At 40.2% G+C, this 288,358-nt stretch overlaps 2 protein-coding genes, 1 long non-coding RNA gene and 1 other non-coding gene across 5 annotated transcripts; 2 read left to right on the top strand and 2 right to left on the bottom strand.

The window, feature by feature from the left end:
• Positions 1–2,899: 2,899 nt before the first annotated feature.
• TGFBR2 (transforming growth factor beta receptor 2) lies at positions 2,900–23,972 on the top strand. Its single transcript, XM_046640015.1, has 5 exons — positions 2,900–2,942; positions 3,261–4,132; positions 5,805–5,946; positions 18,301–18,428; positions 21,304–23,972. Exons 1-5 carry the CDS (start codon positions 2,900–2,902, stop codon positions 21,481–21,483), a joined length of 1,365 nt encoding a protein of 454 aa, XP_046495971.1. The 3' UTR covers positions 21,484–23,972.
• Positions 23,973–53,019: 29,047 nt separating this feature from the next.
• On the bottom strand, positions 53,020–210,801 carry GADL1 (glutamate decarboxylase like 1). Of its 2 annotated transcripts, none has more exons than XM_046645449.1 (15): positions 210,539–210,801; positions 180,642–180,814; positions 176,048–176,174; positions 173,665–173,755; positions 170,460–170,566; positions 169,620–169,735; positions 163,444–163,523; positions 163,284–163,338; positions 158,203–158,319; positions 153,173–153,237; positions 152,804–152,885; positions 123,599–123,798; positions 113,902–113,953; positions 104,634–104,723; positions 53,020–54,644 (listed from the first exon to the last, which is right to left on the bottom strand). In XM_046645449.1, the coding sequence occupies exons 1-15, from the start codon at positions 210,573–210,575 to the stop codon at positions 54,471–54,473; spliced, it is 1,566 nt and encodes a 521-aa protein (XP_046501405.1). In that variant the 5' UTR covers positions 210,576–210,801; the 3' UTR covers positions 53,020–54,470. The 2 variants fall into 2 exon arrangements, with proteins under 2 accessions (XP_046501405.1, XP_046501414.1); XM_046645458.1 differs by lacking the exon at positions 210,539–210,801 and adding an exon at positions 181,819–181,940.
• On the bottom strand, positions 107,309–107,415 carry LOC124231522 (U6 spliceosomal RNA). Its single transcript, XR_006886584.1, has one exon. It is a non-coding gene; the product is annotated as a U6 spliceosomal RNA (small nuclear RNA).
• Positions 165,697–207,702, top strand: LOC124229927 (uncharacterized). The gene is made up of 3 exons (XR_006886022.1): positions 165,697–165,968; positions 205,158–205,255; positions 206,936–207,702. It is a non-coding gene; the product is annotated as an uncharacterized LOC124229927 (long non-coding RNA).
• Positions 210,802–288,358: the final 77,557 nt, after the last annotated feature.

The raw sequence follows: 288,358 nt of genomic DNA, 5'->3' as shown, positions 1-288,358 counted from the left end.
TAGTGGCAGCCCAAGGGTTAATACCACAAGAGCATGTGGGTGGCTCCTGTTTAAATAAAGCCACATCCCAAAGCTTCCTTTTAGCCCCTTTTGCTATTGTTAGGGTGTCTTATCACCTCTTTGAGGTTTCAAGATTGACAGATGTTATTCAATAATTCCCTCCCCACCAAATTTTTACATATAGGTTTTCAAAAAGAAATCACAGGAAATTTGGGGGGGAAGTGTCTGACTTTAGTGTCTGACATTGAACGGGGGATTTCTAGAGTCTTCTTCAATCAATGCCACACGTAAATTTCAGGGGATTTCTATTTTTGTGTTTCTCTTAGCCTAAAAAAGAATAGAAATTAGCAGGGAAGACCGTTTTCATATATGGACAGCAATTATAAAATAAAATCATCGTGCTAAATGAAGAGTTCATTTGGATGTTTGCTTTTTAATGAATTGGTTCATAGCTAAGTAGTTATTCAGTTATATTTAAAATTTTCTAATTGTCTTGTTTCCTTGTATGTGAAAGAAAATATTCACATCAGACCAAAATGAAATCTCCAAATTCTGTCAATGTCTTACAGGTTATTAAAATAACAGTTGTAAAATGAGAGTCAGCAAACTTTTTCTGGAAAGGGCCAGGTGGTAAATATTTTAGGCTCTCTGGGCCAGATACAATCTCTGTTGCATGAACTTTTTAGTTTCTTCTTTTTTTGAAACAATCTTTTAAAAATGAAAAGAACATGCTCTGCTCACAAGGCTGTAGAAAAACAGGCCATGAGCCCTCGGGCCGCAGTTTGCCATCCCTTGCTGCGGGACATAAAAAATGTGAGGGATATTGTCCCATGTAACTAACCATTCATTCAGCTTCTACAGCACACATTCCTGGGTACCATTAAGTGGCCCATCCTGAGCCAGGTGCTGGGTACATCATGGTGATCCAAATAGACCTGGCCTTTCCCAGTGTAAAGCTTACTTTCTCATGGGAGAAACAAGCAGTCAAGAGAACCAAATCGATTTGTAATTATAAGACATCTCATGTAGTTACAGAGAAGTGGATACTGGAAGCACACACATTCAGTGGATGCTTCAGATAATAGAGGCAGAGTTACAGGGAGGGATCGTTGCTTGCTGCTGTTGCGCCTGAGTATTACTTCATCTGTCCTCTTAATTTTGCTCTCCAGCTCCATACTTTGCTGGCAACAAGGACAGTCCATACTTCTCCACAAGAGTTTTTTTTGCAATTCCAGCTCTTTCTGTAATTGCTTTGTCCTACCACCACTGCCGCCTTAGTCTCACCTGTCCTTTGTCCCATTCACGCTTCCCAGCGTGCATAAGAATTTAGGTTTTCAAGAGTCAATCACCAAATTGTTTCCTTTTCCTGTTCTTTTTAATGCATTAATGTATTTGTTCCCCCAAAAAGTGATGTTTTTTCTCTTGATTGCTGAAATTCTGATGTTTGGGTGTTACTTTTCCAGTTTTTAGTGACATCAAATAGATTTAAGACCTAAGGTTGTCATCTGGAATATAGTTGGTGGAAGTTGGCATTTCCCTGTGGAACTTACCTTAAGAATGGGTAGTAAATCGTATTAAACCACATGCACACTCCAAACTGACATGGTGCTAGCTTCGTTTCTTCGTTAAGTGATGGTATCAAATAGGATTCAGGGAATGGGCTCCCTCGAGAGATTATGGTCATTCCCGTTCCACCTGGACTCTATCCTCATCTCTCTTTTTTCCTTTTTTTGCTCAAACACATATAATGGGTGAAAACTGCCAACTGAATGATTACAGATCCCTTCTCTGACGTGTCTGCTTCCATACCACCTACCCAAACTTTTCCTTTCTATTCCCTTGTGCAGAGTTATCACTTTGGGAGAATTGCTCTTCCTCCGACAGATCTTGTATTCTTACTTCTTAACATAACATTTCTTCTATCCATCATTGACTTTTTGCCATCCTTCGTTGACCAACTGAAAGGCAGTCCTTGCCACTGTGTGTTCTCTGTTTCTTTAAGCTTTTCCATACTCCACCAACACATAGATTGCAGCACAGATTTACCTCCCATCCCAGACTGCCGTATATTACTAGGCATTTGTATATAGGACCTAACACCTCTACTGGGCTATAACCTTTTGAGGGCAGTGCCATACCCATAGTAGCACTCAGCAGTGCTATGTTTAATGAATGAATCTAGTATCCCAGCATGAGGCCTAGCGTTCTTCCCAATGGGGGCAGCCTAGCAATAAAGCTCTCACTGAATTATAACTACCTTTCATTGTCTCCCACCCACTGAATGTTTCCATCCATGTCCTGCTTCCCAAGAGGAAAACTATTTAATCAGAGCCAGTCAAGGCCAGCACATGAATCAAAGTTTGACATACAAGACATTGCACTTAGATAGCTGGTGCTAAGGACACTCCTTCATTAACCCACGGGGCCTACTTTAATGGTCCACATCAGAAAACTAGCTGCATTTCTGTCTTTAACTTCTCTCACCTTTGTCGTAACATTTCCATTGTTGCCAGCAAGTATTCTTGTTTTATATAACTCCAAATCACATGCACACTGAAAAGAGGAGTATTGGGTGGATATAAGGTAAATAACTTCCAACGTTTCCACAGACTCGTCTCCCCACCGCTGAGAGGCACAGAGCTGATGTTTAATGGTAGCCTGGATGTTGATCAGGACATGACAAGTTGGAGTTTAGAAAAGAGCAAAGACCATGGCGGAACTGTGGCAGTTCTGTTTTTACCGGATACCATACGTGCGAGCTTTTTGGAGGCAAGAGTTGTCATACCTTCTGTATTCCCAAGCCTCCTGCAATGCCTTGAGCTTAGTTGTCCATTTATTCAAGACTAATTGAGGATCTGATGTGTGCTAGGTAGTGTTTAGAGCAGTGAAGAAGAAAGACATGGTCCCTGCCAGCGTGGAGTTCTCAGTCTACTGGGGGTGGGGTAAGTAGAGAAAGACAGATATGAAACCAGTAAGTGGAGTCATAGTTATATAATTTTCATTGTGCTAACTTGTTCCATAGGAAAAATGTAGAGTACTATGAGAATATATAATGTAAAACATTTTTCCAAGTTTTCCCGGATTTCCTTTAGGGAGCAACATTTAAGCTGAAGTTTGAGGGAAGAGTAGGGGAAGTTGAATGGATGGCCAGAGGTAGGGAAAACTGGACAAGTGCAAACTAGCAACCATCCCTGGAATAAACACTCACAACATATTATCCACAAAAGCTGTGTTGATGTTAAAACTTACAGATGCCTGAGGTGTGGACCCATTTCCTCAGGGTGCATGCCTACTCATCCCAACTCTTCTCCCTTGTTTTGTTTCCACATCAGAATATGCCACCAACAACCCTGACTTGTTGTTAGTCATATTCCAAGTGACAGGCGTCAGCCTCCTGCCACCGCTGGGAATCGCCATTGCGGTCATCATCACCTTCTACTGCTACCGCGTTCACCGGCAGCAGAAGCTGAGCCCGTCCTGGGAGACCAGCAAGCCACGGAAGCTCATGGAGTTCAGCGAGCACCTTGCCATCATTCTGGAAGACGACCGCTCCGACATCAGCTCTACGTGTGCCAACAATATCAACCACAACACAGAGCTGCTGCCCATTGAGCTGGACACCCTGGTGGGGAAAGGTCGCTTTGCTGAGGTCTACAAGGCCAAGCTGAAGCAGAACACTTCAGAGCAGTTCGAGACCGTGGCAGTCAAGATCTTTCCTTATGAGGAGTACGCCTCCTGGAAGACAGAGAAGGACATTTTTTCAGACATCAACCTGAAGCATGAGAACATACTCCAGTTCCTGACAGCTGAGGAGCGAAAGACAGAACTGGGAAAGCAATATTGGCTGATCACCGCTTTCCATGCCAAGGGCAACCTACAGGAATACCTTACACGGCATGTCATCAGCTGGGAGGACCTGCGCAAGCTAGGCAGCTCCCTAGCCCGGGGCATTGCTCACCTGCACAGTGACCACACCCTGTGCGGGAGGCCCAAGATGCCCATTGTGCACAGGGACCTCAAGAGCTCCAACATCCTCGTGAAGAATGACCTGACCTGCTGCCTGTGTGACTTTGGGCTTTCCCTGCGTTTGGACCCGACCCTGTCTGTGGATGACCTGGCCAACAGTGGGCAGGTAGGTTAGACCTGGATCCCCCTTACCTCTTCCTGGTCCCTCCCTACCTCTTGATCCATATCGCATGCCTCTTGTCTCAAACAGCCCTACACTCTGGACCCTTGTCGAGGGAATCTAGCCAAAGTAGGGAGTTTATCCTGGGCATGCCCCACTCTCTCCAGTCAGGGTGCCTTTGCTAATGAACAGCATTTCTCCTCTTGTTTCTTCAAAACCTCCCCAATTCAAGATAGATATTTTTTTCGTTGACTCAATCTTCATTTCTCTGCGATTTGCAAATTATTTTTCTTTGCTTCAAGCACTGTTAGTACTTATCTCCGTTTTTTCCTCTCTTAATGGTTGTACTTAGCCCTTTCTACTGTGCTATTGGTAGTCATATTGGTTTCCTTTTACTGTTCTAGAAGACAGTCTCCTTGATGTCCAAATCCATGCCCATTTGATCACATCTGGCACAATGCCTTGAACAATGCAGGTGACCAATAAGTATTTGTTGAGCGAGTAACAGACTGCATGAATGAACAGTTCTACTTTTGAAGCATCTCACTGATTGAAATAGAAACTTTTTTGGCTAAGGAGCTATTGGAAAGTGACTAGAAATTTCCAAGATATCTTTTATGAACAGTGGGGCCCATGTTTTCACACACTGGAAGCTTGACTGTGGATTAGGGTGGTGTCTTGAGAGCACCGTTATTTCCTCTAACCAGGTGGAGAGACGTGCTTCTGAAGCATTTAATCACAGCTCAGTCAGCCCTCTGGGTCCGTGGCTGCCCATGTAGTGTTGAGGTAAACATGTTGAAACACTGCGGATTCATGTGCCAGGGTAATGAGTCATGCAATGACCTATTAAAAAGAAAATTTTCTTCTCATACATGCCAATAAGGAACATTCCTTGGGATGGTAATATCAACTCACTTAACCTTCCTTAGATCCTTGGGAAAATAGAATTTTGTTGTTATTTAGTCAAGCTATACATGCTGTAATTTCAAATATTTAATTGATTTCTTGGCTAGAAGTATTTTTTCTTTTTTTCTCTGGATCCCAATGTTTTCATATTATCAGTCATTGTCAAAATAAAATTATATAGCATGCCCTTAAATTATAAAATGATTCAGATTTGTCGTTTTACTTTGGAAATACTTTCATACAATTTTTAGTACAGATTTTTATGAAACTATACTACACCCTTGGCACACTAGAATGTGCCATGGGGTAAACAAAGAAGATTAAGATGGTCCTTAAGTGACCAAAACTAATGATGATAATTAGTATTATTAGTTTCACCATAAATCTTGGAGTTTCAGGAATGAAAAATATTTAATTTGCAAAAGCAAAAATAAACATCTAAAGTATCACAGATGTTGTCTCCTAGGTTATCTGCAAGGATGTTATTGTATGATATGATGACATATATATCATGGGACTAGATGAGATAGATCTGGGGGTTGGCATTTCCTTATTTTGGCATGCTTTGTTCGTATTCTTTACAGGGTTTTCAGGGAGAAAACACGTATTTTTGAAAATAATTATGTAAGCTCTGCCTTTCTGTGCCAGTCTCATTACTTCGAAGGTCATTGTGCTTTTTAAAGATCATCTGTTCATGTAGGGGACAAACGTCAGCTATATTTTGAAAATAAAAATGCAGCTGGAATTAAATGATGGGCTGTTTTTGCTTTAGGTGGGAACTGCAAGATACATGGCCCCAGAAGTCCTGGAGTCCAGGATGAATTTGGAGAATGTTGAGTCCTTCAAGCAGACAGATGTCTACTCCATGGCTCTGGTGCTCTGGGAAATGACATCTCGCTGTAACGCAGTGGGAGGTACGTATGGACCACCATCATGGTGCAGTGGTGGATGCTCCTTTGAATGATGTCATGTTAGTTGCTTCAAGGGTGATTCCAGGATTACAAAAGAGTTAACCCCACAGTGAGAGGTAGTTGAGATCTGGTAGTGCACAGCCATTCCAGAATGATTTGGAACTGTGCTAAAAAAGCCTAGGTTTTTAAGCTGAAAGCTGTGTTTGGAGCATAAATCATTTTATCTCCTTTCTTGAAATATAATTACTTTTCTCTTGACACCTCTCTTCACAAATATTTAAATATCTTGCAAGAGACGAACACTGCTAATATTTATAAGAATTATTTCTACTTATCAAATGGATAATATTATTCAGAAAAGTATCTGATTTTTGTTTCTTTTTGTATTTTAAGATTTTTGAGAATTGTGTAGGAGATGAATTTGACTCAAAATTACTTTTATAGACCTGACTTTCCTTGTATTGGGCAAAACAAGCAGAATGGTTTGATGCATTTGTTTAGGTTTTAAAAAATCTAGTGAAGAGAGTTTATTGAGGAGTGCAGTATTCTTCATGGGTACAGGGAGGGTGTCATTGTTTTAGAGAGTATTGTCCCCTGATCTTCCTGGACATGAGAATGGCTGAGGTCTACATGCCTTTGTCCTTTTCTGACTCTCCTTGCAGTAGTTTTCATCAGAGTCTTAGCTCTTACATTGGAAATTAATGCATGCCATCCTGGTCCTGACTAGCTGCTGAATCAAGCCAAGCTAACTCCAATTTTGTTTTTAACTCTTTGTTTTGTAATAATTTGAGACTTACCGAATTGTTGCAAAAATAGTACAACGTTTGCATACGCTCTTTACCTGGCTTCCCCTTGCACGAACATCTTACCTAAATCATAATTCAGCTTTTGAAAACAGGAAATTAACATTGGTACAATACTCATAACTAGTCTATAGAACTTACTCGAATTTCCAAGTCCCCAGAAATGTCCTTTTCTGAACAGGAGCCAATCCCGGATCCTACTTCCGTCTAACATCCATGCCTCCTTAGTCTCCTTCAACTTGTGCCAGTTCCTCAGGCTGTCTTTGTCTTTCATGACCTTGACACTTGTGAAGAATTTAGTTATTTTTTAGACAGTCTCTCACTTTGGGTTTCTCTGATGTTTTCTCCTCATTAGGTTGAGATTGTGCATTTTGGGCAAGAATACCACAGACATGATGTTGTGTCCTTCTCAGTGCCTCATTTCGGGGTCACAAGATGTCAGTGTGCCCAATTATTGGTGATCTTCAATTTGATCATTTAGTTAAGTTTTTGCCAGATTTCTCCCCTGTAAAGATACTGTTTTTGTCCACTTGTAATTAATATATATCTTGTGGGAAAGTACTTTGGCCTGTTTCTAAAAATACTAAACACCTGTTTAGTAAGGATACTACACCTGTTTCTCATTATAATTTTACCTGCCAATTTTAGGATCCATCAGTACTTCTTGCTGGCAACAATCATTACTGTAATGTTTGCCTAACAAGTGATTTCCTTTCTTCTCCCTCTACATTTACTAATAAATATTCTACTGTAAGGGAGATCTGCCCTTTCTCTCACCACCTCCTCTTATTTATTCATTTAATTATGTATTTATCTCAGTATGGAGTTGTGGATATTTATTTTATTCTATGGGTATCCGATATCATCAGTATTTATTTTGTTGCTCAGATTGCCACAGCTTTGACCGCTGGGCAAAACTCCCCAACATTTTGCTGGATTTGGTTGGCGCTCTTGCTAGCTCTGATTCTTCCTCCCGTTTAAAACTATCTTAGCTGACTCTCCAGGATGACACCAGGTCATCGCCTCCCATTGCAAACCTTGCTGTACCTTCACCTATGTCCTGGGTCCCTGCATGGGGATAGCACTTTCTATCTGGCTGATGCTATGGTTTTCTGGTTTCCTGCCTAAGATTTCTTCCCCTGCGGCATTTCCAAAAGTAACTTGGTTTTTCCTTCCACAGTGAAATTGGTTTAACCAAAGTTTCAGCCACTGAGAATGATTTTCTGCTTAAAAGCTTTGACACTTCCCAAATGAATCCTGAGACCAGTCTAAGCTGTGTAAGAGATGATGCGGTTGTCATTGCCAGGATAAATTTACCCAGATTTGGGTATCTTTTCTGTCCTTTCAAACTCATTGTTCTATCAGCTTGAGATGGAGGTTGTGTCTTTGTCTTGCCCTCCGTCTGTGCAGTGGGTTTCTTAAGGCCCTGTGTGTGCTCCCTGCTCTCATTGTTATCAAAGACTGAAGCCCTTTCCTGTTGATATTTGCTGAGTGTGGAAGAATTTGGGCTAACGGCAAAGAACTGAGTTCACCAACTTTTACGAGGTCTAAAAACAGATACAGTATAAACAAGTTTTCCCAAGGAAGGAACAGGATCTCATTTGTTCAGCTAGTCTCAAGAAACCTTTCATAACCTTTAGGATAAGAACAGACGGCTTTTGGGGAACCGGAAAGAGGCCATCCTGGTTCTCATTTTGTTTGATCCTAAGCCCACAGCCCTGTTTCTCCCATCTCCGCTTCGGCTGCAGAAGCCAGTTTTATTTATCTGTCCTTGCTTCGGTCCAACAGAAAGCCCTTTACTCGATTAAGTGAAGTGAACTCACATATTAAGCCATTTCTTTTACCTTTTTTAGAAAGCATTGATTGTTTTTCCTTTTGGAAAAAAAGAAAAGGTTTTGGAAACCTTCAAGACAGATTTTTAGCCTAGTCTTAATTTCAGATTTTTCTTTTATACTTAAAGAAAGGTACATAAAACCTGAAGGTAGATGTGGTCCCTCCTAGCTGTTGTAGAAACACACATAGAAAGGGCTTGCTCTCAAGAAGCATGTAGTTTACTGATGAAACAGACATTTATTTTTTCTCCTTTACTTTTCAAAAATTTGTATACACAGACACATTTCTTGCCTTACAAATAAAATAGATAATAATTCCCTCTAGTTGACATTAGGCTTTAATGTATAAGGTCTAAGAAACAAGGCAGGACGTAAAAGGGCTTTTCTTAAGCTTAAACTTTTCTGCCACTTGAAATACAACATATGTAAATACTGTTCTTCATTGACAGTCTCACTTTAAAAAGGAAATGTGGAATATGCTTACCTTAGTACGATGAATTGTAGATCAACATTTTATTTCACAACATAGGTCAACTAACATTCCATTCAGTTTATTCTGAGAAGCAGAACATCTGATGGAATGAGGCAGGGGCAGTCTTGGGGGAGAATGTGAAATCCCAGCTTTCCTGCCTGTGAGTGACTCCATTCTGTTCTTAAGGTTGAGACCAGACTCTCCACATGGAAGCTAAGCCCGGCCCTTGCTTGCCTCTCTAGGCTCGTCTCCAACCAGTGCTCTCATTCTGCATTCATTGTTCGGAACCTCCTGTAGGTCTCATCCCTAGGCTTTGTCTCACGCCATTTCCTGGGACTAGAACACTGAAATAGACTATTACACAGGCAAATGCGGTGGAGTTGTGATTGGCGCTGCAGGAAGGTAAGGCAGGGGGCACAAGGGACTGAATGCCGACATCGGCTAAAGGGAATGCAACCAAAGGATCAGGACTGAGAGTTAGGTCAGCTCTCGAAGGGTCGGTAAGACTCAGAAGTGTCCTCTTCAGTTACTTCCTTATCAGCCAGCCTCTCCTCTGAGCAGAACAGCACAGGGAAACCCAAGAAAGATACAGCATTACCTGGAGAAGCCTCACTCTGATCAGGTGAAAAAATGCCAACATGATAATAGCACCCTTCTAGCCACCTGGTACAGCTCTGTTAGTACAAAATTCCACCTCAGAGCTCAAGGGATGGGTTGTCATAATTGAACAGAGTGGTCAAAAGGGAAAGACTTTCTGGTAGAAGTAGGTTTGGTCCAGATGAGGAAAGCAACCAAGGAATAATAGCTACCCTTACTTGAGCACTTGCCTCATGGGTCAGCGCATTTGATCTACTAAGCACCCTTTAAACTATTGTAGTATTATTAACCCCATTTCACAGATGAGAAAACTGAGGCTTCAGGAGATGGGAAAGTTGTGGAGACAGGAATCAAAGCCCTGTTGTCTGACACTAGCCCACAGACCCTAACCTTCCTAGTCCAGTGCTGGCCTGAGCAATGGAGAACATGTTTAATAAATGGCAGCCACACGCATCATTATTATTATGGATGGAGTGGTCAGTACTACTTTGTGCATCCTGGCCTTTGACTCGAAGCCTTTCAGGAAGTACCATCGCACACTTGAAGAGCAGTCAGTGATGGCCTCACTTCTGAAGGTTTCCACTGATTGATTTTCCTGTCTCCTCCAGGTAAATCTCTGTTAACAGAATCCAAAGGCTGTGAAATTCTGTGGCATGTTCATAAACTCAGTGCCTTAAAGTCTGAGATAACTTCCTTTTCCTTATTTTTCTGAAGATACATTCGTTCATTCATTCACTCATTCACTCAATAAGTATTTATTGAGTACCTATGGAGTGGCAGGCATTATTCAAAATGCTAAGGATACAGCAGTGAAAAAAAGTCTCTGTCCTCAGGGACAGGGAGTCTAATGAAGACCGAATACTCTAGAAAGACGGGTAATGAACAAATAGATACATTATACAACATGGAGGGAAGGAGGTAGATATGGCGATTTTAGAAAGAAAATAACTTGAAGTTAGGGCATAGAAAATGACAGAGGGTATTATTTCAGACACTTGAGTCATCTGAAAGAATAAAGAGAAAAGTCAACAAAACAGGTCTCTCGGAGTTGTTTGAAGAAGAACAAGATAGAAGGAGGTGATTGGTGTGTTCCTGTTTTATGAAGAAAGGGAAAAGTCATGAAATCTCCATTCAGCAAGGACAAACTCGGAGGCTGGTTCTCTTTTACAAAGAACCCTCTGTGGGGCTTTTGGCTTGTTTGGTGTCCATGCAAATGTTTGTGTGGTGTGTGGGAGGCCGACGCAGGCCAGGCTGGTCCCTTTCAGGCTCCCTTTGGCGAGCACAGCAGGCACAATACTCACGTCATCCCCAGCCAAAATGGGCCCACAAGCAGACGACTTCCAAACCCCTAGCCATTTAGGCCTTTGAATATAAGCTGACGCACAGCAGCCCGCCGAGCAAGGATTTAACAAGAGGAGAAACACAAGCCCAAGAATGGCTCCTGAGTGTGTTGTCAGCTGGCTGCCGTCTGTGAGACAGACAGAAAGTACAAATGAGTCAAAAAGAAAAGAAAGGGAGAGAAATAGAAAAAGAAGGGTGAGAGAGAAGCACTGAAGAGAGGCTAGGATGGAAGCGCTTCGTTTTCCTGTGTTTCAGGGGAGGATAATTCGGAAGGCGGATAGTTGAAAACTCAGGAGTACGGCTTCAGGGAAAACCGTCAACAGCTTTGCTGCCTGTTACAATCCAAACAACAGCTGTGTACCAGATGCTGACGTTCAGAGGAACACTGCTGCTGTCCCAGAGACTTGCCCTCTGAGTGTTGCTGACCTGGGAAGGGAGATGCAAGCATAGTCCCTTCCGAGAGCCTTCTGAGAGAAATGGAAAGAAGCTGCAAGGCCCAGGAGCTGGGGGCGGCTTCATCACTAAATATATTGTGGGGACAACAGGGAGAGGGGTGCTGGAATGGACAGCAGGTTGTTCTCGAGCTGTGAAATAAAGAAGTTGCTTAGGGGAGATGTCTGAGGCACGCAGGGAGGTCCTGAGGTGTTCAGCCTCCAGACCCCTGGCATGGGAAGCAGTCCGAGGGTGAGAGAGGGACTTGGTGTGAGTAAATAATTCTGCTGCGTGGGCTTCTGCTTTGGGCTGGGTGTCCCAGACCCTGGAACAAGAATTTGAGTGTAAGTAGTTTCTTTGGGGAGAAATCTCAGGAAATGCCAGTCAGAGAACAGAAAATTGAGTCAGGAAAGGGAAGGAAGCCAGGAAGTGGTGTGTTATCAAGCGGGTCAGCCCTTGGATGACTGGAGCATAATCCTGCTGGGGGCCCTGGATGCAGCGTCACACACGCACCTCAGCATCCACCTTCTGATGCACGAGGAAAGTGGAGTGCTTATCTTCCAACTCTCATCTGTCTGGTTGAGGGCTGCTCCGGAGGCAAGGGTGGAGAGGCCCTCCCCCCCAGATGCCCAGCCTGCCCCACTTGGAGCTGGGCCAGCGTGCATGGAAAGGGAGAGTGCAGAGGGCTGTGTGGCCAGCAGTCCTACAGGAGAATCCTGAGTAATAGTAGAGGGCACATGTGATTTTTCTTATTTTGTGGACATAGAGCTGAGGCACAAAGTGTTGACATCTCTTTTGCAAGTCCTCATATCTAGTTTATGATGACACCAGGGCAAACACAGTTAATAATACTCCTCTTTAGGGTGCATATTGCTAGCACTTTTTTGTAAGTGCTAAACTCAGTCTTATTCTCTAAACTCTTTGCCCTTTTTTCTTAGAGGCATTTCCAAATTTCTTTTACAGATCGTTCTTATTATAGGTTAGCCAGGTAGAGCACTCTCTGAGCTAACCCCACTCACCCCTGAACTTGATTTCTCTGCAGTTCTTCACGGAAGGGAGGCCTGAGCCTGGGTGCCATTTGATTAAATGTGTAAAGAGGAACTCTAGAAAATAGTGCATTCATTCTCTTGCCAGCCATGCCCTGGTCTGATGCCTGTGGTGTAAAATGTGACAGTCTCGTTTTTCCCCACCTCCGCCCCCACCAGTCCCCCTACTTCCAAAAACTCAGAATGGACAAGTGTTTGGGTTTGATAGTAGCTAAGGAGAGTGCTGCCCTTTGTAATTGGTGTTTTTTTGCATGGCTTGTTTAGAAACCATAGTCGTGCAACAGGTCCCATAAGGTTCCCTGTCTCAGGGTCATACGGTCAGGACAGCCTAGCCAAGACAGGGAAAGACACATTTGTCACATTTGTGACAGACGTGTTCCCACTTGGGGCTGCCCCAGCTGTGCTTATGCTAGTTGGAAGAGAAAGAACTCACTGAAATGCTTGGTAGAGAAAAGAAAGCATGAAAGCTTCCGAAAAAGGCAAAGCCATTTCATCAGAGTGACAGTAAGACAGTAGGCAGTTCTGAAGGCGCTTCCCGGAATCCAGTGCACTCTTTGGCATCAGTTTTCTCAACTGTAAAGTGAGGTGTTGGATTCTGTCTTTGAAGGCTCTTCTTCGGTAGTCTCTGTCTGACTAATTTGAAACCCTTAGAATATGTTTAATACCTTCCTTACTTTCCTCTGTCAAGATGCAGCTCATATTCCTTGCAAAACATTGAAAGCAGTGCTGCTCCACGTGTGCGCTGTGAAACATGCTGGTCCTCCAACTGGCGGTTTCACATTTGCAATATGATGAGGACAGAAACTGAGAGTAGGTGTTTAGTACCTTTAGTCATCATTTGATGTTGCCATGACCCCGAAGTGGGATTCATTTTTCTTGTAATTCATTTATATAGTCTTTTACCAAAGCCTCAGTCCCCAATGAATTTGGGGCAAAACCACAGGTCTTTTATAAAAAATAGATTGAGAAGTGCTCATTTATAAACAAGGGAAAAATTTAAGTCACTTTAAATCCCACTGAATTATTCAACTTAAGCCACTTTTGTGAAAGGAACTAGGGTTAGGAGTTGGGGAGAGATTTGCTTTTCTCTGTATCCATTTATTTAGTAATTTTATAGTTTAATTGCATGCATTTCCTAAAGTAAAAGTATTTTAAGCACCAACATGAAAAATAAATAGATAACGATAAAAGATAGGCAGTTTGAACCCAGCGATTTTGCCCAGGTAGATTAAGCATCCCAGCCTCTAGATGCCTGAAACCAGGGGAAGGAAGCTGGAGTTGCAAAGGTCCCAGCCACCAACTTTTTGCTCGTCACCGGCTCTGCTCGATTCTGCAGTACTGTCTGGGTTTCAGTGCATGAGGTTCCATCCTTGGAAGGACTATCAGCGTCCACTTGGCTGGCAGTGGTTTCTGCCCTTTTACCTCCTCGCCCAGGGTTCAGGCTTCCATCCAGGTGTCTGTGGCCATCCCCTTCAGCTGAGTCAACCTAAGCATCCATGGTATTCTGAGAGACTCTGAGAAGAACTGAGGAGCAGTTAAGAAATGGCCGCCAGGAAGGAAGGGCCTGCAGTATAATGTGTGTCAGTGGTCATCCTCCGTGTCCTAATGGAAGCTCCTAGAATGGCATTGCCTTAGCCACAAAAGGGACAAGAAGGCATCGCTGCCTGAGGGTGGGTTTCCTGATTGCCACGATCAAATATCAAAGCTGGTGACTGAGACAAATGGACACACACTGCCAAGCATTAGGTCACCTTTATACACATTACAGGGCATGATAAAAAAAAAAAAATGGGTAGGAGCAGAGTGTTCAAAGTGAGGGAGAAGAGCAAAGAAAGAGCAATTGTAAAAATACATATAAGACAAAAAGCAAACTTAGCTATTTTGGAAAATATATATTAAATAAATGTGACTTTTCCCAGGAGTTGAAGAAAGGTCAGCTTAAAATATGCATACACGAAAGACTACTTTAGCCTGAAGGGACTGGAGCATGCCAGTTCAATGATCAGCCCAGACTTGTCTGTTCTAAACTCAGAAGGAGGCAGGAGGCTCATGGATTCATACTCTTCTAGTCCGGCTCAGGGAGTCAATCCCCTCTCTAGCTCCTTTCAGGCTCTCTTTGACCCCCTTCCCCACACACTCTCCCACAAGGCAAAGAGAGGAAGAAGTCTTCGTCTCCCCTGGGAATAATACGGACTCTCACAACTTCTCAAGGTTTTAAGAAAAGTAGGAAGTAATCCGGTTGAAATTCTCTTTACTTTGGGAAAGAACTGTTGCATTTGTCTTCTTTTCCACAGGAACATCCATTACTTTTTCATTAAGTGGAATACATTCCCACACCTGATGCCCAGTGCCATCCTCTCCCCATACCCCACAGAAACCTGCTTTGGTCCATGCAGAACTTAGAAAAGTAAACACTGTGGTTTATGTGACTCTGAAGATTAGGACTGGAAACCAAATAAATTGGCCCTGGGTTATCACGTCAACTGTAAAGACATTTCCTTTGATCTCAAGGAATCTCAGCCATGAGATTGACACCTGGGGTTGACTCTGATCCTGGCATCTTCCTCCCCCAATTGTGCTCACCCCTCCCCCTCGTGAGCATTGCATTCGCTGTGCTACAGGAATTGTTGATGGGTTGGTACTTTCGGTTTCTTGAGAAGAGGCCACATCAAGGCTTCCTCAGGGTGACTTTGTGACCATGGTCAAATGGCGTCATTTACCTGAGACATAGACCTGGGAGAAAGGAGAAAGCACTTCTTTGGCAGCTGTCTTAGGCCAGCTTTACTAGAAATAGGATCCAACACACAGATTTTTGCAGAGTGATTTATTTTTTTTTTAATGACAGCAATTTTTTTTTCTTTTTTTATGCAGTTTTGGTGAGGAAGATTGGCCTCGCACTAACATCTGTTACTAATCTTCCTCTTTTTTTTTTCCCTCCCCGTAGTTGCATATCCTAGTTGTAGGTCATTCTAGCTCTTCTATGTGGGATGCTGCCACAGCATGGCTTGATGAGTGGTGTGTAGGTCTGCACCCAGGATCTGAACTGGTAACCCTGGGCTGCTGAAGCAGAGCACACAAACTCAGCCACAGGGCCAGCCACTGCACAGTGATTTATTAAGGACAAGGTCTCAGGAGAAGCGAGTAAGAGAAACAGGAAGGGGAAAGAGGTCAGCAAACCAGCAGTTTTGGGAGATGTCTAGCCTCAGCCTGATCGCACAGGGAACTCTGGAGTGTGAATTGCACCAAAGTTATCACCCCCAGAGGCAAGAGGGTTAGACTGTGAAAACTCCCACATTAATTTGTCTTTAGCTACAGGCTGCCCCTGGAGGTGAGGCTGTCATGTTCCAGAAATCTCCAAGCCAGGTAGCTCCCATCAGCCAAGGACAATCCTCCAGAGAAGGGTGAAGGTATGAGCCCTTAGGACTCAACACCTGCGGAGCTGGGGTCTGTGCTCCTGGCTTGCTAAGGGGCATCTAGGCAGGGTGCCAACCACGTCTGCTACAGCCACCACAACAGTTGGAAATGGAGAGTCAGTGGACTGATACATTATCTAAGGAGCAATTTATATCATATACAAATCCTATCTATTACATTGTATTATAAGTATTCATATCTCCAGGCATGGCACTAAGAGGGCGTCCCATTATTTGACTAGATTGGATTTCAAGGTAACTGTTAAGGGCAACATGGAGGTCATTCAATTCAGCCCCTTTATTTTATAGAAGAGGAGAATTAGGTCAGAGTAAACCCTTACTGGGAACCAGCTCTGCTTCTCAGTGCTCTGCTTTTTCTTGAATTCAACCCAGCTCATAATTATCGAATGCCTACTATGTGTAAGGCACAATTTTAGGCACCGAGGAGGGAACTGCAAGACACAAAACACAGCCTCTGCCTTGGGCCTTAGAAATTTACTGTCTGGTAGAAGATAAGAGAACAGCAGAAAACAAAAAGAAGGATATTATGCAAATCAAAATTCAGATCTCTCTCCAAGAGCAGTACGGATTAAGTGCTGTGGGCCCTTGAAGGCAAATGTGAACACACAGAAGGATGGTGTGTGCTTGTCTCGATATGATGGGGGGCCTTCCTCCCAAATTTCCCTATATCTCAAACTATGGAAAAAGAAAAATATCCCACTAGCTCTTCTATTTGGGCAAGGCTGAAGAAGATAAATATGCAAGTAGGGTTCTGGGAAAGGGGGAAAAAATAAATTAACGAGAACAAGCCATCCCTTCTCAAAATGACATTTTGCCTTGAAAGCTTTTATAGTTCTTAGCCTGGAAGGGCAGATTATTGAAAGTCTTACTCATTAAACAAGATGATTTTAAGACTAAAAGTCAAAGGTTCTACTACTCTAGAGAAAAATGTTGAATCCAACCTACTCTCCCCTTTCAGCTCAGACGTATTTTAGCACTGGGAGTGTTTTCTGTCTTTTAAATTGTCCTGTGTGGCACTGATGTGTACATCGGTCTGCCCATTTAAATTAGTGTGTTATTTTCATATTCACCCAGAGTTTATGTGCTGCCACTTTGGACAGGATCTAAGATTCATTCATTCATTTGTTACTCAACAAAGCATTTGTTGAGAGCCTATTGTATGGGAGGCCCTGTCCTGGGTGGTAGGAATACAAGAATGAGAAGAGGGCTCTCAACCTGCCCTCCAGTGCTCACAGTCTAGTTAGATGAGACAGATAAACAGGCGATTATATTAAAATGTGATACATGCTAAATAGAGCTTTGCTCAGCCCATCTGAGAACAACTTAGAGGATGTTCACGAAAGTTTCTGTAAAGAAATTGACCTTAGTTGAAACCTGAAGGCCTAGTGAAGGGAGCACCATACATAGCATGTATCGTTGAAGAAACATTATCTTTTAAAATCTTGTTTGTTGATGTTATTGCTAATCTGTCTCTTCTGTCATCCGACTAAAACAGTATTTCTCAACTCTTTTTTCATCATGGCTTTCGAAAGGAGGCTTTTAGACATTTTTTTCTTAATCCCCACTCCTCCTAAATTTTTTTCCTTGTGGTAAAACATGCATAACATAAAATTCCCCATTTTAATCATTTTTAAACTAGCATTAAGTACATTCACAATGTTGTTCAACCATCACTGTTATCCATTTCCAGAAATTTTTTATCTGCTCGACCTGAAACTCTGTACCCATTAAATAATAACTGTCCATCTCTCCTCCCCCAGGCCCTTGGAAACCACTACTCTACTTTCTGTCTTTATGTCTAGAATTAGCCTATTCTAGGAACCTCATATAAGTGGAATCATACAACATTTGTCCTTTGGTTTCTGGTTTATTTCTACCAGAATGTTTTCAAGATTCATCCATGTTGCAGTATGTGTCAAAATTTGAATCCTTTTTATGGCCGAATTCCCTCATGAAATTTTAACACCACATGTTAAGTCTGTTTATGTACTGTGGACCTTTGTAGGGCCACAGACCATTGTAATATGTAAGATTTTTCCACTTCCCAAGAACTGATTTTGCCCCCTTGGGGCAATGTCACCCCATTGAGAATGCCTGTGTTAAAATGTGAGCTCGGTGACCTTGTTGGTCTTGTTCTCCACTGTGTCCCCAGCTGTTAGCACAACACCTTGAGTATAATAAGCAGTCGACAATCATTTGTTGATGCTTCTCAAGCTCCTTCCACAACCACTCTTTCCTTTACTTTAATCCACTGTTATTAAAAATTGCTCTTAGAGTAATCACAGATATATCTTGACTCTCAGTGCCTCATGCTGCCCAGCCAGACATCTCAACGTGTGTATTTGTCCCGGCTGTACACACCCTTCTCAATGGCCTTGTGTTTGCCTGCTTTCTTAACAGAAGTGAAAGATTATGAGCCTCCATTTGGTTCCAAGGTGCGGGAGCATCCCTGTGTCGAAAGCATGAAGGACAATGTCTTGAGAGATCGAGGACGACCAGAAATTCCCAGCTCCTGGCTCAACCACCAGGTAAGGAGTGACTCTTTTGAGGGGTGAATAAGATTCTTCTGAGGTAACCTCTTAGGTAGGAGACAATTCTGGAATCTTGGGCTTCAATCTGATGCTGTTAGGTTTTGTTTATAAAGAAGATTCCAGTGAAGTGGGGTGACCCTGTTATGGTAAGTTCCAACAAGTAGGTAGATACAGCGTTCAAAGAGGGCTTGCAAATAATCATTTGAAAGGCATTTGTCACACTATCCAAGCCCTTTGGTTCGGGGTTAAAATTCTGTTTGTAGCCTCGGCCACTCGCTCTCAAGCCTTTACATAGGGAGTTTATGTTTTCTTCCCTTCTGGTTCCAAATGTTTTCTTCTGGGAATCTTCAGCTCTGGAAGGAAATAGTTAGCAGAGTGAGAAATAAGCAGAGTTTGTCAGCCAGCTGGACTGAGAGGCGACTGCCATGTGCTCAGGGTCACGTACAGGCCTTTGCAGGCTGTGCACACAGAGCTGGGAGAGAGGAGCCTAGCTCCCCACTCTGAAATGAAAGAAAGCAAAGAGGAATAGAAACATGCAAGTGGCCAAACAGGAAATCTGTCTTTTGAGAACATCCTAATGGCTTCTTATTTTTTCTTTTCAAGAAATGATAGCTAAGGCCATCCAGAGCAGGGCAGTGGTTCTGGACTTAGAGGGAAACCTGTCCAAATTCTTTGTTTGGGGGCATTTTTTTGCAGGCGATGGTCAGAGGAAAAGAAGAAAGTGATAGTTTATGAGAGGGAGAGGTCTATCTGAGATGCCCAGGAAAGATCTGGAATGAAGAATGAGAGGGAACGGGGTACCCCTATCTCACTGGCCAAACTGTTCTTTCTGCTGAGTAGAACCTTTCATTGCCTCCTTTGGGTGAATTCCCTTATCCAGTGAAGGCTGGGGCTAAGTCCGAGGTTTTCCTAAGGGCAAGGCAAATTCAGATAAGAAACAGAAACAACAAATCAGGCGCAATCGGGAAGACAGATGGAGCAGGAAGCCCAGTCTGTGCCAGTCCTGGCCTGCAGCCACATCAGCAGACAGACCCTGACGAAGTCGGGGCAGAGCATGAACCAGGCTGCCGTAGTTCGGCGCTTCCCCAGGGTTTCGGGCAAAGCCTTGTTGACTCTGAAAATGCAAGACTGTTTTGCGTCAACTCTGAAATCAGAAGCACTAGTGTTATTTCTTTCAAACTCTGTTGCCGCCTCCATTGTAGCATTCTTGTAATGAAGCCATTATTCATGATGATAAAATTCTGAAAAGAATTTGCATAATACATTTTTTCTCTTAATGAGATTTGTTGCCCTATTGATTTCAAGTTAATGCTTAATATTTAATTTAATTTACTGCCTGTAATTACAGTGCCAGAATAAAATAAATGTTACTTGTGTACCAACAATAACACCCCACTCTTAACAGGACCATCAATCAATACCGTCAATTAGGTGAATTATGCAATTAATTCAACATCATAAACTCAGTCTCAGGGCGGGAACGGAGGCAGAGGCTCCTAGGTGTGTTGGGAAAGTTGTTGGTGTGAGATGGTGGACAGGGCAAGTGCCGGCTCTGGAGATGCATTGGACTTTATCCATCCCACCTGGGCCGCTGGTGTGAGGGATCCCCAGTGATGATGTGGAGCCTCTAATGAGCAGGAGCACACTCTGTTACCGCCTATTGGACTTTCTATTTAAGCCCTGCCTGCTTTATTTCCAAAAGGGGCTTGAGATGATAACAAAAATATTTGCAATGGAAAATAAAAATTAAGGCTGTGAGAGAAGACCCCTGCCACCATACTGGGCAGCATCTCCTGATGGGCCTTTCGAATGGGGCCTTTGTGGGCCTAGGGTGAACCCTCTGAAACGGTCTAGTTAAGCACTTCTGACCTACAAAGACAGCTGTTTCATAGGGCCCAGTCTGCTGTTGCTGGAGAGGAGAGGGGAGAAACAGAGGGCATCTTTGGCAACTGTTGGAGGCTGCTACTGAATTACTCCCCAAAACATGTGGACTTTACAAAGTGAAATCAGACTAATGCCTGGATTTCACTCTGCCTGGGGTATTCAGCCCTGTTTAAATAATAATGTGTATATGATTCCAACTATAGGACACTCTGGAAAAGGCAAAACCACAGAGACAGTAAAAAGATCTGTGGTTGGTTGTCAGAGGCTCAGGAGGCAAGGAAGGAGGGGTGACTGGTGGAGCGCAGAGAATGGTTTAGGGCAGTGAGCTTCTTCTGTGGGATACTATAATGGTGGATCCATGTCATTATACATTTGTCCAAACCCATAGTGTGTGCCCTTATGTGAACTGTAGACTTTGGTTGATAATACTGTGTCAATGCTGGTTCACTGATTTTAACAAATGTCCCACACAGATGCAAGATGTTGATGGTGGGGGAGGTTGCGTGTGGGGGGAGAGGGCTATGGAAACCCTCTGTACTTTCCGCTCAATTTTGCTATTAACCTAAAACTTCCCTAAATAATAAAGCCTAGAACTGCTCTAAAGAAAAAAAGAAAAGAAAGGTGTGAAACGGTGTTAGGGGCCACTTCATGGGAATTTTCAGGTATTGGGAATGCTACTGTGCCCCAGAAGCCTACTGGAGGGTCCTTGTGCTGTCTCTCCATTTCACGACTTACTGTGATCAAATGGCACCAGAGCAAATAGGTACAGCTGGTTTCCAGGACATGCACAGCCACCTGCTCAGCCCCTGCTTTCCACATGCAACTGGCGGGCCTCATACAGGGAGCACCCGGTCAGAACACAGTCAGTGCACAGCCTCTTTCGCACCTGGCCTGCACTGCGGGAACTAGGTCAGCAGGCTACTTTGCCCTTCGTAGAGCCCACCAACCCACCAACTCAGAGTCCCTATGGCCTTCTCTCCCCGTGCAGGGCATCCAGATGGTGTGTGAGACTCTGACCGAATGCTGGGACCACGACCCGGAGGCCCGTCTCACGGCCCAGTGCGTGGCGGAACGCTTCAGCGAGCTGGAGCACATGGACAGACTCTCGGGGAGGAGCTGCTCCGAGGAGAAGATTCCCGAAGACGGCTCGCTGAACACTACCAAATAGCTCTTCCGGGGCAGGCCGGGCCAAGTCCAAAGAGGCTGCCCCTGTTGCCAAAGTACAGAGGCAGCAGGAAGCTGCCCCTGAACGATGCTTCCTGGAAAACCAGGGGGTCACTCCCCTCCCTGTAAGCTGTGGGGCTGAGCAGAAATAGCAGCAGCAGGGAGTGGGTGACATGAAGCATTCTATGCCTTTGACGTTGTCATAGGATAAGCTGTGTTAGCACTTCCTCAGGAAATGAGATTGATTTTTACAATAGCCAATAACATTTGCACTTTATTAATGCTTGTATATAAATATGGAATAGCTATGTTTTATATATATCTATATATGTCTATATCTATATATACAGCCATACTCTGGAAAGAGACAAAGAGAAAGATCAAATATTCCCAGGAAGTTGGTTTGATTGGAGAGCTCCAGAGCCAAGCGCAGAGGGAAGGGATCCATGCTGGCATTAGCGCTTGACAATCACCCGTGTGATGGTTCTCTGACTACACGACGGAGGACTTAGCATTGGGAGGGAGGCTCCGTGCCTCAGAGCCTGCTATGGTCCCCTTGCACTCAGTTTTGCAAAATGATAATTCCATGCACGTGGATCCTCTTCTGGCCACGGAGCTAATTATGGTCGCACTGTCTGGGGACCAGATCCTGGGGTTCCTGTGTGCCATTGTTTCTCCTGGACTTTTCTCTTGAGCTTCAAGCCTCATCATTGGTTTGTGACCCATCTTCCTCAGCTAGCTCAGAAACTCCGTCCTATCTCTAATAGCTTAAAAGTTTTGAGCCTCATTTTTTACCTTCACAGGCTGCAGAAAAATCAGAAGGACAAACTTCCCCACCCATGAAATTGCCACACCTTCTACTAATAAGAGATTGTCCTTTTTTTAAAAAAGAATTTCTCCCCACATCTATGTTACTGTTCTCCACTCCCAGCCCTTCTTCTTTTCCTAAAAGGGAGCAAATTTCCCTTCTGGGGTTCATGGTGTTTAATTTTTCCTCATGTTTGGTTTGAGTCTCTAGCTTTCTATGCAAACACCAGTAGGTTCTATCCTTCTGGGCTCCTGAGCGCTCAAGTATATTTTGGCCTGGTGGAAAGGATTTGAGCTGCACAACACTGCCACGGTCAGGACTGTTTCCTCGGGCACTCTGAACATGTATTTTGCTTGGCCAGCACAGCATTTCACAAAATTGAGCCACTTTTTAAATATTTGGAGGTTTTGCAAAAAAAAATCTGGATCCCCAAGTGAGAATAGATAGCAGATGGTTTCCACTTCTCCCCGGTCTGCATCATTCACAAAATGAAGGTGTGGACACTTTGACAAAGCTGCTTCACTTCTCACTGTAAACATTTGCATTTTCTGCCCACCTCCAGCCCAGTCTGGGAATTCCACATACCCCTAACCAGGGTCCCTTGTAAGAAATGTGCATTCAATCAGTCATTCTCTGGCTACATATGATTTTGATTCCCTCCCTCTACCCGTTAAGATTTGAATTTGGCCTGTAAGGGACCTCCTCTAAATGGTCCCAGTTAACTCAAGTCTCTTTTGCTTGTATATTAAGAGCTTTCTCCTCTGCACTGGGGAAGGGAGCCCTTTACTCCAAGAAGCTTTCATAACGGTTACTGGTCTCTCCATCATACCAGCCTTCCCAGCCGTTGCAGAATTTGCTAGTGAGGACTTGAATGTGGGACACAAATCCCATTTGCAATTAGGAAATCTGTGTCCACATGGACAAAAACAAAGAATGAGCTTTAATACTCCATAGGAAACTTGTTAATCCACAAACAAGTGTTAATGCTGCAAATAATCTCTTTTTAAAAAATGTTTTGGAAGCTACTTATTTTCAGCCAAATAGGAATATTAGAGAGGGACTGGCAGTGAGCAGATCAGCTGTGTTTGGATTTTGGAAGGCCTCATCTCATTGGGGTTAAGCAGACATGCTGACGTTTAGGATTGGGTGTAACTTTGAGGCGCCCTGCTCAGTGGGAGTGGGCTGAGGGACTTAAGGACATTTTGGCTGCAATACCATGGAAGGGCCCAGAAATTCTGTGCACCTTAGGGCTCGTTGATGCCATCCCAATAGCTGTTGCTCATTGACCTCTAGTGGTGAATTTCTAGAATACTGGTCCATTAATGGGATCTTCCAAGATTCAAAAGAGCTTTATCACTCATGGGTCATCATCAGTATAAACTGGAATGTTGTGTCAGATGATACTGTGGCTTGTTTTGTTTTTGTTTTTTCTTATTCAAGAAAAAGACCAAGGAATAACATTCTGTAGTTCCTAAAAATACTGACTTTTTTTTACTACTATACATAAAGGGAAAGTTTTATTCTTTTATGGAACACTTCCACAGTACTCATGTATTAAAATAGGAATGTGAATGCTATATACTCTTTTTATATCAAATGTCTCAAGCACTAATTTTCATTCTATGCATCGTTTGTCTTTTATATAAATAAAATGTTTATTAGATTGAATAAAGCAAAAATACTCAGGTCAGCTTCCTGTCTCCTGTTCCTGTTCGTAGTAGCTAAGCCTATTGACCTCACTTGGTTGTTTTGCAGTTTATGCAGAAAAAGTCACAAGACAAATCCTCTCCAACTTTTCCATATTCACTGTCTTTGTCAATGACAGTTTCAGGTCCTTTTTTTTTTTAAAAAAAAGCAATCATTGGAGAAGTTCAATAATATGCGATATAGCAGGTGCTGTTGGTGGCCTGCCCTTTATCCCAGGGCCCTGACGTGGTGTCCTCCTCCGTCTCCCGGCCACCATCTCAGTCTCTCCACACTCCCAGGAGCTGCCCTCATCCCCATGAGGGCTTCTTCCAGGGCTTGGCTCAGCCAAGGCTGCTGCTAAGAGCATATGTTTCTTCTCTTTTCTCCTTTCCTCACAGTAGCAGGCTGTTCACTATCTTTTCAACTCCTGCCAGCTGTCATGCCTCCTCCTTTTTCCTCTCTAGTCAGCCACAGCATCCCCCTTGGGGCTTCTGATTGGCTTACCTGCCTCAACAGATGAACGTGCCTTTGGCAGTTGGCTCCAGGTCATTTCTTGAAGGCCTTCTTGTGACAAAGTATATGCCATTTTCTGCCTGAACTTTGAGCTGCCTGTTTTGGAATCTGAGAGATTCTGTGGCTGCTTCTGAGTTAACAACTGGGTTCTAAAGAGTTAAGGTTGTAAATAGTTACATAGTAGCACTGACATCAGGGTTTCAAAACCTTGGCATTATTGACATTTTGGTTGGATAATTCTTTGGGGAGTGGGCCTGTCCTGTGCATTGTAAGCTGTGTAGTGGCATCCCTGGCCTCTACCCACTAGCTACCAATAGCACCCACCCCACAGCTCTGACAATTGAAAAGGTCGCCACCAATACCGATGTCTCCTGGGGGACAAAAATCACCCTCAGTTGAGAATTAGCTTTAGTCCTCTCTTAACTAGTAGGTTGGCAATTTTAGCGATTACTAATTTTAGTGGTTACCTGCCCCCCACTTACTTGCTATGTGACCTGGGCAAATACTTAACCTCTCCATACCTCAGTTTAATTTTCTGTAAAATGGGATTTTACTGACCTCATCCTATACAAGATACCATTGTGATAAAGAATACATGCAAGGCTTTTGGAGGTACGTCTTGAACTTGGAAAGCCTTCAATACATACTGGCCAATATTAAGTTGGTTTAGTATGCCAAGGACTGCTTTTGCAAAGAGGCAGATTTTGAGGCAAATTCTAGGGAGCATTTACAACACATAGGAGAACGGGGCACGTACTACAGGCCTATAGAACAGGAAATTTTCTGTCCTGTGTGAGTATTAATAATCTGAAAACTCTCATTCACTGAGTACCTGCTGTGTCATCAGATTTAATCCTCCACTAGTTCCGTGTGCCCATTTTACAGATGAGAAATGTTCAGAGAACTCAAGTAAGAAGGCTAAGGTCTCACAGAGGTAGAATTGGGTGCAAAGCCAAGTTGTCCTGGAAATAGAATTTGCAATAAGTTGGAATAATGGTTGGTTCTTTACTTCATATTGTCTCCTGAGGAAATTAGCCTACCCCGTGGGATAAAAGAGACACTCCATGATGAAATGTTCCACTACTCCATCCACACAGCATGATCAGTGTTCTCACTCTCCTCTGGGTCTCAGTGGGGGCAAGGAAGATGCTTTTTCATCTCTGTTGCCCAACTTGCTCTCCACTAACACGATGTGTTGTCTAAATTCTTGCTGAGAGAACGATTGAAAAATGAATGGATGGATAAGTGTGGACAGTGTTGCCTAATGTGTGAAATGTACACTGGTACTTCAGATGATTTCAGATTGTGCCAACCTTTAAAACATTATTTTAATGAGTCTGTTTTTATTTTAACATGTATTAGAAAAAATAAGCACATTAAGCCTGGGCTTCCAGAAATATTATTGCTTGAAATATAGCTCAGTTCAAAAACTTGAATTGATTTTTAAAATGCATTAAGTAGATGATGGAACTTATTTTTGGTGACTAGGGGACACATGAATATGAATGGTTGAAGTGAGTGTGCTCCACTCCAGGAAGCAAATGCATACGAATCACTAACCTTTATTCAGCGCTTGCTGGGGAAGCACCAAACGCTATTCTCTGTGTGTTATCTTCTTTATCTGCTTTAATCTTCACCACAAACCTATGAGGTCATCTTAACTGAGGCAGAGAGCGAGGTATTACTGAGTCCCACTGTTAGCCATCTTTAGGCCAGGATTTGAACTGAAGCAGTCAGACCCTAGAGCCCACACTCCCACGTTGAACACAAGATGAAGCCAGAGTTAGCAACCCAGGTGAGCCTCTGGAATGCTCAGGGGTCTGATTCGGTAGCCTAAAATACAGAGAAGGAAGATGCTGTTTGCATTGGAAGGGCAGGGGTTGGCCATCAGGAGGCCCAGGGAGAGAAAAGTCATTCCTCAAAGGCACGTGGACTCTGGGCTTCAGCCCAAGAACTTCAGCCAAAACAGGAGCCAAGGTCTTCTGACTCCCCCTTGCAGGCTCTATTTTGCCCGGGTTATTTCAGTTCTCGCTACTGCAAGGTCGCGAGCCTTCCCACTTGGCAATGTCTCCAAGTGCCCTCAGCGGGGACGCAGTCCCTTCCGCCAGGCGGCAGCTCTTGAATGCAGGCGCTCTTTGTGCCCAGGACTTTCTATTTTGTGGCAGTGGTGTTTGTTTTAAGCTCTTTATGCAAATGACATGCTAATAGTCCAGTCCTGAGGGAAATTCCTTCCCTAGGTGACAGAGAACTTTTCACTTAAACAAGCGTGCTCATCTTTTTTCACAAAAGTCACTGCAGTAGACATTTGCTCATGTTGTTCATTTTCCTCCTGAAATAGGCTGCCTAATCATTACATATCACATTTCCAATTAGTTTTTTTTTTTTTTAACTTGAATAATTACAGCTGTAGACTACAGGTTTGGGGCCATGGCTTTGCAAACTGTGCTGGTGAAGACAAGATTGTGAACTTTCCCACATTACGTGGCCTGCCAATCAGCCTCACACAGTGCTATTTAATTCTAATATATCTCCTGATCTTTGGTGCATTTAAAAATAACTTGTTAATAGTCTTCCTATTCTAATTAAGCTAAAATTTCACACACTGTGCGCGCGCGCACACACACACACACACACACACACAAATGATCCTTAAAGATCATTTCTGCATGCAACCTGCACAGCACAGTGCTTCTGAAATTGTCCTCAAAGACTTCTCTCCACCCACACCTGCAGTGGTAGAAGGGAGCTGCTATAGCCCTGGTGCAGTAGGATCACCAAAAAAGAGAACATGCCTTTGAAATTTCCTGTTTTGTCTAAATATCCGTAACAAAATCATTTAAATTGGACCTCTGGAGCTAGACCCCCTTGGTTCAAATCCCAGCTCTGTCACTGACTTGCTGTAGGACTTTCTTCAATCCTTTTAAGCATTTTATTCTTTTGGTTTGTTAATGTGTAAAATGGAAGAAATGATAGGACCTACCTAGGAGAGTGGTAAGAATTACTGTAAGAATAGAGCTATTATTTTAAAATTGGTTAGAATAGAGGCTGGTTAGGGCCAGTCTGGTGGCTCAGCGGTTAAGTGCGCACGTTCCACTTCAGCGGCCCAGGGTTCGCGGGTTCGGATCCTGGGTGCAGACATGGCACCGCTTGGCAAGCCATGCTGTGGTAGGCGTCCCACATATAAAAGTAGAGGAAGATGGGCACGGATATTAGCTCAGAGCCAGCCTTCCTCAGCAAAAAGAGGAGGATTGGCAGCAGATGTTAGCTCTCCTCAAAAAGAAAAAGAATAGAGGCTGGTGCACCTAAGCATTGGTTATTATTAAGTTTTTGTATTCTACCCTAAAATAAAGCTGTATTTTTCTGCTATTTTAAAGACATATTGATACCAAAATCTTTGGGTAAAATGGACTCTTGGGGAGGATGAGCCACGTTTATCTGTAACTGTGAGCAAACCGCCCCTTTCCGTGAGGGGCTGTTTCACCCAGGGCGCCAGGCATGGCTGTGCTGTGCCCGCAGGGCCGTGTGACACAGGAAGGTTGGGTTTTGGTCTTGCTCCACCATCCATCACCTGTTCATTCTCCCATGACTTCGGGCTCTTACCTCATCTGAGACACTTCCCTGTCCTGCCCACATCAGAAAGCTGAAGAAAAATCACATAAGATGAAAAGTGAAAACACATGGGAAAAGTGTTATTGAAAAATATTACTAATGTAAGATAAAATTTATTGCCTTTTTTGGGGACATAGATATGTACACTGAAACTTTGCTAGATCCTCATTTATTAATAACATTTTATATATATATATATATATATATATATATATATATATACATATACCATCATGTCGTCCCTCAGTATCCACGAGGGATTGGTTCCAGGACCCCCGTGGATACCAAAATCCACAGATGCTCAAGTTCCATATATAAAATGGAATAGTATTTGCATATAACCTAAGCACATCCTCCTGTACACTTTAAATTATCTCTAGATTACTTGTAAAACCAAATATAACGCAAATGCTGTGTAAATAGTTGTTATACTGTATTGTTTGGGGAATAATGACAAGAAAAAAAGTCTGTACATATTCAACACAGATGCAACCATCATAGGCCTTTCAATCCACAGTTGATTGAATCTGTGGATACAGAACCTGTGACACAGAACCCGCGGATATGAACAGCCAACTGTGTGTGATGTCAATCCCCTTAGCAACCCTATGAGATTGGTATTATTTTCTCCATTTTGCACTTAAGGAAATTGAGATAAGTATCTTATGCAAGTTTACACACTCTGAACCCAGGTCTCTCTCAGTGCAAAACCATCCACTCCTCCAAGCTGTTTTGTCCATGTTTATTTCCTTCACCCAACAGATATCACTTGAATGCAAGGTGGTGTACCACCCAGTGTCTGCTTCATCTTGAAAGCAAGAACTGTGTGTCACCCAGCATCCTATCCTAGCAGCTGGCACAGAGAGGAGCGCATAATGATTGTTCAATAATTTTTGCTGAAGGACGAAATGAAAGCTCTTGGCCTTTAGAAGTCCACAGTCCAGCTGAGGAGACAGACAGATACAAGAAACAGTATGATGGGGATGTACCTGCTGGTAATGCTTACGGGAGTGAAACAGCCTGGTTTTTGCAGAGAAGTTCCTAGTCAGAACCTGCCTGCTGTCCCACATCTGCCCGTATGGATGTAGTGCTCCAGCCACCATTGCTCCCCTGACAGGATGGCCTTGCTCCTTCAATTCTCTCACAACTCTCTCAAGGACCGTGTATTAGTTTCCGAGGACCGCTACAACAAATTACCGCAATCTTGGCGGTTTAACCAACAGAAATTTTTTCTCTCGCAGTACTGGAGTCTAGAAATCCAAAATCAAGGTGTCAGCAGAGCCTTGTTGCCTCTAAAGGCTCTAGGGAATAATCAGGACTAGATAATCTAGAGCTTGACTCCTTCGGCCACCGTGGCCTCCAGGTGTTCCCTGGCTTGCGGTCACACCGCTCCAGTCTCTGCCTCCATCTTCACATGGCCTTTCCCGCTTCTTCTCCGTGTGCCTCCTAGTGATGTTTATCATTTGAGTTAGCGCCCACCTGGATAATGCAGGATGAGCTCGTCTCAAGGTCTTTGACTTAATTACATTTGCAAAGACCCTTTTTCCAAATAAGGTCACGGTCACAGGTTCTGGGGGTTAGGATATGGACACCTCTTTTTGAGGACTGTCATGCAACTCACTACAGAGCTTCAGTCAATTCACTGGTATGAATTCTTCCAAGGTGAAAAGGTTCCAAGCCCAAGACTCTCTCCCTTGTTCACTTCACGGATTCCCAAAGATAAAAATCCAACCACTTCACAAATTTTATTTGGTTTCATTGTCTCTCTTAACAACAACAGCAACAAAAATGATATGTTTACATTGTGCAATAATTAAAATGTCACTTAAGGATTAGGATTTATCTCAATGATTTCACATACTTTTTGCACCTCTATCATTTTTTGAGCAGCTATGACTTTTCTTTCCAAGAATGTAGAAATGAGAAAGAGTTGGCAAAATTTCCACCCACTGTAGCCTCCTTTGAAACCACCTTGTGTTTAACAGCCCCTGACAAAACGCAGGGAGCAATTCATGCTCAAACAATATTATGAAATTTCACGCCAGGGCCAAACTTAGAAAGAAACTATGGCTGTGTGAAAATATATATATGTCTTGTTCCCATGCCCCATCTCATCCCTTTGGACTATAAGAAATGTGAGAATGGGAAGATGAGTTCTGGCCTAATATCCTGTTACTAAAGTCCCTTACCTCTATGACCTTGAGCATTCTAGTTATCATTATTCTAGCATAACAAATGACTATAAGATATAGTGGCTTATAGCAACCATTTTACTTTGCTCGAATTTTGTGGGTCAAAAATTTAGGAAGGGCTTGGGCTGGACAGTCTCACTTAGGGTCTCTTCTGCTGTTGAATTCAGATATCTACTTGGGTTAGAATCATGATGGTTCAGCTGGGCTGGATGTCCAAGATGCCTCACTCCGGCAGTTAATGCTGATTGTCTGCTGGGAGCTCAGTTGGGGTGATCATCTAGAACACCTCCACGTGGCCTGTCCAGCTGGCAGTGTCAGGGCAATAGAGTTCTTACACAGCAGCTGGCTTCCTTTAGGGTGAGCATCACAAGAGAACCACGCAGAAACTGCATGGACATTTATGACATCATCTTGGAAGTCATATAAGATCATTTCTCCCATACTCTACTGAACCAAGCAATTGCAAGTCACTCAAATTCAAAGCAAGGGGATGCGGTCTCCCACCTCGCAATGGGAGGAGGGACAAAGAATTTTGGGGCAATGCTTTAAAACCACCACAGGTACCTTACAGTATGTGGGTCTCAGTCTCTTATCTGTAAAATGGGACTACATCATCTCTAAGGCTTCTCTAGTACTTAAAGTCTATTGAGTACTTTCCTTTAATTATTTTAATTTACCCACATCAATATTTATATGACATTTCCCTTCTTTTTTACTATAAAATAACTGTGTTACATAAAATTAGGAAAGAAACAGAGAAAAGGTTCATTTTCAATAACCTTCCAATTCTTTGTATATGTTTTTAGAGTTGTTTAATATGTGTGTTTATGTGTGGTACTTGTGTGTCTGTGTGTGAGTGTGATGAACTCATCAGTTCACCTTTTTAGAATCTTTTTCTCAGAATTAAACAAGCCAGAAAGGCATTCTGGCATCTTGTTTTTAAGAAGCATCAGTTGCCATTATAACTAAACATACTATATGGCAGTAAAATTTAATATTCTAATTAAATTATAGTGGTTTTTAACCTCAGATTACAAACTCAGGTGTGCAAGAAATGTCATATTTCTTATTTTTCTGTAAGTCTACTTAACTTTGATTCTAAACTTCTATCCTGCTGGCCTGGTGGGAAATTCAGCCCTTATTTGGGGGACTACCTTCCCCACTAACTCCCGAAGTTTTACCATTGGCCCAGGTCTCACACCGTGAGAACAGGAGCAAGGGGGTGGGGAATTCTGGTTCTCAGTTATCAGTGAAGCACGATTCGCTTATCCCATTTGCTGGGTTTGTTCAGGTTTGCCTCTCCTCTAGTTCCTTGCCTTGCTAGGGACTTAGTGTTATTTTTGAGAGAATCTGAGCGCCACACATCTAGATTTGCATCCTGGTGTGCCCTGGGCTATACCCTTAAAACCCACTGTACCCTCAGGTCCATGTCTGGGAGCAATAGGCAGGGGTTCTCTGCTCCAGAAGTCAACACAATCGTCACTCCTTCAGATCCTAAGGCTTCTCTATCCTCCATCATTTCCTTTGCCCAGGCTCTGCTCCTACCCTTTCTTCAACAGAGTTTGATAGCCTATCAACTTGGAGCCTGAATCATTAGCAACCAAATAACTAGTTCACTTAATTTTCAAACCTTCCCTGGAGAAGGAAATATTTGCATTCCATCTTCCTAGTGCTTCAAAGAAAAGGAAGAAGAACCAATTGATTATTTTTCCATAATAAGAGTAAATGTTCACATCCTGCCACAAAAGAATACATCAGGCTTATTTATATGCATTGCATATCCTCCAGTATAATCAAGGGAATTACACTTCCATCTGATAGATTTTTCAAGTCTATGTTCGACCACTTTCTAAATCTCTTGGGCCTGATGGGAGAACAGCCTCTTTCTTGGCGGACAGCACTGAAGAAATACGGAAAAGAGAACAAAATGGCAGACGTAGCATTTATTGTTGAGATGAGATAATACAGGTCCATAATCCGTTATTTTTTATTTCAAATATAAAATCTCTGAAAACTCTAAATAATTTTCCTATCTTATTTGGTTATCTAAACCTGATGTGAGGCAACTTACAGTCATTATTTATCCCATTTAGGGTGAATATTTATGTTGTATGGCAGAAATATTAATGTGTTTGATTATGGGAGTGTCACCTATACTGCACTTTAGGGTGTCACATAATATTTATCTTATTATCTTTCTAAAAATCCCCCAAAGAATCTGAATTTCTAAATCTATCTGAATCCAGAGGTTTTGGATAGGGTTTGGGACATATGAACCAGTAGGTTTCTTATTCATGATATTTTCTCCAATGCCATTCAGGCTAGATCATGAGGCATGAACTAGTGGGGCGTGATGATTTCAGGGTAGGATTGAAAGAAGAAAAGGTCTTTTGAATTTCAAAAGCTTGTGGTGGACTCAAAGCAAGGAGGAAGACAGGTTGCATCAGAACAAGGCTTCTTGTCTCCACACCACTGAATCCGGTCAAAATTCCCCAGTTGAAAGGAAACAAAAGGACTGATGAGGGAAGATGACCATGGGGCTGGGAACGCAGTGCGCTGTAGACCTGGAGGAACCATGCAGACTGAAGTCAAGTCATAATGCAGAGAACACTCAGCCCCAGTTAGAGCGGGGCCTTAAATTGTCAGCCCATGGAACAACATGGATACTGAGTCGGAAAGCCTAAAACCTCCATAATCTACTCCAGTGAGCATCACTATCTTCTGTGCCAAGGAATTACATCAATAGTGTTTCACACTAAGCATCTGGTGAGAAGCTCCCATCCATAACAGCCTATTGCCCACTGAATGTCCACAAGAAGTGGTCCCAGTGCCCCAAGAGAGTTTTCTCAGACCTAATCTGTTGCGGATTAACCTAAGTCAATTTTGCCAATTTTTTTTTTTTTGGAGGAAGATTAACTCTGAGCTATCTACCGCCAATCCTCCTCTTTTTGCTGAGGAAGGCTGGCCCTGAGCCAACATCTGTGCCCATCTTCCTCCACCCTATATGTGGGACGCCTACCACAGCATGGCTTGCCACACAGCACCATGTCTGCACCCGGGATCTGGGCCAGTGAACCTAACTGCTGTGCCACTGGGCCGGCCAAACCATTCTTAATGCTCAGACTCTTGTGGGTATTGGTAGCTTCCAATAGTTAGAAGCAGACTAAGGCTACAGGTCTCCCCAACAACCTCACCAGCAAGTTTTAATAAAAGTAGCCTCAGATTGCACAGAAGTCATCATGCAACCCGTTCCATAACCTCAAGGAAGTCCCAAATCTCTCTTCTTAGGTGCTATCACCATACTTCGCATTTGAGATTAAAATCAGTAACATTCCAGAGATGGGGGATGTAGCAACTTTATAGTTGGAACTGTCAACGAAAATAATCCATAACCAATCTATAAATGAAAATTTGGGTGAGTTTATTCTGAGCTTAAATCTTAGGATTATAACCAGGGAGAGTCTTTCCACAAAGGAACAGAGCACTCCAAAGAAGTGGGGGTACACAGGGTGGTTATATACCCTCAAAGAGGGTGTTTCACATATGGTTGAAATGTCCCTCCCACAATAGTCACAAGATTGCCCTGTCGGCACAGCACTTGATGGACACAGCAGGTAGTGGGTCTGCTATCTTGGTGGGCGTAGCAGGAGGCAAGTCTATTGTCTCAAGCTGGGAGGTCACAGATGAGCGCAGCAATCAGTTTCTAGCCTAAGGAAAGATACTTAATCCTTAAGGAGACACCAATGTTGGGAGGGGGAGGGAAGTTGCACCTTTATCTCAAGGGCCTTTTGCTCTTGCCATAGGGAATCTCTAAAGCAGAGACACAATGCATGCTCAATGGCCTCGGTCAGGCCCTTTTGGAAAGACAAGGTCAGGCCGAATTAGGTTTACACCAAATGGCTTCCTCATATATTCCAATATATCCTATTACTTGCCATTTTTATTTGTCAGTATCCACCAACCAAAATCTTCTAAATCAGTACCTGGACCCTGTTTTAGAAGCAGACCTCAAATACTATCCTGAAGGATCCAGAATTCTGAGCCAGTTGGATTCTGTTTATGTGAAGATAGAGAATCTTCACCATATTTGTAGCCTATTCACATATCCTGAACACCAGTAGTTTCACCAATGAACACCCATTTGTACATCCATTATGATAATTAACAAAACCTCCTCTATTGATGAATAAACGCAGGTGAAGTACTTGTAGTAACAGTCTCTGGTGTGTGACTTTTGATTATATATGAACTAACCATCCCTGGAATATTTATTGAGATTGGAGCAGCCATCCATCCTAGGAATGTATTTCGAAGTTATATACCCACACACACACATATATACCAAATATATATGCTAAAGTATTTGAAAGTAAAGTGCAGACTGCAATTCACTACCTGAGAGCTGTGTGGGTAATGCTCTTTCAATTTCCCAGAGCACTCAGGAGCCCTTCCAGTTGGAGGGTGGAGCACTGGATGCCTAGAAAGATAATGGCGGTGGTATTTAGCTTAGATCCTCCCAGCCTCTCAACCTCCACACTTGAATTTGTTTGGGACTGAATGGTATCAGTTGAAAATCTCTTCCAAACCCATGGAAGCAGTGTATTTTCTTCAGCTCTTCCTCCTCGGAAGAACAGACGCTACTTGTAGAACAGAGCTGGTTTTGTTGGAATGCCTCTTCACTATAGCTCCCCTATGTACTAGGCTTGAATCATGATTACTGGAAGGAATGTCTCTGCTATTGGCATAAACAGTACAGAAAAGAGCTCTAATGTAGGCAATACTTGTGGTTTTGTTTCATGAGATAAGTGTTGTGTTAACAATACAGATACTGTGTTAGGAAATTAAGTCATTCACGTACCATAGAAAGACATTAAATCACTTACAAGTTATAAATCTTTACTAATAGACGCTAGATGTGACTTCTTAAAATGCGAAACCTGAGTTTAAATTCACACATTGAATATTCAAAATTTTACCAGTCAATAATATAGAAGTGATTAAGTAAATTATATTCAGAGGATAGTCATGTAGACAAGTTATGGAGTCTGCTGTGTATGGTCTAATAGTAAGGCGAAAATAATCACAGAAAACACACAACTTTTACCCTGTTTTTAAAAATTGTGTCTTTCACATGTATCTATGTGCATTAATTTATCATTCTTGCATTCATATCTGTTAGATTGTTTCCCATTTTCCATTTTCCAGCATTATGAATATTGCTGCAGCGAATATCTTCATGTAAGTTGGTATTTTTATATTTTTTATTTATATGAAGATAGCCTACAGGAAGTTATGAATAGTTTTATGGTTTTTGTCATCTCTGCCAAATTATTTCCCAGAAGGATTGTGTCTATTTTTATTCCCACCAACAATACATGAGAACATACATTTCACAGCACATTCACTAGGTTTGTATATTACCACTTTTTGTTAATTTAATATTTCACAATTATACGTCATTGTTATTATTTGCATTTCTTTTATTTATAGAAGGTTGATCTTTTTTTGATAAATTTGTTTAGAAATTTGGGTTTTACTGCCGAGAATTCTCTGTCATGTCCTTTACATATTTGTCTATTACACCTAAATGATTATATAAAGTATAATATTTGCCACAAATACTTTCTCAGCTTTTATTTGCCTTTTCATTTTGTTAATGTGTATTTAATATATCCAAATTTTAAAATATGTATGCAGTTAAATTACTCACCCTATTTTCTTATGAACTCTCCTATTGCATTCATATTTAGAAAATAATGGTCTTTACAAAGATCCAATAAATATCCAATTCTATTTTCTTAAAGATTTTCTGTGGCATTATTTTTAAAGAGTTAATTATCTATTCTCTCTGGAATGTATTTGAGTACATAGTGTGGGCTTGAGGGAAGACCAGTTATATATTTTCTAATTGCTAAACAGATGCCCCAACATCATTTATTGTGGGGATGAGGGTGAGAAACTCCTTTATGACGGACTTACGTTACTTCCTTAAGGACACTGTAGGGGTGGAAGACATTTCCTCTCCCCACTCTAGGTCCTTCTGGTCAGGCTGTGAATTAAATTTACATGAGACACAATAACAAGAGAAAATTAAACAAAGCTTTATAACATGTACATATGTGAGAGACTCAGGAAAACCGAGCAACTCTCCAAAATGGTGGAGGTTCTCATGTTACATACCATCTTCAGTTACAAAGGAGGATGTTGGGGGTGAGGGGAATCATTTATGGGAGGTTACAGAAAAGCACAGTAAACAAGAGTAAGGTTGTTATGGAGATTTAAGTCCTTGCCTTCAGCATTGATAAGAGTTTCTAGAGATAAAATCATCTTCCCTTCTTCCTGGTGTAGAGATGGAGACACCTTTACGGATGGAGATTTCCCTTACAAATGTAAATGTCTGTTACAAAGGGTAACTTCTACTTTTCAGAGTTTCTTTCATGTCTGCAGTTTTTAAAAGTAACCAGCCCAAAATAATCCTCATGCCAAAGAGACATATCTTGGGGTGGCCAATTCCAATCCCCCACAACACAGTAGGTTTGTCTTTGTAATAGAAAATACTTCTGGACTATCTTGCTCCATTACCCAAATTTCAATACGAGTCTGTTATAGATAATGTTACTTCTAATTAATGTTTGTACTTCTCATTTCCAGAATTTTCTTTAATATTATGGCTTGTTTTTTTCAGACTTTTTTTGTTCTTATTCTAAATTATTTTGTTAGGAAAAGATTAAAAATTCAGCACATATCCAGGCCTATAAAATATATCCAGAGTTAAATAAATGTGTGCTGTTATCTTTGATTCAAAACTTAGCCTTTTGTTTAAAAAGAAACAAAACATTACAAGCCTATCACCACCATCTAAGTAACTATCCTTTGTTCCCAGTTCCTGTCCCTACTGAGCCCACCCCTCCATGGCTTAAATGTGGATCATTCCCATCTACGCATGTACCTATAATCTAGAGTGTTATCTTCTGTGTATGTTTGTTTGTTTTTAATTTATATAAATGGAACCCTGTATGTATTGCTTTACTCCCTGCCTTTTTCTTACTTAAGATTATGCTTTTGAGATCCATCTATGTTGATGCCTATCAATCTTATTTATTCATTTTAACTGCTTTGTAGTGTTTAATCACATGTAATCACATTTCAGTGGCTCAAATGCTTTTGCAGCCTAGTAAGCAAATAAACCCTGAATCCAGGGTCAATTCCTGTAAATGCCTAAAGATTAAGAAAAACAACCAATCACAAACAGCCAACTAGGCTTCCCCAAATAATGGAATTGCTTCAGCTATAGCCAATCAAATAATTTCCTTGCTTGGCTTCCTGTCTTCTCTATAAAAACTTTGCCCCAGCTCCTGTCAGTGGAGCATCTTAACTACATTTGGCGCGATGCTGCCTGATTCAAAGTGATGCTTGCTCAAATAAACTCTTCAAAATTTTAATATGCTTCAGTTTATCTTTTAACACACATAATATACCACAATTTCTTCATTCACCTTACTCAAAGACACTGGTTGTTTCCAATAGTTTATAATTACAAAGTACTGAGTATTGATCTATTTTATTAGGAAAGGAAATGATAACAAAGTTAATCAAAAGAAGTAAAATAGGTTATAAAATTCATTGGAAAGTATACAGTTAGAGCACAATTAGTGAAGAAGGAGGATAAAAGATCAGAAGACAGCATACTTGTGACCTCAAAGTGAGAAAAGCTCTACCAGTTTAAATGCTAACAAAATATGAGCAGTATTTGTATGCTGGAAACTACAATAAACTGATGAAAAGAATATAAAAGACCAAAATAAGTGGAGCACTGTACTGTGACGATGAATTGGAAGATTCAATATTGTTAAGTCATTGATTTTCCCCCGTTTGATCTGCAGATTCAACACAATGCAATCAAACTCCTGGCACTTTTTTTTTTTTCAGATGTCAGGGAGCAGATTCTAAAATTTATGTGGAAATGCAAAGGCACTAGGATAGCCCAAACAATTCTGAAAACAAAATAAATCAGAGCCCTCATTCTGTCAATTTTCAAGACATCCTATAAAGCTATAGCCATCATAATGAGGAGCTCAGAAATAGACCATACAAACATAAGCAATTGATTTTTGATAGTTGAGGAGGAAATCTAATAATATAAATAAAATCTCCTGCCAATCTGTAAAGCCTACCCACAAAGGTAGAAGAGAAAGAAAACAGTTTTATTACTGAAAAAGCATTAAACCGGAATGTGATGTGCACCTCAGGCAACATGCTCAGGAGATTGTAAAGACAGAAAGAAATCACACCCTCTTATAAAGCAAAACAGACACAATCCATTACACACGTGTTAATTGTCTTTATCAAGAAGGAAAAATTAAACTTCTTGTGTCTTTATGACAAACTGAAAGTTACAGCTTGGAATCAAACACTTGAAGCTAAAACTCCCAAAGAAACAGGAAGATTGGGGTCACCTTCCTTGACCTTCACATTTCAAAAAGACGGGCCTGTCATCTCAAGAAAGAAATCTCAAGTGAAAAACTGACAAGAGGCTCATTTAGCTTTTAAAAAGACAAGTGCATCTCCAAAAGAAACAGAAAGTATTTGCAATTTCGTATCTTCCAAAAAAGATGTTAAAAAGAGAGGGACAAGTTCTTTTTTGCTTCTGGTATGAGAATTTATTTATTTATTTTAATTTGTATTTACCCTTACACAGTGTACAAAAGCTACTCCTTGGAGAAAGGAAAATCCTTTCAATAAATGGTGTTAGAAAGATTGGAGGAAGAATAAATGAAACTTAACACGTACCACATACTTTATACAAAAATTCACTCAAAATGGATCAGAAATGTAAGTGAAAAAATGTAATATTATAAAACATCTAGAAGAAAACAGGAGAAAAGTCTGAGTGACTTTGAGTTTGGCAATGAGTCTTTTTAGATATGATGCCAAAAGCATGAACTATAAAAGAATAATTGATAAATTTCAGTTGGTCAAAGTTTCAACTTTTATTTTGTGAAAGACATTGGGAAGAGGATAAAAAGATAAACTGCAGAGTGGGAGAAAATATTCGTGAATTGTATTTGTGATAGAGGACTTGCATCCAGAACATATAAAGAACACAACACTCAACAAGAAGAAAACAAAGACCCCACTTTAATAAACAGGCGAAAACTGAACAGGAACTTCACCAAATAAAATATATGAGTGGCAAATAAGCATATAAAAAAGCTCAATATTTCAGTCATTAGGGAAATGCAAATGAAAACCACAAGGAGATGTCACTACATAAGCATTAGAATGGCTAATTGAAGGGGATCACAACATGCCACCCCACAATATGCCACTTTGACATAAGGATAATTTTGAGCTGAAGGTGATTAAGAAACAGCAAATACAGAAGAGCTCTCTGCCTTCCCCCTTTCTGCCTAAAAGAAGGGCATAAATGTCCCTTTTGTAAAGGAAATGTATCACCTGAGATGACTTGAATCCACATAACAAACCTTACTGAATAACCCTTATTTACTGTATATTTCCTAGTCACCTTCCCACAACTTACCCTCCCCACCCCCAGAAGACCAAACTCCTTTTTCCTTTGTCTAATTTCTTCTTCACACTTTATGACCCTTTGTTAAAATGGTATATAAGCTTCTGGGTCTAACTGCTTCTTTGGGTTTTCACCTCTTTTCTGGAAAGCCTCTGAATGCATGCAAAATAAACTTTTTTTTTTTTCTGTCAGTCTATCTTCTGTCAATTTAATTCATCAGCCCCAGGCACTAAACTTAAGAGGGTAGAGTAAAGGTTTTTTTTCAGTTCCTTATGCTAAAAAAAAACCTGACACTACTAAGTGATAGTGAGAATATGGAGCAGAAGAAATTTACATATGTTGCTAGTGGGAATGCAAAATGGTACAGTCACTTTAGAAAACAATTTAGCAGTTTCTTATAAAGTGAGATATATATTTACCATGTTGCCCAGCAATCCTCTCCTAAGCATTTACTCAAGTGTATTGAAAATTTATGTTCACACAAAAACCTATACACAAATATTTATAAAAGCTTTATTTATAATTGCTTTAAATGTGAAACAAATCAGATATTCTTTCAACAGCTAAGTGGATAAACTAACTGTGGTATATACATACAATGGATTACTACTCAGCAATAAAAATGAGTGAACTATTGGTTAACATAATAACATGAGTGAATCTTAAATGCATTTTGCCAAGTGAAAGTTGCTAGATTCTAAACGCTACATTTATGTGATTCCATTTATATGACAGTGTGGAAAAGGCAATAATATGGGGATGGAAAACAGATCATTGGTTGCCAGAGTTTGAAGGTGGAAAGAGGAGTTGACTACAAAGGGGCCACATGAGGAAATGTTTCGGGTGGTGGAACTCTTCTCTACTGTAGTTTTAGATGCTTGACTGTATGCAGTTTTCAAAACCCATAGAAAGATACATCACAAAGGGTGAATTGTACTATATGCAAAATTTAAAAAATCAAGTAGAAATGTCAGAGTGATGTTGAAGAAAAAATTATTCCGATGCTTGTTAAAATGGTAAGAAAGACTTTATTCAAGACTATCGCAGTTAGAATATTTCAACAGAGATCCAGCTCAGCTTCAAATTCAAAGGCAGCTGGGGATTTGTAGCCAATGGACAGAGTAAGGGGGTCAGCAGATGGGAAATTACTAAGAGGATACCTCAAGGATAGGGGGATTCTTGCTAAACTTGTTACCAAGCAAGGACTCGCCATCTGATGCTCACAGAAGCTGATATTGTGGTACATGGGTCTTTGAGGGAAGAAGTTTATTAAGTGATTAATTGGTAAGGAGACAGAAGGAAAGTCTCTTAATTTTGTCTCCCAGATCCAGGGTACGGGGTAAGGTTTAAAGGATCAGGGATGGCAGCCTGGTATGCAGAAGCACTGGTAGGATAAATTTCCATTGGCAGATCAAAATTTTCTCTTCTGCACATGCTCCCGGCTGGCTCACTGCCCCTGAAAAACAGCTTTAACATTGTATTTTTAGGATGAGGTCAGCACAGTGAACAAGGGTAAAGTTGTTGTGTAGATTCAAGTCATTGCTTTCTCTATTGATAAGAGTTTTTAGAGATTTAGTCATCCTCTCCTTCCTGGCACAGAGAGGAAGGCATCCTTACAAATGGCGACTTCTCTTATAAACATAAATTTCTCTTACAAATGGGTAACTTCCACTAGGTTTTCCGAGCTTTCCCTGTGTCTGCTCTTTGTTAAAAATAATCCTAAAATAATCCTTATGCCAAAGAGGCATATTTTGGGGCAGCAAATTCTGTTCCTGGCCCTGTGATTATAAACTGACCTAACAGGATTCTTGCTAAAGACACACCAAAGACTTATGTATCAAAGTTGGAGGATCAAGAACTTGATCAGATATCAAGAATGATCAGATATCAAGGGTGGAGGAGCTCTCTAAACCTACTTAGCAGAATTCTTGCTAAAACTGGACTCGGCAAGGATGAGTATAAAAGCCCAAGGTCAAAGCCTAGTCGGGAAGAGGGTTCAGAAGAGTCTGCTAAAGATTGGTTAAGGGGAGATTCTTTTTCAGTAATTAGGATAGAATGTAGACTACGATAAATAAATCTAACGGTATTACAAATGTGTGACATAACCTCACTGAAGGGGATGGGGGATAAAAGGAGTTGACCCTAAGTCACTGGTAAAAATTTCTTGGGTGGTTAGTGTAAAACTAAAGGGAAAAGAACTGTTCATGATACTCCAGTTGGTAAATTTGTTTCCTACAGGGGCACAGGTTAGCAATTCTGAAATTAATTTATGTATGTAAGAGAGTTTAACAAATTAGTAAATATATTGTAGATAAAGACAGCCAGATTTCTTACTGTCAGAGAAAGAAGTTACAAATAAGTAAGGGAGGGAATGCTAAAAATAACCCTGTGGTGGTGGCTTAACATCAGTGATATCGGTGTGAACTCACGTTTATACACACGCACACATGTACGTATATGCAACATATATAAGTGATACACATATAGTATGTAATATATATAAACTCTGTGTGTGTGTGTGTGCATACTTGGGTTAGAGACATGCATATGTTTCCTAGCTCTGTCTTCTGAGATGGCCTAGGTGCAGTGACACCTCAAATACAGCCAGCACACTTAGCTTCCAGATACAGGTTTCCTTCTGTACAACTCTTTGCCCACCAGTTGCTGTCCTGCACCCTCTGGCCGCCTGGTCTCCCATTCTCCCAAATCTGTCTCCTTAACTCAGGGAGTCTGGTGAGCTCCACCTGGTTTCCCCTTCCCTGTGCCACGCTCCAAAAACTCTCATTCAGTAAACTGGAGCAATCCATGGTTCACCTCATTAGTTTCCTATTTCACAGGGATCCTGTCCTTTATTGCCTAATGTCTTGAAAACTATTGTTTCATATATTTTGTCCAGTTGTTTGGTCATTCCATGTATAAGAGTAAATCTGGCTGCTGTCACTTCACTTTTGTTGGAAGAAGAAGGCTGCCTAGAGATATCTCCTTCTATCTTCCACATCTACCATCTCATCACCCAATGTTTTTGTCTCCCTGCCAATTTATTTCACATGTGACAGTTTTCTTGAGATGATTTTATACTTAATTTATCTAAATATTAAAGTATTTGATATTTCTTCATTTAGTCATCTAAATATAAAAGCATCATTGCCAATATCTGCTGTTTCCAGTGCAAGGCTGAGTTGTAGAAGCATGAGTATATGCAGAATGTACTAATAAGTGAATAAATTGATAAAATAATACCTCCTTTTCACGGTTATTGTAAAAATTAATTAAATAATATCTGGGTAAGCATCTAGCACTAGAATGTATTTTAAAAAAATAATTTATCTCTACTTTTTACCCTCCACCACGTCTTACCACTTCTGATCTCTTTCTTTCTCCCTCTCTCTCTCCTTCTCCTTCTTCCTCTTCTTCTTCCTGATTCTGTGGGGTCAAATTATTAATCTTTTTCTTCCAGCACATTGTGGATATTTCTCATTTCTTCCCATTCAGGCAAGTCTGAGGAGCCCATTGTAGCTTGAACTGGTTGCGTCTGATGCTCCGCTTCACCACTGCAGCTCACTCAGGTCAACGCTCCACCAAGAAGGAAACTGATATATAATCTAACTAAATCCAGAATACCCTTGATTCCTGTCATCCACAGTAACTGTTGTTAAGTATTTTTTCCCCTTATTTTCAGGATTTAATCGTTATTTTGATGGGAAAGCAGAGAAAGGATTTCAGGGACAATTACTCTTCAAATTAAGGAAAGTCATCAGCACTCAGTCAAGCTCACAATGGGGTCCAAAGTCATCCAGACACACAGCTCCTGTTCTTAACTCAGCAAACTCCTTGATGAACATTCACCGGAGCTTTTCTTATTTTGACAGTAAGAAGCAAAGGTGATCCATTTAGGCAGGATCAGGCCCGAGACTGGAGCCATTCAATTATCATTTCAGCAGGCAGCATCACACAACACTCAGCTGGCATGGAATCTGAGATCAGCAACAGCAGCAGAAATGCTAATCACTGGTTTCTAAATGCCGGGCACTTTTGAGGAGGCAACAGTTGGCACAAGGGCACAGTTTTTCTTCAGTTTTCGTATGCAATAATTTATGGTTAGCGTACTTCAGTTTTCTGAGCTGTATTACATCCTTCTTATTGCAAGTTACTTGCTTATCCAAAATCAAATTCACCCACTTGCCTGCCAAACCAGCTCTCCTTCAAGTTTCCCTGGTAATGACAACCACTCTTTCGTTTACTCAGATTCAAAGACTTGCATCAATCTTCCACATATGCCTTCACTCATCCAGTGCACCCTGACTTTGGCCCTTTAGAATAGTGCAATTCACACATACATCACACACATTAAACTGCTGACTTGAAAAGGTGAAATTCAAACCTCAGCTAGTATTCATGGCAGTAACCTTGGTACCAATTTAATCTCATTTTAGAAGTCAAATCTTCATAGCTCTAACTGTCAGGCTCTGTTGACTCTGCCTTATTCCCCATCTTTGGTATCTGGATTTTATTATTTAGGCTTGGTCTCTCCAGTATTCAATTCATGTTATTTCCAAGGTGTAGAGAGGGCAGTGCTGCTAGATTACTGCATTCCTGTTAAAATCTCCTAATACCGTTATGGCTTCAGAGAACCCAGACCGGCTGCCAACACCTGACCAGCATCCTGGTCAAGCCAGCCCCAGTTGTATAAGCACATGCCTTCAATCTATAACCCAGTCTCAATCTATAACCACACACACACACACACACACATGCACACACACAGGCTAGGAGCAGAACCTTTGCCTTAAGTCTATATCAATTGAGGTCTTATTTCCATGGTCTTACAACACAGACCAGTACAGGTAGGGGATGCTATGCTACTGTGTAAATGTGCAGGATTAGGCACATGAATGTTTTTCCATTGGTTTAGCTAGCCACAGGAGGGATGGAACATGCCCAAGTGCCACATAATCTGCTTACATGTAATCTCCAGGATCTGTTCTTCACTCTTGATTATTCACTCTTGATTATTGAGAAGTGATGCAGAAATTCCCACCTAGAATTTATTATGTGGCCACAACTATAATGGGCATGCAGAGCTTGGTGGAGAATCCCAAACAGATCCTCACAATTTGCACACCAGCTTGGGAGGAATATGTGTACTCTTGCCTGGCAGACCAGCAAGTCTCTATAACATGAATGTAAAACTACCCTGGAAGCCATGCCATTTGGGTTGTGTAGTTCTGCCCTAAGGATATGAGAAATACAGAAACTTATCCACAGGCTCCAGGGCAACAGCCAGTAAGCACTAAGTTGGGGCTGCTGGTCCCAGGGTTGGAAAATTCCTCTCTATAGGCCCAAATCTGAGTCCTTGAACACTTGACCTAATCATTCAAGTAAAAATTCAACTCACGTGTTGACTTAGGTATAATGTGGAAGACATATTTTTTAATTTAGCATGGGTTCTTCACTGTGACAATAGGTCCTGTTCTAAGAGCAGGGAGGTGAGGAGGTAATCAGTGTCCTCAAGCATCCATTGCTCATCCCCTTCCCTATGCAGCCCACCAGCAGAAAGGGACTCCATCTTCAGAGAGGACAGCTGTGTTTCCATTAGGTCATAAAAACCTTCTCATCCCTTCTTCTCCAACTCAAAGAAATCTTAAAGCCTTCAAATAACAGGATAAAAATTGTTTAGGATTCAGCATTCACTTGAGCTGCAATTTGTGGCTATTTGTGTTCTGCATTGTTGTCAGCTATCAGTCAGAACTGTAGAATATTTCAAATGTGAGTTAGTACTAGGCAGTGTTAGTGAAGTGTTAACCAACCCACAACTTGTGATGTCTTAAGGTGGATGTGGCTTTAGTCTTACACACTCTTGTGGGAAAATATTTAGAAATCAAAATCATACTTATCCCAAGAAGAAAATTTTTCTGAGATAAGTTAAGTCTAAATTCATTTTTAAGGGGAAATTTCTCTTTTTTGGCAGGGGCATGTATACTAACCAGAACACTTGACAACTCAGTTTGCATCATGTGTTTTAAGATCAAAGGTGATTTAAGAGTTTTCTCTAAGACACGGGTTAGTTGTATCACATTTATGCATCCGAGGGTCCCCTAATTAAAGAAGTTATCTCCAAAGGGAAAGCAATGTACCTATTGCCAACCATCCTTACTGCCACAATTATTTATTGAGCAGTTACTATGTGCTAAGCCCTCTAAGGATATCATAGTCTAATTTTTAAAATGCACAGAGATATATAATTATGACTAGCAATACATTTATTTTAGGAAAATTATAGAGAGATCCTTCTGGGTTGTTGGAGGGCAGGCAGAGAAGGCATCCCTAAGAAACTGAGAATCAAGCTGAGATCAGAGCTGTAAGCAGAAATTCAGTAAGGTGAAGGGAGAATAGCATTCTAGGAAGAGGGAGTACCACGTCAAAGGGTTTTGACATGTGGAGTAAAGAGGAGAGGTGGCCGCGGGGCCAGAAACGGACGTGACAAAGCCAGAGCTGGGTCCCAGTGTCCAGTGCCTTCCCGATCCTCAGCCTGGATCCTGGTTCCCTCACCACCTGCATGGCCTCCATGCACAAGGGGTGGGGGTGGGGCAGCGCCTGGGTGGAGCACAGGGAGGGTGGACCCTGCAGGGCAGGCCTGCTGGTTGGTAAGAGCAGCTGGGGCTGGGCTGGGCGCTGACTTCCGCAGTAGCCTGGGGCACCCCGGGGGTTGGTGACGGCCTCAGGGAGCACAGGCTGGGGCTCTGGGAAAACCTCGAGTTGCTTTTGCTGGCAGCTTGATGATGGCTGGTGGGCCTCCTCCGTGGCCGCAGGAGTTGGGCGGGGCATTCAGTGCCACATCACAACTGAATTGATGATATTAATGGGCTTTGCAACCTTGGGCAAGTTATTTACTGCCTTCAAGCTTCAGATGCCACATTTAAAAAGTGGGGATATCATACCCATTAGGATGGCTGCTATGAAAAAAAACAAAACCGAAAAACAAAGAATAACAAGTATTGGTGAGGATGTGGAGAAATTGGAAACTTCGTGCCCTGTTGTGGGAACATAAAATGCTTCAGCCACTGTGGAAAACTGCATAGCATTTCCTCAAAAAATTAAACACAGATTTTTTGTGTGATCCAGCAATCCCAATTCTGGGTATGCATCCAAAAGAAGTGAAAATAGGATCTTGAACAGATCCTTGCACACCCACGTTAATAGCAGCAGTATTCACAACAGCCAAAAAGGGGAACAGCCCAAATGTCCATGGACTGGTGAATGGATAAACAAAACGGTACATCCACACAATGGAATACTAGTCAGCCTTAAAAAGGAAGAAAGTTCTGACGCATTCTACAATAGAGATGAACCTTGAGGACACAATGCTAAGTGAAATAAGCCAGTCACAAAAGGACAAACACTGTAGGATTCACCTGTAGGATGTCCCTGGAGCAGTCAGAAAGAACAGTGGATGCGGGGCGAGGGGTGGGAGTGGGGAGCTGGTATTTGACGGGCAGAGTTTCAGTTTTGCATAGTGCTGGAGATAGTCACACAACAATGTGAATATACTTAACATACTGAACTGTACACTTAAAAATGGTTAACACAGTAAATTTTATGTTACTCATCAAAAAAAAAAAAAAAGAGGAGGGGTGGCATCCGAGAGCAGACTGAATTTTCTGGCCCTCGGTGGGAGGGAGGCAGGACGACACAAAGCTGAAACTGTATGGGAGCTGCAAGGACGCAGGGCCTTAGCAGCCATTTGCGGAATTTGATCTTTATCCTGAGAATTGAAATCACTTGCCTCCGCACAGCTTTACTATCAGAACTTAGAACTGAGATTACTTGCATCAACATGATTTAACTGTGTGTTTCAGGAGATTCTTGCTCAGAAAGTGAAGGTTGTAAGTCAATGAGTAACTTTACCGTTTGCTTAGGAAATTCCTGCCAACCAATTTATCCAGACAAACACTTAATTCATTGATCCCACTAGGACAAAAGAGTTCTTATCCGCAGAAATAGCTTGCTTAGCACTTAACAGATTCCATATCAAGCCTTGCGTCAAGACTCTCACCTTGCTGTGTCCACCAATCCTAAACTATTACATGATGAACTGTGTACCAATCAGTTTGCCTTGAAAGACCCACCTTAAGTCACTTGAGCACAAACCTGAATGTGTAAATTTCTTCTTCCAACTTCCCCCTTCTGAGATGCCACTAAAACTCTTCCAAGGCAGTGTTCTCTCATACTCAGGAGGGCTAATAAACTCAGTTTTGCTTGACCAACAGGTTTTCTGTTGGCCTTTTACAGAGATGCCAGTTGTCAATCCTAAGGGTAAACAGGAAGACATGGCAGGTTTTTAAGCAAGTCAGAGATAGGATAGGTTTCGTGTTTTAATCTTGCCGTAGTTTGATGAGTAGATTGGACAGACCCCAGAATCAACGCATGGAGGCAGTAAGGAGGCTATGGCAGTAAGGAGGAGAGGTGGAAGAAGCTTGGAATTTGGACATAACAACGGAGATGGGATAAATGGAAGGTTTGGAGACGTGTTTTGGAGGTAAATCCGGCAAGGCCTGCCAATAGATTGGACAGTCAGGGAGAGAGGGAGTCAGAGATATCAAGCATGAATTATAAATTTTGGTTTGTTAAAGTAGATGGAAAATGATGGCACTCACTGAGTTGGAAACATGGACAAACGAACAGGTTTGAGGAGGAACGTGGGGTTGGAGACAGAAAATCACGAGTCAGTTTTGGACATGCTGAGTTGGGTGATACCCAAGTGGAGTTGTCAAGTAAGCATTTGCACATGTGGTCATGGAACTCAGAAAGGTCTGAGAAATGAAGCTATGGCCAAATACTCAGGAAATAATTATTTTCACCTCTACTGTGTGGTTCCTGTTAAAATTTCTTAATATTTCAAATCAAAAGGCCCTCTACAGTGCTGCCCTCCAAGTTCAATGGCAAAAAGCAGACAGAGAAATTCCTATATTCTGGTTTGAGAAGGGGGCCATGACAGTATAATATAATTATTGCCCTCTGAGACCAACTCAGTTCTTGACATTTTTGGTTGCCAAGTGACTGTGGGATGCCAGACATAGTCAGATGGCCAGGATTTGTCCCAGATGGCTCTTTCCTCACCATATAGCTACAGCAAAGTGAAGACATTTAGAGCCTGGGCTCTGGGGTATAGTGGACCTAGATTTGATTGGACTGATCCACCACTCACTAGCTTGATACTCTTCGAGAATTTTCTTAAACTATCTGACCCCCAGGTTCCTCAACTGTAAAATGAAGATAATAATAACTCCCACCTGGGAGTTTTTATTTGGGGTTTTGTGAGGCATAAATAAGACCATGTAAATATACTAGCTAGCATAGTGCTTGGCATAGTACAGACTCAGTAAATGTTAGCTATTGTTACAATCATCCTTGGTTTTCCGTATTAGAGGATCCTCAAACTTGTGGAATTTGGCCATGAGAAATGCCATAGTTGCAGGACTAATGAGGTAAAGGAACAGGAAAATTATGGTATTTTTCTCCTTTTGGCTGCTGTACTCCACATAGTCCCTTCCCCCATGGGCCTTTATTTTAAGGGTCTGTGTATCCAATTTTTCGTTTGATCAGTCTCATGCCAGTAAAAAAGGAAGTGGAAAAAAGAATGAGAACTGAGAACTCTCATTTTTCTCCATTTGTGACTCCAGTGAGACCTAGGGTTGTCCTTTGCTGCTAGAGTTTTGCTGCTAGAATTTTCTGTGAAGAGCTGGTCAAGAGTCCCCTTACTGTACTGCTTCTACTAGATTGTACTGCCTACAGCCCACTGCTTCCTGAAAAGAGCACTTTTTTTGTGCATCCAGTTGGATTACGCAAGTTTAATCCAATTTTCTTTGAGTTAAACCGTATAAAATAAATCCTATACAAATTAGAACAAATCAAATCAGTTCTAATTGGTTGACATGAATTCCCACAAGATCAGGCTAGCTCAAATGGAATGTGATCAAAGCAGAGATAGAAAATTGCTTCAAACCGGAATCAGGCCAGTTCAGATTATATTGGGTGAGTTCAGACCAGTTTAAATTAAGAGCTATCAAACTGGTCCTGAAGAGATTAAATTGAATCTAAATTTTTTTTCCTCCAGTTCAAAATTGGCTCTAATTGAGTTAAGGGGATTAAGACATTTCCAGTTGTGTCAATCCATTTCCAGTTGGATTAGATAAATGTGAATGGGGCAAAGCTGATTCTGCTCAGCTTGAACCAGACAGACTGGAATCCAAACATTTCAAAGGGAAGCAAACTTTACCAAAGTAGCTTAATTTCTGAGCTGTCCGGAAAAAAAAAGGTGCTTTAAAAACTGGTGCCACCCAATGCTTGTGTCACAGTGGCAAAGACTACCAGTTACTCCCAGCATTCATTCTCCTATTTTTCTTTACTACTAACAAAACTTCTTATATGGTAGTGGGCGTAAATATATCTAGCTAAAAATACCCAAAAACCAAAAACTACACTTCTCTGTCTCCCTCAGAAGCAAAGTGTGGCAAATGAGGAAGTGGTGGGTGGGCTTCTCAGAAAGTTCCTTTCTATTTCTTGCTGCCAGAAATGTGGAGGAGATGGCTGGAGCCACAGTGCCCAAAGTGCAACCATGAGTAAAATTTGATGATTGAATCTATCTCAAAAGATGGCAGAGCAAAAATATAGAAGGATCTGGGGTAGCTGACAACATGGGAGGTACCATCTGTTACAAAAGCCATCAGTGCCTCTCCCAAATCTCCTCAACATTCACTGATTCTGTTGAAGGCTTTAGTTACAAGCACCTGTACTCTCTGCCTGAAGTCTTCCTAGGGCCACAGAAGCATGGTCGAGATTGTTAGGGAGCTAATGGCCCTGCGATCAGCCCTCAACCAATTACTTCACCAATGGATTAATGCCCCATCTTCCTCATCCCTCAGGTGGGACATCTCTGAGGTATGTCTACATGCTTTCCCAGAGGTCAATGGCAGCATTGACCCTCAGTTGTCCACAGCATTAATTGGCTCATTAACGTTCACTCTCCTGGTTTCCATCTCTTCTCCATCTCACTTACCGCTTCCCAAACAGTATTTCTTGGGATCACCAAATGAATAGGCTGCTTGCTTTCAAATCCTTGTCCTTGTGTGCTTATGAGATAACCAAATGTAATACACCATCTCTGGATTGTCTATCTTGGGGCTTCTTTTGTATAAAGAAAAACAAATCCCTCTAATGAAACCAGAATCATTTGGGTTTTCTGTTATATGCTGTTAAACCTCATCCTCTCTAATCCAATTAGCAATATGATACCTCCTTAAGTTTAAATCCTTTTATGTTACTAGATCTTTTTTCAGTAACCAGAACCATCGGTTAAAAATCAAAAGCCAGAAGAGGAATTTACAAATCTTTTGATTGAATGAAGTATGATGACTACTTGAAGAAATATTGAAAATTATATTCTAAATGCTTATTTTTAGCAAATAAAATTTCAACAAATAAATGGCCTCTATATTGCCAACTCTAAAATGCATCTCAGTTCTTCCTGGACCCATTGGCAGCATTTGATACAGCCGATCACTCCCTCCTTCCTGAAAAATGCTTCTTTTCCTGGCCTCCGGGTGACCACTCTCTTTTGGTCCTTTCTCTGCCTTATTGGCTGCTCCTTTTCAGTCTCCTTTGCTGGTTCCCCTTCATCTTGAGCTGTGTCCCAGGGCTCAATCCTTGGCCTGATTGTGCTTTATATCTACAAACACTCTCTAGATGATGGCACCCAATCCCATAATTTGAAATCGCATCCTTATGCTGATGGTTCTTAAATTTATATCTTTAGCCCCAACTTCTCCCCAGTGTTGAGACTCAGAGGTAACTACTTATATCTGGCTGGCTGACTTATAGACAGCTCAAGTTTTCCATGACCAAAACCAAGTAAAACTATTCTTCTTGCAGTCTTTTTCTCAGTACACGGCAATTCCTTTCTTATAGTTGCCCAGGTCAAAAGTATATGAAACTATCCTTAATTCCTCCTTTCTCTTTGAACACTCCACTCCATTAGCCAACCCTATCAACTCTATCTTTAGATGCTTCCAGAATCAGACCCCTCGTCACCGCTTCCTTCACTACATCTCTAGTATAAACTACCATGATTTCTGGTTTGAACTGTTGCAATTGCCTCCTAATTGGTCTCCCTGAGTCCACACTTGCCCCATGTACACTCTATTCTCTGAACAGTAATCAGAGTGGCCCTTCTAAAATATAAGTTGAATCACATCAACGCTCTGTCCAGATTGTCCAGTGGGTTTCCATCTAACTCTAAGTCCCCACCTACAGGGCCCACTGTACTGACTCCCAGATACTCCTTTACTTCATCACCTGCCACTCACCCCATCTTTCTCTCTGCCCCAGCCATACTTACCTCCATGTTGGTGCTTGGACATACTGTGGATGCAGCTCCCCAGGTCTCTAGCATGGCTTACCCTCCATCTAGAACACCCTTTCGCCGATACCCACATGGTTCTCCCCCTCACTTCCTTAGTCTTCACTCAAAAGTTATCTTATCAGAGAGACCTGCCTAACCAACTTTTCTCCAATAACACACCCCACTTTTACTTTCATACTTAACACCTTTATTTCTTTAATTTTTCTTCATCTGACTTGTTAGATATTTACTTGTTGATTGTTTGACCCAACTAGAGTGAAGGCTTCAGAAGAGCAGGGACTTTGTCTGTTTCATTCACTGCATATCCCCAAGACCTAGATAACTGCCTGGGACATAGTAGGCACACCACCAATATTTTTAATAAGTGAACAAATTACAGTTTATCAAAAAATTACTCTTGACCATTCAATCAAATACCTGATTGGGTATGGTATATCTGACCATTTTAAGGAAAAAAGAATGGAATTTTCAAAGTATCTGGTAGCAGTTTTTTTCACTGATCAAAGAATTGCCATCTCTCAGAAAAAGGCCCAACAGGAGCTGAGCTGTGGCTCTTGAGTTTCCCAAGGCTTGCCTAATAGGTGAAGAAAGATTAAAAGAGAGATAAATCCATACTTTGCTATAACTGCTTTTTCCATTTTATTCAAGGTGTTAACTAAAAAACATTATATAGCTAAAATGCTAACCAAGCCCCATTCATTTCTAGAATGTATTGATACAATTCAGTAAAGAGGAGATGGCCAGAAAAGAAAAGTCAACAACACTAAGTGTGTGCTAATGTTGCTTTTAATTTCACGAAGCTCAAAGTATTGCAAACATCAATTTCAGGAACATTTTATGAAGACATTAAAACAAAAAGGCAACAAGAAATTCAAAACACACACAGATAGTTATCACCAGAGATTGAAGTAATTCAGAGAAAGATTAAAATATTTGACCAACAGAGATACAGAGAAACCACACACCCTAAAATGCAAATATGGAATAAAAGCAAATAGTACACATCTGCTTCTTACTCTTCAAAATTTAAACGATACAAGTTAATGATGGAGTATGAAAAGGTTATTGAATACACTAAATCTAATACTTGAGCGCGCTTCAATCATTTGCCTTCCAAATCGGAGTCTAATTAGGTGCGTAATCTTACCTTGTTGAACTCTGCACTCACCCCTCTGAATTTTGTTTATTTCTTAGCCAAAGAAAATTCTCCTAGAAATCTAGGACCAGGATCAGAAATAGAATTACTATCATCCACTCCCGGGAGAAATGGAGGAGATGTTTGCATCGAAATGCGTCTAATTCCCAGATTCTCTGCCCAAAATAAACCACTTAAGAGTCTAAACAGACATTTCAAAGCTTGAGAAAGGGAATGTTGTATAACCCTGGACTTGATTCTCGTTATTTCCTACAAGCAGAGAGCAAGATAAGAAATGGGCCCCTCAAACTGAAGAGGTACATGGTTAAAGACATACATATCTAATGTCCACTCCCAGCTAATGACACAAATGCTTTTGGGAAGTGAGTTAGGAAACATCTCATACAGTTTCTCTTTTAAAAAATAGCTTCGATATACTTCTGATGCCCCTAAACACTTGTGCTACAGATGCCACAGCTGTATTTTCAGACTGGCTCAGGGGCTGCTGAGATATTAGATATCACTTTGCCAGCCAAACATCACGGTGATTCTTCCATCATTACAAGATTTCACTAAACCACTGCCTCTCAGATTTTACCTTGCCTTGCCATCACCTGGAGGGCTCCTTAAAATACAGAATACTGGGCACCACCCAAGAGTTTCTGATTCAGCAAGTCTGGGATGGGGCTGAGAATCTGCATGGCTAACAAGTTCCCAGATGATGCTGATGCTGCTGGTCTAGGGACCACACTTTGAGAACTGCTGCTTTAGACTATTAATTTATATGTTCTCTAAAGAGCAATGCAAGCTTAGAACTCAGGCCCCACGTGGTACTTACAAAACTCTCCTCAAGGCTGTGTCCCAGGGCCAATCCTTGAGAAAATCCATTTTCACTTCCTGCTTTATAGCAACAGTAGTGCCCAGGCAGCTAAAGAGTCCTTAACACTATTGGCTTAGCATTTTGGTTTTGCTGGGCCTGGATGGAGCATGCTTTCTATTTCTCACCAGAAGGGCTGCAATCTCCTATGTGTCCCCAGACTCTCTGGATCTGTAACCCTCCCCGGGACGGGATCCATGTCTCTGGGGGACCAAAAGCCACAGCTACATGTCTCTACCCAGTAGGTCTATCTCATCCAGGAGGAAGTCCATGTCCTCCCGGCTCACTTGAGGGCTGATCACCACCTGGCGGAAGAAGTTGACCTTCCCCCGGTGCGGCTGGTAGCTCAGCATCAGGCTTCCCTTCTTCATCATCCTCTCCTTAATGGCTGGGGCCACCTGCATGGGTGAGAGGAGGGGAGGAGGGGAAAGATCAGAACACCAAGGCATTGCAGCGGCATTCTAACCAGTCCACTGATATTTACTGGCATCCACTGGCGTGGATCCCACTCTCATGTACACAACAAGGTTGACATTAATAATATAGTCTACCGAGAACTTATGGCATAGAAGGACTGATTCAAGTGCTTCAGATATGTTAATTCACTTAATCTTCACAGTTAACTCCATGAGGGAGATACTACTAATATGCCTCTTTATAGATGAGGAAATTGAGGTGTATGGAGATTAAATAAATAGCCTCAGTCCTGTGTTCAGTAAGTGGGAGAGCCACGATTTAAAACCAGGCCGTCTCACCCAAGCCCACGCTCTGAAACCTAAATCATTATGCAATGCTGCCTCATTAAAAACAAATCGGGTGTCCTCAGGTGTCAGTCTCCGAAGAGTCAAATCTTACATTTGCAAATTTGTCTGAACTAAAAAATACTCCACTTCAGGCATCTTGAACGAAGAAAATAAGTCATAGATGGAAAAAACCCCCACAAAATAACAGCCTTGCACTGATGGTCTACCAAGGAGAACACTAATATGGGTACTATGTGCAGTTCTATTTTGAAGACTAACAGTTTATTAGTTTATTAATAGGACAAATGAGAAATATAAACACTCTGTCTTTTATTAAGAAGTATAAAGTTGGTAACAAAATTAGGAAGCCCGTATTTTAAGGATTTCTAGCTAACACGAGAAGAATGAGCCCTGATAACCCAAATGAACAAATTTTTCTAAAAGTTTAACATTTGAAGAAATTGCTCCAATAAAGAACCATACGGGAATATCAGTTCATTTTCAACTCAGTCATGTGACCATCCAAAATTTAGGTTAAAAACTTTTTAAAAAGTGAAGTTAGATTTTGAAACACTGAGTTAAAGAATTAAGAATCTGCTCTTACTGGCTTGGAAATGCAAGCAAAGGTTTTCCATTTTCATTTTATTTTAACTCTAAAAAGTTTTGAGCATGTCCTCCGTGAATATGTGGAAAGGAAACATAAAGAGTTTCTGTCCTCATCTTCTCAGGAAGATGAGATTTAGCTAATCCAGAAAGGAGGAATGTGTGCTAAATAACATCAGGCACAATGTGCTTTAAAATTCCATAGGTGAGGGGTATAAACCTCAGTTCCCAGAAGCCTGTCTCATAGCGTGACCATCCGCAGCATTCTAGTTTTTAACCATACCTATGTTTTGTCAGATACTCCCCTGAAGGCAAGCCAAACTACCTCATCTGATGCTCAACATAAGGTTCATCTGTTCTAAAGCTTAGGGGAACATTGGGTGTTTTAGACATATGGAGGTCTGATGTGTTGGACTCCAGCACAGTCTTCTCAAGGGATGATCAAGGGTAATTTTAACTAAGTACTTTTTTCCTCATGTGCTAATTTTAGAACCTAAATCTTGTAAAAGTTGGACAACATGGTGCCTATGACAGCAAAAACCAAAACCCAATCACACTGCTATTCTAGCAAAGGATGGAAGTCTCCCACAGTGTAAAAAGATGGGAAAAGAAGATATACAAACTTTAAAGAAGACTAAATGTAGAAAAAGAAGATGAAATCAGAGGTCAAATTAGTGAAACCACGTTGACCATCAGGTTCTATAAATTACTAGAAATGTGGCACAAATCTTATTCTGAGCTTTTCAGAGATTAGAAAAATAGCATTAAGTCAACACCACCTCCATTCTCTTGGCAAAAATTAGAGACAAATGTCCATTGGATGCTGGAAGCTGGAAGCTGGTAGGCGACCCTCTATTATGCCTCTTCATGTCAGTTTGAAAACCTTGAATTTGAATGCTCCAAGCATCAACTGAGTTTTCTTCCAAGGCTCTTTATGCAAGTACCATTTGTTATTAGAATTATCAAATCTAGTGAAATAATGTGTAAGCAAATGAAAGGTGAGTGCAAAATAAAAGTGCTTTCCATAAAATCTAAGTTGAATCCTTTGGAAAGACTAGATAAAGCGGGACTGACAAACATCATTGCTGTCAAGTTAGGTGGGGTAAGTGAATGTAAAAGCTTTAAGACAAAACCTTGAGAGTGCAGACTGATTCTGCACACAGATGGTTACACAGGTGCCTGAGCACTCACTCCGCTTAAAGGAACCTGAGCTGGAAATGACAGATGATTTCTGAAGAGTGTAGTTTGTGAGAGAATGGTAGAGGCCTTCTAATCATCAGACTCCTACTCGAGAAAAGCCTCACTTGCTTTGGCTTTTGGAAATCCTCACTTGATGAAAAAAATCTTTCCACCAAAAGATGGGGAAATAGGGGACAGCCCCATGACCCAGTGGTTAAGTTTGGTGTGCTCCACTTCAGCAGCTCAGGTTTGGTTCCTGGGCACGGACCTACACTACTTGTCAGCAGCCATGCTGTGGTGGTGACCCACATACAAAATAGAGGAAGATTGGCATGGATGTTAGCTCAGAGTGAATCTTCCTCTAGCAAAAAGAGGAGGATTGGCAACAGAGGTTAGCTCAGAGCAAATCTTCCTCAGCAAAAAAAAAAAAAAAAAGAAGAAGAAGAAAGAAAGAAAGAAAAAAGATGGGGAAATAAATGCACATAGATGTTAAAATATTTGAGTTATGTATATATCACATTTTTTTCTAGGATCATTTGCTTTAACTAACCCATCCTCATTGCCTCATGTAGGAGGGCTTCTGGTGCGGATGTGGATGTGAATGGGTGGACGTGCAAGGACATGCATATGCACATGCACATATGTGTCTAAGTGCATGTGTGTGCACAGTATTATGGTATGTACGTGCACTTGTGAGTGTTCACAATCACATGTACTTTAAACTTCTAACCCATTATTTTGATTTATTGTTCTTAAAATCCTCCTATTTGGTCACAGGGAAATGCAGAATCACGGTCTGACAGGCTCATGACAAAGGCATGTTTATTTTTAATTCAAAGAAACAAGTGGCCTCTTGAGTGTAAACTGAAGGCATGAGAGAATAGTGCAGTAGTGCCAGGGCTGTCAACCTTAGGAAGACCTGGTTCACACGGGACGGATGTTTGGCCAGGAGAGTCACAGGCTATCAATTTTAGAGCTTACAGATTGTGATTCTGAATTCTGTAGATTTTTTTTTTTAGATAAAAATTCCCGTCATATTCCTCTCCATCCTCCTCTAGGTACCCAGGGCATAACTGGCTCTGGCTTAGAGCCAATTTTAAATTTAAAACAGGCACTTTCTTGGCCCAAATCTAATTTGCATTGTCTATTCCTGTTTGCTTTTCAAAACTCTATTTTCCCCTCAAATGATACTTTACACCTTACCTTGGGAGAGCATCAGAATTTTGATTCCAGCTCCTAATGTGTCAGAGGGTCGCATGAAATAATATCAAAATGAGTGTCAGGTTTGCATTTCTTATAAGCAAACCAAAAACATTTTCTAATGTGAGCAAGAAAGATGAAAGTAAGAGAGCCCCTGGGATGTTTTCACATAAAGATGTTTTTGATCTTTAAATTCTTGCTCTTGTGTAAGGCATAAGAATATGCTTCTGCGGGCAGAACATATGACATAAGGAGCAAACTTCTAAGCCAAATTGTGTCACTGACTTTCAAACATTATAAATTAATGACTAAATATCTATATGACTCAGAGACCCAACTAAGCAAGGGCTTGACAGTACAACGCACATTTTATTTATGAATCCCTGAGTATAAGCTTAATTCCTAGAGGCAATTACCCCTAGGCAAGAGCGGAAGGCCTCCTTTGTCTATAAAAACTTCATAGGGAGAGCAAGCCATAAGGGACACCAAGGCTAATAGTCATCAAATCTCTGTGACAAATTATAATTGTAGTAGAAGTTGTTGTTAATAAATATTTTACCAACTCATTCCAATTTGCAAAGCGCCTTCACTTGTCTGATTCTCATGAACTCAAATTAAAGCTTATTTGAAAGGAACCTGTGTCTTTGCAATTTAGGGACCAAGAATGTTTTCACCAACAGCGAGGTTATCACCTTTGCACTTAAAAAAAATCAACCATTTCCTATTTATAAAGCTCCGAGCTTGCTCCAAGGCTGGATGACTTGGATATTCTCTATTGCTGATCACAACAGAGAAACAGTCCTACTCCGACAGGACGGAATATTCACAGGGGAAAGAAAATATGCACAAACTAAATGCGGGGATCTGAACATCGCCCCAAAACGGGGCATGCACAGAGGAAAGCAATTTGGCAGGAGTGGATTGCTTTCCGGCTCTCAATTATTTTACTGCTAGTTTCCCTTCGAATTGTAAATCAAATTCTTTTCCCCTGCCTCAGTGCGCTGGTCCCTGCTTCTTAAGTGGAGGAAAAGCCTGACGTCTCTATTTGGTTGCACAGGAACTTAATTGACAAGTTGCTGTGGGATTGCTTTTCCTCCCTTAAATTATGTCCCAGCAATGATTTAGTCATTACACAGAATTTTGTTGTTGCACCCCTGCAGCATAAAATAGCAGTTGATATTTATAAATTGATATTTATAAGTTGCTTATAAAGGGGAACAAAGAGAGGGAAGAAACCCTCTCTCATTCTGGCCAAGTGCGCTAATTTGATAAGAAATTGAACAGGCACCATCATAGTCTTTTATTAAAACAAAATTGTAATGTCCATAAAATGGCATTCCTTCTTAAAAATGTGTAACATATTTCATGTTAATAACAACACATTTTTTTCAATATACAAGGTGTTTCTCAAACTCCCTGTGAAGAAGTTTCTTTTTTCTAATGTATTACAAAAACACATTTGCAACATACCATAAACGTGAATTATTAAATGAAAATGAATTGCTACATAAAAATGAAATAAAAAAGACACCCAAAAATACAAGTCAGATTTGGGTTTTTAATTTTTAAATTCAACAGCAAAGTTATTCTGCTAAGTTCTTATAAAAGTTTCTAAACAATAACTCTTAATTTCCATACTTTTCTTATTGCAGACAGGTAGCATCCAGCTCACGGATCTGCACCGGGCTGGGGGCTCCATTTTGGGGAGTGCTGCTCTGTTTATCTCCCTTGGCTCCTTGCGGGTGTACATTATTTTAGTCATGAATCTTGATGTTATTTTGCATATTTATTTCTGCTTTTGGGCATGGTCGCCATACCTTTTTGAACGGTGTTTTTGTATTCCACCCTACCACTGCGCCATAGTTTACCTACACGTTTCCCAGTTGTTAAATCTTGTAACTGCTTCAGTTATGATAGCATTTCAGTGAAACCATGGACTCAATCATGAAAGTTCTAAATCGGTTCCTCAAAGTCCGGTTTAGATTGATTATAAGAGTAAATGGTTCAAAATGTCTTAGACTTCAGGATCTTTAAACAAGTTCTCCTATAACTTGCTATGAGGGTGAAATAGTCACATCTTCACCTGTAAAATATAGGGCAGCACAATACCCAGGGTTTCTGAGAAGCCAACCCATAACTAAGGAGGTGATCCTTTCGCAGCAAATATGAGGGACAAAAACTACATAAGCTTCTACTATGTATGACTCTAGACAGTGATGTCTACCAAATCCAGAGAGATTTGTATTTTGTTAAATTCTCTCCTAAACCATGAACAAATCGATGTTCCTCAAACTCCAGATTTTAGAGCTGTCTTTCAATTTCAGCTTAATTAATCCACATCCCATTTTTTCCAAGGAAGCAGAGATTGAGGAGTACGAGGCTAAACTCATCATAATTTGTAAATTTTGTGGATAGAGCTTGGAGCAGGCAGACAGACTAATAAACTGAAGAATAAATTATGAGAGTTTTATTGCAATCAACATTTTTTCTAAGATTATCTTGCCTAAAAGTGAGTTGTATCAAATAAGCAAAATTATCTACAATAATTTTTCTCTATATAACTATCCACTTGAAAGAGTTTTTAATTTCCCCATATTCACACTAAACTTTGCACACCTTTGGCCCGACCGTATTCTCCAGAACAGAGTTTCTAGCCATACCAAAACTATTCCTTGCGATACATGGTTAAGCAAATAAACACCGAGAAAGCAATATAGTGGGAGATAATTCAGTGGCTATACTTGAATGTTAGTTGTTCTATATCTGGGGTGGCAAACTTTTTTTCTGTAAAGCTCTACATAATAAATATTTTAGGCCTTGTAAATCATACAATCTCTGTTGTAAATTCAACGCTGCCTTTGTAGCATAAAAACAGCCCTAGACAGTATACAAACAACAACAAAAAAGTATGGCTGTGTTCTAATGAGACTTTATTTAGGAATGATAAAATTTAATATCATACAATTTTCACATGTCATGAAATATTATACTGTTTTTGATTATTTTTCAACCACTTAAAAATGGTAAGCCCATTCGTAGCTCCTAGGCTATACATAAATAGGTGATAAACTATATTTGGCTTTGGACATCTTTTACCAACTTCCTGGTCAAAATGGAAAAATACATTATGATATGTAAAATCTACCCCTTCAAAGGAAAAAGTGTATAGAAAATTATGTTCACTGGGCTTTTTTCAGAAATTCTGCATTGAGCCAGGAAATGATAAAGGTGTTCTCGACTCTCCTCCAGCAGAGCATGAAACCAGAGCCACAGATGGGTGGGCTGGGTTGCCATTGTGGCTTTGTTTCAGCACACTTATTCTTGAACAATCACAAAAAGTAACTTGCTTTATTCTTTCTTCCCAAATAATCTGGGTTCCAAAGAAGCCCCATCCTCCAAGTTAACTTGAGGTAGACGCTCTTGAGTAGGATATTAAAATCTAGCTCATGCAAAGAGTTGGCATGAAATGTTCACACTTTGTACCTGGCACTCAACCCAAAGCTGTTTCTGAGACTTAAGCTACACAGCTCTTTTCTCCGTCGTCACTTTTTTCTTTTGGACAGTTTGGGGACATCTCAGATTTTCTGAGTTCAGATAGAGATACAATGTGGATCAAGGTGGGGCCCAGAATTCAGGGCATAAACAGTATCAAGGACCAGACTTAAATGGAAGAATTCCAGTCCAAGAGAAGAATTAGCAGGCCTGAACCATTCAGAGAACTTCCATGGGCTTTCCATGTGCCTTCCTTTTTCTAAGAAGGGTGCAGGCCAGTGCCCCGGCAGTCTCGGAAGCAAATAGAATTTTCCCAGACTGCGCAAGCTGATGGTCGATCAACCATCTGAGCAAAGCTACCCTGGAGAGATTACCCCTGCAGTCCTGAATGCTCAGTTCTGTAGATGTAGAAAATTAGACATGTGAGAAAGCCGGCAATTCCTTTATTTGCTCACTAATTACTCTGGTATTTATCTCCATAACAAAAGCATCGTGATGTTCCTGTCATGAGCCAGTGAATGGAAGGCCATCACAACACCCATATTTGATCACAAAGTCTAAGCATAGATTTGCATCTCTGTTTTCCTTTTAACTTCAATTAAAAAAAATAAAGGCTGGGGTCAGCCCTGTGGCTTAGTGCTGAAGTTTGGCATGCTCTGCTTTGGCAGCCCAGGTTTGTGGCTTCGGATCCTGGGCATGGGCCCACACCACTCATCAGCCACACTGTGGCAGCAACCCATATACAAAATAGAGGATGATTGGCACAGATGTTAACTCAAGGCTAATCTTCCTCAGCAAAAAAAAAAAAAAAAAAAAGATTTATTCTTCACTGGAAAAGTGTATTCCATCAATTTCTGATCATGAAAACGTGCCACAATATGCTGCGTATAAGAAATTCCTAAAACCTAAATGAACATTTTTATCTTTGACCAGATCTCTGGGTTTCCTTTGTAAATAAGAACAGGCTTTTCCTTTACACGTGCAACTCAGAACATGTAGAGTTGAATTGGGCTTTGAATTCAGCTAAATATGTATCCTCCAGTTTGTAACCTCTGTGTTACCCAGGGAGGTTGCTGTTGAATGAACAGCTGTTGAAAGAAAACATTTCCTTATGGTCTAAATATACTGTAGTCCAAAGGAGAAAGTAACTTTTTTTCAGTCTTATATAAAAAATTCTCTGTGGTAATGGTAAGATTTGCATCTTTAAAATGTAGTAAATGCAATCTCTCACCTGATAGAAAACAGTTGCTACCTCACATTATAGAAAGCTTTCCTTTCTATTTCTAAACACATTTGAGTAATTTGTTCTTGCCCTAAATGTGACATTCTATATAGAATAGACATTTGCTCTCCTAACACAACTTGCTTTTGTCTAAAATTGTTCTGAGCCCACAGCCCTGAACTGCAGAAGTTTTGGTTATGCCTAATCATACAGGCAGTTTCCGCCCCCCCATCAAGGAAGAAACATCAGTACCTGCCAGAACAATGCAAAAACGCTCAAACATTTCTTAGAGCGTTTGGCGATTCAAAGGGGAAAACTGTACGGTACTGTAGTGTTGGATACATGACCACTGGACTCTCCGTTCTATTCAAAGCTGAGAGGACATGTAGCCACATGAGATCAGGCAAATAACCTCGGCTCCCAGTGCTCAGTTTCCTATCTCTGGGCAGGAGATGATAATAACAGTACAGTGATTCTTCGTAAGACTCACAAAACATGGAGTACGATATTGTAGGTGCAGCGTGTAAGGCTGTGAACAAACAGAGAGTACATGATGGAGATCATTGCTTTTATTCAAGAATAGTCTAGAGCACAAACTCTGGAAAGGAAATGGAGCTCTAAATTGGGGTATTTCCTCCCAGTTCTACCACTAATTGAATGTCCTGAAGCAAATCACTTAATTTCTCTGTAGGTCTGAAAATGAGAAGAGTCATGTGGGCCACTCTTGGGTGCAAAGAATGAAGGTATTTTGGACATGGCGGCACTTGAAACTTTTCTTCCTGGTGAGCACTGTGAACTAAGGGACGCTGTATGGCTCAGGGCTTTTTGGGGCTCTACAGCACGTCAGACCAAAATGTGGCCGCCATACTTAGGAAATAACTCATGCATAATTATAGAAGATTTCAGTTGAGTTGTGGTTGACAAAGTTAATGTTATCTTTCTTTATGTCTGATTTTGCAGTTTTTCTTTTGTATTTTGGAGCCATTTTCAAAAGCTAGCAACTATTTTTACATGCCCCTATTCAATTCCTATGCTCCTTATGCTTACTTTGCCTGTTGATTGAATAAACCAGCTCTGTTCACACTAGAGTGACTAAATATCCAGTTTCCTCAGGACAGACTCAATTTACACCTGTAATTATCAACAGCATCCGTTTTCACTGTTACAAATGTCTCAGTTTAGGTGCCAGTTATAAGATTTAGACTAGCCATACATAGACCAACAGACTGGTTTAGACTGATCTGGGACCCAGTGCCTGAAATTTTATGTGACTTTGGGTAAATATTTACCTCCTCTGGGACACATATTCCTCTTCTATTTAGAACTGCTAATCCCCTGGAGGATTGTTATGTGTACTAAATGAAATAATATATATGAATGCACCAAGCATAGGGTTTGGCATCTGCTAGGTACTCAATAATACAAACTAGTATTATTAATTTCTTAAAATGAATTTGTTTTTAATCAATTTACATTCACACCTAGTCTTTTATTATACTATTTCATTATTATCCCTTGAGATATAGCATTTGAAAGTGCTGAGAAAATATGACTCGTAATTTATCTTTTCTCCCAAAAGCATCTAAACCGTATTTAAATAATTTTGAGAGGTTGTAAATGAGCAGTTTTAGAAATTAAATCTTGCACCTCATGTATGCCACTTCTATGTTAATCTTCTATTTAAGTTCCAGATTTTTTTCAAACTGGGACAAAAATAGACAAAGTCAAGTCTTTTTTTCCTTCAAAAAGTAAGACAGTTGTTGATTATCTTGGCAGTTTGGTGGGGGTTGGGTGGGGAGAGAAGCTTTCCACTGAAATGTATCGTGGGCAGGGATGAGTTTCTACTGTATTCTAGAAATTTCTATGTGTTGTGAAAGCATTTTGCAGAATATAGAAATATTTTATAAGTAAAAAATTTACTTCTTCTTTGGATATGTGAAAAGGTCATATACTGAAAAGGTCATTTGTCCCTCTCTTCATGAGCTTGTGTCCAAAATTGTACAGTCTCCTTGTGCTGTCCTGCCACTTATATTTTTATCAAAGGAAGGTCAAAGGGCACTATGAGATACTTTCCAAATGTACCTGAGGATACAAATCACCTGGCTCCAGGCCCCAGTCCAGAGCAACTAAATTTGAATCTTGACAGGATAGGTGTGGTGGGCTATATATTTACCAGGCACCTCAAGTTCTTGCTATCACGATGCAAGCTTGGGAACATGGAGAATGACAGTCCTTAACTAGGACTTTGGAAGAGGTAATGGTGAGGTAGGCGGTGGGAGGTGTTTTGGACAGGAAAAACAATTTTGAGAGATGAAGGGAGATGAGATTGGGAATCTCTCCTTCTGGAATTGCTTGAGTCTATTTTATAATAAACCAGTGACCTTCAAAGCAGTTGCTAGCCAACTTTTCTGTTAATCGTAAAACCTGGTAAAGTGTTTGAAACACTAAACTATAACCCAGGAAACAATGAATGAAACTCTTTGTTTTGATTGCTTGAAGAGTCAATTTGCCTCTTCTAATATATTTTCTGCCATTCCTTACCTGCACAATTCCTCTTTTACTCTTTTGCACGACCCTCACTCATTTCCCCTGATATCCTCCCCCTATAATTTAGAGACGAGTTGCATTGATATAAGTCTCTTGAGCTTAAATTATGTAAAATTGATGGTCTATAGCCCATGAAATCATACACATCTAAGAGATCATTTCAGCTTGGCAGAACATGGAGAAACAGGCCACACTTTGACCGGGTATACCTTTTTTCAAATATGGATTTTTACCCTTATTTTCCTCCAGAGTATATCTCAAAAGCAGACATGCACAAAATAAAAAAGTGCTTCAACTTAGAAGAACCGCCCTGTTTATACCCTTTCCGATGCTGATGAGCAAAGCCACAAAAATGACGAGCTTAGAATCCCAGAAAGACTGAAGAACACAGCTAGCTTCACATTTGGTGTTTACAACACAGAAATGATGATGACAGCAATTCCAATAAACGTAATGTCAGTCATGTATTCACGGCAGCTGAAATGACAGCCATAAAAATAAACCAAACTGAACTGAATGCTTTAGCTGAAGAATGGACACAATAAACGTTTTACATACTCTATAAAGCAAAAACTTAATACCCAATTGTGTCACAGCAGCCATCTGAGCTAACAGCTCCTCAGTAACTGTAGTGGGCCAACTGCCAACTTTTAGCCCATGTTGAGAGATTCCTATATTGTTCCTTAAAATGACAAGTTATTCGGTAATTCTCTGCCAGAGGTGGTACCACCTCTCTAGGGCATTTGGAAATGTGTCTAAGCATTTCTGGTTGTTGCAGTGACTGCAGGGTGCTGCTTGCATTTAATGCCCAAAGGTCAAGGGTGCCAAACACTCCACATCATTTAGACTAAAGCTGCCTAAGGAAGATGTCATGTTGCCCAAAATGCTACTGATGCCCTTGTTGAGAAACACTGGTCAGGAGCCCCATGTGTTCCAGGGACACCTTCTACAGTTTGTCTTGACACTTCTGGATTATTTCAATTTCTCTCACAAGTTCTTAACCTTGGTCCAGAACAGATGACTAAATTGATGAGTCAGCAAAGTAAATAGGATCCTCAGAGGCAAAAAGTACTTCGTTTGGCTTCCCTTAGATTCTTTTTTATTTAGGTCTTATTTTTATCTTACTTTTTCCCAACTTTATTGAGGTATGATTGACAAAAACTGTATACGTTTACGGAGTACAATGTGATGTTTTGAAATACTGTACATCGTGAAATGATTACTCCAAGATTCTTAACATATTCAAAGAGCATCACTCCATCTGAGAGGAGAAAATGAGTACTCCCAGGTCTCTCGCTAGGTCCTCTTGGCAGTGGTCCAATATTTCTAATTACTGCATCTGTCCAGTTTAGCGAGGACACAGCTTGGTGACCCTCGGGTTGGCCCCAGCACTACTGCCCACTACTGTAAGCAGCTCGGATTCACCAGTTTTCAGCCACACAGATGCTGTATTTGCATGTCACCCACACATTCAGTGAGACAAGGAGCACCTGAAAAGCATCCTACAGAGGATGACAATTCTGACTCCTTTTCCCACAGCTTTTCTCAGGGTAACTTTCCCTGAGAATCCTATTCCCTTTTGATATTTGGCAATGGGCAATTAGCAGCTGAAATTCTCTTTTGATTCATTACATGACAATAAGCTTCTAACTGGCTGTTAGAGTATAACAGCTTTTTGGGGTATAAATGCAAAACCCGTACCTAGTGGCACAGGCACAGATGTGGAGGTGGTCCCAGTCTTGGCACAGTAAGAATTTTACGGCACAGAACCTGCATAATAGATTGCGAAGCTTAGCTTCCTGAGCCGCAGAATTATTGGTTTTTATAGTAGATTCTGGGGCCTGACAAGGCAGAGAATAAAAAGGAAGTGATCCCACGGTGCTATGCTGCTCTGTCCTAAGAGACACCTTGCTCCACACAGGCTGCCAAGGCCTTCAAACTACACCTCGGTGGGGTGCCCACCGGCTTGCACCCACCCTCCTGCACCCACCCACCTGCATCCTTATCTTGTTTATCGTTTTTGTGCACTGATTATTTGCTCCTGGAGTAAACTGAAGTCCAAATTGCCTTTTTGACCTTTTTTTGGTCAAGTGAAACACAGATGTTCATTGTTCATCCAAAAGTTGGTTGCACACGACATACTCCCACCTCTCCCTGTGGCTTTTCTTTGCATCTCTATTTATAAGCAGTTTTCATATCTTTTCACTGCATTTCTTTATTCAGCTCTAGTGCATCCTAAAATGCCTGGTATTTCAACCTCAGAGGCAAAATCTGAACTTTTAAAGTCATATGTTTATGTACTTTATTTTTTACTGAATCAAAGAGAGCTACCATGAGGGTATTTAAAAATAATTATTGTTCCTGTATTACTCATAAAAATATTGAGAAAATGTTAAGTGTTAGGTGTTCCTTATTGAAATCGGTATAAATACTCATAAAGGGTTTTTACAATTAATGCTGTAAATATTAAGCAATGGCTTTTAACAGCAATCCAGACAGTTTACATAAGTAATAAAATGCTTTAGGTTTGCACATTTTGAGCAAATTAACAAAAGTGAATTATCCGTTCTTTGTTAGGGAGCTCGCTCAATACTTTTAACTCAGTGTTTAAAATCGGAAGTTGCTTTTTCCTTGAAGTCATGGTGGTCCAGTTGTGTTCCTGAGGGCTACAGGCTACAGTGTGCTGTGGAGGGGGAGAGAGCCTGCCACAGGGGGCAGGAAGGAGGCAAAGCAGACAGGGCCCTTCTCGGCCTAAACCAAGCCCCACTTTACCTGTCTTACGTACTGGAATTCTATGTAAGAGTTTGTTTGACAGCAAGGGCTCCGCCATTTAAAAAGACCAAGTTTGAGTTCGATTGTCAATGTATTTATTTTTATCATTATTCACGATCGATCATTTTTGAATAGCTGAAAAACAGCCCTCAAGATGGTGGCCCAGGGAACGCTTCTACCTGCCAAGTCTAAAGGGAGAGAGGAGCTCTTGGAGTCTGACATTCTTGACCAAGTTGGGGAAACTGAGAAAAAGGCACAGAGAAACAGGTTGCTTTGCTAAACCCAAGCTTCTTTCGCTTAAGAGTTAAGGATGTCTTACGTTGTCAAGTCATGTTCAAGTAGAATAATAATAAGCAATAAATATTTCACATAATTGAACCTCAAGTATGTCTCAAGTACAGTGCCATAAAAATCCATGTCACTTTCCAATCAAAGGGCTCTCTTGCGTCTCGTGGGTAATCATTATTCCACACCTATATGCTTCTCTCCTGTAATCACTCCCAGGGTTTCAACTTCTGCACTGGCCATTCGAACATCTTCCTTTTGCGAACTGCTTCTTCAAGTTCTTTGCCCATTTTGGGTGCTCATCTTTTTCTTAGTGATTTAAAAGAATCCTTTATCATTAAGAACTTTATCTGATTGCTTTACATGTTGCAAGTTATTTATCTGCTTTTAATTTTACTTTTTAGTTATTTCATGTATAGTTTTAATATTTATATAATTAGACCTATCAACTATACATATGATGTTCGACTTGGAAAACCTTTTCTATACCAAGATTAAATAAATACTTTTTTCTCATTTGATTTTGATACTTAAAGCTTTTAATCCATTTGAACATTCCATTGGTACCTTGCATAAATTAGATATGCTCCCTATAACCCCACTTTTAACTAGGATTCTCAAAACCAGTGATGGAATAAGCCTGCCTTTCCAGTATGTACTGAGAACATGTATGATTCCAAGAACACTTGGGTCTGAGCTTTCTATTCTGTAATATTAACATGTCTGTGCTTGGGAGAATCCAAGCTGTTTTATTTATTGTAATGCTATAAAATGTTAAACTGCTTGAGAGGGCAACTCTCCTTTTAGTATCCATCCTTCTTAAAATCTTCTTACTTATTATCACCCATTTAGTCTCTTAGATGATATCTAGAAACACGCTTGAGAAATTTAAAAAAACAAACCTTCCATTAATATGACTAGAATTATATTAAGCCTATTTATTAATTATGGAAAATTAATCTTCTCATCTAGAATTATGGTGTTTTTCAGTTTCTAAATGAGGTGGTTTTAAAAAATACGGCTGCAAATGCTTTGGCACTCCTCTCCAAGAAATTTTCCGAATTGCAGAGGGTTTGTTGTGGGTTGGCAGGTTAGTTACCAGCAGGATGCAGTGGACTCTGTGTGGCCTGAGTTGAGGTCAGGAGAGGTGGAGTGTCCAGCTGGATCTCAGGAACACTCACTTTTTGAAGTCTGACTATCCTGAGCCCACCACACCATAAGGAATCCTAGACAAGCTGGAGAGCCCTCAGGTAGGTGTTCTGGTTGACAGTCCCAAACGAGGTCCCAGCAAAGGGCCAGCATCAACCATCAAACTTGTGAGTAAAGATGCTTTCAGAATATTCCAGTCCCAGCCACTGACTCACTCACAGCTATTTAGTCTTCCCAGATGAGGCTCGAGACATTGTATTCCCTCTGTGCTCTAACCCACAGAATCCATGAGCACAATAAAATGGCTGTTTAAAGCTGCTACATTTGAAATAATTTGCAAAACAGAAATTGCTACTATAACATTAAGAGTTTTCTTTTTTGGCCTTAAAGTTTTATAGTTTTCTTCCATGGGTTCTATACTTTAAGTTAACTCTTAGTTATTGAATGTGTTTTCTGGTATTGTGGTGATGAAATTATTCTGAATAAAAAGCTGCCTTCTGATATAAATTTCAATTTTCTACCTCCTAGTTTCTTACTCTGTATGTAAGAAAAATAATTTTGAGATAGTCAACTTTTTATATCACTATAGCAAATTTCTTAAAGTTATTTATTTGATGCTCTTGGGTTTTATACATACACAATCACACAATCTAAAATGAATGCACTTGCAGTGGCTGGCCCCATGGCCTAGTGGTTAAGTTTGGTGCACTCTGCTTTGGTGGCCTGGGTTCGGTTCCTGGGCATGGACCTATAGTTGTCAGTGGCCATGCTGTGGCAGCGAACCACATACAAAAAAGAGGAAGAGTGGCACAGGTGTTAGCTCAGGGCAAATCTTCCTGAAGCAAAAAGAGGAAGATTGACAATGGATGTTAGCTCAGAGTGAATCTTCCTCAGCAAAAATAAAACAAAAATGAATGCATTTGAGTCTTCTCCTTTAAAATATTTCAAAGCTCATGCCTCTTTCTGGTCATTGCATTGACTAGCACTCCCAGGACAACCTCCACGCACAACAGTGAGGGCAGGTGTTCCTAATTTGTTACTGAGTTTAATGAGAAGACTTTCTGAGTTTAATATTAATCTAATGCATCATATAAACAAACAAGAGAATATAACCATGATGCAACCTCTAAGTCTTAACATTAATTTTGAAGGTCATTCAACACGTATTTTAGTAAATTCCTAAGAGCTTTTTTCTTGCTCTATTTTAGGTGGGAGAAATAATTTTGGATTACTTTCTTGATTTACATGCTCAGAGATAGGTAGAAAATGATGAAACTGCTTTTAAAAACCTGCTTTTGCAATAATGGAGGTCTGCTGAATGGAACACTAAAAACAGAACCTGTGTGGTGATCCCGTGCACTACCCTGGCGGGCTAACCCATCTCTTCACACAGCTTTTTGGAGTCCAAAAATGCTACCTAAATTAAGTTTTTCAACCTGTGTGAGTGGATTATTGTGTGGCTTCCTGAAATAATCCCCTCATCTTTTAACACAGTTCTGACCCAGTTTGGGGAAGTATCTTTAATATCTTGTTCTACTTCACTGACCTCCAGGCAGAAGAGCCAAAAATATCTGCATTCAACTGGCAACTTTCATCTTTAGGCTTACAAAGAGGTCAGCTTTCTTTAAAAAGGAAACTGAAACTTACATCACAAGGCAGCTTTTTAGGTGATTTTACCTTCTACTTTACAAGCCTGACAAATGGAAGGCAGAGACCTGGAAGAGTCAGTCGAAGTGCCTCAGAATAGTGCGTACCTATTGATGGGAGTAAATCAAAAGCTGTTGACTGGGCCTGCTTTTACTACACCATCGATTATTTGTCAAGTCATAGGCGCTCACCTCAGAAAGAAAAACAGAAACACATGCTGGAAGATGAGGTAAGGTTGGGTTGCTAGAAGAAAAGACAGAGCAATAGTCTATCCAGAAGAGGGATGGGATAGTGAGATGCTTACAGAAAGCAATAATGCCGAAACTGCACAACACTCTGATCACCTAAGTGATGGTTAGGAGGATGGATGTTTTCTAGTTGGCAGATAGGGAATTGATTGTTATGGCCCGCAGTAGATTTTCTTATTATTTTCAATTATTCAAATGTCCTTCTTGCTTCAAGAGTATGTATCCTTGCCTTTGCCTGGTAACCTGCAGTGCCTCCCTGTAGCAGGAGTATGTATCTCCATTCCATTGTCATGTGATCAATTCTGAGCTGAAACTTTAAGAACCATTGTGTGTTTCTTCCAGCCCTTTCCTCCTTTCCCTTTGCTGTGAGAATGGCATGTCTCAGGGAGGGGCTCCTCCTTCGCGGGGACGTTGGGTTTCAACCATGGTCTTTAGACCATGGGGCAGAGCAGAGCTGCCACTAGACATGAAGTAGACATGAAATGTGTTGAGGAAATAAACCTTTGTTATCATAAACCACTGAGTTTGAGAGGGAGGGCTCATTTGTTGCTGTGGCATAACTAAGTGAAATCTAATTAATACAACTCAAACTAACATGTATTAGGTCAGATGTAGGATGAGTCCCATTTTAAAGGAAGCTAAGGTACTCCCATTTGTTTGAAAGTTTGGCTGTAATAAGTTTTCTCTGCGTTAGACACTGGAGACTAAAGCCTCAAACCCTGAAGATAATCATGCACTTAGATTTCCATAGGTAAAGTCAAAGCAATGATCTACGATTCTAAGCTGTTATTCAGTGAGTATCTGCCATCATAAAAGTCATAGAGAGATAGTATCAATCTACAGAAGCCACAGACAACAGAACACATGTGAGTGTAGCTGTGTTCCAGTAAAACTTTATTTGCAAAAATAGGTAACGGACTGGATTTGGCCTCAGGCTGATCCCTGCCATAGCATAAGAAAATTAAAAAAAAAAAAAACACAAACAAAAAAAATCTTAAAACAAGCCTAATGTTTTACAACCACAGTTGTATTGTTTTAACATCAAAAGCTGCTCAATGGCCACTGAAAGACATAGATAATTCCTCGGTTTTCCCATATGTAAAAAACAGACAATAAAAACAACTTCATAGGTTTTTGTAGGAATTAATTCAGATGAAATATAAAGTGCCAGTAAGTAAGCACTCAATGAGTTTCTATTCCTTTCATCTTTCTCTGTCCTGCTATACAAAACTCAGAGTGGATTCTCAGTGAAGGCCTGTTTAATGCGTGCCAAGTTAATGAATGAGGTCAAACAGTAATGAGGTGAAGCAAGAATCCTTTAAGTCAACATTTGCTGAGCAATTGGTTTGATAAGACAAACTCATGATAACTAAGAATAAATATTAATATATGTCATGATTTACATGTCCATTAATTAGATTCCTAATTATATTGACCTAACAGAGAAATGCTTTCTTTTCAATTCAGGAGCATATTTTGAATAATAAATAATAATTCTGTGCTCTACACCAAAGTCATGAAATTCCCAACATCTTGCATTAGGGCTCTGTCCTGCATGGATAAGGGGTAGGAAAGAAAATCTCAATACTATCTGCTCAATTAAATAGAAGTCAGTTTTGTGATTTATTACACTCAGACTAGGAAGTCAAGTTTTCTTTCAAAAAGCAATGAATCTCAATATGTTGCTCTATGTTCTGTTAAATGTCTTCTACCATAAATAATTAGGATCAAATATGCTCAGGAGCCCATGGCCAATATCCACCATCTTTGGTGCATGGGCCAAAGTGACAATTGTTGAGATTGTCACTTTTTACTGCCTGTAAGTTTAAATACCACCAGATAAAAGCATATTTACTTTTCCAATACATTTTCTGCTTGATTTAACATTTTAAATTTATCTTTCAGCCCTACCCTGAAGTTCACCTTGCCCTAAAATACAAAAATCCTCCTCCCATTCTTTCCATTTCTTCTACTGTCAAAATAATGGCCAATGGGATTCACAACCACACAGTGTCTTTTCTGTCCATGAGATAGATAATCTGACATGCATCAAATCTATCACAGTTCCCTCATAAGACATCAAGGCAGGGGTGAACACCTTCCTCCTGAACTGGTATAAAAAGAAATGTAGAACTCATCTTCTCTAAAAATTAGGTATTTGCCTAGGGAGGCTTCCATCTTATTCACAGAGTAAGGGAGATTTTCAAGGTAAGTGAAATTGCTCTGAGGTCGTATAGTATGGTTGTGTGCTTGAATAAACATGTGCCGGAGGGAATATAGAACAGAGAAACAACTTAATACTCACTTAATCCTAATGTTAACATAATTCAAATTGAGCCGGGGGTGGAGATAGTAGCATTTGCACCAGGCACTGAATCACTCTGTTTAGTGTTTCCAGATTGTGGAGAAATTGCCTTGGAATCATCTGGAGATGTTTGTTAAAAATACAGATTTTAGGGCACCACTCACTGCAGACCTATGGAATCTCCAATCTCTAAGAAGTTGGGCCTGGGAATATGATTTTTACCAAAATTTTCCTGTGTTTCTTATGTGAAGCCACGTATGGGAACCTCCTTATTAAAGGAACATGAAGAACATGAGAGATGCAAATAGTCATCGCCTTAAGTATTTTCAGGTAGGCATGGAAAATGGCACCAGGGCATAGCTCATTGGGCCATAAGGTGACAGGTGGGTTAGCTTTGCTTGTGAGAAGCTTCTTTCTCTTTCTACTTTGTACTTTTCCGTCAGCTGAGAATAGTATCTAATCTTGGCTCATCAGACATCTCACACTCAGGAATATCAACAAATTAAAATGAGGTCTAATTTGGGGATGCAAGAAAAAACTTGTCATTAAAATAATTGTCAATAAAAATTGCAATTCAAATATTTGAAAAAAATGAACCAGCACTATCAGATGTACAAAATCATACTCTATAAATTCAGCATTGTATTTCCGTTTTCCTGAGGGCCAGCAATGCAGGGAAGTGAAAATGAAATAGTGTGAGTTTGAGCACTACAGGGCAGACAAGGACTGAAAAATTCCTCAGTGAAAGGATACAATTGAGGCCAGGAATTTTCCATTCTTTATCCTCACAGGCCCTTTTTGGTACCTTGTAAAATTATTGCAGCTCTATAGGGATGTCTCTACAACATGGTGGTAACTTTCAGGTTCCTGCATTTTTCTCTGTACCCCTCAGATGATTTTCATCATCGCAGACCTGAACTAAGCCTTGAACACGAAGCATACCATCAGACCCGTCAATTAGATTCCAGCTCTGCTCTGCTTAGTTGACAGCCAAATGATCACAAGTGGAACCAGGCCACTGTTCCCTCCCAGGGATTTTAACACACAATCCGTTGCATTGTCTAGAAGTTCTTTTTTCCCATGGAGCTGCCTACAGATCTCAAACATGTCATGAAAAAATTCAGTCTCCTTGGTTACTGCCAAGGATGAACCAACTGCATATATAGCTGTCAAAATGATGGTGTGTTTAGCTATCTGAATAACTGAGCAGAAGGGGAGGAGAGAGCAAGAGAACTGTGGAATTAAGTAGAGTCTGAATCTAAACACGCATTAATTCTGGTGAAGGATAAATTCACATCTGTTCATACATCTCTTTGGACAGTTTTTGCAGAATCTTCAAATCCAGTTGCCCTTGGAAAGATAGTCTCCAATATATTTTGTGTGCCAAATGAATTTTCAGTATTTACAAAAACATTAATTTATCACTTTCTTTGAAATGAAGACTCTAGACACGGCCATATCTAAGGCAACATGGAAGATTTACATAAGAACGCACAGGGTTTATATATTTCCACTGGTCTATCATATTGTGTAAATACCTTCTATTCATTACTCATGTGTCCACCCCACTCACCAAACTTGGATTTCAGTTCCTGTCAGGATTGTGGCCTGTGGTTTGAACTGACTGTCTCTACCAGGGAGTTAAAACAAATTTGCTCCTGATTCACAGCACCAGCTAGATCACTGGGGCCACTAATGATGGGTCTAGCAAGGCTTCCTGCCAATCACAAGGAAAATGCCTCCTGTCAGAACCACCCACAAAATATTAACAAGCATGGCTCGCAAAAACAGTTCAACAATATTCAGATCTAATCACTCACTGGATAGCTGTGAAAGGTCCAGTCATTCTTGAAGTCAGAAGAAGGGAGGCAGATGAGTCACAGGGACGGCTTTGTGTTTTCCCCGTTCCTCCTGGACCAAAGCAATGGTCTAAGGACTATGGATTGATTTGGAACACCATCTAGTGAAGGATTTGAGGAAGTGCATGAACGTAGAAAGAAAAATCTCAAGCCAAATTCTGATTCAATTGGTTTAATGCCTCCTTTCAGACTATTTTAAATGGTCCTGAAATGAATGATGGTGTGAGTTTTTTTTTAAGTTAGGGTAAAAGCAAAACAGAATGACCAGTGTGTACTTGAGCACAGACCAGATTCAGCTCATTATCCCACCTGCCTCTTGGGATAAAATAGTCAGTTTCTTCTCTCAGCACTTCTCATTGACTATGGTAAGGATGTAAAAATACCCCATGGAGTCAGCCCAATCAATAGTCTACTTCTGCCAGAAAGTCAGCATCTGAAAATGGCACTAAAGGGTTTGGCAAGAAAGATGCCAGGGCGCCGGATTTTCAGACATGCATCTGTCAGTCATGGCGTTTTTTGGTTAAACAGTATATGTGTCAGAGGCCTTAGCTATCAAAAAATTAAAAATTTTATTCTAGACTCAATAGCTTTTATTGCCAGAAAATCAGTACCAATAGTACCTATTTCACAGTGTGCTGCACACAAAAAGCACTGAATAAATATGACATTATTCTATAACTAGAGCTGTCAGCTAGGATTTTTAACTGGGAAAGAAAGTTGAATATAATTCAATTATTACATTTTGAATTCTTCTATATAAAATGGTGCCTCTGTTTATTTATTTATTTATTTATTTATTTTGAACTTCTCAATTCCACATTTCATGTTACACCCCTCAGAACACTGATCTATGTGCTTTTGGGATTGAATAAATGTTATGTGACTGTCTATACTTCCCACAGGGGGAAAAAAGTAAAGCAAAACAACAACCCCCCTCCCCCCAGCCCAACTCAATACTGTAGGACTCTTACCATAATTAACGATCAATAGTTTCTAACAAATGATCATTGTCTTATTTTGATGTTCAGAAAATTCACGTCACCATTCCTGATTAGAAGCTTGTTTTGTTATTTCTAGCTGTTGCTCTGAAGGTACATGGTCAGTTTGCCATTTGGGGCACCACAGTTTCTATGAATAACTGATTCTAGCTACTTTAAATGGAACCAAAGGCTGTATTTGTGTTGCCCATGCTGCTGGGTATCCCTTTTTAGATGAAGCAAGAAAGCGTCCACCGGGTCTCCAAGCCTCAATTAGAGGGCACTGGGAAGATCGTGACCTTCCATCATACCCTTGGTCTTCCGTCTGTAATCAGAAGAAAAGACTGACCAGAAGGCTAGACGGCTCTCACTTTCTCCTTCCAGCTCTTCCATTGTTTGATGAATGGCTAATTAGCTATCACTACCTTAATCCAGCCATGCACTGACCAACCCACACTTACTTTCAGCAACAGTTGTATCTTGGGACATTTCTCCAAGAACATAACACTTTAAACCAATTGAACTTACTTTGAACTTAGAGAATAGAGCGGTTTTCAAACATCTCAGCTGTGCTTTCCTTATGTTTATTTGTAGTCTTTTAACTAATAGGGAGGGGAAGTTTTTATCTGGCAATATTTTCAATCTTCTAGGAAACTCCTGCAAGGCACCTGCAGGCAGGTAGAAGGGCGGGCTGCCTCTGCTTAGTGGTTTAGAATCCCACAGTCCCTTGTTACTCGCTCCAGCTCAGCATCTAATACAAATAAGCTGCTGAGGCACCCTAATAAGGAGTAATGGGGAGTAACAGTCACCTTTCAGGGAGGGGTAAGAAAACATAAAAGTGACTATCGTATGAAACAAAATGGGTTAAATACCATAAACTGAAGTAGAAAAAGTGATGGAGATTTAAGACATGGTGTTTTACAGCCAATGATCAGGGCTGATGGAAAAGAATGCTTTGACAAAGGTCAGGAGATATTACTGGCACTCAATTGGCTGTGTGGTATGTAGGTTACTTATTATTAAGCAGGTTAAAAGTACAGGAATTTGCAAGTAACTCCTCTTCCTTGTTCTTCAAAGTAGGTTAGAGGACATTTCAGATTATCCTCATCTAACATCCCTCCCACTCCTGTTCTAACATGCTTTCGTGAATGGGAGAGAAGGGGTTAAAATTACAATAGAAAGAGCATACAACTAGGGATGCTGGTTTGCTCCAAAGAGTCCTTATTTGCGCATGTTTCTCTGGTGTAATTATTAACAGCATCCATTTCACTTTCAAAAGTGGCCTGAGTTGGGCAATACACTGTCTAGTCACCTGACACATACCAACAGCCTGTCTTATGAATGCTGTGTAAGTGAATGGAGTGGACAAGTGGCCCCGATGCACTGGATAATCATCCACTGGCACCACCAACACTGTCGGTCTCCCTCTGCTTAGGCTTCCAAAATGCCAGGTCTACTGAGATACCCACACAGCATTCCAAAGGTGAGACTGTGTGAAATGTCATAGCGGCTACTGAGAGGGCACCAAGTTATGTTTCAAAGGATGGACTAACCTACTGGGCAAAAACTTGTATTGCTCCCTTTCTTTCTCCCTGTGGCCAATCTTTTGCCACAATTGCTACAACTAATTGCCCTATTAGCAATACACATAGACACAATATACACGTAATTTGTTCTTGGTTTCATATTGCTTGATTTAAATCAGTATCTTATTCAAACTAATTTATTTTCATCTTGACTCAAAATAAATGCTGATTGATTTGCCTGACTTGAGAGCTCATTTTTTACTTACAATGAACGTTAGGGCCTGGCAGAGCCTAAAATCAATAGAACATTATCTATTTTACACATTTTTGGAAGACACAGGACATCATCTGTACCACAAGGTCAACTTTTGCAGCAAATGTAAAGGGAAATGTGCTTTGGTAGAGAAAGAAGTAAAGAACTATTTCTTAGGCAAACTGAATATACCAAGCAAAATAGAAAAAAAGCCCTCCAGATTTTGAATGAAGTATCTGGGAAAAATAGGTTAACAGGAAAATTTAAAGAGAAATGATTTGAGGGGCTATCTTCTCCCGCTCCCCAATCTAGTTTTTCCTACAGCTGTGTCCCATAAATGCGTACTGAGAAACTCAATTAGATTTCTGTGGCACTGGTGGTCCCCAATGGTCTTACCATTTCACTGTTCCTAGTTTTAGAGGAAACCCCTTGAAAACTTCCACTGGTTTTTGTCACAGGAGGATTAAACAGCAAAGCTAAACCCAGCTTCCCTCTGCACCTTTAACCAATTTTGTTCCCCTCTCTTCCCATCAAGTGAATGGCAAAGAGTAATGAAGCCAAGGATGAAAAGAACAACAAAAAAAGAGCCTTGCCCACGGCGTCTGAATAACACAGGCTGAGATTTTGAAATTAAACCCAGCAGGCGGAAGGCTTCCAAAGGCCGCCCAGCCTGTCCACTGAAACCGATTTCATTAGAGCGCTGTTGTGGCTTCTCACTCCGCACACAAAAGGGACCTGACCGAGGACTTCACTGAGGAGCTTGAGCAAAACAGGTGGCCCTGAGGTGGTGCTGTGCATGGGGTTTTCTCAGATAATTTCAGGGTTATTACCAACAGCGTGCTCTTCTTTTAAATTTAAGGGAGGCCAGATTCACAAACTGAGTACTAGCCCAGGCTGGCATGAGACCAAGTTTAATTTTCATTTTAGACACTGTAGGGCCCACCTCTGCCTATCTAACAGTTCCAAGTTGCAGTTTAAGCACAAAATCCATTGAAGGGGTGCGCTTTGCATGGAGGTGTAGAAATTTATGGTCAAAGATGACAGGAATAACAGTGGAGGCTGTGCCACAGCCAATCTCAGCTTTTGAAGAATGCCCTGCATCTGATAAGTTACTACAGTTACTATAAATTTCGGACAGCCCTGGTAATAAGGATTCCATGGGACACTACTGGCTTCGTTAAGTCTCAAGGAGTTATAAGTGACTGATTCCCTGTCCTTTCTCTCTCAACCTCTTCCCCTGGTAGTTATCATTGGAGCACACTCCACAGCAGGATGACTGTAGCTGAAGCGCAACATGAATTGTTCTAGAAGAAACCTTCTCCATCTCTCAGATCATTTGTGGGTTTCTAGAAAGTGTTGGAATTCAAAGTTTGTTAGTTAACATTTGAGAGATGTTAATGATGAAGAGGACCAGAATTTGTCACCCCCAAACATGAATCTTTGGCATAAGGATTATTTTAGGCTGATTATTTTTTAGAAACACCAGACACAGGGAAAACCCTAAAAAATGAATAGAAATTATCCTTTTATAAGTATCCTATACATTCATGAGGGAAATCTCCATTTATAAGGGTGTGTCCCTCTCTGTACCATTAAGAGGGGGATGACTCAACCTCTAGAAATCCTTATCAATGGAAAAGGCAAGGATTTAAATCTGCATAACAACCTTACCCTTGTTTACTCTGTTTTTCCTGGTTACCTCCCATAATTGACTTCCCACCCCCAATGTCTTTTTTTGTCTTTAGTTATAGATGGTATTTAAGGTGGTGGCTTGGGCTATTTTGGGGAGTGACTTAATTTTCTTGGGTCTCTCCCATGTATACAGGAGGTATACATGTTATTAAACTTCTGTGTGTTTTTCTCCTGTTAATCCGTCTTTTATTATAAGGATCTCTCAACAAAGAACCTAGAAGGGTAGAGGGAAGATTATCTTTCCTCTCTCACCATGACATGTGAAAACAATCCAACTGTGTAGAGATTAGTATTTGTTCTATTTAAGTTTTAATAAAATAATCATTTCTTAAAATCTCAAAAAATAACTGCTGCAAAAGGTAGGTGGAAGTCAAACCAGTATAAGTGGATGATGACAAACTGGTTGGACCGTCAAACTCAGCTAAGAACTGAGAATCTGCATTCTCATCAACTTCAATCGGTCTAGAACACTCTATCATCAGTACGTACTTAAGGATTAAATTTTAAGTTTATTCAGATTCCTAAAGGAGAGTCATACTAGGCATCTTCTTAAACCAACTTCTGTTTAAAAACCACTGTCGCTGCCAATAGACAAATGCAATGTTTTCTCTTATTGGTGAGACAGTGATTTACTGACTCTGCGATATCAATCTGCTAAGTAACCTTGTGAAATATTAACCACACTCCAAAGACCCACCTCTAATTGCATGCAAGTGGAAGGAAATTGCCTTCAGATTGTGTGAGTGGAAACAGTTTCAATTTACATTACATGCTCTACACGTAACAGCATTTTTCTCTCTGACGTTCATTCGACTCAGAAGTCCTTCCTCAAAAGCAGCTTTCCTAGTTGCAAGTACATCTTTAAAAACACAGTCACAAGTTTGTATACAATATGAATTTTGCTCATTTATCTTGGTGAATTGGGGGCTTTGCTTGTTGTTTATTTTTAAATTTTCTTAATATTAATTTTTAGGTAAAACAGAATATAATACTCTCTCAGGTAGTCATTTTTTCAATCTAAAAAGAAACTGTTAAGGAAGGATGGTTTCTTGTAGAAGAGTGATGAATGGGAAACCCTTTTCCCACCCACCATCATTGAGTTTGTCCAGCAAAAAAACCAAAGACCAACAGAACTTAAAGGATAACTTGTTAGTCCTTCTCCTGAGCAATACTTAACTTCACTCTCTTAACCCCATATTTACCTATGAGATGAGGTTTACAGGAGGCCCCAACTGATATTTGAATAATAATATGAGGAAACCAATGTGAATCTAGTAGCCCAAATATAAACTACCTCTCCTTTGCTTCTGAACTATTAAACTCTAAGGTCACGTGTTCCTGTGTAATCTTTAGCGAACTCATAAGTTAGAAGAAAACAGGCTAGTTTCCTTTACATTTTAATCCACTTATGAGGTTCCTCACTCAGCACCTTCATTTTAGTGGGCCCTGCAGAAAAGGAAAAGGTACCTAGAATCTTGAATAATCAGAGAAGAGGAAGCAATTGTTTAAAATGACATCTCTTTCTGTTAGGAGCACTCTAAAAGTCATGGCCACCCATAGAATTTCTCCAGGGGGGCTGAGGGCCACTGGCATCATCAATTTTATTCTATATCTTCCACTTTCAAGTGATACACTCCATTTTAGTGATAGACAGGCTCCTGTAGAAAAGCATCTGATTGATATGTGGCTTCCAGATGAATAAAGACCCTTTTAATAAAAAGAGAAAAGTAGGTATATTGGTTTGGCTTTGAAGTATGACTCCATCGTTTTCCACTTTCTTCATGGTTTCAAGTCCAGTGTAGTGTAAGAGGAAGGAAGTGCACCATTTATTTTTATCAAGCTGTGTAAAGAGGGACCTACATGCAAGCTTTTAGGGGAGTAAGCTATAATTTTATCCAACTGATGAAATTAAAATTATCAGGTAATATTATAAGACAGATTCCTTTGGGAAAGAAAAACGGAGTGTGCTGTGACTACATTTTGAGAGTACATTCAGCCACAATGATGAGCATTATAAAGCCCAAATCCTAAAGGGACATGGAACAGGATAGCTTCATAGGAATGCCGATGACAAACTTTTGAATCTATAGGAGCCTAGGAGTGTCAAGAATATGGATCCAGATTCTACAGCTTAGCTGACAGATGATAAGCGATGTATTACCTCAATGGCTAAATATTTAAGCTTCATGGAGTGGAAGATATTTGACTGGAAATGAGCCAAGAATGCCAAATTAGAAAAAAAAACCCTGCCTGTGAAATTATACTGCAGACATCAACTCTCAACGGCCCCAGAGCTCCAGCTTTCTCAAAGCTGTGGTCCACAGAGCAAATTAAGCAGTGAGAAGTTTACTGTGTTTAACGGAGATAAACAGGCAAGGGTAGAGGATGTAATTCCCCAGCAGGTTTTTCTGAAAATGGATCTTAACTCTGTGCCATGAGGGGCAACACTGTAGGGCACTGGTTTATTTTCCTTATTTTTTTTCTTTCTGAAAAACAGTCTCTCACTTGCTTGGAAGGAATTAAAAAAATTTTTTTCACTGACTAATAAGATGGTCAAATATCAAAACACCAAGAGATTTTCACTGGGAAAGCAGACAAAAGGAGAGCTACTTCAGCATTACAGTAGCTCTGAAGAGGATTTCCGGGATGAAGAATACTGTTCGATCTAGAGGATTTGCACTTATACTAAGGACTAACCTTTACCTTACTGTAAATTATATCCCAACTAGATTTCTCTGGGATATAACAGGAGATAATAATTATTTATTGATTCGAAGGTGTATAAAGAGAGGTTTGCATGACAAAACTACCAGCCTGATTTATTAAAGAACGTGGATTTTTTTTTCTGGTTATTAAATAGCAACAATAAAACAGGATAGTTCCAATATAGCTCTTGGAAGAAGACAACCACTAGAAATAATTTAAAACGTCTACATAGTAAAACTTTTAACAAGTCCAAAATTTCTGTAAGCCAGCACTGGAATAAATACAAAGATGATTATTCACACATTAAAAAAATATATTAAGTTAAAGGATTGGTGAAGATTCTTCCTCTGCTTAGGGCATTGTGCCTGTCCTAGGAGAGCTATCTCCTTTGCAATACCATTAGGGCAGGAAATTGTCAGGGTTTTTTTTATTAGGGTGTGGCAGTTGCAGAGAACATACACTTGCTGAATGATGGTAATATTATGGTTATTTATATGTTTAGCTGTATAGTTATCTGTATATATATTATATATGTATACATATATGTACATGTATAGGTACATATAGTACATTTATATGTTTGTCTGTATTTCCCCATTAGACTGTAAGCTTATTGAGAACAGAGAGCCTTCATGGAACAGTGCCTGACACACTGAAATGCTCAATAAATATTTGTTAAGTCAATGAGTGAAGGCAACAAAAGCTAAATGTCCAGAAACACATGTCATGAGAGAAAATGATTTAAACATGTGCCAAAGTACACTCTCTTTTCCTACTAAAAGAGAGTGAAAGGTAATCACGTGTATACCCAACATTCATATATGTAGTTCCAAGTCAGCCTTAAATGGTTGATGCTTTTGTGTGAGCATCACTGGTAGACTTCCACAAGCCTTCTCCTATATGTCTATGAAGACCTCAACTTCCAGATCACCCATAGGATCACCCCACCTAGGCCTGGCAGCAGAGACCTTGGACTATTCAGGAGACACTTGCCCCTCCATTCACCAAGCAGGAGGGAGCTTCATGGAATGCCTTGGCAGAGACAGAATGACTCACCAGTCTTTGGACACATACGATTTAGCTATGCCAAGAAGCATTTCTTTTCACGTCATCCTTTGATATAATCATCTTTTCATGGACCATGAAAACAACATGGAGCTTGGTGACAGTTAAGAACTCAATTTAATTTCTAGCTCCACTGCAACTCCACCTAATTAACTACCTAATTTACTGATCTGGGCCTCTGTTTCCTCATAAGTAAGATGGGAATGATAAGAATGAAATTGACTTCATAGGATTCTTAGGCAAGTCAGGTGAGATTTTGGATGTGGAAACACTTGTCAAGTCATAAACACTCTGTAATGTGTCATGTTATAGAGAAAGGTGCCTTTGTGGTAGAATGATTGCAAATATAGTACTAATTCTCCGGGCCTCTACCATTCTTTGTAATGTGACTTTGAAATTCCTCCCATCAAGAGGTAGAGTCTACTCCTCCACCATACCTCCTCTCCAATCTGGCTGGTCCTACAATTTTCTCTGGTCTATAAAAAACAGCAGAAGTGAGGGTGTGCTAATTTTGAGCCTAGGCCTCAAGAAGTTTTGCAAACTCGCATTTGCTCTCTTGGAACCTTACCACTCCCAGGAGAACGAGTCCAGAATAGCCTGATGGAGGATTAGAGATCATGTGGAAGAGAGCTCAGTTGTCCCAGCTGAGGACATCCTGGTCCAGCCTACAGCAGCAAACACAGCCACGATCAGCAGAACTGCCTCCAGGACCCATAGGTGACTGCAGGTGAAAGACTGAGCCCAGCCAAGACCAGCAGAACTACCCAGATAATCTTAAACTCATGAGGAGTGATAAACGCTTACTGTTTTAATCCATTTGGTTTGGGAGTGGCTTGTTATATTAGCAATAGCTAACTGATACAGCATTACAGCCTCCTACCAGAGCGTTGTGAACATGTCCAGAAAACAGGGCTACCACAGCCAGAAAATGTGTGGTCTGGTGAAATAAGGACAACTGTATGGTTCAACTTTTCTCTTCAGCTTCGTTCAGCATTTCCAGGGTGGTTTTAGCCACAATGCCTGGCTGACCTCAGGACTAAGGCTGAGAGCTTCTGATCTTAGCAGAAAGCCTGCCCTTAACTCACAGAACACCACGTGAACGGCTGGGCTTCTGCTTCCAGGATGCGATCTAAAAAGAAAATAAGAAACGGTCTCCTGGATCCTATCAAATCCCTCTTTAAGTACAGTGCCCCAATAAAGAGCCAAAGATGCAGGCAGGTCTCTTTTTAAATATAGCTTCTGAAATCAACCCACCCAGCCTGACATTTGAAAATCAGCTGATTCAGGAAAGCAGGAAGGGATTAGTTAGCAAAAGTGAAAAAGGAAACAGATCAGAGGCTAGATCATCAGAAGCCTATAAAACCATAAATGCTCAGGAAAATTTGCATGGAAAGTGGCAAGGTAGTTAAAAAAGAAATGAAAGAGTAACCCATCAGTTCTTCTTTATGACCAAGTATGTAGTTGCTCACAGAGCTCCAGCCATGTACAGCCAAGGCTAACGTAATGCCATTAGTGAATATTCTGAGGATAATTACAGCCCATGGATTAATGGTTCCCTTTATTTCTGCCTTGCTGTTTGCATTTTGTTTATTTCCCAGGGCTTAACCCCTCCCATAGAGTATGCAAAAGCACGGAATGTGGGCCTAGAACTCCAATCATCCAAATTTTTCTTATGATTAATAGATTTGATGCACACAGTTATGAGAACTTGAAGGAATTCTACAACTCCTACAAATATATTCGCACCCTTGCTTAAAGGGTTCTCTTTTTATATTACACCTTCTGGATACCCAGCCTTCCCTCTTTCTTCTTTATTAACAGAATATACCAGCAGCAAAGTTGCTCAAACTACCAGCAGATCAGCAAAACGTGAGAAAAAGCAGCTGAGGTCAAGATGGGAAGGCCAGGTACCCATCAACAATGACTGCAGGTAACATTTAGCAAGCACTTTGATATGTACTGAGCACCATGGTATACAGTCGTTATCTCAACAATTCCATGAGTCAGGTATTATTAAACCCATTTTACAGATGAGGCTTGGCAAGATGCAGTAACTTGTCCCAAAAGTTTCAGAGCTAATTATTGGCAGAGCCAAGAGCAAAACTCAGTCTGGATAATACCAAAGAACTCTCTCCACAACCATTTGAACCGCAAGCTTTGGCTCGCACACACAGTTACATGAACCAAATGTTTCACCTTTCTGAGTTAAATTTGTTTCTTTGTCAAGGCTTGGTCCAGCTCCCTGCAGAGCCCCTCCTAGGCTGACAATTTTTCTCTGGGGCACTCTTTGTAGCCTCTCCCAGCTCTGCCTTTTATCAGATTTCCATTACCTATACTTCGCCTTTTATCCTTTTTCCTCCCTTCCCTTTACCACAAACCACAGTGTCCGGGCTTAAAAACTTTAGGATCAGACTGGTTCTTCCACTGACTAACTGACTAACTAATTAACATGAGATGCTGAGCAAGTAGCTTACCCTCTCTGAGGGTAATAATAGAATCTATTTCATAGAGAGGACGAAATGAGATTATAGATATACCAGGCTTAGCACAGTGTAAGATAATATAGTAAATACTCAGAAAGTGTTACAGAAAAATAAATACAGGCCTTCCATGAACATACAGATTTGGAGGAGAGAAAAAGCTAAAACTAGTCCTAGATTCTCATTACTGAGAAAAAGGTTTCCACAAAGACCCCATTCAGGAGGACTCCATTGTACTCTATTGTAAAGCAAGACTTTATATTCCTTTGCTACTTTACAATCTGTAAAGTACTTTCATATACAGAATCCTATGCCATCCTTGACATAAGGCAGCACTTTCTAAGACCTGGTATAAATGTCACCCTCTTGATGAATTCTTCCCTGAGCTTCCTGTAGAAGACATTAGGGATTGATTCAGCATTGATCCAACTTCCTTCTAAATAAAGTCCCTTCCTTTACTGGAGAGGCTCATGCATTTCCAGACTCTCTTGCAGCTAAGGTATCTGATGCGGTTGAGACTTATCCAATCAGATACACTAGTATAAGCCATAATTGCAGAACTGAATTAGGTGGGAGAAGAGGCATAATGATAGGAATCCATTTTTGCCAGGCAGATTGTAGTTCTAGTGCTGGCATTTTGTGGCAGATTCACAATTCACCAGACTGGCGCAGGAGGAGCAGCCCAGTTCTGGGGCATGGCTTTGAAATATTTGTCTTTTTAGCCCTCCAATGATTTGTGAGTCTTTAATTCTCTATAAATCCCTTTCTTCCTAAATTAGCCATAGTATATTCTATTTTCTGTACTTGATCCCTAAGCAGTCACTTAGAAGAGGAATTCCTTTTGGTCTCTCTTCTGTGCCCACAGAACTTTGTTCCTGCCCACAATTATTGTTACACTTGACTTTTCATTATAGTAACTTTTAGATGCGACTGTCTCTTCTTCAAATTGAAGGCTGAAGATGCTATGTCATTTTCATCTTTGATTTTCTCCACAGTGCTTCGCACAGTGCTTGGCACAAAGCATGTGCTGAATCAAACTGGGGCAGGTTCCCACAGTCACACAGTGGCAGGCAAAAGACTCATCTTGAATTATCACTAGATTTTATTATTCCATATTCTATCTGTTGTTAAATTATGTCTAAATTGCTAATTTTAAAAGTAACCATCTTTGTTTGTGGTAGACTAGGTAACTCTTCAGAAATATCTATTCTCACCTCCTCACTTCCACGGGAGAAGTATATTTCCCTGCTCCACTGATATTGATTTTGGCCATTTGGCTTGATTTGGCCTTATACTGGGGTGGAGTTAGTCTTCAACATCCTTTAATGTGGGGTGCAATTACACGATTTGCCTTGGCCAATCGTATGTTAGCAGACATGATGTGATAGAAACTCTTGAAATGTTCTTAAACATTTGGGCTTGTGCTGTTGTGTCTCTGTCATTGCCATGAGACCACACCTTGGATAGTTCACTGGTTCAAGGAGCAGATAAGAGGTTCACGGAACAGAGCCATCCCCAGATGAGTCCAGCCTAAATTAGCCACCCAACATCTCCCCTTTTCCTCGTTCATCTGTAGATGCATGAGCAATAATGCTTACTGTTTTATATCACTAAGGTTTGGTGGTTGTTTGTTACATAGTATCATTGCAACAATAAATTATGTCCCTGGAAAGGCAAAAAAGGAAATACTCCCTTTCAAGGGAGATTGGATGTATTAGAAAGACAAGGTGCATCTTGTATGAAGGTTAATACTTTCTTCCAACACATCTCCTTCCCTTCACACCCATCTTCCTCCTTGAGACTCACCTCCTTCATTTCCATAACAATATATATTGCTAGGCTCTAGCTACTTTCTGATCTTACCTTACCACTACCCCCACTCTCATTATGACTTATCAACAGATGTCACTCAAGAATTTTGCTTTCTTCATTAAGTCCTCTTTTCTCCTTTAAGCATCAATTTCAGGGACTTGTATCACTTTCTGTGGAAACTCCCAAACTCTATCTTCAGTTCTGAAGCTTTCTTTACATCATAGCCACTGAGTTCTAACTACCACAGATTGTCTGCAACTGATATTCCTCTTAATATCTCACACGGTGCTCCCCAAATCATGGCCAGCAACTTCTTCAGACTTACTCTTCTGTTTCCTCTTTCTTTTATTGATTATTTCCCAGATCATCCATACATGAAAATCTTAGTATTAAACAGTTATCTTCCTCTCCCCCAAAGCACACTCCAAATTTAATAATTGTCAAACACCATGTAGTTGAAATAGATGTGGTTTTGCTAAGTGCTCAGAAGTTTAGTTTAGTGGAGCTTGTAAGTTAAAGGAACACTGTTTGGAATAATTTTGTAAAGCAAAGAGTGACTTTGGTAATGTGACTTTGCCCTGACTGTGTTCTCTAATTTCAGGATTTTCACTGTGCACATTTTTCTTGAATTGAGGGCAGAGTGATGATGGACAGAGTGGTGATGGAACCTCCTGCATACTAATAAAAAAGATTGTGAGCATCACTGAGGGTTTTGGTGGGGAGAAAGGACGGAGGGAAACTGACCATTCTCACTGCAGTTATCACAATTAGGGGCTGATGTCCTAGCTGTCCTATTCAAAAATCAATGGCTAATAAAAAACATAAGCAATACCAACTTAGACTGTCAAAACAGGGATTAAAATTTACCATGCAGAACACAGCCCATAAAAATTTTGCACCTAGATTTCTTTTTTCACTCAAAAAGGATATCACACTATCACTGTTTTTTCTTTCTTTCTTTTTTTCTTTTGTTTTGAGGAAGATTAGCCCTGAGCTAACATCTGCCACAATCCTCCTCTTTTTGCTGAGGAAGACTTGCCCTAAGCTAACATCCGTGCCTATCTTCCTCCACTTTTACATGTGGGATGCCTGCCACAGCATGGCTTGATAATCGATGAGTAGGTTCACACCCAGGATCCAAACCGGCAAACCTTGGCCTGGTGAAGTGGAAAGTGCGAACTTAACTGCTGTGCCACTCGGCCAGCCCTCACACTATTGGTTTGTATACAGACATTTAATGAATGACCTCTGAAGAGACCCTGGGTGTGGATCTCATTTACAGATAGATGAGACAGCCAGAGCCTATCAGAGACCCTTATCAAGTTGCTGAGTTGAAACTGACTCAGAGAATATGTATTTGGTAAATTCGAGGAATGTATGTCAGCTATGTTTACCGAGTAGTTGTGGGGTTTATTGTCAAAACAAGTGGCTAAGGCTTATTCCAGGCCCCCAGTGTCAGCAGCACACACACATTTTCACATTCTATTAACTGCAGAATCTGGGGTTTTATATGTTTATTTTTACTGCATGATATATTTTAGCTCCTGCTAAAGACTTTTGTGCAAATGGAAATTGGGTAAGCTTCCTTCCTAACTCTGTAGTTGATCCTTGTTTTTTACCCCAAAAAGTCTTTGAGTCTAGACCAAATTTTATCCAATTGAAAATACCCATAGTGATCAAAGAAAGGACTAGAAAGAGATCTTCAGAGGTATGTATCGGGGGCATGGACAGAGTGAAAATGACTTTACTGGACCAGATTAAGTTGAAAAATCATGTTGGAACACTTATTCTACACTATATCCACAATAGAGCACCCACACATATACCAATTACGGGTCAAACCTAAGGTTAACATTTTTGAGACAGTGTTGAGATGGTACAACCCATCAACATATTGCATTTTACATGACATATAATGTGAAATTTATATACATAGACATACACATACATATATATGTATATGTTTGTAATATTTGGGGAGGATAGGGCCATGGAGGAGTGAGGTTCTAAGAAAAGGAAGCATCTGGACCTAGGGTACAAAAGAGAGAGATTAGACCTTGAGCACAGAGTTCTTGGAGATCTGAAAGAAGCTCATGCGGCCTGGATAGGTGAGACATGTGGTTGTAGGAGACAAAGCCCCTGTCACCAAATGCCTTGACTGCCCTGCTTAGGAACCTCCATTTTATAGAGAAAGCAGTGGGAAGGTCTTTAAACAGCAGAACATGATTCGATGGCTGTTTCTACACGGCCCACCAACAGTGTAAGGAGACAGGCTTGGAGTAGAGGCAATTCTAGAAGCAAGTGGATTCGTTTGAGCCGGTTTGTGGTGGTCATCTAGGTAACGAAAGAGGAGTGAGGACATAACATTTAAAATAGCTTCCTTTTCTCCCTGGTACTTCAACATAAGGTTCCTTTGGAAGGCTATATTCAAAGTTTTCATGTGATTTTCTGAATTGCCATTAGATAGGAAAATGTACAATGCATATCTGACTTCTACAGTTCAACAAACTGACTTCCAAAATCAGAGATTGGAAATTTAACAAAATATTTTTGTGAGCTTATAGACTATTTTTTATTCAACATACTTTCTACTCTATGACTTCCATTGAAAATCTCTCTGTGTGTGCGTGTATAAATATATGCGTATACACACACTCTAGTTATATGTGTCATTTTATATATGTGTGTGTATGTACACATATGCATGTGTTTATGCATTAATATACATATAAAATCTTCAGTCAGTTTTTGACTAGAAATTTTTTAATTACATAAGAAAGTTAACATACCTATGAAATGAAGAAATGTGCAGATATCAGAAAATACTTTTTTTGAAACGATATAGAATGTGGCTATCTATGTTTGGAAAATATGGCTTTATAAGTTCAATAATACAAAAGAAACTATCTTTCCATTGATTTTTTTTCTTTGTAACAAAAAGAACCAAAATTTCATAGGGTATTACTACTAAACTATGTTTAAACCTCTGAATGAGGAGATCAGGCAATAAAATATTTATTCAATATTAATTTTGTGATAGAAAATAATATGACAAGCATGTTACAAAGACATAAATTTGTATTTAATATATATTTATATATTATATTTATATTTAGTGTATTCATATTTATCTTTAATAGTGAAGCTATTTCATATTTAAACTTCATACCAAAAAGTAAATAAAAAATAAATTACTTTAAGAAACTTTCACAATTTAGTCCTCTTAAATAATAACTGAAGATATGAAAGAGAAAAAAACCTCTTAATAGAGTTATAATATGAGATTTTGGTTCCAAGGCATTTTCTTTGCTCAAACTGTAAGAAGATACACAGTAGAAACTAGTTTCCAAGACATGGTCTGATAGATTCTGGTATTTAGAGTATAACAGAAAACATAACTCAGTTTTGCAATACTTCTGTTAGATTAGACTTACGATGTATGAGCATGAGAAAAATAAAACTGTAAGACCACCGCTTTATAAACTAAAAACCAAGTTGAGCTTTCTTTTGTAAAAACTGAGGAGCAAATCAATTTTTATTATATATTTTCTTATCTTTCCTGTTACCTTTCACAAAACTCCAGTCTCTAATTATAATTTTTCTAAGTCCCTTGATCCACATTTTGTCAGAGAAATTATTCAACAAAAAGGATGCACCCCAAGCACCTGCAAGAGTATCTGACACATAGTAGGTGCCCAATATATATTTTTTGGGTGAATGGGCAGATTCAAATGTGAATTCTGAGTCCCTGTTTGCTTTTTACATTCAGGCATTGTTAACTGACAGGACAGATGTGATTAGGGCCCAGTTCACTAGGTACAGTATTCTGGTCCACCTTGGTACCGCCTGGACAACAGTCTCCCCCCAGGTTGCACATTGAAAGACAGTCTCCATTCTGAGTCAGGCTGATGATCTTACAATCGACCAAAGCAAGCTCTGCTGCTGTGCTGTCAGCATTTGAATTATCCCTACTGATGGGGTGTATCATTTCTAGGACATCCTAAATAGGGGAACACTCTCATAAGATGCAGAGCAGGATTCAAAGATAGAGAGTAGGAGAAGTCTGAACTAAAACCCCGAGAGGTTTAGCCGTCTGAAGTCAGAACTGTAAATTTTGACTTTTTAATTTTTTTCTTGAATTCTGAACTATCGATGATTTGGCCAACAGAACACGATTAGACAGCAACTTACAACACCAATTCTGCTAGATTTACACGAAGGCAGAGGAAGTGGCCTCCTCCATGGCAACATTTGAAGAGCCGTTAAGATGTTCATCTCCCCTAAAATGTCTTCCTTCTCAAGCTGCCCTCATCCTGAGAAGTCCCCACACAGATCACCATTCATGAGACGTGAGGGCCGTCAGCCCGTGCTGCGCCTCAGAATAGCCTGCACATCGGAAGTCAGGGAAAAGAGACGATCCCAGGGCTTCGCTCTAGACCAACTCAATCACACTCTCAGAATGAGCGGTCATATTTTTTAAAACTTCTGTAAGTGAGTTCATGGGCAAAGAATGTAAGAGCCACTACGTCCCTAGGAAATCACTACAAGCATGTAATCAGTCACCCAAAAGGGTAACACCTGAGTTCATGCCTTTATTCACTGATTCATTCATTCAGCAAACATTTATTGTGCATCTATCATGTGATAGTAGCAATGGGAAAAAATGCAAAGAAGTAAGAATACGACAATCACCCCTATTATTAAACATGCAGTACAGTACCAAGGCTGGCTTCACAGGTGTGCAACCTGTGCCTTTGCACACAGCCCTGTGCTTACAAGGGCCCCAGGCTTGGTTTAATGCTTTTCTGTCATCATCTTGAAATTCTTGATAATTTTTTAAAAAGGGGCCCCACATTTTTACTTTGCACTAGGCTCTGCAAATTATGTAGCCAGTCCTACTTAGCACTGTGGAAAATGGTTTACAGGCACTATCTCATTTAACCCCCACAAATACATAACCCATCATTATTACTGTGATTTTATGGAATGAGGAAACTGAGGCATGGTGTGGTAATGTACTTTGCCAAAAGGCACACCACAAAGAAATAATGAAGCCAGGATTTGAACCTGAGTTTTTCTGACTGGCAAGGCAACATGTTTAATGACAGTACTATGCTGGCTTTCCAAACAAAGGCAGGAACAGGTGGCTGAGTTGGCTAGAGTGCAGGGGACATGAAGAGGATTAGCAGGACACAAAGCAAGAAGGTCGAGTTAAATGGATCACAGCATTCTGAATGATTATGGACTCTTTGGGACAAAGGGGAGCATGGAGGAGTGACATGATCAGGGTGGTATTTCAGAAAGTTTATTATGGTAAGAGTGTATAAGGTAGTTTGGAGGGAGACAAACAAAAAGGTGTGAAGAAAATATTTGAGCTCATGTAGTCCTTCAAACTTGGGGCAAAAAGATTAATAATAACGAAAACTAGTGTTTAATGAACACTCACTCTGTGCCACACATGGTACATGGATTACGCCATTCAATCCCTATGAAAACCCTATAAGGTAGGCACTTTTTATCACTTTCGCGTTATTGATGAAAAAGAGCAGGCGGGGGAAGTTTAAGTAACTTGCTCATGGTTACACAGCCAATGAGCAGCGAAGGGTTTGTTTAGCTCCAGATCCGGTGATTTAAACTCCAATAAAAATCCTAACACGATGTCTTTTTAACCAAAGGCAAAAGTTTCTGAAATACATATCAAAAAATTTAAAATATATGAAATGCTGCTTTAAAAAAGAACCAGAAGGAGTTTCAGCAGCTTTGAGAAACCATTATAAAGCAATATCAATTAAAACCTTTTGTTCCTGGCACAAAAGCAGAAACAGAGATCAATAGAACAGATTGGAAAATCCAGAAATAGAATAAAGTGGTTTTTTAAAAAAATGTAATGCATGATAACACAAGGTGCCCATAATAAAAAGTGTTGGAAGAATTATTCAATAAATCAAATTGGAATAACTAGATAATAATTTTGGGGCAACAGACGGTTCGATCCATATTTTACACTGTGTACAAAAATAATCTCCACGTGGATTAACGAGTTAAATACAAAAAATAATTGAATGACAGAAAAACCAGCAGGAGATGAAATAGAATATTTATCAGATTTGTGAAAGAGCCGTAACTTCAGCTTTGAAGCAGCAGAAGAAATCACGAAGGAAAGGACTGACAGATTTGAATACATAAAAAATTTAAAACTTCTGTACAATGAAAAAATAGCAAGACTGAAATAAAAAGGACATTACACTGAGGGCAATATTTGCATTCCACGCGATAAAAAGAGCTTTAAAACTCAAACTACATATACCCTCATTCAAATATATAAGGAAAACATCAGACCTCAAAGTATAAATATGGAAAATATGAAAACAAAACAGTGAATACATAGAGAAAGACAATCAGTAAAGAAAAAAATAGAAAGTTGTTCAGCCCACCAACGATTAACAGAATAAAGTAAAGCAGACTTGAGATAGAGTTTTTTAGCTTTCTAAATATTTCCCCCAAACTGGCAAAACCCACTGTTGCCACAGGTAGAGTGCAACCTGTAAACTCATTCCTCACTAGTGGCACTGTAAATGGATACAACCTTCTTAAACATCAGTATCGCAATATATACCCAGAGTCAAGATCAAGACAACCTTGATTTTCACAATCAGCAATTACATTCTAAGCACTTTATCTTCTGGAAATAAGAAAAGCCAAGGTGGATGTGAGCGTGAGGATGTTCATCCTTCAGTGTTTACGATAGTGAAATATTGGAAGCAAGATGAGTGTCCAAAATTATAAACCATGACCCAGACTGTTAAACAGGGTAAGACATTTTAAGCTTTTCTTTTCAGAAGTTTAGTCCGAAAGAATGGAGAAAGAGACAGGGAAGGAGCTTGAGAGAAAGCAAGATTAAGAGAAAATCATGAAAGTATTTCCTTTAAGGATATCAGAGCCTGGACTATTTATCAGTTGAGGGGAGCAACATCTTAGAGAGGAAATAAAGAAGAGTGAAAACGTAAAAAGGAGACAGAGAGAGAGAAGAAAGGGGAGAAGAGGGTGGGCGGGGATGTAAGGAGAGGAAGACAGTGGTGAGGCTGCCGCAGGCAGGATGAAGTCCAGGCAGGACACGCCACAGAGACTGCTGTGAGATGAGGAACCCGCCTTCCTCCAGAGGACAGACGAAGAAAGAGAAACAGAAACACATTTGAAGTGAAGACAAGGAACGATCTGAGCCTTTGAGAATTTCTTACTCAGGTGAGCCTTTCTTGGTTTGGTGGAAGGCAGTAGCCATGACACCAGTGATGCTACAATTCTGCAACATTTTATGACAGCATTCATTCAGTCAGCATTCAGTGTGCCACTTTCCAACTAGGGAAGGAAAAATGAGCAAAAGCGCCACCAGGGGGCAGGTTTGCTACTGACAAAGGGACTTCAAAGATATGCAAAAAGCAAAAAAGTTGTTTCTTTCAGCACAGGGTCCATTCTCCGTTTTGCAGCCATAAATACAGCATCAAGTCCAGAGTAATTTCCTTAATAATTGTTTTGTGGGTATGAATTTTGCTCCATAAACTCAGGTGTGCAAGAAATGTCACAGTACTTTATATCCTTTGAATAAAATTAAATCCAACCTCGAGCCACCTGGCCAGGCTAAAAGTCAGTCTCAGTCATTACTATGGCTCCCATAGCCCCAAAGGGTCCTGCAGAGGTACCGGAGGTCTCAGCTAGTGCTAACGTTTAGGTCATTGGTCCAATATATGAAATGCTTATGATCTGAACCAACATGATCCCTTGATATGCTGTGACTATGCTATGTCCTTACCTGTTAGGAATGGGCAGACATTCCAACGTCTGGAACACACACACACACACACACACACACACACACACACACAGATACCCCCTTAGTGTACTCAAAGAAGGAAAGCTGGGAGTCATCCCTATTTGTGGAACTCTTGCCTCCAGCACCCCTTTTTCGGTTCCTTGCTCCCCTGTACCTGCCTCTCTGCCTGCAAACCACTTGCCTTCTTCTATCACCTCATCATTGACCAGCTGATGCTTTCAGAAAATCTAGGAAGACAGTTGTGTTCAAGGCTCCACAAACCCTGAGCAGCATGGAGCCCAGAGGCCCTGTCTAGTTCTTGGATGGGGAAAGGGGAAAACACAAGAACAGAATACACCCTTGTATCCTAAGTGGGCTGCCACATTTGCCACAGGATTACTGTTCCTAAAAGCCCCTGTTTACATGTCTCACAGCATGTGACAGTGAGTTTTCTTCGTCTGATAGACAACACAGAACTCAGGCATCCCTCTATGTTGATGGTGGGCTGGGGACTGGCCATCAGATGAGCTGTCTTGGAGGAACAAAGACAAAGAGGGGACACACCCTCATCTCAAAGAGCTTCCAGGGACGCGTGCACAGAAACAGGTAATGGAGGACTGATGGATTTAAGTAAAAGTTGTGACCTACAAGCCTGAAGGTCAGATCCCACTGACATAGGTGTGGTGTACATTTTTAAATCATTTACCAACAATTAAAACATTAAAAGCAAAGGACAGTTCATATAACTATCTGTATATCTAGCATCTCTTAAAAATAAGAAGACCTGTCAACATGCATTCCCGCATGGCAGTCCACATTAGGACCAGAGTCGAGGCTGCTCCCTTTACTGGGACCAGTGCTCTCCAGTTTACCACAGTCCTCACCCCTCCCTACTAATTATTTCCAGTCTACTGCCCTCATTTATGCTACTTGTCTAGCTTCCATAGATGTTTGAGTTTGTAACCCTGAATGAGTAAACTAAATAAAATTATACTCAGGACACAGTGGTAAGTGTTCCATAAAGATTAGTTAAGCTTCTGCCTTTCCTCAATGCTCACCTTGATATATTTGGAAATTCAGAATAATTTCAGATGGACCTTAAGATTTGAACAGAGACTAAAGAAACTGGCAGATTTAAGTGATCAACTTCGTTCATATGAGAATGGCATAGACGAGGCCAGTCGTGCTCGTGGAATATAACAGTATACTCAGGCATGCGTGCTGCACAGAAAGTCCAAGGGACAAAAGCTGTTTGTGGAATGCAGCTTTAGTGCTGTTCTTTGGCCTCATTTTTCAACACTGCTGCCCAGGGTGCCCCGTGGATCAGCCAGTCACAAATGAAGGAGTGTTGACTGGTGTGAGTGAGCTGTGGGAGGCCGCAGGCATGGAAATTCCTCTTTCAGAACTAGTCTTGTCCTGTCCTCAGGCCCGGGAGCTCAGCCTCAGCCTGCAGAGACTCCAGCTCAATTTTAATTTTCAACAGATAAGCCAAGCTCAGAACTTCTTCCGCAGTAAATGAGAAAAGCCCAACAGAAACAAGAGAGGCCAGCCTGGTAAACTTAGGAGAGAAAAATAAAGGAAGGAGAAAATAATTTTTTAATGAGGACATCTGTACTTTGCTGTCACATGCTGTCAGACTTGTAAACAGGGGTTTTAGGAACAGTAATGTTGTGGCAAATGTGGCAGCCCACTTAGGATATAGGGGTGTATTCTGTTCTTGTGTTTTCTCCTTTCCGCATCCCGAGAACTAGACAGGGTCTCTGGGCTCCACGCCTCTCTCAAGACTTGTGTAGCCTTGAACTTGGAATTCAAGTTACTATCCGTGACAGTTCCTCTCTGAGTCTGAAAATAAGGTTTAAAGCCCAAAAAGCAACAGAAGTAAATAAGTAAATACATAAATTAATAGCAACAACAATTTAGAAAATTTATCCTATGTGTTGAAAGGTGCTGTTAAATACAATGGAAAACTCACTGTGAACTTCCCCATTGTCTGTGCACATCCGACAAAATTGTTGTTGGATACTTTCACTCGTTGAAATTTTATAAATCCCCTGGAATATTGTTATTTAGAAAGATAATGACTAAACAAGTACAGAAGAGAGATGAGCATAGAAAACATAAAACATTCAGAGTTTCCACGTCCTTCAGCAGAAGGGACACCCCAGCTTCCCCAGCTGATTTCTAAAGAAGGCCATACTTACACGGGATGTACATTAAGTGGCTCCTTGACCCTTAATTGCAGAATGACACAAGAACAAAACTGATTACAACTAGCAGACTCTGACAAATTATACATCTTAACATCTCTATCTGAAAGAATATTTAAAAGAAAAGCATTTTATCTCAGTCTTAATAATTTGGGAGAAGAGAATACAGTACCTACAAGACGTAGGAAATTCACTAATTAAGCATTTTTGGAAACCTACCTCTCAGCCACTGTCAGAACAAGCAGAGGCACTCAAGTCACATGCAGAAAGAGTTTATTTAAAAGACACTTCTATATTAGATTTTTCTTAAATGTAAATTATAAAGAAAGTATAGCTTTAAAATGAGTGAAATCCACCAGGAAACATGATTTTCAAAAAACCTATTATAAATCCTATGTCACAGGTTAAAAAAGTACCTCGTCTTCGAAAATACTAAAAAAATTCTGTTGCACCTTTAAAATAATGGGTGTTTTTAGTTCACAATCCAGAAATGAGTGATCGGATATACTGATATCACAGATGGTGACTGAAAGAAAATTAGAATCAGAATCCTCAAAAATATACAGAAGCTCTCAAAACGTGTATGCCCTCTTATGCACATGTGTGAATTTACACACATGTGTGTTCATATGCAAGACAAATGGTAGAGCAAGGGGCCCCACAGGCCTGCCTGCAGTCCCAGAATGTGGCCTGTTCAGGCGTCTTTGATGTGAGACTTCCATGGGAGCACATCGTCCTACCCAGATTGTGCAATCTCATCTGCAAGTGCTCTTAGTCAGGAGCCTGCCAGGGAGAACACTAAATTCCCTCTAAAGATATCTGGAATGTCCTATCAAGTTACGTCACCAAATAAGCAATAAAACAACAAACCCATCAAGAATGTTCTAACAGATTTATTCCTCCCCCAGCGTTGAGGGGAAATGACTGATATTCCTCACAAATCTGCAGGTCAGCAAATAAAAAAAAGTTGAAGTGACCATGCCTGAGTACCAAAAGACAACTTGCTAATTACTTTCAAGAATGTAAATTTTGGTGGCATGATGTAGAGTCACGTATGAAACGTTGACAAAAGAGGAAATCTTCTGCTTCAGAACACCGAGTAAGGACGAGACAAGCAAACTACTGGAATTTTCAGTACATTCTCTGGGTCTTAACGCTTCCTGGCTTATCTTTGCAGTCCATCCCCAACTCCCTTGCCCTCCATATCTCATCACTGGGATGCAGCCTCAGAAGAAACAAACGCACATAACGTTATTTGGGGCCGTGGCTTTAGAGAGCAAATGTAGCGCCACCATGATACTGGAAGCTTCAGGGCGCCCTGAGAGGGCTGTGGAAGATCTCACTGTAAATCATCAGCAGCAGCGCCTCTGACCTTAAAGTCAGTGTGGATGGTGTGGGTATTTCAGTAAGGAGAGAGAAGGAGAGCGACGGGAAGGGAAGACAAATTATATGGTAATACGTCTGGGAATAAGTCATGAGAGAAAACACTTTGCAAACAAATTGATTGACTATGGTACAATCATGATGTCCGAACAAGACAATCCTCTGTGGTATAAGAAGAAAAGATTAGAACACTTCTTATTTTTTTTAAAGATTGGCACCTGAGCTAACAACTGTTGCCAATCTTCCTTTTTTTTTTCCTGCCTTATCTCCCCAAATCCCCCCCGTACATAGTTGTATATCTTAGTATCAGGTCCTTCTAGTTGTGGCATGTGGGATGCCGCCTCAACGTGGCCTGACGAGTGGTGCCCTGTCCGTGCCCAGGATCCGAACCAGCGAAACCCTGGGCCGCCACAGCGGAGCGCACAAACTTAACCACTCAGCCATGGGGCTGGCCCCCAGAACACTTCTTAATAATTAAAAATTTAAGATTCATCCTTAAGAAAACTTACGTTGTGTATTTTTTCAATATACATACTATATTTAAAAAGTAATACGTGTAGATAGTTTAAAAACAGTAAACATAAATTGGAGTGAATCCTCAATTATTTTTTTCAGTTTTTTTAACTGTTTGTTAGGAGATTGAGGTCAAAACCTGGATAGGCTTTGTCTAGATAAGCACTCAAGGAAGTCTATCGCTTCGTTAGGTCAATTACTCGATACTGTGGTTTATTATTCTTGATATTTTCATAAAAGCAATATTCATTAATTGCAGAAAATTAAGAAATTGCAGAATAACACACAAAAAAGGAAATATCACCTATAACTCTATCTCTAAAATATTTTGGAGCCTACTGTCTGCCCCTTATCTAACCATATACTATATTTTGTATGTGTATAAACACCTATGTATATACGAACATATAATTTTTCAAAATTGGTATCATACTATAGTGACTCTTTTATAACTCATGTTTCAGTTAATAATACATTATGAATATGTTATTTTGGAACAGAATTTTAATTGTCTATACACTAGAAATTTGCATATAAATTGTTACTGAAATGTAACCAATTCCCTGTAGTTGAATATTTAGGTCCTTTAAAATTTCTTGCTATTTTGATACCTGAGGACTGGACTTAGAGGCCTTTGGATGCCGAGTAGGATGGGCTAGATTGTCCCCTGGGGACCCGTCATTCTCCAGGAACGGTACTACACCTCTAGTGAAGATTTTGGAAATTTAGGCAGATCGTTTTGGTTTTCATAATGTTTGGAGGATGCCACTGCTGTTAGGTGGGTGGGGATCGGAGATGCTAGCTGCCCCGCAATGTGCAGAGCAATCCTGAGCAATGAAAAACTGTCTCTGGTCTGGCATGACTTTCAAATGTCCTACCGGAAATGCATGAGGTCAGAAGCCTGGTTACAATTAATCAAGCCCAGAACTGAACTCTGTTTTACATGCAAATGTAGAATATTCTGTGCCCATTTTTCATAAATACTAAGTTTTCTACTACCATGAAAATCAAGGGAAAAACGTTTTCTTCAATGTTTCACCAAGAGTTGTACACCATTTTTGAAAATTATGTCACTAATACCACACCGTCCCTGTTATCTGCATCAGCAACATCACCTACGTATAACAGTCTGAGTTTGTATGATTCACTGTGATTCTAAAAGTATGTGAGAGAATCTTATTCCTTCTTCATGTCTTCTAATATTGTCATGCCTAAGCACTTACGTAATGAAATACTTATCTTTACTAAAAATATCATTTTTCCCTCATATTACATGTAAGGCCTTCTATTGCCTTTTACAAAATTATGTGTAGATATGTCATATTTTCTACTGGTTTTATTTTAGGTGGGTAAGTGGAACATTAAGAATATTTACTGTGGAGGCCAGCCCTGTGGCCGAGTGGTTAAAGTTCCACGCATTCTGCTTTGGCAGCCCGGGTTTGTGGGTTCACATCCTGGGCGTGGACCTACTCCACTCATAAGCCATGCTGTGGAGGCATCCCACATACAAAATAGAGGAAGATTGACACAGATACTAGATCAAGGTTAGTCTTCCTCAAGCGAAAAAGAAAGAGGAGGATTGGCAGCAGATGTTAGCTCAGGGTGAATCTTCCTCACCAAAGAAAATATATATATTTACTATGAACAGTGGTCATTGGGTCTATAGGGTTGAAAACTTCTCCTATAAAGAATAGGAAGCCATTCAGAAACTTCCAGCAGGAGAGTGACACAATAAAGCAGAGGTGGAGGTATGAATGTGCAGAGAGTAAAGAAAATAAACAGGAAAAGGAGATGGCAGGAGGCAAGGAGACCAGAAAAGAGGCAAATGCAACCTGGGCAGGGAACTCATGAAGACCTAGAATACGACAATGCCCGAAAGAATCAGAAAGAAGGGCATTTTATGGAGGCCGTCTCAAAAAGAGAAGTCGCTGGAACTCAGTGATGGAATATAGTGTCACGGAGTGACCATCATAGTTTCATTAGACTGCAGAGTGATTGTGTTCTCAAAATAGTCGCACATGTGCATGCACATTTGCAAGCGCACACACACATACACGACACACATGTACTCTGAAACTCCAGATTCATTACAAAATAATCCCTCTCTCCTCCTGCTGCCAAAGGGAAGACTTACCACGTCGCAGATTCTGAAATCTGACAGCTCCACCTGACACTAGTCTGAATTGGAGGGGGAAAGCCGTATTCAGTTTATTTATTGGTCTGTGATTCTCCATCTAAGATAAATCCTGAAATAAATTTCAAGTGTGCTTTAAGCACACTCCAGGTTATAAATCACATACTTGCTTTCTCGTGCTACAGTAAGCATAAAACCATGTACATCAACAATAGATTTCCATGCCTCCTTTCATGCACATGCCAAATTCATGCACACACCCCCACACCAAGAGAGAGAATAAAAGGAAACTAAGAATCTGAGAACCATGATAATTTGTTGGCAATGCACATGTTTACTAATCAGAAGCAACCGTAACAATTAAAATAGTACAATATTAGACTGGGCAAGGGACCCACGGTTCTAAATGGCAGAAAAGCATTTCCAAAATGAAAGGATAGAGAATCATGGATATTAACCACAAAAGAATCAGAGCTGGCAAATAGTGAGGAAAGAAGAGAATGTCCTGATTCATATTTAATTTCCAGTTAAGATTAAAAGTGTAATATAGGCTGAATTATCTTATTTTATCTTATATATCCATCCTCAATTTTGAATTTTATGAGACTAAATAAAGTAGATATTTCTTTAAATAAAGAAAGAGTGAGTCAAAAATATTCCCAAACATAACGGGACTACTTAGTTATCCTGATCCGTGTCTATGCAACAGTACTGAGTCAGTAAAACACAAATATCACATTCCTCGTTGCTTTTCTTAACAATCAAGAAGTGAGAAAAATGCCAACCATCTCTTTCCCAACTCTAAGCAATTATTCCCCCATTCCACCAAAAAATGTCAGTTGCATTCCATCAAAGCGGAAAATGTCCCTAGAAACCCCACCATTAAATTCCCACTTTGTCCAGGACTTCTTTCTTTTCATGGGTTACTTACCATCTGAAATGTATTCTTTAGCGCTTTCCTACTTGCCTTGAGCGACAAAAATGCAAGATGAACCCCAAGACTATGTTAACTGCTGAAATGGGTATTGAAGGGCTTGTCTAGGCAAAGGCACAGATAACACCATCCATCTCTTCCCATCTCTGCTGCCTGATCACAGGTTTGACAAGAGGGAGAAGATTTATATATTGGATATGCATTATGTTACAGTCCCGGAGGTTTAATGAGCCATGAATAAACAGAAAATGACCCGAGGCTAAAAGGAGATGCTGCAGGTGAGGTGGCTATGGCTTAAAGGCCATGGTCTTCCCTCTTCCTCCTAATTAGGAACAAATTCCAAGCTCATGAAAGACAAGGACCCCATGACCCTCCCTCTGCTTGTTGCTCTCGTCTCATCTCCCACCACTGCTCTTGGCAGCCCTATGATCTTTGACTCACAACCCCCTCTCTTAAGATCTGGGCCATCATGCTGTCATTCTTCCCAGGATCCACTTCTTTACAATTGTCCCCTGACTGGCATCTACTTATTGTTCAAGACTCAGCTCTAGTGTCACATATTGGGGCAGATACCCTGCCCCTCTGTTGTCTCTATAAACAGGATTTATCTCCATCTAGCACCTACTAGGTACCTGGTGATTATCTCTTTGCTCAGTTGTCTCCTCAAATATGAGCTTCTTCAGGGCGGGGACCAAGTCTTTTTGGTGTTTGTGTCTCCAGTGCACAGCACAGCGAACACTCAGTCAATGTGTGCTGCTTGCCTGACTGGCGAGTTTTTCCTTTTCTTCTAAAGGTCAAGTAGAAGGGCTATCACCTATAAAAGCCATTAAAGCCATCATTGATTTCCCCACTGAGGGTAGGGAGGGGTTTGCAAGCCAGAGCTTTTACTAACCAGGGTCATGTTTATATACATTATGTCCATGCAGCACGGGAAGGGGATAAAGTAGTGCTGACTCATAAGACTTCATAGTTCTTGGAAATCTGAATTAGAGGCAGGATTTTAACCGGCGGGGCCATGTGAGGAAGGGTGCAGGGTAGACAAAAGAAGCCCCTAGAGCCTGGAGCTTCTCCTCCACCAGCTGGGTGTGAAACACTTTCAAGCACATTTTGTTCGATGATCAGCTGAAACCCGTTTGCTAGCACTTCTTTTCTTTTTTATCACATAAGCCCCTTGGACATAAGATGCAGGGCCTTTGTTGGTGAAAAGAACAAAAGGTGTCACACTCACAAAGGCCAACAGATTTAGACTTTCAACATTATCTCCAAGTGAGGTGATGCACATGGTCACAGATGGGCACTAGCAGAGCTGAAAGAAGAAGCTGTTAATCGTATAACTTTAACCTTGTGTCCCATTACCAGACACACTGTGTGAAGTGTACTGTGAACTAGAGCTTCTAATAAATTCTGTAACGATCTTGAAAGCAGCACAATTATTTTGAATTTGTGTGTGCATCAAATATGCTAATTTGTTAAATGTAAACAATGTTTACAACTGTTTGTCATGTCATCAGGAATTAATATACCAGGAGCCACCTCTCTAGATCTTCAAGAGTTTCTTGCAAATAGGGAATTATTTATAGGATCAATAGACAATGGGCATTGAATCTATTTTAACAAAAGGGAAAATTCAATTTACTTCTTACTTACCAAATTAAGTTTTGCCCAGAACTCGGGTCCTTCTTCCATCTCTCTGAGGCTTGGTGGAATGTACCAAAAGCAAATATTGGCATATTCAGGCTGAGGATTAAGAAAATTTGAAAGTTTTGTTAACCTAAGGTTAATCTTAGAATGCAATTAAACTCTTAGCTAGTTTCTTTAAGAGTTATCATGTGTGTATTACGTTGATAAGTCAGAATCGGACAGAGTAGACATCCATTCTGCTTACTTCTGATAACAGCCTAATGGGAAATTTTTCTTCTCAGTTGGGTACACTTAGAGGGTGCTCTTTCCTCCAGGTAAGGGAAGAGCACAAAATCAGGAATAAACATTGTAAACTTTGAAGCCAACTCAACCCAGCTCTGCCTGATACACATGTGCCCAGAGATGTCCTGGTTCCATCCTCTTCAACTCTAATCTTTATGCCATCATATCCTTCCGATAATTCCTTCTTTCCCTAAGGAGGCCAAAGTTGGCTTCTGTTACCTGCAATACCTGATAAATGCAAAATCCCTGATTACCTGTGAGTTGATAACATACGCCCCACTCAGGCTTCACTGACCAGCCCTCTGTGACCCTAGCCAATGCCGCTTTGGAAAAAAGAAAGAGCATCACCTTGATACCAGGCTCTCAAATATCAGTTTCAGTCTCAAGTATCAGAAAGGATGTGAGTTAGCTAGGGGGTTGCTCAAAGTACAGATTCTCAGTCCCTGTGCTTAGAATGCCCAGAGTCCCTCATAGAAAAGGCTGAAGAACTGGCATTTTGTGAAGCCTCCCAGGTGATTCTGAAGTGAGTATGCATCATCTATGTTTGAGAAAGCCTGATCTCAAGTGGCCATAGCCCAGTCATCTTCCCCAGTAATCTGCTTTTCTATGAGACACAATTTGGTTAAATATGCAATAACATTCTCAAACAGGTTTTAGTCTAGCCATTGCCACACAGACAAGGAGGTCTTCTCCACCACACCTTTCATCCTCACTGGACAAAAAACACAGGGCATGCCAAAGGCAATGGCAAGACTTGTATTCAATGACCAGGTGATTTGGGACACTATATTGGAGGTCTTATATCATATATATATTTTATATATTATATATTCTATATATTATCTTATACATATAATATTATATATTCATATATTTTATATATATTACATATTTTATATTATAGATCTTTACTTATTTATTATTTATATTATATGATGTGTATATTGGATACACAGAACTGTATTCAGGAAAGATTATTGGTCATGCCCACCCACTCAGCATCTTCCTTATTTGATTCTTAGCAGTGACAGTATTTGAAATGATTCCCATTTTTCCACCGCAAACACAGTGTGTAGGTAATAACCAATGTTATAATAGTTCTCGATAACCATCAGTTATGCTCCAGTGTCAGTATAAAGTTTCGAAGTATTTCAGAAAGAGGAAATAGCTCTCATTTCATATCTTAAAATTAAGACTGGTACTACATAGAGTTCTGATTTTCGTGGATTTTAAATCACAAGTGAATGCGCAGAAACATTCTCAGCTCAACAAGATGTTCTTGATCTGATCATCCTTTCACCTTTGAAATTTGTGACATGCTTATTGGACTTGACAAAAAAGAAGAGCTACAAATCTAGAGTAATTCAAAATCAAGTACTATGTAATTTAACCCAATTTCCACAAATATTTATCATGAGACTACAATAGTTTTTAAAAATTTGCACAATTTATATTTGGATTTCTAATTTGTAAGTGATTGGTTTCTCTAACATAGAATGTACTGGCTTTCAAGACTTTTAATCATTTAATGTGAATAAATCTTTTAAAATAAAGTAGCTATAGTTGATTAGAAAGTAGAAAAAATACAGTTATTATCTGTGACTAGATTCTAGGAATGCATGTTGTATCAACAAAGATTTTTTTTCTAGATACCATTTATGTCAGTTACCAATTTATTGCCTCTCAGCTCCAAATCCTCCCGTTCTTTGTGTCCTGTGAAAATGGAGGTAGACTCTATAAGCATTTCTCCTTGCCGTCCGGTCCAATCTTAGAATTTATCAGCAGAGGGTGCTGGAGGGTCACTGAGAAGGAAGAGGTGTCTCTTCCTGGTTCTGATCTGCTCTCCTCATGGGTCTCCTGCAGTATGTGTGCTGCTTCTCAGCAGCCTTGGTGACCAGCAGCAAGTGGCCCCCCAACCGCTCCCCCAGCACCACCCCCTCTGGTGGCTTCACAGCTGACTGGCAGCAGGGGGGCACCCGTAAAAGGCTTTACCTGGCACACTCCCCTCAGGTGGTTCCATAAGGGAGTGCTGCCAGCGAGGCACATGGCCTTGGATGGCTTCTCTGGAACCCCCGTGGGTAGCTGGAGTGAGCTCCGAGGTATGACACTGCCCTGAAAATGGCTTTCTCCAGCACTCCAGAAGGTGGATTTCTAGAGAATCCCACTGGAGTGACACCTCAGTGAACTTCCCTGCCATCCAGTGAGCCACACTGTGCTCTGTCCAACCAAGTCTGGATCTCAGCCAGGGAGGGGGTGGCTTCTTGCCTGGACGCCCTATCTCAGTTCCAGGAGTAGTGGAAGTTCTCTATATCTGTTATTCCTGTACTTTTTAGGGTTCTCTTTCTCTCCATGAGGCAATCCCCTCTGACTCCAAGCCCCTGTTAATAATTGTTTTTTAAAAAAATATGAAATGCTTCACAAGTTTGTGGGTCATCCTTGCACAGGGGCCATCCTCATCTTGTCTGTAACCTTCCAATTTTAGTACATGTGCTGCCGAAGCAAGGACAATAATTCTTTATATTGCACTTTCCCACTTCAAATTGCTGTGCAGTTTTTGTCTTCTTATTGGACCCTGACTACTACATCATTAAATTAGTTATTTCTTTTCATTTATGTGGCAACATTATGAATCATTTTGCAACAGTTTTTATCTGCTACCAGATGTGCTCTATACTTCATAAGTTAGGATCTAGAACTTTGAATCACCTTATAAATTTGCTTCCTTTCATAAGTTTCTGTTTAGATATTTTAAAAGTGACATATCTGTGGTTCCTTTCCCCCAAATGGTCTCTTTTAGAATGGCATGGCTTCAGTGCTATGACATTTGAAAAACTGGGAAGCCTTTTTGACACTTCACTTCTTTCATTGGAGGAAATTTGATGCTCCATTTGGTGAAATACCATTACTGTAGTCATTTCCAAAATTATTAAGAGTTGGAAAAGACATCCCCTTGAATGTTCACAAGAAAAATATTTGAGTTTTCCCTGTATCTTTGCCTCTGTAGCTTGCATTCTATATACTGACTTCCTTCAGGAGGCTTCATAGCACTAGTGAGTATTTTCAGAGTAGAACCATTCACATGCCACTTAATTCCCTACGTATATGAAAGCCTGACCTCTTGGGTGTCTTAGGAACACATTTAGTCTACGTTCTCTAACACCATAAACTTGAGAAGATATAAAAAGGAATCCAAGTGTCTAAACCAGACAGATGATAGGGCAGGACACAAAAAACCTATAGCAGTAAAACCATTGTCATAATCTCTAAAAATTCATGGAGAAGAGAAGTGTCAGTGAAGAAAAGATGGATGCACTCTATCCTGATTTTCAAAGAGGAAAAAATAGATATATCCCAAGAAATAAAGCAGGTGATTTGATGTCAATTCCTGCAAGGATTATTGAGCAAATGATATGAGACCCCTTGAGGGAAAAAGTCAATGGTCACAAACATGTAGCTTGCATTCTCTAAAACTGAGTCATGTCAAAAGAAATTCATCTCCTTTGCTTGTAATGTCATTAGATCACAATAGTAGTGATAAAAAACAAACCTAGCAGTACGCATTTTAATAAGTATAGATGCAGAATCTAGCACATAGAACGAAACAATCAATCATGCAAATACGGAACGGAGAGAGAGGCCATGGTGGCTATTAATTGACTTCAAGCTCCTAAATTTTAAATATTTGATTAGACTGCTGAAATATTTCAAAGACAGCCCTGAGTAGCATGGAAAGACTGGGTTTTGGAGTCACATAGATATGGTTTGAATCCCAACTTCACCAGGTCTTTGCTTGGACAAGTGTCAAACTCTCTGAGCCTCAGCTTCCTAATCTATCAGATGGAGATCATATTGTCTGAGCCACGGAGTGGGTTTGATGAGTAAGGAGATTATTTTCAATATTTACTACTATATCTGGCATACAGCAAGCATTCTATCAGTGTAGTAACTATTATTTGGGATTATATTAGCATAAAAAGATGTCGTTTTCAAGCTGATGAATAGCCCCATTAAAATCTGTACTAGGTGAGACACATCACTATGCTCGTATCTGTGAACCATGTTTGAAGAGGAATATTAAAAAATTATAGCATTTCCAAAGAAGGGCAACTGAAATGTTCAATTTAATAAGCATAAATTTTCCGTGTTCTAGATATTGGGTCAGGCATCGGGATGAGAAAAATGACTTGTACTATATGCTTATCTCCAGGAACTCTCAGACTAGTAACGGAGCAAGGTACAGGCAATTAAACTGCAATGGAATGAGCAGTACAAACGAAGAAATTTCTTGTAATCCAAGAAACATTCCTGGCAAAAGGAATAGTACACATGTGGAAGCCAGTATATTCAGGGGGATGGCAAGAACTTGGAACGAATAGAGGACGGGTTGTACCGAAGAGAGGTGAAGCTGGAAATGGAGATGGTTGTCACCTCATGAAGGGCTTCCTCATCTGCCATACTTAGGAATTTGGGCTTGATGCTAGAGGCAATGTGGAGTCACTGGAGTGTTTCAATCTAGGCAACGGATTTCATTTTAAAAGTCCACAGTGAGGCTGCAGTGTGGAGATGGGCTAGAAGGGTCTAAGTCTGAAAGTAGAAGACGAGTTAGGAGACAGAGCCAATTTGAGGAGTGATGAGGGCCTGAACGAAGTCAATGGCTTCAGGAGTGGAAAAGAGTAGCAACAAAGATATATTTAGGGGAAGGGGAAGGAAGATATGAAGACAACATCAAGATTTTTGTTTGGATGGATCATAGTTCTAATGACCAAAAGAAGAATATAGAATTTGGGTAAAGAAAACGGCTACCTTTCAGCTTTACAAATGTTGAATTTGAGGTGCCTGTGGGGGTCTAATTGAAAATTCCAGGACATGGGGCTGGCCTGCTGGTGCAGTGGTTAAGTTCGCACGTTCCGGTTCTTTGCGGCCCGGGGTTTGCTGGTTCGGATCCTGGGTGCCGACATGTAACCGTTTGGCAAACGCCATGCTGTGGCAGGCGTCCCACGTATAAAGTAGAGGAAGATGGGCATGGATGTTAGCTCAGGGCCAATCTTCCTCAGCAAAAAGAGGAGGATTGGCAGCAGATGTTAGCTCAGGGCTGATCTTCCTCAAAAAACAAAAAAAAAAAGAAAGAAAATTCCAGGACATACCTATATGCAAAGGACTAGAGTTTAGGAAACAAGTCAAGGAGGGAGACATTATTGAGGCTATTGACAACAGAGCTCTAGATATGGATAAAACAGTTCAAGGAGAGCATGTGGACACAATGAAGGGCCAAAGACAAAAGAGTGAAGCAGAACATTTAACGGGGTACCCAGATGAAGAGACCTTCACATAGAGACTGAGAAGAAAACGTCACATGAAAAGGATAAAAACTGGGAGAGGAAGCCAAAGAAACCAAGATAGGAGAGAATTTCAAGAGGGATGGAGTGGATAATGGTATAAAATGCTGCAGAAGTCTAATAAGAAAAAGATTAAATGATGTGCATTGGATTTAGCAATTATAAGGTTGTTGTGATCTAATAAAACTATATAAAAAGATAATTATAATTGCAATCTGCTTGATACATGCTAACAGTAGGATTCAATACGTATTTGAATATGAATAATTAGAGCTCCCTGGAAGAGGAATGAACTGAATTCTCTGGCACAGGAAGTGTCCAGGCAGAGGCTGACCTCCTGTTACAGGTACTGTTAAGAGAGATTTCCTGCACTGAGCAGGAAGTTGACTAGATGTCCTTGAAGATCCTTTATAACTCAGAAAGTCTATGAAACCTAAATAACTCTTCCTAATGTAGAACTCAGGAAGAGAAAAACAAAAGTTGAATAATTACGACTCTCCCGAGAGATCAAAATAAAATATGTGAATGATAGTATAAGAATGAATATACCTCGAGGAAAACATCTATTAGATCTTAGATCCAACACAGGAAAATAGAGATGATTTTCAGGGGCCTATGAATAATGCAGAATTCATTTGAAATGATAACTTTCAATCATCTTCAAGAAGATATACATTATTTTTGCTCTTTTCAAGAAAAGATATTCAAGCACCAGATACTCTGTTTTGTTGTGTTCATTTACTGTTTTCAACGTTCCATTTAACACTCTCACAGCTATCTGCTAAACAGTGAAAAAATATATAATTATAGACCTCTGTTTTTCCTAAACTGAAAGACTTGCAGTTTCACAGACCTGGGTTCCAATCGAATCTTTGTATCTCCTAAGTATGCATTAGGGTTATAGTTAGTCAAGCCAAAGAAAGCATTTGTTAACAAAAAGAGTCTAATCAACTTGACACTTATATGTGAAATTCAAGGTCTAAATTTAGTTTATTTGTCCAAACAGAATACAGAGAAAATAAGCAAATGCAGATCACATACAAAAATCCTTCTAAGTAGGCATCCTGGAGTACCATCGAGGAAGTCACCTTTACTGCTTTGGGGTCATCTGGCTCGCACAGACAAAATATTCAGGGCAGAAGGCTGCCTAATGATTAACACCCACTTAACTTTCATTACAAGGATGTGAATGTTTGCAGTTCCCTGATGATGATGGCAAGAGGTTCCTCCCTCAGTCTTTAAGCTTTTAGGAAGAACATATAAATAACTTTTAAATCAGTTCATCTTTTTTCTCATCACTTTTCTTCTTATCTCTATCAAAAGACTGTGCAATTATGAGGTGCATAGCACTGTCCATAATTACTATAGCTCCCATAGCCAGAGAAATAAAGGCGGCAATTCCAATTTGAGAAAATAAAGCAGTAATTCAACCACAAAAAAATGAAAAAGGTGATTCAAAGTCAAATTCAAGCCAGTCACAGAGCTGTTGTTTCATCCCCAGATGCGTAAATATGCATCTCTAGAAAATATAGACATTTTCTTACAGTCATAATGCCATTATCATGCCTAACAAGATTATCAATAATTCCTACCAGTTCATATTAGAAATTCTTCAACTGTTTCAAAATTTACATTTTTCAATTGACTTGTTTCTTTTAATTTTTTTAACGTTATTTTTTATTGTAACATTGGATTATAACATTATATAACTTTCAAATAAATGTACATCGTAATGTATTCCGACTTCTGTGTAGATTACATCATGTTCACCACCCACAGACTAATTACAAGTACCATTGGCTTGTTCAAACCAAGATTTCAACAGGTCCATACACTGCATTTGGTTGTTATACCTCTTAGGTCTCTTCGAACCCTAAAGTGATCATCGCTACTCTCTCCTTTATTTTTCTTCATGCCACTGACCTGTTGAAGAAACCAGGTCAGTTGTCCTGTAGAATATTCCACATTCTAAATTTGTCTTCTTGCTTCTTTGTAGCATTACCAGAAAGTTATTTAAATATAGATTCTTCTGCTATCTTTGCAAGTTCCTTTATATCCCTAGTTTTCAGGAGCTTTGGATTCTCAGAACCTTCTAGTCTGATGCGTCCTTTGTAGATAGTGGCAGAAACCATGGTCAGGGTTCTCCAGAGCAGTATTTCCCAAAGCTGCCTGGGCACCATAATCCTATGGCACCTGAACTCCTGCAACAGTCTCCCAATTTGTATCATTTATTCTTTTCTTGTCCTCCTTTCACCACCACCTCCCATTCCTCTCTTCTCATGACATCCAGCATGATCTCTTAAATGGAAGTCAGACTCTCCTGTGCTTAAACTTCTCCAATGATTACACTTGGAATAAACGCCAAGGGTCTTACCATGGCCTACTGGTCTCCACCTGAGCTGATCTCTGCCCACCTCTCCAAAACCATCACCTACTATTCCCGTCCTTGCTTAATACACCTTATTTTGGCTCCTCAAACACATAGAACTCTTTCCAGCATTAAGCCTTGGCAGTTATCTATTGATTCTACCTAGAAGGCCTTTCCCTCAAATGTCTGCATGGCATGCTGTTTACCATCATTCAGGTCTCAGCTCAAAGATAACCTCAGAGGGCCCTGCCTGGACTACCCAAACCAAACAAGCCATCCCCCGCCCACATCCCATTTCAGCGTTTCACCTGATTTATTTCCACTATAATACTTGCCACATCTGTAACTGTCTAATTACTTATTTGTATACTAGATTATCTCTCATGAAGCTGTTTTATTGTTTGCATTAAGACTTCTCACTACCTGATGTTTCCTATGTATTAATTTGTTTGTTTATTGCCTGCCACTTTCTAATTGAGTGTAAGCACCGTGAGAGCAGAGAATTTCCCTGTCTTGTATCTCCCAGTGCCTAGAACTGTGCCTGGCACATAGCGATTACTCAATAAATCTTGCTGAATAAATGAATACCAAAAAATAGCCAAATTGCTTATATACAGAACAGGTTCTTAGGTTGCAAGCTCTAGATAATTTTTACATTAGGTTAAAAATTGCTACCAAGTATATGCTATAAGAAGATCTAAGAGAATCTCACACTTTATATTTCTTAAAAATCAGAATTAAATAATATTCTTCATATTTTCTAACCATATATTTTAGGGAAAAAAGCAATATATTCTATCTTTCTAACCACCTTATTTCCTATATATAGCAAACAACCAACAACAAAATGGCTTGTTTTCCCATTGCTCCAAAGCTAATATGCTCTCATTATTTCATAAAAAGAGAAAACTGGATGCATTATTGTACATTCACTTAATTGATTTTCCACATGCAGGCACCACTATAGCACAGCTGAATATTTGCAGTACAATCATTATACAATTTATATATCAAGATAGAGGTCATAATTCATTCAGTATTATCCTTGGTAATTATTATTGAGCACTTTAATTTTCAATACTTAAAGGCAAGAGTGTTCTCTGTGAATCCAACAAAGGAAAAATACTCACTAATAGAGTAAATTAACATAATGGGCTCTAAGAATTAAGCTAATGACGTGTTTCTAAGTCTGCAACACAAAAAGCAATGAAATATAACAGATTAGAAAATTACCACCTTCATCACTGTTGACTGACAAAATCACAAGCACAATTTCGTAATCACTTACTTCCAGCAGTAACTTGAATCCTTCTCTTTTCTTGATTTCTTCTACTAGGTACCTAAAAATGAAAGTCAGAGTAACATTTATAATCGACAACCTAAAAATTCCGTGAACATGACTGACATAAGACAAAACAGCTACTTCTGATGCAGAGACAAGGCTTAGAAATACAAGGCTTAGAAATAAGTAAGGGTGCTGTTTTAGGCATAGGTATGAATTTAGACAAATAGTCTGGAACCTACTGTAATCCCCTGGGGTCCAAGGAGAAAGATACATGCTTTTGATGAGATGATGTCTATCTTGCATGTTAGCATCAGACTTTAACCTCAGTGTGAAAAGCCACATAATGTAGATTGGATATACATCTCTGACCATGTGGGTTTCACATTTGTATTCTAGATGGGGATTTAGTGCTGCTTATAAATTCACTTAAGATCAAAGAAGCTCAATATCATGTTTTCCAAGGCCAGGACAGGGGGAAAGATTATTGGTTTTAGGTGAAAAGTAAGTGAGCTTAGCTATTGATGGAAGGTCTATGAAGTCATCTTGAACATCAGGGAAAAAGAACTATCACACTATGAGCAAAGGGCAGAGACATATGAGATACGGAATATGACTGAGGAAAGACTAAAACGATATTGAGAACAGAGAGCAAATTAACATTGGCACCTCTCCCCTGGGCTTGGTATTCCTCTCTATAAAAAGAGACGCCTTCTGAAATGGTTGGCCTTGAAAACTAGTAATTTGATGATGAGCCTTGAAAAGTTCATAACACTTGACGCAGTATTTCAAATTTGGGGCTCAAATGTAAGGAAATGATCAGGGGCACTGACAAAAGTGCATTTGTCAGGTATTTATTGCGATTTTGTATGTAACAGCAAAAAAAAGAAAGAAAGAAACATCACAGCCGGCAATGAGGACTGGTTTTGAAAACCGTGGTCCAGTCATATGGAATTACGGTGCCACCATACAAAATATGATCACGTCGCTAAATCACATATACTCAATTAAGATTTCAGGGCAACCAAAAACTTCTCCTTTTAGGCCTCAATTCCCTTACTTGCAAAACTGGAATACAGAATGTACTTTTCCAATCTCAAAAGAGGTGGTTGTAAAGAAATTAAATAAAATCATACACAAAAAAATTGTAAAGTATAGAAACTGTGGAAATGGGGATTATTATCACTACGTTCATTTGCTAAAGGCCATTCTGGAATGTGGACATGGAATACACCAGTTTACAAGTTGCACTTCTTTTTTCCCAAACTTATTTATATAAGTTTCACATAAGGTTAAATATTGGTGTTAGCATATAGGTTACACCATCTGTGAATTATACAAATATCTTAGAAAAATCCTATCAGTACTAACTAGATAATATAGATCCTTTACTTTGAGCAACAATGTTGTGACCAGACACACACACACACACACAGACTCACAAAGTATTTGATGTTTTACATACTCTTTTCCTTGAATATTTTTTCAGATGTTACATAGCTGTAAAGTTTGTTTTGTTTTGTTTTGTTCTTTTGGTGAGGAAGATTGGCCCTAAGCTAACATCTGTTGCCAATCTTCTTTTTTGCCTGTGGAAGATTGTCCCTGAGCTAATATCTGTGCCAATATTCTTCCATTTTTGTGTGTGGGATGCTGCCACAGCATGGCTTGATGAGCACTGTGTAGGTCCATGTCCAGGCTCCGAACCTAAGAACTCCGGGCTGCCAAAGCAGAGAGCGTGAACTTAACCACTACGCCACCGGGCCAGCCCCAAGATGTGAAGTGTTTGAACCTTTAACACACTGCCCAACTTTCAGAAAAAAGCAATTATAATCATTAATAAACATCAGACAACGTGCTGGAGATCACTGGTAATCAAAGAAGTGCCAATTAAAACAATATTAAGCCATGTTGCCCACGTGATACTAAACAAATTTTAAAGAGAGACAACACCTAGTGCTAATGAGAATGTGGTAGAAAGCTGCTACAAAGCTTTTAAAATTAATAATAATCACATCTTCTGATCCAGCAAACCACTTTTGAGATGCCAATCTACCAGGAAAAAATCATCAAAATAACTAGAAACAAGATTAATACCCAGAAACTGGCAAATGGTAAAATAAAATGTATTATAGCAACAATGTAATATGATGCAGCTATTAAAAAGAATAAAGTTTATCTACTTCGATTAAACCACAGGGAAGCTCATGATGCATTAGTAAGAGATAAAAGCAAGGTACTGAGAAATGTGGATGCTAGGATTCCATTTTTTAAGAAATTATAAAAAAGAAAGCAAAAGTAATACCTACCCACGATTATACATGATCACAAAGTAAGGTATGGAAGAATACCTGATAAATTGTTAATGTTTACCCAAGGGAGGGAAAAACAGGATGCCATGGGGGAGGCAGGGATTATTAGCTCTCTTTTTATGTCTCTTTGCAAATTTCTATAGGTGTGGTTACTTGCATAATTTTTTAAAGGAACTTAACGAAAAATAAGTAAAGCACAAAATAAAAGTGATATGTACAGTCTCCAACTATACAAGGACAGCTTTGCGAACCATCCTTTTTCTCACTTTCTCAGGCACAAACGTGTAGGCAATTTGTAATTCTAAAGCCGATGCCGTGACTTCATCCTGAGGACCAGTCCTCCACACCCTGAGGGTACAGAAAAGCTTTGCATGTGTAGAAAGCCTGGGACTGACTCTAGAAGATTCCAGTTGGGCAGCTCATCAACTTTGTGACTCCAGGCCAATTCCTCAGCCTGCTTGAGCCTGCCTCAGTTTCTTCATGTGTGTAATGGAGATGGGGAGTCAGACTGGTACAATCCTTTCCTGACAGACCATGTCTACGTGAAGTTTAGATACTGCCCATAGTCTCAGTTTAAAATATTTCCATCAAACTGGCTGAAGTTGCTTCTGGGAGAAAGGCATCCTAAAACAGAGCTGAATCATTTCAGTGAAAACTCTGCTTTTTGCTAAACATGTGGACCTGGGCTTCGTGTCAGGGTCAGTGTCCCCACTGCAGTCACTTTCTTAGCCTGTGGAGCCCAGTGTAGCATACCAACTGAGCAAAGGGTAGAGGTGATTTGGGTGAAGAGCTGCTATTATGACAGTAACAAAAGGCTCACACCAGAGTCCCCAACCTACACTCCATGATACACCATGTTAATAGATTTCCCACATAAAAGGGTTCCATTGTCAAATAAATGTGAGCAATGCTCGGGATATCAATTAGATTACTTTTCTCTATAATTAGAAGTAGACTTGGCTTAATTCATAAGGACATTTATTGAACTGATTGGATGGTTCAATAAAGTAATCAGGAATCTATCATTTCAGCCTGCTATGCTCAGAGTGTTAGAGAATTCTTTCATGTTCACAAGATGGCTGCTACAGCTTCATACACCACACTGTTTACAACAGTGTCCAGCGGAGGAAGAGAGGGGTCTGGAGCAAGAGCATTTTCTCTTCATTTCTCTCTATTGAGGTAAGAATATTTTCCCCATAAGCTTTCACAGAATACTTCCTGTATCTTATTGACTGAAACTGAGTCATATATCCACTCATAAACCAATTGTGGGCAAAGAGGATCGGCTTAGACTGATGTTCCCAGCTGGAATATTGCTACCTAGGCAAAATCAAGGTTCTGCTGGCAAGGAGAAGGAAGAATGGTTGTGAGGTGAACTACCAACAGTGTCTGCATACTGGTTAAAGCCAGATAAAAAACGTTTCTATATTACAGGCCTTCTCAGAGCCTTTATTGTACCCATGAACACTCTGAATCTCCAAGAAAGGAATGACATAGCAGTTAGCATTTCCCAAACATATTTGGCCATGGAAATATTCTTTGGAAGAATGTCTATTAAGATCTTCTGGAAGCCTGTTATCCCACAGAGCATAGTTTCAACAATGCTAGTTCAGAAGTGTCTCTTCTATAGGATACTTTACCCTCTTCTTAAGTAAATGCTTCAATGAAATGAGTTTTTGTACAAGAATCCACGTAAGGTTTGAGTCACATGGGGTTGATTTGATCCTCACAACTTTTCTTTTCAATATACAGGAGAAGTCTAAATTTAAAATACACTTAAAAAACCTATTCTTATCTGATGCAAGTCAGAAAAAAAAGATGTACATTGGGTTTTTGGACATAAAGCAGGAATGATAAACCATTTCTAGCAAAAGTTATCCAGGTAAACGGGTTCAAAAAGCAACAATAGTTTCATAAAACTTTTCACTATCTTTCCCACCAAGCTTAGCAAAAAGAGAGAAGAGAGAAAAAAACGCACATTAGGAAGAGTTTTCACCCATCCTACTGGGTAAAAAACTCATTCTACTAAGATTCTGGCTTGATTCTGAAGCATATATTAATGATAATCTTGCTCTATGACACTTCCTCTTCCTTTGCTTACAAATGTGCCTCCAAATTACAGAGCCTCAGTCTCCGACCTGTTGCATGAGTCCGTTTAATATTTTTGCATGTCATGGGTCCTTTGGCAGGACCTTCTTTCCTTTCTGGAAATAGCCTTTCCAGTCCCTTTCTCAATTCACCAGCCACTGAGAACCTCCCTGGAGCACTGTGGACCAAATTTCTCTCCCAGTCTCATCTCCTCATTTGAAATGTCTTCTGATGCACGGAGCCTCCCAGGACTCCCGGGCGTGTTTGCCATCTGGTTCCTGTGTGCTCTGCATGTAACGGAACATATTGCATGGCTTGTGTGACTCAACCCAGATATCTACATGCTACATTCTACTGCAATTGTGATTTTTTAAAAAAATTACCAGTAGAGAGGAAAAATGAAAACGTCGGCCCTTCTATACTCTTCTAGACTCTCCCCCTCTCGTCACCTAGAGAAATATACTAGCACCAAAGTGTCATTGTGTAACTGCTCACCTTTTCCATACTGATAACAATAAATTCCTCAGTACTCATGCAAGTTGGTGAAATGAATTCCATGTGAGAGATTACAGAGATTGTGTGTCAAGGGAATAGATAAATGAGGCACTGGAGACCCAACAAAGGAGCAGAACGGGAGTTCCTGAGCTGTTTGTTGTTGCTGAAAAGACTTCTGCACATGACTCTTCTACATTTGCTTGAGAAATTACCCCTTAGTGAATATCCATCTACCCTGAGTTCCATAACAAAGGCGTAGAGGGTGCCCTCAGCAACAGGTAGCTCTGCTATTGGTATTGGAAAACATTTTTGACTTTCTTAGGCAGACATCACCTGCCTTGTCCTAGAGGTGGTGGTTTTAAACCTCAGCCGTCTGAGTTTCAATTATGCTTAACAATCACATGTTGCTTTAGGTTCCTGATGTCACTGGTGTTCAAATAACTGAAAGAGAAAGCAGGTTTTTAGTCATTAATATTTCTTGAGAGAAATGTTCTCTCATCAGTTGAAATGACAAGGGTCAAATGGAAATTAGGAAAAGCCTTAGAGATCTTCTAGGCACTAAACTTTTCCTTCTTGCTAGATTTCTGACAACTCCTAAAATAAGAATCATTGTCCTCTTTGAAATGCCTGTCCTTGCTTTCCCAGGGGAAGAGAGAGCAAGCGAGTCCATCAGGGTGATGGCAATCTATTGGTCCATCAAAATCTGGGCCTTAATATCTTAAAGTCAATGTACAATTTCAAAACTAAGTTCCATTTAGATTCAGGAACATGGAAATATTGTTTCCACGGAATCAGCGCAATCTGTATGGCAACCTGTGAGGGGAAAAGACTTGCACAGCCTTTCTAGAACATAAGAGACCTGCCCTGGGACTTAGGGAAATGGGTACCTTAGCTACATCAGGCTGCTGATAATAGACGTGCATCCCGAATCGTAACACAATCATTATATGCAGCTTTACTTTGCTGGAGTTGTTATCCACTGAAGGAAATTATACTTCCTGGAAACAAAACAATGTTACTCTTAGAATTTATGCCGCGTAGAGCCTTTGACCGTGGATGAGAATCAGTTTTATTAAATGTAAGCGGTCGCAGGTCAATGGGCTTATGGGAAGTGGCATTTTAACTCTCACGAGTCAGTGGTTTGAACTACCCCGACTCACAGAACCAATGGTGTTCTAAAGCTAGGTTGTGCCGGCTAGTGAGAGCCAATTGTTAAACATTCAGGAATCTTGCAAATCACAACTCTTGGTAGCTTGCAATTTTCCATGGTGGGAATATTTACACCATGGAAATTGGCAGATGTTACAAACTGGGTTTTTTTTCTTCTTCCTGAGAGCCAGTTTACCAGTAATCCTTGTACATAGGCTCCAGCAAACAGAATAAACCTTAGAACAGAGAAAATGTTTCTTCTTTCCTAAAGGGTAGAACCACAAACAAATCAATGATTTTGAAAATAAATAAAATCATGAAAATAAAGCCCTTATAATGCTTACTATAAATTTTTTTTTTTTTTCTGGGAAAGATTCTGCCTGAACTGACGTCTGTTTCCAATCTTCTTCTTCTTTTTTTTCCTTCCCAAAGCCCCAGTACATAGGTGTATATTCTAGTTGCAGATCCTTCTAATTCTTCTATGGGAGCTGCTGCCACAGCATGGCTACTGACAGACTAGTGGTGTGGTCCTGTGACTGGGAATTGAACCCTGGCTGCTGAAGCACAGAATGCCAAACCTTAAACACTAGGCCATCAGGATTGGCCCTATAATGTAATTCTTAGCCCTAGGGAAACTTTCTCCAAGATTATCATTTCACATTCATTCCAAGCAACATGCCTAAAAGGATTCCGCCTTGGCACCTGGCTCTGGGGATGGGAGAATAGGATGACTTTGGTCCGCCCCAGGAATAGAGTGTTGAATACCAAGAATGTGGAAAGTTAAGGCAAGAAAACTATTATGATTAACAGCATGAAAGAAGAGGGATTATTTTTCAAATAGTTAAATATAGGTTACAGAGTCTGCAGTGATGCTCACTGAAATGTTAATTCAATTCAATTCAACCTGACAAACATTTACAAACAATAAGTGTTGTTGAATTGAATTGAAATGTTAACATTTATCCTCCTGTGATATATCTCTGTAAAAATTAGAAAGTATCCTTAGACTATAAATTAAATTCCACCCTGAGATGAATGTTAACTTTATAAGAAATACGATCATCAAATATTTATATCTAGCTTTGTTTCAAGACACCTGTCATTGAATTACTTAGCAGCTTAGATAAAATAACACAGAGATTCTACCACACGTAAATAGTATGGGAAAATACAAAGCAGGGAACAGAGCTTTCTGAACTTCTGTTTTAATTTAATGGGCAACTATGAATATTTATGGCAGACAGTGTCATATTTTCACCACTGGGTAGCTATCTCCCTACTTCTGATGGAGGCACTTTAACCCTAATAAAGGCACACTCCTCACCTAGTTTCAGTGTATATTCCATAGAAGGAACAGACAGTCTTCCCATTGCCAAAGGAGAGCATGTGATTCAGTATGACCAATGAGAGCATCACATTTCCCTGGCAAGTGTCTGATTCAGAGAGGGATATTTGCCTCACTCAGAAATAGTTAAAACTTTCCTTGGGATTGTTGAGAAAGGAGCATTCTTTCCTTTTGACCTTGAATTTGAATCTGGAAGAAGACAGATCTGACACTCCTGACAGCTACCTTCCTACATAGGAATAAACCCAACATGAAGAAGAACGGACCCAATAGATGGAGAGAGATTAAGGCCTGGTGATATTGTTTAAGACCCGAGAAGAAGCCATTCCAGAAGTCATCACTACTCTAGCTTATAAGTAACATGAGGTAATAAATTACCTTTCTTTGTTCAGAATACGTTGAGCTAAGGTTTCTGTTGCTCACCACCAAAAGAGTCCTAACTGGTACAACATTTACAGATTTTCCAAATTACTTATTAAACCATAATCACCAGAAGTGCTGACTTCTAACAGTCTTCGGAAAGTGACAAAGCCATCTCTTTATCCATCCTTATATCCAAGCCCTTTGCCCTGTAACTTTGCAGTTCATCCTGCAAAAAGACCCAGTGTACTTCTGCCTCTTGACATTGAGTTTGGCCATGTGATTTGCTTTGGCCATTGGAATGCTAGTAGATAGGATGGAGTCAGGAGTTTAAAGTGGGCTTGCATGAATGGACTTGCCTTCTCGGGGTTCTGTCATCAGCATTTCAAAAACATGCCCCACCTGGCCTGCTGGACCAAGGAAGATGCAAGACATGTGGGGAGTAGACCCAGCCTCTTCCTTCACCCTCACAGTGACCACAGGATGAGATAAAGCCACTCCAGCCAACTCGCAGACCTCTTAGGATAAATAATTGATATTTTAAGATACTGGGCTGTCAGACAGTCTGCAATGATGCTCAGAGCATCACTGTTGCAGAGTGTTGCACACAGCACCCATACCACTCTGCTATAGAAAGAGGAAATTATTTTAAATCTCTAAGGTGACACTTGAGATTTTTGCAAGTGAAATGTGAACAGGGAGTGAAGAAGGAGAGATTCTCCAAACCAGAGATCACAAACCCTGATGCCTTTAGGGCCAAGCAGGTAAGAAAATAATAACTAAAGCTCGTATAGCGTGCAGCATATGCCAGGCCCTGTTCTGAGTGTTTTACAAATATCAATTCATTTAATCTTCATAACAATTATTTAAGTTAGATGCTGTTATCTCCATTTTGTTGGGATAAAACTGAGATACAGAAACATTAAGAAACTTGCCCAAGTCACAGCTTGTAAAGGGTAGAGCTCGGTTTTGAGTCCCAGTTGTCCACACCTCACCTCTCTGCTATAGTAAAATAGGCTAGATAAGGAACAGGGGGAAGAGGACGGGACTGTGGTTCTCCAGAACCAGGGAGCATCATGTTCAGAGGCTTGTCGCCATGAGAGATTGAGAGCATTCTGATCTTTCAAAAGAAGCCAAAAGTCTAGATTTTCAACAAATCTCCCAGTTTTAAGTGTTTTAAATGTTTAAATGTTTATTATTTTTAGCACCATGAAAGTTAACTCTATGCAATTCAGGCCGAACTAGCCACATTTGAAACTAAATTAGGCCGTGGCCTGCCATTTGCACTCACTGATCCCCGAGCAGAGTCCTGTTCTGGTGGCCAGTGGCCAGCACCTGTATCTCAGGAGCTTTGCTAATGTCTTTGAACGTGGTGTCAAAGCTTTGTCTCTCATGTTACAACAAGGCAAGCATGGCGTTTCTACACTCTCTTCACCTTTTTATGCCTTTACACCAGCACCACATTCCCACAGACCTGCTTTTCAGGTCCTTGAAGTCCCCATGATCTCTCTCACATCCCGAGATTTGGGCCTGGTACTCCCTCCACCTGGATCATTCTTCTCTCCTTTCTTCACTGAGTCTTAGTCAAATGCCACTTCCTCCAGAAAGCCTCTGCCTATGCCTCTCAAAAACATACTGGGAACCCTCCTGAGTGCTCCGGAGCACCTTATACCTCCCCTTACCAAAAAGTACATTCACTTGTATTTTATCTGCTTTGTCACCAGACTGTATCTCTCACTAGGCTAGGATCCTGGAGGGCAGAAGGTAGGACTGCCTTGTTCACAATTCCTAACACACAGTAAGTACTGAGAGAATGGTTATGAGATGAAAGAAGGAATGCACAAATGAAAGAACATGGACAGACCTTGCAAATGTTATTTTCATTGAGTAGTTCTGTTACAGACAACCATGGACACAATACACGCACACGTACATGCACACACACACAAGCAAGTACCTAGATAAAGCCAGAGCACGGTTAACTCTTTCTTCAAGGCCTGATGTGCCCAGAGCCTTCCAAGTCATCCAGAACTTGAATGCATCTGGTCTCCTGCTACATTGGATAGACTTGTCTCCTGTGTCATAGCTGACATCATAGAATTTATCCTGCTGGAAGAGGTAAGATGCCTTGGCAGAGTAGCATTTCTTAAGAAGATCCTGCGGGGGGAAAAAAAAAGAAGGAAAGATTGTAAGACTGTCCATTTTTAGAGTGCACTTGATTTCAAAAACACACCCATAACAAACAAAACCTGTAAGATATTCTACTACTTTGAGCTGAAGGCGCTTGGTCTAACTCTATGAGTGTCCTATGTCATAAGCAGTTGCTGTGTATTAACTTTGAGACACAGATTACCTACTGTGTTTCCAAAAATACTCCTCGGAGTTGAGAATGTTAAGTCCATCTTCACAATTTCACAAATGAGTATGGTATTGAGAAGCTTTGAGATGACCATGTCAACATCTGCATGACATTAAGGTGGGCCAATTTATCAAGATGAAAAAACCTGTTTATAACTCACTCAAGGCTCCATATTGGGGGGAAAAAAAACCCCATAACATATTGCACATACTTTATAGAATTTCATAGGCAAAACCCCCCAGGGTTTTAAACCCTCTTATTTTCAACTTATATCCATATTGTAGAAGCCAGAAGTAACAGTAACCCAAGGATTAAAAACCTGAGGAAAGAGCTATGGAAGAGTTAAACAAGAGGCAACAAGTTTTAACCACCATAAAACACCCTCTACAATTCCAAAGGGTTTTTGAGTTGGTCTCATATTGGTTTTATTTGAAACTAAATTCAGTTTCATTTACTGACTGGTTACTGCTCACTAAGAAGTGGGTGGCAATTTACCCTGTTTGTTACTATTCTAGAGTCTTCACTTTGGCCTCAAATTATTAGAGTTTAAGCCATGTTGCCTTCAGTGTCTTCTGATATCCTGACCTGTCCTTCACAGGTCTCCCTAAGCATCTTCATTCCCAGAGAATACCTGTTAGAACCTTCTGCTCCCCCAACATAATCAAATTACTCAGTGTCCCTTACCCCCTAGATCGTGCCCCATCTGTACCTTTGCTCACATCATCTGCTTGACCTTGTCTCCACTTTAAGATAACATTTGACACATTCAAAAGAGTATATGCAGAATATTTATAAATTCTAAAGTTTACTAACACTGAAGTTTACTAACATTGCCTTCCTTCTTTATCTGGGTCTGCCCTTCTTTTGGGTCTCATCTGAAGTTTGGTTTCCCCTTAAGCTTCTTTATCTGCCCATCCCATTGGACTCAATTTTCCTTTCATATTTGGCTACATTTGTTGGCTTTGCTCCTGTGCTGTCCCTATTCAATGAGCAGTGCACATACATTCTCTTCTCATGTGATCAAGCATGTTCTCGAGGGCAGGAATCATTTCCTATCCATGTCCACATGCACAGAGCTTAACAGAAGACCTCACTAAGCAATCAGGGTGATGAAGCCACTTCCCATATTCCATACTTCTCTCACATTCCCTTGGCATGTAGTATGAACAGAACACACACAGATAGATGAACTTCTCATTTGGTGCATCTTCCAAACCTTAACAGTGCAAAACTGTCAATGCTGTACAGGAAGCTACAGAGAAACTCCCCGGTAGTCACAGAGGTCCTAGAAGATGATCCTTTCTGAACAGAGAATGTATTAAATGTATCTGTTTGACTGATCAACTTTTATTTAAAGAATAAAAAGAAAATCTCAAGGTATCACATTCCAAACGAAAGCATGAATTTGCTGTCTTCATAGCAATATTGTCTTGTGTAGACATTAATATGGAGTTATGTGCCTTGTTACCAGAAAGCGTGACCTTATACTATGTAAAAAATTACATATAGCTAGAAACAAAGACTCCAAAATCTTACTCATCTAGTATCCCAAACAAACTGAATATAAAATGATAATTAAAGGAATACTAGTAAGTTTTCAACCTGGCTGATGGATATTACTGGTAGACACAGGGAAGAGTGCATTGCTCTGACATGAATATTAAGGTAGAAAAAGGCCCTTACTCCTTAATCTTTACTTTAATGCTGTCAGCCATCTCTCGACTCTGATCACAGCTGCCACCACTGTATCTCCCCACTCTCAAAGGTCAGGAAATTTGGTTATTGTTTCCATAGCAACCACAGCCTGACCATATATTACAACATTAAAAGGCCACTGCATATATTTTAAGGACAAAGCATGCACACACACTTGTACTTGCATCAAGATTATAAATTTACATTCATCAACCATGAAAGATTAAGAAAAAGTCCCCAAAGCAGATGAACTTTGGACATCTCGTGGGCAAGTTTCAGTGGCTTATGCTAGTGATTGAAAGGTAGAGGCAGCCCATCCATTATCAGAAGACAAATTGCATGATCACAGGCAAATGGAGGAGAGAGGCAGGAAAGCACACAGCAGAATGACTGATGGTCCCGCAGGAGTGACACTGTGAATTTCATCACACTGAGAAATCCCCCTGCCTTGTGAGGGTTTCATAAAAAACAGCTGGAGGCTTGGGATTTGCTTTATTGAAAATAAATGAAAACTTTCCCCCCAAAGTTCCTGCTTTGCATTTCAGTTTATATCCTTGTATTAAAATGGATGAGATGTCTTAAGTTTTAAGATACACCTCAACTAAGAGAAGATGTTCAGATCTCCAGAGAAAACAAGACTTTGGAATAAGTATAGTGAAAATTAACCTTTTTGAAAACACTTAATTAGTCCTTATTGTGCTATCAAAGTGAAGGACCATGTTTGTCTTACTCATCTTCATACTCTTAATTCTAGCAGGATGATAAATACTAAGTTATATGAATTCCAGAGACAAGTATGCAATAAGAACACCAATTGCTTTATAGTGTGATATCATCTCAAACAGTTTTGAGGAATTAGTAGACACTGTACTAGGACTCTCACAATGGCGAGCAAAAGAAATGCAATCAAAGTAGCTGAAGCAAAAAAGCGAATTTTTATCGGCTTATATATTTAAAAATCCAGTCATACATAATCTTCAGGCACAGTTGGATCCAGGGTTAAATCTGCAATCTTTTTCTGCTTGTTCTATTTTCTTGTGTGTTGGCCTCACTCTAAAAGCAGAGAGCTGCTAGGAAGCTGAGAACTAGCACTTCCAGTGGGACCTGTGAGCATGGGAGGAGGCTCGATTTGGAGAGACATGGGAAATGGAGAAGATACAGCCTCTGCTGCTGCTGCTATCTAAGCACAGAGGGACTGCTGGCCTCCCAAACTCAATCTCTTGTTGAACCTTCTGCTGCCCAAACCTAGAAGGAAGCCAATTGACAAGGGATTCTGGGAAATGTGGTTCTCAGGAGTCAGACCCCTTTCAGAGCAAAGCAGAGGAAGGCTGAAGATTGAATTATACTGTACAGAGAAACATGTAAATGACAAGCACATGACATGAGTACAGAAAATACAGCTTTCTTTTTCACTGTTTGTTTTCACATCACCTAACCTAGCACATAATAATAATGACCAGAACCAACGTTTATGGAGTTCTTACTATGTGCCAGGCATTGTATATGTATGAGTTAATTTAAATCTCACAACAACCCAATGAGATAAGTTCTATCATTTTTGTCAATGCCACTGCACATTGTGAGGAAACTGCAACACAGTGAGGTTCAGGTAACTACCTAAGATCATGTAGCTACTAGGTGGTAGGACTGGGTTTCAAACCAAGGCTGTTTGGATTCAGGGCCTGAACTCTTTACCCATTACACTCTACTCCCTCTACAGTGGGTGCTTAAGTACATGTGGAAGAGATGCTCCATAAACGCTCATTAAGAGTTCTTGAAGAGGTTGGTGAAAAGCAAAATGGCAGTAGAAAACACATCAAACTAGAGGTCAAAATAACTATCATCCCTTTGAGGACCCTTACTTGGTTCCTATAAATACGACTTCTGGTCTTACTAGGGTAATATCTTGTCTATAAAGCATTTCGAGATTTTCTAAAGACATGTGACGCTGGTGACACTTAAAGGTATCACTAAAAACATCGAGAATCACTAGGTTGCACATTTCCCTTGTCGAGTTTAGTCAAGCCATCTTTGATTTCCATAGGCCAGATAAGATGCTGTCTCTTTTCCAGGAGTCAAAGACCACTTGGCCTACTTTAAGTCTGCACTTCCTGCAATCATGTTCTTCTGCTCACCAAATAAAAGCTACCAAAACTCTTCCCAAATGGTTCTTCCCATGTTCTGTCCCATATCACCATTATTTACATATAAGAAATTGTCTAAACTAAATGCCTTAGGAAATGTTAATCATCTTTGTACTAATTAATTCATTCCAAAATTGTGTACTTAAGGCCTATTATATAACAAGCACTGTGATGCCAGGAGGCTGGGCATACAACCGCATGGAGGAACTATGCATTTAGGCTAATATTTGTTGATTGAATGCACAAAGCTAAATTTAGGCTGTGAATAGCAGACAGGCTTGATTGTAATCTAGAATATAAAAGCGAATTTAAAAAATGATGATACCTTCTAATATTGGCTTTAGTGGCATACCTCATTATTACACTTCACTTTACTGCGCTTCACAGATACTGTGTTTTTTACAAGACCCTCTACCAGCAAGAAGATGATGACTTGCTGAAGCCTCAGATGATGGTTAGCATTTTTTAGCAATAAAGCATTTTATAATTAATGTATGTACATTGTTTTTTTAGACATAATGCAATTGCACACTTAATAGACTATAGAGTACAGTGTAAACATAACCAGGAAACCAAAAAATTTGTCTGACTTGCTTTATTGTGTTATTCACTATGTTGCAATGGTCTGGAACCAAACCTGGATATCTCCAAGGTATGCCTGTATTTATTTATTGAACAAACATTTTGAGAGCCTTAATATGTGCCAGTAGCTGTGCTAGGCACTGGTGATGTAATGGTAAATAATAAAGCCACTATTCCTAAGAAGCTTAAGATAGAGATAGGGACAGAAACACAGGCAATTACAGTACAGTGCTAGAAGAGGGGGAGAGAACGAGGTCTGAGACAAAGGAGAGTCATCTTTCACTAACTTAGAGATGTTAGACAGGGCTCTTCAGGAGAAGAAATATGTCACCCAAGAGCTGAAATGATGAGTAATAGCTGGGTGGAAGAAAAGATGGAATTAATTCAGTATGACAGAGGCCAACTAATGAGGTGGGCAGAGCTAGGAAGGCTGGAAAGGTAAAGAATTGCTGAGTCACCATAGATCTTAAATGCCCTAGTAAGAATGATTGGTCATGGAATTTTCACAGGCTCATACAGATATTACAACTTAAACTTCATTATTGATCTGGCAGAATAAAGTGAGAATCAGCAGATATGGATTTCACTTTTGATTTAGCCCCTTGGTGTCAGAACTCAAAGCAAGTCACTTAGCATCTTGGGCTTCATTTTTCTCATTGACCTCACGGAGATGATGGTGCTTGATCTACCCATCATACACGAATACTGTGAAAATCTAGTGATATACTGTCAACTTGGAGCACCTCTCAGTCTTTTGCCAAAATTCTGCCCAGCACTACTTTTCTCCTGCACATGCCTGTGCCCCTGGCCCCTCCCAGCTGTCACCATTCATTCTTCCTTTGATTGACTTCTCTCCCCAGGCAAGCTACAGAACAGAATGCCAGCTTTAGATTTCCTCATGTTTATGAAATGAGCATATTACACCTCATCCACCTCCCCTTTTTAATGGGATGTATCTGCCAACAACTACAGAAGTAGACCAAGTTGATAGAACATGTTAAGGCTATCATAAGAAATCTTAGGATGAAGAAAGGATTATCCACAGTCTTCATCCTCCAAGTCGACCTAAGCCTGACCTCACTTAAGCTATCACACTTGATGGCCTTCTTAGATGTTGTGGGTCTTTACAAGTCTCAGTGTGCTGTGAATGGAAGACACAAAAGGCATAGTACGAAGTGAAAGTGGGCAAGGCCACACACTAGGTGGACTCAGGGCCAAGGAGACATCAAATGGCCAGGTCTATCTTGTCCAGCTGTCTTCAGTTTCCTTATGCAGGCAGTAGACAAAGGATATGTTGACTGACTGCTGAGTAGTTGGTGTGGGGTGGAGGGAAGAAAGTAAGTGAATGACAATAATGTTATTGTTATTTTCCCCAAAAGGAAGCAAAACAGAGAGAACAGGGGAAAATGCCAGTGTATTAGGCTAAGCCATGAATAGCCTGGAGAGAGAGAGAGAGAAAGAGAAGAAGAGAGAAAAGAACAGAACAATATAGAGCTATCATTTCAAGGTGAGATTTCAAATGTTAAAATACAGGTCAGCCCAAGTCATGTGTTTATATGGGTGTGTTTGAGGCCTGTAGAAACCAGGAGACCATTCAGATTCTTCTCCAGCACACCGTGGTTCTTGCACCAACATACCACCTTTAGAAATCTTTGCCATTTTTGTCTAGACTTTGATGTATGAAGTAGGAAAGTGTGAATATAACCCTCTGCCTTCATTTCTCTCAATGCATGCCCACGCACTACTTTGGCTTTTCTCTATGTTTTTCCTTCAGTCCCATGAATGTTCTCTCATTCTGACTTTCCAGTGCATAGAATATTTTACAAATCTTTGCGGTAGGAATGAGAGCTGGTCATCAAAATCATTTGCAACACCAAAAGTCTTGGCATTAATCTTCACCAACCTCCTGACTCTGTTCTATGTAACTGCTGTCTGGCTTTTCCAGTCTCACGCAGTTATTGACTGATGATGGGGTATGTGTTTCCTCCACTCAGCTCTGTTGTAAGATCTGTTTACTTATTGAGAATCTGCCTTCAACTTTAAGGAGCTAGACCTCCACTCTTTGGGACTCTACTCACAGTATTTCTTTATTTTGCCCTATTTATGTTCATCTGTAATCCAAAGCAGCCGTCCTTTCAGCTGTGGATTATTTAGATAGACATCTTTTATTTTTCTTATGGCATTTCTTCGATCCCTCTCTTTTGGATTTATTTATTTAATCCATTTTTTCCCTGTTGTAGTTTTTACATTCTCTATCAGAGTATAAAATTGTTAAAATCATCTGCTGTTGCATCCACCTTGAGAGAAAGATTATTTTTGATGAATAGCTACAGTTTTTCTTCAAACCCTCCACCAAATCTGTGTTTTTATTTGCCTTCTTCTTTGCCACTGGAAAGGCTAGTTTCAGATACACTGTGCTTTATTGGCTGCTTCACTGTCTGCAGAAGGTTCGCATGCTGACACAGGCTTCTACTAGCAGCTCTGAATCATTTTTTGATCAACTGATTCAGGTCTCTTTCCTATTCTCTTCAAGTATTTCCCAGTCACTGGTACCATCTACAGGTCAACTTCTGCCTATGTCTATTAATTCTCCAATTCTCACTCAACCTTCTCCTCCTCATCACTTATCTTTTCTAGAAGATGTTATATATAGAAGTTTGCTGACATTTAAGGTGCTTGTGCTTGAATTTCTGAAGAATTGGTGAAGCATCTTCAATGTGGCACATTTGTGATATATTTAAGATGTTGTCCTGTCATTTCAACATCTCCTTTTGTAATGTTCATGTTGGTCTCATGTCGGTCTCCCTTGACTCAAAGTACTGCTCCGCTCTCAGCCATCTTTGCAAACCTGCTCAACAGTCAGCCTGATTCAAGCTGTTTCCAGAAAGTTTCTGGGCGCTGTGTGCTAGGTTTCCAACAAAAAAATGGGACTGCCTCTCCTGTTTCAGTTCATATACATAATGCTTTTAACTGCACAGTGATCTGTAAAAGTCTGTTCTTTGAGAAAATGTCATCATCTCATCCATGTTTTGAAAGGGAAGTTTTCCATGATATTTAAGTCGTATTTGTCTTCTTCTTTTGGGCTTCAGGTTGATTGTTTTCGAAAATTCCTAAGTTGCTTTGCATACTTGAGTTCAGTCTCTCCTTTCTTTAATGCATTTGATGTATTTTTGAAAATCATGACTTTTCCAGTGTGCACATTGTTCTAAGTTATCAAACAGATCCTACAGCTCTGTGCCCCGGCTTAAGGGAGAAGCAGCAGAAAGCGCTACATGCACGGTGGTCCCATCCCTGGCTGATCCCCTAGCCAAGGAAAGTGCAGGCCTTTCAAGGCTGCAGCCCCCTCTGGCTCGCCTCCCTTCTCCATTTTTCTCCCCAGCTGCTCTTCCACCCAGTCGGTCTACAGCCACATCACAGCAAAATGGCGGGAGGGGACAGCAGCCCTTCAGCGCACAGGTGTCTTCACTCAGAAATGAAAGAATAGAGGAGGAGGGGGAGGAGGGGTAGAAGGGAGGAGGAGGAGGGGGAAGCCGGAAAGGGGAGAACGGGGGACGGGGAGGGGGATAGGAAGGAGGGGAGCGCGGGAGGGGAGAGGGAGGGCCCTCGCACACCTGCCCGGCAGAGCCAGCGAGGGCCAGGAGCACGCTTAACTTTCTTTGTAGGGGTTTCTACATTACCATCATATGAACTGCTAAAAAATCACAGGAGACTAATCAGTTTGATATCATCTGTGAAAACCACTATCTTGGAATATTTGAGCGCTTACTGCTAATACGAGGGGCCCTACTACTCATTCTAGAAAGCCTCCTATAAGATTCCAGAACGTTTTGTTAAGTTCTAGGCCTGTGAACCTGATAGGGATCTTCAGAGAACTGATCGGGTACTTTAGTGCCAGACCTGAGATCCTGTATTTTTTTCTGAAGTGTAACTCTTCCTTAAATATCCCTAAGTAAGGGTTAAAATGAGCTGACTTGAAAATGAGGAGACTGAGCTAAAAGATATTTTTAAGAAAGGCAACTTAATGATTTTACACCTTAACAGTGCCTACTGGAGAGAGGAAAGTTGGGCTCGGTCTCTTAGAGAATGTGTAAGTAAGGGCTTCTATAAATAGGCGGGGAACATTTGATCGAGCAGAGATCACTTGGCAATACCTCGCATGCCCACAAGCATTTAAAAATAGAGCAATTGGGCTTCTCTCTTAGGACAGGTGGAGATTTTCCGATTTTCCCCAGGCAGCTATCAACATACCTTCTCTGTGAAAGATAATCTAAAATAGTGTTTTTCAAACTTTGACTGCAACACACAGTAAGAAATTATTTTTAAATAGTGACAGTATCCACACTAATATACATGAAATTGAAACAAAAGTTTCATGGAATAGTTTCATCATTACTATGTGAACTGCATACTGGTATTTTCTATTCCATTCTATTCAGACTGTTCATTAAAAAGGAAAGTAAAAAGCTTATATGACTTACAAATGACTATATAACTCAAGGCCAATTAATATGGTGGTTCCCAACCCTAGATGATATTAGAATTATCTGAGGGCTTTTTATTTTATCCCTGAGAAAGATTAGCCCCGAGCTAACATCTGTGCCAATCTTCCTCCACTTTTTTTTATATGTGGGTCACTGCCACAGCATGGCTGATGAGCGGTGCAGGTCAGTGCCTAGGATCCAAATCCATGAACCCAGGCCACTGAAGTGGAGCACGCCAAACTTAACCACCACTACGTCACTGGGCTGGCCCTAGAATTATCTGAGTTTTAAAAAAAATGCTAACAGAGGGTCTTACTCCAGACCAAAAATCAGAATCTTTGGTGTAGGGTAAGGAGAAGATCACTTTTTTTTAAAAGCTTCCCAGGTGATCCTCATATGCAGCCAGAATTGAAAACCACTGCTCTGATGGATCTTAACCTTACATTGAAAAATCCAGATCTAGAAGTTTCAGTCAATATTACATTCATGCTGAGTCTAGAGAATTCTAAAGTGTTGAGTTTTTACCAGAGCATATAAACCAGGGAGATTATCTGACTTATTTTTGTGCTATTACTGACCATTATCAAAGTTTTATTTGTGCGTGAATACAAATGAAGAATGACTTTGTTCTATGCACCTAAATAACAAGAATATAGGTTGGATCTGGATCATGCTGGAGTCTTAATCATAGGGGGAGAAAAAGGTACAAACTATGAATCATATGTCCAAGGATTGTGGCATGGATGTAATGTGCAAAACAGCCCCACAACCCTAATCTTTTCACCTTTTTTGATTTGCGATGTTCTTGTGATATGGAACAAAGCATCATCTGTTTTTGGAAGCTTAATCATAACACAGATATAAGCAAACTTTGCTCACTCAACTCTGATGGGAGGAGTTGTGATCTTCGCTCTTCCTGCATTACTTCCAACTGTGAGTTTCTATGATTCTACTTGATATATATTTATTTACACTCTACTTTGTTGCAAAAGGGATTTAAGTCAGCTTACAAAAATACAGTATGGTAGGATTAGGAGAGAAAAGGAGGAAGGAGAGGAAAGAGAGAAGGGGAAGATAGAAGAGATGAGGGAAGTGGGGGAGGTGGGGAAGGGAAAAAGAGGAGGAAGGTGAGGAGAAGAGATGAGATCAAGGCCACAGGAAAACGAGATGGGGAAATACAACAAAGCCTGGAGAGACACCTGTGCACAAAAGGCACGCTGGAAGGAGGTTGAAAGGGGATAGATCATCTGCCAATTTCTTGGCATGCCTGGTAATGTGCACATGGCAAAAGCATCCAGTAGTCATTTGCTGCTTCTGAGCTCTGAGTATTTACTGTGTAACTGTCAAAGACATCACTTTGCCTCATCATATCTCGTTTTCATTCATCTGTAAGTTGAATACAATGATATTGCATGGTAGCTCACCCCCTGGGGATGAGTATTTATGGCACAATGTTTAAGTGAATGTCTGGAAAAAAATGTTTATTAACACAAGGCATAGTTCTTCAGTCTAGATGGCTTAATCGCATCGCTCCAAAATAGGTGAGCAGATGTATATGGAAATGACGTCTTTCAAATTGGACAAAATGGACACAGAGCAATTGTGCTGCTCTGGACTGAGGCTGGAAGAGTGATTCCACACTAGGAGCACAATATTTAACAAAATCAGTCTATGTCTCCAACTTATTGAGATGCTGTTAACGAGGGCCCTATTCCTTCTCAAATGGAATTTTACACATTGAGCAGCAAGGTCACTGGCCTACATTTCTTGGAGTCTGAGCATCCTCTGGAGGTCTAGCCTCTGAGGCCCAGAATATAGGCAAGAGGTTGATTTTATACAGGGGAAAAATGCTTTGCAGGCTGGCAGTTTCTGAAACACAAGTTCCCTGCTCTTTGTATAAATTCCATTAAAGAGTTGTTGGAAATTGTTGATATTATCATAACCATGAGCAATTCTACTTAAAACTTGCCTTAAATAATAGTTTACATTGAATCAAGAAGCATTTGGTAAAACCTCTACATAAAACTCATGATGTACTGGACAAAAGCATTTTTTTTTCAAAGATTCATGATAAAATACAGGAATGTGCTAAAATGACAAAGAATGTTTCCACTATAGTAATGGACATTTGTCCAGACAGAAGAATCTGTGTGTTCACATGTGGCTCACTCCTCAATCTGGATGGAACAAAGGAAAAAGAAATTAGATTCACTGAGTACTTGCTATATGGCTGGAAATGTACTACACGCTTCTGCACACTCTCTCATTTAATGTCATAGTAGTTTTTCAAAATAGAAAATATCTCCATTTTGCAGATAAAATAATTAAAGTTCAAAAAAGTTAAGCAACTTGTCAACGTCATGCGAAGCAGTCTCTAGCAGAGGCAGAATCTGAATACAAGTCTTGCTAGGCTTCAAGATCCATAGGTGGATTTACGCGTTGAGAAACCATATTTAATCCCAGAATTTCCTGGTTCAAACTGTGGTCCCAGAGACTGGGAAAGGCAAAGCTCTCTCCTCTGGATATTCTAAAATAGGTATGAGCAAACAATTTCTGTAAAAAGTCAGATAGTAAATATGTTCAGCTTTATAAGGCATACAATCTCTGTCATAACTACTCACCTCTGTATATGAAAGCAGCTATATGGGATATCTAAATGATAGGTGTGACTGTGTGCCAATAAAATTTCATTTACAAAAACAGGCTTTGAGCCATAATTTGCAGATCCCTGTTCTAAGACAGGAGGAGACACACTCAATACAACAACCATTTCCAAAATTGAAGAGGTAGGAAAAGTCAAACATTTACATGAAGGCTCCAAGCCACTGTCTTTCGTTTTCAATAGGGAAAGTTTTCAATCCCTTTTATACAGTAGCTTCTAAAAGAGAATAATTTGGAAAATAAAATTGCCATGGTTTCTTTTCCTTTTGGTTTTGAGAAACACTTTATGCAGTTTCCATAGGGAATATCATTTGATGACCCAGACTCACACTGGTTTATAGTTTCTAATTTCCTTTGTTCCCCCAATACCGCAACAAGAAAAAAAAAATTCTGTGATGAAACTGGTTAAATCTGAGGTCATTGTCTGCTGTATTTTAATGTTGTATTTTGTCATTTGCAATGGATCTTTGCTGAAATAATGTTGCAGGAAGGGCTATGAGTCTCAAACTGAAAGCTCATTACATGCAAACAGCAGGTGGAAGCTACTACTGGTCAAAGAGCAAGAAAGGAGGGAGGGACGGAAGGCAGAAAGAAGAGCTCTCTTGTGGGTTGGAAGCAGAGGGATGAGATGACTTCTAGGAGTCTCTGGCTCCATCCGTCTCTAGGTATGAGAATCATATTTTCCAAACCAAACTCTTGTTTGATGAACTCCAAGTGTCCCGAAGGGGACAATTGGACTGGGTGTATTTAGAGCAACCCTGACTGCAAGTCCTGGGGGAGAGTGACTATATCTATGGAGAAAAACCTACAGGCAAGGTCTGGGGACCAAACCGAGTTTGGAGATTTATAGATCAGCTTCACCTGCCTGGCTGGGTCTGCGGAAAAGAGTTAGAATTAGCAAAATCATTAGCTATAGTGTTTCACTTTCTATTGGTTCTAAAGGGATTAGACACTCAAATTTTATCTTTCTAAATCAACATTGTCTATTTCTGTACATCACTGTGGCTTTAAAATTCATAATTTCAGTCAGGAAATGAGGTTGATCCGTTAACTGTCATCTTGTTTTAGGAACATATGGATTGTGTGATGAAACGTAAGGATTGTGGAGTGAGTCAGAGTGGTTCTGAATCCCAGTTCCATCCATTACTAGCTTTGTAGCTTTGGGCATGTTATTTATGCTTTCTGTACTCAGTTCCTCCATCTGCGCAGTGGGCAGAGTAATAGTCCCTACCTCATGGGATTGACATGGGGGTTAAGTGGGTTACTCTATTTCCGCCCCCCCATGTCTCTCCATCACACTTGTGAGGCCTATATTGGGCATGAGAACAGTCAAGGAGCCTCTAGTTCAGTGTAGATGACAGGGTAATGGTTCAGCCATAGAGCTCTTTGTGATAGATGCAGACCAAATGCTTGGATAGAGGAGAGGCCCCTAAAGCAGCCAGGAAAGCAAGAAGGCCCCCTGGAAAAATTGATGCTTGAGCAGAGTTTTGTGAGAGAAAAAGTAGGACTCAGATAGTCAAAGAAGAGAGTGTCTGGTTTTCCACACAGAGAGAACAACTTGCCTACAGGAAAATCAGTGTACTCTTAATGTGATGTCCAAAGCCCTCCACGTGCAACCTGAGGCTGCTTCCCAGCCACATCTCCCAGCACATCCCTCCTCAATCCCAGGCGCCTGGCATGTGTCATTGCCCGGACGGTGCCTGCTCTATCCCTAGATCACACATTCTCAGTTTCTGACTGTTTAGAACTTGTCAGAAAACAGGGAATCACTGTATCATACAGCATCACGGGGTGAAGGCTTCATCCCTGCTCCTGCCCCATATCCTACCCCAAATTCAGTCCTCAAGCCTACACTGCTCAGTGTTCCCTCTATAAAGACACTGTGCGCTGACAGGTACGGTGTCCCAGAAACACAGTGACCTAAAATTAACTGTGGATATCCTCCTTCTTCCTGCCTCAAAAAACCCATGAAACTGGTACCATGATAAGGGACAATATGTCTTCTCTGTTATCTCATCTAGCCCAGCACCGATGAATGGCATTTTTGGTTCTAAATAATTATTGCAAATGCCTTGAACATAAGTGATGATCTAAAGCAATAGAGTTATTGGGAAACAAATCCTCATATAGGGAAAGTTAAACCCCACAGGTTCACATTAATTCATTCTTAAACTGTAAGCCGATATCAGACCCTAGAGTAAACTGAAGACTCCTGGCTCCATGAAATTAATCTCACCACGAGTCATGAGTGAGTCATTTCCCAATCACAATCTTTTTAAATTAAGGAGATATTTGAAGAGCTCCACTCCCCTGGAGATTTTCCTTTTGGATTTCAATTGAACCCTTTAAGTGAAGGGGGCCCTATAACTTTAATAATCGGGAAATAAAACCTATGAGAGTGACTAACCCTCTAACACTCGCTGTTGCTATAGGCAGAAAACAATCTTTTCCTTATTATATATAAAGTCCTCATTCTCACTAGTTCTGAAAAAACGCTATGTGTTTCATTGCATTTCCCTACATCTCTGGCGAGTTGGATATTGAAATGGCACAAAGCTTCTGACAGTACTCTAAATGAATGCATCGGTATTTCTGTAACTCGATGTTTAGAGTTTAATCTGCACTATGGTGCTGTCTAAAACTGATAATAAAACAGAGGAACAATATGTCAAGATAAGATCCAAAGGACATATGCTTCTTCATGACATGTGTATATGTGACATGTGACATGTGCTTCTCCATGACAAGGGCATAATGAAATGTACTGGGAAGAGAGTAGCCTTCTAAGAGAGAAGCTGTGAACTTCTTTCTGACAATTGCTATGGAGCTAGAAATGGGGAAGATAGAATCCATCTTCTTTGCTCCTTTTCAGGTTCTGAGCCAGATTTAAAACTCAGCAATCCATTAGTAAGTTGTCACAGCAAGAGATGGAAGACATTTATAGTAGACAATTTAGGCTCTTTGCCCAGTTCACAATGACCCCTTACTTCCCTTCTCACCCATAGGGATGATAACATTACACCACTCCCTCACCCCACTGCCTGGTCCCAGCTGAATGGACCAGAGGCGGAGAAGCCTAGGAATTTGGAATTAATACTGAGAGAGCCTATTTTAGCTTGCACTGGTCTTTTGCGCAAAGATGCAAACATCATACTGTGAAGTGCCATATTTTACCTGTTACATGAACTTAAAAACAAATACAGTTATTATGAATTTCAAAATTATATCAATTTGGATGTCCAAAAGTGACACTTCATTTTTCTTTAACTGAAAACACTTCTGATTTGGAGCTACATTTATTTCTAATGCAAAATATTTAATCTGGTCACTTCCAGAAAAACTCAAATTGAGTGATTTCTGAGGCCATTCAAACATAAAATGTGGTCCATCGAGATTTTTCCTCTGGGGCCGGCCCGGTAGTACAGTGGTTAAGTTCGCACGTTCCGCTTCTCGGTGGCCCGGGGTTCGCTGGTTTGGATCCTGGATGCGGACATGGCACCCCTTGGCACGCCATGCTGTGGTAGGCATCCCACATATAAAGTAGAGGAAGATGGGCACGATGTTAGCTCAGGGCCAGGCTTCCTCAGCAAAAAAGAGGAGGACTGGCAGTAGTTAGCTCAGGGCTAATCTTCCTCAAAAAAAAAAAAAAAAAAGAGATCTTTCCTCTGAAAGTTTTCTTCTTCTTGCTTTTTATTTAACACTACTGGAACATTCACAAATGCCACTGGAGAGGGTTGCCAGATAAAACACAAAACATCCTATTAAATTTGAATTACATATAAATTCATAAAACCAAAATTCTTAGTATACTAGGATATGTTGTTTAGCTGAAATTCAAATCTAACTGAGTATCCCATATTTTCATTTGCTAAATCTGGCAGTGCTGTGTTGAAGCTGGGGAGTGAACATCTGCTTTTCCAGTGTGGTCACTGCTGCCCTTATGCTAACTACCTGCTCCATCCCTTGCTCATCCCCAGATGGTCTTTCCATCTTCCTGCTTATATATGAAGCCCTGCCACAGCCTCTGGTTGTCAGATCATATGAATCACGCTCCCTTATTTCCAGGCTTCCTTGTGTCTTCTTGTTCATTTTCAGTCACTTATGGATGATCTCCTTGCCAGCCACTCTGAAGCCTTCAGGAAAACTGGGGTCTATCTCAAGCACTCCTAGGGCCTCCCCTGCCATCTATTTAATTTCTGCTCAACCATGTTGCTATGAGAGATAGGAGAGGAGGGAGCCTTCCTAACTCTCCAAGTCTCACCTAAAACTTGAGCCAAGAGAGGAAACAACCTATGTATCCTATACTTACAGGGAAGTTCTATTCTTTCTTGATCTCCTTGAAATTACACATTCATCTTTAACACTTGGTTCCTCTTAAAATGCTTTTCTCCCTTCTCCAACTCTGAGAACTATTTATTTACTTGGGGAAGAAAGTGCAAACTAAAACTGGATTCTGGATGATAAGATACCCTTTCAAGAGTAACTTTTGAGTTTAAAAGGTAAAAATTTGTCACTCTTGATCTGTGGTTTCATTCTGATCATTATCTGGACTACCAGAAAACAAACTAGAACTTCATAATATATCTTAAGCACTTGGGAGGTTAAAATCACTTTTATAAATCACTCTCGGCTGGAAGAGTAAATCAACACTGTCATTATAGCTTAATTGGAAAATAATTCAAATGAGAATACTCCAAAACAAAATTTAAGGAGCTGAGTCAAAACAGCCCTCAAATGTAAAATCACATTCTTACAGAATAAAACATAAAGAAAGCAGGAGAAAATGAATAGTAATGAAATAAGTTTAATAAAGACACGAATGGAAAAATAAATTCAAGAAGTGACTCCCAAGAAGATAAGCAAGCAAAATCAGGAAAAATAGAAAAAAGTGTTTTAAAAATTAAGACTTCAGGCAAAGATATAAGATAAAATGAGGGGGTCAAGCCTGTGGCCGAGTGGTTAAGTTTGCGGGCTCCGCTATGGCAGCCTGGGGTTCACAGATTCGGATCCCGGGTGCAGACCTAGCGCGGTTCATGAAGCCACCCCCTGGTGGCATCCCACATAAAATAGAGGATGACTGGCACAGATGTTAACTCAGCGACAGTCTTCCTTTAGTAAAAAGAGGAAGATTGGCAACAGATTTTAATTCAGGGCCAAACTTCCTCATAAAAAAAAAAAAAGGAAAAATGAACACTTGATCAAAGAATTATCTCCTCTCAAACTTTTGGACAAGAGTTTCATGATTAATTTTTCTGAGTATATCTAAAAACTGATGATCTCTATGCTACAGTAATTATTCTAAAACAAAGGAGACAGTTTAAAACTGGCATTCAAAATGCAGTGCAACCAAGGTAACACACACACAGAGTAGATCAACCATATGTACATAAAGACAAAACTCTAAATATACAAATCCATCAATACATTAAAGCGATTTAATGCCACAAAGTGAGGTTAATCAGTAGACAATCTATTAACGCATACTTAACTTTGTTCAAGAAGTAAAACGATAGAACTACCTTATTAGATAATAAAAAGAATATAGTAAAATTCAATATCCATTCCTAAATATTTTCTCAAGAGGATGTATAAAGAACGCATCTCTAAAGGCAACTTTAATAAATTCACAAAGAAGACAAAAGTGCCATCTATTTAATATTACTACTGAACATATTTTTGGAAATTCTATTAGTGTGTTATAATTGCAACTGATATGAAGCTTAGATATTAGAAAGAAAACAAAATTACAGCTATATGCTGATATGATTATATATTTAGAAAATGTAAGAGAATAACTTAAATCTCTCAGAACTAATAAAAAATCCAGTAAAGTGGCTGAATATAAATAAATACTTTAAAATTTCCCTCTATACCGGCATTTATAGTTAGAAGATTTTTTTTTAAAAAAGACTATACATAATGATATTAACAAATATAAAAATTTATATATATAACTCTAGTAAAGCATATGCAGGTTCTCTATGAGAAAACCCACAAAATTCTATGAAGCTGAAATATTTACAGGTAAAATGACAGAATGCCTGTGATTGTTTTTTCTTTTTTTAAAAGGGAAGAGTAGGAAAGGGTAGATATGAGGCTAGATTAGCCATGAATTCGTCCTTATGGAAGGCATATGGTAGGCATATGATGGGTACGTAGGAGTTCATCTTGTATATTTTTGAAATTTTTCACAATAAAAAGTTAAAAAGAATATTTGTGTGAAATGAAAGAGATCTGAATAAATGGAGATATATACCATGTTCCTAGATAAGAGGTTGAAATAATGCAAGGATGTAAAATCTTCTCAAATTAATTCATAGGTTTAATATAACCCTAAGAAAAAGACCAGTGGAAGGTTTTTGTCTTAAATAAAAAAGCTTCCAAATTCCATGTGGAAGAAGACACAGATGAAAATCCTTTTGTTGAAGAGTGAATGAAGAGTTGCCCACTAGATAAAACATATTTTGAAGCTATGATAATTACAGCAATGGGGACTTTGCAACACAATCACTAGCAGTTTGATCCAATGAATGAGTTACTCCAAAAATGGAATATCAGGTTAGATCCTTGCCTCACCTTCTCTTCTTCTGACCCTTAATTAACATTCCTCTGCTTTTTCTTCTCCAGTTTATGCACTGTTAGAATTCTGCAATTTCTTATGTTTTTAAAAATTTGTTTTCACGTTAGACAATTTCCCACTTCCCCCAGTTGGTCTGTAGGCTTTGTGCAACATTGGGTCTAATCTGCTGCATCTAATGGGATAACTTGCTCTTACAAAAGTATGGTTTCACTTGAGAACTTTTTCTATAAATGAATAGGTACTGTGTGTCACAAAAAGTTGTCAACAGAATCAAAGAAGAATAGATGGTTGATACGCTACAGCAATTCCACTTCTGGATATTTATCTGAAGAACACAAAAATACTAATTTGTAAAGATATATGCACCACATGTTCATTGCAGCATTATTTACAATAGCCAAGATATATAAATAACCTAAGTGTCCATCAATGGGTGAAAGGATAAAGAAATTACATAACTAAAGAGTATTACATTTTAATTATTTGCTTGAAATCTGTTTCTCCTACTAGCCTTTGAGTTCACTTAGGATAGGGATCATGTTGTACTTATTTAACAGATTGGAGGCTGTACATATTTGCAGGTTAAATGAAAGGTTGAATAAATCAACAAATGCTTATGCTCACTGGCAGCAGTAACAGCAGCTGGTTACTAAAAAGCCAAAACCTGGCATCCATCAGTTCTAGTAATAAAGGACTAGATGAATTTGAAATGCTCTTACTGAAGACAACAAAAAATGCTGGAACACAACATAAAAACTGCATCTAATGGAAAGCATAGCAGACCTACATAAGACAGAAATAAACTACTGGTGGGGGGGGGGGGGGGGGCGCGTATAAGAAGAGGAATGGAGCTCAAGAAGACAAGCCAGAAATGTTTCTAGCCCAGGGACATTTTCAGACTGAGGGGAGACAGTTAAAACAAGAAGCAGAATGGTGAGAGGTGAGGGCACAGGGATTGTAGCTACCATGTGTGGAGATCTGATGTATCACCATCACTTCTCACCAGCAGGCATACCAAAGGCTGCAGGAAACAGAGTTCAAAGGTGTTCAGTGTCACCAAAGACAGTAAAGCAATGCTTTCTTTCATTTAGGACCCAAAGGTTTCCACCCTGAAACAGAGGTATAAGCTATACTCTAGAGATCCAGAAAAACTTCAAGTCTTGGTCCTAGACTGCTAATTCTCCTGGATGCCCAGAAGAATGAAAATAAAATCCTCTATGGAATAAGATAATTTTACCTCAGGTTTAAATTATTCCTAAAGGTAACTTTTCAAATAAAATATCCAGTAAACCATCAAAGATTATAAGGTGCCTCTCTAGACAATATGAAAGCCAGGAATCACAGACACAAGAAAAAACAGGAATAGCATCAGAGGGAATCTAAATAGTAGAGTTAATAGAGGCAGTTTGTACATCTATCTTTACAATGTTCATGGAGATAAAAGCTGATCTTAAAAATGTCAACAAGAACCTAGAGATATGATATATGTCAAAAAGACTCAGTTAGAAATAATAAAACTGGAAAGATAACAACAAAGTAAGAACTCAAAGGATGGCTTTAACAGCATATTAGACACAGCTGAAGAGAGAATTAGTGAATTTCAAGATAGGCCATAAAAATGAGCATGGAAAGACAAAATTATGAAACATATAAAATAGAGTAAAAGAGAAAAAACAGCGAGAAGACCTAATACACATTTAATTGGAGTGCCAGAAAAAGAGAGAGAAAAAGAGGAAGACTCAATAATTAAATGGATAATTTTTTAAATTTATGAAACACATTAATCCACAGATTCAAGGAGTCCAATGAAACCAAAACAGGACAAACTAAACAAAATCCATATTTAGGACATCATAGATAAACAGCAGAAATTTAAAGAAAGCTTGAAAATCTTAAGCCAGAGAAAAAGTCATTTTACCATCAAAGGAATGACAGTTAACTTTCCAATGCACAACACCAAAAGACAAAAAAAAAAAAAAAAATCATTAAAGTGCCAAAAGAAAATTACTGACAGAATTCTATCCCCAGCAAAAAATGAAATAAAGCCATTTTCAAAGAAGCAAAGTCTAACAGAATATGCCACGATTCAATCCAATAAGAAATTGCTAAATATGGCCTTCAAGAGAAAGGAAGACTATACCAGATGGAACCCTTGGAGATACAGGAAGCAATGAAGATATGTGCACAAAAATGCTCAGAGTAAATTTTTGTAAAAACCAAAAATTAGAATAACCCAAATGTCCATCAATAGTAAAATGGATAAACAAACTGTGATAAGTGCATATAAAATAGTATAAAACAGTGGAAACGAATAATCATCAGATTGTGCCACAACATGGACGAATCTTACAGACATAAGGTAAGTTTGAGCAGCAGCAACAACAAAGCCAATCAAATATATATATTTCAAAATATAAATATATATAAATCAAAAAAAATACACTGTATGATTCCATTATATACATTTCAAAAAGGTAAAAATAAGCTGTATTATTTGAAGATGCATTAACTACAGAGCAAAACTAAAAAGAAAAGCAAAAAAGTCAATAACGGGAAGGAGCACATGGGGAATTTCTGAGTTTCCAGTTATATTCTTTGTTCTAATCTGTGTGGGAATTACCTGATTATTCTTTTTATAAGAATTAGTTAAGCTGTTCACTTACATTTTATGTATATTTTTATATTTTTCTTGTATTTCATAATAATTAATTGGAAAAAAGACCAACTGTCTTCCAAACTCCCAAATAGCCCTCAGAATGAACTACCAGAGAATATACTGAGTTCTATTTGCAGTTAACAAAACTCCCTAAATTAAGATTTTTCCATCAGTATGTTTGCTGTGTGCGGGTCCATGTCCACGTGCCTGCACGCGTGAGTCATACACACCTTCTATATCAAAGATGTGGTCACTATTTTAGAGTTTCTGTTTTTCTGCTCAGTCCACAATTAATTTCTTTATTATATGCCACTAACAATTTCCATATAAATTAAGGTTTAAACGCAATTACTGAAAGTCTTTATAAAATAAATCTATATTTACCACCTCTGAGTGAGTTATCTATAAAATTAGAATACTTCTGCTGTTCACATGTACTTGTATTGACACTTTGAATTGCCATGGAAGAAAAACCTGGAAACAAAATTGACTCCCTGAAATTTTTGGCCTTGAAACAACAAAGCTAGAAATCCTAATTAGGAGTTTCAGGTATGTTTTTAGATGTCTTTCTTGGAAAACAACAAATATGACAACTAGAACTGTGCAAAGGAAAACAAATGGAACAATTATCCCAAGAAGTCAAAAGGGTCTCGAGCACCTTATAAGAGAGTAGAAACAGAAGAGTTAGCCTTGTTGCAGTGAGTTAATAGTGAAATAAAAGGCAAAAAAAGAAAAAGCAAAAAGCAGATGCTTGGAATCCTTTAAAAATGTTAAAACCAAATTTTAGCCTACCCACTGAGGCAGGTGTAACGTGCTAATTATGGCATGAATTTTTCCATTAGCTTCATACCAGGTTCCCTTTTATGCCTTTACTTTTATGTTTCTTATTTTTCATAGATGTTAACTTATATAATCTTCCTGTCTTCTGGGACCCTAATCAGTCTTGTTACAAGATAGGATAGAAAAAGTTCAATCTGTAAATAGAATCCTCTTTCTGGGGGTATTTTTCAACTGCTAGTTTCTATCAAATCAGAGATGACAAAAGGACACAGAGGTAGAATTTCATATTTTTTCCTTTTTGGTCATTTCTTAGCAAATCTGAAGTCTCCTGTGATGATTGGCAGAGAAGCAAAGGTTGGTGTCTCATACAGAAATGGGATGGCTGCCATGAAGAATGAATTCTTTACCTGGAAGGATATCAGAGAGATTCCCACACTCTTAGGGTTCTCCAGAAATAGACGGGCAGAAGATATTAAATCCAATTGTGGGCAACACCCCAACTCATCTAAGTCAAACTTAGCTTAATCAGTAGAACCAGGTGGCAGTCACCCAAGAGTTTTGAAGGAACTCAAGGATGAAATTGGAAAACTGTTGGCCAAGATTCTGGATCCAACATTACAAACAGCCAGGACCAGCAAACTGGCCGATTGTGAATGTCATTCTGTTCATTAGATGGGGTCGAGAGAGGACCCAGGAAACCTTAGAAAAGCAAGTCTCTCTTCCGCTTGTCCAGTCTCCAATAAAGAACAGCATCATTAGACACTGAAACGAAAATAACTTGCTAGGGGAAAGAAAATATGGTTTCCGAAAAAGGAAAGCATGAGTCACTGATTTATTATTGGTCTCTGAGGCATGTAGATAAAAGGCCAAATGTTGGCACAGTTTAAAGACTTTTTTTAAGTGCTAACATGAAATGGGACGTAAGGAGGTAACAGATATATCAAACCATATGGATAAGACAAATAATTTCTACACTCCTTCAAAAAAAGAAGGTTCCTATGTACTAGCAAGAAGGGACACTCTGAGACTTGAAAGAGATCAGGTTGCGATGATAAAGGACACACTACTTCATACTGCAGGTAACACATTTAAAATACATTACCATTTGGTAGTATTTGAAGAAGACACAAAGTAAGTTGATATCAGGAAACATTTTTATTGAGCATTAATTGAGTATCAGGATCTATACTAAGTAGTGGGACTATAGCTGTGAATCAGACCCCTTCTGTCCTCCAGTATGTCACAGTCTATTACACAGATGATTCCAAGAACTGTGGAATAGGTCCTACACTGGGACCTGTGCTTATTTATGACTAGATGGTAACTAATGATTGAAATCAGGTACTACGATCATGATGCAACAACACATCTCTTGGAATCACAGTTTGCAAAGGAATTAATATATTAGGCTATATGCAGCATGGATGTAAAATAAAGTGCAAATCCCCTTGTTAAAATTAATGATAATTTCAGTACCAACAAACAAACCCTAAAACCCAATTTTACTGGCCCATTTGGTGGAGAAAAACAAAATGGATTTTGAAACACACACGACTCTAACATTAATTGCTAAATCCTTTTACTTCATGGAGAAGGAAAGCAGACATGATAAGAGTGTGTGTTAAGATAACACTATGTGGGTTTTTTTTAAGGTGATGCATGAATATACAATGCATGTGTACAAATTTTCAAAAGTGTCATGAAAAGAAAGTTAATTTTAGTTTATTACAACTTTAAAAAAAACCCAGGAATTAAAAAAGAAAAGGACTATTTACCAAACATGAATTTGATGATTTCTGCCAGTTTAATGCAATTCTCAACTTTGCTGAAAAGTCTAAGAAGAATTTTCTTAGCTCAAGCAGGAACATTCAAGACATGGAAAATAATTTTGGCAGCATCAAGCACAGGAGATTGATGTCTCTCCTACAAGTCAAATGCTTTTTTTTTCTAATCAGTTTTAAATACCTACCTCCCCCTTTTCCTGCTACATTAGCAAGGAGGCTGTCATTCCAAAGAAATGGATAACGTACGTGTGTAGGGGAGGTGTGAGTGTTCTCACGCATGAGACAAAAAAAGTGTTTCATGATCAGATTGTCCAGTACTTTCAAACTATCTGATGGTACTTCCGTAGGAACTCCATGAAGAAAATGAGAGCTGAGAAAGAAATCTTCACGAAAGAAGATGCAAGTTGTTCTAGTTTCTCTGATAAATCTATTTCCTCTTCCTTCTTTCTTTTCTTGCACAAGTTTTTAAAAATGACATATAATCATTGTCATCTGCAATATCAATTATCACTCAGAATAGAAATTTAAATGGAGCTGAGAGATAACACATTTTTCAGGTGTGGTATTCCAGAGAAAATTATCTGCCTTCTCGGGTTTAGGGGGGGACCACATTGGGAGGCGATACTAGTGTCCTTTGCTTTGCTTTGCATTGCAGTGCTGAACCCACAATATATCTTTGGTTGAGTGTGTATTGAATAAATTTTCTTCTCCTCTTCTTCCTACTACTTCTTCTCCTAAAGAAAAACTGAGACTACATTCTGAGCCTCCTCTAGAAGGAGGATGGAAGGAAAAGAATTGCAAGCTTATCTCCAAGGCCTCACATTTGAAACCTAGGTAGCCCAGAATTGCATGTCAATATCCAAATCTAAAGAAGATCCTTGGAAAGGAGGTATAATATGGCAATAGACAAAATTAGAAGGAAAATGTTTACACATGCGTCTGTAAGTGTGGGAGTACAAACATCTTTCCTATCAAATCGACCAAGCTAAAAACCCCTGTGATGTCAAAGGTTTATACACACACACACTCATACTCTGCTAGTGAGAAGGCAAGCAATTTTTTGAAAGAACAATTAGGAAACCAGTATAAAAAAAGTGTCATGAAAGATGTTCATGGTTCTTCCACTTCTAGGAATTTCTTCTGGGAAGAACACAAGATGTGCACAAAGATTTAGCCTCAAAGACGGCAGCCAATCTGTAATAGCCAACAATTAAAACAATCTAATTGATCAGTAATAAGGGGATGGTCAAGTTAATTACAATATATCAAAATGATAGAGTACTATGCATTTTTAAAAAATGTATAGAATGCATATTGGCATGGAACAATGCTCACAATTTTGTTAAACAGAAAAAGCTAGAAGAAAAAGCAAAATATGTTACAATTTTTTTAGTTGAGGTGTGTGTGCATATGCATATATTTAAATGTATATATGCATAAGAAAATATATTAAAAAGACATCTTTGGGTATTTGTATTCTGTCTCTTTTTCTTCGTCTTTTTCCATATCTGAATTTTCCAATTGGTATGATAAACATGAATTGTTTATGAAATAAGCATATAAAAATGAATGTGATTTAAAAAACCATAGTGTTAACATGCTCTCCCTAAAAAAAGAAAAGGATGACCCTTTAATTATCTGTATCTGCTAGGTTCAACAGGAAGTCTTTGTGAGTTAATATAGGATGACATTGCAGGGAGAGATGGAGAGGAATAATCTGTACTCTAAAAGGCATCTGATTGGCATGTTTCATGTTCGCATATATCTGGTAGCTTTTTTAAAACTAAAAAGTCCTTCTAATAAAAACTAAAAATCAAAAGGCCAATATTGAGATTTTTCTCTATCTATGCAACTGATTCTTAGAATATATTGGCTTTTATTTTAAATCAAAGCATCAAAACTGTCTTGTTCCAAAAAAGCCATGTAGATCCAGCATTTACATCTGTCAACCTATTTATAATCACAAATTTTTTTTTAAATCCCTGATTTTTTTTTATCCCTATGATGCAAAGAGGGTTAGTGATAGTATAACTTTGAGAGCAACTGCTCTGCTTTGTTTCTGAAGCAGTCCTCTTTACTAATACAGGAAATTAAAAACGCAAACACCACCAGCTAGACAATCAGGAAATGAGCATTGTGAATGTCGGGGCTTTGAGGGTACAAATTAGGGGATTAGTTTTTCCCTTAGTGGAAGTATATTCACTAAGTAATTCGTTTGCTTTTAACTAGAGTTATCCCCTTCCATTAACTAGAGAAGTAAATCCAAATTAAAATCGTTATTCATCAATTACTGCTGGAGGCATGCTCAAGCCTTGTGTTAGGACCTGGGCAATAAAGCTCATCAACTATAATTTTAATCATTGTTATCTCAGAGCTCTCAAAAGGGATTATTTGGGGTAGGGGAGAAATAGGAAACTCCTAGTTATTGCTGACATGAAGGCAGACATTTCTGAGGATTTTGAATTTATTTAATCATTAAATTTTTCAGTGTATTTTGATTTTTTCCTTTTTCAGTGAATACTTGCTAGGCACTGGGGATATAGTGGTGAATATTATCATACAGTCTTTATCCTCAGATGGCTTACATTCTAGTGAGAGGCAAAGATATTACATGAGAAATCATAATTACAAATTGTGATAAGCATTTTAGAGGAAGAGACAGGGTCTGAGAAAGAATAATGGGGAGATGCCAGTTTACCTCGGTGAGTCTGAGAACTCTTCCTTAAGGAGGTGGCATTGAAGCTCTGACATGAAGGATGAGAGTCATTCACACTCCTCATGACATGGATTTTGTTAGCATCACTCTTTCCTGATCTTCCTACTACCTTCCTGGCTATTTCGACATAGCTTTCACTGTGGTTTCCTCCTTGTCTATCCAGCCTTTAGACTCCAAAGTTCTTCAAGGCTAAGTTCTACATCATCTTCTCTTCTCACTCCAAAGTTCCTCCCAAGGCAATCCATTCCACTCCTCTGACCTCAAATATCACCTGTATGTAAATAATTCCTTAATATCCCTAATATACTTTTCCAGCCCAGACCTCTTATCCTGGCTTTTGATTCATATGTCAACTGCCTACATGACATCTTTCAGAGTTAGTGCAACATTTCAAAATCATTATCCAAGACCATGACTTTTCCCCTTTCTGCTCTGCCATCCTGTGCATGTTCATTTTTCAATTTAGGGTCTTGCCTCATGGTTACAAGGTGGCTGTCAGAACTCCATGCATCATGCTCTGACACAACTGGCAGAAAAGGCGGGACGAAGCTCTCCTCGTGTATAGCACCTCTAGCCAAAAGTAAAACCTTTCTCAAGAGCCCCCATCACATTTCCCCAACATCGTATTCACCACATCTGTGTCGTATGGTGACTCTTAGCTGCAAGGGAGACTGAGTAGATAAATATTGGGAGATAGAAGGGAAGGAGGTCAGATTGGCTGTAGACTATATAATCAACAATGTTTGACACATTCTTTGGAGCGCTTATCTAAACAGTAATTAAAGAATTAAGTATGTACATTTTGTCCATTGTCTCCTCTGTGAGATTATAAACTCTTTGACTATGGGGAATGTGTCTGTTTTGTAAGCCCAGAATGGGGCGTACAGAGAATATCAGTTGTTGTTGGCTGAATGAATGAATGAATGAATATGAAAGAGAACAATAGAGGCAGAAAATAGGTACAAAAGAGACAGAAAGCTGCCAACATGAAACTTCTTAAGCTGATTGTCATATCTCATATATCGCATGGTTCAGCTCTCCATTCCAGTGAATTTGAAAACAGTCTTTCATCCAAAAAAGGGGCAACTTTTGAAAGTGCTCAATTCTTTGCATAATGAATATCATTTTCCTAACCTCCTAATTCCAGCCATATGAGTAGACATGAGTATATGTTTTTATTGAAAGCCCGGAATGAATTCTTTAAAAAAATAAAATGTTAACCCCGGTTATAGAGTTAGATGATCCAGAAAATTTTAAATTGCCTCAGGTATATAAATGTAAATCAATTCTTGGCTAAATCACTCAAATATCACTCAACAAGAAAAACGCATAAAAGCTAGAGTTATTTAAAAGAATAGTCATAAAATTTTTGGTCTAAATTTTCCACTCCTGAGAACATCCCACCAACAGACAAGGATGTCATTCAGATTGGCTGATAGGGAGAAAGCAGTTGTAAAATGCCTGGCATGGAAAGAATGTTTGATGTATTTTTGTTCTTATATCTAGACCAAAGGAAAGCCTGGGTTTGCTCCTAACTCTGTCTTGTCCTAAATATGTAACTATGGGCAAGTTGAGCATGTTTTTTGGTTCACAAATGATATAGTAATCTTAAATTACCTTAAGTTATAACATACTCTACAATTTAAAGACTTAAATTAAAAAAAAGTCAAATGGCATTGAATACAGTCAACCATAGCCAACCTAATAAAATATTAAGGAGCAGATTCATATTCCCAGAGTGTCTTTATCTACCGATGAAGAGTCTATTCATCGTTTCTGATGGATATTCTGGTTGGTCATCTCAAAACACAAAGGGCACTAACATACAAATATCACATTTTTGTTCTTTAAGAGAGTTGTAACTATCCACGCATGCAAGACTAGGTTTGAAGCTTTAAATATGGCTTTTGTTTCAAATAAAATTCCTTAAAAAGAGAAAATGCCTTTAGCATTGGCAAAGGGAGTCCCCTCAGAAAAAATGTAAACAGATGGCTGAGAAAGATCACCCACATGCGGCACACAGATCTGAGGAGGCATTTCTAAGAATGAAGTGGCACTTCCCAGCCTGGGCCACTTCCCACAAGGATCCTTATTTAAACCACAGAAAACACAGGGTTTATACCTCTAGCCAAGAGGAACCTCAGCAACTCTTTCCCCCGCTTGCTTCACAGGGATCCGAACTAGTTTCCAACTCTCGCCAATCTTCCAAAAGAAGCTAACTACCGGCCACTTGAGACTAGCAATCCTCTAATAAATCCGCATTCGATGATCAGCCTGAACTAAGGTCTTTCTATATAAACGGGCTGTGAAGCCCTTGCGAAGCATATTAAGCATTCAGTGTAATGTATGACACACATCTGTTCCACTTACTTAGTGAGCAGAAATTTTGAGATAACTTAAATCCCAGACTTAATCAAGGAGAAAAAGTCTTGATAATGTTTAAAACTGAGTTTTAAAATGTAATCCAAATGAAGGCAAGAGAGACCATTTTGCTATAACTAATGAGATTGTAGAATACCTAAATCAAATCCACAAAGCTCCCCTAGCAGAAACACTAAATCGTTTGCCTGGGCCTATTTATTTTTCCTTTTGATGCCACCAGCATTTACTGAAGACCTTCATCTATATGGCCCAAGGCACCAAAATATAAGCAAAAACAGGTCTTCCGCAAACACGATAATTTAACTCCAATCGATGCCCAAAGGCCGTAAAAGGAAAACTTACAGATTTGTCTTTTACAAGGAGAGCACAGCACTGAATTCCAGCCATCAGCATCTTGTGGGGGTTCCAGGCCACAGAGTCAGCTCTGTTAAACAAAAAACAAGACAGAGTAGGGAGGGGACTCAGTTGGTTTCTCCTGGTGCAGAGAATCCTATCCTCAGCAGCACGTACATTCAGTACTCATACTCAGGTTAGTCCTCTACGGGATTCCTTGTTTGATTGGTAAGGGGAGTTTGGAGTTTTTTGGTTTTCGTTTAAAGCAAAACAATTACTTAGTTTTTTGCCTATTTTCAAAATGTCACTTAAGTGGGCAAAGTCCAAAGAGATTCCTTTGCCTAAAGAAAAGGCGTGTGCTTGGGAAACTGCATTTACCTGTGGATGCCATGCAGAAGTTTGCGGTGCTTCCTTGACAGCAAAGCTGAGCCACCCCAAGAAGCCTGTTGAGATATTTACATAACCAAGATAATGTTATTTCAGTGTTATTTGTTTACCAGCTGGTTGTCATAGAAAACCTTGAGTGACAACCTCAATCTGTGTCATTTTATACTTTGTCAGTGTTAACCAATTGGTGCTCCAGGAAATTTTGATCACTGACTCTACTCAGGCAATCAGAAGCACATCACAACAGCTAGGCCCCCATTGACCCTTAGGATTTACATTCACACGAGATAAAGAAGTTAGTATATTAACTTGTTCTGTTGCATATTGACAAAAGGAGGTTTAGAAGACACAGCCCATACCCTCTTGAATCTTAGAATCTAAAATAGACAAGATCCTTACAATGCTGATATTCTACTATACACAATGTACAAATGCTAATAATGAGACATGGGCAAAGGGCTGACTTTCTGTATAATAAATGAGGCACATGCTTGACAGGGTGGATAGAGGAGAATACAGGAACTCACAGCCAGCTAGGATGGGCTAGGTAGAAATGAATCTGATTAATGAAAATTAGATCTTTTTAGCCAAATAGCTTTTAGAAATAATTAGAAATAAAAAATGTGAGAGTAGGAGAAAGGAGGACTTGGACTTAACGAAGATATTCATTGGAGATGTAAATATTATGAGCAAAGGAGAAGGGAGCTGAGAATAATGAGATGACAGAAAACCCCACAGTCAATAAATCTGGAAGGGAGGGAGGAAGAATCAATGTGTGAAATGAGAAAGTCCGTTTGGTCCTTGAAATTGAGCAGATTTCTAAGTTTTAATTTGTAAGGCAATGAAGGGTGATGGCAGTGAGGGAATATAAGGAGTCTGGCTTGGGCTATGTTGAACGCTCTCCAAGGGTATTCACACTGCATAACATTGCACTGAGAATGGAGTCATCATCTCAAAATTTTTAACAGAAAAGCTAAGGTTGAGAGGTGGTAGATAAATTGTCCAAGGTCTCATAGGGAATAAAAATCAGATCTGGGAGCCAAAGCCTATTCTTTTTTCACGATTAACCTCATAACTGAAAGAAGGTGACCATTTGGCCAAATGGTAGAGTACAGCATGGAGATCTGTGATGGAAGTACTACAGGCAGGGGGTGAGTTCAGGAGCTGCCTAGGATGTGGAAAAAGGCTGTCCTGTTTTTGCCTATAGAATTTAAAAAGATAAGGAAGACTCCTTATCTGAAGAATATCGTGCAGAAAGAATTGGCAAGATTGCGTGCACCATGGATGTGGAGGATGAAGGAAACAGGAGGTCTCCATGATCCTCAGAGTATCACCAAAGCTGAACCCATTGGTGAACAGTGAAGAGTGGCCTTTAATCCCACTTAAAAGCAACTCTCTCATTCAGGGTTGGCACTAGGGTGAGGCGAGTGAGTCACCAAGGATGCACAATTAAGGAGGAGCTCACTCTCAGAGTTGTACTCTTGCACAACCCTGAGTGAATGCCTCCTTAATTTGAGTCCTAGGAACCTCACTCGCCTCACCTCAGTTCCAGCTCTGCTTCCATTGGCTAGAGTCTCTAATAACCCTAGGTGTTCTCAAAGGTTTATGTGTTGAAGGTGGTGTGCATGCAAATCCCAAAGATTCCCAGATAAAGGATAGATGACTTGGGGTTGTCAGTCAAGTCCCCTTCAAGCTGCACCCTCTCCCCCACTGGTATTCATGATGGACCATGTGTGATTAAGGCTGAGCTACAGAGGCAGCTGCCTTCAGCCTCTAGGAGAACTTCAGCCTGGCCTACTAATTGAGGATCCCCAGATATGACCTTCACAAACATTAAAATGACTTACATATTAGGTTCTTTTATTTCCTTTTACATCCTAAACTCTAAGTTCTCTACCTTTCTCAATCCTTGTATCCCATAACCTCATTGAGAACCTACCAGCAACAACTAGGGGAGGGCTGAATTAGAATTAGTAAGATTCAGCATACCCATGTCCTCTCTTGCCCCTTCCACCAACCTCACACACTACTCTTGCTCTCCTTCATGTCTCCTGCACTACCCTCTACCTCCTCTTCCTCCCCCCGAAACTGAACGATATTCTCCCAATCCTAATGAGCTGGATTGAAGTTTTAAAATCACACGAACTCTTTCAAGGCATTAGTTCACTGGTTTACACAGTGGTTTGGCAGGGTTAGGAATAGCTCATTCACAAAGCTATTTCTCAAAAGAGCTGAAAGGAGAAAAACAACACCCCTGATGTCAATGCCCTACTTCTATTGGCTTCACTTTCTAAATTCCTAACTCTAAAACTTGCAAAAACATCAAACCAATTACCTAAATGGTAAAGAAGCTTGGTTTTCCATCTCAATAATTATATTATTATTATTATACCATCATTTATTATTTTATTTTTAAAATTTTTATAAGGAAGACTGGCTGAGAACTAACATCTGTTGCCGATCTTCCTCTTTTTTCTTGAGGAAGATTGTCGCTGAGCTAAATGTGCCCATCTTCCCTATTTTATGTGGGATGCTGCCACAGTGTGGCTCGACAAGCAGTGCGAGGTCTGTACCTGGAATCTGAACCTGCAAACCCCAGGCCACTGAAGCGGAGCGTGTGAACTTAACCACTACACTATCGGGGTGGCCCCAATCATTCCATCATTTTTTGAGCTATCACTATATGTTAGGCACTGAGGTTAGTGTTTCCTACCTCCCCTGGGACTTGGAAGGAAGAGCGGGTGGGAGACTTCAGGAAGCTTTGCAGGAGCGTGAGGCTTTGTAGCAGTCACAGCCTCTGCTTCAGAGAAGAGCTGGACCAGCCCTGAAATCCTGGTCTAAGGCACAGCTGGAGTAATACTCGCTTTCACGGAGGAAGGATAGTACTGGAGGTAAAAATTCCCACAAAACCAAAGGTTTCTTATTCGGTTGTTTAAAAATGCGTTGTAATTAACCAAATTTAAGACACTATCAAATGTAAGAGTCTCCATTTTTTTGTGTGTGCCACTAAGAAAGAAAAAAAATGACATCAACCTACCTATTTTAGATATGTTAACAATGTAAACAAAATAAGCGTATCTTAAAATTAATAAAGTGTGGTATCTATGCAGGGGAACTTTGTTTTATGGAAAACCCAGAAGAACAAGTAATCATAATTACATTTTTAAAAAGAAAAAGGGAAATATCAGTTTTTAATATTTCAAAGTATCTTCAAAACATCCTTTAGAAAATTTCAAACAGGCCAAAGTAATTACTGCAATTTTATTAATTTTCAATTTTTAAAATTAATTGTATATGCCGTTTCTTTAAGATAAGCTACACGCCCCTGTGTAAAATTTTATCAACAGCATCGATGCCTGCAATATTAAAGGATGAGTGAACACTCGCTCTGTGTTAGAGCTAATTTCTTTAATAGGTCAGATAAACTGTTGTCAAATTTAATCTGATACTACAGGTATTCACTAGCTGCCTACTATGTGCAATAGAATAATTGATATGTGTTTCCTTATAAAAACATTTCCTTCAAAAGCTCAACTTTTAATTTTTAGAAAATCTGGAGTTTTCATTCATACTTCTAAATCTCACCTCTCTCTAAGCCCCATAAATCTCTTCATATCATTCCCAAGTTAGAAACTGCTGTAGTTACTGTTTTACATAAACTATATAACCCATATTTAATGTTTCTTTTATGAGAGTGGAATTTTTAAGTGTAACTGCTGATGCATTTGATTTTTTCCCTCTATTTTCACAGTCACCAGAGTACTCACTTCATATTATCTTTTAGGACATAATGTATTATGCTTCTAAGTCTATAAAAATCAATAAGATATAAGTTGAAATGTGAACAGATACAAATACTACAATCCCATTTAAAGAAGTCACAAATAATCCACCTGAAGTATTGCCATCAGCATCCTAATGGAGCCTATAACTCTTGTGAGCTTTATATTACTGCTGCTTTTACCAAATATTAACACATATTTAGTGAAAACCTTGAGCTGCTGAAAAATTCTCTCCACATAATATCAAAATGCTTTACTTTGAAAGCTTAAAATCGTCCAAACTATAAAATTATATATAAGTGTATCCTCTAAATGCTTAGTTACCTTCCACCCAGTAAGTCAAAAATAGTCCTTTCCTTTTCTGATAAAGAGGATATGAATCTCTCACTTTCCAGAAGTTCCCTAAAGTCTCGTCAGCATGTTCAACAGTCGCTTCTATTGGATTGAATCAAACTAATTAACTCCTGATTTCACATACACAAAAGAAAACCAAAAAGTTCGACAAGCATTCATAATTGGCTGAATTCAACTTTTTAACCCTGGATAAGTAGAATTTTAAGAGCTACCTTCAATTAAGGAAAAATTTATTATGTACAGCCCCAGGACTTACTAAATTAATTAGAAAAAAACACAATCTTTTAAGTTAGAAAATTAGAAGTAATATAAGTTATCCCAACCCCTCTCAAATAATTATCTATGATGGATCGAGCTAAAACCTGCTTTAGTTATAGCATGCAATTATGTAATGCAGCTTTTTGCATCTTCCGGCTGATTGGAATCATATTATTTTAGAGCTAGAAGATACTTTACAGTCCACATCAGCCATTTCTCTCTTTACAAATAAAGAAACCGAAGCCCTAAGCACTGAAGTCACAGTGAAGAAGGGGCCAGTTAGAATCCAAAATCTATCTCTCTTGACTCCATGGTCCAAAATGTGTCCCTTACACCGTGTTTCCTCAATGACAGTAGATTCAAGGGACCAAAGAGAATTGGTCATGGGAGAAGAGGAAATAAAATGGAAATCTAAAAACTAAAACAAAATTTACATCAAGTCTTGGGATCTTCTTCTTTATTACCTTGCAGAAAAAGGTATATTTATTTTCTATAATGAGAGATACACACTTAAATAAAAGTAGCTGGGGACTTCACATCTAGTTTCTGAGAATATGAAAAACTTCCCACCAAAGCTGGAAAAAGACTAGAAAAGTTAAGCAGATGTGTACATACAAACGAACTTACATCCACATGAAGCCAGAGGCCGTGCCGCTCACAGATGTCAGCTATTTCATCCAGAGGATCAAAGGCTCCCAACACAGTTGTACCAGAAGTGGCACAGACAAGAAATGGTGCTGCTCCCTGTGAGAAGGACCCACACACAAGAGCTGTCACCATCACCACTAAGTTTGTCCTGTAGTAGGTTGGTAAATACAAAGGTTAAACATGCAGAAATTTACTTGGTTTCTTTGAAGATAATCATTAATTCAGTGTGTGTTTTTAAAACTTCACTATACAGCCTCTAGTCACTATAAACAGGTTAGTATGCTATGACAATAGTAGCCCTTTGTTCCAACTCAATATGCATCCTCGCTATTTTCACTCTCATTTTCTTTCTCGAGCATTTTCTGGTCTATAGATTCCCTAGATTGAAAGTGAATAACCTCAATCGCAATGGCAAACTGGTATTTTGTGGGATTCCTAACTCCTTCTTGAGGAGATTCAGTGGGGCCTCCACAGTGCCAGCATTTGTTACTCTTCTCCAAAATAAAAAGGAACATGATTGGAAGACAAACAGTCAGCTCCAGAGACAAACCAGGCAGCCGGGTCTGCTTGTCTCCTTGTAAAGCAAGTGCAGTTACAAAACAAAGAATGTACTCAGCTACAAATTTGGCATCCAAGGGGACACACTCTCCAAACAGGTGATGCAACAGAGAAATCTGTTAGAATGTGGTAGAAAAGAGAACCTGCATCATTCCTACAGCGATTATTCCTCCTTGTACAGTTGATGGCTGCATCTTGTAGAGTGAACAGGTGCCAGTGGGAAAGAAAGGGGGGAGAAAAGAGAGACTGTGGGAGCACATGCAGAGATGAATGGTAATTCCTGCCAAGCGAGCTAGGCACCTTGGCCCTATAAGGGACTTTATGGCCACCAGGCAAAGGAAGAGTACATGAGGTTGCTTGCTGTGGAAGCGTCTTGGAGGGAAAATTTGCAGACAAAGGTGGGAGAGGGGGAAGCAACTAGAATCCTAAGATTCTAGAGCACCTGAGGAATAAGCGATGAGAACATTTAGTGCCTATAAAAGTCATTTTACCTCCATTTAGGATGGAGTCATTTTTCCCTCAGTTTTATCTTGAAAGGCAGTTGTTCTCGCAATATATTTTTATGTCCCATTTAATGCCAGGGATTGTTCCATTTGAACCAGACTCATTCCAATTTAGCTAACCTTTGACAGAAAGAAGTTATATCTCACTGAGAAGCTGAGCAGAGCAAGGACACTTGGTCCACATCTCTAAATTGAGTTGCATAGGAACCCAAGTGATGGCACACAATGAATCCATTTGCCATTTGGGGAGATGATTGTGATAAATGGGATTAGTCCGCCCATACTTCTGAGAGTGGGGCCAGTAGATGATAGTAGCTGGGGCTTTGGGACTTCTTCATTGTACTCAGACACCAACAGATTATGTCTTTATCATGTCAATGACTTAAATGAAATGAGACCAGATTTACATCAACCGTTAAAAGCAATAGAAAGAGTAATTTACTAAAACCACTGAGGTGTCTTTAATGGCTGGGTTTTTCCTCATAAACCACGTGACATCCTGACAGTTGTGAGAAAGTACCTATGCAATCTATTATAACCCATTAATGAGTTTTCCTCACTTTTTTTAAAAAGACAATTTAGCTATAAATAGCAGGTCCAGAAATTAAACTTTGAAATCTGGATTTAACCTTCCAGGTTTTTTTTTCCTTTCTCATATCTCGTGCTATTAATAAGAAAATTCAGTGGAAACAGTATCGATTATGTGCTGACAATGGGCTGTATTCCCTAAGAAAGTTCGTCACTTCAAACACTCATATCCAAAAATATTTCCAAATATTCAGTGGTTATACTAGTTTTATCTTTTCATAGCACTTTGGAACCTCTGTTGTCTCTGTGGTTTTCATCAGCTTTGTCATGGCATCAAGTAAAGGTCATTGCTTGACATATTTTTAACGGATTGTGGTTGGCCAGGGAATTGAATCCCAGCAGAAAACAAGTTGACGTCCTGTTCTCTACCTCTGAAACAACGTGAGTTAAAAGTTTGAAACAAAAACAACTAGGTTTGAAGCTACTGAGCAAAATAAACTAGTTATCAGTATTATTATCTCAGAATGGATGCAAAGTTTGTCCTTGATGAAGGCAGGCTCCAGTTTCAACTGACTTGAAAGAAAACTGAGGAGACGTATCAACTCTAACCCCACTGCCCTACTTTTCAATGTGCCTAAAGCAATTTTTACTTTTTAAAAAAGTAAAAATCCTTCCTTTCTCAAGTTTTCAACTTTAGAATACATCAGTTTCATGAACTTTCATTGTCAAAACAAACAAAATTTAAACAATGAAAATAATGATGACCATCCTGGAATAAAACACATCCCACATGCTAGAGCATGAGTTCTTAATGATACTAAGTGAAGAAAAAAGTTTTGTCTGTCTTTAAGGGATGCCAGGCAACTAATTTACTATTCTGAAAATTAGTAAATAAGGGGAAAGAAGAAAACATTTATCTCGCCTTGCCTGTGCAAACTGTTTCCTCAGGGAAATCAAACAGGGACGAGGGAACATTTTTCTTTCTTTTCTTTGTGAGGAAGATCATCCCTGAGCTAACACGTGTGCCCATCTTCCTCTACTTTGTATGTGGGACGCCACTCCAGAACAGCTTGATGAGTGGTGTGTAGGTCTGTGCCCAGGATCTAAACCCGAAAACCTGGGCCACCGGAGCGAGTGCGTGAACTTAACCACTGTACCACCAGGCTGGCCCTAAGGGAACATTTTTCTTGATAGCAGTGTACCTCCAATAAATGAAGGAGGAATAAGAGAATGAATGAGAACATACCTAATGAAATAATGAGTCGAGACAATGATCACCAAGGGCAGCAAAATCCATAAGGTGAGAGGTGATGCAGAGCCCTATAATCGATGGACTAACAATACCAGAACCCACCAATCAGTGTTATCACAAAAAAAGACACAAGATGTCTCCTGATGGAAGGACAAAATGCCACCCAGGAAGCCTTCCTGGTGAAAAATCCAATCTGAATCTCACTGAATTTCAAGATCTAACAACCGAATTATAGGAAATATAGAGAACAAACAGGATGGTGCAAAAAAGGCGAGTGCTTAGATTCTCAGATTCTTGATGTAATCTACAAAATCCATAATGTGGAAAACTCTACAGGACAAAGGACCTGGTTTCTTCAACAAATCAATTGCATGGAGGAAAATAAGGAGGCGGAAGCTATAGATTAGAAAAGATTTGTGTGATGAATCAACCAAATGCAATGTATGGACCGTGTATGAATCCTTATTCAAACAAGCCAACTTTTTAAAAACACAGAAAAAGGCAATGGGAACAATTTTAATGTAAGTGAATATTTAATGATATTAAGAAATTGTTATTTCTTGTAGTAGTGTTACCTTTTCTTTAAAAAAAGAGAATGCATATCTTTTACAGATATACTGAAGTATCTATAGATGAAATGATCTGATATATGGGATTTGCTTCAAACTAATCTACAGGTGAGACGGGAGGGGGCATAAATGAAGCAGAAAGGAGCAGAAGCTAATGATTGTTGAAGCTGCTTGATGGCTATACGTAGGCTCATTATATTAGATGTGCATATATTTGAAATTTTCCATAATGAAAAGTTTAAAACTCAAGAAAGAAAGAGGGAGAGGGAGAAACAGAGGGAGGGAGGAGCAAGGAGGGAGAAAGGAAGGAAGGAATCATATGAACCATACAAAAAGCACCATCGATATTCCTCACCAACAAGCATTAATAACATAAAGTTCTTTTTCATAGGAATTTCTTAGAAAAAGGTAAAACTAGATCAAAAAAGATAAAGCTAGAATGCAATATCTGTGGTTCATAGCGGAACAAACAGGTTGTAATGTAGGATTTTACCCAAGAGTCAAAGACATCTGAGAATCTGCACCCCCAGACAACCAGCAAATCCACTTGTCATTGGAATGTTACAAAAATGAATAAATAAACGTAGATCTGAGGGCACACACCTGAAGCCAATACAGCTGCAAGAAAGGTAGAACTTTTAAGTTCAGACTTTCAAACGAAATACAGTGATCTAGCATACTCTGGATAAGGTAATTTTTATGAATAAATAAAAATATAAAGAGTAAAGAAAATACAATATTAAAACTTCAAAAGTAAAAATAAAAGAACATCTTTCTTAGAGTGTGAAATCCTATGAAGAGATATACTTCCATCCCAGCTCAGAAGCTGGGCTTTTCATTTTTCAGCAGTGACACCTGACTTTGTTGCTACCCATTGGGAAGTTACGCGAGAGAGGTCTGAAGCTCCCTCAGCAGTGAGGACTGTGGTGGGATGGGAGGGAAGCAGTCAAGTAGGTGCACATAATTCAGCAGGCTTTCGGGCCAAGTAGCAAGATGGCTTGGCACCAAGACAACAACACACCTAAAAAGCAGGGGACAGCTTTAGCTGGAGAACAGGAGGTGACCAGGGCCATGCCCTGCCTTCCCCAGCAACTGACACATCAGCTTTAATATATTCTGGCAGCTGAGGAAGAGAGGACGTTCTGCCAGAGCTGAAATACTAGACTCAGACCCAATATGGGGTGATGGTTATAGATTGGCTTGGGGTGGAAGCAATCTGGGAGGATAGGTTGATCAAGAAATCAGGAATCATTCTGAATGCAACCCAGAGACAACTGGTTTGGCCTGCAGGATTGTCAGTCAGCAGTTATTTAGGAGAGGGGATGCTGGGAGCCTGCTGGAGAGGCTGGGTTCATCTTTTCAGGCTAATTCTAGGCAAGAATCCCGAGTACAGTGATGTCAGAGTTTTAATAGGCTCCAGCCTCCTGGGAATGAAAACATCTGAGAAACTCCACAGAACATAGAGAGCCACGCATCTGGAAATAGAACATCTGTAAATGAGTTTCCCTCTTCTGTTTCCAACAAGCTCTCTCCTCTCTCCCACACACAGAGACGGGTCTGGCTGCTGTGTTCCCTCCCTGGCATTCTCTCCCTCATACCCAGACACATGCATGCATTTTTTTCTCCCCTTTTTTTCTTCTCCCTTCTCACCTCCTTCCTGGCTTGCCAGATTTGCCTCTCCAGTTCATCGGGTATCATTTTACCTCTAAGAGAAAGAGATTTGAGAAGCTCAGTTATGTTGAGTACTGCTTTTTCAAAAGTATGAATTTCCCCCTCCGCCCACCAGGCTTCCGGATCCTGTCCCTATTACCTTCCATCTGTTTCCACAAAGCAAACATTGTCAGTACCAATCCCAAGAAAGGAGGCTGCCTTCTTCATGGAGTAATGACACTGAATTAAAAGGGACACGAGGGAAGAGAGAGACATGAATACATAGCATGAAAAAAGTTTTGCTTATTATTTAAATGAGTGTAAGTCATGTGGTTGAGCCCAATCTTTGGAACATTACTGCATAGAAGAAAAAGGAGAAAGTAATTTAATTGAGCTCCTTAGTATAGTGGTTGAGAACATTGGCTTTGGGGTCAGAGGAACCAGGATTTAATTCCAAATCTTCCTAATTACAGAAATGGAACCTCGAGCAAATAATGAATACTCTCCAAGCCTCAATTTGCTAATCTATAAAATGGGCGTGTCAATACCTACTCCATCTGCTTGTCCTAGAATTAAATGGGTTAATAAATGTAAAGAGCTCAGGACAGAGCCTGGCTTATGGAGCAAACTTGGACACTGGAGGCTGTCGCTTTCCATAACATCAAGAAAAGTTTCTCTTGATACTACTGCAGAGACTCAGTATTAACGGAAACAGAATCTAGTCCACTGCTGACTCAAAACCCTCTAAGGAATGAAGAAGACTGTGTCTCAAAAATTGTAATCACAGACCACAGAAGAATTTAATTATTTTCAAGAGCAAACAATGGGTTATAAATGCTGATCAGACACTTGACCAATGTTGTTTGATATTGAATGTAAGATTGAAATTAGACACAAAGGAATGTAGCCAAAATTATAATAACAAAAGTAATAATAATTTATGGAAGCACTACTTTATGTCACCCTGGCATGAATGAGGCTATAGATGGCTCTGGAATGAGGTCTGGTCTATTTCTTACTGGCAAATAGTAGTATATGCTTTATATTGTTGGGCCTATTTTTCCTTACTACATCAAGTCTATAAACTAATTAGCATTCAAACATTGGAGATGTCGCTCTTTATAAATTAGTGCAGACAGGTGGTCAATTAATTCTTTTTCATGCCAGAAAAATGAAGGTGCTAAAGGACATTATTGTACCAAAAAACCGTAGTAATTTAATTTGTAGGTATGAATACATTAAAAAAGAAGTCATGCCTTCACACTTAAGTTGATATATTCCCTCAAATGTGGTCATTTTTTCCTCTTTGTCAAGAGAGTTTTATTGGGAGTCCTTTTTTTAACTCTGTCAAAATAAATGCAAAAGTCACACCATCAGGAAAAATGAAACCATTCAAATAATTAATTTCCAAATATCAAATAGGATGCGTTCAAAATGCCTGTAGGATGCATTCATTTCAGGTTGTTACAAGAACATATGCATATGGAGAAGTAATAATGTACTTGAAAATGTAATTAATTCTCTACTTGCTACATCAGCCCACCACAGCTAAGGTGACATAGCTAAGGTGAATTATTCCTCACCAGAGATTTGGGCTCTGGTAACAAAACAGCTATTGATTCCATAATGAGAAACAGCAGCCTACCCCACTGACACTTGCCAATAAAGAAAAGCACATTGCTTTGCCCAAGAAATAGCAAAATATCCCCAACCAATGAACGTGTTGAATAAAAAAATGGTAATCAGAATAAGAATAACTTCAGTGGAGCTATCTGTGGGTACCCCAGGGCAAAGTCTAGTCCAATGTCAATCTCAAATGGATAGAGACAGGTAAAAAAAAGTCTACAAAATTGAAGTCTAAACGTCTGAACGCAGCAGAGGAGGAAAAGAGCTCTAGAAGGGAAGAAAAGAGAAGGCGATGCTTCAGACATGCTGAGTAGTTTTAAGGAAAGGAATAACCTAGAAGGCTGGAGTTCAGAAGTAACAGCTGCATTTAGAAACAAACGGTGGCTGCTCCCATTGCTGGCAAAAGATAAGTCAGTCGTTCTAAGACCCAATCTCCCTCTAGGCTTCGTTCATCTACTGAAGATGCAAAAATGTCAGAGGTGTGCATTTCTATAAGGATAAAACAGCAAGCGCCTACATGAAAGTCAGAATTGCACCGAGGTTTTCCTTTCTGGTTCCAGCAAGGATTTTTTTCTGTGACCTTGGGTTTCTCAAAGAGCTGCTGCTTTCCCCTCCCGTAGATTGTGTTCTGGACACTTGGACTCTTTCGAGTGCTGACTAGTTGGACACTCAAATTAGCTCCGGGAGGTGGGGAGAGCAGAGTGTATGAATGTTCCATGTTAGGGAATGAAAAAAAGAATGTACAGGGACTTTTCCAAGAGCACACAGATGAGTCAGTTCCCAAAGAAGCAGAGCCGGCATCTAGGTGGACCACTCCATGCTCGGCACGACATCCTAAGAAGCCCCTGCTTGCCTGTGGAGCACGCCTGCAGTCACACCCAAACCAGGGCAGCCTCTCCCGGAGGGCAGGGCCAGGATAGGGTGAGTGAATGAGGCATCTCGGGTGCAAAACATAAAGAGGTACAGCCCGGAGACGTGAACCCTGGTCGTCTCACTCTTCTTACCCTGGCCTGGATCCTGCCAGAGAGGAGCTGGGCCAATTGATCGTCGCCCTGGGAGGTAAAAGTTTCTTTCTTCTCTCACTTTTTAGTGGCAGACAATGATCTACTTTATGCTGATTCCCAAAATGATTGGAATTACAAACCTAGGATTTCTATAAATTCAAGAAATTCATATCTAACTGCTAATCATGCCTCGAATTTATTACTATTACTTTTCTTCCCAAATCCCCTTCTTTTTGGTTCCTGTTTAGCACTGGAGAGGCTACTTTGGATAGGTTGACAGTGTAGGGGGCTTTGTCATGATATTCCAGGTCTCCAGCAACAGTTGAATTACAATTGAAACCTGAAGGATGCAAAAATACCTTCAGTGGTGGGTGCGTGCATTCTGCATTTGATGGTGCAAGGCAGAGATGGAGTAATTACCCTGGTTAATCTGGGTCAGCATAAAAACTGGAAAAGTAAGACCACCTAATAAAGAACACACGATAATAACCACAGGGCCATGAGCCAACACCTATAAGAAAACAAGGGAGGTGTAGCGAAGATTCACATAGGGTTTAAGACCGTTAAAACTTGCCTTGGAAATTCTTTTATTTTCAGTTATTTTTTTAATTCTTTAATTCCTTTTTTTAAACTAAATAATGAATTGATTTGTTGCAATAAGTGGTAAAGGCGGTCTCTAAAATATGAATTAAAATAATGCAAATGCTATGACCTGAGTATCTTTGGCAAAACAGGGAAAGGAGTGAGTTACAAAGTGGAGTCTGTATGGAGGGGGTGAAAATAAATATTCAAGGCTATAGTGTGTTCACAGTTATGGAATTTTTCTGTGGAATTCACATTGTGATGGGCTGAATGTTTGTATCCCCTCAAAATTCACGTGTTTAATCCCTAGCCCCCAATGTGATGGTATTAGTTTTAGATGAGCTCATGAGGGTGACTCTCATGAGATTAGTGCCCTTGTAAAATGAGGAAGACGGAGAGATCTCACTCTGTTTACAAGCAAGAGCAGAGGAAATGTCCTGGGAGCACACAGCGCTCTACAACGAAACGGCTCTCAGCAGCACTGAATCTATCAGCACCTGCTTCTTGGACTTCCAGCCTCCAGAACTGTGAGAGGCATATGTCTGTTGTTTAAGGCCCCCAGCCTATGATATTTGTTATAGCAGCCTCAGCAAACCAAGACACATATCTAGTTCTTGATTTTCTGGCTCCATCTTCTGCTGGCATAATAGCCAAGGCATATATTTCACCTCCTTTTGTATATATATCTCCACTGGAGATTTAAAAAAAATGCTGGGTTCTGGTTTCACAACTGCATGAGGTTTCAATTTCTTTTCACCCCCAATTTGCCAGCTACACCTGCGTTCCTGATCTTTCCCAGGAACAATCTTTATTCTAGGCTTCCATGGAATTTTTTCCCCCAATTATTCCAGAGAAAACTCTAGTAAGTTTTAAACCAAAGGAAGAAAGAAAAAGGCAAAACTAAAACTCTGAGCTGATAGCAGAAGCCCTATTTAATCAGCTTTCCCAGACATGGAAACAGCAATTCAAATACAGAATGGACTTTACATTGCTGATATGCTAGGGTTCCCTAAACTGAAATACCAAGGATTGGAACCCAGAGAGGGAAACTCTACTCCATAATAATACCAAATAACCAAGAACTTTCCCCAGTTGTCCACATTCCCAAACATTCTTCTCTTGCTACAGAAAGAAGGCCTCACAAAGAAGGGCCTCAGGGCCTGTGCTAGGAATCTCAGACTTTGGATTGGTGGTTACCAGAGGGGAAGAGAGAAGGAAGGAAGAGAAAAAGGAGTGATTAGGCACATGTGTGTGGTGATGAATTGTAATTAGTCCTTTGGTGGTGAACATGATGTTTTCTACACAGAAAACAAAACATATAACGATGTACATCTGAAATTTATATAATGTTATAAACCAATGTTACTGCAATAAAAAAGACAAAAAAGAAAAAAAAGAATCTCAGCCTAGATGATCCCTCCTAGGCGCCTCCCAACAACTCAACGCCCACTTTGCACTGAACCCCCAACTAAGGTCAGACAGGGCAGGAGGAAAACGTCGGGGTGGCCAGGTTTTCTTTGACTGCCCACCTCTGAGGGCACAATTTATCCTTTTGCAATAATAAAGTAACTTTGGCTCTTGAAAGAAAATAACAGACACAGGAAAGCCCAACTAGAAATAACAGAATTTTCAGATTTGCCCACCTCATGTGCTTGACAGGAGACCTAGATTATCACAGAAGGTACAGATGCTAAACTTTTCCTGCCAGGGACGTGGGGAAGAGGTAGTTGTGGAACAGACAGAGGCACCCACTGGAATCACACAAAAATAGAAAAGGAAAAAGAGAATCTCTTCCAGATAAGACTACACTTAAACCATGCCATCTATTCTACCAACACTATTATAGTTGGATCACTCTCCTCCTGCTAATAATAATAGCTAACATTTCTGTTTATCAATTATGTGCCAGATGCTACTTTACATGCATTAACTCACTCAGTGAGTTGCAACAACCCACTAATCGGTGACTACTAAGCTCATGTGGATGCTGCGTTTCTCAATGACCCCAACTGTTGACTGCTCCCTGTATCTATGTCCCTTCCCAGGTGACTTTGCAGAAAGTCTCCTTAAGAGGTAGAGTCTATTTTCCCACTTTGTGGATCTGGGTTGCTAGACGTGACTTACTTTATCAAGAAAAGAGGTAGAAATGACAATGTGCCAGTTCTGAGCCTAGGACTCAAGATGTCTGGTGTGTTTCCATGCTGTTTTTCACCTGCACCATTGCCATGACAACACAGCTGGAGTAGCCTGCTGGAGGATGTAAGACACGTGGAGCAGAGAGAACTCGCTGGAGTCATCCTAGCTGAGCCAGTCCTGATCAGCCATCAGCCAGCTAAGCCCCAGACAATTAAGGGAGCCCAGTCAAGACTATCCCCAGACTTGTCAGCAGTAATATGTAGCTATAATTCTATGCCACTGAGTTTTGGGATAATCTGTTAGATATGAGAGCTGATACACTCATTTGTACAAATTAGGAAACTGAGGCACAGAGGAGTTAATCAACTTACCCAAGGTCACTCAGATAGAAAGCAGTGAAGACAGGAATTGAATCCAGGCAGCCTAGCTCAAAGCCAATGTACTTATCCACAATTGGACCTCCTACTTTAGTGAAGAGTAAAATGAGATGGGGGATTGTGGCAACATCCAATTGTGTGTGTGTGTGTGTGTGTGTGTGTATGCGTGATGTTCATTGTTACTGAATCTCTCCCTTTCCTCTTGAAAAGCCCTTGTGTTAGGCATTGAGAGGAATCACTTTTACAAAGAAGTGCGAGTATAAGACCTAGGTGAGATCAGTAGTAATCATCCAAGTTCTGATAAATAAGATACTCAAAGAAGAATTTCACAGAAAGAGACAGCACTTTCAAATTAAGTATTCTCTTTCCTCAAAGAAAATGTTACAGAATATAAATTTTAAGTAAAGGTGATGTACAAAATTGGGTGGCCAGGGGTTACAATATCAAACTCATCAGAATTTCTTTTGAGATGAAATACGATGTTATACTTAGGTGTATTAGTCACACGTGGATAGGATAAAAGCACATTAGGAGTCCCCAGACAAATAAGACCTCTTAAATACTAAAGCATTCTCAGAAATCTATATCTGATATCAAAAATAGTTTTTTACCTCCGCAGATGTGAAAAGGATTAATCTTGGCAACCCAGACAGCCCCTTTTCCTTAATATCAGGACAATATTTGTATCTAGCTAAATTCATTGCATACATATTGGACACTGAACCACCTGCAAAAACAAAATGGAAATGGCATATTTACAGCATGAAGTTATAGCTGCCTAAGCACCGACTATAGTGGAAAGCATGAACAGCTGTGGCTGCTCTAGTCTAATGACAAGTAACTGTGAAAGTCATCTGTGCACCACACCCTCCACCCCATTACTCGTACATACTTCCTAATCTCCAATTCCGGCAATTTCCACTCTCGGCACAGAGAGAAGGCTGGGCCTCTTCTCTCATTCCAGAGTTTTTCCAAACAAAAAGTTTCAATCTCTGGACTTAGGGCCAGGACCGAAGTTTCCATAGTTAATAATATTCTTTCAGTCTGTCATCTGATCAATAAAATGATAATATATGCTCCTCTCTGGTTCCAAAAGAGGACAGTAGGATAACCAAAATGTGATTCAGGAAGACTTTTCAAATAAAATTGACTGAAAAATTTATTACAGCTCCTCCAAACTCCCAGCAGTGGACAAATTTATTTGTGTTAAATATAAACCCTAAATTGTAGGCATCTCATTTGTTTGGCATTTATGTCATTTGTTTAGCATTTAAGGAAAATATTATCACTCTGGAGAAAGGCACACAAGCTAGATTCTCACCCAGTAGCATTATTAATGTCCAACTTTTTGTAATGTGCAAATTTGCAAGGAGTTGTTCCTTCTATAACACGTGAATACATTTTTAGGTGCTTGTAATGGAAGGGAGATGGCAATAACTAATTGTACTTACCTGGGTTAAATATTCCATCCCCTTCTTTCCAGCCAATAAATTCAATCATTTTCTTCAGAACCGCTTCTTCCACTAACAGAAACACTGGGGACACCTCATACGTATAACTAGATAGATATAAAAAACACTTCACTTCTATGACTAAAGTCAAACCATCCCTTTGGTGTCCCAAGAAATGCACATAGAGTTTGATTACATCAAGTGGCTGCTGATGTGTCTGTAGAGTCTTTGGAAGTTTATCCATTGGAAATAGAGAAATACGCAGTCAGTGATAGCGCTAGTCATGGTTAGATAAATGCCAATACCTGGTGGCCTCAAGGATATGCAAGCTACTTCTGCAGTCTGAATTTATAGGAAACTTTCCATTCCATTGGGAGAGATAAAGGCAGTGTATTTGGATTCTTTCTACTTGCCATGAGCAGTGGCCAGTTTACTCTTTGGATGCTAGTCAAAGAAAAACCATTGTCATGGTAATCAGGTATTATTAGATAACCACCATGAGCACCCTCACAGTCAGCTCTAGATACTCTACACGGAAACTACCTATCCTGAACTAGGGCTTCTTCCATCACACTCCTGTGTTGGTACAAATGGGAAGTGCTCTGTGGACATCTCTTATGATATGATGAGTTAACTGCAAAGCCCTACCCAGATCCCCTGCCAATGAAGAATTTGTCGCTCTTGACTAGAAGACTCTGGTCAGAGAACCTTGCTAAGTGAGCCCCTTTAGGAATTGCCTCAGCTGCGGGGAGCCACGCTCCCCAAAGCTACACCCTTTCCTGTCGTGGTCTACACCTGATAACCGGTCCAGCTGGAGGTATAAAGGTGTGCCGGCGCAACTCCAGACCACTCTGAAAGGCCTTTGTGGCTCCAGAGGTCTCTGTAGGGTCAGCCAAGATTGTCATTGAGTCTGTATGCCTCTCTGCCCACTCCTGCTTCTGTCCCCTCCCATCACCCATGTTGATGCTAAGGGTATTCCTTAATAAACATCCTACTCACTAAACTCCTTCTAGACCAGCTGCCCAGGGAACCCAACCTGTGACACTTATCATGCCTTGTTTAGTAATCTTTGAGTCTCTTCTCTCTCCAGATCACTTGAGGATGACTAAATATCTATAATCGCAAACAATTAGGTGATTACATTAACCTGTATCTGAATAAACGTGTACTCTAAATATATAAGCTAAGCAGACACATTTAGATTTATAGGCACAGAATTTAATATAATTATTTTAACACCCGGGAGGGGAAACTTTGGGAAGAAGGCAAAAAATAAATGAACATCTATCCCCCTATGCGCCAAGCACTCTACAGACATTATGTCATTTTATAAACAAGAAAGGTTCACAGAAGTGTATAATTTTACTGTTTCTTCTGACTTATCTACCACTTAACTCTTCTACCCATTGTAACCTGCTATCATCTCTCATTACTCCACCAAAAATTCTCTAACTAGAGTCACCAATGACATCCATGTTGCTAATCCAGGGGACATTTTTTATTCTTTGTCTCACTTGAATACTGAACAACAGGCAACCCTAGTGCACTGTCCTCCATGGCTTCCACACCCTCTCACTTGATTTCTCTTTCTTCTCTCTCTCTTGTAGGCTGACCTCCTCCTCCTAGCCATTAAATATTAGATGGCCTCAAGGCCCAGTCCTCAGCCCTCTTCTCTCCTCACTCTATACTCTCCCACAGGCAGTGGTTATCAACTTCCTGGTTTGTTTTTATTCCAAGTGCCTCTATCCTGCTCATTAAAATCACTTGTTGAGCTTTGAAAATATATTAACATGTGGGACACACCCATAGAAATTCAGATTTAATTGGTCTGGATTGGGACCCAGGCCTCAATATTTTTTAAAAGTTCCTAGATTGATTCTAATGAGCAATGAGTGTTGAGAGTCACTGACTTAAGGAATCTTATGCATGCCCAATATTTCAGTTACCATCGATTTGCCAAGTCCTAAATTTGTATCTTTCTTATAGATATTGGAGTTCCAGGCCCATACATCTCTCAGCTTGGTTGATATATACTTTTAAATATCTCAAAGTCACTGCAAACTCAAATGCTCACAAGTGAAATTTGACTTCTTACTCTTGCCTTCTTCACCATGCACTTAAAAACTGGTTCCCTCTTCAAATGTTTATCTCAATGAATAACATGACCATCAACCCAGCTATGAAAGCCAGAGACCCAAGAACCATCTCCTAAACCTACCCCTTGTCCTCATTTCTAAGACCCAATGTATTACCCAGTCTTTCCTGTTTTATCTTCTAAACACATTTTTTTTCTCTCTTTTCCTACCACTTTCCTCTAAGTCCAAGCTACTATCATCTCTCACCTGACTAAGGTAATCTCCTCCTGATTGGTCCCCTCCAATCGACTCTCCATATTTCCAGTGATCTTTTCAATAAGCAAATGGCACCTAATGATTTAAAAACCTTCAATGGCCTTCCATGGTACTTAGAACAACTCACAAACATTGCCTACTGGGTCCTGCACATCTGCCTTCTATCTCTCCAGTCTTATCCTCCACTATATTCCCCATAGCTTTCTCAGCTAACCCCATACTGACCTTTCAGTTTATAGCATATGACATGCTGTCTCCTGCCACAGGGCCTTTGTACATACTGTTCCTTGAGTTTGGAACTCATCACTCCTCCCTCCTCTTTTCACCTAGTTAGCTTTTACTCATCCTTCAGTTCTTACCTATTGCTTCCTCAGAGAAGACTTCCCTGAGCTCTCAACTAGGAAAAAATGTCCCATGTATATTTATAGCATCATGTACCTCTCCTTCATATGAGAAACTGAATTCTACATTAATTTGTGTGGATCATTTCAATTAGTATGTCTTTCTCACTAGATTTTTTGCTCTGTGAAGGCAAAGTCAAGATTTGTTTTATTCAAAGTATACGACACTTAGCACAGACATGGCTTTTCATGCAGGAGTGAATGAAAAGTTGTTCAATCAATTTTCTCATCTGTTAAGAGGAGATAACAATGCTTGCCTTACCCGTTTCACAGTACCACTATCAAATCAAACAGCTCTTTGAATACTGCTAAGTGTCGTAACACTATTCCATTATTTATGATGACTCTGTGTAAGTGAAACCGTTAAATAGAAATCCATGAAGTAAAATTTCATCTACTTAAAAACATCTCTAATCCATGTTCAGTGTAAAATTCCAGTAAAATGGTACTTACACACTTGGGTTCAATGCTTCTATCATAAATCGGGCCACCAACGAATAATAATCAAGTCCAGCATATAACTGGTTGAAAAATCTTGGGTGGTCTGTAAATTGAAACAAAATATTCATTCATGCAGCAATAAAAAAGAAAAAAAGATCAAAAAGGCAGTAACATAAATGAATCTTTCAGACAATGAAGCAGCTGGACACAAAAGAATATATACTGCTTGATTCCACTTATACGACATTCAGTATTAGGCAAAGCTGATCTCCAGAGATAGAGGTTAGAATTCTGCATACCTTTGGGAAGGAGATATTGACTAGGAAGGGAGTGGAAGGAGCCCCTGGAGAGCTGGGAACAGCTCATTTCTCGATCTGGGTGATGGTTACTGATGCACAGGTATGTACAAATTCATCGAGCTAAGCACTTAAGATCTGTCCCCTTGACTGAATGTAAATTAAAGCTCAATTTTAAAAAAGCCTTCAAAATCTAATCATGGACAAGGGAAACAAATGTTGAAGACCCACCTCATAGCTCTTTCTATTGAACAATAATGTTTCCAAGCACAATTTGAGCACTCTTTTAAGAGCATTGGTTTACCTGCTCTTTTCTCTTTTTCTTTTTTTTTACAACCAGACCTAAACCAGGATGCTTGAGAAACAGGTTATTTGAATGCTGCTTGTACAAGCGTCAAAGCCTGTGACCTTTATCTTCTGAAAATATCAGTATTAACTTCCCTACATTTAAACGCATCTCACTCACCAACAGGGTTCACTTCAGGCTATCAGCAGTGAGTGGCCTTTCCATTTTTCAGATCGGACCCTTTTTCCTAATGCAGCTGGCATTATGTAGATGGAGTACAACGTGACTCATCGTACAGCTTACGTAAACTTTCTGATTCAACTTACTTCAAAGGCAGTCGCCTTTAAGACTCAAACGACTTCAGTTCCAACTTTCTATTTTTTCTCCTCCTGTGAAAGGTCTCATAAAGGTTCTTGGCTTTCCACAGTGTGAATATTCACACCAAACAACAGGCTAACTGGCTTGACATTCTCAATCAGAGGAAGCCCAGGACGACAAAGAACAAAGAGGCAGGAGATCTGTTTCTAAATTTGAGGATTTGGGAACCACTTGAGTCAGTGACCTCTCATCACAACTTACAGCATTTGGGTTTAGGTTTTTTTCTCCTTAAACGAGGGGTTCAATAAAAAACAAAAGTCTCAAAAGGAAATGTCTTTTCAAATAAAACATGGAAAACTTCCTCTAATCTGGCAAAGGAAACCAGGCATTGCTACAAGTAATTTTAATAAGATTTTTCTTTTAGTTCTGTGTTAATTTATGATTGATTTCCATGGCAACATTATGGAAAATATCCAGCAAACCAAAAAATCTGCTGCATTAAATGTCATTCTACACTTCTGACACGCACTATAATAGTAAGATATGTATCTCTGCTTTTGAAATGCTAACTGGGTTTTTGATACATACATCAGACTTTCCCAAGGGAATACAAACCAATTATTTTTAGCCAGGATTTTATTATGTTCTTTCCACTAAATTTAGTTCAGTGTCAGAATTCACAAAGCATAATGTCAGTATGGTCTTAAGCACTAGATTACCTTCACATCACACTGAGAAATGCATGTTTTGGAAAGTTATCCTCCTGCTTTTGAGATTTGTTCACTGGGTGTATAGGATATTAACAGTCAGTTGCAATAGTACTCCAGCACAGGACTGATATCATGTTACTGCACTTATGAAAGATCACGGTGGTTGAGCATCATTGTGAAATAATAACAACAAAAACTTATCATGTATTCATTTTTCTTCTACTTTTGTAAGGGTTTTAATTTTTTGATCTTGCTAGATTTGATAAGATAATTTGGTAATTATCAACTGCCAAGAGTTAATCAGTATCTTCCAAATAAATCTATTCCTGTTTATAGTAAAGACACCCTCTAGAACATTTTTTGGGGTTTTTTTTTTTTTTTTTTTTTGCATATTCTGGGCTATCAAGATTTAAAATCCCTTAATGAATTCTATAAGTAAAACATCATTTGCCAGTTTGGATCAACATAAGAAATGCTAAGTAGCAGTCATGATATATGGTCATGATTATAAACAGATGATGGGGACTGTCAGAGAGCAGATAATATTTATATATGATCACTAACACCAACAGTTTTTCTATCAATTTATCTTTGGTCTTGACAACAACTCTGTATTGGGGATTAAATGGATCATTGTAAAATTATCAGAGCCACTATTTTTGGATTCAAGTTTCTCGTCTCATAAACATTGTCATACTCAGCTTTGCTATGAAGTAAATACGTGCTTAAGAAAATGTAAGAACTTGTTAGAGGTACAGATCAAGGAAGTAAATTAAAGTTCTTACTAGTTTTGACGCTGTAGCGAATGACATCCTGGCAGAGTTCCAGCAGCCTGTGGTGTGGCTCTCCTGTGTCTCTCATCTCCAAATCTAGAAGTTGTTTCAGCTGTTCAGGAGATCGCCATTCGCAAACCTGGAGATTCGGCAATGGCATAGTTAATTGAGCAGCCACTGGAGCCAAGTGTTGAGAGGTGGTTGGAAGCATGGACCCCACCCTTGTAAAGCTTTCAGACAAGTGAGAGAGACAGAGGTTTAAACATACAACCACAGTTCAGTGTGAAAAGAGCCATGACAGTAATGTAGATGTCATTGGAACAAATGAGAGGCTCCATCTTAGATTTGGAAGGTCAAAGATTTCCTGGAGGAACTGATATCTAAATTGTTACATGAGATAAGAGTAGAGAGAGTCAAGCAGAGATCAGAGGATGGGGTAATGTGAGAGGCATTCTAGGTGGAAGTAATAAAAGTAACAAAGGCTGAAATATAAGGGAGCTCGTGGCACATCTGAAGAACGAAGTAAGTTTGGTGTGGCTAGAACATGGAGTTTGAGGAAGGGAGAGGCAAGAAGTAACGGTGAAATACCAAAATAACTTCCTAAGTAGTCTCTCTGCTTGAACTTTCGCCCTGTACAATCTACTATCAACCTAGCAGCCAGAATCCAAAATGATCCTCTTCAATCTAAGCCATGGTCATTCCTCTGCTCAAATACCTCCAAAGGCTCCTCATTTCCTTCAAAGTAAAAGCCAAAGTCCTTACAATGACCTGAAACAATCCTGTATAATCTGCTGCCTCTGGCAGTGTTTCCTCTCTTGTCTCACCTAGCACAGCTTTCCTCCTGGCTGACTCTGCCTGCTGCCCCGGCCTCCTGGCTATTCCTTAAAGGCACCAGGCATGCTCCCACCTTAGGGTCTTTGCATGGTCTTCGCCCTCTTCCTGGAATGCTCCTCCCCCAAATAGCCTCATAGCTAACTCCCTCACTTCTTTCAAAACTCTGCCCAGATGTCACTTTCTTAATGACAGCAATCCTGGGTCCCTATTTGAAATCACAAGGTGCACCTTGTCCCATCTCTATTAATTCCCCCTGACTTTTTCTACTCTTCCTTTTTCCATACCATGTAATTCATTTATGAGGTCTTACATAATCTCCTTGAGAGCATAGATGTTCGTCTGTTTGCTCACTGGTCCAAGGTAACTAACACAGAGGTTGTCATATAAGTGGTTCTCAATAAAGATGCGATGAATGAGTGAATGAAGAGATGCACAAGACTCAGATCATGACAGACTTTACGTGGCATGTTGCAGGGTACAAACTTGGTTTTAACGAAGACATTGAAATGTTTTGGACAGGGGGATGATATGATCATACTTGTCTTTTGGACAATAGCTTTAGTTGCTATATGGAGATTCCAGCTAAAATTGGAAATGAGAGGTTATTCTCATAAACCCGGAAAGAGAAAGTGGTAGTCTGGATGAGGGCAGATGCTATAGGAATGAAGTATTTCTAGAGATATTTAAATTGCAGAATCAATAGAACTTGGAAATAAGTTACACAGTAAGGATGAGGGAGAGGGATGAGTCAAGGATAATCCTGAGGTCTCTAGCTTGCATGCATGGGTTGATGGTGGTGACGAGAAGAAGAATCTGGTTGTGGGTGAGATGGGGATGATAAGTTTTGAACATATTCAGTTTAAGGCCTGTCAGAACATCTAAAAGGGTGTAGCAGTTAGTCTGAAGCTCTTGCAAAAGATCAAGAACAGAGTTCCAGGCATATACTATGATCATATGACATGGATGACACGGCTCAGAGAGAACCTACAGCTATGAGGAAAGGCGCCGATCTCACCTGGGCAACACCAACACTTAAGGAACGGGCAAAGGGAGAGGAGCTCACTTGTGAGGTGGAGGACAAGCTAGAGAAGCAGAGAAAATCCTGGGAGAGTATATGCTACTAAAACAAAGAAAAGAGAAAGTCTTAAGAAGGAGAAGATGGTCATCATTGTCGAGTCCTGCTGAGAAGCCAAATCAGATAAAGACTGAGAAGTGCTCATGGGATTTATCAACAAGGAGGTTTTCTTGGCAAGAGCAGTTTGACTTAAAGAGGTGGGAGTGGAGGCCAGATTGCCATGAAGTGGGGATGTAGGAGGTGAGGAAATAGAGAGAAGGAGGGAGTGTAGACAATCTTAAAAAAGTTTGGCTGTGGAGGGAAAGAGAGAGACAAGCATAGCCAGGAAATGAGATGACTAGGAGGTGGGAGGGTGAGGGAAGCAGGGGGAAGTACCAATGTCCAAGAGATATGAAATTAAACTCTGATGTTAGAACTATCATAGGCAGAGGTAAATCAAAAGTGACCGGGACAATCAAAAGGAATGACTACAGACATGTGCAACAACATGGATGAATCTCAAATGCAAGACTCAAAAGGCTACTTGTGGTATGGTCCCATCTACCTGACATTCTGGAAAAGGCAAAAACTTCAGGGACAGAAAACAGATGAGTGGCTGCCAGTGGCTAGAGGTGAGGGGAGGTGTTGACAATAAAGCAACATGGGGAAATTTGGGGGATGATGGCACCATTCTATATCTTGATTGTGGTGATAGTTACACGACCTTTCAAACTGACAGAGCTGCACACCAAAAGGAGTAAATTTTACTGAATGTAAATTATAACTCAATTCTTTTAAAAAGTGGCTGAGAAAGAACATCTACCAGAGAGGGCACTAGAAGTAATCATCTCACTAAGTGTAGAGATGGATCCTCAGGTCACCTTTTAATGATGCCCTGTTGGTTCTCTGGCAAAGTAGGCAAATTCAGTGGCATAAAAATTTCACCTCCCTCCCTCAACCCCAAAGTAGCTTTCAGTCCAGCTTCACATGGATAGCCTGCACATCTACTATATTGCAATCCACTTGTGCTTCCTTAATTGATAACTTAAGATCTTGAGCTTCCCCTTCTCATCTTCTCTCCCCTTGGTTCCCTATATGAACTCTTCTTTCTAGGCAAAAATTCCCTTTGCTATGGTAAATACATCTTGGCCTTTTGCAACTCTCTTTCCATTATTTACCTTCCTGCTTTCTTCAAAAATGCATGGGCCGACTTCTCTCTGCCCATCAAAATGTTACTTAACCGTCACATTCCACACCAAAGCTCAAAGTGTCCACTCCTCTGTGAAATTCCCAAAGTCAGCCCCAGTCACAGGGCATTTATCATATTCTTACTGGAATCCCCTGTTCTCTTTTCCAATAAAAACGTATCCTTCCAATTTGATTATAAATTCAGATCAAAGCTGAACCTTTATCTTATTTTTTCTTTCTATTCCCCAGGGACGAATATAATGCCTTACCCGTAGCTAACACTCAGTTAATATTTAATGATTGAATAAAGGCCAATTAAGAAAATTCTTACCAGAGAAGCAGTGTGCTCTAAAGTAAAATAAGTCCAAAATATGTCACAAGTACAGGTAAGACCAGAAAATATGTAATTATAAATATATTATAAGGGAATACCATCAGTGATTTTGCCTTGAACATAACTATTCTAAGTTCCTGGGTCATTTCAACCTATTTTTCTATTAGTTTTCCCAAAGGCATGTGATCAACAATTCAGAATAAATACCACTTCACATTCCAAAAAGTTTTTAACGACATTTATTTCTGACAAGTAGAATTGAAATAAAAACCTCTCCTATATATCCATTTGTTCATAATCCAATTCCAATATGAAAGGTGATCGATATGATAAAGAGTAATTTAGGGATTTTAAGAAACATATAAAGGAGTAGTTCACAGCACAAACTCTGAAGCCAGCCTGAATTTCAGTGTCAGCTCTGATCCTTACTAGCACGTGATCCTGGGCAAAGAGGTACCTGACCTCTTTGAGCCTCATTTTTTCCCCTCATCTCTAAAATGGAGTTAGTAAGTAGCATCTGCCTCTTAGGGGTTTTTAAGGATTAAACACACAATTACATGTGAAGTAGTCCTTAGAACATCACCTGGCATATTGTAAGTACTCATAAAAGTAGATGTTATTAATAGTAGCTCCAATATCATTTTGAATCTGAATTTGAAAGCTAGAACCAATAAATTGGTACCAGTCAGAAGTCAGACTTAACAACCCAAGATTTCTAGCCGAAGCCCAGACAGGCTCCTAGTAAGGACCGTCAGATAAATGTAAAAACTTTTCGCACTCTTTTATACCTTCTGCTTAGTTTTTACTAGAAACATAAAGAATATGCACAAAAAAATGGGGAGTAAAGAGTGTTTTGGAGAGTGTATAAATCAGAGCATCAGGTTATTTATAATCTATATGATTATCGAGGGCAGAAAGCTTCATTCCTGAGTTTCACAGCCTGGTTAAGTTCTGGAGTCTCAGCCAGTCCCCTAACAAAAGATGGCTGGCAAAGTTAGGGAGTCAATCCTTCCAGGAAAGCAGATACTGGGTGAGGATTGGGGGTCACAAACCCTGGTATCTGGGCATCCCCTTGAAACAAATGTATGGGGGAAATTAAAGTATGTGTTTCCTGTTTCCTCTACATCTGGCCATCCAGATTTGGAAAAAACCTATCTTTCCCATTCCTGGGATTTCTTATAGGCTTTTATTTTTACCTTCTCATTGACATCTGTAGCCTTCAAAACCACCTCTTCCATTATTAGCCTACAGGCCTCTTCAACAAATTTTTCTCCCGCTTTTGCATCTGTTGTGGGACCATTCAGTATGACCCCATCCACGAGAACAGCGCTCTTCTTACTTGGAACCATCTCTTGCTGATCAATATCTCCTGGAAGCACACAAACAAATTGTGTTTGAAAGATAATCTAATTAGATCACACAACAAAACACAAGGAGAAAATGGGTCACCGTCCCAACTTCAAGTGGCATACTATCTTTTAATAAATCTGAGGCACTGAAGTTGACATTTTCTTATGGTGCCCACTGGCATGATAGAGTTAAGGAAAGAAAGTTCTATTCCCCATTCCTATGGCATCTTGTTTAGCATCAGGGAGTATGGAAGAACTCAAGAAATGTAAATTCAACCCATTTCACCCACTCTTGCAGACACCTTTCAAACACATGAACAAAAAGATCTTTGAAAACACAAACCCATGTCTATTTCATGCACACACACCCTCTTGTAATTTGTTAAGGATTGCCATATATTTCCTTTTAATAAGTCATTTCTAAAGAAGAAAAACAACATCGACATGTCACTTCTCTTAATTTTACATTATAAGCCTATGTTTAAATGACCCTTGATATCACAGACACTGCCTTGTCGCTGGGAGCCCTTCCTTAAATGTGCTCAGCAATTTCCTACTGAAAGGAGGATAAACACCACGTGAGCATCACGATAATTTGTGCACACCCATTTATAATGCCTTTAAACTTTTCAAACTTGCAGTTTAGGCACAGGCAGAAGGATAGAATGGAACATTTTCAGGACTGTACAACTGCCGGTCAGCAACGAAAGGCTAAAAGTCAGCATGGAAATCTGTAGCTGAGAATAAAGGTTACTGCTGACCCAAAATAGCCCTCCACAAAAATAATCCTGGCAACTAAATTCAGATATTCAACTAATATCTGCCATAAGCTTTGATTCGACTGTACTCTCTTTTTCTTATCAGTATCTCTTTCCTCATGTTCATTGAGTTGTAGAAATTAACAGAAACAATTTTAAAAAGTATTTTTCAGCACCACACCCAGCACAGTGAGTTACTTCTACTTTGTAGGTCTGCCTTAAATATGCTGATGGTCTATATGTATTTCAAAGACTTTTATACTTACTGAGGGCTCTAATAGTATTAACATTTACTACGCCTTAGAGTCCGTCTTCTCAAAGTTAAATGTTTTGGAAAAATTTTGTGGTTTTATATATCCTTTAATTCTATTACTGGCAAACTCAAATCGTGTCCACGGAGGCAGATAAATATGTCACAGGAAGATTCCCCAGTATGGGAAAGATGGAATCTGCAGCAAAGGACCAATCTTTTATCCTCATACTGAAGGGTAAACCATCCCGAGCTCCAACGATGAATTTTAGTTCCATCCTTCACTTTCACTTGAAAGGATGTATTTAACATGGTTTGGGGCCAAATGTTGAAGCCCTGGAATTGAGCTTTTAGACGGAAATGCTCTTATATCTAAAGGCACCTTCCTCCCCAAATTTTTTACGTCCTAAAAATAAATCGGAAAAGAGGGCAATTATTCAGGGAACCCTGGTTATGTCAGTAGGCAATACTATTATTAAGCACACAGAAAAAGTTAAGTTTTTTTAACCTCATTAATAGGGTTTCAGGTTTTTATTGCCCAGGGAATAGCGGCCACCCTGGAGCCCTCTCAAAGTCTCTTTCTCTCTCTCTCTCCCTCCTTCTCTTTCTCACACACAGACACACACACACGCGCACACACACACACACACAAATGTCAAACACCCACTTGCAACCAGAATAGCAGTGAAATTGAAATTAAAATCCTCTCTGTCTTCACAGCCATCAATTAAAGAAATTCTCATAATTCATACAATTATCTAGGAGAAAATATCATTTTAAAAAACTATAAAGAATTTGGTATAGATTATGCCTCTTTTCCTAATGTGTTTTATTTCTATTGCCAGATGCGATAATGTGCCTCTTCCTCCCCTTGAATTTGCCCAGATTGGAAAAGACCCTCTGGAGATTGCACATTAGGTCAAGTTGTGATCTTCTGGGAATGCATATTCAGGACTTCCGATCTAACTGCTGGAGTTTATAGTGGTTACTAATGAAGCCTTTCAATTGGAGGACTCTTCCATGAAAAATGTATGCAGAATCTGACTGCTTTTCATCATCCGCTCCCCCATTACCAGCAAATTCTTAGTCCAAACCACCAGCAAATGCTTAGATTAATGTGATAGCCTTCCAACTAACCCCCTGGTTTCCAACCTTGCCCTGCACGCCATATGGACTGTTCTCAACATAGTAGTTGCTATGTTCCTTTGAAAAGATAAGTTGGATCACATGATGACTCCTCTACTCAAACCATTTAATGACTCTTCATCTCATTGCACTAAAAGTCAAAGTCCTTATAATGATCCCTAAGGCCCTAAACGAGCCCCTTCCTCATGATTTCTTGGACCTCAAACCTGATCTCTTATGACTGCCCTCCAAGCTCACCAAGTTCCACCCACTTTGGCTTCTTCACTATTCTTTCACTCTTTCCTTAAATATCATCTTCGCAGTGAGGCCTTCCTTGATGACTCTATTTAAAACCGCAACCACTTCTCTCCCCTCCCTACTTTCTCTACTTTATTTGACTCAAGAGCAGTGACCACTATGTGACATACAATATGTATGTATTCATTTATTTGTTTAAATATCTGTCTCTCCAATAGATGTAAAGCTCTCTGAGAGCATGAGCTTGTGTCTGTTGGTTTCACTTTTGTTTCTGCAGCATCCAGAAAATGCCTGGCAGTGCATAGGAGTTCAATAGATCTTTGTTGGCTATGAAATAAAAGAAGATTTCTCTAATTCCTTCAACCAGCCAGTGATAATGTCCCCCTCCTCTGAGATGCCATTGCAAGTTACTGGATCTAACCTAGCAGGAAATACCTGTAGTTAGAGATGGGGCAGATATAGAACACAATTCATGGGCTAGAGAAGAGAGAGTAGGGACTGAAAGAACAACCTGGGGAACAGAGTCAACTAGGCAAAACTGAGTTTGTTGCTTCTGGATTTTTAAAGGAAACAGTAGATGAGAAGCTCTCACTTTCCTCTCCTCTCCATTCTTTTTTTTTTCTTTTTTTTGGTGAGGAAGATTGGCCCTGAGCTAACATCCATGCCAATCTTCCTCTATTTTGTATGTGGGATGCTGCAACAGCATGGCTTGATGAGTGGTGTGTAGGTCTGCACCTGGGATCCTAACCTGCAAACCCCAGGCCATCAGAGTGGAGCATGTGAAGTTAAACACTACCCCACCGGGCCAGCCTCTTCTCTCCATTCTTTTTACTGCAGCCACTCTCTTTCTATGCTCTCTCTTCTCCTTTTTTGTGATCATTTGACTTCTGAGAGTCAGTCCATCAACAAGTCTCACTCCAGGAACCGCACTTTCAAATATGAAAGTCAGTCAACCACTAAACACTGATTTCTGCATTTCCACCAGCTCCTCAACTCAACACCTTCCAAAACTCTATATAAGCACAACTTTTGTTTTGTTCAAAGAGAGGTACAGCTCTCCTTTGCTTAATAAACAATAAATTCAGCTTCAAATATTGTTTCAGATATGGAGAGGTGGCCTCTTCCTTTGACATGGGATTAAATGAATTAATACAGATAAAGACTTAAAACAGTGCCTGGTACATAGTGGGCACTCAATAAATGTTATCAGTATTAGCAAACTCAATAAATGTTAGCTACTAGTAGTAGACAATCAATAATGTTTGTTAGACACATAAATGCCTAAGAGCAAAGTGAAATTTGCGTGTAACAGTCAGCTATGCAGTAGAAAGCGGCGGGGTGGGGGGGGTGGGGAGGTCTCCTCAGAGTGATCAAATGACTAGGGTAATGAACTCTAGACCAAGTGGCTGGTGAGTTGTCCCCTGTGGAAGGGTGAGAAGAGGGGGCCACAATGGCAGGGGATTGTCCCTGTGAGGAAAGTAGAATTTCCTGCCACAATGTTTAGAACACAAGATGGCAGTAAGCAGTTTAGCCCGTGCTGGGGAACGGCTGTCCAGACTTTGCACCTTGTCACTTTCCACCTTGCACTGTGGTTATCTGTGTAGAGGTTTTATTTCTTGCACCAGATTATAAACTCCTACAGGGAAAGGATCTATGTTTCATTTTTCTGGACATCCCAGAAAATAGTTTAGCAGGCAATCGACAACTCTCTGAGGACCAACTGACCAACTGTATAGTTATCTCGGAAATCATATTCTCTATCCCTTTCATACAACCCAAAAATCCCCTCCACAACCCAGTGGCCTAGACATCCAAGAGAGTTGAGTTCTAGTCTCACCTGGTCACTCTTAAGCTCTGGATTCTGGTATAATACAACCTATCTGTGCCTCAGTTTCCTCATCTATAAAATAGGAGACAATCTGAGGAAATTGCTCAACTAGCTGCCAGAAAACTCCTGGGAAGACTAAGATTCAGATTCCTGAGTTGTTATGCAAAAGATTTTGTTCCAGACTCGGGCCTAGAATCTCAAATTTTTGCAAGCACTATAATTTACACTAATAGTACTGAAATATACTAATATGCAGGTGGGTTTAGCAATCATTATTCTGGGTGACCGCTAAGGTCTTTCCAAAACCTAACAGCTTCAGGTGTCTGGCCTTTCTCTCATTCTTTAGTAATTATGCGTTCATTTCAACAAACATGAATCTATCTCCTACCATGTGCCACACAATAGGCTAGAAGCTAAAGACATGAATTGGATCATCTCCTTGAGAATCTCAAAGTCTCATTGGGGAGATGAATGCTGAAAATTTACGACAGTACAAGACATGTATATAGTACTTACTATGGGCCAGGCTCTGTTCTAAAAGGTTTACAGATTTAACAAATTTAATTGTCACAAAAACTCCACTTGGTTGCTCAGTTTTATAGTTGAGGAAACTAAGGGTTTAATTGGCTTGCCCAAGGTCACAGAACTAGTAAGTAGTGAAACTGGGGTAAATAACACATGAAGTTCTATGAAGAAGCAACAAGATTCTGCTTTCTGGGCGTCTACACTTTGCAAGGCAATGTTAGGGAGTTAATAATGGTGGCAAGATGAATTGGACTCAGTTCCTATCACCAGTAATTGAGAGCCTCAAGGAATTGAATAACTACAATAGAAGAAAATAGATGTCAAGTGCCATGAGAAGGACAACAATAACATATGTTGAATATAAACAACATAGACATCTGGGGTTAAGGCTTAGAATTATAGGAGAAGTTGAGGTATCAGGGAGGTATCAGGTTTCTGAATTAGGAGACTTGTCTTCTCTTTGAATATCTGCAGTAATAAATAACAATAATAATTTTTAAACTTTATCACTTCTTAAAGTATCAGTGCCATGTAAAGACAGCTGGAATGGTCACAAATCTTCTCCTTACAGTATCTCCAAATATGTACGTGTATCATTTCAACAGGCTTTTACAATAAATAGTTAGACAAAGCAAGTCTAATTTCTCTTCCACAAAACTAAAGTACAAATATGTGAAGACTTCTCTCAACTCTCATCTAAATTTCTTTTTTTTTTTTTTGCCAGTTAAAACCGTTCCAGTTTCTTCAATGATTTCTGATAGCCCATGGTCATTAGTCTGGGTCACTGAATTTCTATCTTAGAAAATGAAGCATAGCACAAAACTCCAGGTTTTAAATATAGTGAATTCATAGTTCCCATGCTGAAGTCACCATAATTCCATTAATACGGCTTCCATTAGCACCCTAGTTGATTCCAAAGCTTAAGCTTTGAAACCAGGCAAATCCTGGCCCAAATTCTAGCTGTGCTGCTGTGACCTGGTTACCCATGTTACTTAACTTCCATGTGATCTGGATTTCTTATCCGGCAAATGGGGAAAATAGCCATGCCTACCGCACTGAGTCATTGGGAGGGTTGAATGTGGCAATGCATGCAAGCTGCTGAGCAAAGTGCCAGGAACAGAGGAAAGAACACAGTAAGTGGTAACTCTTAATGTGACTGAGTCTATAGGAACTCTCTTTTGGCACCCACATTACACTGTTGGCTCAGGGAGAGGTTAGAATTAACAGCCTTAGGTCTTTGTCAGAGAGTCTGCCTGTAAGAGCCAAGTTTATCATCCAAGACTCTTTAATTGCTAAGAGCAAATAGCAATATGAAAATAATGCCTGCTTCCAAAGAATAGAAAGACAGAACAATAGATCAAAAATGAATCCAGGCATCTTGTTGGGAGGCTGTGGAACTCTTCAAAACACTTGTGCTGAAGATGTTGGGGACTAAGGGATCTCTGAGGGCCAGGACCTGGAGAGCCAAGTAGACCAGTCCAAGATAAGCATGAGAAGCAAAGCCTGGGCAAAGAGGATAGCATTAATTAATAAATTGATAAGGGTCTACTATATGCCAAGTACTCAGCGTGGTGCCTGGAAATATAGAAACAAAAAACACAGGGTCTCTGTTATCCAGTTGCTCAAAGTCTAGAAAGAGAGTATGTAGGGAGCCAGGGCAAAGGAAAATAGAGCTGAAAAAATATGTTGAAGAGACATCCCTCTGTTCTGGAGTTTTCTAATTCAGGTGTCTATTCTAAGCTCATAAGAGTGGATGCCTAATTTAGGTGATGTACCAGATACTGCCAGACTCATAAATTGTTTGCATCTCCTTCAAATGTCACACCTGTTTAAAGCCATTTTTGTTGTCTTAGAACCAACATGCCAATGAGAGGGTAACTTTGGAGAATGTACAAGGAAGAAAACTACAGGAAATAAGCAGCTAGTAAGAAATACAAGGCAGTGATCACAGAAGCTCTGCAGATTTGGGTAAAGACAACAAAGGCAGGGATTTCATTTCTGAATCTAGGTCTGTGAGTGGGCAGAATCACAGCGCTCACTTAGAGATTGAACAATTTCCACAGTGCAACCCACAAATAGGAAGTCAAAGGAGTAAATGGCAAAGGATGCTCACAACTTCAGTCAGCTGGAGATGAGTACCCACAGGCAAAACATAGGGAAAAAGGAACAAATTTAAATTGCTTGTTTAGTCTCATTTTGGGATTAAACTCCCCTCAGTTGAAATCCACAGTGAGTGGATATTTTTTTTACACCTTCATGAAATATTATTGAATACCTACTATGTGCAAGACATTGGGGTAGGGACTGCGGGGAACTCAAAGATGAATCAGATCTACAGATGGTGACCTCAAAATCCAATAAGGAAAATTAGACATGTTTGTGAACATCTGGAATCCCACCCAGAAGGTATAAAGTGTGATGCTTGAGGTCAGACAAAACACACACTGAAATTCCAGAGAAGAGCCTCTGAAGGGGAAAAGCAGAAAGTCCTCCTGGATTAGGCAGTATTTAGGATGGCCCTTCAGTCAGCCATTCCACAAATATTTATTTAGTGCCTGCTATCTTCAGAACGCTGTGTAAGGCAAAAGAGACTGAACAATGAACAAGAAGACACAAATTTACACCTACCTGGGGTGGACAGGAGCCATTGTTAATAAAAGAGCAAACAGGTAAATAATTGAAATGCTTGCAGACTCTAATAAATGCTGTAAAGGAAATTACCTGAATGATTTGATAGAATAAGAACAAGGAGGTATTTTAGATCTGGTCAGGGGGAGAAGAGACATTTGAATTGAGACATGATCAAGGACAAGGAGCCAGATGTAAAAAGATGTGGAAAGAGAAAAGCCCAGGAAGAAGGAACAGAAAATGCAAATAATTGATAAATTTGCCTCTTAAAGAAATAGAAAGAGATCAGTGTGGCCCAAGTGTGAGGACAAGGGGAAGGAAGGAATAAAGTGAGCTCTTTGGAAAGACGGGAAGCAGATCAGGTGAGATATTTTGTTCTAAAAGCAAAGGAAGCCACCTAAGGGTTTAACATGATCTGGTTTACATTTATCAAAGATTATTCTGATACCACGTAGAGGATAGACGCTCAGTGAGCTGTGTGGAAACAGGAAGATTGCTTAGGAGGCTACTAGAAGTCCAGACAATAGATAATGGTGGCTTTGATCTGGAAGGTGGCAGTGGAGGTGTAGCAAAGTGTTGCAATATGGGAGAGATTTTGGTGGTAAAGACAAGAGGACTTGCTGATCAGTTGGATGAGGGGGGTCAAGAATGCAAAAGAATCTAAGGCGGCTCTTGGGTTTTGGGTCTTAGCCACCAGGGAAATGTACTAGGACTATACTATACTGGGACTATGCAGGGGACCAATGGAAAAGGGCAAGTTGGGTAAGTGTGTGGTGGAGCGGGGGTAGAAAATGGAGACTTTTGACTGATTAATAGGAATTGGTTATGATGGGGGAGAAACAAAGGTCATGGAGAGGACATTCATAACAAAAAAGAATCATGAACTAGGCAGAAAAATATATGTGTCTGTCTGTGTCCAGGAAACCTCGAGAACTTCTGTTTGTCCAAAGGGCAAGGTCTGTAAATGGGAAAAGTGACTGCTGAGAAGGTGGCATGGAGATTGATCTTGCAGGAACTTGAATAGAGACTAAGGAATTTGGATGTCACTTGGTAGGCAACAGGAAGTCATTGAGAACTTCCGATGGGGTAAGAAGAGTGCTTTAGAGGGATGAAGCAGCTATTGGTGTACAGTTCAGATGAGAAGTTAAGAATTGGAGGTGGGGAGCTATGATAACAATAACCCAGGCCAGGGGGAGGGAGGACACGAACTAGATAAATGACAGGATGCTAGATTTGTGTGTATTTAAACCTCTCCCCTACAATAGTGTTATGCAAACTTGGAGCCAGGAATCACATGTCTTTCTCATGAGCCCGACAGCTGTTCATGGATAGGATAGCTTTTCTATCCTCCAGAAAGCCTATATTCCAAAATGATCTTTGGATGAAAGGTGACATAATAGGATAGGAAAAAATAATTTTGTGTATCCATGCATCAGATGCTCTCTTTCAAGTCATGGATGAACATATAACATTTCTGGGAGGTGACATGTTCCCATCATGCAGAGTTTTATTTCATGAGATCCTCCTGTATTAACATCTGGGATGCTATTCAAATGATTCAGATTCAGCTTAAACACCAAGGCACTCTGTTTAACAAGAGCTGGGTCCATAAATACCATCCATTCTCTAAGAGGACAAGCTCTTCAGAAGGGAGTCTCTCAAACAGTCAAAAAAAAATAGCTGTTAGTGCCCTAGCAGTGGCCAGTAAATGCATGGTGTACTGTAAACCCTGTTTATTTATCTTTAATTTCAAAAATGCTTTCCTTTCACTGGGCACCAGGCGAGGAATTGGGTAACTTTCTGATATTGTCAGGAAAGTAGGTTTTCCAGAGACATCTACTCCTATTGCTCCAGTAAACATTACTTGGCAAGCTATATGTGCTGCTATTGTATGTCTTGGCTTGTCACATTGATAGACAGCTCTTGAAACCACTCCCACCCACCATCCCACCTCTAAACCTTGTGAGATCTTTGATGGGAACAACTTTGTAAAGACTTGAATGCAGTCAGGCTCTGTGAGAAAACTGGATTTGGCATGCCCATATGGTAAACTTCAGCCCCATCCTTCAGCCCCAGGCTGGAGAACTTGGCTGTAGATGATGTGCTTCCATTTGGCTCAGCAGGAGCTACTGCACCAAGGCGCGCTATGCTCCCCTGGAGCCGTACTCCCTGTGTAGGCCCTCTCCGTCATTAGCCACTGCCACTCTAGTAATCACAGTTCCTGCTGGCATTTTCCCCCTCTGCCATCTTGGCTCCTTGTCGTCTCTGATTCTTCATCTTGCTTCTTGTCTACATATATTGTGAAACATCAGATTTGACTCATGACTTTATCGGTGACTTCTGTGTTTTCTGAGATGTAAGGCTGAGTAGGAAGAATGACTGGTTTTAGTTTGCTTTTTTTCTTAGGGCATTTTTGGACCAACCAGCATCCCACTGGAAGCACCCTTCTCCCCAGGCTTGGCAGTGCCATCAGTTAAGTTTACCCCCTTCTATGGCATCTCCAACTCCCAAGTATTCCAGATCTCCAGAGCTTCCTTGGCTCCTGTCTTTTCCAAGGCATAGTTATTTAGTTTTCTCTCCAATTCTGTGAGTTCTCCAAGATCCTTCCAATAAATTCTCCCTTTTAGAGAGTAAGAGTCATTCTGTGTTCTGTGAAACTAGAGAACCATAACTAATACTCTGAATAACTTGGCTTCTGTAGCCACTTCCAACTAAGGAAAGTTAAAACCAACTAGACACAACTTACTAAGTATACTTTCTGGACCCTCAGAGTTTCTCATCTATTTTTATTGTTTGCTAAAACTTGGAGATCACCCAGTTACCACCAGAAAATAAACATGGTGGTTTTTCTCTCTTTTTAAAAATATTCCACTTAAGTATAAGTCTGGATGCTTGAGGTCAATGGGTAGAGTACTATTTCAGCAAAAAGAGTCTAGAACAATACTGCCAAAAGGAAATATAATGCAATCCACCTGTGTGACTATCTTTTCTAGTAGTAGTATGTCATAAAGGAAACAAAATATAAGTACACTTACAAAATAATAACAAAAGTGAACATTTATTGGATATTTGCAATGGATCAGGTACTGAGCTAGGCACCTTATATGGATTATTTCATTTAATCATCCTAATAACCCTGTGATGGAGAGATCTTTATTGACTCCATTCTATAGGCAGGGAAACTGAGGCCAGAGAGATGAAGAGAATTGCCCAAATCACACAGCTAGTAAGTGATAAAGCCAAAATTCAAAGCCACACAGCCTGAGTTCACACATTATATTGATAATTACCACATTCTACCTGTTTCCAAAAAAAGGAAAACAAGAAAATATTGCTTCTTGTGTCTCATCAACCATACTCAAGTATTTGGACACACACTTTGTACTCCTAAAGCAATAAGCAATTATCTTGGAACTATGTATTAAATTGCAATGTGCTGCAATTTAATATATAGTTTTAAAACCAATTTGCCCAAGTGTTGACTTCAGGATTTTAAATGTATTCCATTTAACCAGCAATTTAAATGACAATTTAAATAAATGCTATAAATGGGTGCCTCATTTGCATGATCTGTTGATTAACTCTGCTATGAGGCTCATCTGTGCCCAAGGTTCTGCCTCCTAGCCTCGGCCTCTGGCAGATCATCTTCTAAGTGAGCAGAGGGCAATTACTCTCAGCTAGTTGGCACCTCAGCACGCATGCTGTGACATTCACGTGTGGCCACCCACAAATGCAGAAAACTATACCAACCAAAATTGCTCCATGGAGTTTATTAAATGTGATTGGAAAAAATATACTGAGAAGCTGCTCGGAATGGCAGTAAGACCTCTCCAAGAAGCATCTTTAAGTAAAAATAGATGGTCTAAATTGTCTTCTAAGGAGGGAGGACTCTGTCACTTGCAGGGCAAATGCATTGCTGAATGGGATATGCAAATTTGGAGTCAGAGATGAATTGCTCCATGAAGTAGAGAAGAGGGCGAGGCTGCCACCAGCATCCTCCTCATCCTTTATGCTACGCAGAATCAGCCTTGCCTCCATAGGAAATCAGAGAAAATACTCTAAAATTTTTCACCTGGGAGCCAACACAGTCACATCAACTACATTCTAGATGGTGCCCCTGACGTGGCAAATGCAGGTGCTCTGGGGGATGCCCACACATCTCATAACTACCCTGATGCTGATAAATGAAGTACTCACAGAGCAGCACACAACAGATCGTGAAGACCTTGGCATGTGTTATTCCACAGCTGACACCCACTGAGGCAGGGGTTTGGATCCATCTAGAATATATGCCAAGGTTGTTTCTTGGCCAGTTTTGTGTAGAATCATGGGATCTTAGAGCTTGACAAGCACTTACAGATAATTTAGCAAATATCTTCATTTTGAATGTGAGGGAACTCAGATTTAGTGGCACTCAGATGGTTTAATGCATTTGTACCCCCTTTTACAGGTCCCTCAGATCCTCTAAGGGCTGTCCAAACTTCACCTTGTATAAGCATCTAGAATCTATTTCACATAATAATAGCATTTATTTAGCATTTACTATGTACCAGGTTTTTGGTAAGTCCTTTATAAACAATAGCACATTTATCCCCCACAAAAACTCTGTGTAGATACAAACAACTAAAACTCACTCTGGTTAAGTTAAGCAGAAAAATAATTTATTGGGAGGGCATATCAGTTATCTATAATTGTGTAACAAATGACCCCGAAACTTCATAGTTTCAAACAACAATGATGTATTATTTCTTTTGATGCTGTGGCTGGGTCACGTGTTGGTGCTGCTGGTCGTGCCTGGGCTCACACAACTGCATCCACTTGTGCATTGGCTGGGAATTGAGCTCAGCTGGGAAGGTTGAGGTAGCTGGACCTCTCTCTCCACGTGGGTTTTCATTATCAAAGAGCTTAGAGTTATCTTCCTCACAAGATGACTGCAGGGTCTAACACAGTGAAGGCAAAAGCTGCAAAACCTCTTGAGGCCTCAGATTGGATGGCATACAACATCACTTCTGTCATACTCTGTTGGTCAAAGCAAGTCACAAGGACAATCAGATTCAAAGATACAGAGAAAAAGCTCATCTCTTGATGACAGAAGGCAATGTCACATTGCAAAGTGGTATGCGCACTAGAAAGGAAGGAATTTGAAGCCACTTTGCAATCTATCAGAGTCTACCCTCTGACCACAAATTATTCATATCCTTCCATGCACACAACTTGTTCATTCCCATTCCAGGACTCCCAAAATCTTATCCTATTGTATAAACAGACTTGAAGTCCAGGATCTCATGACTTGTATCAGGAATACAAATAGATAAGACTGCTCAGTTGCAGCCGCTCTTGGTCCAGGGACCCATAAACTAAAACACAAGTTATCAAAAACCTCAAACAACAAACAAAACATACAATAGCAAGAAGGACAGGGTAACTGCCATAGACACTTCCAGGAAGGAATAGGCAGCACAGGGCAGTCACTGGTCCAAAGCAGTTCTGAAATCTAGCCAGGCACGAGTTGCACATTTTGAATGGTGTCTGACTCTGTCCTCTGGAGTGGTTTCCTAACCCATTATTTTCTGTGGCTCTTGACTCTACACTCTGGAACAAGTAAAGCAGTGGCCTTGCCTTTCTGACAGTCTTTGAGGTCAGATACAGTGATGAGTAGTTGCAGACATGCCAGCACATTGTGGCTTGACCCCACTCTCTTTTCATCTCGATACTCGGTCCTTGATCCCCAGAGATGGCAGCTACACAGAAAAACAGCTTTCTTTCTCCAGCTCTTTTCATAGTCACACTTCGGTAACCGTACATGCCTGCATTCCCAGATTCCCCTACAAACTCCAACTTGTCCATTCTTGCCAGTGCTTCCGGAGGGCTAATTAGTGACTTTTCTCTGATTTCCAATTCCCCCTTATGGAATTTTCCTTTCTTGGCTCCTTTCACAATTGTGTAAGGTTTAACTCTTATAATAAATTCCTTATTCCACAGTGCTCCTTACATACAATATGTTATTGGGTTTAATCTTCACCATGGCTGTACAAGTTATATACATCCATATTTTACAAACAAGGGCACTGAGGGTCAGAGAATTTAGATAACTTTCCTATGGCTACCTAGCTAAAAGATGTCAGACGTCAGATTTGAACTCAGGTCTATCTGATTCCTGAGCCTATGCATGTAACTCCTATTCTCCATCTTCTGGGAGGAAAGGAATGGGGACAGTGGTATGCTTTTAAACTGGTTTCTGAAGAAAAAAGACCCTGATTGATAGCATTTGCCTATTTCTATGGTATAAAGACTCCTATCAAATTTCAAGGCACTAATAGTTTAAAAATTGGCTTACAACATTTCTGAATATTTACTACTCTCATGAGCTGGTATGAGGGGCTTCAGCTCACTACAGGATAGGGAGCTAGGAAAACAAAAGTTATTCAATAATCAAAAGTAATAATAGTTAAAAAATGAGGTAGGGTAGTTCTTCAGATGTCCCTTCCATGTGTAAGCCAGCTGATTTCCAAGTGCCAGTTTCTCGATTGGCTCTCTCTCTTCCAAAGTAACTACTTATGCTCAATCTTTGACTCAGCGTCTGCTTCTGGAACACCTAAATTGAAACAAATGGTTACCATTTTTTAATGCCTGTGGACCAGACAGACACTGTACTAGGCACTTATATTACTTTTTTTGCACAAATTTTGATAACACCCTATGAGGCAAGTATTGTACCCAATTCTACAAATATGGAAATGAGGATCAGAGAGGTTAATTAACTTTGTGGAGGTCAGATAGCTAGTATGGTTAACAGCACAGCTGATATTCAAACTATGAGTGATTGCAACATCTCTTCTCTTTCCACCAAACTATTCAGGCTCTCTCACTGGGGAGACTGGACTAACACACATGAAACAATAAAAGAACAATTAATTGCTAAGCTGACATATTGTACTGAACACTTCTGGGCAAAACTGTCATCATACGTATGTTCCACAATTACTTTCAAAAATTCTCTTTTGTTGTGCCATCAACTTGAAAAATAAGGCCACTGAAAAATATTAGGAAATTCAATTTTTCATAGATTTTCTTTCTCCTCTATCACTGCTTCAAACAAATTAGGTACTGAAATAAAACTGAGCTGATGGTATAACAGAATATACCACAATGAAAATGCCCATGAAGGGAACATGTTCCTTGTCTGTATTTTTTGGCCCACATATCATCTAAGAGAACAGATATGTCATAAAATACCAACTAAGTCTCTACTGATTTTGTAAGTCGATACAAAGTATTAGGAGTTCAAACAACACAGTGTCCAGAGTGCTGAATTGAGAACAGTCTTACCAGCTAAGAAACTCAAAGGGAAGATTTAGCAATACATTTAATAGGCAAAAATTGGAGTAGGGAAATTTAAAATTTGTCGATGCTGCAGCTAAATCACCAAAACAGATTTGGATATTTACCAATGGCTTGCTGACATCGAGTAATTTAGAGAATTGCTCTGCACTATTTCCCAGTAAGAAGCTCCTGAACGCTGAAATTCTTAACGCTGCACTAAGACATGTTAGATGCCGGTGGAAACAAATATAAAACCCAACTCTGATTTAATCAGTATTTCATAGGGTTGCTTTCGTGCTTTTAATTGCCTGCTCTGACAATAGGCATAGAAAGAACAGTCTGGAATTTGGGATTGGGGACTTCTAGCCCCGACGCTAGCCCTATATAATTTTCTGGCTGCTAGTAGTACTTTAACCTCTCTGGTTAAATGATGCTCTCAGTTAAATGATGCTCTGCAAGGCAACTTGCCCCTCTAACAGTCAATGATTCTAAGGCTAAAGCCCATTTTTCAATTAACTTCCTATTCATGTGATTAACATAAGTCACGTTGCAGCATTTCTAAGAGTGCTCTTCATCAACGCTCTGCAGAACTGTGAATTCCTATCACGTTTCAGAACCTCCGTGGCGGTGGCTCAGGAGAGGGAATGATGGAGAGGCTGAGCAGGTGGTCTTTAGGCCCACGAGCCTACTTCAGGCACAGCAAAGTTGTTTTATCTCAAAAGCCTCTCTCTATTATTTTGCTTAAACAGAGAGCTTGTGGGCGTGACTGAATGAAGAAACACTTCGGCTTCAAATTACAATATGACTGATTAACATTTGACACCCATTGCTTTTCCCTCTTTAAAAAATGGAGAACATATCTACTAAGCTCACTTACCAGGGGACACTTTATCAGCAGACCTGAGACCCAGCTTTGAGCATGTTTATCTTTGGCAACTGCACTCCCCAAAGACAGCGCTGGTGTCAACATCAGTGGCTGAAGCAGCCTATTTCATTTGTTTCAAGGCTATTTGTGGCACCATTACCTTTATGACACTCAGATGTACTGAGAAAATATAGTATCCTTATTTTTGTCTCTAATTAATCTTGTCTTCCCCGTGAGTCCTCATTTCTGGAAGAGGTAACCAAACTTACTTTATTTAATCCAGTCTGGTTAAAATTTGGTCAGATATAATAAATTAAACAGTCCCTTGAAGCAATGCTCAGTTTTACTGTGTAAAAATGCTTGATCTCTCAGATTTCCATTCCCCTTCTCCTCATATTCTTCTTGCTGGCTCCTAGGTGCATGGGGAGGAAAGCATGTGTGGCTCAATTTCCTGATGGAAAAAGAATGGTGGGATCCTTGGATCAGTGCTCGGTCCATTGGCACCTTTGTCTCCAGGCAATCTCGCTTTCTGCATCTTTACTCCTTTCCCACCTGGCTGTCATGGCTGAGGCATATTCATGGTCTCTTCTCTCTCATCTTGGTCATCACACTAGGAGTGCTCCCTGGCTGAGGTGGCCTCACATTGGTTGTTGGTGATGGTACAGACCCCCCGGGATTATGCTGCAGCCTTCGTCAGTTCTCCGATAGAGCAGGTCCATCTCTTGGTTTCTGCCTTCATCCTCATCAGAGAGGGCTCCTCCAGAGGTTCAAGGGTACTTGATCCAGTTACCTTCCTCTGAGGACAAGAGGGTCTTTCTGCAGCACCTCCTCCCCTTGGAGAGCTAAATCCAGCCTCTCCCTCTCCGTCCAACTTCAGCGAGCCATCACTTTCGCTTTGAAGAGGTTGCAAGGTGTCCTCCTCCAAGAGAGAAGCTGGTAAAATCTCTGTTGTTGCCTTCAATGTTTCCATAAAACTACCATATAAAACTATCTACTGCCCCCTGCCCCCCAGCCCTTGGCTTTGATCCCAAGTGATGAGAAACCAAGAATGTGTCTTTCAGCACTTGCCTCTCTTGCTTCAATCTTTTTCTGCCCCCATTATCACCTCATGCCAGAAGTGGAGACTTTTCATTGACTTTTCCTATATTAAATATCCCACTTTTTTGACCCTAGCTTTATGGATAATCTTTAAAGGTACACAAAAGTATCTTCTCTGTACTCTGGACAAAACTCCACGATTTTGTCTTCCAGGCCTAGTATGTTGTATTAAAGGGAAATCAAAGAATTTAGAAAACCCCATCTCAAGGCAATAGCTGGGCTTCTAAAACTATTGTTTTGCTTTGAAACTCCTATTTTGACGACCAGAATCTAAACAGCCATTGTCTTTCCCTTTGCATTCTACCTGCAAAGACCATAATCTCTCTCAGGCAGACAACTGCTTGCAGAGAAGAGCTGGTACTTAGAAACAGCAGAAGAAAAGCACAGCAATATTTTTTGAAATATCATGTGAAGGGAAATGCTCTAAAATTGGATTGTGGTAAGGGTTGCACAACTCTGCAAATTTACTAAAAATTGAATTGCACATTCCAACAGGTGAATTTTATGGTATGTAAATCATACCTCAATAAAGCTCTTAAAAAATCATGTGCAAGATAAAAAAGAGGGAAGCCCCATTGCCCAGCCTGCTGTAAACTGGACTATGGACTCTCTTAGCGGCACTGCTGACGGGAGCAGTGGAAATACAGCAATAAGGAGAGAATATGCAGGCATCGTCCTCTCCATGAGGATTAAAGATCAATCATACTCCCAGTGCACTTCAATAAACAAAAAGCTATAATTTTTCTTCACCAAGTGGAACTTACCTGACAATTCTGTTTATGTGAATATCTCTCAAGCAATAAAATGTTAGCAGTTTCTTCAAATCATGACCAGGAACTGTAATTACGCATGCATACGTTTACATAAAAATACTTTTTCATTTATGTACACTTTATATGGAAGCTTCTGATCTGGCAACATCACATATCCAGAATATACTTACAAATACAGGGGAATGCAAAAATAAGTAAATAAATAATAAAACGATGTCAATGTAACAGATATAAATTCTTCTTATGGTAGATCTCTTCGCATCTCATTCAGAGGAATCTGCCTTACATCGTGTACAATTCCAACCTTCTGTGGGCTAAAAAACAGAAGATTAGATGATGACCAAGCTTGTTAAAAAGCAATAAACTGGAGGAAGTGTGGCAAATGGTGATTAAAGATGCTACTAGGATTTTAGAGAAGAAAGAAAATATAAGTGACACTCATGGGAGATCATGATGAAGGAGTCAGCAACAGTACAAAGAAAAATATGAGACCTCAAGAAGGGCAATCTGACATCCTTCAGTGAAGGGATAAACAAACAGCTGGACACATCCCATCTCTTGTGAAATGTTACAACATGATCAGTGCTCACAATGGCAATGCCAAGATACACAAAAGAAAGTTAAACTTGTTCAGCGAGGGAAGTTAGTTTTTAAATTATTTTATAAATTTTTCTATCCTTAAAAGTCTTTTTTTTTTTGTTTCCTTTTTTTTTTTTGAGGAAGATTAGCCCTGAGCTAACTACAGCCAATCATCCTCTTTTTGCTGAGGAAGACTGGCCCTGAGCTAACATCCATGCCCATCTTCCTCTACTTTATACATGGGATGCCTACCACAGCATGGCGTTTGCCAAGTGGTGTCATGTCCGTACCTGGAATCCAAACCAGTGAACCTCTGGCCGTCAAGAAACAGAACATGCTAACTTAACTGCTGTGCCACTGGGCTGGCCCCTTGTTTGCTTTTAAATTGGATATTTTGTGTGTATGGTAAAAACTACACAATATAAAATTTACCGTCTTAATCATTTTTAAGTGTACAGCTCGCTAGTGTTAAGTATATTCACATTGTTGTGAAATAGCTCTCCAGAACTTTTTCACCGCTATACCCATTAAACACTTCCCCTTCTCCTCCTATTCCCCAGGCCCTGGTAACCACTATTCTACTTCCGGTTTCTATAAATTTGACCACTTAGACACCTCATGTAAGTGGAATTATAAATTATTTGTATTTTTATTCCTAGCTTATTTCACTTAGCATAATACCATCATGTGGTAGCAAGTGACAGGATTTCCTTCCTTTTTCAGGGCTGAATAATATTCCACTGTGTGTATATACCACAATTTCTTTACTATTCATCCATTGATGGACATTTGGGTTGCTTCTCCCTCTTGGCTATTGTGAATAGTGCTGCTGCGAACATGGGTATGCAAATATTTCTACAAGACCTTGTTTTCAAGTCTTTTGGATATTTTTCCAGAAGTGGGGTTACTGGGTTTTATGGTAGTTCTATTTTTAATTTTTTGAAGGGCCTCTACATTGTTTTCCATAGCAATTGCAGCATTTTAGAATCATATAAAGAGTTTCAGTTTCTCCACATGCTCCCCAACACTTGTTATTTGCTGGTTTTTTATAGTAGCCGTCCTAATATGTGTGAGGTGATATTTCACACTGTGGTTTTGATTTGCGTTTCTCTGATGATTAGTGATGTTGAGCATCTTTCATATACTAGTTGGTTATTTGTATATCATCTTTGAAGAAATGTCTTTTCAAGTCTTTTGCCCATTTCTAATTGGATTTGATTTTTTGTCATTGCATTATAGGAATTATTTATATATTCTGGGTATTAACTCCTTATCAGATATATGGTTTACAGATATTTTCTGCCATTCCATAGGTTGCCTTTTCACTCTGTTGATTGTGTCCTTTCATGCACAAAAGTTTATAAGTTGGATGTAGTCCCATTTGTCTATTTTTGCTTTTGTTGCCTGTACTTTCTGTGTCATATCCAAGAAACTGTTGCCAAATCAAATGTCAGGAAGCTTTTCCCATATGTTTTGTTCTAGGAATTTTATAGTTTTTGGTCTTAAGTTTATTTTTACTTAATTTCCATATATTGTGTAAGATAAGGGTCCAATTTTATTCTTTTGCATGTGGATATCCAGTTGTCTCAACACCATTTGTTAAAGAGACTGTCCTTCCCTCATTCAGTGTTTTGTCACCTTGTTGAAGATCATCTGGCCATATACATAATTGCTTATCTCTTGGCTCCTTAGTGATTTCATTGATCTGTTTGTCTGTCTTTATGCAAGTACCACACTGTTTTGATTACCGTAGCTTTGTAATATGTTTTGAAATCAGGAATTGTGAGTCCACCAACTTTGTTCTTCTTTTTCAAAATTGTTTTGACTATTTGGGGGTTCCTTAAGGTTCCATATGATTTTTAGGATGAATTTTTCTATTTCCTCAGAAAATGCTCTTGGCACTTTGGTAGGGATAGTGTTGAATCTGTAGCTCGCTTTGGGTAGTATAGGGATCTGAGACACTAAGTCTTCCAATCCATGAACGTGAGTTGTTTTTCCATTTATTTGTGTGTCCTTTAATCTCTTTCAGCGGTACTTGAAGTTTTCCATGTACAAGTCTTTCACCTTCTTGTTTAGGTTATTCCTAAATATTTATTATTTTTGATGTTATTGTAAATCTTAAAAAGAAAATTTAATACAAATTTTAAGTCTTTGGCTTTTAAAGAGATTAACAGTGACATAGTCAGCTGTGGAATATACAACTGGTATCCCACTCACCTACATCCTTCAGCTCTAAATATCCTATTTGCTCACCCGACTCCAAATGCTTCCATCTCTTAGTCTACCAAATTTTCCCATTCCACCACCAGTACAGAAAAGGAAGGGAACAGCAAAGATGCATTCTATGGTACCCTCTTGGGTCCGAGGACCAACACTTGGGACACAACCCTGGCTTGAAGGGCCCCAACCACAGAAGTCACAGACAAGACAACTTGTATGGTTGTAAAGAACTTGTAAAGAAGTAAAGTATTTAAACCACATCTGGGGACATGGGCTGAAGTCCAGCTAGGGCACAGGAATACCTGCCCTGTGATAATTCCATTACATGAGAATTTTGTGATGTATTGTTCATAAAATGAGCATCACGTGAGGTCCCACATTGGAGGTCTCTGTGATTCATTTCATGTACAAGTGTGCAGTGCCTGTTGAAGGAATGGTTCTTAAGGCAGTGGCAGCAACAGAAGCAGTACCAACTTCCATTCCCTAAACCCACCAGAGATAAGACTTGTCTCTGCACAGGCTCAAGGAGATGTTGAGTTCAACCACCATAACTTAATCCATAGCAAAAACAGCAAACAGAAAAAATCTATCTATCCCCCACGTTATATCTTTTTATTGTATTCTCTATCTGTGCTGTCTCACTTCTGAGCAGGAAGAATATTAAAAATCACTGTCCCCTTTTCAATTACTCTATTAGGAGTGAAAGAAGTCAAAGATCTCCTTTCCTCATTTTACAATGCAATTGCTATTTAGTTTGGAGGATTTATTTAAACTAAGCTATATCTTAAAACATACTCCCCACAGAGTTCCATGCATATTTATCCATATAATTCAATGTGATAAATATTTATTGAGGGAGGAGGATAGGAAAGACTTATCTTCAATGTGCCAGGTAATTCACATATGTTCTCACCAAACCCCATGAGGTAAGTAGTGTTGTTTCTTATCGCCTCCCTTGTACTGGGCAGTCAACCAATGCTCAGAAAAGGGCCTCCCTGCTGTTGGACTCAGAAACTGAGCCATGGTCTTTATGAGAGCAAAGCTCAAACCCAGTCCTTCCCCTCACTGCCCTGACAGCAACCTACTGTTTGTCCAACGGCAATTTGACCAAGTGCAACATTGTTCAAGATGAACATTTGTCGAAAAGAAATATTTCCAGTCACCAGATTTCCAAGGAATGGCAATCCTGACGCCCTCCTGAGCTAAATTTCAACTCTATATTGTGTCTTAAAATATTGTTAATCCTTTTCTTGTGTTCTCACAATTTCTTTTTTTTTTTTTGCTTCTATCTTTTCAGCCAATTATTTTTCCCTCTATCACGTTTGTGATAAAAAATGTTGGAACAATCTAAGAATTCAGCAATGGGGTATTAATTAGAACACATTTAGATTCCAGTGTAAGAATTTCTTTGAACAATAGAAATGACATTTGTGCCCGTGTAAGAAGATAAAAACCAAACCAGATGAGTATGGCTGAAAAGCCTGGCCTAAAGTGAATGAGAAAAACATTTAAGCAAAACAAAAACCCCATCCCCAAGCCTCTCCTCTACTGAATTAAAATTGCTTTTTTTTCCTTTTTTTTTTTCTGCCAGAAGCAATGCTGACTCATTACAGAAAATATAGATAAGCAGAAGAACCTAAGAAAAAAACCATGATCCACCCAATCATACACAACTACTTTTAATCCCCAGCTGTATATTCTTTCAGTTCCAGTTCCGTATGTATAAATAGATTATTAATTTTCAACAAAATGGACTCATTGTACATGCTATTTTGCAATCTATTATCATTTAAATAACCCGGAATTTACAGTTTTCAAACTAAACCCTATTTCTAAATAATTAATGCACTCCAGCATTTTATTATTACTAATGGTAGGGAGAAGAAATAATTGTTTGAAAATTAATCAAGAGATCAAAAATAAAAGAGAAAAAAATGTGAAAATTCTGAACATAGGTCAAAAAAAGGCTTAAAATATAAAAGTTTACAAAAGTGCCCCATAAGTCTCCCAAATTACTAATATTTGAAATGATTAGTAAATGAGAGCATCAATTTTCAACCAGCTCATTATGTTTAATGAAGTTAAGGCAAGAACTGAGGAGCTGAATATGAAAAGTTCAATAAAATGCTTGATTGCCTAATAATAAAAGACCTAATAGATAAAATGATTTCATGGTTGTTTCTGGAATTTAAGGATTAGCCTAAGAAATGTAACTTGGCCAAGAGGACTAGATACGTCCAAGGGACGTAGGAATATGGAGAAAGAGGTGATTTCTTACCACTGATTACAGTAGCCAGAGGTTCTGCAAAAGTAAGCAAGATGCTCCCCCAAGAGAAACTACACAAAGTCACCGCATTATCGGAGCAAAATGTGGGTGCAACCAGAGCAAACACGGGCTGGCGAGAAGCAGGCAGAGCCAGGGCCGGAGGGAGTGGGGGAGGGATAGCGACGCTTCATTGAGCTGTTAGAGCCTGTTCAAGCAGAATGTAAACTCCTCCCCACGGGGGTTACCTTCATGCGAATAATGCACGTTGCAACCCCTTTCCTCACCACAGCTGTGCTGCACAGAGAGGACTAGAGGATTCTGATTGCTTTGGGGCATCCAGCCTCTACAGATAAATAGAACTTATAAGTCCCAATCTGTATTGCTGTGTGCAGGGTCACAACCTAAAGTTCTTGGCAAAAAGCATAAAATAGGCAGTGGATCAAAAAAAGATAATGGAATTGATATGGTGCCTCAGAGCTTCAGTCCCAAGTGTAGCCTGCCACTCGCCTCCACTTAACAATGATATTCCTAATAATAGCAGTTAATGTACATAGAGCGCTTACAATGAATGAGCCAGGCAATGTGCTAAAGGTTCACAGGTATCATTTCATTTAATTCTCACTAGGACTCTGCGAGATGGTTCTGTTATTAGTTACAGATGAGGAAGCTGGACCAGAGAATCTGGGCAGCATGCCCAAGGTTATGTCTAGAGTTCATTAACCAGTGGTACCCAGACTCCAAAGTAGTATGTCACCTCACTTCTTTATATTTGGTAATAACAGAGTGCCTGTTGTATACAGAAGGAGGAAGGGCTAGGGTGCTATAAACGGGAATTCAAAAGAAGGTAACCTTCAAGGAAAATGTTGAACCATGAGCATGCAAATAGCAAAATCCAGATTGTAGAGAATTCTATAAGCCAAATGGCCCAGGTTCTTCAACAGATAAATTATAAGCATAGAAAGAGACAGGAGGGTAAACCTACAATACAAATTAAAACATATATCATAATTTTTTAAATGGGTAAGTCTAGATCGTTAAGTCTAGGAATGCATACTTGGATGGTTAGACTATAAAAAAGGCAAGAAAGTAACTACCATCAACGCCAGGGTAATGGTAATTCATAGGGGAGGGAAGGGGCTATGACTGGAATGGGGCCCACGATAGGGGCTTCTAGGACAATGGAGAAATTATATTTCTCCATCTAGGTGGTGGTTCCAAGTGTATAAAATGATAGCTGGCTGTTCTATAGATGCAACCCCTCACAATCTGAAAGGAGTTTAATAAACACAAAACAGAACCAACCACCATGGAGTTCCATGATTCTCAGGAATCATCCGAAACTCAAGGTGAAAGGAAAGTGTGAAGGGGACTATACCAGAGTTATAATGGGAAGGGATTCTATTTTGGGGATATTATTTTCTTTTAGGTATTTTTCCCTTTCCATACCCATCTTACCACAGTGGGATGGAACAGGGGTATCACCCTCAATGCAAGAGATCAGGGCTTTATAGGAGGGCTGGGGATGGGGTCTCAGGGACACTTGGTGAGATTATCAGAGTGCCGGTGAGGGAAAAATCTCAAAAACTAGGTAAGGATTTCCTTCAAGACTGAAAAGCAGTTCCCCTCATGGAAGAAAAAGTGATGCTGCTGGCGGATTCTGGAAAAAGAGGCCCAAGGTCCCACTTCTCAGTCTGAAAACTGAAGAAGCAAGGAGACGTTAGAAAGAAACAATACCATGATGTTCCCAGGAATGGTGTAGAAGCAGCAGTATAATTTCTGCAAAGTATATAAATATGTAAGGTTAAAGTTTACTCATTCACACCTCTATTGCCAAAGAATGCTGATTTTTTTCTTTTTCTTTTGAAAGGAAGAAGCCACCCTATTGTACAAAGGTTCTTGTTCCTGGAGCTAACTCTGTAAATACAGAAAGAATACTCAACAGTAGCCGCCTTGAAAGCTACTCAGGTACAGACACAAAACAATTAGGGAACACTTACAAATTAGGTATTCATGAACTGTTATAATATTTTTACATAACAAGGGAGGGAAAGCCAAGGGCAGAGGGGAGACCATAAGTTAGCTTAACCATGATTTGCAGCAAAGCAATGCATTCAACATGGCAACAGGTTGGAAAGTTAATATCCTTCCTCACTGGCTTTGAGTCAGCCTTCTTTTTCACTTTGAGTTTCTTTTTCAATTACTCATCTCTTTTAAATGAATTATGCTACTTTATAACCCTGAGGAGCTGGAAATTATCTAAATGTTCAAAAAGAGTTAGGAAGGCAAATCTGGAAAATTAGTTCAGAAGAAAACCTAGTTGTCCAGTGACAGGGGATTGGGTGATGCAGGGTAAGCAATCTATGATTCTGTTTTATGGTATATGTTTCTCGTATTGTGTTTCCTAATCCTTACAAAAGAAAGCAAGTTCATGACGTAAGAATCAGACAGATAAACAAGCAAAAAAAAGAACAAATTTAAGGGATATCCACAATCCCACCTATCCAGAGGCAACACCTATTAATCCTTTGTTATCTGTCCACCTAGAGCCTCTCGCAATATACGATCATTTTCCAAAAACAGAATGCCTTCACGTAGTGTTTTATAACCAATCATAATTTGTTTAAGCCATCCAGCTAAAGTATTTTTATATGTTTTAAATAATGCCCTATTGATTGACATGTAAATACTTACAAATTTTCACTATTAGAAACAACTCTCAGGAGGAAAAAGTGAATATGAATTCAAAACTTAAATGCAAAAGCAATAGGGATTAAAGTATTTTAGCAATCAAGCATTGTCGCCTCCCATCCCTCTCTTTTTCATTCGTGCATTCACTTATTCAACAAATATATGTTGACTATATGTACCTACTATGTGCCTGGCGCTTTACTAGATGCTGGGGATCCAGTAAACAGAAAGACGTGGTCCATGCCCTCATGGACTTTATGCAAGAAACACAGACATAAACAAACAATTACAAAACAGTTTGAAGAGTGCTGTGATATGGGCAACACAGGGTTTACCAAATTACTTACACTAGAAAAATCGATGAGCAAGGATAGAAATCTTGAAGTCAGTTGTGAGGGTAACTCCACTATGCCATTGACCAAATTGCTTTCTGAAAATCACTTTCCCACATATCTCCGGGACTCTTCACTCATCCTTCCGTTTTAATATATAAATTAACTTCTCCTCAGTCTTTCCCAAAAATGAAAGCCCAGATTGCAAAGACAGAGCAGCAGCAGACAAAACACTCAGAGTGTGTGGCTGATCACACATCTGACAGACTTCCTGCAGCCCCGGGTAAATTGTGCTCAGTAGTGTTGGACAGCTGCATGAATTACACCCTGGGCTTTCTTTCGGTAAGGTTGCCTGGTACACACACTTTCCAGCTACCTCATTAATCTCGACATCCAATTTTCTGAATATAATAAGTTTATTGATGGACAGTCTACTCTCAGCCAGACACTGTATATTATTCCTACTCCTCACAATAATTTTAAACAGTGGTTGTTTTTATCCCTACTTTACAGATGAAGAAACTGAGACTCACAGAGGTTAAATTACTATTCAGAGCTCCGCAGTGGGAGCAGGCTGTAAGCTAGAGTATTTGCTATGTATTCTCTCCTTCCTCTGTTCCCACAGTTACCCACGGAGACAGCAGGGGTCCACTGTGGGTCTGCCTGCTCCCAGGGCACCGCCTTCCAAAATGAACCCATCTGCCTTGGCCTAAGAGGAATGTGACCGGTAAACCTGCTCCGAGAAAACAGCTGTTAGAGAGTGTGTCCCCTGGGGCACTGCCCTTTTCCCTCAGAAAGGCCAGCTGCCTTTCATTCCAAGCAACCAAAGTGTTCCCGCCATACCAGCAAAGCACACGTCCCCACCCTGGCGAGAGGGCTGGCGTGAGCTGCCTCCACCAGACTGCCACATGCAACCCTGCCCTTAGTGTGGACTTCCGAATACTGATAGCCTTTCCTTCCATCTCTCCCACCCGAGAGGAAGAGGAAAGAATGCTGCTGTCCTTTCAATGAGCTTAGAGCCACATTCCAGGGCCCACTCCAGCATTCCTCCTGTGATCCCTGAGGAGGCAGGCAAAGGATGCTGTTCTTGGTCACTTGTGGACATTCAACATCGTGGCCCAGCAGGAGACTGCGCGGGCCCTGGGTCAGATGTTGGGGGTGTGGGCTCTGGAGTCAGATCACCTATGTTGAATGCACAGAGCTGACAGTCACCCTCAAAAAAAAAAAAAAAAAAAGAGCAGCCAATAGTAGTTCCCCTCCCATTGACTTGTTAATAAGGGTGAGATATGCTAGTGCTTGCAGCGCAGCACAGCAGATAGTAAGTGTTCAATAAACGTTAGCACTTCTTATTCTAAATGAGAGATCATCCACGGGTGATGAATTTTTCCTGCAGTGGGTTTCATTTATTTTTTATTTATTTATTAAAAAAAAATTTTCTTTTTAAGATTGGTCCTGAGCTATCTGTTGCCAATCTTCTTTTTTTCTTCTTCTTCTTCTCCCCAAAGCCCCCCAGCACATAGTTGTATATTCTAGTTGTAAGTCCTTCTAGTTCTACTATGTAGGACACCGTTTCAACATGGCTTGACGAGCGGTGCCAGGTCCGCGCCCAGGATCTGAAGCAGGGAAACCCTGGGCCACGGAAGCGGAAGCGGAGAGCGCATGCATGAACTTAACCATTCAGCCACAGGGCTGGCCTTGGCTTTCATTTAAATAATGATAAGAAGGAGTAAAAAAAAAAGTGAAAACATTACAGAAAGAAAGGAAAAGAAGAGATAAAGACAGGGCAAAGAAAAAATTACCCAGAAATATTGTTCCTGAATGTCACGGTTTCAATTTTATTACAATGTACCAGAAAAAAACAGAAAAAAATTCTGCCCCCTTCCATTAAAACTTGAAATTTGCTTTCATTTTAAAAATGTTTCAACCAGAATCAAAGCTGAATAAAAATAAAAACATGACTTTGCAGGCTCAATTATGTGGAAGGTTTGTGTTGTTATTTCGAACCATAGGGGAAAATATTGAGTCCAAAAAATTCTTTATTTTTAGTGAAATTAAAATTTGAGTCTGATGTCATGAATTGCCTAAACTTCTCTTGGATATACTATAGCAAGATCATAAATTGTATAGAAGCATAGAGTAGAATAAGAATTTTTTCTTTTTTTTTTTTTTTTTTGAGGACGATTAGCCCAAGCTAACTGCTGCCAATCCTCCTCTTTTTGCTGAGGAAGACTGGCCCTGAGCTAACATCCATGCCCATCTTCCTCTACTTTATATGTGGGACGCCTACCACAGCATGGCTTGCCAAGCGGTGCTATGTCCGCATCCAGGATCCAAACCAGGGAACCCCGGGCCACCGAAGCAGAATGTGTGCACTTAACTGCTGCGCCACCGGGCTGGCCCCTAGAAGAAGAATTCTTGATCTGCAACAGGATTCCCTATGACATTCTTCCCCGATGTATAGGTCTGTAACAGGCATCTCATTTAATATACTCGTCAAATGTCACATTGCACGATCTTGTCATACATACTTGGAAATTTACTAAGCCTGACAGATACATATCGTAGAGTCTTTTAAGATATCACAGCAAGCATTTGGCACAATTAAGTATTATTAAGCATGTCATCGACTTATCGCTGGCTCAAGATAACCAAATAGTGGCCAAAGCCTTCTGGTGTCCTCCGGAATTCAGACTGAAGGTTGAACTTCACACTTCACCCTTCATATATGGCATACATGAGGGCATCACAGGCTACAGACATGCCTGGTTACAGGACACATGCTTAATTTAGGAAGAATAGATAATTTTTCTATGCTTCCATCAGAGTTCTAAAGGGCGTATGGCTTTAAAACAGGAATTAAGGTTCAAAACAAAACAAAACAAACAAACAAAACCGTGCAGGGTATGGCAGTCAGACACCACTGTTCTGCTCATCTTTGCTTCGCATGAAGAAGCCTGCCACGTTATTAGGATTTTTTACATCAACAATTGAATTTATACTTCTCAATCAGTTCTCGAGCCAAATGTCTTAAATTACAGTGCATGCCGACCCTATCAACACAAAAGTAATAGTTTAACAAAAAGCTCCAGCAGTTTAAAGTGCCAGTTTTTTATGCCATATAAATGAAAACCATAACAATGTAACTTAAAAAAATTTTTTTTTTACAGGCCAGGAATGAAATGGTTCTTACAGCACGTGGTTCTTGCTCTGCCAACTACTGCGCAAAATTCCCCACCCTGAAAATGACTGATCCACAGGGAACCCAGACCAGCGTACCTGACGCACCTGTCGAGCCCCAGACCCCAGGGAATTTCAACTTAACGCAGCTTCATTAAGCCGTGTTCAGTACAATCCGAAAGGGTTATTGATGCAAGGAGGAGTTATTCCTGGAGGAGGGCTCCTCCTAAAAGGTCAACAATTAACTAGTTAGTGAAAATGCCTGAATAGCGATAATAATGACCTTTCCAAGCAGAGGTTCTTAACCAAGGGGGACACGCAGGCAGTTAAGGGATCTAGCTTGAAATCTTCAGCAAACATCCAAACTTGTGTATCTACAGGTGAATTTTGGTGGGAAAAGGGTCCAGAGTATTTCATCATACGTCCAAAAGCTATCTGGACCCTTCTCTCGCAAAAGCTGGTAGCCCCTGTTTTACAGCGGAACTAAGTGACACCGGAGTTACAAAGTCAGTTTGGGACTTCTGCTGCCCAACGCCGTCTTTAAACAACTAACGTCCGGGTCTCCCCCTCCACAAGCATTAGGGCATCACTCGCTGTGTAAGATCAAAGTAGCCTCTTAATGCCTGTGTGTAGAGCAGCGGGGCGGAGGTGGGAGGGCGGGGGTGATGCCATGCATGTCTCCTAGTAGAAGCAAAACCATCTTTCTTTCAGGGAAGGTACTTCCACTCTGCCTACGGATACCCGCAGCAGCGCGCCAAGCAGTGAAAGCCCAATTTGCGTTTCATTTAACAAACCTGCCCGGTGCCCATTATGTTCCAGGCGCAGTTGTCCGCGCTTTACGAAAGTTAGCTTAATTCCAAAAATAACCCTAAAAGGTGCAGAAAAGGGTGCAAAAATCCATGAAGGTGGGGACTTCCTACCCGCCCCAGCCGCTTTCCGAAGAACTAACACTCCTCCTCGTCCCCCAGGTCAACCAGCACCCGGAAGAGGAAAACTCTCGTGGGGGGCGGTTAAGGACTAAAAATGCAGCCCCGCCGAAGCGAGTCGTTACCGTCTACCGGGCACTCGCGGTCCGGATCGCTGCTCATCGCTGCTCCCCCACTCCGGGCTGCTCCCGGACGCGGCTCCCACAGTCTAGGCGGCGACGGCTGCGGTTGCTGAGGCAGCGCCCCCCTTGGGGACCCGCAGGTGCAGGCGGCAGCCGCCGGGCGCACGCCGCTGCAAGGGGAGGGACGAGGGCGCGCGCTCGGCGCTGCTTTCCCTTTGCCTTCCGAGGCTCCAGTGCCAGCCTCCTACAGCCCGCGCCTCTCTATTAATACTTGGCGTGCGGCTGGCCACATGCCACGGAATGGACGCAGGGTCAGGGTCCCTCGGCCCTCGGTGGGAAGGGGCGGGGAAGGGTGTGTAGGAGCGTGGGTAATTTGCTTGGGTACAAATAGGCAGGGAGTACCCCAGGCAGCCCTCTTAAGGTAGAGACTGGGCGAGGCAGGCGAGTGAGTCTTGGCCTATGACCTTCCTAGCGTCCAGCTTTGGGGAGCAACCACCTAGCAGGGACTGACCTGGCCCGAGGAGCCCTAAGCTAAATATGATGCCTGCTCCAGGCCACCCGCTCGGGGAACCTATTTTAAGGCGTCCGCGGTGAACAGGAGCCACTACCCATTCATTCAGGACTGCCTTGACATTTAAGAGTTGTACAAGCGAATTCCTTTTCCCTGATCCGATTTCAGCCTTTGCCTCTGGAAAATTCCAAGTTTGGAGAAGGGAAAGGGGTAGGCACCTTGTTGCCGGTGGTCATGAGCAAAAGGAGGTGGTGAATTAGAAAGGCCCCACATTTGTTTAGTCTTTAGGCTAAAATTTTCTCAGCGCTGTATTTCTTCCAGCAAGCCTGGGAGAGTTGGGTTTCAGCCATGATCCCATTGTAAATTTAAATTTAATCAGCCAGGGCTGCTTTTTTGTCATTCCTCCAACCAGCTGTATGTTTAAAGTTAAATTCCCTTGGGAGCTTTTAACTTAGGCTGTTGATATGATAGGAGCAATCAGTTAATGTCATTTCAAAGCACATTTATGACAACTACATTACTGAACAGCATTTGTTATCCAGATCCTTCAACAAGAAAAAAAGAAAAAAAAAAATTCCTGGTTGACTTTTGCGCAGAGCCTAGCTTCATTTCTTAGCAGGTGAATTATTTCCTCTGGCTAGCATGATTAAAGTCCATATCTGTGAAGACAATCCAGACCTTTTCTCTCAAATAAGAATTGATTATTCCTAACATAGCTACAACTAGAGTTATTAAAAATATTACAGTAATTAAGACGCTGCAGACAAATTTTATAAAGTTTCTGAGACCCTCTCCCCATCTACACTTTGGCATCCAATTTCACCAGATAAAGGGCTGAGGCCTGGTGATGAAAGCATAAACAAGAACTTCAGGAGTTAATCTTCGGTAATTCTATTAAAAAATACTGAAAGAAGTATATTTCAGGAAGGTTTCTCATTTTTATTTTTTCAGCGTTATGATAAGTGAACCTTCTCTATTCCAACTCAAAACGGTGAGCAGAATCAGCCGCTGCTGAATTATGTGTCTCTGTGTTTGAGGCAAACCAGGGCCAGCCGGGGCCTATACGAGGAACCCTCCCCAGCCCTCCCCTCCCCAGCCTCAACCAGGGAACATGCCCTTCAAAATTTCTTAGATTGAAAACCAGAAACTGCTCTAGGAGCTCGCCTGTTACTAGCTTATTTCAACTCCCATATTTATTCCTATCACAAAGGCATTGTGTTATATTCTTTTTTGCTTTCTTTCTTCAATTATAGGGCACTTCTCTTGTGGCAGTTACTAGAGATTTAAAGGAAAGTCCTGCCCTCAGAGGACTTTAGCATAGTTGAGAGACAGGCTTAGCATCAGCTAAACTTTCTGAGATAGTCTACGTTCCGTGAAAGATATGGGGCGCTGAGGAGCCACAGCTGAGGGATGGTTAATTCGGCTTGAAGGATTAAGAAATGTTTCTAACCAGGAGTGACCATTTTCACTAAGGATAGTTGCTATCATTTTTAAACACGTACTATGAATTAGGCACTCTGCTAAATGCTTCTCAGACATTCCCTCCTATAATCCTTATAAGAACGGGAATTTTATTAGTGTCCCCTTTTTACAGATGGACAAACAGAGGCTCAGCTTAAGTAACTTGCCCACAAACACAGAGGTGAGGATTTCCAGAGCCGTGATTGGAATGTAGCTCTCTGTAATTACAAAGCCTGTGCCCAGTCGCTCCGCTAGATTGCGTTGATTAGCAAAGACACTTTCCACAATCTGTAGTAAGAGCTTTTCACCAAAACCTTGCAGAAAAAATGAGTCCTTAGAGAGGACAAAGATAGGCCAGTTGATGTTTTGGGACACTGGACCGCACCCAGGCAGCCATGGTTCCCTCACAGCACAGCTTCTACTTTTCATAACAAGACAGGACGCAAAAATGACTCCGAAAGACTTGGGAATCAGTGTCCCAGGTGAGACTGCTGTGAAAACAGCATTCGTTAATTCATAAGTCCGTTCAACATCTGTTGAGCACCTCCTACATTATACAAGCTTTACTGGAAGCTGATTTCAACTCAACAACAGATTCCCCTAGACTCTTAGATTCTAGGAATCCCCTAGATTCTTCCAAGGAATTAGGAATTTGCATTCAAAGAAAGAGAAAGGAAGTATGTCTGCACGCAGAGTTGGCCATTGGACTAATTTACTCAAAATTCAAAAAAGATGCCTTTTGCTCAACAGGACGTGAAAGAGAAGAAGATCCTGAGCATCTATAGCAGGAAGAAAATTTCCAGCAGTCACACCTACTCCAGGAGGCCCACAAATTGTATTGGGCTAAAAGTATAGTGACATGCCCAACTTGGAGGCAGTAAAATATGATGATTAGGAATCCGCGGTCTTTGTTGTCAGATAAACCCTACATTTAAATGCTGACCCATCTGATACTGGGTCAATGGTGATCCAATACTGGGTCAATCCAGTACTGTCCAGTGAATGAGTAACTTGAGTACATTGTATAACTAGCCTAAAGCTCCACATCTATATAATGAGATCAACAGTACAAACCCTATAGGATTTTTACATGATAATCTGTTTATTGGTAAAGAAGTGTTTCCGGTTGCTAGTAGTAGAGAGCTAAATCAGCAATGATTTAAATAAATTAGATTTTTTTTCCTCACTTAACATGAAGGTGGCGGAGGTAGGTGGTCTATAGTTGGTATTGCAGCTCCACGTTTTCATCGGGGACCTAGAAGCCTTCTAATTTTCTGCTCCAGCATGCTTAATAAAGGCTTTCAGTCTCAGGACTTCCTCATGTCACAAAATGGCTGCCAGAACTCCAGACTGATTCATGTCCAAACAAGGAGAAGGAAAGGGGAAAAGGCAAAAGTAGCACCTGGTAGCTGAGTCAGGTCTCTTAAAATAACTTTCTTGGAAGCCTTATCCAACAACTTCTATGTAAAATTCAATAGACGCTCCCTCTGCGAGAGAAACTGAGAAATTGTGTGTGCGTGTGCATGTGTGTGCGTGTGTGTTAGCCTGGGCACTTTAGGGGTTCTGTGATCAAGGAAAAGGGAGAGAATGAAGTTGAGTAGGCAGCCAGCAATCTCTGCTAGAATGAGAAAAACATTTGACACAGTGCCTGGCACAAAGTAAATGCTGAAGAACGAAAAAGACAGAGAGAGAAAGTAACTATGTTAGAGACTAAAGAAGATCCCAAAAGAAACAGATGACAATAAGACTAGTTTAAATGTGTGTGCATGTTGGCTTGGGGTGGGGGGAATTGGGGGGCAGGGAGTTTGGGTCAGATGAGTATTTTTCATGAAAGGATGTTCATTCATTTTATAAATTTTAAGCAGAGCTCAAAACTTCCAGGAAACATCATTTAGATTATAATCAGCATGTTTTGGTGCTAAAAACCTGAGAAGGAACACAATTTAGACACTTCACAGAAGAACTCTAGGCCAAGAAAAGAAAGACTACATCAATTCATAGAAACAGCAGTAGCGAGGTAGAAGAGAAAAATGAGAAAGGGATTTAACATATATTGTTCTCAGCAACCTAAATGACATCTGGCTATCTCAAGAATTTTTTTACAAGCCCTTTATTAGGAGGATATCAAGGGCACACAGATTTAATTGGAGGTTGGGAACTCAGTCTTGGAAGTCAAGCAAGAACCAAGTGAGTTCTAGAAGTTCAATAACTAGGGAACACAGCAAACATCTTTTTGCAGGGACAAGTCTAGTCAAGGATGCCCCCCTTTCCTGAAAAACCCATTGCCATCATCAGCACCTACCTCAAGTACCCTGAGAGGATATAGTTTTTTGTCTTTGTATCATTTGACCAAATCAATCAGGTGTGTGTACTTGGTTGGCGGGCCTGGATCCGATGGTAGAGATAGGATGGATCTCCTCCCTTTGGCTTCCCCAGGTGCTGAAGTGCCCCCACCATTACCATCCTGAAGGAGGGGACCCCATACACATAGGAAGAAGGGATAGATGCAGGACAGCCAAAAAAGACAAATAATCATTTACAATGTTCCAATGAGCCAAGTGGTGTTGAGCACTCAGCATGTAATCTTCACAACAATCCCTCGAATGGCTCACAACAACTAGGATTTATTCCTCATTCCTGCTAAATGTCCATCCTGCCTCTACCGCCGGTTTCTTCATCACCTAGCCAGGACCCAGGATGCTGCAGCAGCAGCCTCTCTCTGGACCATGAGCAGGCAAACCATGCCCTGATTCATATAGGAACAACACCCATTATTTCTACAGACAGTTAACTGGGCAAAGCAAGTCACGTGGCTGAGCCTGACACCAATAGGACAGGAAAATAATAATCTTCCCTCAAGATGGGGCAGTGAATATTCATAAACGAGAATAGTCTAAAACACTAGCCACCTGGGAGAGGGTAGCAACGGGAAAAGCTTCCCCAGAGAGGAGCAAGGTGAAGTGATTAGGTGCAAAATGAGCTCTTGGATTCAGCCTGGGTCTGAATCCCACTTCTACCGTTTGCTGCATGACCATTGGAAAGTTACCAATATTAACTACTCCTTTCCCTCAATAGTTACTATAAAGACTAAATGAAACAAATATTTAGCCCAGTGCCTATAGTGCAAAGGATATTATAATACGTAGTAAGTACTTAATAAATGGCAGCAATTATTAGAATAAAGAGGCAATATTTGAGTTGACTTTTGAAAAATGAATACAAGTCTATCATATTGATGGGGTTGAGGAAACGAAGTAGAATGCCAGTTTTCCAGATAGAGGGATCACTGTGGGCAAAGTGTTGGCACGTGACCCAGCATCAATAATTGGGACATTGTTTCTGGAAGAGGTAGAATGGGGAGATGGGAGTGTCCAGAGATGAGGGTGGAGAAGTGCAGGGCCCAGGTCCTGGAGGACCTCTAGGTCATGTTTAGGAGCTTAGACTTCCTCCTGTAGGCAATGGAGATGCAGGGAAAAGGGATTAATTTGGGGACAGATGGAGAGAGGTAGTAGCATTATGGAAGGTGGCCAGAGGCAGGGGTGGTGATAGGCTGAAACCAGAGGTGATTGTATATAAACAATTATAAAAATCCAGATGAGAGATGGCAAGTGTCCAGTAGGAACTGGGACAGACAGGAGATAGTAGACAGGAAGCATGTACAAATTATGTGTGGGCAGGGGCCTCTGTCTGCCTTTTCCACTGCTGAAGCCCAAAACTGCGAACAACAAACCAGGCCCTGAGTAATGAGTTGTAAGTGAATGCCTCAACAGGACTCGTGTTGTAACAGGACTCGTGTTGTGACTGGACTCAGAAATGGTGGGAGAATGTCTAATGGGGTATCCTTTCTCTCAGTGCTTTCCAGATCTCTCTCATTATTAGACTCATCTGGGCACTTACTAAAAATACAGACTCCTAGGACCCCCTCTCCCATTCCTAGGTCTTGGGTGGGAACCTGAAATCTATATTTTTAGCAAGCATTATTGATTAGTGGTGAGAAATTAATGATTAATTTGGGAAAACCTGCTGAATTGATTAAAATATTATTAGCTAAGAAGGACAAGTGTGCTGTGTATGTGAGTGAAGTACCATAATGTGATTTGGGATTTTGTACTCTTTCTTCTGTGCTGTTTATAGATACTCCTGGGCACTCATATTTGTGTACTACAGGACTTACATTATGGTTAGTTCTGTTGTTTTAAGAAATAAATGTCTATGTCATGAGCAATGTAGCTTCCACCTGCTATTAGGACCCCTGGATAATACATTAACTTTTCTGGAAATCCCACCATTGGCTCATGCTTTGGGTTTGAGCAGAATGATGGTAGCAACCTCCCTGGAATGTTACTTCTTGGAGTGTCATATGTGGACCAGTGCTGGTCTGGGAAGTGCTCTTAACTGGTCCATGAAAAGATAAAGACAGAAAGTGAGGTCTCCATTTAGAAACTATAATAGAAGCAACCCCAGAACTATTGACATCTTAGACCTGGTAACTATTGTGGGGGTTGTTCTGTGCATTCTAGGGTATTTAGCAGCATCCCTCGTGTCTACCCACTAGATGCCAGTAGCACCCTCCTTCCAGTTTTGACAACCAAAAATGTCTTCCAGACATTGACAAATGTCCCCATGAGACAAAATGTCCCTTCCCTGGTTGAGAACCACTGCTTTATAGCAATTTGACAGACTTAGGTCTGTTATATGTAATAATATAAAGATAAAATTGGAGCTTGCATTATGTATATCTTTTTATTTCATTTTTCTAGTAATTTGTTATTATCATATGTTACTATTAATTTTTGACGGATTAAAGAAAGAATAGTCCTTCCCAGAGATAGCTTAAACACACTGATACAGAAGGTCACTGTTAAAACACAGAAGTGGTCCTTAGAAGAAAGGATACAACCTTGAGCCATCCTTCATCTTTCTGCTGTAATAACCAAACATTACAAGGCAACTTATTAGGAAATGAACTAACCTCTATGTTTTTCCTCGTGTAACCCACTGTGGAAAAGTCTATGGCACTCCTGCCATTGCTACAAAGAAAGAAGCAGGCAGCATAAAGTTCTCCATCCTCCGGTGAGAATAAGAAGTTCTCCTGTGTTTCTCAGGATAGATGAAAATTTGCAGGGGGCTGGGGGTGGGCCAATATAGAGATGACCCCTAAACTTCTTATGAGAGAAAGGCCTAGGTCAGAGATCACAAACTGCACACCTACCAGCTGAATTGGCCTACAGACAGATTTTATTTGGCTCCCACATTGATTTTTTTAAAATATCAATTATGAAACTATTTCTCATAAAAATTCCATCACCAGCATCTCTTGAAAAATCAGCACCTTTTAGCCACAGTGGGCCTGCCTTCCCTCATGGTGTCAATCAGCTGAAACTGAAAAGCCGTCATTGTCTTTAGCTCTGTTCTGCTGTCCCCGGACACAGCCCACTTCCTGGTGCGTGTAGGCGTGTAAGTTGGCAGTGCCTGGGCTAGGCCTACGGAGCTAATCTGGATATTTGGAGAAACAAAGAGGACAGAGATTTGACCTTTGAGGGTGGAAGGAGGTGGGGTGGGGGATTATCCGAGCCTGGGTGAGGGCCGGTCAGAAGTTCAAATGGTTGCTGTGACTAGGTCCTGGCCTGAGTCCTGGGCCTTAGAGGTAGGCAGGCTTAGGAAGGGACCGGCAGCGTAGGCACCTCTGTAGACGGGTGCAGATTGCGTAGGCTTGATCATCCTGACTGTTCTGTTGCAAGGCAAGCCACTAGTCTGCCTGGGCATCAATGACCCTTACAAGCTGGTGTGCAGGACCCTCTCCCATCACCAATTACTTCGTCTTGGAAGACTGAAGATTCCCCTGCTAGAGAATGCCTAACCAACCTGGCGAGTGAGTACTTGAGCCGAACTTAACGAACCTTAGGAAAATAAGTAACTGTGACATTGATTGCACTCGGAGTGCCAGGGAGCAATTGCCATCTGTTAGAGAAACACTTAGTGAGTATCTACTGTGTGCAGGCTCTGAGGCTACGAGACAGATCCGACAAATCACTGGTCTTTACCCTGCAATGCTCTCAGCTGAGGGATGGAGACAGACGTGTACAAAGATAATTAGAACACATTGAGTGCTGCTATTTCAGAGGGGTGAATCAAATCCTAGAGCAGCCAAAGCATGAGTAACTTAGTCTCTGCTTAGAGAAACTGGGGCTTCCTGGAGGAGATGGCATTCAACTGGACTTAGGAAATGAGGCAGTGTTTACCAAAAGAAGAAAAGAAAAAAAGTCATTAGCCAGAGAAATTGGCTTGTGCAAATCGAGAAGCCTGGAGACTCACTGAAATGGGCAGCAGTTTAGGATGGCAAGAAGAGAGGGGAGTGAGCAGAGTGGTAGGGAACTGAGAAGGGGCTTGAGATGAAGCAATGCCTTCAAGTCAAGGTGTTCAGACTTGAGCTTGTAGGTTGAACATTGACTCAACAGAGGTATGATATTATCAACTTTGTTTCTCTGGAAGTCAAACCTAGTGACACACTAAAGATAGACAGGGCAAGAAGACACGGAAGCAGGCCAGTTTTGAGGCCATTTGTAAACTTGAACTAAGGCAGTAAGACAGTACGGAGGCATTTTCTAGAAAGTTCAAGACTTGCATTAAATGTGGGAGTGAGAGAGAGGGAGTTGAGGATGACTCAGCTTCCTGACTTGGGAGACTGAGTGGATGATGAAACTATCAACAGAAATTTAAAAATAAAGAGTTAAAAGGGTGTTTGGGGAGGATATATAAATAATGAGTTGTTTGGGATAAGTTTGAAACAACTGTGGGACCTTAAAATAGATTTATCCAAAAGATGCTTAAAAATAAGTTCCTAGAGTTTCAAAGAGTAAGAGAATAAGATATTAGGACAGAGATTTCATAAATGATTGACGAAGCCACAGGAAAGGCTAGAATTGCCAGAAAAGGAGAAAAGAAAGACCCGGGACCGAACCTTAGAGAGCCCCTGAATTTAAGGAACAAACAGAGGAAAGGATCCAGCAATAGGAGAAAGAAAAGACAATTCGAGAAGTGGGAAAGAAAAGACTGGAGGAGAGGCCAGCCCCGTGGCCCAGTGGTTAAGCTCACGCGCTCTGCTTCAGCGGCACAGGGTTTCGCTGGTTCAGACCCTGGGCATGGACGTGGCACCGCTCATCAGACCATGTTGAGGCGCCGCCCCACATGCCGCAACTAGAAAGACCCGCAACTGTCTACTGGGGGGATTTGGGGAGAAAAAGCGAAAAAAAAAAAAAAAAGGACCGGAGGAACAGAAGCCAAGAAAGAAGGAGCATGCCAAGTTCAACCTGATGTGCTCTGCAGAGGATGTGCTGCAAAATATCCACACAGGACCATGCAGTTAAGAGGTCATCAGAGACCTTAGTAAGAGCTAAGGAGAGAGTGAGGCTAGAGGCATAAGGTAGCCTATGGTTGTGGTGGTTCAGCTTTGTCTTGCTTTTTAGACTGGGGACGTCTTAAGCATATTTGTGCAGAGAGGGAAGGACCTAGGAAAAGAGACAGGCTGACAATACAAGAGAGAGGGGATTCTGGATCAAGCTCCAAGTGAAGTTGTCATCTGGGAATGAGAGAAAGACCACAGAAGCCTTTCTTTGAAGAACGTTGGGAGGGAAATTGACTTGAGGGAATGTCTCATGAATAACCTAGAATTTGAAGGTGTGGCCACAGGGAGCAAGGGAATGCTTCCTTGGGATACTTGCTAAGCCCCACCCAGCAGGCTGATGGGCCCCAGAACCTGCATTTTGAACCAGCATCCCAGGGGACCACCACGTGAGAAAGGTTATGGAGCAATAGCAAAAAGAGTGGCCTCTGGAGCCAAATTACCTGAGTTCAACTCTCATCTCTGCTACTAACCAGATATATGATCTTGGAAAATTTATTAAATCTCCGTGTGCCTCAGTTTCCTCTTCTGAAAAAATGAGGATGATAGTATCTACTTCAAGGGGTATTAGTGAGGAGTAAATGAGTTGGCCTACAGAAAGCTCTTACAACGCTGCCCAGCACATAGAAAATGCACAAGAAATGTGAATGTTTTTACTCCATGCCTTCTGTCATAGTAGTTCTTAGTTTATAGTTGGCCCTCGAGTCACCTGGAGTAGCTTATTAGAATGCCAGATTCCACTGCTGAAACTCCAGACATTCTGATGGAGTTGATCTGGGGTGAGACCCAAAACTCTGCATTTTAGACAAACACCTCGTCTTCCCAGGTAATTCTGGTGCAAGTGGGCACAAGGACAAAACTTCCAGAACCATTTTTATATAGGATTAAGGCCACCAGGCTCGCTATGCCTTTTTCCTAGCTCTGCCCACACATGGGAAGGTCAAGATAGCCACAAGGTCTCTTGAGGTCCTCACAAGGGTGTCCAGCAAGAAGAGAAAGGGCTGCCATTTAGAGCTAATTGTGAAGGTTTTTAAACAACTTGTGCTTTTTAAAACCCTTGGCTCTCAAACTACTTTCACCCAAATTAGTCATTTGTCTGCCTTAATTGCTACTGGTGTTTTTCTTTGGGGGGAAAAGCATTTTGAAAAGAGATACGTGTGTATATGTAGGAGCTAACTTTCAGAGACATGAAACAATATTCTGGTGTATTTATAGCACAGTGATTACTGTGTATGTTGGTTTCAAATCTGACATTAAAAAAAACAAAAGCAAGAACTGTAAGAAATATAAACAGGTTCAGCAAACCAAACATTTTCTTCCAATTGGGTAGTGGCTCAACAATTTCGACTTAAGTACTCAGCACAAGGGATGGTTATTTATTTTCCTAAATAAAAGTAATGGAAAAAATGATTGGTGGTGAAATTAGATTCCTCCTGGCAACTCTGTGTAAAGAAGGGTAATTGAAAAGGGGAAGCCAGGTGTCTGGCCTCCTGTGTGCAATGCAAATGAAGCTCACTGGCTTGGTTTTTTCTGAGCAACTTTTAGTTAACTTACTTTGAAAGCTGACTTTCAAGTTGTTCCTAGGTGGCATGGGGGTGTCCTGGGGCCTCCTGTTGAGGAAAAGCAGTGGCCTACTGGGTCACTTTCTGCCCTCTCTCAACTCAGAGCAGATTCATATTAATTTATCAGGGTTCTCTGTATTTTTGATTAAAAACTCTTGAGCTTTGCTGCTTAAAATGCTTCTAGAATCATTGACCTGATGTTGCAAATGGGCTCTCTGAAGCCATGGTTGGCCCACAAAGGTATTTTCTTTGGCTTGAGTAGTGTTTTGAAAATTTCTGAATAGTTACCAGTCTTTTCCTTAATTGAGAGAGTTCACATTAAATTCAGATTTTAAGCTCTGAAAAAAGTACTGGGTCCTGAACCCATATACCTGCATGATTACAACGAGGAGCCAAGAAATTGCTGCTCCCTTTATGTGTGAAATGGATTCTCTGCATTAGCTGCTCTGTGTCTCAGTTTCCTCATCTGAAAAGTAGGGATAATAATTACGCCTGTGTCATAGAATTATGATGAGCAGAGACGCTGATATATGTAAAACACTTAGTGCCAGACATATAATAAGTGCCACAGTCTCCACCCAGCCCAATTTTTTTAAATTTCTATCAGGCCCTTATACGTATTTGCATTTGTGGCTCTTGCTATAACCCATGCGAAAGATAGTAGATAGAGAAATTTCTGGAAAGCGAAAGAAGTTGGAGGGAGCTAGCACCTTCCTGCCCAAAATTGCTGGCCCCAGGGAATTTAGAATCCAAGAAGGACCAAGACTCATCCGCTGAGGAAAAGAAGTAAAGTGGCCAAATCTGTAATGCATTATAGACCTCTGAACACGTTCCTTGCTCAACTTTGTAGTGTAAGTTTGAAGCTTTGGGATTTTCCCTTTTGTTTATTCACTCTCTCTTCTCCTGTGGTTACAAGTACTAAAAATCCCTAGGAAACCTCAATTTTGCATGCGTTTAAGAGGGAGTAAATAAAGAATTCAAGACAAGATTGTGTTCCTGAAAATTCCCAGTAAGAACAGTGATGTAGCATCAATTGTGTGAAAGGAGCCTGGGCCTGAATAACCTGCCCAGCGGAGAAAGGCTGGGTGAAAGAGATGTGCACCAGCAGGGGTGACACTGTGTTGTCACCAAGGGTTGACCTATCTTACTGTGCTGGGTGCTTTTCATTTATCTTCCCAGATCCCCTCTCTACCCTTCTCCACCCTGCTCTTTACCCTGGGAAGCTGACCTGTATGGATTATCTCATTGGGCTTCCCTGTCCTCTGGTGTCCAGTTGGATTCAGCCAATGAGTGGCTTTGGTGGGACCTCAGAGAGAGGGGAAATGTGAGTTTCCTGTGCTCCCTCCCTGTTGGTTTACTGCGGGTTGATTGTGTCTCCCACCAATGACCCAGGTGGCTCCTGCCATGTGGCCCTCTCCAAACAGTGATTCTCTCTGAGTTCTAGTCACTGCTCTTTTCCCTTTGCCTCTTCAAGCAGGTCAAGGGATGGCAAAGGATCTCTACTGTTTCAGCCCAAGGATACTACACCATCCTTTACTGGTTTCCCTAAAGCCTGGTGGCACCATTGAGAACGATCCCTTTACTAAACCCTCAACTGTTCCAGTGTGTATGTGGCATTGGTTTCTTGCCAGGACCCTGACTTATAAATTTGTCTACTTTATGATATCCATTACCACTTAGATCTTGCTTATGTTTAAGAACAGGCCTTTCAAATTTTTCAGAACCATATTGTCATGGGTAAGCTATTAGACTTAATTCCATCATTATCTGGTAAGCAATGCTCAGTCTATTGTAACGGGTAAATTAAGCAATGTGTTGATTAAAATATTTAATGTTCATGATGGGGTTCAGGACAGGCTGCCCGAAGATGCACCATTCTGGTATGCAGATTATTTTGACCTGAAGACAATAAAGGCTCAGAAGACTGAGGGAGAACATTTCACCTTTCCCCAAACTGCCTAAAAGAGTGTAACATAGAAGGCCTGTTCCAGGAAAGAGCTCATACCTTATGATAGCTATAGTATGATGGAAAATAGGTATGATAGAAAGGCATGGACAAGCCCATTTTTGGCCCAGGCAAAACTTGTTTAACAAACTTTTGCATTTCCATCTCCAAGTAAATTGTCTTCCTCCCCTCTGAAATCCCAAACTACTACTCCCAACATCCTCCTTTGCCTTTAGCTAAAGATGATATTTAAGGTGGCAGCTTTGGCCAAAGGGCCAAGTTGTTCAGTATTCCTGGGTTTCTCCCTCGTATAGATGTTACTAAACATGTTTGACTTTTTTCGTTATTCTGTCTCATGTCAATTTAATTGTAGCCCAGCCAGAAGGACCTAGAGTGGATAAAGCAATCATCTTCCTCCCCAACATTAGTGAATGGAGGAATTTTAAAAAGTAATAATATTAATCTACATGAACTTTTGTCTACCATTAACTTGAAGTAATAAGAAAAATGTTCCATCAATGTATGAATGGATACAGAAAATGTGGTATATACACACCATGGTATATTATTCAGCCTCAAAAAAGAATGAAATCTCGCCATTTGCAACAAGATAAGTGGACCTTGAGGGCATTGTGCTAAGAGAAATAAGTCAAATAGCAAAAGACAAATACCACGTAATGTCACTTATATGTGGAACCTACAAACAAACAAAAAATGAGCTCATGGATCTAGAGAACAGATTGGTGGTTGCCTGTGGTAGGGGTTAGGAGGGTGGGGGGAATTAATGAAGAGGGTCAGGAGGTACAAACTTCCAGTTACAGAATGAATAAGCCTTGGGATATAAAGAACCGCATGGTGACTATAATTAATAACACTGTATTGCATATTGGACGATGGCTGGGAGAGTTGATCTTGAAGTTTCTCATCACAAGAAACAAGATTTTTTAACTGTGTGTGGTGAGGGATGTTGGCTGGACTATTGGGACTATTGCAGTGATTATTTGCGATATATACAAATTATGTTTATCATTATGTTGTACACCTGAAACTAATATAATGTTGTGTGTCAATTGTACTTCAATAAAAAAAAGAAAAAGAAAAAAAAAGTCTCAGTGCATATGCTTCCCTTGCTACCTTGGGCCACATGCTCCCTCCCTGTCCTCTTTGCTCCCCCAGTCACGGAGCTCACACATTTGGGTTTTCAAATAGAATGGAGAGTTTCTGTGTAATTCAAAGTGAAGGAAAGTCTATACAGAAGGAGACAATGAACTTGCTGTGAAGGAGTAGAGTTGTGCTGTCCACTATGGTAGCCACAGGCCACATGTGGCTCTCAAGCAGGTGAAATGTGGCTGTTCAGAATTGAGATGTGCTGGAAGTGTAAAACTCATGCTAGATTTCAAAGACTGATTATGAAAACAATGTAAAGTATCTCATTCATAATGTTTTAAATAGTGATTGCATGTCGAAATTATAATATCCTGAATATATTGAGTCACACACAATATGTTGCCAACATTTTTTTAAAAGTTGTAATAAATTAGGACAGCTTTGTGTCCCTCTCAGTCACCTGCAGCCCACAGGCTTTATCGAATAAGAGAGAAAGGGCAGGTGAGAGCTCAGGCTTGGTGCATGGCTCCTCGCTGGTCATTGAGCCACACCCCATGGCATGTCCCACATATGAATGTCTTCTGTAATGTGTGCCCAGGTGGAAAAAAGATTCTGTGTAGCCTAGAGGACAGCCAGGGTCACCTGTCCTTTGAGATTTATTAAAAATTCCTTCCAACCTTAGATTCCCATTGAAAGGAAATCCCGTGCCTCGCTTCCTCAGACTACTTCTGACTCTCTCTCCTCACCGTCTATGACTCTCCTCCCCCTTGTGTTTCACACTGACCCGGGAGTGGTCACTATCTCCTTTTTCTTGATTTTTCTTCCAGCCTATCATGCAATGTAGATAAATGTAGCAGACTTTACTGAAGGTTTGGGGAAAGGGAGAGGTGTCTATCACACTGAGGCGCTGGGGACTTCTCACTGGCCACCTTTCTTGAGAAGCTACAGCTTTCCTCATTCCAGAACACCCTCCCCACTCCCAGATCCCTTTGTTTCTTAACCAGAACACTTTAACCATCTCTGTTCTGCTGTGTCGTCCAGTTCATATCCTTGGGGTCTCACCCTCTACACCTGAAGGAGTCTATGAAGTATCTTTCCTAAACAAAGACGTGTCTTCCCAAAATGCTCTACTACAACTGACAACTACATGTGTGACCTCTCTGTAACTCAATATCCTTGTCTTTAAAAGGCTTTAAAAAAAAAAACCCTGGGGTCATTTTGAATAGTAAGTGTGAAATACATGTAAAGAGCATAGAGCATGGTCTAGGATGTGGTAACACTTTATTAAGGGTTAACTCGTATTTTTATTAAAGAGAACAGTGATGTTTGCTATTAAAATAACATGTACTTTCACCCCGTTACATGGGAAACTTTCAATTTATGGTTATACTTTTTCTTCAGGAAATTCTGGGGCAGGAAGCTAGCTGCCCAAAGACACCTCTCCCCCACTCCCGCCCTTTCCAGGACAATGGTCTGGAGTAGAGAAGCCCACCCCACCAAAGGTTTTGAGGAGGTTTCCAGTGACCATGTGCTCACTGATCTTTCCACAGCAGCCTTGCGTTTTAGTTTCCTATCGCTCTAATAAATTACCACAAAGTTGGCAGCTTAAAACAATGTACGTTTATTCTCTTATGGTTCTGGAGGCCAGAAGTTCAAAATCACCTTCACTGGGCCAAAATCAAGTTGTCAGCAGGGCTATGCTGCTTCTGGGGTCTCTAGGAAAGAATTGGTTTTCTTTCTTTTCCAGCTTCTTGAGCTACATTCCTTGCCTGCCTTGCCCCATGGCCCCATCCTCCATATTCCAAACCAGCAGTCCAGCATCTTGCTTCAGTCCCCAGACTGCCTTCTTCTGTAGTCAAATTGCCCTCTTTCTCTTTCTTATAAAGACTCTGTGATTACATTTAGGGCCCTCCCGGGTAATCTAGGATAATCTCCCCATCCTGAGATCCTCAATTTAATCGCATCTGCAAAATCTCTCATATAAGGTAACATTCACAAACTCCAGGATTAGGATGTGAACATGTTTGGGGGCCATTATTCAGACTGCCATACCTAGGTGGGAATGAGGAATTTGACCAGGATTTTTTTTTTTCCTTGCAGGCAGGAAGAGGTGCCTAATGTGTACATAAGAGCAGTTCTAACGTTCTTCATACAGTCTCAGAGAGCAAGAATATGCCCCTAATCTCAGCCCTGGAAGAAACCACTGCAAATGGAAGATTTTAAATTCCATTCATTCATTCACTCTTCCACCCATCTATTCATTCGTTCATTTATTACTTATCAGTCAACAAACATTAAGGTCCTACTATGTGCCAGGCACTGTGTAGGAACTAACTAAAATATGGCCCCTGCCCTCAAGGGAATTGTGATTCCTGAGGATGGTGGGTGGTGGGGGTGGGGGGAGAGGGTCAGGCAAGCAAGCCGGAGAAATAGTGTGTTTCAGATGCTGCCACAATGGAGGTATGACATGCAGTGGCAGGTGTGGTCTGTCCTCCTTGATGAAGGATGATCTGAAGTTAAGGTGGCTTTGCATAGGAAGTGACATTCTGGGTCTTAAAAGATGAGCTGACCTTTGCCCAGAAAAAAGGGTGACAAAAGCAAAGGACAGCAAAATTGAACAACTTGGAGCTTAGGGTGAATATAAACTTTTCTTGATGCCTAGAGCAGTGTTTATATTATTTGGCTGCACACTGGATTCCTCTGGGATTGGGGAGAATTATAAAATACAAATGCCTCAGTTCTATCCCAAAGATTTTGATTTAATTGGTCTGCGGTATGGCCTGGCCATCAGGATTTTAAAAATCTCTAACATGAAGGGAGGTTTGAGAACCACTGACCAAAGCGTGGTGAAGAGCAAAAATGGTGGTTAAGAGATGAGGTGAGGGAGTGGGTGGTAGGCAGGGCTCATCACAGAGATTTGTATGCGTCCTCTTAAGGAAGATGCAGTGAGAATCATTTTTTTCTGGTGGTGACTTCCAACATCTTCCTTTCTTACTCAAACGGCAATTTCCTTCATTATGTCTGCCTTCAGGTTCCCTTGGCTTTTCATGCAGTTTAGACAAAAGCATTAGAAATGATTAGAATCTAACATGGTTATCCAGATATATATATCAGAGCAGTCGGAGAACAGCTGTGCTGTGGACGAAACATGGGCCCACACTGACTAACCACGTGACCTTAAGCAAGTTATTCTCTAGCCTGTTTCATCATCTGCAAAATGGAGGTAAACACATAGTAACTCACAGGATACTGTGAGAGATACTCACACAGTAACTCTGAGGGTAATCAGTGCCTGTCACACTGTAAGTCCTCAGGAAATAGTTACTTTGTTATTGTTATCTTCTTAAGCTGCTACTTAAAGGCAACCTGGGGAACTGTTGGAAACAAAAGAATGCACTTATACAGAACAGTGGCACCCAAATTCATCTGCTCTTGTGGCCAAAAGTCTCCACAGATGGCAACTCAATAAACCAGGACTACCATATTCACTCCCTGATGCTGTCCCCTCTCAGTGAATCTAGTTTGGCCCTGTGATTCACTTTAGACTATAGAATGTGACAGAAGTGATACCACATGATTTCTGAGGCTGGGTCAAAAGAAGTCTTGCAGCTTCCCCTTGGGACTCTTGGAATTCTCAGTCCAGGTTCAACTCTTCTGAAATATCCATCCTGTGAGGATGCCCACACTAGTCCCACCAAGAGGTGGCATGGAGAGACAGAGATGCCTGGCCAGCCTGAGTTCTTCCAGCTATCCCAGCTGAGGTGACAGACACATGCATGAGGAAGCCATCTTGGGCATCTCTTGCCATTGAGCCTTCAGATGACTCCAGCCTTAGCTTCTATCTGACTGTGATACTGTAAGAGTCCCCAAGCAAGAACTGCCCAGCTGAGGCTAGTCAACAAATCGACCCATCAAAAGAATTGTTTTTAAAGCACTAAGTTTTGGAGTGGTTCATTATAAAGTAGATAACTAGAATATAACAAAAACAGCTCTCTTTCTTCAGCATTTTGTATAGAGGTCATCTTATTCTGAAGTACGTCTGCAAGGAGTACTTGAGACACGTCTTAGATGGTGGCTGGCTTCCCTCAGAATAAACATTTCAAGAGTCCCAGGCGGATAACTACAATACTTTTGACTTTCTGCCATTTTCTTTAGTTAAAACTGAATAAGAGAGCCAGCCCTGATTCACTGGGAGGGGACAACTCCGGGGCATGAAAATGGGAGGCCTGATTCACTGGGGGCCATATTCAGAGACTAGCTGCCGCTAGGGCAGATAAGAGCAGGGTGCCACTGCCCCTCTGTAGAAGGCTGGCTGCTTAATCGGCTGTTGAATTGTTACATCTTACAGTCAAATTATTTTATCCATTCAATTCATTGAATACCATCCACAGAAAGACAGTGAGAGCTGCCAACTCAGAGGACCAAAGAACAAATTGAATAATCTATCAGAAACTTTCCAAAGCTGAAGGACCCTGAACCACTGACATCCCTTTGTTTGTCTGCACTGTAGCTAATTATTGTCTTGCTGAAATCCTGACTAAAGTTAAGGAAAACTAGGTATTCGTCAGTATGGCAAAGCACTATTGTTTCTTCTCCTATAATTACTATTATTTTTATTTTATTTATTTATTTATTTTTGAGGAAGATTAGGCCTGAGCTAACATCTGCCACGAATCCTCCTTTTTTTTTGCTGAGGAAGACTGGCTCTGAGCTAACATCTGTGCCCATCTTCCTCTACTTTATATATGGGATGCCTGCCACAGCATGGCTTCATAAGCAGTGTGTAGGTCCACACCTGGGATCTGAACCTGCAAACCTTGGGCCACTGAAGCAGAATGTGCAAACAACCGCTGTGCCACTGGGCTGACCCCCATTACCATTTTTAAAGCAAATTTAAGGTCTTGAAGGAGAAAAGAAAGATCTGCCTCTGTTTTTAGGTTTTGCCTTCTGTAACTGGGAGATGGTGTATTTTGTAATTGCACTAATTAAGCTACACAAATGTGATAAAATCCATGCTTATTGGAACAGCAATGCAGGGACACTCATGTCCTAGTTAACTGGGCCTATTTGCCTGTGTTAGGATTATTCCCACCACACCCACCACACCCTGACTGGGTGGAGAGCATTTTAAGATTGGTATGATAACTATATTTCCTTTAGCCTAAAACACATTTCTTTTTTTCTTTTTAATAATTTACTTTATTTTTTAGAGCAGCTTTAGATTTACAAAAAAGCAGAAAGTATTTTCAGCAGAATTCCCATACATCCCTTCTCCACACACCTGCCTCAACACACGCACAGTTTCTTTTATTACTAGCATCTTGCATTGGTGTGGTATCTTTGGTACAATTGATGAGCCAATATTGACATATTATTATTAACTAAAGTCCATAGTTTACATTGGGTTCACTCTGCGTTGTACATTCTATGGGCTTTGACAACCGTATAATGTTAAGTATCCGCCATTACAGTATCATACAGAATAGTTCCACTGCTCTAAAATCTCCTAGGCTCCACCTGATGCATTTCTTTTTCACATTATATCTCACAAATGGGGATATCCAAATACCATTGCTGGTGACGATTAGTGAAATATGTCTTTTCCCTTCCTTCGTCCTTCCTTCCTTTCTTCCTTCCTTCCTTCTTTCCTTCACCTGAGAAGCTCTTATTAAGCTGACAGTATGTTTTACAACTGACGGCATCTTAGAATTGAGGAAATGAGTAGCAAAAAGGGCTTAGTAGGAGCCTAATATACACGCCCTTCTCCTTGGTTGCATATCCCTCAGCATAATTGCCAGGACCACTCCGTGTGGAGCAGTGGGTGAGGTTTACCTGACGTAGCCGTCACTGTCTCCGCCCAGCAGCCTCCCATGCGCACACACCATGTTCTTCCCTGCAAACAGAGCCCGATTCTCTGTTCCGGGGACATGGCGGGTTTTCTCTGTTCTCTCCTGCAGGTCCACTCCCCTCCATCTTTCTCCACCCTGCTCTCTGCCAACAGAGGCTGGCCCTGTGGATTACATCAACATTTCCCTTTTGTTTCTTTTTGGCTTTTGGCTCTGCTTTCTCAGTGAGGAGTCCAGGCAGGAGAATGAAGGGAGGGAAGAGGGTGTAGTCCTGTGTGGATCTTGATCGGAAGAAACCAACTTTGAAAAGAAATTTTCAGACAATTTGGGAAAATTGAATATGGACTTGGTGTTAGACATTAATAAAATAGTATCAATTTTTTTGGTAGGATAAAGACCTCCAGTTACTTTTAAAAATAGCTCCTATCTTCTAGCAGTAGATGAATATTTACAGGTGAAATTATATGACTTTGGGATTTACTTTAAAATAGTGCAGGAGAAAAACAGGTGGTGGATAGATGAAACACAAGTAGCAAAACATGACAATAGTGAAGCTTGGTGATGGGTACCTCGCGGGGACAATGTTCCTGCTCTGGGAGCTGATTATTACCTACTCCTCCGATTAAGTTTGGTAGATAGGCCTCAGCTTTTCAAAAAGTAAAGTCTTGCTTCCTCCTTAGTCAGCAAGGAAACACTCACTATGGTTGTTATCCATCCAGAAGAGTGGTTTCTATTTAGAAGGCCCTCAGGGAAATGGACCACTCGGCTCTCCAAACTCCACTGCACTCTTCTCTAGGGCCACAGCCAACATTCTGTCTAGTGTGCACTGTACAAGCCAGTGGTTTCCAGTTCTAATGGGGTGAGTGTGTGTGTGTGTGTGTGTGTGTGTTGACGGAGGGGGGTTAGGCAGGAATTAGACCTGAGAGAGAGACCCACTTCTCATGGTTCTTCTAGAAAGTAAACTAAGTCAGCCCTCATTTACTTAGTTTCCCTACAGACTATTCATTTCTTCAGTCCAGCCACACAGGATTCCCCCTTTTATATCATGGTCTGCTGTTCAATTGAGAAAATTATAAACAAGCTCCTCCCACCCAGTGTTCTCATCATGGAGAGATCCCTGTAGCAAGTTGCAAGCTCTTGGAGAGTATTTCTTAGGACATGAGCTCAAGCCAGGTGGCCAGTTGTCAAGGAGCTTATTCATCTGGCTGAATATCTCTTCTAACCCAAACATTTCATGGTCTGTGATGCTAAGTTTTTGAAAGTCTTTAGGTAGAAGCAACGAAGTGCTCATCCTAATATTTTTAAATAATGAGGTATCTAATTTTATAAATAGATGGCTCTGCTTCAGAAAAGTCAGCTCTAGCTTGTACTCTGTAAAATCATTAATCAAAGAAGGACGAGAACAGTCACAGTGTTAAATGAAGAGGCAGAAATTCAGGGGAAGCAAGTGCAAATAATGTGCTAAGGTAAGAAAGTAAATATGTCAAGGGCAGAGAAACCTAGCGGCAGGGTGGAGAATTATGAAAATGAGAGCTGAGAAACAAGTTTAGTAATTAAATTGACACTTAGTCAACCTACCTAATTATTGTGACATATAGAAGGTGACTAATATTCAGAATTTAAAAAAAAATCAAGTTGTACATTTTGTAAATTCCTCTTAAAAGTAATAGGATGGATCATACAACTGAAAACTCATCGAATCAACGAAGGAGAAACTGAGGAATAGAGAGGTGAAGTGACAAAGTCACACTGCCAGTTAGAGTCGGTACACCAATTAGCATCTAGATCTTTGAACTCTTGCTTACTTTTTGTTTTCCTCAAACAGAATTAGAGCTTTGAGATTTTACCTACAGAATCTCAAAGTTTAGGAAGCCAGTGAGTTTCAACCCTGAGCTACAGAGTTTGGAGTTCATTTTAATTTTTGCTGGTATCTCTAAGGACTTTATCGACACAAAAGTGGATTACTGGAATCAGATTCTCTATCAGGAAAGAGTTTGTCCCAGAGTAATGAGCAATCAGAGCCAGTTCCCTGTGGGAAGACAGCAGTGGCCATGGGAGGATATGGGAAGGTGGCAAGCTGAACTCTCACCTGGCAGGTTAGACCTGCCCAATGATCCTTTATCAGAGCAGCGACTGCCTCAGGCTTGGCCCCAGATGGGCAAACTCATGCACCAGGGGGAAATCTCTCATGTTTTCTGAGCTAAGTCTTGTTTGCCCACACCCAGGCACCCAGATCTTCCTTTTGCACTCTTGCCTTGCTTTTTCTCTGAGTTTCTCCCTAACGGCCAAGTCTGCAATCACAGAAAATCACAAAACCATGCAGATCAATGCATCTCTTGCCAATCCCAGTTCTGTTGTATTTTTACAGTTTGGGATGTGATCATTTGATTAAAGACAATCTCCCCATTAGCCTCTAAGCTTCTCACGGACCAGCCCCATGTCAATCTCTGCTCACTACTCACAGGACTCAGCAGAATATGGGCACAGAATATGCTCTTCGTGAGTACTTACTGAGAGAATAGGCGATCTAACCATCACAGAGAAAAAATAAGTCACCAGACAGAACTTCCTCACTTTCCCACTGTCAGCCTCCAAATTTGCCTGAATCTTCCCAGCCTTTCTCCCTCCCCTCCTGTTACAGTAGGAGAGATGCTGGTCCTTGCTCTGGCTAATCCCATCACTCATATTCTGGGTTACAGTCTTTCTACCTCCTCCTAAATCTTGCTATTCCCAATCCTGCCTGTATCTTCACATTCCCATTCTATTGGCTCCTTCTTATTAGAACATCCAGATGCTCAAGGCCCTATCACTTTAAGAAACTCTTTTCCAGCTACCACTCTTTCTCACTCACCCTTTTACTAGTAAACTTATTGAGACTTGTCCACACTTACTGTTTCCTCTTCCTCACCACTCAGCATTCACTCTTCAGGCTCCTAACATTTCACTGAACATTGTTTTTGGCAAGGTCACCAATGACCTCCTTCTTGCCGAATTGAATGGCTACTTCAAAGTGCCTCTATTACTTCATCTCTCAACAATATTTGACAGTGTTGCCTATTATCTACTTCTTGAAACTTGTTTCCTTTATTTTACAAGACTCTACACCCTCCTGTGTCTCTCTTCTTCCTCTTAGTTATTTCTCAGTCTCTTTTGTAGTTTCATTCATTTAACAACTATTTATTGAACACTTAATATGTGCCAGGCAATGTCCTAGGTGCTGAGGACAGAGTAGGGAACAAAAACTCCGAGTCCTGGATCTCATGGAGCTGATATCCTAGTGAGGGGGGAGTCAAGTAAGTAGATAGATAAATTAGCAAGATGATATCAGAAAGTAAAGTCGGCCTTAGGCGGGGTTGGCCAACAGCTTCTTCCAGGTTTAACTTCTGATTACGCAGTGCATTTGATCATCTTCTTGTGACTTCCTATTTTCCTATTTGGGAAAAATAATTAGAAAAAAGAAGAAAAGGATGAGAGCAGAGTGGCAACTAGCATCCTGCATTTTCACTACTTGGAACAGTGAGTAATGATAAGTGCCAGTCAAGGGAATGCCGGTGAATATAGCCAAGCTTGAGCCATCTAGCCAAGACTTGCCCCAAGATGGCAGAGTCACCAGGCAGGGGCAACTGGGCAGCAACAAGATGAGGGTTTACTTCTAGAGGCTGAAGTTGAGGTGGGGGATGCACATCAGGAGAGGATGAACTGGCTTAGATCTTTTGCATCAGAAAAACTTTTCTGGGGAGGTTATCCCTCCTGAGGAGCCCATAAAAAACTTACATTCTGATCTGGAACCAGAAGTCATATAAGAATGACTCAGGGCTGGCCTCATAGCATAGCAGTTAAAGTTCGGCATGCTCAGCTTTGGTGGCCCAGGTTCATAGTTTGGATCCTAGGCATGGACCTACACCACTCATCAGTCATGCTGTGGCAGTGACCCACACACAAAGTAGAGGAAGACTGGCACAGATGTTAGCTCAAGGCTAATCTTCTTAAAGCAAAAAACAAAATAAAACAAACAAACAAAAACCCCAGGAAGACTGGCGACAGATGTTACCTCAGGGTAAATCTTCCTCAGCAAAAAAATTTAAAAAAAGCATGACTCAATCTTCTCAAAACACATCTGCCACCTATAAGATTCTAATAGATAGGAATAAACCAGTTCTTAACCCAGATCAAGATACTCCTCAGAGGTAGGCCAGGACTAGTCATAGACCACATCCTTAAGTTACTCCTAGTATGACAAGCTTGGCCATCAACAGGATGACTGAACCACTCAGGCATAGTCTGCTTGTGCCTGGACGTCATCCAGAATGTGCAAGAAAGATTTGGTAACAAGAGGTGGCACACCAGTCATTTGCCTGTTTATTCTCAGATCCATTCTCCCTCATTCTCTTGTTCTGCTTTGAATCACAGGGGACTAACTCTTGCAAACTACACTTCCCAGCTGCCCTCACTTCTTAGCTTTCGCTTGTTTTGGCCTACAGGAGACACTGGCAGGAGATCCCAATGTGTCTTGAAAGGAGAAACCAAAATATTTTGCATCCCTTCTTTCTTTGCTTTGGGTTGTATCTCTAATAGTAGCTGCGTGGCTCCTGTTCCTGTCAGAGAGACTCCAAGATGGTTACAGTTTCCAAAAGGTGGCCACAGTTCCTGGACTCTGGTATCACTGCCCCATCCTTTTGCACTACATCCCTAAAGGATGGAAGCAGCTTCCTGCAGTTACGATTCTTGGAGTTGCCTTACCCCTTCCTCTGGTTCTTCAGCTCTTCTGATACTTTAGTTACTAGGTCTTCACAGTAAATTGCTTCCATTAAACTACACAGAATGGGTTCTGTTTTCTGGCTGAATCCTGACTGGTACTCAAACCCTGGGCAAATCCCCAAACGTAATGAAATTGATCTGTCTCGTGAGCAATCTCAACAGAGTTAAACACACAAAAAGACACAAACCCATTTCCGAAACCCCCCAAAAATATATCTTGACTAAAGTCTTGCAGAGGCTGCAAAGAGATGAGAATACATTGCCCAGCATGCAATGGTCTTTCCCCAAAGTCTCTTACATGTGACTTCACCCCTGCAGCTGCTCTCCCAAACCTGTGATCTCCTGCCTTCTTAAAAACAAACTAAAACTAACAAAAAAGCTTTCAAAGAGCAAAGGAAAAATAAACAAACAAAAATCTATTATTTTTGAGATTCACTGATGTTAGATATTAACTTTATATTTTTAATTGCAAATAATTATAATTTGCAGTTAATAACTAAAAATCTCCAATTTAAAACAATTAGTCTCAAAATGAGGAATGGTACTATAAAATAATTTAAATTTTTTATTACTCTGAATAAAAAAGGCAAAAAGAGAAAACAGTGCGTCAAAACAAATCACAAATAAAGATGATATATTTAAATCCAAATATATCAGTAATTGCATTAAATATAAATAAACTAAATACCCTAAATGATTATTTGGATTGTTGAACAGGATAAACAAAAACTAACTATACGCTGATTATAAAAAGAACACAGCCATCAGAATAGAATAAATCTAATTAAAAATTTGTTCAAGTCCTTTGCATCAAAATCTGCACAACTTCATTGAGATCAATTATTGAAGACCTACGTTAATAGATAGACACACCATATTCAAGGATTGGAAGTAATCAGTCTTATAGAGATATCAATGCTCCCTAATTTGGAGAACACTGCAGGGTTCTAACACTGGCAGATGACAAATGAACTCACTCTCAGGTCACTTCTGACCTGGTGGAACAGAGCACCAATGATGGAAGAATCTGGAGATAAAGAAACGCACGGTGCTAGAGTTGGCAGTCTTGATAAAGCTCCCTTTCTAAGGAAAAGGTAGGCAATTTGAAATAGGAATGTGTTCTAGAAGAAAAAACAAAACAAGTTGTGGAAATTAAGAGACCTACAGGAAAAAAAATGAGTATAACAGATGCCATATATTAGAGAAAATGCATTTCACTGCCCCAACAGAAGAGGGCACTCTTAAACTAAGACAATTTTTGAGCCATCCAAACCCCTTGTCTGCTACATTTTTTATTGACCATCCAGTTAAATACAAGACATTTGAAAACAACACAGACAACATCCATGTAAAGCTATTGTAAGAATAAGGAAGCAGTGGATTAAATGTTTTTACCTAATGAAAATATTCTAAGAAAAGGAAAAGCAGAAGAAAACTGCATAGAACATTTCACTGTGAATTACACACCATTAACAATTATTTGTCATTAACATCTACCTATTTGCAGAGACAGGAGAACACTTCAAATAAGAAATATAGAAGAGAATGTGCAGAAAATGTGAAACTGACAATGAAACAGAAAATAATTTGAATAAAAAGAAACACTATGTCAGAAATGGAGACTAAATTACAAAATCTCCAAGGGAAAATCAACTTGATTTAAAATAAATTATGAAATACTGAGGAGATGAATAAAAACAGTTAAGATAAAGAAAGTGAAACAAAGGATCTGAGAGAAAGTGTAAGAATTCTTGGAATAAGTATAAGTGGAATCCACAAAGGAGAAAAGCCAAACAGTGGAGTACAACTAATATTTAAATATGTAGTCCAAGAAAATACTCCTGAAGAAAAAAAATTGTGGAATCTGCCTATTGAAAAGCCCCGCCATGTGCCCAGGACTGTCAGCTCCAAGTTATAACCTAGAATAAGTTTTAGATTTTAAGAGATAAATAACACCAGGCTTTCAGTAAAATGACCAAATCATTTGCAAAGGACGAAAAATCAAGTTCGCATCAGACTTCTCAGAAGCAACATGCAAAGCAAAAAAAAAAAAGGAGCAACATTTCCTTGAAACTCAAAGAAAGTGGGAACCAAGGTTTTTGTTTTTTTCTTTTTAATCCAGACAACCTTCTAGAAGAAAAGCTATTTTAGAAAAATCAAACATGTAGGAACTTAAGTAATACTGTATTCGTAAGTTCTTGAAAAGTCTACTAGAAATGACCAAGCGATGATTCGAAAATGTTGTCAAAATTTTATAATGCATATCTATATACAAACATACACACGTATTTATTACGTATTCATTTGTAGATCCAAGGCAAAGACGAAGGTGGTGGGAAGGGTGGAAGGACAGTTTGTCAATGTTTTATGTTTTGATAAAGTTGAAACAGCACAACTGAAAAATAGGAGAAGAAGGGTGAAAGCAGAATGAGCTCAGTGATTGTCACATAAGTAACAGGTGAGATACAAAGGATGTCCTTGGAAATGACAAATCAAACAGGAGAAGCCTAAGTAAGGAAGGGAAAACAAGAACATGGAAAAGTATTCATATATGGGTAAATACTAGACGAAAATACAAACCCTTTCTAAGTAGCAAAAAGGAAAGTTTTTAAAAGCAAAAACAGACTTCCTAGAGGAAAAAACCCACAAGAATATACAACAAAATACAGCATCACGTGGACAGACATAAGGGATGGTGCCCTTCACACACAGAACACTAATGTGGATCTTATGGAGACACATTACACACCACACACCCCAATCACTGAAAACGCCTTCTCAGCTACATGTGGAAAAACTATCTTAGTTTACAAACAAACCACAATAAAGTCTATAAAGTAGAAAGAAAGGAAACAGCATTCTCTGATAAAAATAGAAATAAGTAACTAGAAATAAATAACAATAAAATAAAAAAACAGGGGCCGGCCCCGTGGCGCAGCTGCTAAGTTCGCATGTTCTGCTTTGACGGCCAGGGGTTCACCAGTTCAGATCCCGAGTGCGGACATGGCACTGCTTGGCAAGCCATGCTGTGGCAGACGTCCCACATATAAAGTAGAGGAAGATGGGCACAGATGTTAGCTCAGGGCCAGTCTTCCTCAGCAAAAAGAGGAGGATTGGCAGCAGATGCTAGCTCAGGGCTAATCTTCCTAAAAAAAAAAATAAAGTAGATGCTTCCACCTGAAAATGGAAAATCTCTATAAACAACTCTTTCGATACAAATCAAAACTAGGAATTTCTAAACAAAATAATGAGAATGAAAACACTAGCTGGATAGTGCTGGGTGAAGATGATAACAATGATAATAGTAACAACAACAATGATCATAGTTGCTGTTTATCGGGTACTTGATACTCTACATGTGAGGCAGGCATTTTTTGATACATTTAATTTGGTTACATACGTACATCCATCCAAAAACAATTACATAGAAACATGTGATCATGTATTAGTTTGCTAGGGCTGCCATAACAAAGTACCACAGACTGCGTGGCTTGCACAACAGAAATCTATTTCCTCACATCTGTAGAGGTTAGCAGTCCAAGATCAAGGTCTTGGCAGGGTTGACTTATTCTGAGGCCTCTCTCCTTGGTTTCTAGGTGGCCGTCTCCTTCCAGTGTCTTCACATGGCCTTCCCTCTGTGTCCTGGTCTCCTCTTCTTATAAGGACACCAGTCATATTGGATTGGGGCCCACCCCAATTACCTCATTTAAACTTAATTACCTCTTGAAAGACCCTCTCTCCAAAAACAGTCACATTCTTAGGTGCTAGGGGTTGGGACTTCAAGATGTGAATTTGGGGGGCACACAGCTCAGCCCGTAACAGATCATAAACATTTTTTTAGCATGATCTTTTCTTTCTTTCTCCTTTTTTCTTAATTCCCTACTCCATTTTTCGTGACCACATCCTCACATGGCTCTCCCCTCCTCCAAGGTAATCCAGGCATGCATATTTCCATTTCCATGTTATTTTCCCATACTCATATGGATTACAAACACATGTACACATGAATTTACACACATATATACATACATACGGGCTTTTAAAATGTACCAAAATGACATGTATGATTCACCCCTCTCTGCATTTTGTTTTTCTTTTTCAACCATACCTCACGAAAATATCACCATGAAAAACTCTAATTTGTTCATTCTGAGGGCTCCACAATATTCTAAAATATTACAGGGCATAGATGTTCCAAATCGTTCATCTATTCCCATAATAGTTTTGTGGGCACTGGGAATAATGCTGCACAAACACCAGAGTACACATGTCCTTGTGCGCTGGGGCTTTTATGTCTATGGGATAGATTTCAGAAGTGGTTTCTGGTTTGAAGGATATGTATATTTTTAATTTTAATAGCTGCAGCCATTGGTTTCCAAAACAACTGTACCACTTCACATCCCCAGGAGGCAGGAATATTATTTTCCCTTTAAAGCTCAAGAAGCTGAAGTGCAGAGGCGGTCAGGAATGTGCTCGAGCTCATCAATGGCAGAGCTGGGACCCAAACCACACCTGCCTGGCTTCCAAACCAATACTCAGCCATTGAAAGTGACCGGCACCTGTCCTTCAGGAACCAGGGGTGTGCGTTTCAGAGTGAAGAGTTGGTTTTCTCTTGACCTTTCTGTCCACCCACCTGGCAGTGCCCTCGCTGCAGCCTACTGGGCATAGCTGCTGGGCTTGTACTATTTACAGCATATGATGGCCCACTCACAAACGTACAATGACGTACGATTTGTAAGAATAATGATACTCCACCAGCAGAAGTGGCTACTAGAGCTTGATGCCACTAAATTTTATCTGAGAGGTTACAAGAGATTGCTGGAACAATGAGAAATACGGGGCCTCTTCCACTTGATTAAACACATTATCCAAGTACATGCAGTATGAAAGTAGAAGAGGAAAAGAGAGGCAGCTACTGGGATCACTTTTGTTACTGCATCTCTACTCTTTTAGTTATTATTTTTTGTGAATAACTAATAAATGTGCCATTCACTAAGTCCTGCTACTCTGTAGACTTTTGAGCGAGAGAGAGAAAGAATGAAAGCAGCGTTAATTTCGAGAATAAACAAGCTGAAGCATCTTTCTGTAGGTGTTGTGGATGGAGTTCATTTTGGAAATCCAATTATGCCTCTGGACATAGACACTGGAAAAGGTTAGCTACAATAACTCAAACAGCATCGCTCTAACAACATCCTTTCCAAATAAATTTGAGAGAAAACAAACAAGTTTCTGTTTTGACCACAGGCGGAAACGCCAGCATGGCGTTTGAATCTTCTCACAGGGTACAGGAAAGAAGTTCCGCCTATTTGTGAGTTCCAGCAGGAGAGACATGAATAATAACATTTCACTTTCTCCTTGAAAAAATATAACAGAGAGCTGTCAGGTTGATGTGGGAATGGTCAAATAGGGCCAAACCATAAAATTCAATGGGTCTAATTTACACTTGATCATGAGTACACCAGCAATGGGACAGGAATTTCCGGGTCTCTGTGGCAGACAGGAAACTTGTAGGAAAAATAAAAAACAGGAAATATCAGAGTGATCCAGTTCTGCAGGCTGGGGCCATATTGTGTAATCTTTCTAACTTTCAATTTTCTTTTAAACAGTTCTTTAAATAATTGAGCTTTTGTGGGTGTTTTTTTTTTCTTTAATCAGTGTTACAATCACTTGGAATGAATGCTTTAGTTTGCACTAAAATATGCCCAAGAAGCGGAGATCAGGAAAAACAAACAAACAAACAAAACACAGAGTCTATCCTTGAATTTTCAGTCTACAGGTAGTCTTCTTCAATTAGTCCCATATTTGCTCCATTTTATGTCATTGCTTGTAGATTTCTACATGGCTAATATCACTGACAAATATTTGTATAGCATCTTCCACTTTTTCTTTTTTTTTTTTTAAAGATTTTATTTTTTTCCTTTTTTTCTCCCCAAAGCCCCCCGGTACATAGTTGTATATTCTTCATTGTGGGTCCTTCTAGTTGTGGGATATGAGACGCTGCCTCAGTGTGATTTGATGAGCAGTGCCATGTCCGCGCCCAGAATTCAAACCAACGAAACACTGGGCCCGCCTGCAGCGGAGCGCACGAACTTAACCACTGGGCCACAGGGCCAGCCCCTTGACTTTTTCTAAGAGCAGTCTTTTTACAATTTCCCAGTGGGGTAGGCAAAGTAGGCGTCACAAGGCCCAATTTGCAAGTGTGTAGATTAAGTCACCTACGCAGGGTCACTTAGCCAGGAACAAACTCAGGAAGGACCTAAGCTTACATTGCCTAGTCCAGGCACACTGTGTATAAACAGCAACAGAGAGTCTAAATAGTTGTTTATCACCCTCTGTATAAAATACCCAAGTTCTCAGATGACAACACACCAATTAGCAGTGCTGTTTGAAAAGGATAATGATGCCACCAGTGCCGTGACTATTGGTAATGTCTGCCATGGGCGAGAAGAGAGGCATGTTAATATTCATGCTGTGTGTTTCCCAACCCTGTGAGCCCCAGGGTCTTTATTGTCCATTTTGACCATAATCTTCACTTGCACCCAATTTCATCAACCCATGTTCCTGGACCGTATTTCTCAGGATTGAGCCACGTCGAGTATCCCCCATTTTCTTATTTGTATATACAACCTCCTCTTCTTCCATCTTCCTCAGTTTTTGCTCTCCCACCCTTGTTCTTTCACTTCAGAAACACCTCCAATTCCTTGATCACTTTCCTACCAGTCTGCCTGACTCCACAATCCATTAATGCAATGTCTTCTAAGATGCTAAACTCTTTTGCCTCTTTCTCTTTTTACTGAACTTTATTTGAAAATATCCTACTGTGAATCAATCCAACCAGGCTTCTTTTAAGACTGAGCCCCACTGAAGTAAATGTCTCCACATGTAAATCTTAGTGCCACTAAAATTTTTTGATGTTCAATTTCAACTGGTCCATCTGTGTTGCTTTTCAAACCATTTCCTCCTCATTGATCAGCAGACTGTCATGCTGCACATCATTACGTGAATGGTGCCCCTGGGGGTGAACAATGCAGCGGTACTGTTGGTCAGCATCCCTTCTCATTCCCTTCAGTGATTATTTCAAACCTTCAGAACTAGCCTCTAGTCACCTAACAAATACCAATTCCCTCACTCATTGAAAAAGATGACTTCATAGCGCGTTAATAACTTGAAATTGTGACATAAGGTAGACCTCGATCTCTCAACCCTCAACCCAGAGAATTGTCTGCAGGCACCACCATCCCTCTCTCCTCCCTTTCCACTTCTAAACATGGGCCACCTATTCTGTAGCTGTTCCATCCTCCCGTCAAAGCTCAGGATATCACCTCTCTTCTGACACCCTGACACATGAATGAATTCTTCTTTTTCCTAAATCTTAAACCTCTCCCTCTCTATTGATCCCTTCTCCCTGACTTATAAATATGTTCAAGTTTCTCGTGCTCAAAAACAAAACAGAACACACCCTTGTGTAACAGATATTGTGAGCACGCCACCCATATGTCCTTAACTTCTTCCATTTCAGGGCACACCAGTATGACTTCAAACTGCTGATAACTGTATCTTTTGTCTGATGGCTCCTTTGGCCACCAGAACTCATACTCCTTTCCTTCAGCAAGCTGAAAAGTTCTCTGGAAGTCATGAACTTCCCCCTACCTCCAGAGCAGCCTTCTACCAGTGATTAATGGTAATTGGTGTATAAATACCCCAGCTCCCTCACCCATCAGGTGGAATAAACTCTAAGGCATATGTTCTATATTGTTGCCAAAAGTTTTCCAATATGATTCAACTCCAGCTGCCCAAAATAGGAACTTGCTTAAAAATGCATTCTTTTTTAATGCTTTCTTCTTTCCCTGTCTCACTTTAGTACTTCTTTAGAAGTATTTCTTGGGATTCCCTCCCAGATAAACTACTTGCACTTGAATCTTTGTTTCAAAATCAGCTTTCTGGGAAAACCCAAACCAAGACACCTTCCTTTGAAGTTCTGTGTACTTCTAGTTACCACACAACTTTTCACTCCTTCACTGCTAAGGTTCTTGAAAACTAATCATATCATGGAGAAACTGCCTTTTGCTACTAGTACAGAGAAGCCAAAATGACTTTAACAAATTAAAGGTTTTATTTCCCTCATGGAATAATAACTTTGGAGTTATGAATTCCCTGACTGATATGGCAGCTTCACAATGTCATCGAGGACCCAGGGTCCTTCTGTCTTTCCACTCAGTCATCCTTTGTGTGTCCTAGGCAACTTGTGGTCCCCAAATGGCTGAATCTCCTCCAGTATCATCTCCAGGTTTGAGGAAGGAAGATAGAGCTGGATAGGCAGAGATAAAATGTCCATGCCAGCTGAGTCAGCCCTTTTATCAAGGAATTTTTCCAAAAGCACCATTAGCCAACTTCTTCTTACATCTTATTGGCCAGACTTAGACCACACTTAACTTCAAAGGAGGCTAAAACAGCTTTTTTTTTTTTTTTTTTTTTTTTTTGGTCTGGGCTTTTTGCTTCCTCTAACGATATTGAGGTTCTCTTATAAAATGAAAGGATGGATACTGGGTAGATAACAGCCATCTCTGTTGCAGGAGTCTATATAACCAGTGATAATTTCTCAACTACTGTCATCTGGTTTCCACCACACTACGGAAAATCTCTCTCTAAGTTAACAATCACTGCCTACCTCTTATACACAATAGACAATTTTCAGTCCTTTTCTTATTGACTTCCCTGATTTCTCATCTCCCTGTTTTGTTTACTACCTTTGTACATATTTCCCTGTATTGAATTGAATTTAAAAGTCCTTATCAAACCCCTCAGCTTTTCAAGGTCGACAGTTTTATGCTATTTAGGAAGAAATGAAGAATAAAGGAAAAACAACGGTGGAGAGGATAATGTCACACTCTGTCCAGATCTCCTTAAATCCCTCTTTAGTATTTATTTATTTAAATTGTGAGTGTGTGTGTTTGCACACGGCCACTCCTACCCTGGGACACATGCTTTCAGCTCCAATAGATTCATCTCTGAGGACTCCTGTCAACCTACTGGAACCCACTTTACCTGCATGAACAGAGAGGTAGAAGTGCCAGAAGAACATGCCTCCCGCTATGGGTGCAGGAGTATAAACCCGGCTGCCTTGCCTCAGAAAGTGACAACTCTGAGGTGTGACTAATAACCCAGAGGGACTTTACCAGAGATCACATCTCTGCTTGGCTTCCTCCCTTCCCTGTCCTGCTTCTCTACTCCCCATTGGTCTTCACTGAGAGCACTTCCTTAATAAATCACTTGCACACTTCTGGAGAATCAATCTTAAGGCAACTGGGTAAGAAATACTTGTTGGGAAGATGGGACTGAATGAAACCAAACAAGTCTTTCAAGATATGTTACTGTGTTAAGAGAGCTTTCGAGGTTTTTGTGTTACCTTTCCAAAAATTAGCATGTTGTTTCTGGAAAGTCATATTTTGCTATAGTCATATAGTCTAAGAAATCTAATTGCAATCATTGGCTTAAAGGCATAGTTAATTAGCATTTACCTGTGAATCATAGCTAAAATCATGTAAGCAATTTTAATACAATATTATCCAAACAATTTGGAATTGTGTTCTATACTAACATCCTCAAATTTATCATTTTATAAGAATTATTCATTAAAGTGATAGAAATTTTATAAGTAGTTTCTGAGAAATCTCTTTGGAGATACAGGAAGGTATAGATGTATTATTTTTGTATAAACCCATCCTTTCTCTTCTGGAGATGGAAAAACAAATGGTGCTAAATTCTCCATTATTTCTTTTCCTTCCCCTGTGACTGTTCCAGTTATCAATATATTGTCTCTTAACTCCAAATTTGCCCTTTTTGCCTGCTCTGTGATAAGGGAGGTGGACCTTATAAATAGTTCTCCTTTGATAGCCAGGATGATGTTAAGCCTTGCTAATAAAGGGAACTGAAAAAACACTGTACCTTCTCAGGCCCAGAAGGCACACAAGATAACAGCATGGATCCTAAAGAGAGACACTATCAACTTTAATCAATAAAACGTATTTAAAAGTCCACAAAACCAAAAATAAGTCAACATGTGATGATATTTCCCTATAAAAGCAAAGTAAAAGTCACCCCCAGGATGAAATCTGCCCTCTTATTTTGGTTGGGGCGAGGGGAGACAGGAAAGGAGAAAGAAGTGAATGGTATAGTTTGCACAATTTCCCACTAAATTTAAATAAAAAAATAATAAAACAGATATTGCACTCAATCAGGAGGCATCAAATAGACTGTCATAAAGAGGATACTGCAATGGTGCTCTTGGGCAGAACCCATTCCCCAAGAATCTGGGGAGATTTTGTCTCGGGTTGTAATGCCTGTCCTCCACTAAACAAAATCCCCCATATCCTGAATGGTGAAAAAACATTAGGTGGAGAAGGTGCTTTCAAAAGGAGAACAATTGAATTTTGAACAGCAATGAAACAAGCTTCACAAGAAATGGTTTCAAAATTAAACAGCTTGTATGATGTTCATTTTGACTTCCGGTGCATCAAAATATAAAATGCTATTTTGCATGCATTTCCACAGCCCATTTCTCTGTAATACTGCACCGCTTTGACAAGCATGTTATGTTAGAAGAAAATAACACACAAAGGGAAGTGAGCTGCCTGGGGACCTATCATATGGGAGTCCCTGTGACTTGTTTAGAATTATTCAAAGATCAGTCCAAGGAGACGTGTCTTGCATGTCCCCTCTAAACCTCATCTCGAATCTCCTGAAGAGGCAAGGACGAGAATTTTCAGCTTCGAGACCTCAGCTTCAGAAACTCTCCTCTTTGGTTCTGCACATATTAGATTTCAGAATGGTCTGCTCTCAAGTGATTCATTCTCAGAGTGATTGGTCACTTGTTGACTGACAGGTCATTTACTTAGATGCAGGCAGAAGGCAGTAGGACAGCACAAGAACTACTTACTTCTAGTCCCCTGTCCTCAGATGGGACTACACATGAACTATTCATGGTACATTGTTTGCCAAAATGGCCACAAACCTTTACCCCTCCCCATATGCATGTCTTTTGCAGTGTGGCTTTGCAGCTCCTTCCATCAAGAGATAAAGTTTGTCTCACCTCCCTTTGAGTCTTGCATATGTCTTCGACCAATAAAATGTATTGAAGGGACATTGTGTTGGTTCTGAGCCTGGGCCTCAAGAACCTGGCACTCTTCCACACACTTCCTTGGCCCCTGACTTCACCATGTGAAGAAGCCCAAACTGCTGAAGGATGAGAGACCATGCGGACCAGAGTCAAGGGAGCCCAGTTGTCCCAGATAAAGTCTCAGAGATATGAGAAAGCCCAGCCAACGTCGGCAAACCTGTCCACCTGGCCTGCAGCTAATCATAGGTGCATGAAGGAGCCCTGCCAAGGCCAAGTTAAGCTGCAACTAAATTGTTGACCATTAAATCATGAGTTAAAGATATGATTGCTGTTTTAAGCCTTTAAGTTCGGTGGGGGTTTTTAAGGCACAATAGGTAACTGATATAGCATCTCGGAATTAATTCTGTTGTTGGTTGGAAGGTCTGATAGCTGTCGCTCCCCAACACTGAGAGCTAGGAGAGTCCAGGCTATGTGCCATTTTGGTGATCATGGGCTCAAATTCTGTGGTTCTGGAGCTAATATTAGAGCTTCTATGGAACAGAGTTCAGAATGCTCTGCAAACCAGATCACATCCAGATGCAAAACACAAGTCATAAGCATGGTATCTAAACGCCAGATACTGAGGAATATTCCAGAGGGTATGCAGAGATCATGAGTGGGAAACAGACAGAAGGTGGAAGACAAGGAAAGGCGGGCCCTTCAGTAGCTGTCTTGTGCTGGTTGTGCTGTATTAGAATAAACACTGCTTGGCTTCTCAGCAGGATCTCTTACACAGGGGGAGCTCAAGAAATATTTGTAGAGTGAATACGTGACCTGACAACTCATGCTTATAACTTGCCTCTCCGCATCTGCTGAGTAGACAGCAAGCATGAGGCTTTCTTCCTAGAGGGAACAGGCCCAAATGATGGTAGAATCCACTGCAGTAGTCCCCCTTTATTGGTGGTTTCTCTTTCTGCGGTTTCAGTTTCCCAGGGTCATCTGTGGTCTGAAAGTATTAAATGGAAAATTCCAGAAATAAATGATTCTGAAATTTTAAATTGCATGCTGTTCTGAGTAGTGTGGTGAAATCTTGCACCATCCTCCTCAGTCCTGCCCAGGACTGCATATCCCTTTGTGTGGAGTATCCCCATTGTATACTACCCACCTGTTACTAACCAGTGGGCATCTTGGTTATCAGATCAACTGTCGCCGTATCACAGTACCTGTGTTCAAGTAACCATTATTTTACTTAATAATGGCCCCAAAGCACAAGAGTAGTGATGCTGGCAATTTGGGTATGCCAAAGAGAAGCCATAAAGTGCCTCCTTTAAGTGAAGGGATGAAAGTTCTCGACTTAATAAGGAAAGAAAAAAATCACATGCTGAGGTTGCTAAGATCTCTGGTAACGTTTTTTTTTTTTTTTTTAAGATTTTATTTTTTCCTTTTTCTCCCCAAAGCCCCCCGGTACATAGTTGTGTATTCTTCGTTGTGGGTTCTTCTAGTTGTGGCATGTGGGACGCTGCCTCAGCGTGGTCTGATGAGTAGTGCCATGTCCGCGCCCAGGATCCGAACTAACGAAACACTGGGCCGCCTGCAGCGGAGCGTGCGAACTTAACCACTCGGCCACGGGGCCAGCCCCCTCTGGTAACTTTTAATACAGTATACTGTTATCATTGTTCTATTTTATTATTAGTTATTGTTGTTAATCTCTTACTATGCCTAATTTATAAATTAAGCTTTATTAGAGATATGTATATATAGGAAAAATATAGTATATATGGGGTTTGATACCATCCGGGGTTTCAGATATCCTCTGAGGGTCTTAAAACATATCCTCCATGGATAAGGGGGGACTAGTTACTTAAAAAAAATAAGAAATATTTACATAGCTCTTTCTATGGGTTGGCACTGTTCTAATCACTTAGCAAATAATAATCCATTTAATTCTCTTTAACAGCCATACGAGGTAGGCATGAAATTTATCCATATTTTCCTCATGAAGAGCTGAGGCTTGGCGCATTATGTAGTTTGCCCAAGAACGTGCAGCTGGTAAGTGGCAGAACCAAGAGTCCGGCTCTCAAGTCTGCGTGCTGCATCTTATGTTGCCTCTTCCAACATTATCACTGTTTACATAGAGGCCTTAGTGCTTAAGTCACATCCTTCTTTCTCTAGATGAGGAGATTTTGGCCCAAGAAACTTAAGTGACTTTCTCAAAATCACACAATTAATCGCAGAGGCTGGACCAGCATACACATCTCCTGACTCCCAGTTTGATGTTTTTTCCCTTATACCATACTGACAATGTGAAAAGCTTTTTCATGGGCATCTTATTTCTAAAAGGGTTCAGAATTTTGAGACATCCGGAACTCTGAATTTCAAACCTAATAAGGAGAGGCAAATAGGAAAAGTAGTGAGAAGGAGAAAGGAAAAATGAATGAGACGAAAGATAGACTTTCCGGTCCATAGATAGTCAAGTTATATCACAATAGAACATGGGTCCCACTCACAGACTGAAATCTACCAGGGATTCTTGACACCTCAAGGACTCAAGTTTTTTGTTTAGCATGTCTGCAGAGGGGTCTGGTGTATTAGTACAGAGCTTCTAAAGGGTTGGTATGTCTATGAATCACCTGGGGGTATTATTAAAATGCAGGTTCTGATTAAGAAGTTCTGGGTAGGGTAGGAGATTCTGCAATTTTAACAAACTCCTAGGTGATGCCAATACTGTGGACCACACTTTGAGTAGCAAGGATCTAGAGGCCTCCCTTAGCTGAGTTCTTCCAATAAGATTGAAAATCCTGCTCCAGAGAAATTCCCCTCAAGTACCTGAGACAGCCTGAACGTAAAACTCTAAAGCGTGGTGAGAGGTCATTCAGAGATCTCGGTGCGTGAGATATATAAATATAAACATCAATATAAATAAATATGCACACATATAAAATATAGTTCAGGTTCTCAAAAAGGAAAAAATATCCTTAAAGGTTGCTAGAATTATGTATAGAAAGACAACCAGGCATTATGTGCCTTGTGATCTGATACAGTAGGGAGCACCCAGCACGACCTATGGAGTATTCTTGCTGAAATCATACTTGAGTGAGAGTAGACCTCTAAGTCTAACTACCAATTTAGAGGAAGTATGGGGGGACAGAGGAACATGTTCAACACCCATGGGGTACAAAAAATCCAGAATGCGAGAAATTCTACAGGACAAATAAACTGATTTCTTCAACAAAATTTATGCAAAGGAAAAACAAAAGGGGAGACTTAGAAGTCTCTTAAGAAACTTAAGATACATCAGCCAAATGTAATGTAAGGACCTTGTTAGGATCCTGACTCAAGCAAACCATAAAAAAAGAAAAAAACTTTATGAGACAATCTAAAAAATTTTATTGCTAACTGGATATTTGATGATGTTAAGGAATTATTATTTTTTAGTTGTGAATGGTATTGCAGTTACGTGGTTTTTAAAAAAAAAAAAAACTAACAACCTGTTTTTGGACATACATATTGAAATATTTACAACGAAATGATCTGATTTCATTCAAAGCAACCCAGTGGTGGCTGGTGGAGAAGTGGATGGGTCATAGGAAAACCAGATTGGCCAGAGGAATAAGCGTTGAAGCTGTGATAGGAATGTGGGGACCGTTATTGTTTGCGTTTCTCTGCTTTTCTATATGTCTAAAAGTTTCCAAATTTAAGGTTGTAAATAAATATGTAAGCAAAGAAAGAAAGAGAGGGAGAGGGAAGGGAGAGAGGAAGAAAGGAGGAAGAGAAAGGAAGAAAAGAAAGCAGAGAAAGAAAGGAAGGAAAGAAGGAGGCAAGAAAAAAAAGAAAAGGAGAAAGAGAGAGAAGGAAAAAGAAAGAGAAAGAGAGAAATATTCAGAGAGAGCAGTCTCTCATCCAAGTTTCCTTCAAAATGAGTAGATTCAATAAACTGATGATTCCAATTTCAATATCAGGTAATCTTCTAGGATATATTATTGAAATGGTGAAAGTTAAGCTAAAAAAGAAAAAGAAAAAGAAAGCTGAGATCACCAGGCCTCACTAAGGATAGGTTACTCAAGACTGGTTTTTATTATGGCTTCTCGTCAGGCCTGTCAAGGAGATCCTGTAGATATAAAGCCTCTGGATTCAGCCAAGCATTTGTCAAAGTCTCTCATGATCTTTATAAAGGAGGCAGAAACTGGCTCAGGTGATAGCACAGCGAGCTGGATTTATGACTGGTTGAACGTCCATCCCCAAGAAGGATGGATTAGGAGCCCACGTCAGGCTGGGGCCAGCTCTTTTGTGAAAGTCTGAAGGAATCTTGTCCAACATGTTGTTTTTTATTGATGATAGCTGAAGATATACAAGCTGTGTTGGTCAAATTGACAGGGGACATAAAGCCCAAAGAAATATCTTTGAACATCTTTGATGACAGAATTATTATCTAAAGATATCTCAACATGTTACAACAAAAGCCAGTGTTAGCAGGCTGAAATTTAATAGTGTTTATTATCAAACAGTCAGCCAGGAAAGGCAAGACGAGGAAAAGGTAAAAGCTTGTGGCTAATACACATGTATGTGAGGAAAAAACTTGTCTGTGGGCCAGGTGTACTTAAGGGCTCTTGCAAGGTACAGATGGCTGGGACCCTTGCCTCCGAATTTTGTCATCATCCTCTTTTGGTTTGAGTAGCACTGACTTAAAGATTTCCCCTTACTGTAAATTTCATGTGAATCAACAATTTAAGTGGCTGCCAAAGCTAAGTTGATCTGCTAATTTGATTTTAGGGTCCATTAAAACAATTACTTTTCCAGAAGAGAGAATGAAAACAATAACGGTATCTCCCATTCAGTAAGCATTTACTCTGGTGAGGCATCATACCAAACATTTTACATACATTATCTCACTTAATAGCCACATTATCCTTTCTATGTGACTACTAATAATCTCGTTGCCTAGATGGGGAACCTGGGGTCCAGAGTGGTTCAATGTCTTGGCTGCAGTCACAGGTGGTGAGCATCAGCGCTGGAATGCAAACAAACCCCACACTGGGCTGGTGTAGCTTAGGAACACAACTGTTTGCTCTCATCCTGCCCAAGCTGGTCCAGGAAAATGCTAAACGTAGATTTTAGTTCTGGTTACCATGCTTTAGGAGAACATCAGCAAAATTTAACCTGTGTCCACAAGACTGTCATTGATCAGGCCAGTGCGAGGACGAGCACATCATATGAGTTCCAATTAGAGGAACAGGCAATTTAGCCTGTCACAATAGGTGCTTGGGAAATGTTTGCTGAAAGACTGACTTGAGCTTGAAAAAAGTTTCATGTTTCACGGTGTTTGCTGTTTTGGTTATCTATTGCTGCGTAACAGCCACCCCAAAACACTGGCTTAAAACAATAACTGTCATTTATTGTCTCTGTTCTCTCTCACAGTTTCAGGAGCTGGCTGGGCTTAGCTGAGCGCTTCTCAGTCAGGGTCTCTCAAGTGGTTGCAGTCAGGCAGTGTTGGGGGCTGGAATCATCTCTAATGCTCCTTTGCTCACATACCTGATGCTTGAGTTGGGAAGACCCAACAGCTGGGCTCCTCAGATACCTCCCTCTTTCTCCATGTGGTCTCTCCACCGTGGCAGCTTCTGGGTAGTTGAGACCCTCATACAGTGGCTCAGGGCTTCAAAGGCACAAGTCCCAAGGGAAGGATAGAGTCCAGTGGTAGCTGTGTTGCCTTTGCTAACCTAGCCAGCCAGTCACCCCATGTGACTTCTGCTGCATTGCTATCATCAAGTCAGTGACAAAGGCCTGCTGGGTTTCAAGGGAAATGTACATAGACTCTACCTCTTGAAAGGGGAGGGAAAAGATTCTCGAAGTTCTTGTTGGATCAGATATATTGTTGCAGCCATGTTTTTAAAATACAATCTGCCACATCCACCTAAGAATATTTGGGGTGAAAGTGAGGGGCTAGAATTGTTCTATTAAAACAGAGAGGGTCGAGCTAAATGAGGTTATGGTAAAAAGGAAAATGAAGACAGATTTTAGTTCAAGAAAGGAAGACGTTTTAAAGGTGATGGATTCTCTTAAAGTGGAATGAATCTTCTGTCACTGAAGTACTAAGCATGGACTGTCAGAATCTTTCTAGAGGTTGATAAAGTAAGGTGTCTCATCCCTCTGGCTAAGTGGATCCAGAAATCTGCTAAGGGTACCAACTTAGGGGCCAGTGGCTAGAGCAGGAAGTCTTCATGAGACCAAGAAAGGCCAGAGAACTGGGCAAAACTAAAAGTTAAAATAATAAAAAAACTAAAAACAGTTAAACCGCATGAGGCCCAGGCTGCCAGGATTGGGGTTAGTAGGTTTACTGAATCTAGCAGAGGCTGGAAATGGACATTCAAGCTGGGAGTTGGACACTAGAGTTTGAGATCAGAGAGGACCTGGATTGAAAAGTTTGGAGGAGTGGGTGAACGATGGCAGAAGTGCCCTGAGCAGTAGAAACACACCCTGGAGTGATTACAGTGTGTTTCACATGCCAGCTGGGGTAGTAGGTGTGTTGGAGTGGGGAGGAGGGACTGCTGGAAAAAGGTCAGTGTGGCCTAGAATACGACATGGACAGAAGACTTAAGTGTCACAGAGAGGATAGGATTAGGATGAACAATGATGCACTTTCTGAAAGATTATTTAACTCATGGGACCGGGAGTCATGTGGTAAGTGAGCGCCAGTCTCTAGGCATTTACAAATCAAAAGTGCTCCCCATGCCCTTCTGGGTGCTACATGAGTCTTGACAGAATATGTTCTGCCCTCTGGTAACTCCTAATGAACAACAGTCCCTGCGCGCCATCTCAGGCTGTAATGAGGCCCATGCAGGGAATCACAGTTCTTTGGGCTTACACATCAGCTCACTATATGGTTTTGAGAAGGTTCATATCATAGTCAAAAGCCATGTGTGATGAACAACTCAACACCACAGAGCCATAGTGTGTCTCCTGCAGTCCTGCTAAAGGACTTTTGGCTTGATACAAGGAAGAGAAATGACAAATGTATTACATTCATCTTCCATCTATCATGTCTGTCTGTCTATCTATCTATGCAGGTTTCTGGGAAAGTTACATACTCTTAGATGAAATAACACAGAGAAAAGAAGTTGGGATAAAATTGGTGATGGGCAAATGCAGATCTGAATCGATACAGGAAACATCGTCCTGGACCACCAAAAGAACAAGAGCACTGGCTGGCTTTTGTGAGAGGCCAATAAGTCAAGTGAGCTATTGGCCTCATGTGGGGGTGAAAAAAAATGGGTGGAGCAGATGGAACTGCAGCAATATTCCAGCTACTCAGAATGGCACACTTTGGCTGATAAGCCAGCAGCCACAAATTGGCCTCAAAGAAATTTGTCACACTAAATCTTCAGGCCTGGGACGTCCAGCATAAGCAAACAGCCTCTGGTCCTTCCCCACTGTTTATGAAGTCGCCTATTGTGCTGGACTTCTCAGTTACAGAGTATATCTACCTAGGAGCAGAAACATGAATTTAAATCCATATTTAGATTCAGTTCAGTAGGTGGAGAGTATGATTCATGGTTTCACTTTAAAACCTCTGTAGAGCATCACAGCAACGAGACTGTGGAATCTGTTATCCTTTGCTCCTTGATGTTCACTTTCCTGGAGAGAGGATGGTGCTGTTACGTGAGTCGGGGCGGGGAGAAACTGAATGAAGTCCCAAGTTGAAACAGTGGCCCAAAGGGTCAAAGAGGAGAGAGAGATTGAGACCAAAACTCCCATCCCTGCTTTGAATTAAAGAATTTTGTAGTTGGAAGTAGCCTTAGAAATTATCTAAATCAATCTCTCACCTTACAGTTGGGAAGACTGATGCTATAAAGGAAAACTTACATATCTCTTGGCCATTTCTCTCTATGACAGAGTATTTCTTCAATATACATGGTGAAAAAAAAGGGAAAAATAAAATTAGGGTTTGCAGAAATTTATTTTCCAAACCCTGCCCTCTAGAAGGATTATTGTATCACTTTGCCACACTTGCATGATTTGATAGGAAGGAAAAAACACTGTGGGTCAGGAATTCTGTGATCTGGTCTCAGTTCCATCGTAACTACTTCTGGAACATTCTCTCAGGTCTCTTTCTCTTTTCTCTCTTCATCCCAGAACCTAACAGGGTGCAGAGAACATGACTGATGCTAAAGAAATGTTTGATGAATGAATAAATACACTTAAGCTCTAAAATTCTGTGCTTCTCTGCATAGTAATAAGAAAAAAAATAATAAGCACTCTTGAATAGGCAAGTTGCTTCATCTATCATAATATGGATATATTAAAATTCCTGGATTTGTGTTAACATAAATGCACAGTAATTTTGTTAAAAATACTTTCAAAAAAGTAATTAACTTAAGGGCACCGTGACGCCCTTGTCACAGTGCCCATTCTTGTCATTTGTTTTAGGAAGATGAGAACTTCATTTTTATTCACTGGAGAGTCAAGACTCCGGGGGACAACTTTAAAAACTGATCTCCCTTTAAGATTCCTGGATTCTTGCTTCCCAAAGTGGGATCCCTGGACCAGCAGTATTAGCATCATATTCCCTGGGAGCGTGTTAGAATTGCAGAAGTTCAGGCTCCAGGCTTTTAATCTGCATTTTAACAAGGGCCCCAGGTGATTTGTGTGCAAGCTAAGTTCGAGAAATGCAGCCATAGATCAGTCCAGCAGGCCGAGATCTTTAGTGAGAAGCATGATTCCACTTTGCAGTTTATACTTCCCTTTTCCTCTATCAAAGAACCTGCCATGTGCATCGCCTGCTTAACACTCAAAGATAAATGGCCCATAAAACAAACTTCAAGGCGCCTTCAGAATATTTCCTTAATTATTAGGTTGAGTCATATGAAGTCGCTGCTACTCAATGTCTTCAAACTACAAAAATGGCCATTTCACGTATTTCAACTTAACATAATATCAACCATTTAGTGAGTGTTTATAATCCACCAGGCTTTGCATTAAGTACTCTGGCAACACTTATTCTAACCTAAAATACTCTATGGGGTGGATATTAAACCCATTTTATAGTCAAGGAAGTTAAGGACTAGAAACATGTTCCCAAAGGCTACACAGCCAGGAATGAAAAGCTCAGATGCATACCCAGCCCTAACCCCAAGGCCTGGTGTTTCTCAGCCTGTGAACCTCAGATCATCACATGGGAAGTTTGTTAAAACATATTTGTAGGTACCATCCCAAACATACTGAATCGAATCTCTGGTGCTGGGGCCAAGGAACCCGTATTGTAGCAGCTCCCCTGAGAATTGGGCATGCTTTATTCAAAAACAAATTGAATCCCACTATTTTCAGACACTGCTTTCTTTCCAAGCAGGTGATGGAAGGCCATTGGCATAAAAGTCTAACTCAGGGCAGAGTAACCATCTATCCAGTTTCCTCCAGACAGTCCTGGTTTATGAACATTGTTATGGTACAGTTACTAAGAGCTCCTGCTTTGAGTCTCAAATGTGTTCTGATTTGGATAATAAATTATATGGTTGCTTTGCCCTGTGTTAGGGAGGAAACTGGGCTGGGTTTCTCCCAAGAGAGCATCAGAGGCTCTATCCCCCATGGGGCAGCTAGCTTGAGCTTCTCAGGGAGCTGAACCAGTCTGAGTCCACCCCTGGAACCCCCAGTGCCCTGAGCCGCCCTCTCCTCCTCCTCCCCTGGCCTCCCCAGGTCTGCAGCTCCAGGCCAGCAGTGGCAGGCAGGGGTTCCAGTTGTCCCCAGGCATTCACACAGGGCTGCTCACACTGGCGTTCCCTAGAAATTCTTGTTAGAAACCTTTGAGCAGTTTGGATCTGTGCTCTACTGAGAACACTGACTCTTTTCCATTTCTTATCCTCCGTGCCATTGGGGGAGCCTTGCCTGAGACCCCTTCTTCCTGACCCATCCGTGTGGCCCCATGAGGCCACGAGGACTGGTGAGGTCTGACTCTTCTCTGGATCCCAGTGTGGGACACAGGGCTAGGCATGGAGTAAAATCCCAACAAATGGTTGCTCATGGCCTAAATGAACAAATTAATGTAGTTATCACTTATTGCCCCAGGAGCAGGTTCTGACAAATTGTGGAAAAAGGAGAATGAGGCAACTAGGGGGCAGAGAATGTAATTGTATCAAGGGCTTAAGGGAGCTCGGAAACGAACAAAAGCCTATAGGGTGTCTGCAACGTCAGGAAACAAGAGACAAACTCATCTTTAAAGAATAAGCTAGCTTCACCTTCAGATAACATGCTCAATATCTTCTCCTTCAATCTCTAGACAGCTGTTCAGGCAAAATGCGCCCAAATTTCAAACAAAGGGTTCAATTACGAATGTACCACGGAGCACCCCAAAACTCTACAAACACAAAGAAAAGAAATCTATTCATCGTTCCTTTTTCAGGTCAACATTTTGGCCCAATGCTTTAAATTTGTAGGTATTTTATCTGAAAATGTGTCTGGAGGTTGAAGAAAACATAAATTACATATTGCTTAAAATTAAGTTTATCCTATGTGTGATGGTTAACTTTACATGTCAACTCGACTGGGCCACGTGGTGCCCAGACATTTGGTCAAACATTATGCTGGGCCTGTCTGTGAGGGTGCTCTGGATGAGACTAACATTTGCATCTGTAGACTGACTAAAGCAGATTGCCCTCCCCAAAATTGGTGGGCCTCATCCAGTCAGTGAAGACCTGACTAGAACACAAAGGCTGAGTATGAAGGAACTTCTCCTGCCTGAGTGGGGACTTTAATCTTCTCCTGCCTTTGTCCCCACTCCATATGAGACACAATGCCTCAGTGCACACTTTGCACCAGACACCATAACTCAGCTCCTACTATGCACCACCCATTACAACTCAGTGCCAACTATATACCATCCCCTACACTGCCTTCTTTCTCCTGCATTGGAGACTATGCCTAACTTTCTAACCTGATCCTTCACTACAACTCAGTGCCGCTGGAACTTACACCACCAGTTCCCCTGGTTCTCAGGCCCTCAGAGTGGGACTGGAACTATACCCTTGGCTCTCCCAGTTCACAAGCTTTCAGACTCCGACAAGACCTACACCACCAGCTCTCCTGGGTCTCCAGCTTCCTGACTACAGATGTTAAGACTTCTTAGCCTCCATAATCACGTAAGCCAATTCCTTGCAATAAATCTCTTTATTTCTGCACATTTGCCTACCCTCAGGTCCAGGGCAGAATTCAGTTGCTATAACTCAGCCTTTTCCAATGTATGTTCAGCCAATCAATATGTTACCCACCCACGCCCCTCAAAATGTTTTAGTGGGCAAATTAATGATGGAAACACTAGATAAAGGCAAAAAAAGTTTTGAATCAGAACCTTTAAGATGATTGCATGTATTCTGTGCCTCAAAGACAGCAATATAGTATGTAATTTTTCTCTAATGCTTTTGACCACTTATTCTCCACTCCTCCATCACTCTCTTTTTATTCTTGTAAGACTGATATTCCAAGAAACACACTGGGGGAAAGGTATGGCCACTACATTCAAAGTGACCAGCTCTGATCATTAAAAAGCCAGTGACAGGCCTTCTGAGGTGCTGCCAAGGATAGTACCCTAGGACCATGGCCCATTCCATTCAAATTCCAAAGATAGGAACACACCTGTTGGCTCCATTTTTGTCATCCTAAAACAAGACTTTGTCTTTTCCTATAGAATCTGCTTCATTTGGGACTGAAGATCAGTATAAAGCATAATGGCTGTGATTCCTGGCTCTGATGCTTACCAGCTGTGTAACCTCAGGTAAGCTGCTAACCTCTCTGTGCCTCACCTCTCCACTTGCAAAACTGAGATGACAATAATTATTGCGAGGATTCAAGGAATTAATAAAGTCTTAATATAGAGTTGTGCTGTCTAATAGGTTAGCCACTAGCCACATATGGCTATTTCTGCTAAAATTAAATAAAATAAAAATTCAGTTCCTTGGTTGCTCTGGTCACGTTTCAAGTGCTCGACAGCCATGTGTGACTGATTGCTACTATATTGAGCAGTACAGGAGAGACATTTCCATTGCCACAGAAAGTTCTAGAGCCTGAGCACTTAGCAAGTGCTGAATAGGGCTAGTTTTTATTTTCCAAGGCTCAAATAAATTCAGGTGAATTGATTAGATCCTTAACTCTTCAATCAGATCTCCCTCTAGGATGGAGAAAGCCAAATACCATATGATGTCACTCATATGTGGAAGATAAAAAACAACAACAACAAACAAAAACAAAGACGCAGAGAATAAATTGGTGATTACCAGAGGGGAAGGAGGGAGGGAGGAGAACGAAAGGGTTAAAAGGGCATATGTGTACAGTGACGGATGGCAATTAGACTTTGGGTGGTGAACGTGATGTAGTCTACACAGAAATCAAAATATAATGGTGTACACCTGAAATTTACATAATGTTATAAACCAATGTGACCTCAATAAAAAACAGAAAAAGATCTCTCTCTAGGAGACAAACGCAAATTATAAGTTCTCTGTCACTCTTTGCCCTCTCTTATCTTTAGCTTCCCTTTCCTCCTTTCTTCCTTTTCTTTCACCTCTCATCCTTTCTCCCTGCTTCTGTCTTTCTCTCAAATAGAAGGATCACCAGACAGTTTCCTGGCCCCATACAATTTGATACCTGAACCTTTGCTGTTGTGTTTTCCTAGTAGAATGCCCTGGCTCTCCAAGATTATTCCAGTGTCACTGTAGCATTTGAGCCTAAGGGCTCATATTACTTTCATACCACCCTCTGGAGAGGCCCCAATTTTGTGAGTCAGAGAGCTGAGCCTGTCTTTCCATTGACTTCATGCTTTCTCTTGATCAAAGTGAAAGATTTTGACATAGATAAATGTGCACCTACTAAATTATTTGTAGTAGCAAATGTTGCTGTAATGAGATCAACCAAGCACTGTTGCCATGGGCTGCCGCCCAGGCCTTAGAGGAACAGGCTAGAGGGAACTTCCTGTTGATAATACTCCTTGTAACAAGATGTGACCTCTATTCCTTTCTAAAAGGATCATAATGGATATTGATTCTTAGTTTTGGAGTTTGGCTCATTAAAATACCAAACAGAATTCTATGGGGAATGAGCTATATTGATTGGTTCATTTTATTTTATGGGTTTATTTCCTATTTAACATGTAATTGTATTTTATAGTTGCTATAATATGCAAGAATTAAAGACCTAATTTGGCTAAACAAGAATTGGCTTATAAATTATGAAACATTCTCTCTCATCAAACTCCAGGATAATTAAACAAAATTTTAGCAAATGCTATCTTTGTAGATTGTTTTGTATTAGGGTGGGAGATGAAAGAGTGGGAAAGGAACTTTTCTTTTCTCCTGTCACTTTTTAACTTTCTTAGCACTTAAACCACTAGTAATGAGTTTAGGGATTTCAAACAAGGCTGTTAAATTTTTGCTGAGGTCTATTAAGCTGTCTTTTCTTTCATATTATTTTGTTTCTAAAATCACAAAATGAGTTGCCATCCGTGGTGTGGTGGAAAGAGCACAGATTCCAGAAGCATTCAGACTTAAATTTAAACTGTGCCTTTTATCTTCTGTTTGAACTACAAAAAGTTACTGAATAGAGTATTTTGAGATTTTAGTAAGATGTTTTTCCCCACATAGGTAGATTAAAAACTGTTCAGTCCTTCCTCCCTCTTCATTTCAGTAGGTAGATCATACTTCCATGAACATCCAAGGAAGGGTGCTTCCCCTTGATTCCGCACTTGGCCATCTAACATGCTTTGGCCAAAGGGAAATTGGCAAACATGATGCAAGCAACGGCTTGAAAAATATGTGCGTGATTGGGCTTGCTGTCTTGTTTGTCTGTCATAGCCATGCAAAGAACTTGCTTATATCGCAAACTGGTCCCATAAGAAGGAGGAGAAACACCGGAAGCAGAGCCATCCCCAGCCAAGCTCAATCTAGACAGATGAATCCTAGCAAATAAGGACATTAGTAAACTAAATAAGTGATTATTATTCAGGACTGTGTGGTGCTGGGGTTTGTGTCACAGTTAATTGACGTAGCCTCTCAAGCTTCCTTTACCCATGACCTTCTCCCTTGTCAAGGGGGATGGTTCTCCACCAGCATTGACCTTGGAGATGAAGAAAGATGAAGCCAAGAATAGAGATCAGTTGATATGCTGAACGGACATGCATACATCCAGTTGCAAAACAATTCTTTCCATGGGCGAGAGTCAAGTTTGTTGAGATAGGAAAGAATTTGTGGTTTCTAAGGAGTAACTGCCTGGAAGACTAAGAACATAGCTTTTATATTATGAAACATATACTAGGGAATGGTGTTGCTAAAATAGAATAGCCCATTAAGAAATAAGATAATAGAAGGAGGAAGGATATGAAGGGAGGTAACAAGAACTTAGACGCAAGAGATTTGTAAGGGCCAAGTTGAGTCCAAAGAAGAAAGATGAGGAGAAAGCCTAAGTATAATTGATTTATGGTTTCTTTTTCTTTTTGTTTTACTTAAGCGTAAGAGACTATAACTCTCAAAGGGCATCCAAGCATCTGGCATAGCCTCCTAAATGGTAGATTTGCCATGGACAAGGGAGTTATCAAGGTAGATAGGCTGGAGTAGCCTCATAAAAACCTACCCACTTCAATGATGAGTGGTAAAAACAGGAAATGGATGTGCATACCATCCCAGGGAATCCTTGCACATCAGCACAATGAAGCACTGAGAAAGCTAGAAAAGCAGAAGAGACCAAGGGGATTGGAAAAGGAATGCACAGGGATATGGACCTTAGGACAAGATTCTAGAGGTGAGCAATCAGAATATGACTTAAGCAAAGAAAATGGGATCTTTTCTGGATTGAAGCGTGTTAGCCACTAAATCCCCAAATCCCTGTCTTATTTGACATTGTCCAAGAAGGGAGCAGAGCACAGGGAAATCTTTGCATCAGAGGATGATATTAAAGTCTTCTGGGTAATAAATAACAAGTATAAAGAAGTGAAAGAAAGATCCCACAAGACTGAGGGTTAAAAAGTGGCAGGTGAGATTCTGTGTTGACAAATGCCTGATAAAATGTTTCAGGAAAATGGTGTTCTTCCATGAAATAACATTAAAAGCATCTCTATAGCCAGTTAACTATAGATGATTAAAAAGTGGGTTATACCCATGAAGACAAAGAAAACGCGAAAGACAATATAAGAATAAGATGGAAAATGATAGATGAGTGGGATGTGACTTAGCACGACAGAAAAATAAGAATGCTAAATGTCTACAGAGAAGTGCCAGTAATATGCAAAGAGATTCAGGTTGCAGAACCCAGAAAGACTCAGAAATAGGAGCTCCCAGGGGAAGGTAGGGCAGAAAGAAGAAGGATTGCTTTAAGTCTACATAAGAAGTAGTTAGACAGCCAGATTCCCTCTCCTACACCCTCAACCAGTAAACGACAGTTATTCTTCTACCCAAGAAAGAGATGGAAGTTTTATTCTCTGAAGAAATTGAATGAGGGTGACTCCAGTTCCTGTATGCTGAGGCACTACAGTGAAAACAAAGAATTAAGAGAACATCTACATAATCAACAGGCAGATCCCATCCTCCTTCCTCTACTTGCTTACTGCATGCTAGCAGACCAGTTTCTAAATACTTGGCAGGTGATTAGAAATATTTACTGCAAAAATAGAGTAGCCTAAGAGGAAGAGCACAGATTTCCCCGTTGAAAAGGCCAGCATACTCTATGATTAGGCTTCAGTGAAACACAATGCTTTACTCATAGATGCCAACTAGCCTTACTCATATATATGCAGAGCTTCTAATCATCTTTTTAGTACTTCATATAAAATATGAATAGATCTCCAAGCAGCATCACCTGATATCAGTGAAGAGCTCTCAACATCAGACTGAGACTGGATTGGCTACATGTAGCAGCTGACCAAAAATAATAACGCCTTAAATATAAGAGGAATTGATATCATTTTTGTGTAAAAGCCTGAAAGTAAGCATTCCATGATGAATATGTGGCTTCAGAGTCATTAGGGACATAGGCTTCTTCTATAAAGACAACAGAAAGGTGTTTCATCAAACTAGCACTAAGCTTCTGACATCAAGTAACCTATTGGTCCAAGCTAACTACTAGAGCTCCAGCCATCACGTCCAATTCCAAGTAGTAAGGAGGAAAAGGGCAGAAGGACAAAAGAGCAAACCTCTCAGTTGAGTCAACTCTCTTTAGGCAGCTTCCCTAAAAGCCCCTGAAATACTTCTACTTATCTTTCATTGGCCAGAACATATTCATACATCCAGTTACAAAGGAGGCTGGTAAATGTAGTCTTTCAGTAGGGTGCATATCTGTTCTGAATAAAACTGTTTTATGGAAAAAGGAGAAAATAGATGTCTGATAGACAATTAGCAATCTCAGACAAATAAACAAACACACACACACAGTGAATAAAGCAATTTGAAAGAAACAGGGTTGATATGCTAGGAGCAGAAGAAAATTTCAAAAAGTAATATTTTCAGAAAGTTAGAAGAGATTTTACCCACAAATGAAGAACATAGTTCTATTTAAAAGAAAAGAACAAAAATTAAGAAAGCACTATTTGAAATCAAAAATATGGTAGCCACAAAACAGGGGAATGAATTGAAAGATACAGTTGAGGGAATCACACATAAAGTAAAAACAAAAAGATTAAGAGATATAACAATAGAAAAGACTTGGAAACTGGAAAATCAGTCCAAAAAGCTTAATATCCTAATAACAAGTGTTTAAGAAAGAGATATCAGAGAACATTGAGAGAGGTAAAAAGAAAATAATCAGAAAGTTTCCCTCTTCTGAAAGATATGTGTTTCCATTTGAAAGTGCTCAGTGAATGTCCAGTAAAACAAAAGAGAAAAATTCACACAGGCTGCATTATCATGAAATATCAGAACACCAGAAAGACAAGATAAAATTTCCAGAAAGAAAAAAAAAAGATTCCCAAAGTAACACTAAAAGATGGAAGATAGAATTCAAAGGGAAAATGTCTTATGCTGTCTGAGGAAAAATTATACTCAACCTAGAATTCTATACCCAGCCAAACTATCAATCAAAAATATGAGGCTAGAATAGTCATTTTCAGACATTAAGTGACTTGGAATGTTTAGTTCTTTTGCACTCTTTCCAAGAAAACTATCAGAAGATGGTCTCTGTTAAAATGATGGAGTAAACCAAGAAAGGGGAGGATGTGAGACCTGGGAAACTCAAGATCTCACCCAGAAGGTAAGTAAGGAAATTCTCAGGATAATGACAAATGGAAGTCTCTGGACATCAACTTTGCAACACACCCAGTGAGCAACCAGTCAAGACTGTAGGAGGAAGATAAAGTGTTCCAGGATTGAGGGAATTAAACAACGACGTTAGAACTGATGAATATGACCATCCTGAGAGACCCTTTACATTTCTAGGAGAGAAAATTAGTTCACATCCATAGAATACTTTGTAAGCAACAAAATCATAACAGCTATTATCTTCTCTTTTTAAAAAACCTGAAAATTTATATAAAAAAGGATATATAATAAAGGACAATTCATAGCTGGTCTATGAACTATATTTATAAAGCTATGACACTGTAAAATGTTAGTTTAGCCAGAAATTGTTATATAACCATATTAGGAAGAAGGGTGAGAGAACGTTAGGAAGTAAAAGTGGAATATAAAATTAATGAAGTTAAAAATAGCAATTTAAGCATATGATTTAGAAAAATGGAGGTAAATATGAGGAGAAAGAGCTAAAAATAATCAAGATCAGTTGCCTCTGGCGAGTGGGCCTCCTGGGTGGAGAAGGGTAATGGAGGTTACTGCTGGTTTTCATGAAAAACATCGTGGTGACACCATCTGACTTTTAGAACTATGACACCTATTGTTACGATAAAACAAAAAATTAACCGTGTATGCAGAACCAAACAAAAAAAATTGGTTCTATAATGACAGCTTCTGGGCAGTACTTGAAACGATCTGGAAAAAAAGAAGAAAAAACCCCAGAAAAGTCAACCCACCCAAACAAGCTGTGTGTTTAAGCACCGCTTCTTCATTCTTGTACTCAGGCCCCCAATGCATTCCTGTTCACCCTACTCAGAAAAATTTTGCCAAAGGAGGAAAATATCCAAGAAGAGGTTTGTATTAACGCAGGAGTGAAGCTGCTTCACCATGAGGTGACCACCTTCTGTCAAGAAATTGCCCCTCCCATTATTCCAAAGCAAGACTAGTAATAAAATAAGATCTTCTGTCTTGGAAGATGAAGACTGGGGAAGACGTTATCAATGCTTAATGTCATGAAAGTTTGCCAGCATGAATAAACAAAATGCTGAAGGAGTAGAGAAAGGAAGAGGGGGCAAGAGCGTGCCCAATGCCCTTCCCTCATCTTCTCAAATAGGAAAAAGTGTTTTTCACAGAGAAATAATTCAGTAAGAAACACATTTAATCAGCTCTATCAGTTATAAAGCTAAGTCAATGTAAATATCCGAAATATTTCATCATGAGACACTCACTTGGTGAACTGAGCAATATCCTCGATACATGCCACAATGTGAATCAATCTCAAAAAACGTTATGTTGAGTGAAAGAAGCCAGACCAGGAGTACATACTGTGTTTATTCATTTTCCCTCTGTTCTTTAAACTATACATATGTGATTCATATACTCTTATAGTATGATATATTTCCAAATTTGAATAATTCTGGAGGCTCACTCTTGCAATATTTCTGGAATATAATACTTCTACCTAAAAAATACCCATACTAATAGAGGTCATTAGCATTTGTTGAAAACCTATTATGCTGTAGCTACTTTATATATACCATCATCTTAATACTGAGAGTGACACTGAATTGGTTACCATTGTTCTAAATTAAAGATGGAAAATTGAGGCTCACGAAGGTAAAATGACCTTGCCTAAGACCTAAATATGCATGCAGGTCTAACTACTTGACTCCAGGGACCCTGCTCTTCTGACACCATCAGACTGTGGGTAATTCTGTTCTTTTATTTTAAGCAGCATTTTTAAGGGGAAACAAAATACTATTTGTAATTGTGTGCAGAGCATTTCCAGGAAAGGCAGTTAAAGCTCTTATCTCTCAGAAGCCTACAGGAGATGGTGATGGTGTCTTCTTTTCCACAAAACTGTTGCAGCCTTCCCAGAGGGCACCTCAGCATCTACTTTAGCATTGCTTTTTCTTCTGCCGTCTTTCACTCTTCGGGTAATTACGTGCCCTGATGTTTTGAGAAGCTCCCTCCTAGACATTAACTTCATCAATGATACAGAAACATTTGTTTGTCCTGGTGGGAAACTAAATGAGAAAACAACTGATCAACAATGAGGAGAAGCCAAAAATCAACAAAAGTTGAAAGTGATGGTTGGAACTGCTGGATGCATTAGATGAATTATGTAGGATATTCCTAAAGAGTTGCACTAGCATTTGACTCCCGCCAAAGAAAGTAAGTAGAAACTTGGTGATTTATTTAAGAGATTCTTTAAATTCTCTTGATCAGTGGCTGAGGCTCCAGAGGTGATGCGACCTAGTCAAAATTGGTCCTCTTTCTAGAGTAAAAAGAAATGAATAAAAGGAGAGAGAGAGAACTAAAGTTCCATTCTGATCACAAAAGCATGCCTCACTCTGATTCTTTCAGAAATCTCTTTACTTTGGATAAATGGCAGAATACAGAAACTGCCCTCTTCTCAGCCAGGTTCACTTTTAAAAGCATCAAAATGAGACATCCAGAAGGGAGATAAGTGCCGCAGCAGACAGCTGCAAACAATTACTTCTTAAAAACAAAACTGAAAAACAGACTAATTAATTTACAAAGTACAGAGTGTGCCAAAAGTGCAATAAAAATCCATCCCTCTTAGCGTCCACTCACGTTTCAGCAAAACAAGAGCATTCGCAAAGTGCTGTAAATTAAATTGCAAGGCAAAACTATGGTGCATAATTCTATGATACTCAAAAATATATATATGGACAATTGAACTAAAACCATTCTTAAGGTAACAAATTCCTTCATATCTACTTGGTAAACATCTGTATAGCCCACGTTACTGGTATATTGATGAAATTCCTAGAGGTCAGGCTGTCTAGGTGCCTCAGCCAAAGGTGGTAGCAGGAGATGTGAGGAGGTTAGGTTCTGGATCTACTTTGAAGGTAGAAACAACAGGATTTTCTGATGAATTAATGTAAGTTATGAGAAAGAGAGAGGCATAGAGATGACACTCAGGACTTTGAGCATATGGAAGGTGGAATCACCATAAAGTAAGATGGAGAAAGCTACGGGTGGAGCAAATCTGTGGGGAGAGGGAAGCTGAGGTTGGACATATTGAGTTTGAAATATCCACTAGAGTTCTAAGCAGAGGACCGGAGCAGGCAGTCAAATATATGAGGAAAGAGTTTGGGGAAAGTCCTCATATTTAGCGTATGCCTCTTTGGTTACAGAACTTTATATTCATTACCTCATTTAATTCCACAGAAGTCTATGTGTTAGATGTTGTACCTCTGTTTTGTTTTATGTTGTTTAATAGATAAATATTGAGTATCAAAGAATGTGAGTAATTTTGCCAAGGTCATACAGCTGGTGGGTGGAGAGGCTGGAATTCAAATGCAGGTTGTCTGATGCCAAACCAAAGTCCATGCTTTTCTTGCTAAGCCACGCTGCCCCAGGCGAAGGCCCTTTGTCTCATTTTACACTTTGGAGAAGTGAATATTTCACCTACTTTCATTAATCAGAATATAAATTGCATGTTCTGGAGACCCCAAATAATAGTGGTTTAAACAAAACCATTGAAGTGCTTTCCGTTTAATGTAACAGATTGAAGGTCAGCACTATAGGGCTATGTGGCAGCTCTGCCAGAGAACGTCGTCATGGGACCCAGGCGGCTTCTATCTTCTTGCTCCACCATCTCTATGACATTTCCCTTTCCTGAGTGGATCCAAATAGCTGACTGCCATGGCCGTGATCCAAACAACAGGATGCTACACACACCATTTCTATTCCCATTCCATTGGCCAAACTTAGTCATGTGGCCACCTTCAGCTGCAAGCCAGGCTGGGAAATATTATCTTTATTTTGGGCACCCAAATGTCAAGCTAAAAATCAGGCCTTCTAATACTTGGAGAGAAAAATGGAGAGTAGAAACCAGAGGACAGTAAGCATTATCTGCTCTACACATTGGGCTAAATCTCTTTCAATATCTTCAGGTGAATGCTTGCAAAACAAGGGTATCTTACGTAGATTTTAATTTTAAAATATTATTAAAATCTCAATGCATGTGTGAATTTTTAAAAAGTGCTACTTCATATCAAATGCAAGGAAACATGATATTTCAGAGGATGATGTGAAATAATAGAAAATATACATATTGGTCTCCTGGCAGAGCTCCTAAAACGCTTGTACTTCCCTAAGTGATAAGAGCACTAGGAGCATCTCTTGTTCTAACAGTTGGTCTTTGACCCCAGTTCCTGACACAGAATCCCTAGATCCCTTGGAATTTCCTGGGTGATACGAGAGTCTTTTGTTCTAATGAGGTGACTCTTGATGGGCTCCTGGATAGCTTCAGAAAGGGAGCTGGTCATCAGAGAGACCAAGCTATGATTAGAAGTTTGGCAGTTTCAGCCCCGCTCCCCATCCTCTGGGAAGGAGAGAGGGACTGGAGATTGAGTTAATGATTGATCATGCCTACTTGATGAAGCCTCCATAAAAATCCCAAAACTATGAGGTTTGGTGAGCTTCCAGGTTGGTTGAACACATCTATGTGTTGGGATGCTAGCGCACCCCAATTCCGTGGGGATGAAGCTCTTGTGCTCAGGACCCCTCTGGACCTTACCTTTTGTATCTCTTCATCTGGCTGATAATCTGTATCCCTTATCATATACTTTATCATATAATAAACCAGTAAACAAAGTAAGAGTTTCCCTGAATTCTGTGAGCTATTCTAGCAAATGATAGAATCTCAGGAGTCATGGGAACCTCCAGTTTATAACCAGTTGTTTCAGAAGCACAGGTGATAACCTGGGACAAGCAACTGGCATTTGAGGTGGGGAGAGCAATCTTGTGGGACTGAGCCCTTAACCTACGGGGTCTGCACTGACTCCAATTACTGTCAGAATTGAACTGAATTGTAGGACACCCAGTTGGTGTCACAGAGAATTGCTTGGTATGGGGAAAAACCCACAAAGCTGGTGTCATAAGTCTTGTGAGTGTGGTAGTAGTGTAGTAGGGTGAGAGTAAAGGTGAAACACAGCAGAGTTTCTTCTACACAGGCAAGGACAAAGTGAGTTGTAAACTGTATTTACACTAGTGCCATATGGAGCCACCAACTTAGCTGGTAAACCAACATACCTGTCATTCTTTGCCAGGATGAGTCTTGAATGACATGAGTTTTGAATTATCAGATGCTTTCAGTAATGCACCTGTCACATAAACTGTGGCCACCCAATAATTCTAATTTCCCTTTCCATGATCCAATATCAAGACAGTTCTTTTATAGCAAAGCAACATGTGTCAGCATAGCTGTAACTTCTCAAGTCAAACTACCAATTTTAGGAAGCTGGGGTCAGAAAAAACAAGATTCCTCATCTACTTCTCTCTACCTCAATTATTAAGGAGAATAATGATGAGAGTAATGACCATGAGGAATGAGAGAGAAAATTTTTAAATGTAAATCCCAAATTTACACTTCTAGCTCAGACTTCTAGCCCAAACCAGACTCCAAATTCGTATATAAAATTGTCTCCACTTGGAAGTCTAATAGATACTGCAATCTCAAGATGTCCAAAACTGAACCGTTAAAATATTTACACCATACAGCCTACCCATCTCAGCTGATGGCAGCTCCATCCTTCCAGTTATCCAGTCCTTCCATAAGACAACAGTTTGGGACTCTTCTCATTTTCTCATTTCCATATCCAATCTGTCTGAAAATCCTTTTGGTTTTGTCTTTAAAATATATCCATAATTGGACAACTTCTCACCATACCCATCATGGCTATCATGCTAACAACCACCATCTCTTTTTTTTTGAAGAAGAAGAAGATTAGCCCTGAGCTAACTCCTGCCAATCCTCCTCTTTTTGCTGAGGAAGACTGGCCCTGAGTTCACATCCATGCCCATCTTCTTCTACTTTATATGTAGGATGCCTGCCACAGCATGGCTTGCCAAGCGGTGCCATGTCCTCACCCGGGATCCAAACCAGCAAACCCCCGGCCGCTGAAGCAGAATGTATGAACTTAACAGCTGCACCAATGGGCCGGCCCCTACGAACCACCATCTTTTTTTCCTGGGCTATTGCGATACCCTTGAATTCTATCTGTACCCCCTACAGTCTACTCTCAACAAAGAAGCCAGGGAGATGCTTTTAAAACATGAGTCAGCATGTTCTTCCTTGGCTCAAAAGCCTCCAGTGGCTTCCTATATGCTTCACAGTAACTGCTTGAACCTTCATAATGGTCTCCAAGGCCCCAGGGACCTTACCTCCTACCACTCTTTGCCTTGTCACTTGGCTGAAGCCATACATGTCCTGCCTGCTGTTCCCAGAACAGGCAAGGCATTTCCACCTGAGAGACTTTGTTCTAGTGGGTTTCATGCCTACAATGGCCTTTGTTCAAGTTAGCACCTTGGCTCACTCCATCACCTCCTTTAAGTCTTTGCTCAACTCTCACCTTCTCAGTGAAGCTGACCTTCATCCCGTTTAATATCTCAACTACTCCCCCGACCTCGACACTCTTTGTTCTTTTCTCTGTTCTAATTCTTCCTTTTTTTCCCCCACAGTGTTCAACACCTTCTCTTATGTGACATGTTTATTCTCTTTCCCCACTTAGAATGCCAGCTCCACGTGGGCAGGAATTTGTGTCTGTCTCGTTCACCGCTGCATGCCCAAGCCTGGAACAGTGACTGACCACAATAGGCCCTCAACACGTATTTGTTGGCTAAAGACTTTTAACTGAAAGTAGCTTACCAAGCCAACCAGAAACATTTCACCCTACAGACCCTCCCAGTTTTGAGAATAGCAACGAAAGCGTGGCCTTACCTCCCAAGTTCTGCTGACTCTCCTACCATCTAAGCTCTTACATAAGACTTCTTAAGGCCAAACCATATCTTCATGGATTTTAGTTCTTCTAATGTGCATTTCCTTCAATGTTTATTTTTAAGCTGATAGTGATAAAGACCAGGCAGTATGAGTGGGGACATTGAATGCCATGAAGTTGGTTTGCCATTGCTGGAATACCCCAAATCAGTCTGCTGGGGGTTTTTTTGCTGCAGTTTCTATTACTTTAGAGCAAGACATGGGCAAGTTACGCAGCTTACTTACCTAGTGACATAATAAATCATGGAGACCTAGTTTCCTTATTTGTAAAATCTGGGATGCTAACATCCTTATAGAGAAATTAAATGAGTATACAAACAAATTTATGTAGCATGGTGTCAGGCACACAGTAAGCGATCGACAAGTGGTAGCTATTACCAGCTTAGATTTTATACCTGGATCACTAAACTAGCATTATAATAGACACCAAAGTGAATATCTCGTTTAAGAAAAAGACCAGATGATGTAAATGATGGCAGGAAAACCAAATGGGTCTTCTTTTTTCTTTTTAGTGCTTTTTGATCAGGAGGATTGGCCCTTAGTTAACATCTGTTGCAAATCTTCCTCTTTTCTTTTTTCTCCCCAAAGCCCCAGCACATACCTGTATGGCCTAGTTGTAAGTTATTCTGGTTCTTCTATGTGGGATGCTGCCACAGCATGGCTTGATGAGTGGTATGTAGATCTGTGCCCAGGATCCAAACCAGTGAACCCCAGGCCGCTGAAGTGGGGCATGCAAACTTAATCACTTGGCCATGGGGCCGGCCCCCCAAATAGGTCTTTTAATGTAATATTCAAACTATGAAATATTTCAAATATAGAGAAATAGAGAGAGTAATATAACTAAGGTTTGTGGACCCACAGCAAAGTTTTAGCAAATACTTACACTTAGCCGTGTATCAGTCAGGTATTTTATTTTAAGGAAAAAAGTAGAAGTCCCTTATGTTCTCCCCATTCTCATTCTCCTCTCTTTGATGAATTTAGTGTGCAAGCTTCCCATACACATTTTTATACTTTCACCCTACATACATGCGTTATTCTTTTAGCACGCATGCACACATTTATAAACAATATTGTGCTGTTTTATTGTTACATGTTTATATGTTTTTGCTGTTACATGCTCTCAAACTCCATAGGAAAGGTATAAGCATGTACATATCAACCTTTTCTCTCAACATTAAATTTTTGTGATATATTCACCCTGATTCATATGGCTTTAGTTCTGTAAAGCAGAGGTCAGCATACTTTTTCTGAAAAGGACTAGAGAGTAAAGGGCAAATATTCTAGACTTTGCAGGCCATACAGTCTCTGTCACAACTACTTCACTCTTTCGTCATAGTGTGGAAGAGCCATTGATGATATGTAAATGAGTGGACATGGTTGTGTTTCAATAAAACTTTATTTGCAAAAACAGATGGTGGGCCAGATTTGGCCCAAGTGGACAAACCCTGCTATATAGTATTTCATTGAAGGCATATACCACAATTTATTTTTCCATTTTCATGATAATAGACATTCAGGTTGTTATTCATTTTTCTCTAAATCAGTCAATGCTTCAGTAAAGAATCTTCTACATGTTCCCTGTGTCCTTGTGTGAGAAATCCTCTAAATCAGAGCTTCTTAAACCTTTAACGTGCCCATGACCCACCTGGGGATCTTGTTAAACTGCAGAATCAGTAGGACTCAGGGAAGGCCTGAGATTCTACTAATCTAACAAGCCCCCAGGTGATGCAGATGCTCTGGTCCACGGACCGCATTTTGAGAAACATGGCTAGACTACAGAAGTGAAATTTCTTGACATTATTAGATGTTGTCAAATTGCTCTTCAAGGTGGTTGAACCTGTGTATGCTCCCAGCAGCAGCATATGCTACTTTTCATTTCTATGCATTCTTACCAACAGTTTAAATTTTTCAGCTTTTTATATGTCAGCAAATTTGAAGGTTATGAAATTGCACCTTATTTAAATTTGCTTTTCTCCAATAACTGCATGTTGAACATCTTTTCACGTATATTGTGTATCTGGTTTTTCTGCTCTGTATATATCTTGTTCACTTATTTGTGGTTTTCCTTTATTGATTTGTATAAATACTTTTTAAATTAACACATTAATCTTTTATATCCTTTGCAAATATTTTCTCTCAGTTGGTGTTTCTCTTTCAGTGTTGCATTTAGTGTACAGACTATCTTAATTTTGACATGGTATAATTAAACCATTTTTCATTTTTTTGTTTATATTTTAGAATTTTGTTTAAGTAGTTTTTTCTAAGCTCCAAAGCCAGAAAGATATACTCTTACATCTTTTTCTGAATATTTTTCTTTTCACATATAGTTTTTAATTCATTTGGAATTGGTTTTTGTGAATGATGTGAAGTAGGGAACTAATTTTGTTCTTTTCTAAATGCAAAATCAGTTCCCCCAACACCATTTATTGAACAGCCCATGTCTTCTGTGCTGATTTGTAATGTTTTCTCTGTCACTTATCAAGTTTCTATCTATAGATATATCGGCATGTTTGGAGATTCTGTTCTGACTTATTATCCCCCAGCATTTCTCTACCACACTTATTGTCTTATTTATTATAGCTGTACAAGTCTTGACATCTGATAGGGCACCTTGCTCTTCTGCAAAACTGTCTTAATTATTTTAGATGTTCACTTCCCTTTCTCTTTTCTCAACTATAAATGCATACAGATAAGTGCACACAAGTACTATATGAGTATAGCTCAATAAACTTTTACAGATTGAACAGACCTGTAAAATCAGCACACAGATGAAGAAAGAAAACTTCGCTAGCATCCTAAAGGCCCCTGTCATGCCCACTTCCTGTTACTAACACCACTCCCCAAGAGTAACCAATATCATGACTTTTAACAGCATAAATTAGTTTTAATTGTTTTAGTACTTATGTTAACGGAAATATAAAGTATGCATAATTTTGTCTGGTTTCTACTGTTGATGGGAGATTTCTAGTTTTAAGCTACTATCTAAGAACATTCTTATACATATTTAGGGGTGAACATATGTGTACATTCCTATTGGGTATAAACCCAAGAGTAGAATTGTTGAGCTACGGAGTATGCATATATTCAGTTATAACAAATACTCTCAAATTGTTTCCAAAGTGGTTGTACCAATTTACCCTCGATCTGAGAATTCTAGTTGCTTTGTATTCTCACCAATATTTGATGTTTTCGTTTCAATTTTAGCCAATTTGGTGGACATCTAATGCTATTACATTGTTTTAATTTGAATTTCCTTAATGACTAATAAAACTGAGTACCTTTTCATACATTTATTGGCTACTTAGATATCCTGTCTGCTGAAGTGTCTGTTCAAGCCTTTACTGCATTTCTCACTGTCCTGGGAGGCATACCCTTCCCATTCCTATCCGATACTTTGGTTTTCGTTTTCCCCTGTCATAAACAATACTCTATCCTGTCCCATTCCATAGAACAAACAACTCTTCCTTCAAGCTTTCCTTCTCCTTCAACGCCCATTTTAAGCGCTTTTCTTCCGCCATGTCTTTCTTGATCTCTCATTGTCCTAACTGCCCAATCGAGTGTGTGTTATCTACTTCCTTTGATATTTTGTAGGATTTTGGTTTAAATTTTTGTTGATGGCACATTCTTCCTTGAACAAGAAGTATCTTCTTGTCCCTAGTTCACAATTTTCAAACTCTGGGTAGCACTCCATTAATGGGTCATGAAATCATTGGTGTTTCACAATCACAATTTTAAAAGTATAAAGGAGAAGAGATTAGAAATAGACTAGACTATAAACAAAATATGCATATAAAAAATAGGACAGAATAGACAGAAAATATCAAGTTAATTACATAATAGAGGCAAATATTTATTTAATGACACTTTTGTTTCATATATATATCTCTATGTAGTAGATTGTGATATAAAATGGATTTCTAACATTAGATTTCTGTCAAAAAAAGTTTGAAAAACACTCTCTTATTTGACTTTAAGCTTTATGAAGGCTTAAAAGGAAAAGGGCTCCCTCATCTTTTTACTCTTTATGGGGACATCATACTAGTTTGTAAGTAGGCCAAGAAAAGTGACTTGAATTGAATTGATCCTCTGGACTTCAGAAATTTTTCTTTCATTTAAAAATATTTATAGATTAATATATGACTGCCATAATCACTGGTTTAAATAAAGCTACCACACAAAAGGGATGTTATGGAAGCAATTCCAGACACCTGCCTTTTCTTGGAAGCCCTGAAGTCCTCCACACCACTACTACTCTAAGTGTGGTGGTGACCCAGTCATAGTGTGCGTACATTTTGTTGCTAGTCTACAAAGAGATTGTTGAGAGTAAACATTTAGAAACTCTTATAGCAATTTGAAACAGTGATTGTATGTCTGTTAAATCTAATAATAAAAAAATGTAGATTGCATTTTTTTTGTTTTTCATTTCATTTTTCTCGTCTTCATTTTTATTGTGTTTACAAAAATATGAGTTCACAACGGTTTGCAAATTAACAACAAAAAATTGTCCCTCACAAAGATAGTTTGAGAAGGACTGTTCTAAAATATAAATAGAAGATGTGCACTTTCAAATTATCAAAAGTATATATTTCTTCCTAAAGTTCCCTGATTGTTGCTGCTGACAGAAAGTGTCTTATGTAGCCTGGCCTTCGTTGAAGTCACAATGTGTATTTGCCATCATTTTGTGGATCATATTCGTGTATTTTATCTGGAACATCCACATCTCTTGATTAATGGCCTCCAAATCTTTATGATCATGCCTCCTATACAAGTAAAAACTTTTGAGAATATGCTCCCATATATATATTTATTGACATAAATCCCAAACATATTTACTGTACTTAAATATTAGGTACATTACAAGACACACATTAAAAATAAAAATTAGGAAGATTGAGATAAAAAATAAATATTTGGGGCCAGCCCCCTGGACAAGTGGTTAAGTTCATGTGCTCCACCTCAGCGCCCCAGGGTTTCCCTGGTTCGGATCCTGGGCGTGGACATGGCACCGCTCATCAGGCCATGCTGAGGTGGTGTCCCACGTAGCACAACCAGGAGGACCTACAACTAGAAGATATAACTATGTACTTGGGGGCTTTGGGGAGAAGAAGAAGATGAAGAAAAGAGGAAGATTGGCAACAGATGTTAGCTCAGGTGACAATCTTTACAATAAATAAATAAATAAATAAACATTCATAGGCATTCCTCTTAAATATTTTCCTCCTGTCTCCTTAGGGTGCACATACTCCCATTTCAGAAATCCCTGCTCTAGACCTGGGGCAGCAAACTTTTTTTGGAAAGGTCCAGAAAGTAAATATTTTCAGCGTTCAGTCTCCGTTGCAGCTACTCAACTCTGCCTTTGTAGTATGAAAGCAGGCATAGGCAATATGTTTAAAAATGAGTATGGTTGTGTTTCAAAAAATTTCATGAAAAACAGGTAGTGAGCCAGATTTGGCCCAAAGGTCATAGTTTGCTGATCTTTGCTCTGGACTCTAGAGAAAACTGCAGATCCAGCTTCAGTCTCTCAGGAGATACTAGCTGCTTTATAAGCAGCAGGCAGAGAAATAGAGTCTCAATTACCCTTTTATTTGTTGTTGTAACTGCAAACAAACTCATTTTATAGATGAGGAAACTGAGGCTCAGAGAGATGACATACTCTAGGTTCCCAGCCAGGCAACTTTGCTGTGTATAACTGCAAATTATGCCTACTAACCGTGTCACCTTGTACTATCATAGAACTATTTTATTTCATAACTAAATTGTTTTATCGATAAAGAACATTCTGTCTCAGCAAATCATGGTTTCCTATTGTTGGGATTTTTCTTCAGATTTTGCATCATTTCACTAGAAAATATTGCATTTATGGCTCAGAAAGCTTAGCTGCATCACTTCTAATTAGTTGAGTGGTTGAAAGAACTTAAAAAGAGAAGTAAAAAGAAAACTAGTCATTTGCTTTCAAGAAAGGGTCAAAAATTGGCAAGAATTCAGATTACAAAGGGAAGAAGTTCTCCGGGGTTTCATTTCAGTAACTATCCACCCAGGTGTTGTTTAAACATGCACGGTCAATACATTATGCAAACAACACCATGGCCAACGTCATGCAGACGGCTTTCACACACACTGCAGTTAAGACACAAAGTCATGCTTAATTCATGGCCAAGGACACACTAATGTAAGCAGTAAGTAAAGTCTTGCTCTGAGGGTGAGCAGATCAGGAAGAATGTCGCCACACTGGAACTACTCAAGGACATAAGCTAGCGCCTCTTGATTTGTTCGGCTTCTAAACCTAGACCAGGACCTAGCACAATATGGGCAATGAATGTTTGTGGAATGAATGAATGGACGAATGAATGAATGAATAAATTACAAGGCTGTTAAAGAGGATGAGTCCTTTACAGAGATTTCCTAAAGTTGTTCTCACTGCTTCCACTTTTTCATTTCTTCCTGTATCTATTTCATTAAGACGATTGGAGATAAGGGTGAGAAAGAATCTCATGGGAGGAATCCTTTGAATAATGATCTGTTTCATGGAAAAGGAATTGAAGGCCAGAGATACAAAATTACTGGGTAAGACTGTACATCTTCTGGTAAAGACTTTACAAAGAAATAAAGTTTGTAGACATCTTCTCATATTTTTATGCTATCTTTTCAGAAACCACTCATTATTATAAGAATGTGTCCAGACTACAGAGGCTTTCCAAATTTACTCTAACACCAGAACTATGAGGCTTCACTTTATAACTCTATATAGCAAATTCCAAAGGGATAAGGAAATGGAATTCATGGGTGACCCTCCACAAACAGCTCAGAGACAGTCCTGCAGGGTACCTCATTCTCACCCTTTTTGTGACCCTAAAAAACCCCCAGTGAGAACTGATTTTGAGTGGGTGGGAAGAGGAGAGCCTTCCTCCCCCCACCAATTCCTCTACCTAGGGGTGGTTTCTTAAAATTCCTTTTAACAAAGGATCACAATTTTTATTCCATAAAAGTACTTAAAATGCAAATATCTCTAGAAGAGAAAAAACAAAACTGTTGACTTAGATTCACAGTAAGAGGTAAATAGCTTATCAGATCTTCTCCAGAGCGTAGCTACAGACTCCACCGAGAGAAAAACGCACGGGGAAAAAGAAAACAAATGTTGCCTAATTTACATTTTGCTTGAGGCTGCCCTGTCTCTGAATTTAGTACCTGCCGTCTCTACCAGACCAGTTCCCAGGGATTTTCCTTGCCGGTCCTTTTCTTCCACTACCTGAGCCTTACCTCTTCCTCTACCCGCCGGCGTTGGTGCTCCCAGCAGTTGCTCTGCCAAATGCGATTCTGGTTTTGTCACTGTCTGTCTCAATGAAGCTACTCTCTGGATGGGATAAAATACTAAACAAGAATCTTTTTAGCTAACTGTGACCCAGTTGAGTAGGAAAGGACTCAGGTTTTCTCTAAAGACAGTGTTGCTGGTCGGTTCCCCTGGGAGTAGGCTCTGAGCTGGATGTCTGAGGCAGGAGGTTTATTGAAGAGTATGAGACACATCTGTGCTGAGGGACTGAGGGGAGCAGGGCTGGGCAGGGAGAGAAAACTGAGCTGCAATGCAGTTGCAGCAAAGTCTCAGCCCATCCAACAGGGCAAGTCCCAAAGATGCCTCTCAGCTGAGGGCCAATCATCCATCAGCTGAGAGGCATCCATCCATCCATCTCCCAGCAACTGGGGAAACAAGTGCTTCAGTCCTGGAGGGGGGTCTTATCAGGGTACCGTGGCATCCTCTGCTGTGAGTCACTGCTCTTTTAAGTACATGCTTTGAACCAGGGCTCAGAGAAACGGAAAAGTGTTGATTATTTTGTTAGAAACTTTAGCAAGATCTGTTCTTTTCAGAAAATTATGTCACCCATGGTTTCTGACTTGCCAACTCAACACACCTGGATCAATCTGTATTTGCAACTGTCACACGGATAATAACTCAATGCAAGCATCTGCCTGCTTCACTGTAAATGTAATCAGACCCACAAATTAAAATGTTTGAAATGCATATTATCACAAATTACCTCTCTGTTATTCCCCTTTTATATTTTAGTTTAAAATATGTGCATAAGTAATAATATCCATATAAATTTCATTTCAGGATAGTAAAGGAGGCAGTATAAAATATTTGATATGAAAAAGAGAGAATTAGATCTGAAAAAGTAATTTAGAATGGGAACTTGCCCTAGAGAAATTCTCAACCCTGGCTGCCCATTAAAATCATCTGGAAAGCCATAAAACATTCTGATGTCCAGGCCATATCCCAAACCCATTAAATCAGAACTTCCAGGAGTAAAACCTAGGCATCATTATTTCTGCACAGATTTTGTATTTATGTACAGATAAGGTTGAAAAATCGGTGCCCTCGCACAGTGGTTCTCAAACTGGAGTGTGTTTCACAGTCTCCTGAAGATCTCATTCAACCACAGATTGCTGGCCCCACCCCCAGAGTTTCTGATTCAATAGCCTGAGGATAGGGCTGATAATCTGCATTTCTAATTAGTTCCTGGGCGATAATGATGCCATTGGTCCAGGGACCACACTTTGAGAAAGGGGATTCTGGAGGATTTGCCTGCCTGACCAGTACCCCCCATCACATTTAGCAACACTCTTCCTTTCTCTCTGGTCCCCTCCCTTCATCAAACATCTTGGAAAATCTTGGAAAATTTTTCCCTTCATCAACTTTTGCAAAGACTATTTCCAAATGCTACATTTTTCCATCCCCCTGAGCAGCAAGCACCAGCCACCAGGTAAGACAACCTCTTAACTTCTTCCATGATTTTGCATCTCCTTTCATCTTGAATTTCTTTGTCATTATGGCATAATTCTGCAGATTACAGGACTAGCAACACTCCTTTGAGACAGAAAGCTAATTGCTTCTATCACACACTTCAGTCCCAACATTTATGCTGTTGGAAAGCAGATGCACTCACCTATGTCTTTGCACACTTGTTTTTTATCCTTAGATGGGCCAGATGCAGCTGATCTTCTCTATTGCGTTTTGCTGCCAGGATCTAGAAATGTATCGCATTTGTTATGACTCAAATCAAGTCACGTCAGTAAATAACACAAAGATGGACAGCAGAAATTTGGCTACTGTCCCCTCTTAGTTCCCCCTAAAATCAGGGTATTTCACAGGAGAGTTTAAAATAAGATTTAACCCCTGCTGCCTCCAGTTCTTTCAATGGGACAAACAGTTTTCAAAACTTGTGTTAAGACTCATAGCTTCAACTCTAAACACTAAATCTGAAAAGGCAGTTTGGAGATTCAGATAAAAATTAGCTTTCCCTTTTAAGAGAGCCTAAAGGAAAGAGAGACCAAAAAGTCCTTATTTTCTCCAGTAAAAGAAAAACATTCACACAATTTTTCAGTTTGGCCGAGATTAATAACTCATAATCTGAAGATATTGGCTTCTGTTGATGTGAATATCAAGATTTATTGACCTCTGGAGTAAATATTAATGGAGGTGAAACTGAGGTTCATAACAAACCTCAAGGGATAATACATCTTTATATTTGTTGAAATAAAAAGTCAGCCCATCTTTTGCTCATACATACATTCAAAACTCTTCTTAGCCAGAAAACTCAGGAAATCTCTTTGCTGCGACAGATTGCTTACATATATGGCTGAATTTCCATTTGTATTAACTTTCTCTGGGTACTCAGGCAGCCAGGAAAGCAAAACATTTATCACTTCATCTGAGGATCATCAGTAGCCAATCAAAGGGCAGCCACTTATTAACATACGAGATCTGATTGAAAGAGACTGATCCTAACCAGCATCTCATTCTCTTCAATCTCACTAATGTAGGCAGTGTATCAATCCGACTCACACTAATATTTGGTCACTTAATAAGCCCACCTTTCCCCCACATACAAAATAAAAATATTCTAAACTCCTAACTTCATACAAATCCAAATAAATATGCTCACTTTCAACAACAAATTTCATAAACTAATGTTTGTTAAGGAAATATTCTTTTAAAATAGGAAATATAAGTTTACATGAATAAAAAAAGAGATTTCTGGCCTATGGTGTTGGAGAGCCTGTGTTGGAATTCTGGCTCTACCACTTATTTGCTCTGGGACATTAGGTAAGTCACTCAACTGCTCTCTGCCTCAGTTCCTTATCTGTAAAATGAAGACAACAATAGCACCCGCATCATAAGATTGTTGTGAAGATTAAGAATTGAACATGTAAAGTGCTTTAAAGTGTGCCCAGAGAGATATATAAGGAGGATGTCAGTGTTCGTTTAAAAAGAGAGTTCTAGGGGAAAGGGAACTTTAAGACCATTTGGCTCAAAAGTCTCAAACCTTTGTGGGCATCCTAGCCATAGTTTTCTCAGGCTTGGCCTGAACCATTGACTATTAAGTGTTACTGTTATTGATGTTTATTTAAATTTAAATTTAGTTGCCAATATCTAAAATTCAGGAGAATTCCATGTAAAATAATCAGGATTTACAGCTTTCCTTGAAAAAACTTTGGAAGACACATCCCTACTGGACTCATATTCTCAGAGACCAACAACCAAGTGGTGCTAAGGGGCAGCTGCCTGGTGCAGAAAGGCTGGGTGCCATTGCTCCTTTCACAATTATGAGCTCTCCATTGGCCAGTCCCCACCCCTCTCTATTGTTCCCCATCCTGAGGCTGCGTGTCAACCGACAGGTATTATCCCATTGAACACTGTTGCTTTCCTTGTAATAGAACAAAAAAGAAAAAAAAATTTATCCTCACAGCTATGTCTTTTTCAAAAATGGAAAAAAGAAACCAAGAGCTACGTGTTTCAAGAAAAATGTGAGCCAGACATACTTTTCTAGAACTTAAAGATTTCTGGGTTTAATATGCCCACAAAGTGTGTATGTAGCAAAAGAATACAACTTAATCTGCCATTAGGAAAACAAACTATGAGAAGAACCATGACTGGTATGTAAAAAGGATGCCAATGAAAAGCTTAATGATCTGTAAAAGAGACTGAAATTTCAACATGGTGGTTTTTGTGTGAGGAAAATATGTGGTGATGCTGTGACATGCAGTAATGTGCACTTTTTACATTTATGTCACCTGTCCTACCCATGTGGGTATTTGTATTTCTAACACCTGACCTAAGCCAACCTTATCATTGTATGAATGAGGGAATTGAAGCCGGAAAAGTTAAGGGATCTGACTAATTGTAGCATTAGAGGTGGATTAGAAATTAGAGGTGGATATGAAACTACAATCTGGGTCTCTTGGCTCCGCTCCATATCCTTTCTACCACCCACATACAAATACAAATGGCTTCCAGTGTGGTTTCATAACAATACATCTTCATGTGAATTGAATCCCAACCTTTGCATCATCTTATGAGGCCTTAGAGAGAGGTATTTAAATTCTCTGAGTGTTAACCCTCCAGTTAAAAAACACTAATCCCAGTTTTGGAATTATAATTGTCTAAAGTGTTTACAAGATGGAATAAAATATTTGATCTACTGGTTCCAGGGTCAACAGACCATATAAATGAAATTAACACTCACCTGAAGCTTTAACTGACAGAATGTAAATGTTAAGAATAAAAATATAAAAGAAATACTTAAACAGTAAATATACATTTGGTGACATGACAGCTCATCAGTTGTCAGAAATGTCCCCATTTTCTTATCTCATTATAGTATAAATAGTCTTCATTTCTTTTGAAGAAAATGCAGCATCACTTGCCATCTCTTACTTAACCTTAGTCAAATCTCTGATTCACTCTAATTCTATATTATTTTCTCATTTTCTCCAAATTCTCAGATCCTTTAGAAAGGCTGTAAGATATATGTCTGAAACTATAAAAATAAAGCCTGGGACAAAAAAATAAATAAAAAAGTTCCCCCTCCCACACAGACTGACATTCACGTTATTAAAGTCAAAGGCTACAATGTAATTAATACATACAATTATTCACTCCAAATGCTTTTTATTTTTATGCTTTGGCTGCCGCTCCTTCAGCCAATAGCTTTCCCAAAATAGAAAAGGAAAATTCTTATTCTATTGCTTATTTTATTTTTGGTGATTTTTTTAAAGGTATTAACTGATTTTGTTTCCTTCAATATTGCCCCTTCCCTTTTCTCCTGCTCCCATTCAAGGCGCTGGGGGCTTTGAGAGAATTGCCAAAGGGAGGTATCTGATGCCTCAAAAGTGCAAAGCCCTTAGAGGGTGAAAATAGGCTTTCAGACTTAGGTTCCCAAACTCCTAAACCAATCAAAAACTTTGCTGGTCAAATATGAAGAGAAAGAGTCTGAGGAAAAATACCAAAGAGGGAGCGATCATCTTGAGAGAGTTAAGAAGGGGAGAAGCTGTGAAGCGGGGACTTTAAGGTCCCAAGAAAACAAGGTTGTACACACTGTTTCCTGGGCAGAGCTCTGGGAGAGACCAAGACCAGACCCCAGGGAGAGGGTACAAGGACTGTCAGAACAGGTGAGGTTTCAGGCTTCTCTCAGGATTCCATGCTAATCTTTGGAGGCCACATACTGCAGAGACTTCTGTACCTGAGAGGACTATGGTGTCAGGAGAAAAGGACATCCCAGCACGTCCAAGTGTACACGGATGTCCAGGATGCAGCTGTACGGCTCCGCCATTCCCATTCACTCCCCGTGCCTTAGCACTAAGAGTCTTCCAGGGGATGATAACCACTCAAGGAGGTTAAAACCTAATGAAGGGAATGGGAAACTCCAAACAGACTGGGGAGGAAGGAGGCCTGGGTGAAAATAATAATGAAGTTCTGATGTTTTTAACTTGGTTTTTCTTGCATATCTGAGCTTATTATCTGAGTTCGCGAACTCATTTAAGGATGAACTTCAAGCACCAGGATTATTCTGACGTGAAGATGATGTAAAGAGCCTCTATTGGTATTCAGTAATGACTTTATCCCCCTTTCAATAACTGTCTAAAATCCCCTTAAGAAATCCTGTTTCCCCACCATGAACTGAGGCACCCAAACCAGAAACAAGGCCTTCATTTTTGCCTCTTCCCTTTCCTTCATTCCCCCAACCCACTTATCACTACTTCTGTTGGAAGAGGTCCTCAAGAGGACATTGTCTCTGGTTGACCCTCAAGCTGGACCCAGGCAATTGAAGGCTCCTCATCCCCTCCCTTGTCCTTGGAATGTATGCTGTGCCCACCATTCCCACCCTAGGAGCTGTTCCAAGGACACAGCCTTGAGAGAGTAAGTTGTTGTTGAGACTATCTGGACCGCATACGTGACTGAACCCCCGTTAAGGTCCCTATATAAACTTAGAAGATTCTGGAGGGTGGGCTCAGAAATCTACTCTCTCGCGACCACCCAACACAAGCCTCTTAAGTAAGATCCCTAGCTTGTTAAAGTCACCACCTACCAATCTAGAGTGAGCGGCCTCTTTCTTTGGTCTCTCCTTGCCCTCGGTGTATGGGGCCAGTTTGCAAACAACATCTTCTCCTTTCCTTTATCTTTAAGGTTGCGAAGTCCTTCAGATTTTACCACATATTATTGCTCTGGCCTAGCCCCTTGTGATGGTTAATTTTATGTATCAACTTGACTGGACTAAGAGATGCCCAGATAGCTGGTAAAATATTCCTGGGTGTGTCTTTGAGGCTGTTTCCAGAAGAGATCAGCATTTGAATCTCTTAGAATGTGTACAGAAGATCTGCATCACCAATGCGGAGAGCTATCATACAATCCATTGAGGGCACAAATTGAACAAACACGCAGAGGAAGGGCAAGTTTCTTCCTTCTCTTCTTGAGCTTGGACATCAATCTTCACCTGCCCTGGCACCTCAGACATCGGAGCCCTTTGTTCTCAGGCCTTAGGGCTCCTAGACTAACTGGCGGTGTCCACGACCTCCTAGCAGGCTTCCTGGTTCTCAGATTCAACTGAATTGCACCACCAGCTTCCTGGTTTTCCAGCTTGCAGATGGCAGATGGTGTGGATTCTTAGCCTCCATAACCATGTGAGCCAATTCCTATAATAAATCTCCTCATATATATACGATATACATGCAGCCTATTGGCTCCATTTCTCTAGAGAACCCTGACTAATACATTCTTCTTCTCTCTCCTCCCCACCACTGGTCTGATCAAGGCCTTCATCATCTCTTATTTATCTCTTCTCCCAGCCTCTGACTTGTCTCTGGATTTCAGTCTTGTCCCCCTCAAGCCTAATATCAATGCAGCCTCAGAGAATTCTACAATTCAAACCTGGCCCTATCATTGTGGTTAAAATCCTACATTGTGACTTCTGAGGTATAGGTGTAGCTCTTGTCCCTCTAAGCTCTCCCTGACCTCTCTACAGGCTCAGATTTTCTTTTCTCATCTCCAGCCTATGGTTACCATGCTGCCAGTAAGCTGTTTCTCTCCTCAGGGCTTTGCTCATACTGTCGTCTCTGCCCAGAATACCCACCTCACCCTTTTCTTCCTCCCCTTCCCTGCTGGGCTAACTCTTGTTCATGTTGCAAGTCTCAGGAAGCCCCACTTCCTTTAAAGATTCTACCAGCTGCTCCAACAGATGGATTAGCTGTCCCTCCCCACTGCTTCCTTCACACCCTTCAGACTTGCTGTATTGCTTTCTGACTACCTGTTTATCTGTCTCCCCAACTAGAATATATGAATTCTGCCAGGGCAGGGAGCAGGCCTAAGTTATGTCTTTATTCCTAGAACTTAGCACAGTTTCAATGTGATGGTGAGACCTCAATGAATTTTGGTTGAATGCGTGGATAGATGAAATATACACTCACACCACACACACACACACACACACACACACACACACAATCTCTCTCTCTCTGAGGGACTAAGGCATCGCTACTGGAAGATCTACTTTCTAGACCAGCTAATGCCACAGCTGAACTGATACACATGCCTGCCCAGAAAAGAGCAGCATTTAAAGAGTTGGATGAAGTATGACGAAGTTTGAAGAACAAAAGGAAATTGCAGAGTAATGTAAGGTTTTTAGCAGAAGCAAAAACCAGAACAAAACAAAAGAGTCATGGAATGTGTAGGTGATGACAGAAAGGGGAAAAATGACATGTATTGACCATTTTCGACCAACTGGCAAGGTAAGTGCTACATACTTTAAGCATATTAACTTATTTAATATTCCTAAAGTCCTTATTAGGTAGATATTATTGTTCCTTTAAATGAGGAAAGTAAACTAATAAACCTGAATTTAGACAACTAATAGAGAGGGGATTTGAACCTCATTCTGTGTGATTCCAATACTGATGTCCTTTCCGCCACGCCATGTTGCTTCTGAAGGTATAGATGAGAACTTTTGCTTTTTTCCTCAGTTCTTCCTGGGGGCACAGGGAGGGGAATAGAAAGACATAGTCACCACCTCCTGGTTTTTATAATAATGATAATATTAGACACTTATGTAGCACTTAAAATATAGTTCACACTGTAGTGAGTGTTCTGTACACGCTCATTTCATCCATGGCACAGTCCTGTGAGGGAGATCTGTGGGATCCTCCCCATTTTACAGATGAGCAAATGGAGTTGCAGAGAGTTCACAAACTTGCCCAAGGCCAGGCAGGTAGTAAGTGGCAGATATGAGACTTTAACCAGGCAATGAGGCCAGAATCGATGCCTTAAGCTATTCCTCCTTCAATCATCCCCACGTGGGACACAGAAAGACCAGCAGAGCCCAGAAGAAAAGAAATCCAGAATGCACAAAGACTTTTCCTAGTCCGTCCAAGGGTTTTCACTATAACTCTATGAAGTGAAAAGTAGAAGTGTATATCAGCACCTCGTTACAGAGGTGACCTTGGCAAGACCTTCAACTTGGGGCTAAATTTGATCCTGGAAGAAGGCTACAAGTCATACTGTTATAATTGAAGCTCCTACCTCCTACAGGTAAATGTGAGAAGGTTTTATTTCTGGAAAACCATTAGATTCTATAAAAATACCAAAATAATCACAAGAATACATGAAAGGAACACAAATGTAAGTTTTTGTAAACTTTCCTTACATTAAGAAACATGTAACATAAATTTAGTTTCTGCATGAACTAGTGTTGTTGAAGTTTGCTAAAATACGAATCAATGAAGTTTGGGTTGAAGATAAATTATTTTTCCTAGCAGATTTCCCTGTAGCAAGTACAGGCATATGCCACTGCTCCAGGCATCTAAGACTTGAATTCAAAATTAGAGTGATTTGTCTCAAAAAGTTTTTTCTAATTCAGTGTGAATGAATGGAAAATTTTTGCATAGTAAAAGCTGGGAGAAAGATAGTTTCCCTGACGTCATTTTTTTCAGTGATCTCTTGCTCTTCTATTTCAATAAGTCTGTTGACAATGACCTCTGCTTGATCTGTCCGCACTGCTAATCATTACAGTCATTATTGATTATTCTCTTGGTTTTGGTATTTTGTTGTTCTGATATATGCTACTAAAAAATCAGGCATTTTTATTGATGTAATGCCATTGTTTTAGAATTTAAATAAATCTGAAAATTATTTGCATATTGATTGCATACTTTAAGAGTTCTCCGCTGCATTCAAATTTTGTACTGAACAAAGTTTTCTTGTTTAGAAAGCATTTTTCTAAAGCTCCAGAATCTTCAATAAGAGGAAGAAAATGACAATTGATAAAGCAAAGCTTCATTCACAAGAATAATTCTTATCTAGTTTAAAGGCTTTCGGAAAAAGTGGTATACAAATCTGACAGTTTTGAAATTGGAACAGGTATCTCTGCTTAGAATATCAGCAGTACGAGATAAAACCAAAGAAGACACGGATAAATAAACCCGAAATGCTTTCTTTGAGACGAAAATACTGCATTCTCTCTCCCCCTCCTTTCCACCTCTCCCTCTCTCTCCCTCTGCTCTCTTCTAGTGCCTCTCTCTCTTTCTCTCTCTCTCTCTCACATATGATTTTGGTTCCTGAAAGCTGCTCAAAGAGTTCCCCTCAAACAAGAGATATAGTTATAAAACAATTTGAAGATGAGGAGTCTTCTTTCTCATATTCCCTGATAAGAACACACAAGAGCCATTTCAGCAGCTAGAAAAATCTGCTAAAAAATATGCTCACAAGTCCCTAATTATAGTATTAACACATATTGCCTTTATTTTGTTTTATATTCAGATTTAGCTTTTTTTAAAAAGAGCAAATAACATTTTTAAATTTTTCATCATTAATTATCATTTCTTCTTTTTCATATAATGTGCTTTTGAAAAACACTTTATTAATTTATCTGTTAATGTGTATTTAGTGTTTATATTCTCAATATAATTTATAATTTTCTAACCATTTTATAATTGTTCATGTATTTCTGTGCTGGAAATGTATATCCATTCAATTGCTGGTTTTAAAAATTACTTTGTGAATTCTGCACATGTTTTAAAGCCGTAGTAAACAATGCCAGTATTATGCAAATTAATTACCAAAATGCTGTAATTGTAAATCAGCAACAATCAAAAAACTTTATAAACACAAGTTTTGGGGTTTTTTAATTTAAGATAATAGAAGTGATCAAAGTGATGCTATGCTTACTAATAAAGCTACTATGGACCACCTGTATGCCATTTAGAATCCAACTCTGTTTACACCATGTCTTTAGAGTAATTTCTCAAGTTTTAATATGCACAAGAATCACCTAAGGATCTTGTTGAACTTCAAGTTCCGATTCAGTGGATCTGGGTTGAGGCCTAGGATTTTGCAATTTTTATCAAACTCCCAGGTGATGTTGATGCTATGGGTCCAGGGACCACAGTGAGTAGCAAGGTTTTTCTAGTGTACTTCACCTTCTGCCACATGGACTCAGTCTTTCACAAATGAACGTTAGAGACCACTACCAGGTAGGATCATCTTAACACCCATGATTTGAATGGATGGAAAGGGCATGCTGGGAGCTGTGAAGTGAGAGAGGTGGGGTGATCTTGGCCTTAAAAGTTGGCAGACAATTGCATTTAAATGGAAAAAAACTGAGAGTTATAGATTCTTGTGGAGGGAGATCTAAGAAGCCTTCTGGTCATGGTGTGCACAATGAATTGAAGTTGAAGAAACTGACAGAGAATGTTTCCAGTAGATTCCTTGTTTTAATCAATGGCTTTGAAAGAACACGGAAGTGGAGCCAGAGTTTCT

The sequence above is a fragment of the Equus quagga genome, chromosome 1 (assembly GCF_021613505.1).
Source record: "Equus quagga isolate Etosha38 chromosome 1, UCLA_HA_Equagga_1.0, whole genome shotgun sequence".
Lineage (NCBI taxonomy): Eukaryota > Metazoa > Chordata > Mammalia > Perissodactyla > Equidae > Equus > Equus quagga.
The sequence above is the reverse complement of the archived record's forward strand: the minus strand, read 5'-3'. Positions and strand labels throughout refer to the sequence as shown.

Bases quoted from the DNA above. Each gene is read 5' to 3' on its own strand.
- TGFBR2 (XM_046640015.1), top strand. From the start codon at position 2,900: ATGGTCCCTGCCAGCGTGGAGTTCTCAGTCTACTGGGGGTGGG. The intron at 5,947-18,300 runs GTACGTATGGAC...CTTTCTTAACAG, and splicing joins TCGCTGTAACGCAGTGGGAG to AAGTGAAAGATTATGAGCCT. The intron at 18,429-21,303 runs GTAAGGAGTGAC...CTCCCCGTGCAG, and splicing joins GCTCCTGGCTCAACCACCAG to GGCATCCAGATGGTGTGTGA.
- GADL1 (XM_046645449.1), bottom strand. From the start codon at position 210,575: ATGAGCAGCGATCCGGACCGCGAGTGCCCGGTAGACG. The intron at 152,886-153,172 runs GTAAATGCAGTT...TTTGTTTAACAG, and splicing joins CTTCTGCATGGCATCCACAG to AGCTGACTCTGTGGCCTGGA. The intron at 123,799-152,803 runs GTAAGTTTTCCT...TTCCCCCCGCAG, and splicing joins TCCTTGTAAAAGACAAATCT to GATCTTCTTAAGAAATGCTA.